Source organism: Balaenoptera acutorostrata, chromosome 5 (assembly GCF_949987535.1).
Source record: "Balaenoptera acutorostrata chromosome 5, mBalAcu1.1, whole genome shotgun sequence".
NCBI classification, from domain to species: domain Eukaryota; kingdom Metazoa; phylum Chordata; class Mammalia; order Artiodactyla; family Balaenopteridae; genus Balaenoptera; species Balaenoptera acutorostrata.
This window is the reverse complement of record NC_080068.1, coordinates 98,819,296-99,107,653: the sequence shown is the minus strand read 5'-3', so window position 1 is coordinate 99,107,653 and position 288,358 is coordinate 98,819,296. Positions and strand designations below refer to the sequence as shown.

The 288,358-nt window shown below is 44.0% G+C and overlaps 5 protein-coding genes across 6 annotated transcripts; 3 read left to right on the top strand and 2 right to left on the bottom strand.

Moving 5' to 3' along the window:
* Positions 1-31,279: 31,279 nt before the first annotated feature.
* Positions 31,280-48,092, bottom strand: QDPR (quinoid dihydropteridine reductase). The gene is made up of 7 exons (XM_007187605.3): positions 47,931-48,092; positions 45,589-45,681; positions 42,024-42,120; positions 39,678-39,818; positions 35,564-35,672; positions 34,456-34,539; positions 31,280-31,958 (listed from the first exon to the last, which is right to left on the bottom strand). The coding sequence occupies exons 1-7, from the start codon at positions 48,027-48,029 to the stop codon at positions 31,853-31,855; spliced, it is 729 nt and encodes a 242-aa protein (XP_007187667.1). The 5' UTR covers positions 48,030-48,092; the 3' UTR covers positions 31,280-31,852.
* Positions 48,093-50,111: 2,019 nt separating this feature from the next.
* Positions 50,112-61,111, top strand: CLRN2 (clarin 2). Its single transcript, XM_007187606.2, has 3 exons — positions 50,112-50,364; positions 58,370-58,549; positions 60,846-61,111. Exons 1-3 carry the CDS (start codon positions 50,112-50,114, stop codon positions 61,109-61,111), a joined length of 699 nt encoding a protein of 232 aa, XP_007187668.2.
* A 60,467-nt stretch (positions 61,112-121,578) lies between these two features.
* LAP3 (leucine aminopeptidase 3) lies at positions 121,579-146,570 on the top strand. Its single transcript, XM_007187607.3, has 13 exons — positions 121,579-121,761; positions 124,126-124,241; positions 125,563-125,617; positions 126,083-126,188; positions 127,627-127,786; positions 129,093-129,257; positions 131,932-132,090; positions 136,751-136,875; positions 138,085-138,173; positions 139,062-139,164; positions 143,521-143,600; positions 145,424-145,533; positions 145,993-146,570. Exons 1-13 carry the CDS (start codon positions 121,660-121,662, stop codon positions 146,180-146,182), a joined length of 1,560 nt encoding a protein of 519 aa, XP_007187669.2. The 5' UTR covers positions 121,579-121,659; the 3' UTR covers positions 146,183-146,570.
* Positions 146,571-149,977: 3,407 nt separating this feature from the next.
* MED28 (mediator complex subunit 28) lies at positions 149,978-158,786 on the top strand. 2 transcript variants are annotated; one of them, XR_009008351.1, is made up of 5 exons: positions 149,978-150,152; positions 151,960-152,026; positions 153,005-153,117; positions 154,400-156,022; positions 156,526-158,786. XR_009008351.1 is itself a non-coding variant. In XM_007187608.2 (4 exons), the coding sequence occupies exons 1-4, from the start codon at positions 149,994-149,996 to the stop codon at positions 154,595-154,597; spliced, it is 537 nt and encodes a 178-aa protein (XP_007187670.1). In that variant the 5' UTR covers positions 149,978-149,993; the 3' UTR covers positions 154,598-158,786. The 2 variants fall into 2 exon arrangements, 1 of the variants encoding a protein (XP_007187670.1); XM_007187608.2 differs by having other exon boundaries at positions 154,400-158,786.
* A 2,222-nt stretch (positions 158,787-161,008) lies between these two features.
* Positions 161,009-284,034, bottom strand: FAM184B (family with sequence similarity 184 member B). Its single transcript, XM_007187611.3, has 18 exons — positions 283,876-284,034; positions 229,157-229,909; positions 228,225-228,396; positions 226,981-227,120; positions 226,206-226,412; positions 218,110-218,220; positions 216,165-216,272; positions 198,214-198,320; positions 185,351-185,480; positions 184,325-184,537; positions 177,228-177,381; positions 173,312-173,475; positions 170,299-170,477; positions 168,505-168,651; positions 166,501-166,618; positions 164,658-164,762; positions 163,628-163,827; positions 161,009-161,467 (listed from the first exon to the last, which is right to left on the bottom strand). The coding sequence occupies exons 1-18, from the start codon at positions 284,020-284,022 to the stop codon at positions 161,374-161,376; spliced, it is 3,249 nt and encodes a 1,082-aa protein (XP_007187673.2). The 5' UTR covers positions 284,023-284,034; the 3' UTR covers positions 161,009-161,373.
* Between the last annotated feature and the right edge of the window lie 4,324 nt (positions 284,035-288,358).

The following is a 288,358-nucleotide window of genomic DNA, read 5'->3' as shown; positions in this document are numbered from 1 at the left end:
ACCTGATTCCTGATGATGTCAGTTGAGCAGCGGGTCCAGCTCTGCCCAAAAATAGATGAGACTTAGTCCTAGCTTTCATGAAGCTAATTATATTCTCAGGAAAACAAGTCAAACCAGGAGGCCATTCACAATTTAAGTTGATCATTTTGCACTAAAGGTCATTAGCTTTTTATGATAAAATAATAACCCAGGTGAGGTATTTAGCAGCATCAGAGATCACCATGGGCTACACTGGTGGGAAAAGGCTGCACGGAGAAGGTTAAAACCTGAACCAGACTTTGAAGAGTGAGAAGCAAGAAGAGAGGACAGCGAACAGCCTGAGCAAAGTTCAAGGCAGGAATGAAAATGGCATTTGTGAAGCCATCTTGCTATTCACACAGTACCTTTCATAATGCAGCTATAATTCAAGGCCCACTTTAAAGGCTTGAATAGTTGAAAGGGCCAAAGAGATGGTCAACAAGTATCAAATATCTACCTAGCGCCTATTAAGCCCAAGCAACTCTACTGGTGCCATGTAGAAAAGAAGAATGAAGCAACATCCTTAGTTTTCAAGGAACTTAAAGAATTATTGATATAATCTATAAATGTTAAAAAAATTAATTCAGAATCATGTAATACTTCGCACATCCAAACATGAATAGGTGCAATGCTGTAAAGAAGTGCAGCTTATCCATTCTGCCCATTCAGAATCTTGAATATAAATGATAGGCAGGTCACTCTAATTCCTATCCTTTCCTTTAAACATCCTGGCATGGCTCTTTTTCAATATTTACATTCTGAAGAACAATGAAGACAGTAATTGAGTAAAAGTAAACTCATCAATGAAATGATCATTACACACAGTTTACTACATAGTTTTCTTGAGCTTATTTATATACAACTAAATGAAATACTATATTATATTATATTATAAATGAGATTTGCCATTATATTATAATATATTATAATTATATTATAAATGAACTCAAAATAGAAATATTTAACTATGGTGCAATTCTGGCTTTAACTACAATTCTCCTTATTAGGGAACTATTTCCTTAGGGAAAAAAATGTCCCTGTCCTGATCCAATTGTTTGTGTTCCTTGTTCAACATTTTTCAAGGACCTTCCTTTAATTCCCATGTTTACTCATATGTCAGGCTACACTGGAAGGATGGCTACACGGCATGGCATTTCACCAGCTCATTGAAAGGAATTCTCTGTTTCTCTCTTGGCCATTGCTCACAGGCTTCAGCATCCATATTTCTAAGCTGCAGCTATTATTACCACTGATTTGATACCACATAGATCCATGTAATGGTGGAAATAAAGGAGGCTCATATTTGTCCAATTATACTCTGCAACATCTCCTGCTGCAGCGGCCACTTTCTCCCCGTTGTGACATCAAAGATCGGGTCAAAAATGGGTTTTCGTAAAAAAAAAATATATATATATATATATATATATATATATATATACACACACACATATAAATTCTAATATATATGTATATATATACACATATATATGTTCTAAACTGTTCTCAAAATCTCAAAAGGCTTCCACTATTTTGGAGGGAAAAGAAAAACAAACTATTGTTATTTACTGGGTTATTCTAGCAAATATTCCCCACCATCTACAAATATCAGAGTTTTACTTTCTACCAATTTACTGTTCAGTTATTAGGGCAATACTGGCACTCGTTAGGGTGATATTGGACTTCCAATAATAAGTACCACGTCAGTGGTGCAAACAAGAAATGCCATAGACGTCTACAAAAAGAGAAATCTTACTTCAGGGGTAACCATCCATTCATTTACTCATCTATCAATTCAGGGAATATTTATCGATAACCTGCCACATGCCAGGCACAGAGCTAGGCACGGTGACAAGCCAGAGACATGACTTCTGTCATCATGGAGCTTGTAGTTTAGGTAGAGATATGTACAGGAAACAGTCACACAAATAGAGAGATCATTCAAAGTGTTATAAGTGCTGTGCAAAGTGCTATGAGAAAGGGCAACCAGTATGGGGAAGGGTTTAATTTAGATTTGGAGAGAAGTTAGGACTTGATTGAGCTATAGGCAATAATCAAGATTTATCATGATCAAAGGAGTCTGAACTAAAAGCTAGGTTACCTGAATATTGGGGCCCTGTAAGAGGGTGTCAGACAACCAAAGACAATTATGACGACTTCTAGGTCCCAACAGGTGGTGACCCCTAGCAGGTCACAGGACTAGGGTGTCACAGATGAAGCCCTTCCAGAAGCTGGTGGCTCATCCCCTCTCTGACATAGGTTTGCTATTCAACTTCTGCTCAGATTCACTCCCACCTGTGAAGTCCCCCAAACTATGATGGTGGCAAATCTCATTAGTTGTTTTAATAACAGTCTTTGGGATACAAGTAGTCCCATCCAGGGTTCTTGTCGACTAGCCCAGCAGTGGGTAAGAATTAGGGAAGTCTTGGAGTGAGCCTCGGTTGGTCAGTCACTGAGTAATGACCCCAGTGTTCTTGCACCTGTTGCTGAGCCTGGGGGAGAGAACTAGTCAAGGTTGGCATTTTCTCAGCTCAGGAACAGCAAAGAGTAAAAGAGTAAAGGGGAAATGAGCATCCAGGGCATAATTCTAAACTATCCTCTCAGCACCCCTCCTCTCAATTAAACCAAAGGCAGAGTTTCTTTACTGCAGGATTTCTCCATGTCTTTCTTAAAATGCCTTTGTTTATTGTAAATCTCCAGGAAAGAAGTATATTATGCAATATTTTCTAATCTCTTATGACTAATGTGATAGATTGCAAAATTATTTGCCATGTTTCCAGTTCCCCCCCCTGAAGGAAGAATATACATCTCTACACTGATGAGCTCAAGTATGACCATATGGCTTGGTTTGGCCAGTGCAATGCGGATGGAAGTGACATGTCATCACTGCCTGTAGTCATGTCTGGGCAGAAGCCTTAAAAGCCAGCTCATAGCTCCTCTTGTGTCTTCTCTCTACCAGGACAGTCATCAGTATTCCAGAAACAGTCTGCTCCAATTCCTGGGTCTTGAAGTGAAGATGACACAGAGCAAACCTTTAACCATTCCATATGGACATGTAGTATGAGCAAGAAATAATGAGCCTGGGAATTCCCTGGTGGCACAGTGGTTAAGAATCCACCTGCCAATGCAGGGGACACAGGTTCAATCCCTGGTCCAGGAAGATCCCACATGCCGTGGAGCAACTAAGCCCATGTGCCACAACTACTGAGCCCACGTGCCTAGGGCCCGTGCTCCACAACAAGAGAAGCCACTGCAATGAGAAGCCCGCACACCGCTACGAAGAGTAGCCCCCGCTCGCCTCAACTAGAGAACGCCCGTGCGCAGCAACAAAGACCCAATGCAGCCAAAAATAAATAAATAAAATAAATAAATTTATTTTTTAAAAAAAAGAGTCTTTGCAGTGTAAGCCCCTGAGGTTCTGTAATCATTTGTAATCAAGGCATAACACACTCAAAGTGTGGGCTTCAACTCCTGTGGGTCCTCAGACGCTTTCAGTGTATCCAAGAAGTCAAAACTATTTTCATAATAATACTAAGGCATTGTTTGCCTTTTCCACCATGTTGACACTTACATTAATGATGGAAAAGTAATGGTGGGTAAAACGGCTGGTCCTTATCACAAATCAAAGCAGTAACACCAAACTGCACTAGTATTCATGGTATTCTTCACCCCTATGCACTCATAGTTTTAAAAAATATAAATTTCACTTTATCACTTAATGGAACAGAAAAAAGGACTTATTTTATTAAATCTCACCCTTGAGTACACATCTTCTTAATATTCTTTGTGATGAAATGGAAAGTGGGCATAAAGCTCTTTTGCTGCATACCAAAGTACTACGCTGTGTTGTGAGGAAGGGCACTTGTAATTGTTTGAGTTGTAATCTGAATTAGCCACTCTTTCATTTAAAAATTTCTTTTTATTTGAAAGGATGACTGACAAACTATGGTTATTCAGACTTAGTCAATTGTCAGAGATTTTTCTTGCTAATAATACACTTCAGTGAATATTAGAATTCAATTAATATTAGAACATTAATGTTAGAATTAATATTAGAATATTAGTATTCAAGTGAGTATTTGAATTTTGTTAAGCTTGTATCTGTCACTGTGATCTTGACATTTTTCTAATAAAGATTTTTTTCTGATGAGATCAGTGGTAATATTAATGAATGTGGTTTTCTGTATTGTATAATGAAATATGTCACCACTTGGAAGATCTGTATAACTCAGTGAGCCAGTATTTTCTAAATGACCAATTTTGAAATTGGAAATGCATGGGTAAAAGACACTCAAAGTACAAGAGAGATCAATGAATTTTAATTTCAGATTTCACATTGCAACTAACCTCTTGAAAACTACCACTTGTTGAATTTTTGTGTTGCATCAGAGAAGAATATCCGCAATTATCTTAAATACTCCCCCCTTTCCAACTATATATCTGTGAGAAGCCAGATTTTCTTCATAAATTTCAAACTAAACAACATATCACAGGAGACTGCAGAAGCAGATATGAGAATCCAGCTGTCTTCATTAAGCCAGCCATGAAAGATATTTGCAGAAATATAAATCAATTCTACTCTTCTCATTAACACTTTTGGTTTGAAAACTATAAATATTTTTCAACAGGATTTAACATGTAATGAATGAATGGGCTTATCGTTTTAAAGGAATTAATAAATACATGTGTTTAAGTTTTGTTTTACTTTTATATGGTAAGTACCAATAGATATAACGTACTCGAACAAAAGCTCTTTGGGATCTTCAATAATTTTAGGAGTATAAAGGGGTCCTGAGAATCAACGTTTAAGAACTATTGCTGTGCGGTCAAGGTCAAGAGCCATGAAGGAGACAGAAGCCACAGGGAAACTTGAACAGGGAAAGCTTAACATAAAGGTTACTAACCATAAAGAATTTTTCAACATAATAATGGAGTAACTATAAAAAGGAACTGAGAACTCTAAATAATGCCCTAGGACCAAGGAAGAGTAACGGAGGAAGGACAAAATCTTGCAAGACAGGGCCTGTCCCCACAGCTAGGATTCAGAGGAAAAAGTGTAGCTGAAGCACACTGGATGGCTAAGAAGGCCTTGGGCTAGAGCTAGCCCACAGTCTCAAGGTGAGCAGGAAACACTCCTCCAGAGAGCAGAGGGGCAGGCTGCAAGGTTGTCCGGGTAGCAGGTAGCACAAAGCCTGAGTGCAGAGGGTCCACATCAGGACGACTGTGTGAGGTGATCACCAGGCTGGTCAGGGGCTGTGAGCTTGCTGGGGAACCGCATGCTCTGGGCTTGCAGCTGGGGAACGAGTGCTGCTGACAAGGGTGCATCAGAAGCAAGAAGAAACAAACGCAGTCTGGAACCAAGAAAAGCATCTCCTTCCTCCTGCAGTGACTCTCCCGCGCTCTCTACTGACAAAGCTGAGTATCACAGCCGCTACAAAGGAGAATTACTGCAAGCTCCATGACAGAGCTAGTAGTACTCAGGGTGAATTCGGAACTGAAAGCGCTGACTTAAAACACACCACATAAACCCTTTTTATTACATCTATTCATAGGTCCAAAAATAATGTTCTGGGGACCACAGTTTAAGAAAAACTGATCTTTGTATATTGTAGACTTGTTCTGAGCCTCATATCCCCCTTGTACGTATTCGTGATTGTGGAATTCCAAAATTCGCTTGTCAACAACCACATCTGGAAAGCACACTCTGCTTAGGAAGGCTGCCAAGGGCCAAAAACTGGGTGCGTATACGTGCGGGTTAAATTCTATAGCAAGATATTTTTTAGTGCAGAAAGCAAAAAAGATCTGATGAATCATTAATAAGGGCAATTTAGCAAAATATATCAACAAGTTCTTGCATTCAGTGACAATGTTATGACTATTTTCCCATTAGCCCAGATCTCTGGTTACATCGGCTTTGAAAATGCCCAACTTGCACATCTCCTGCACTAGTGTTTCCACAGCATAGAAATAAAAATCCAAAAAGCTAGAGATACAACACTGGCTGTTCTTCATTTCTCACAGAAAGCTGTCAAGGTCTTTCTGGTCCTTCAAGCACTAGCTCAAATATATAGTCTTCCCACCATGCCCGCCGCCCCCCTCACCCCATCAATGAATCTCTCTCTCCTCTAGACCTTGGCTTTCCGTTGTTTATGCCTCCAGTGAAGCACTTCCCCAGGCTAACTTGTTTTGCAACTAGTTATGTCTGCATCTTTCTCTCCCACTGCACTGTGAGTTCCTCCAGGGGAGGGTACATGCCTCATTCATCTTTGCATTCCAGAGCCAGACATCTGACTGGATGTGGTAAGCCCACAACCCGTACATGTTGAGCCAAATTTGTTCACTTCAAGTGAAGGAAGAACGGGAGTTTGAAGTCTCCCGATTATCATTCCCAGTTTGAAAAGGAGCCTGGCCACAGACAGGCACTCAGCTGCTTTCTGCTGTGAGCAATCTTCAAGGCATTTTGAAAACAGTGGTCTTCAGGGGGATTCTTCTGAGTTGGGCAAAGAGTACAGAATTTATTTGAGAATTCTGGAATGCAGAAAGTTTATATCGTAATTCAAAACCCAGAAGAAATAATCAGGCACCATTTAATGCTGTAATTCTCTTGCAGCTTATCTTGATTCATTGCTTCCCTTCTTCTTACCTCCCACCTCAAGCCTTGATCCCCCGTAACATAAGACAGGACTATTTGTCTGGAAGAATCTTAAGATATTTTGTTGATAGCATGGAATGCTCCCCACCCTATTTGAAACCCTCCTAAAGAGTCTCTGCTGGTCAAGATCAACTGGATTATGAGGCAGTAACAAATATCAATAAATTTCTGGGCCTTAACACCTTAATAGTTTATTTCTCACTTTTGCGAAGTCCACCATGGGTCCGGGCAACTCTCCAGGGCAGCTGTGACTAATGCATTTACTCAATGATGCAGGTGACTCACCTGGTGCCTCTGAGCCAAGGTGAAGACGAGAGAGCATGGAGATTTCATGTCTGCACGTCTTTTGCTTTGACTCAGAAGTGACACATGCTGTTTCAGCCACAGCCCCTCGGCCAAAACTAGACAGGTAACCCCACTAATAGGCATGGAGGCTGGGAAGCGCTGTCCTCTGTGGACCCAGGAAGGAGAAGAAACCAGATATTAGTGAGCTCTGGTGCTATCTACTTCCAAGGCTTCACAAGGACTTTATATGTTAAAAATGTGCAAGTGCCCTTCCTATCAAGCCTGTTCCCCTTGTGAACCTCTACACATAACTGGCAGAGGGAAGAGGCAGCTTGCTTCTCTCACCTTTGCCTTCTGTCCTAAAACACACCTAAGAAGCCAGGAAAGTTGTCCTCAGCATCTCCTGAATCAGACACCTCAACTGCACAGAGCAGAAGGAAGAAGTGTATCCCCCTCCTTTGCTCTTCTATGATCTTATTTACCTGGAGTCATGTTCATGTAACAGAGAGGTTCTAACCAGCTGGGTAGTTAGAAACAAAGCAAGTAGTCAAATAATTGCCCATTCCAGGACATCTGGCCTTGAAGAGTTCCATGACCAGGAAAGGAAGAAAGAATTAAGTTTGAAAGGTTTCAGCTTTCTTTCCAACTTCAATAACTAATTTTATTTTAATGTTATACCCCATTTTGATTATTAATAATGCAAAACCTCCAATAAATATTCATTAAATACTTACAATATACCTGACTGCATAAAAAGGAGACCCATGCATTTTTTTGAACAACTATGATGTTCCAAGTTTCACAGTACATGCCCTTTACAAATAATAACTTATTTTATCCTTTTCACCACACTTTGAGGTTGTCATGTTTGCTCCCATTGTAGAGCCAAATAAACTGAGGTTCAAAGAATTATGTCGTTTGTCCCAGATGATGGCTGGTAATAGTGGGAAAGGGGGATCTCAACCCACATCTATCTGGCTCATAATAAGGGAATCCCACATATTCACATCAAATTAATTAGAACTTAGAAGTTGTTGGCTTACAGCCTGATTTTTACTTTATATACTTGAAAAGTATAATCAAGAGATTATTCATTCACTGGAATAACTAGAGTCCTATTTGAAATTTGAAAGAATGTTAATCATCTTGTTTGTGTACTATTCATTATGCCATGATGATATTTTCAACTACACCAAATTTCCTTTCTCTCAAATAACTCACTGAACAGAATGCAGTTCTATTATATGGTCCAGAAATGCCATGTAACTCCTACCCCAGGATTAAATGAAATCATGCTCACTTAACAAAGTGTCCATAACAAAGTAAGCAGTTTATAAAAAAGATCAACTAATATGTTATTTGGCAAGGTTGTAGAACATTGGCTCCTTATCTCATATAATGAGTAAAAATCTGAAAATAATAAAATCCTAATACTCTGGTAGAAGTGTAAATATCAAAAACCTGATAGAACTGAGATGTAGATGGAGATCATTATACATGTGTCTAAAGCAGCAAGTCTTTAGCTTCAAGCTCATGAGCTTAACATAAGCAATGGTGGGTTCAATTATGGAAGAGCAAAAACAAAAACAAATTTAGAAACATCCTGAAATGTTGGAAATGTATTGGCAAAATTCCGACTAAAGGACAAGATGTAAATAAAGGTGTTATAATATTGTTCGACCTTTCGAGAACAAACCCTCCCTTATACTAGATAAGCCTGATGTTTAGACTTTCTTACATTTGATTTTATACCCATTTTCAGTAGCCACTATACACACTCTTTGGATAATGCCAGTGTGTAGTTTTGTACTGTGTCCCAGCATCCAAAGCAGTACCTGGCACACAGTAGGCGCTCAGCAGATATTTGATGAATAAATAAATGACCAGATCTGCATAGGAGAATAGATGTGGCAGTGAGAGAAAAGTATTTCAAAAGGTGGAGCTGAACTCTTCTTGGGGAGAGAACTGCCTGTTTTTTGGATGATACAGTGATGGGACTTTTATTTCTGGCAGGATGGCAGACGAGGTACTTTGAACTGCATTTCCAATGAAGAATCACTAAAATGTGAAATGAAATCTTTAAAAGGTATCTTTTAAATGCATCACTAGGTCGGGCTTCCCTCGTGGCGCAGTGGTCAAGAATCCACCTGCCAATGCAGGGGACACGGGTTCGAGCCCTGGTCCGGGAAGATCCCACATGCCGCGGAGCAACTAAGCCCGTGCGCCACAACTGCTGAGCCTGCGGTCTAGAGCCCGTGAGCCACAACTACTGGGCCTGTGTGCCACAACTACTGAAGCCCACACGCCTAGAGCCCGTGCTCCACAAGAGAAGCCACCGCAATGAGAAGCCTGCACACTGCAACGAAGAGTAGACCCCGCTCGCCACAACTAGAGAAAGCCCGCGCACGGCAATGAAGACCCAATGATGCCAAAAATAAATAAATAAATAAAATAAATTTATTAAAAAATAAATAAATAAATAAATAAAATGCATCACTAGGTAAGCTGCGACAGATGTAAGGAGTGTACAGAAGCAAAAACAAATGAGACAAAAGCAGGAGGTAACTGAGCTCTAAAACTTTCACTGAAGTTTTCTGCTGCACCCCACAGACCCTGAACTTTCCTGGGTGATGGGCTGGAAAGAAGGGGTGGGAGGCAAAACCAAGTCTGCTCAAGGTGGCCAATTCTTATTATTTTTACCCCTTTCTAAGGTCGGCTGCATATAAAACTACATATAAAGCTGGTACTACAAAGGGCTATAGTTCACTTGCAGAGAAGAACTAGAAATTAATTTGTTGTTCAGAAGGGGAGTATCTGAAAGGGGGGAAGGTGAGTGGAAGGTCTTAGAGTGAAACCCAGACTCTGTGACCCCGCTTCCCATTGGGTGATGAAGCCTACTTGCTTTCAGATGTTTTATCCAGAATACCTCCAAGCTCCAAGTTCATGTGAGGTTTCTTCCCAATTTAGTGTTTTAGATGAAGGATTAAAAAGTACAGCAGTGCACTCATTTTAAGGAAACAGCTTATCTTTCCTTACTGTATCAACATTTGTTTTCCTTCACTTAACCATGAATATGGAAAATGGTCACCTGCTCAAGATTCTCTCTACTTCATAGAAATCTGCTGCCCTTGATTTTGGTGTGATTTGGTGAGAACAGCACATTGCTTGGAGAAGCCACTGGTGACTGGCTATGATGGTCATTAGGACATCACACAGGGGTTTGCTGTCACGTTCAGGGTGTGTTGAAAACTCAGCCCTGGGTTTGACAGACACTTTCATAGTATTGGAGAAATTACATCTCTTCATAATCAAACTTCAGTATTCTATTGATGCCTCCCAGGGACAAGGGGTGCGATTAAAGTTTCTGCCAAAATAATCAACTTGCTATAAACAATAGAAGAGGACATTGATATGCCAGTGAGTGTCTGAGAGGGAAAACAAAGGAGAGGAAATAGATTTTCAAAAGGCACCAGGAAAAAACAGAGCATTCAATTCAGTTAGACTCTACAGAAATCTACTGAACATCTACGTGTAGGGCACAGGACAGGACGAGGCCTGCGCATAAAAAAAAAAAAAAAAGACCAGATAACACCTGGATGCACACACTCCATTCCAGTGCCATAATAATCAGTGCTTCTAACAACCCATCCCACATGTTTGTAAATGTCCTTATTGAAATATAGCTGACTTACAGAAAAGCCCACGAGTGTACAGCTCTATCAATCTACACAAGGTTAACACTTCTAAGTAACCCCTACCTGGATCAAGAAATAGGATATTACCAAAATGTATTTGCTGCCTTGGTTATCCTCTGATGCCTTCAAACAGCTGTTTTTTGTAATTTTTCCAACTTGGCTATTTTTGCTATTGCCAGGGCTAGTCTCTTACCAGCTAGCTGTGCCCTCATCCTTCAGCAGAATTTCATTATGTGCTACTGAATTCTCGCAAAACCCTGTGAGGTGGCACCATTATCCTAATTCTCAATTTTAGGATACTGAGTTTCAGAGACACATACTTTACTCGAGAACACCAGCTGGTAAGTAGCGGAGCCAAGGTTTAAACTCCAGGATTGACTCAGAGCACATGCACTTAACCACAATAGTACAGTGCTTTTCAAATAAGACACGGCCTGTGCATTAGAAGCTCACAGGCTTGAAGATATATTATCATATTACATGTAAATCTGGGTACCAACTTCTTTCTCTATCATATGCACATATATATTGTATACAGATGAATTACACAACATATATTGTCTCATTGAACCATTACAGTGTATTGTCTCATTTAAGCACCGTAACAACCCTATGAGGTAGAAATTATTCTTCATGTATTACGGTTGTTAAGCGACTTTCCTAAGCATGTCACCAATAAGTAGCCTGACTCCAGAGCACTGGCCCCTCCCAGCTCTCTGTCAATCACCCGTCCCTCACCCACACCACCCATGTAGTCTATGGATGTCTGTGGAATAAAAGAATGAAAGATGTCAACACTCACTGGTGACTTAAGTTGACAATAAAACAGGACAATACCGTTGTTCTGAGATCATTCACAAAAATGGAATGAGATGTGCTTAAATGTCAGCCCCGGTGAGAAGAGACAAAAGCCCTTGATCAAGTTGCCTTCTCATTCTTTATCAGCAACTAGGAACTGGCGTGACCTATTTGTCTTGATGCAACCCTCTTCCTACTGGTCCAATCGAAGTCATTCTTTAATCTAAGAAGGGAGGCATTCAGAGAAAGGAAACTAGCAGGTTCCTGAAGGCCAGCTATGTGTGTGCAGGAAACTATCAATACAGTTCATCATTTCATCCCCACAAAGAACCTGTGAGGTAGGTGTCAGTGCTCCCATTTTACAGATGAGGAGCCTGAGAATCACAGGGGTGCAGTAATGTGTCCAAGTTCACATAGATAGAAGCGGAAAGACTTGGGAATTGGATTCTGCCATCCACTTCAGAGTCACATTCCATTGTAGGTCTTCCCCACTGTTCTGGAATCTTAAGGTCTTCAAAGGCAGTAACTGTCTTGAATCACCAGGATACCACGCAGGGCTGGCACACAGGAGGACTGACCAGTTACCACTAATAGATCTCTGATGCCCAGTGCTGGCATCATGCCACCTCCCTGCCAGCTTTGTAGACGTGAAACTCTGCCTCGTATTCACTTCCCATCCTAAAACGACTCTTGATTAGTTTGTCCTCTTGATAAGTACCTGTTCTCTTAAAACTCAAATTCTCTTTCATATTTTATCCTTCTGCCCCTGGGGAAAGGCTTCTCACTTCCCTGCTCAGACAGCCGGTTTAGGGAAGTTGTACACAGGAAGGAGATCTGCTTGTCCACTGCACTGCCAACCAGGAACACGAGCTACATTTGGAATTCACAGCACAGGAAAACATCCAGCCTGCTAACAAAGCATCTGCAGAGGCTCAAAGAAAACCAGATACAACATAATCCTTTTCTTGTGCTAATGACACTCTCATTTACATCCTCACCATATTAATTTTCTTTGTTTCAACCTTAACTAAAGTCAAGGAAGGCTTCTTGGGCAACATTATTCACATTTATTTGACAACCCTAAAATGACAAAATGCTCTAATTCCATCCACTGATAAAAGTCAATTTGACACCAACACTAACCTGTTATTTTTCAAATAACAATGGTAACATTTAATTAGAATTTAACTTGGCTGCTTGCTTTCACTTAACAATGTTCGTACACTGGTGGTTCCCTGATGAAAGAAAATATTGACATTCAGTGTAAATGCTGTATTTTTAAAAGAGCTGCACACTAGTCCTGTCTAATTATGCATAACATTCTGCTATTAAGTGCTAGTATTTCAAGTGGCTTGAAGGGTCACCTGGTCTTTAGTTCTTCCTATTATGATCGCAGGTTATGTTAAGTCTTTGTGGGGCTATCACAATCGCCTTGTAAAGCTTACTTCTATCGGCAGACCCTACAGAAGCCCTCCCAAATGACTGATTATATCTCATGATCCCATTTTAACTAAAAAGATTATAAGAAAGCATCTAGCATCATGCCTGGCACACAGTAGGTGCTTAGTAAATGGTAGCTACTGGCATAGTAAATGTTTCATAAATACTTTGGAATTCAATCATTACCATAGTCTTGAGCTACATATTGATCAGAGAAGTTCTCTTTCCCCTCCTGGAACTCCTTACATCATCTGTAACATTCACCCATTGGTTTATTCATGCCGCACACATTCACAGAGTACCTGCTCTGTGTCAGGCACTCATTCTCTCTAGATATTGATCCCCAAGGAAATGCTGCATCCTATCTCCCTCTTGGAGATTCCCATTGCACATATTAGAGGTTCTAAGAAGTTCTATAAGGAATACATAGACAGATAAATGAGAGATAGGCAAAAAAATGGATGGATGGATGGATAGATAAATTGATTTTCAGTATTTTCCTTACTTGTGGAAACTTTAAAAATATCTTTACCATCTCTTTTTTACTGAAGTATAGTTGATGTACAATATTATATAAGTTACAGGTGTACAATATATTGATTCACAATTTTTAAAGGTTATATTTCATTTATAGGTATTGTAAAATATTGGCTATATTCCCTGTGTTATACAATATATTCTTGTGGCTTATTTTATATATAATAGCTTATACCTCCTAATCCCCTACCCTTTTTTTGCCCCTCCCTCCCTTCCCTCTCCTAGCCGGTAACCACTAGTTTGTTATCTATAATCTGTGAATCTGTTTCTTTTTTTGTTACATTCAGGAGTTTGTTGTATTTTTTAGATTCTACCCATAAGTGATCATACAGTATTTGTCTTTCTCTGACTGACATTTCACTTAGCATAATGCCCTCCAGGTCCATCCATGTTGCTGCAAATGGCAAAATTTCATTCTTTTTTGTGGCTGAGTAGGAACGCTTTTTGTCATGAAGACCTATTACCACCCTGAGACAATGGCATTCTTAGGAACATGCTTTGGGAAAGAGTGCAGGTGCATATCCATTACAATGTCCCATACCCCACCTACAAGCATAGTTATCCATACATTATAAATTTTCAGAGCATACTCATTAAATTTGATACTGGACAATATAATTGATGCAACAATGAGTTTCAGGTGAGGCCTGAGCTCTAGCATCAAGACCACCCTATCTCTAAAATGCTATAACCAGGCACGTTTGTCCATGACAACCAATTTGAGAACTGGCCTTCAAGCCAACACAGACATGACTAAAGACCCAGCTGGTCCATTAAGTCCATTGCATAACATCTCTGGGTCTCAGAGTGTCTAGTGGGGATTAACTGAGATAACGCACAAGGAAGACCAAAACTTCCCCTGAGATATTTGCAAAGGCTTTATTCTCTCAGGTCCCTCTACTTGGTCCAACCTATAACACTGTCCTGACACCTGTTCTGTTCACAGTCTGTCCCTCAAGACCTGGATGTGTAAGTCAGTCTTTCCCTTAATTGGGAAGAGGAGGGGCCGGGGATAAAATGTTGGCCAGTGGGAGCCAATAACTTTTTTCAAGCACAGGTTCACACACGTATAAAGCATTTTTATCCCACCCCAAGAATGAGACCAGATGAAGGAGTGACAAGGCAAGAATGAAAACAACTCTAGATTAAATATCAACATCCGGTTCTTTAAATGTACCTCAGCCTCACACCACCTGTACAAGGCTGTGCATCACCCTTCCCAGTAATTCTTCTCATGCTTTTACGTAGAACAAGTCAGCTTTTTCCAGCGCCTACTTCCAAATTAAACTCCACGTCTACCTGCTCTCAGAAGGGCTTTCCCATGGCACGACCTGCCCTCATTAACAGGCAATTATACATAAACAACAAGGTCCTACTGTACAGCACAGGGAATATATTCAATATCCTGTGATAAGCCATAATGGAAAAGAATATGAAAAAGAATGTATATATATATATATGTATAACTGAATCACTTTGCTGTACAGAAGAAATTAACACAACATTGTAAATCAACTATACTTCAGTAAAATAATTTAAAAAAAAAAACAAACAGGCAATTATGCCCTCAGATAGCAAAGTTTTCCTCTACCTGACCCTTCAAATACACAAATCCCTAAGGAAGCTGGTGTCACGACTGTAAATGTTCTCCAAGGAAGCAGCTGGGATGTGAGACAGTATTTCCCAAACTTCAGTCATTCAAAGAAGACCTTCGTGATTTCACCACATATTTATACCATCTCTATGACAGAATAATGGTCCCCAAAAGGTATTTATGTCCTAATCTCAGAACCTATGAATGTGTTCCCTTACATGGCAAAAGGGATTTTGCAGATGTAATTAAATTAAGGATCCTGAAATGAAGAAATTATCCTATATTATCTGGGTGGGCCCGATGTAATTACAAGGCGCCTTATAAGAGGGAGACGAGAAGGTCAAAGTCAGAAAAAGGAGACGTGACAACAGAAGCAGAGGTTGGAGTGATGCAAGGAAGGGACCTCAAGCCAAGAAAGGCACCATTAGAATCTAGAAAAGGCAAGGAAACAAATTACACCCTTCACAAAAATTAGCTCAAAATGGATCACAGACCTCAATGCAAAATGCAACTTTAAAACTCCTAGCATAGAGAAAACCTAGATGACAGGTATGGTGATGCCTTTTTAGATAAAACATCAAAGATACGGTTCATGAAAGGAATAACTGATAATCTGAATTTCTAGGGGATGCTGTGCCCAAGAGCCTCTGGAAAGAATGCAGCCCTGCTGATCCCTTAATTTTAGGACTTCTGACCTCCAGAGCTATAAAATAATAAATCTGGGTTGTTTTCAATCACTAAGTTTGTGGTAATTTGGTACAGCAGCAACAGGAAACCTATTTTAGGTAATGTATTTTTTCAAGACTATCTTTTCAAGAGCGGGGTTAGGTTTACCTAAAAATTGAAACGACGGTACAGAGATTTGTCATAAACTCCCAGCCCACACACATGCATAGCCTCCCCATTAGCAACATCACTCCCCAGAGCAGTACCTTTTTTACAGAGGATGAACTTACATTGACACATCATAATCACTCAAAATCCATAGTTTATCTAAGGGTGCTATGGGTTTGGACAAATGTGTAATGACATGTACCCACCAGTATGATATCATACAGAGTATTTTCACTCCCCTCAAAATCCTCTATGCTCTGCCCATTCATCTCTTCTCCTACCCACCCCCGCCACCAACACTGATCTTTTTATTACCTCCATAGTTTTGCCTTATCCCAAATGTGATATAGTTGGAATCATACAGTCTGTAGCCCTTTCAGATTGACTTCTTTCATTTAATAATATGCATTTAAGTTTCCTTCATGTCTTGTCATGGCTTGACAGTGCACTTCTTTTTAGCACTGAGTACTATTCCATTGTCTGGATGGACCACAGTTCATTTATTCATTCACCTACTGAAGGACATCTTGGTTGCTTCCACGGTTTGGCGATTATGATTAAAATTGCTCTAAACATTCACGTGCAGGGTTTTGTGCAGACGTAAGTTTTCAACTCCTTTGGGTAAAGACCAAGGAGGGTGATCCCTGGCTCGTACCATGAGAGTATGTTTAGTCGTGTGAGAGACTGCCAAACTGTCTTCCAATGTGGCTGTACCACACGGCATTCTCACCAGCAATGAATGCGAGTTCCGGCTGCTCCACATCCACACCAGCATATGGTGTCGTTGTTTCAGATTCTGGCCATTCTAATAGGTGTGTGTGATATCTCATTGTTTTAACTTGCATTTCCCTAATGACATATGATATGGAACATCTTTTCATATGCTTATTTGCCAGCTGTATATCCTCTTTGATGAGGCATCTGTTGAAGTCTTTGGTCCATTTTTTAATTGGGTTGTTTGTTATCTTATTGTTGTTTTTTTAAGGGTTCTTGGTATATTGGCTAACAGTCCTTTATCAGATGTGTTTTTTGTAAATATTTTCTCCCAGTCTGTGGCTTTTCTTCTCATTCACTTGATATTTTTGTGATCCAACACAAGTCCATGTGCCTGAAGCACAGTGAGGCCAAACAATACCAAAACGTCAGAGCTGGGAACAGAGAAAGGCCTATTGTAGGCCCATGAAAGGAGACGGGTGGCTCATGCCTTAAAAACCCTGCGCTCCTCAAAAGCTTCCAGCAAAGCCCTTTAATAGGAAAGGTGAGGGAGGGGCATGGTTAGTTGTTGCAAACCTCTCCGTGTCAGATCCTCTTTTTGAGGTCAGGTCACGGTCAGGTCACAGAGTTCCCATAAACCTCCTCCCAAACAAATGTTATTCTCTGTTCTGACAAGAAGGGGCAAGGTCCCAAGGCTCAACTTTCCTCCGCTGAGGTCCAGGCCCTGGCTGAGAGGAGAGGGTCGCTGCACGGGCCGGTTACCTGGCCCAGGAGCATTCGTCCAGCACCCAGGCTGGATCCTCCTGCCGGGGCCCAGGCCTGACTAAAGGGGCAGATCTCAGCTGTCGGCGCCCTCAGGGCCAGGTCCCCAGACCCTGCCCAGCCGTCACCACTGAGGGAGCCAGGCACCCAGGATCTACCGGTCCTTAGGCTTTTCATTTAAGCTGGAGAGAATCATTTGTATAGGATCAATAGGAGCAAATACCCATCAGGTGAATTCCCAGCTCCCAATTGCCCTTCTCTGAGAATAGCCCTAACCACAGAGGTGGACCTGAAGTAATGCTGCGCAATGTCCTTACACCTTAACCCTGACCTCTGGCCACCTCCTAGGAGTAGACAACTGATCTCAGCTGTACCAAGTTTTGAAAATTGAACGGAGAGATGGAAGCTGGTTGAAACTGTTACCTTAATGGCAGTGTCCATGTACTCCAGCTGCTGAGGCCTCCGTGGATTGTGACCCATGGTGACTGCCAACACCATTAGGTCGACGAGGTGGGGATGTGGGGAGAAGGGTCACTGCTGCTTCAAGGCCTGGGCCCGGCCAGGGGGCGGCCGCGGTGAGGGCTCTGGAGCTCTGTAGGACACAGCCCTCAGGTTTTCCCCGGGCCCCCCAGCTCACCCGCCGGCCCCAAGGCCAGAGGGCCCGGAGGGCCCCGGGGAGAAGGCTGCAATCCGCCTCTTCCCGCACTCTCCGCCGCGCGGCCCGCGCTGACTGTCTGCACAGCCGTAACTCCGCCCACGAGGCCCAGGGTCTCTCGATAACAGCTGCGTGCCTGCTCCGCCTCTGTTACATTTCCTTTCACGGAGCAGAACTTTTTAATTTTAATGAAGTGCAGCTTATCAATTATTTCTTTCATGGATCATGTGTTTGGTGGTGTATCTAAAAGAGCATCACCATAACCAAGGTCATTTAGGTTTTCTCCTATGGTATCTTCTAGGAGTTTATAGTTTTGCATTTTACATTTAAGGCTATGAAATGGGGAAATGATCCTATATTTTGAGTGAATTTCCTGAAGGATGTAAGGACTGTGTCTATTAATTTTTTTGGAAGTTCTGTTGTTCCAGCACCAGTGTTGAAGAGACTATCTTTGCCCTGTTGTGTTTCCCGTGCTCCTTTATCAAAGATCAATTGACTGTATTTATCGGGGTCTATTTCTGGGCTCCTTATCCATTGATCTGTCTGTCTATTCTTTCATCAGTACATCACTGTCTTGATTACTGTAGCTTTACAGTAAGTCTTGAAGTCAAGTAGCATCAGTCTTCCAACTTTGTTCTTTTCCTTCAATATTGTATTGGCTATTCTGGTGTATTCTTTATGTAACATTTAAATCGATCCACTTTTTACTTGCTATCTAATTTAGTCGCATCCTGGCCATAATATCCATGGAATTGAAAGCTTGCTATATATTTTTATAGAAAATAGATGATTATTAAATAGAAAGCATTCTCCTGTGTCCCACCCCACATCTCCCTGTACACGTACCCCAATGAAATGGCTCATACTTTGGAAAACTGGTGTAAGGAAACACTCAAATCCCCCAGAGTTCCATACCTTGCTCTACCATTCATTGACCTTAAACTAGTCATAGCCAGACCCCTGGTCCTTTGTCTTCCCATCTGTACAAGGGGTTCGGTGGAACAAATATTTATTGGACCCCAGCCCTATGCTGGCCACCAGGACTATCCAGGACAGTCCCTGGCTGAGCAAAGGGTCACAGACCACCAAGTTGTCCAAAGTTTTCACTCTCTGCTCCCTTAAGTCTGCTCCCCTGACTGAGCCCTCCAGCCTCTGACTGACTTGGAGTCAAAAAGAACAATGACAGCCCCTGTTCCCTCATGCCTCTTCTTTCCCTCTGGAGCATCTATGCACTGAGCTTAGTTGACATCAGAAGAAAAAGCTGCCTCTCTCTTCCCCACACTGGTCACCCTGAATCATATTCACATTGGGAGATGGGGCTAAATCAAGCAATCCCATGGGGTTTAATGGCAGGAACACTAGAGTAAGAAGTCCAAACTCTGGCTTAAATTATGTTTCTGTGACCTGCCAGCGGCATGATCCCTCTGAGACTCAATTGCCTTATGTGTAAATAGGGAAAGGCCTACTGAGCTCAAAGTACTGGTGTGAAGATTCGGTGAAATAACATAGTCTCGATCTCCCAGCACCTAACCTGACACACAGTAGGCATTCAGTAAACGTCAGTGAGACCTGAATTGGAATCAATAACCATCTCCTAGCGTGTACAGGTGATGGGAACTTTACAGGGACTCCTGACATACTGACAGGAAACAGGTCCTTTTCCCAGCGGCTTGTGTACACTCTAGCAGTCTGAACTGTTGCTGTTTCTCGTGTGTGTGTCGTCATCTGTTTGCATGGAGATTGGGCTTTTAAGACGTTGCAAGCTTGGTCATGTTTAGGAAGTTATCTACTACTTTTTTAAACCTGACTTTCCACTTCAGTGAAGAAAGTACACAAGAGGATGCAGGGCAGAAAGGGTGAGAGGAAAGGAGGAAGGCAGGGAGAGAGAAAAAAGTCAGGATGCACAGCAGCTAGTCTCCAATATTGAGGTTACGTATCGATCTTAGACCTACTCAGAGAGGTGAGCAGAGAGGCCCCACAAGGAAAAGAAAATTGAACCAGTTTCACACGCTGGCTTTCTGCACCAATATTCCCATCTATTGCCAACGCCTGCCCCCTTGTGGACGTTCTTCACACTGCTTGGATCTTCTAAAATGCAAGGAAGCGGAAAGCCTCACAGTGGAAAAAAATGTTTTAAGCTTTCAGAGGTTCCCCATTGCCTGCAAGACAAAATTCACTAAACAAAGATCCTTCATGACCCAGCCCCTGCCAACCAAGACAGCCAGAATGGACTAAGACAGGGATGGATACTAAGCTTGGACACATCATGTTCAAGTTACCTCTGGGACACCCAAGTGGAAAGGGTGAAGCAGCTCCTAGGAAGCTTTAGCGCTGGACTATGGAGAGGATGTTGAAAGGGACCTGGTGTGTCAGTTTTTCTGTTGATGCCCACAGGTGAGAACGTGATAGGTACTAGGTCCCCACATGCCCAGACACAGCATTAGATCATTTATGCAGGGCCCATCGAGAGCCTGGGAAGTCATTACCAGAGTCCTGGACACCCACCCCCAGTCTGTGACAGAGGAGAGATGGCAGAGGGACAGACAATGTCTTGGGAGAGAACTACTGGAGAGCCATGGCACTTCCCTTCCCTTCTCTGTAAGTGAGAGGAGGCAAAGGCTTATGTGTTCCCACAGGCCAGGTGTGGCCATGTAAGAAGGAGCCAACCTCGAGGCATCTTGTAAAGGACACCGCCCAGGAGAATGGCCTGGAAAGACAAAGTGGCCCAGCACAGAAGGGAACCATGGCAGGTTAGCAGCCGAGGGTTACACCTGCTCAAGGAACAAACTAGATTCAGGGTTGCTGGTCAGAGGACTCCAGCAGGGATGCACCCAACAAAAAAACCAGCATTTAAAACTCTGCCATTCCCAGACAGCACGTGTGGCTGAATAGATCTGAACTAGTCTAGCACATCGTTCCTGTCCTGTACCGTTCCTGGAACCAACTTCCCAGCACCTTCAGAAGCGGATACTCCAGCCCCAATCAAGCCTCCAGATGAATGTAGCCCCAGATGACATCTGACAGCAACTTCATGGGAGACCCTGAGCCAGAATCCCCAAATTAGCCCCTTCCAAATCCCAGACCCACAGAAACTGTGGGAGATAATAAGTACTGTTCTTTTAAGCCACTATTTGTTATGCAGTAGCAGACAACTAATACATGACTCTACCCTACAACTATGATTCAGTTCTGGGGAGGGTTCCAGGAATCCATTTTTAATAAGCTCCCTAGATGGTCCTTTTGACAACTAACTAAAGTTAGAGGAAGAAGAGGACTAAGGCAGTATCTCCGGGAGCCCTGACATTCAGTGCCCCCATGAAGCTTACAGTCCTGTGGGTGCAACAGGCAATAATCACACCAAATACTGTTTTAGGGTCTTGGATTTTGTTTTTATTGAAATATAACTGACATATAACATTGTGTAAGTTAAAGGTATACACCATGTTGATTGATACACTTATATACTGCAATATGATAACCACCATAGCTTTCAATAATATCTCTTATCACATCACAGAATTATCATTTCTCTTCCGTGGTGAGAACATTTAAGATCGACTCTTTTAGAACTCTAAGTATATAATATAGCAATATCGACTATAATCCTTATGCTGTGCATCAGATCCCCAGAACTTACTCATCTTCTTGTTACAAGTGTTTAGTTATAATTGTAGAATCTGGGTTTGAAGGAGCTAGGAGTTGTCTGGGGCATCAATTTCCAAGAGTCATTGAAACACCACTGAAAATTACTTGCAGGTAAGCAAGCCAATCACACTTCCACCTAAGCTGACAGCTCCACCAAGTGGACATTTCAAAAACTCCTCTCACCTGAGTGTTTCCCTTTTCTACACTCGAAGTCACAGGCAGCTAAAAGCCCAGCATTACCACGGACTGAAATGCTGATTCAGAACTTGTTTGCCTCTCTGCTGCTAACCAGCTATTGGCCTCCTAAACTGCAAGCTTCTCCATCTGCCTCCCGAGGAGTCTGCTTTAGAAGATCAGACAGGAAAACTGTGAATTCAGAGCAAACACTACAAAAAAGTGATGTTGCAAAAGTATTTTCAAAATGTTGGGTCTGCTTCTGCCCATGGAAATAAATATGTTTAGAAAAAAAAAGCATTCTGCAAGAAGTTTTTATTAACCAAAAATCTATTTCTCCACAACAGATAATTTTCACATTCCTTGAGGATTGTCTCATATCAGTAAGAATTGTTTGAAAATGTGGTCTTTGATAATGGTATTATATTTGTTATTGGCATAACTAAATTGTGCTAATCATATGGCTTATTTGCAGGCTGCTGTAGTGTAGTGGCTGAGAACACAAACGTTGTAGTCGAAATGCCTGTTCAAATCCTGGCTCTCACTACCTCCTAACTGTGTAAACTTGGGTGAGTAACTTCTCTCTGTGCCTCATTCTTCTCAACTGTAAAATGGACTTAAAAATAGGAGTCTCTTCAGTAGAATTGTGAGGATTTGTTAATCCTTGTAAAGCCATACCTACAGCATAGAAAGTGCTCAATAAATGTTAGCTACACTGATTACTTAACAATACTTTATTGTTGGTCTTTTGAGTTGTTTCAAAGATTGCAGTAATTAATGATGCAGGAATTCATATATCTGTTATATTTCTTGTCCTTGTTTCTTTTTTTATTTTATTGAAGTATAGCTGATTTACAATGTTGTGTTCATTTCTGCTGTACAGCAAAGCGATTCATATATATATCAATGTATACATTCTTTTTCATATTCTTTTCCATAATGGTTTATTACAGGATATTGAATATAGTTCCCTGTGCTATACAGTAGCACCTTGCTGTTTATCCATTCTGTCTTGTTTCTGATTATTTCAGAGAATCTAAGATATGGGATTACTAGATCAAATGGTGAAAAGTTTTTTTTTTTAACATCTTTATTGGCGTATAATTGCTTTACAATGGTGTGTTAGTTTCTGCTTTATAACAAAGTGAATCAGTTATACATATACATATGTTCCCATATCGCTTCCCTCTTGCATCTCCCTCCCCCCAACTCTCCCTATCCCACCCCTCTAGGTGGTCACAAAGCACAGAGCTGATCTCCCTGTGCTATGCGGTTGCTTCCCACTAGCTATCTATTTAAGAGTATTGATAGAGTATCAAGTTACTCTCCTAAACAGTTCTATTTGGCCCTCCCACCAACAGGGTTCAAAAACACATGTCAGCACGTGCTTTAAAAATAGTTGCTAGTGGGGCTTCCCTGGTGGCGCAGTGGTTGAGACTCTGCCTGCCAATGCAGGGGACACGGGTTCGAGCCCTGGTCTGGGAAGATTCCACATGCCACGGAGCAACTGGGCCCGTGAGCCACAATTACTGAGCCTGCGCGTCTGGAGCCTGTGCTCCGCAACAAGAGAGGCCACGATGGTGAGAGGCCCGCGCACCGCGATGAAGAGTGGTCCCCACTTGCCACAACTAGAGAAAGCCCTCGCACAGAAACGAAGACCCAACACAGTCATAAATAAATAAATAAATAAATAAATAAAAGAACGTGAATTTCTTTAAAAAAAAAAAAAAAGTTGCTAGTTTGTGGTGGCGGTGGGGGGAAGAAATTTTCCTCTACCCTTCTAGGTTCTTCTGGCTGGTCTAAGAATTAAGTTGACATGAGACACATTAAAAGGAGAAAATCAAAGTTTAATAACATGTATGCATGGGAGAGACCCAGGAAAATAGTAGTAACTCACCAAAATGGCCGAAGCCCTCACCTTAAATACCATCTTCAGCTAAAGACAAAAGAGGAAATTGAGGGTAGTGGTTGGGGACTTCAAAGGGGAGAAAGACAATTCACATGAAGATGAAAAAGAAAATGTTTGATAAACAAATGTTTGCTAGGCCCTGAAGAGACAAGGGACACAGAGTGAACTCCAATCTCTCTCCCACCACACCCCGCCCATATTCTTTGCAGATACCTCTGGTGGTAGCTCTATTCTGGGAACAGTCCCTTTATCTAAATTCTTTAGGCAGCTAAGGGAGAGGTCAAAAGAAGGAATTCCTGAATCTTCTTCTTCTTAAAGATAATCAGCCTAAAACAATCCTCATGCCAAAGATATACATGTTTCCGTGGCAAATTTGCTCCCCTGCATTTACCTAGTACGACTGCCATCTCATTGTTTCAGTTTGCATTTCTTAAATAACCAGTGAAGTGGGACATTTAATTTTTCTCTCACTCAGACTTCTAGTCCAAATTACTTTATCCAGAGATAACATAATTTGCAAAAATTTTAGTAAGAAATTCTCCCTGAAAATGGAGCAAATGTAGCTCTAGGAAACTGAGGCAGAGGCCAGAAAGGGACTTGCTTAACTTGGGAGTATTCCTCAGGACAGTCTCTCAATGCTAAGAACATTCTAGAAACACAGCAGGTTTCTACCCATAATCCCCTACACACAGGCTGGTCTGGACCCCAAGACAACAGAAGCCTCTGGCTGAGTAGGATTCTCTAGCTAATGTGCTTCCCTTAGCCTCCGTGGAGCTTTTTCCCCTTAGAATGTCCCAAATGGTATTTATTTTAATCTAAGTGATAGAGTGTCACAATAGAATTGATCTATGGGGAAAAAATTGGACTCAACCCCGATTTTTTTCCACCAACAGAGATCCAGAAGCAGAACCTTCCCAGCCCTCTTTCCAAGCCCCCAGAGAGGCTCTCGGCTGCACTTTGGATGAAGTGTCTGCCTTCGCATTTTCCTTAGACACAGTACTTCAGCCTTTCCATTTTCTAGGGTTGTAAACAGCTGTGACTTGAACAGGCCCAGAGTAGCAGCACCGCTCTCCCCAGGTCCCCGGCTGAGCTGACCTGCCACAGAACGAACATGGTCACACTGGGAGGGTCTCTCTCCAGTCCCAGGTTATTCAGCTGCACTGATTCAGCCCCTCAGGAGTGTCCGGAAGGGTGAGTGGTGATACTGCCACCACCTCCCTTGGGTGAGAAGTGAACTTGAGGACCAATGACTTTGAGGCAAATTAAAAATGCAGAAGTCAAAAAAAAAAAAAAATGCAGAAGTCAAAACATACTCTTTCCTAAAATAGGCCCACTATTTCCCCCTGAAGTATGATAATAAGAATAAATAATCATGTACTATTTCACTGAATCCCCACAGCTACTCCATAAGGCAGATATGATCATTCCCATTTCACAGATGAGGACCAGCCAGCAAACTGAAACTACTCAAACAGGGGGGGGACTTAATAATGGAAATAAGCCATATGGGAGGTGGAAAAATCCAGAATCCAAACATGGGATGGTGAGGTGACCCAAAGATTAGCAACAGTGGAAAGCCACTGCTTCCCCAAGGGCTGAGAGTCAAAAAGAAGAGCCCAGTGGGCGGGTCTGCAGGGAGCCACAGGGGAGGGGCTGGCCAGTGGGAGCTGGGGCTGTGGAAATGATACTGCCATGGCCAAAGATGCCACTGCCCCCAGAGATGCCACCAGAGGCAGGAGGGGACATGGAGATACTGTGGTTTCTCCCCTCTCCCCCACTTCAGTCTTCCACAAGGGACCCCGCTGCCAAAACCTATAGGAAGACAGTTGGCAAGGGAGCCTGGGAAAGGCAGGTCCCTGCAATACAGAGCAGGACAGAGAAGGGCAAGGAACGGAGCTGAGAAAAGAGACCAGTTCTGGCCCATTGCTCATGGTCCTTCCACTACCATGTGGCAGAGCCAGGTAGGCAAACAAGGTGCACTTGAGTCCATCAGCCTGGGAGAGGCAACAAGGGAGATGAGAGGTGGACAAAACAGCAGATGGAAGAAATAAGATGGTTTAAAAACTGGCTGTGGGAAGGGAAATGACAGTCTTATGTCTCTAGCCAGGGTATCATACAAGCAACAAGGGGTGGGGATCTGTGGACACCTGGCTCCATCACTCAACTTGCATCACGTACTAGGAGCACACCGATTAGGTAACTTCTCCAAGCCTGCCTTTCGTCCACTCATTCAACATTTACTGAACACTGAGGACGGGGAGATGCAAAATGGAAAATAATGCTTTAGGAGTTCAGGGGAATCTAACCTTCATCCCTCCTCTCCCTCATCCTCCTCATCAGATAAATCCCTCATCCTCCTCATCCTCCTCCTGTGGCAAGGACCTCAAGAGAGGAAAACATGTGTCCCCACAAAAACTGCCCCTGGATGTGGACCCCTTAAGAATCCACGAGGAAGAGGAGCCAGGAATGCACAGGCTGACCTCCGAGCTGGTGAGAGCCCAACTGCGGAGGGAGCAGAGGCCGACCTCTGGAGTGTGGCAGGAAATGAGCACCTGGGACAAGGGTGCTTCAGGTGAGCTCAGGTGAGCTCAGGTGAAGGGAATCAGAAAATGCCATAAACCAGGCTGCAAATTGCATGCCTCAGATCAGCTCCCCAAGAAAGGGCTTCAGCAATAAAGTAAATCTCTGAGAACAACGCACACCCGAAAGCCTAGTAGACTTTTTTAGATTCTGTTCAAGGATAAAGTTTAGAAGACTCTAACAAAGTTAACTCCTTTAACTGAGTTAAAGGCGTCTGTACACCCATTCCTCTTCTCCCCTGCTCTCTTAAGTTCACTCTGATCTTTGACCCCCACTGCTCTACTGAAAGTGCTTGTCAGCACCATCCATGAGCTCCCCACGGCTAAGTCCAATGGTCAGTTTCTAGCCTTTATCTTCCTTCACTTCTCAGCAGCATTTGGCATTGCTGTTCATTCCTTCTTTCTCGATACACTTTCTTCACTTTACTCCCAGGACTGCACATTTTGCCTTATTGGTTGCTCCTTCCGGTGTCCTTCATTGATTTTTCCTCTTCTTCCCAATCTTAGAGAGCTCAGTCCATGGTCATCTTCTCTGCACACATTTAATGTTTTGCTACTGTCTTAGTTCAGGCTGCTATAACAAACTACCATGGATAGGGTAGCTTATAAAAAAACAGAAATGTATGTCCCACAGTTCTGGAAGCTGGAAGGCTGAGATCAGGGGGTCAGCATGTCTGGATCAGGGGTCCTGGTTAGGACCCACTTCTCAGATGCAGCATGCTGACTTCTCATTGTGTCCTCCCATGGCAGAGAGCAGAGTAGAGGGAAGCAAGCTGTCCTGTGACTCTCATAAGGGCACTAATCCCATTCATGAGGGTTTCACCCAATGATCTCGTCTCATCCTAATTATCTCCCAAAGGCCCCACCTCCTAACATCATCACATTGGGAGGGTAGACTTTCAACATATGAGTTTTGGAAGGACACAAACATTCAGTCCATAACAGCCAGTGTTTTGCCGCACTGCTGCAAGGTCACCTTCATGGGCTGCTCTGCAGTAATGGTGGTAGACCCTGTGAGCCTTCCTGCACAGTTGACATTACGCAAAGTTTTGCCAACAGAGAGTGTTGGAAACCCTGCAAGAAGAAGGGGCTTCTCCTCCTGGTTCTGGCGTGTTTCCTTTCTGCTCCTGCCACATGGATACCACGTGCATGTGGGAGACATGAAGCAGCACTCCCAGGGACAGCTTTGCCTTGAGTTTCAGCAGCACCCCATGGGCAGGATCCCCAGTGGGTCTCAAAGGCACCCCAGTGGGAGTGCTTCTAGCCTCGGTCTACCTGCATCTTGACAGGGTGTTTCCTGCTTCCCCAGTGACGGTAGAGCAGCACTGGCCCAGGAAACCCAGCGAAGCTCTCTGCCATCCACGGAGCCTCAACCATCCTGGCTCCAATGAGGTCCAGATCCCAGCCTTGGGGAGGGGTCTGTCTTCCAAATGTGTCTTTCCTTGAGTACTCTCCCCCAGCCAAAAGGTATTCTTCGGGGTTCTCTTTAGTCCTTTATAGTTAATTTCTTGTTATTCAATAATTCTTCATGTTAAACTTGCCCTGCTTACATCACTGTGTGGTTTCCACCTCCTAGATGCCATTGACACACTCCCTTAGTGATCTCAGCTAGTCTCCTAGCTTTAAATGCCAACTGTATGCTCATGACCCCAAGTTTTCACCTCCATCCCAGATCTCTCTCTTGAACTCCAGACTCAAAATACAGTTCAACATCACCACCGGGATAGGAAAGAGCAAACCTATAAGTAAAAAACTACCTACATTCCTGATATTCCCAGCAAAACTTGCTCTATCCACAGCCTTCTCCCATCACATTTGGCAAAAAACTCAATCCTTCCTTCTGCTCATGTCAAAAACCTTGGGAGTCATCTCTGACTCTTCTCTCTCACCCTCACATTCAGTCCACCAGGAAATCCTGTTGACTCTACCTTCAGAATACACTTTCCTCTCACCACCTCCACCGCTACCACCCTAGCCACCATCATTTCTTGCCTGGATCATCACAACAGTCTCAGGATTATCTTCAACATAACAGCTGGAGCAATCTTTTAAAATATATCAATGTCACGCCTTTGCTCAAAATCCCCACAACGGCTGCCAAAAGCCAAAGCCAAAGTCCCTAAAATGCACACACCACCTTACATTTTCCATTTTCAAATTGTGCACCAGGCACCCCAGGGAATTCACAGGGTCACCACAGGGTAGTTTCCATCTCCTAGGTTAACACAGCGATATCTGTCCCACTGGGACCATTAGACTGTTAGGCTCTAACTATTTATAAAGCCACTGTTAAGTATTTCCTTTGATGTAGGGGCACCATGAAAAATTGCTAAGACACAAATGGCATCACGGACCTAGGAAGTTTGGGAACCTCTGCGCCACACGATCATGTCTCTGGTCTCATCTACAACGGCTTCTTTACTGACCCCACTCGCTCCACTCCAGTCCCCAAGTTCTCCTTAAGCTCCTCAGCCATACCTGGCACACTCATGCCGTGGGGCTTTTGTCTAAAACACTCATACTTCAGATATCCAAGGGGCTAACTTCTGCACCTCCTTTAAGATTTGCTCAAACGTCATCTCTTCAAATGAGGTCCTCCCTCACCGTCTTAGTCAGCTCTGGCTGCCATAACAAAATACCACAGACTGGGCGGCCCAAAGGACTGAACTTAATTTTCTAGAGGTCAGAAGTCCAAGACCAAGGTGCCAGGTGATTTGTTCTTGTAAGGACTCTCCTGGCTTGCAGACGGCCACCTTCTCACTGTATCTTCACATGGCCTTTCCTTGGTGTGTGCACTGACAGACAGACAGATAGAGACAAAGCGCTCTCTGGTGTCTCTTCTTATAAGGACACTAACTGTATGAGATCTGGGCCCCACCCTTGTCACCTCAATCAACCTTACTTACTTCTTTAGAGGCTCCATCTTCAGCCACATTGGGGCTTAGGGTTTCAACATAGGGATCTGCAGGGGGGACACAAACATTCAGTCCATAACTCTACACTGTCTGAAATTGCAACCCCACCTCCTCAACATTCCTTAACCCCCTTACCTTGCTCTTTTTTCCTCACAGTTCACACCCTTTTCACCTACTCTAACTTATATTCAGGCTATATTTCATTGTTTATTGTGTCTGCCCTCAGTGAAAGGCAGACAGAGGGCTTTGCCTACTCCATTCACTGCGTGTCATACATTAGCACCTATTACATAGCTGGCACTCAAAACTTACTTGCTGAATGACTGGCTAAAGCATAAGAGGAAAAACATCCCACCTTCCTCACACCTGATCCCATTACATTCTCTTGGCATGTCACCAGGTTGTAAGGCCTAAGGAAAGGAAAAGAAACACATCTAAATAATCAATGATAAGGTCTGGTTTCTAAATGGAATGAAAACGTCTCCGGAAATTAATTGTATCCTCAGCAAGTCACTTAACTTATGGGACTGTTTCTTCATCTGAAAACGGCAACCATCTATCTCAGGTATTTTGGGGAGGATGAGATGGAAGAGTGGGCATGTAAGGTGCTGTGACTTCCCGCTGTACTGCTCTCTGGCTGGGGGTCTTGGGCCACTCGGGATGCTATAATTAAATACCAAAGACTGAATGGCTGATAAAAACAGAAGTTGATTTCTCACAGTTCTGGAGGCTGTAAGTCTGAGATCAAGGGGCCAGCAGGGTTGGGTGAGAGCCCTCTTCCAAGTCACAGACTTCTTATTGTGTCCTCACTTGGCTAAAGGGCTAGGGATCTTGCTGGACCTGCTTTTAAAAGGGCACTAATCCTATACATAAGGGCTCACCTCCCAATGGCCCCACCTCCTAACACCATTACATTGGGCATTAGGATTTCAAGATATGAATGTACGAATTTTGGAGGGGACACAAAACATTCAGACCACAGCATTGGGTGACTTTGAAGAAATGAGTCCTATTTTCTGAGCTCACATCTTCTTTCCTATAAAAGTTGGATAATATCTCCTTGAAATGCAGTGTCAAGAATCAAAAAAGACTCTTCAAATAGTTACACACAGAATTACCAGATGACTAAGCAACCCCACACCTGGGTATATATCCAAAAGAACTGAAAAGAGGTACTCAAATACCTGTACAGGAATATGCATAGCAGTACTATTCACAGCAGCCAAAAGGCGGAAACAACCCAAATGTCTATCAACAGATGAACGGATGAATGGAGTGTAGCATATACAAACAATGTAGTATTATTCAGCCACAAAAAGGAATGAAGTGCTAATAGCTGCTCCAAAGGAGATGAACCTTGAAAACATGCTAAGTGAAAGAAGCCAGACACAAAAGGCCACAGAGTGCATGATTGTATTTACATGAAATATCCAGAACAGGTAAATTCACAGACAGAGAACAGATTGGTGGCTGCCAGGGGCTGGAGACAGGGGGAATGAGGAGTGACTGCTTAGTGGGTATGGGGTTGGATTTTGGGGTGATGAACATGTTTACAGAACACTGTGAATAGACTAAACGCCACCAAGTTTTTTCACTTTAAAAGGGTTAATTTTATGTTATGTGAATTTTACCTCAATAAAAAATTTTTTTTTTAAGAATTGAAAAAGAAAACACATGGTAAAAGCCTTTATGAATAGCAGCCATCTGGTGACTGGGTTCTGGGCTTAGTTCTGCCATTTACTGGCCATAAGGATGGAAAGTCATTGCTCTGGGTCTCAGTTTCCTCATCTGTAAAATGATGGGGTGCATGAGACCACTAATTCTCAATCAGAATGGCCGGTATCAGTCACGTGGAGCACTGCTTCTAAATGCACAGGGCCATCCCCCCAGCCTCAGATTCTGGAACGTCCAAGAAGGAGATGTGCCTCTGTCACTGTGCTGAGAACACTTACTTCAGGATTTGAATTCACCCCCCTTTTTGAGAACATCAGGCTAAAGACCACTAGCAGCCTGTGATTCTAGTACCTTCATCTATGACTGTTTATAAGATGCGTTTTGATTAAAGACAACACAGTGAATGAAGTCCATTTATTAAGAAGATAAACTCCAAACAATCACAAGTAGTTCTCTTGCACACATGGCAAATGCACAGGAAAAAGGTACCTTAACAGAGTCCACAGGATTTTGCTTACACTACAGAAAAGAGTTTTATGGCAGTTTAATTCGAGGCTACAAAAACTATGGCTGTGACATAAACATAACATTCAAAAATAACTCAGGGTCCAAATGTTCCTGACCCAACAAATCTCTGAACTAGTCAGGTCGACACAGCCACTGGCAGGGACACAGAAAGAGAGCCTCAAAAGCAATTCAACATGACGCTGAAGCGGAGGGGGCCGTCCTGAGACCTCCTAAATTCCGTGGTTAACACAGACTGACAGTGCTATCTATCTGTGGGCTCCACATGTTTTTATTTCACATAAACCTGTTACACTGTCCTAGGAGAACAAATGCACATTAGATGAGAGAAAGATAGGACTCACTGTCTTGTACCATGAACAGGATTACAGAAAATGCAAGGCCGGATGTGGTCACGCTAATAGATTAATGACTTTTCTGACAGGCACCTCACAGGCAATGAAACGTAGCTTAAAAATACGCTGGGGTAAGCTCCGTCCTTCCCTTTGTGGTTACCACCTGGATTAGGCTTCCTGAGCTTGGTCGGTTTTTCTCTGTGATCCAGTCATGGAAGGTTCTAGAACAAAGAAGAGAAGCTTTACATTTTAAAAGGAAAAATCTGGACACATGCTTAGAGTCACATTACTGGTTGGGCGGGTGGGGGGTGAGGGCACAGCAGCAGCTGTAAAAAAGCCTCTAAGGCCTCATGGACACAAACCTAGGTCCCTGATGATTTCAGAACTTTACTCCTTCTAATTCCTGAGTGGCTAGATTTCGCAACGTTTTCATTTTGCTATTTTTCTGCATTGTTGGAATTCTTTATAACACAGTGGTACGATTTTATGTGATTAAAAAAGATTTTAATTAGTTCATTCTAAGAGATAGACATGGGCACAATACTTTACGCTTCGTTAGATCACTTCCCAGAATTTAAGAAGAAAGAGAAAAAATTTATTATTGTTTTTGTTAACAAATATTTATGGAGCGCCCACAGCTGTTCCAAGCAATGGAAAAAGATGAAAAAACAGACTATTACAATAAAACGCGTTCGGTGTTGGAATGGGGCATTTAACAACCAACTCTGTGGGGAGGGGCAACCAACCGTGCCTGCTTGGGGATGACGGGAGACCTCGTCTAAGAAGAGAGGAATGAAAAAGGGCACAAGGAATTCACAAGGTTTAACAAGTAGCTGATCATTTTTAAAATATTTACTCTTGGTGCTGAGTATACCATCGCCTCCCACAAACCCCAGGTGGGACCCTGGCCCCTCCTTCGCCGGAGAACTCTCAGGAGCTCCTGGGACCTTTAATGCCGATAAGTAACCTGTTGGACCACAGCTGACGTTTAGCTGCCCAGTCATTCGAGCTCCCACTCTGGGGGTTGAACAAGTGAAGGGAAGTCACGCGGGCTCAAAAACCCAAGTGCTTCTCCAACTCCCTAAGGTACTGTCATGTGTCCTGAGCCGTCTCTGGGGGCAGGGCTCAGGGGACAGCTCTGAAGGAGACCAGTCACAGCTGGATGTGCAGAGGCGTATGTGTTACTTAGACAGGTTAATAAATGGTCTTACTTCTCCCTCCTCCTTGTCAGCCGTCTGGAGTGGGTGGGAGTGAACGCCATTCTAACCATGGACAGCCAAGAGGGTAACATGCTCACAGACACTGCAAAGCCAACTTTATGTCAACTTGTCACGTGAGTTTTCAAATACCACAAATGGGTGAGCATGATCTCTGGGGCAAGGCATGGCTGTCCCAGCCCACCCTCTGTCAGTCGTGGCCCAGCACTGATTTACACACGTGGCCCCAGATGCTCCATCTAGGGTCCTGGGTCAATGTCTCTGTCAAGAATTGCTGGCAGTAGTGGCCTTTAAAAAGAAACTCAAATGCAAACACCATTCAAGCGTTGTTCCTTCCACAACTTCAATTTTTTTTTTCTTTTGCAAATCCAGCATTAAGCATGATACCCGGCAAAGACAGGAGTAACTGTCGGGACAGTGGTTAAGACCGAGGGCTCTGCAGCTGCACTGCCCGGGTCAGATCCTGGCTCTGCTGTGCGACCTTGAGCAAGTTCCTTAGGCCCACACTCCCCATGCCTCCGAGCCCCCAAACCTTAAATAAAGACGACGGCACCTCCCTCACAGACCTGCTATGAGCATTTAATAAGATCATGGTTATGAAGTGCTTAAACGGTGCCTGGCATGTAAGTGCTTGTTCCAAACATAGAAGTCCCAAATATCTCCCAATTTCATTTAAATAAGACGTAACCTCAGGCCAGAAGCAAGCTTCTTCTCAGCCCAAGCTTTAGAAACATCCTGTGCAAACAGCCGTCAAAGCCGCTCAGACACTGGCTCTGCTGGGCGAGTCCGTCCCCACTGCATGAAGGCAGGGCCTGCATCTTATTCCTCATCGTCCCCGGGCCCAGCAGAGCCCCTGGCCCGAGTGGGTACTCAGTGAACACATGCTTAACACCCCCTTAAATAGAGGAGTGCGGGAAACTGAGATCTAGGCAAACACAAAAGAGCGCACTCTCTCTGTGACCTTCCAGTGCCACCCATACTCACAAAGGGCTGAATATGATTTCGGGGACAAAGGATGCTTCCTGTGGGTTTGTGGCTTGGCACTAATGCAGGCATGTGGGCCCAGATGTTCCACCTAGATCAGCGGCTGACTCCATGCAGCCGCTCCTCTTTAACAGACAGAACACGGTTTACAGGCTCCCGGCCTACCCAGTCCTGCTATGGGTCACACACAGTGCTGAGACCTTGGCACACACTTCCACATCTTACCCTCCTAACAATTATCACCGACCCCCATTATACAGATGGGGAAGTTGAGGCCTAGAGCAGTTAAACAACATGCTCCGATTGGCCAGCTGGTGGGTGGAGGTGCCAGGTTTCAGGTCGGCACCATCAACCCCTCCACCCCGTGACATTGACAATGAGGTGCAAGGTGCCCTCAGAGGTCAGGCCCTCACAAACCACCCAGGCTGATAAGCCAAGAGAACATGGGCCTGTCCTTTCTCCCACAAGAGGCAGAGAATGGAAGCTGCTGAGTCACTGAAATGATTGTGATACTCACTCGACTAGGAATTCCAAGGGCGTCCAGGAGCTGAAATCGGCCTCAGGCATTGATTTCCTGTTCATCGGTGTGTCCAGGGTAACCCTGCGGAGCACAGAGATAAGCGTGTCACATGTGCCTCCCCCTCAGAACAACAGCTGCCCGGTCCTCCTTGGCCAGGAAAGTACGTGGAGAGATCACGCGAAGATAATCAGAGAGAGGCCAGGAAGCTGTCCACGGTTACAGAGATCACATCCCAGCCTGACTCAGCCAAGCGCTTCAGAACTCACCCTTCAGGCAGACAGGAACAAAATGAAAGGGCCATGTTTTGCCTTTTTTCTGAAACAGTGTCTTTACTAAAGTAAACTGTTCTGCTGTTTATGTCTCTGTTCACTCCCTAAAATGTGGCAGACGCATTTCTCAGGTTTTTGTAAGTGTAATCATAATATTCCTTTAAATATGGGGAAAAGACTGCCTCGTCCTTCATTTTGTGGCTGTTTTCCATGAAATCTTCTAATTTTCAGCAAGGGAATACAGAATTCAGATATGTATGACTTTCCCAAGAACCTTCAGGCCTCGGAAATCATTCAAAATAGCTGTGAGACCAAGTCACAGAATCACAGAAGCCCACAAATGAATACGTGGACAGCCCAGTCCCCTAGCAGACAGACATCCTCTTTATAGGACCACAGCTAAGAGACAAGCCATTTGGTCCTGGAATCCCTCCAGAAACGTCTCCCCATAGTTTCCCTGATTCTTCCCCAAGCTCCCCCTCCCCCATCCCACAAACCTAATACAGTCTCTCTTCCACACCGACCTTATAAAGACTTGAAAGACAGAACTACAAATAATAAAATTAAATGTGTAAACTATTTTTTAACAAGGAGGGAGGGAGGTACGGCTAGAGGGAAGGAAAGAAAACAAGAAAGACAGAGGCAAGAGAGACCCATCCCATCAGCCAAGCAACCATTCTGGAAAGCCCAGGATAATCCAAAACCTAAACAGGCATCTTCAGAGCCTCTGGTGAATTTCAGAAGCCAAGGTGACGGCACACATGCGCCCCTGGTGTAGACTGACTCTAGGACACATGTGAACTCTCAGCCGTGGGGCAGAGATGGGGGAGACTTACGGGAGCACGGCGATGGCAGCAGACCCGGACGGCATGCCGCTGTCCTTCCCGGCCAGGCTCTGGCAAAGCTGGTGAACCGCACCCTTGGCCATGCCGTAGCCAATCATCCCTGGGAAATAAGGAGAAAACATTTCAGTGACCACTGGCCGCCACTGGTATGTCCAAAGAACACCACACCAAGGTCCAGAGGAGGCCAGGAAAAGAGAACCAGGGACATCCATGGAGAGAAAGTGGAAGGGACATAACCTTCTATTTGCCTGGCACTTAACATTTATCACAGAAGCCATGAGGTTAATCTTATTTTTATTGCTAAGGAAACGGAGGCTCGGACAGGGTGAGTAATATGCCCAGCCTCACACACAGACTCGCACCGAGGCCAATGGAGATGTTAAAAGCCACGCAAGAGTTCTGAACCCTTGTATCGACAACTGCTTGTGAGCAGCCTGCACACACCCACCCTGGGTGCCCAATGGGTCAGCAAAACAGAGCAGTCATTTGAAGCGCAGGCTTTAGAGTCAGGCTGCGCAGGTTCAAAGCCCAGCTCTTCCACTTACCACTAAAGAAATCCAGGCGGGTTCTCAAAACCTTTCTAATCCTCAGTTATCCCATCTGTAAAATGGGGATAAAGTACTTAATTCTAGGCTCAGGACAGGGTAGGACTTCCATAAGTGTTTCCCATCAAATTAATAGAAGTGCTATGCCCTGGAGTCCAACTCCTTGTTTAAAGCATACCATCTGGGGAAATTCCTTAGCGGTCCAGGGTTAGGACTCCACGCTACCACTGCGTGGGGCACAAGTTCGATCCCTGGTCCAGGAACTAAGATCCCACAAGCCACGCAGCACAGCCAAAAAATAAAGTATACCATTTGAGCAACTGTGACATATGGGCATACTAGCTACCTATTAGCCTTCCTTTCCTCCCACCAGTCAGCAAATGCTTGCTGACAGAAGTAAGGCATGCTTTTTTTTATTGAAGTAGTTGATTTACAATGTTGTGTTAATTTCTGCTGTGCCGCAAAGTAATTCAGTTATACATCTATATACATTCTTTTTTTAATATTCTCTTCCATTATGGTTTATTACAGGATGTTGAATATAGTTCTCTGTGCTTCACAGTAGGACCTTGCTGTTTATCCAGTCTATATATTGAATACAATAGCTTATTAGGACAGGGTTCCGTCTGACTCCCCCAGACACATGGCAAGCGGGATCTCTCTCCTCTCCAAAGTTCCCCACAGCACCCAGCTGTAGGTGCACTAAATGCAGCTATCACAGTAACAAAGAATGGTTAATTGCTGTCAACACCCCTCCACCTTCGGAAAACCACTACTTCCAAAGGTCAGCAGCGCCCTTAAAAACCCCAGCAGGCATGCTGTTTAAAGAATAACAACTGAGGAGGCATCAGAGGTCCAGGGGGAGGTGGGGCTCACAGCCCAGCCAAGAAACCAATCACTGAACAGCTTCCACAGTAACCTCAAATTGCAAAAGAGGGTCAAGGTTTCAAAAAGTTATTTAGAAGTACAAGAAGAATATTTCACCAAACCTGGCTTCTCTGTTTAATTAGGGGCAGGAGGCCAACAATGGCAGGAAGATCTAACAGTAATTAAAATAAACCGGTGCATGAATCTCATTCGTTCAGCCCCTGTCCCCAGCAAACTCCTGGGACTCTCTCTTCGTTCCACTCAAACAGCATGAAAGCAGGGAATGAGATGTAGAAAGAAACAAGCAGCCAGCAGCCCTAATGGTTTAATTCCACAGAATTCTACACAATGCGGGTAAGGGCATCATTGGCAAGATATGGAAAAAAATGCATTTCATTAAGAAGATAAAAACTGTCTTTCCAATTACAAAATGATCAGTGTAGTCCCTAAGGACTGACTGCCAAACATAAAACAGATCCTTAAATGGTAAACAAAAGTGATCACCATCACTTCGATACAGTTTATGCTCCAGTGGACAGTCTACAAATACAACCTTGGAAATAGGAGGGTGAGGGTTTTCTCAGTATCTTCCCAAGTGAAAAACTTTCTATTTTTGAACAAGTCTTCTTGGGTTTGAAGGACTCTTAAGCCTGTTCATCACCTGCTTTCACAGATTTCCCCAGATTTTTCTGGGGTCCGAATCAGTTAAAAGATTTCATGACTCAAATTTAACAACATCTAACTAACGAGCTGAAAGATGAACAAATTTATTAACATCTGAAGCAAGAGTAACTGAGCAAAAGTAAGCCTGGAGTAAATAATAATAATAGTTCACATTTATTACTGATTCTAATACCTTTTCTAAACCATTTACATCCATTAAGATGTTTAGAAGTCACAACTACCATATAAAGGAGGTATTACTATTTACCTTCATTTTACAGATGACAAAACTGAGGTTCAGAGAGGTTAAGTAACTTGCCAAATATCGCACAGCAACTAAATGGCAAAACCACAATACAAAACCAACCCGTGTAGTTCCAGATCCCATAGTCTTAATCAGTATCTGAAACTATAAGCAAAGAATGATATTTACAAGCCAAAGGCAAGTAGAAGACTGTTTTGTCCTTCAGAAAAATTAGTCTTTCAGTCCTAGGGTTTTTTTCAATGTCAAGCTATTACTCATTTCTCTATTTACTTTCTAGTACCTCTGCTCTATGTCACCTTTAATAAAAATCAGATCTTAACCAAACTAGCATCTAACATATGCACAGCTTTAATCATTGCAACAGCCATGGACTTGTAAGATCACATGCTCTGAGAAACATAATAAGAAAATGAGTGGCAAGAAATTATTAATTTGTAAGAGCCTCACAGTTAAGTTAGTTACATTAAAATCGAAAAAGGTGCTCAAGGTTTCTACCACTTACTAAAGAGATCCCAAAAAAGCTCCCCCCGCTTTTTTTAAGAAGAGTTCAATGTAGGTAGTCAAGATAAGACAGTTTCTGCCTCCCTGTGCTAACTCCCTGACCCCCTGCTTAAATTCTTTTAGCCCGATCCCAAAGGGAGAGTGATGGGTTGAATTGTGCCTCCCAGCCAAATTCAGATATTGAAGTTCTAACCCCCATACCTCAGAATGTGACTGTATTTGGAGACGGAAGTTAATTAAGTTAAAATGAGGTCATTAGGGTGGGCCCGAATCCAATATGACTGGTATACTTCTAAGAAGAGGCAATTTGGACACAGACAAACACAGAGGGAGGACAAAGACACAGGGAGAAGACAGCCATCCACAAGCCAAGGAGAGAGGCCTCAGAAGAAAGCAACCCTCCTGACACCTTGATCTTGAACTTGTAGCCTCCAGAACTGTGAGAAAATACTTATGCCACCCAGTCTGTGGTACTTTGTTATGGCAACCCTAGCAAGCTAACACAGGGCGTACAAAATGCAAAGGGAACTTGGATCTGCATGATGTAACAAAAAAGCACAGAATTTAAAAATGATCAGGGTTTCAATTCAATGTACGTTTGCAACTTATTTTTTGCATAACCCAGACAAATTACTTACCCTCTCTAAGGTTTAGTTTCCTTATCTGTAAAATGAAAAAGATAATAATGACCTCTACCCCAGGATTAAATGAGAATATATAATAAGACTTACCATGTGCTGGGCACTTTGTACATATTAATACCTCTAACACCTTATAACTACTCTTCAAGGTAGATATTACTGTCACTATATTACAATTAAGGAAACTACAGCAGAAATGTCGTCAAAGAGAACAAATGATTTGTTCTAGGCCACACAGCTAGGGTGAAGAATCTACCTCAGCGTCTCTCGCTCTACAGCTCACACTATCCTTGGGACACATGAACACAATGTGACTATTACCTAGCTGATAGCTACTGCAATGCCATTCATTCCCTGGGTGCATCACAGATAAATAAACAAGATGAGGGGCTGCCAGATTACAGCGGTCCTTCACCACCGCGAACATGAGGACAATGCAAATGAAAAGGTCAGGAGTTTTTCCCCTAAAAAATCTAGGCCTAAAAGGAAGCAAAATCCATCAAACTGTAAAGCACCTGAGACGGTAAAGGGCTTTAAGAGTCCTCATCTCACGGAAGTGTCCAGCAACCCCAGCGAGCAAGTGTCAGCATTCCCATTTCACAGACAGGGAAATGGAGGCTCACCCGGAGTCCCATCCAGGGCGGCCTTGGCCCCTGCCAAGGTCAGGAGGCCTCCTTCCTTGAGGTGCTTGGTGGCCAGGTGGCTGGAGATGGTCGACGTCCACATGCTCTGCTTCCACATCAGGTCACAGTTTTTAAAGAGAGCTGAGCAAAGAAACACATGAGGTGAGCATTCACAGGGAAGAAAATGACAGGTGAGCTCGACTCACGGCGCCCGACACTCCAGGAAGCCCTCACGGCCACTCTGTGTCTACAAGGAGATCTAATACAAACAGCCCAGGGCTTGCGGTCAGAGACGGGTTCGAATCCAGGCCACATGATCACCTGAGTCTCCACTTCCTCACCTGTAAACTGGTAAACGTCAGCCAATAAATGAGGACTGTTGACAAATATGCAGGACTGGCTTTAATTCAAACACTGCCCTACTTTATAAAGGGCATTAGATCTATAATTAGAACCTATATATCTAAGTCAGGTTTTATCTGTGATAAAAAGCTCAGGGACTATTACCATCTGGACATAAAGAGGGCTTTTATGCAGCTACATTGAAACAATGTAGAAACAATGCTGATTTCATTTTTTATGGCTGAAAGTTTAATGCCAGCTTTAAAGACTCTTTTAAAAAAAGCTGAAATAACAACCATTCTGCAGTTGTTTTAACCCTCTGGCCTTCCAGAGACGTGAAGAGGAATAAGTGGTAAGGAGTGTCACATCACCAGCTGAACAGCTGTCCCCTTCCTCCCTCACAGGACACACAGAACCCAGTGAAGCTGCACCCATGACCCAGAAAGAGAGCCCTCCGGATACAGGAGGAGGGGTCTTCAGTAGCTGACAACCAAGATACTGCATTTCCCTGCTAAAAAGAACTACAAAAAAATAAATGGATGGACCCACATTTATCACTTCTTGTTACCAAAATACACAAAAGGCCATCAGGGTGTTTTGCCAACCTGATCACCACACAAAATACCAATTTCACATTTAAGTGTGGTTCACAGAAAATCAACTCCTTTTTAAATGGCTTTGGCTGATAAATGTAGAAGGAATGACAGAATTAGAAAACTACCATTTTCCAATCCCCAATGGGATGACTGACTCAGGTAGAGATTACCAATGGATGCTTATAACCATTAGGTTTTGGGAATTTGGGGTTCTCAAGGTGTTTGGGAACAGGATATTCATACACGATGACAAAGTACCATCCCATAGGTCACTTTTTTGCAAACAGAAAAATGAACCTTTATGATGGAAATCTATCAGCTTACCACCTTAACCAAGCATGAAATTTGGCATCACTCTGGATGGAGAAGGCCACGTGCCATGGTAAGCTCCCTATGTGATGCAGTGTGAAGTCCACATCACTCAGGAAGCATTCTCACCTCAAAATATTTAACCTGAATCTAAGCCAGCCTCTAGACCTACCTTCCAGTTCACAGGAAATACCAGGGACAGAGGAACAAGGTAAATGATACCTTAAAGAAACAGTTTGACAAATTCAGCGTGGGGGACAGTCTATATGAAAACTGCCCTGGACCTGCCAAGTCTGTCACAGGAAAAAAAAAACGTTCTAGATTAAGAGACTAGAAACAACAATAAAATGCAGTACATAAATCCTGACCGGAACAAATTTAGAGAAAACAACTATGAAAGATATGGAATAAACTGAGGTAATCCGAACATGAGCTGATAGTATTAATCTTATAGAATCACTGTTAATTTTCTTAGGTATGAGAATGTTATTACGATAACGTGGGAGAACGGCTTCATCTTTGGAGGCACATGTTGAAATACAGTGAAGTGTCAAATTACTTTCAAATGATCAACAACAACAAAAAAATACACAGAGGACACACATGTAAGAAAGCAAGAGAATGCAAGTATAGCAAATGTTAACAAGTATTGAATCTAGACGGAGGACATAAGGGTGTGCGTTGAACTGTTCTTTCAACTTTTCTGTATATCTGAAAATGTTCATAATAAAAATGGAAAATATACTCAGCTTTAACAAAAGCTCAGTTTTGAGTCCTTTTGATCTTCAGAATGATCTCTCCATTCCATTCACATCCCCCAACTCCCAGTAACAAGCCCTGAAAGACTGGGGTAGAAACAATGCTGATTTCATTTTGTCTCTTTTTTAAACGTCAATCTCAAGGTCCCTCTGCCCTAACCCCCTTCTATGGGAAGTTTTTTCTTTATCTGTAAAACGGGGTGTTGATCTCTACCTCACAGCTACGGTAAAGCTTCTGGGAGACATACAGGAAAACATCTGACCTGACAGATAGTACAGACCCATCCACACGCACCTGGACAAAGAGAAGAGGAAAATGACTAACTCAGAAAAGGACTCACACTTGGACTTGGCATTGCCCCCAGCCCATCCTCCAGCCACACAAAGGATCGCGTCCACCTTCTCTGCACCCAAGAGCTTTCCAACCTCAGCGGTCACCTGAAATAAATGGTCGGGAAGATGCACAGTCAGGTAAACCTCAACAGGCTGGCATCTTCACAGTCACCTCCATTTATTTTTCACTTCTTTTTAAGTCAGTTCACAGTACCTGGCAATTAATACTTTGAAAATAAGATGCAGGACCAATTTATAATGGACATTTGGATAGTGAAGCTCGACTACAGTTCAGTGTGATTTTTATAAAGCAACCTAGTCTTCCTCTGAACATCTAAAGGGTGGAGACATATGCATCCCTGGAATAAAACAATAAATAAAGTAGGAAAAGTTTAAAAAAAAAATCACCTAGGGCTTCACTGCCTACAGCTAGCCTTCTGGTATACTTCTTTGCCGACTTTCTTTGCAAATCACAGAATCATAATCTGAAATAATCAATTCTACTCTCCTTGGAATACAAGCATCCCATTAACTGCAACTCCAAGAAAAAAAAAGCCAAAGAGAAATTATTTTTTTTAAAAAGCAATAAAAAATAGTCAATGGCAAAATGTTGGTAAATAATGAGTACATGGGGGTTCATTTTAATTCTCTATTTCTGTCTGATTAAAATGTTTAAAGTGTTGAAAACATACACATGTCCTTTTGTTACAATTTATTAAAACAAAAGTCTGACAAGACAGACAATCCTGGTCATTACCCATGACCCATTTCCATATTTTTCTGGAAGGCAGCTATGCTCACCACTATACCATATTTATCTGGAATGGCTGAAAGGACCACAGCCTCTCAATAGCTTTGTTAAGATCAATCTTATTAAGACTTAACACAATGGTGTTAAGTGTAAATGGTGTAATTCTCCCAGCAGTAACATTTCAGTCTCTGACTGCTTTCCCTAACAATTTCCAAGCCTCAAATTACTTTTTCAAGGGACTTCCCTGGCGGTCCAGTGGTTAGGACTCCACACTTTCACTACACAGGGCACGGGTTCAATCCCTGGAACTAAGATCCTGCAAACCATGAGACCCAACCAAAAGAAAAAAACAATTACTCTTCCAAAGAGACTGCTTTGGCAATGGAAACCAATCTTTCCTCTCCGTACATTCTATACCTAAAGCTTTCATTTTAAGAAGATTCCTGAATATCCCTTGGCAAGTATCTCACCTAATCCTGACTTAGCTTTTGTTGACCTTTCTCCTGTTACCCCGGTTCCTTGGCTGTCCCCCCCTTGATTTCTAAGCCATACCCTGTTGCCAAGAGCCCAGGTCCCAGCTGCGGGAAATTGGATCATTTCCCCTGACCTCTGTACAGGCACACAACCTGTGCTCTCTACTTTTTAGGGAAGCATGGAGCCCGCAGCAACAATCCACCTGCTTGATTTGTTTTTTTACAACCTGTCTTTTATTTTTATAATAAAATTAAAACGAGGCATTTTAAAACTCCTTCCCCTTAAATTCTGCTTTCTGCCCAATAGTTTTCTAAAGATTTAGTACTTCTCTCACTTCATCTTATCACTGTCATCGTGAATTTCCAATCCAGGGGGCCAATTTTACATGTATTAGGATTGAACTTCCTCTTCTGGAGCTTTAGAAACAAAAACTGGATGTCATGTTTTTGTCCAGAAATTCTTAATTGAGTGACTGGGGGATGAGAGAGTCTCCTACAGGAGGGGTTAAAGATGTTAAAAGCTAAGCTTATAATAATGAAGGCATTTCCCAATCTTCATCGTAAAGATGCACTGTATAGTCAAGACTCAGATGCGGACAACTTCACATTCAGAAAGGGATACAGACATCAGAAACCTGCAACTAAAGGAGCAGGAGAGACACTGATTACAGAGAACCACGTCTGGAGGAGTTGCTGCTATCCAAGCCCAGGTGCCTCCCTAGCATTTGGTTTTAGTTTTCATTACTTTATTCACATGAAGCTATTTTGCTGAGAATCAACTTAAGGTACAGTTACGAGCACAGACATCAAAACCCCCACTGCCCAGGTTCAAATCCTAGCTCTGCCACCTACTAGCTTTGACCTTGAGCAAACACCAGGGACTTCTATGCCTTAGACTCCTCATTTCTAAAAGGAAGATAAAATAAGAAACTGTTTTACAGAGATTGAGTTAATGCAAATGCAAATACGGCACTTAGTATGGTGTCTAACACACAACGAAGCCATGTCAAGTTTTACTATTAGGTCCATTAAAGACAATAATATCATTAAGTATGGGAAACATTGGGAGCATATTATAAAAAGTAAGGACAACAAAAATCTACATTTTGGAATAAGTCAGCTGGGTTCTTATATTCTAAACCATGATGCTTTAGGAAGAGCAAATGAGCAGTTACAGTATAGTCATAATTTATTTGGGTTTTTTGGGGGATTTTTGCCACACTGTACAGCATGCGGGATCTTAGTTCCCCAACCACGGATCGAACCCATGCCCCCTGCAGTGGAAGCGCAGAGTCTTAACCACTGGACTGCCAGGGAAGTCCCAGGATTTTTTTTAAATTTTTAGATTTATACATGTATACGTTTGGAGAAATGGAGTGGAAGAAAATATAACAAAATATTAACTGCATCGTGAGAACAGAAATGATTTCCTTCTCCTTTTTGCTTTACTGTATTTTCTACATCATACATGCACTACTTTTAAAATTTTTTAAATTTGTTATAAGAAATAGCTGAGGGTTGGCATGAGAACCATATAAAGCACATCCTCATGCAGCTGGTGGGAACAGCTCTTTCAGAAAGGCAGAACCGCTTAAGAGCATCTCAGATATTTATACCAAGATATCCATCAAATTGTTAACAGTGCTTCCTTCTGGGCGGGGGGAGTGACACTATCACAGAGAGAAAGAGGGGTATTTCACAATTTACCTATATATTTGTATAGTTTTGTTTGACTTATTTTACAGTAAGCCTATAATTTTATAATTAGAAACAACCTGCTTTGTTAGTATTCTTGCTTTGAACGGGGGGAGCCCACTTTTTAGAATGTATGCTAAATAAATAATCAGAGATGGAGACGAAGAAGTTCACCACAGTATTCTTGATAATGGTAAAAAAAGAAAACCTTGCAAAAAACTTAAATGTATAATGAAGTGCAAACTAAACAAACTGTGACCAATCCACACAAAGAAAAATTACATGTCAACACAGGTTTTATTAAGTGATCTGAATAAGTATCTAAGTTAAAGGTTAAGTTTTAAAAAAAAAGCTGACCGTAACATATAAAATACGAATTCACCTCAACTTGTAAAACTAATAACATACAGTACGCATAGGAAAGACAAGAAAATGGGCCAAAATGTGAACTAACTAGTGAGCTAACTAGACATGAATTATGGGCTATTTATCTTTGTGTTTTTTTTCATTTTTTCCAAATTTCCCTCCATGAGCACAAATGGCTTTCATAATTAGAGAAATAATACCTGAAAAAAAGGAAGAACACACAGCCGGTGGAACCCTCTCCCCAGCTTTCCCCTACCACATGCGCGGTAGGGCCTTCTCTAGACTTACCTGGTCAGCCTGCTCCGTAAACGAGTCTGTCATTTTAACCAGGACGCTGGCACTGGCCTCTTCATTCTCCACCACGTCGATGCTGGCGACCCACTGGATCAAGGAGAAAACAGCTTCGGTCAAGAGACAGTCAGTTGTTAAAGATCCATGCCCAGGACTCGGGGAGTGGAGGCACATAGAGGCTTACATGAAAACCCCCTAGAGAAAGGATCTAGCAACCGACCTCTCGCACTCTTTGCAGGGCATCTGGCTTCAGCCAGTGTACCCCTTACTGAGCCCCAGGCTAGCCCATTCTGCCCCCAAACACCTCTTCCTCTTCCACTCTCACCTCTGAAAGCCAAACCCTAATCGTGCAGAGACCCCCTAGACCAGGGGTCTGCAAATCTTTTCTGTAAAGAGCCAGAGAGTAAATATTTTAGGCTTTGCTGGCCATACAACCTCTGCTGCAACTACTCAACTCTGCTATTATAGCTGGAGAGCAGCCATAGACAACAGTAAATGAATCAATGAATGAGCGTGGCTTCTGTGCCAATTAAACTTCAGACACTGAATTAGGAATTTCATATAATGTTCACATGTCACAAAATATTACTCTTCTTTTGATTTCTTTTCAACCATTTAAAAATGGGGAACTATTTCTAGCTCTTGGGCTCTATGAAAAAAGGTGCCAGGCAGGATTCAACCCACGGAGAACTGGAGTTTTCCGACCACTGTCCCAGAGCATAAAGGGATGACTGTGGGTTCGGAAATCAGATCAGGCTTTGAATCCTGGTTCTGCCCTATAGCGGCTTTCTCGTTCACCCGCTCTGCAGAGGTTCCTCACCTGTAAAATGGGGGTCGTCAACAATGAACAGTGTTAGTGTGAGAATTAAATGACATGTAAGATTCTACAGCTGCTGGCACAGGTGACACATGGTTCTTACTCAGAAAACTCTAAGGTCCGGGAGTCTGAAGGTCCCAGAGATAAGCATCTCCACCACAAGCTTTGAAGAACACAGCATCCTTTCAAAACACTCACTACTTCTGTGTCACAGCCATGGGGGATACTGAGACAAAGAAAAGGTTCTATCCCCGCCCTCCCGGAGCCCCCAGGAAGGCAGGCAGAGAAAGACAAGAGAGTCACAGGTAAATCAGCTCTGCAGATTCACCAAGTCAAAGGGCCAAAGTGCCCCCACCAGGAGGAAGCACAGCCCTTGTATCTATAATGTAAGTGGATACAGGAGCCCTGTATTAAAGTTACAGGAAAGAGTAAAGGAAACTAAGTATGTAGGAGCACAGTGCTTGGCCTTTGGCTGGCAGTCCTTAAATGTTCCCATTGTCACCACCATCCACGGCTGAAGACCTGGGAAGATACCCCAAGACAGGTAAATGGTGGGAAGGTGATGCATTTAGAATCCTTCGAAGCATATTCCTATACCAGACTGTGAGTAAGAAGAAAACCCTGGCACCCTTTCTCTCTGGTCCCAGCGCACCCTTGCTCAGGCTGCTGCTAAGTAAACACCCATGAAAGCTCCCCAGAGTGAGGTCCCTGAGTAAGAAACAGCTGAAGCAAGAAGAAACTGTGGGCGTGCGCGGAGCCCTGTGGCTGCTGGGGTCAGGATTCCTGACCCCGCCACAGGCTCGGCGACAACCTCGGCTCTTCCTTGCTGCTTTCTGAGGAGCGGCTACTGATTATGCAAAGTAGTAGAAGTAATCTTTGCAAAACGAAAGGCATTTGCGGGGCTTCAAAGTATCACATACAACGAAAGCAAATGGAACAAAGGTATATATCAATCATATATATGTATATATATCAATAATAGCTAACATTTAAATAGTTTTTACCACGAGTCAAGCAATTTACAATTTATGCGCAACGACGCCATTCATCTCATTTAATCTTCGTAACTCCCCTAAGGGATAAACACTATTATTATTCCCATTTTACGAATGGGGAAACTCAAGTTCGCTGACGTTAAGCAATCCGTTCATGGTCATAGGGCTAGTAACCCCAGGCGAGCAGTGTGATTCCAGATCCTTCCCTCTCATTACCTCTTCCTCCGTCTCTGTTCTCTCTCGAGTCATGCCAGACTTTCCGGGCCTGGAAGAGGCCGACGGAGCAGCTGCCGCATGCCCCCGAACCTTTCTCCTTGGAGAGCAAAGGCCCTGCACCTCGGGCCCCGGGGTATGCACGCACTCGGAGACAGAACAGACGTGCAGACGTGTGCATACATGTGCAAGCACCCATGTCTGGGGGTGCTCGGGGGACCCCAGCTTCCTTCCAGACCGCGGTCCGGCGCTGCACCGGCAGGTCCCTCTGGGCCCCAGTCACCACGGTGCCCGCCCGCAGCCCGCCGAATTACCCAGTTGCGGGCGCGGAACGCCTGCACGCATCGGGAGCCCAGCGCGCCCCTGCCGCCGTACACCAGCACCCGGCGCGTCTCGCCTGCTACCGCCGCCATCCCGCTCCTCCGGCTCGGCTTCCGCTGCTCCGAAATCCCTGAGCACGAACGTGGCGCTCCGCCCCGGCCGCCTACGCCGCCAAGAGGGACCGCGCGTCGGCCGCGCCCGGAGCCGAGCCCGCTGCCGCCGCCTAGCGCGCGGCCACCCTCGGCGAGCACGGCCGCGCCCCCTCACCCCGCCGCCCGCTGCCCCGTCCCAGCCCCAAATAAACACCCACGCACGGCGAGAAGTGATCTCCAAGTGCCATTTCATTTTAGTTTACTCAACAAGCCTATGACAAGTTAGGAAACTGAAACAGGAGAGTCTCAGCCACTTGCCCAGAAGAGTAGGAATCTGAACCCAAGTCTTTAACAGGGTTCTGCCTAACCACACCTCCATTCAGCCTGGAGGAGCATGGGCTTGTTGAAGATCCGTCGATTCCCGCAGAATTTTTCGAAAGATAACTGCTTAACCCCTAAAACACCAAAAGTTGACATAGGTCCATCATTTGGGGCAGAGATAGGATGCAAAGGTATTACATGGCCTGCCTTCTCAAAGCGTGCTTCATGTTACAATAAGGATAACGAATGTTATTGGTCACTTACTAATGTGCCAAGCGCTCTCCTAAGCCTTTTATAGGTATTTTGTTGTTCACTACCAGAAAAACATTTGCTATGTCAAGGTTATTGTGATGAAGACAGCTGTTGCATTTCAAAGACCTGATCTCCAGCCCCAACCCTGACATCCAGTTTTCTCAGGAGAGAAATGTCTGGAATAGCACATCCCCTGCCTACCACAAAGGGTTGCCGCACCATCAGGGGTGAGCAAGCATATGGTAAGAGCCTTTGTACACCGCACAAGCTGTGGAGACACTCTTTATTTTCATTGCGGAGAGACCACAGAAGTGAACCCCCATTAGAGGGAAGAAAACTATTTCCATCACGATGTCTCTCTGCCCCTCTGTGCTCTCCAAGTGAGAGTCCCAGAACTCCTGTTGGTTAACAGGGCAACCTCCTGAACTCCCTCCAGAGCTCTGTGACCAAATAAGGAATTTCACTGCCACTTCTGCCCCACTTTGCCCCCAAAGCTACTGACAGTGACTGTTACCAGCCTCACGTGATGTGAAGTTGACATTCAGCAATAGACTAAAAGTTAAAATTTTAAAGCCACAGTATAAGACAGAAATTGTGGAATATTCCATTCTTTGTGCCAGTAAATTAAAAGAAAAAGACAGATCTTCACTCTTAGGAGAGACAAAGATCCCAGCAGGGTGATGGGAGATTATTATTTGCTAACACATTAGAAAAACACTTTCCCGTTTCGGATGACACAACAGGCGGTGGCGGGGGAAGGGTGGAGATAAAGGGGGGCTGTAAGTGTTGGGGTCCAGGTTTCCCCAACAGTCACAAATTGACTCTGACTCAGGCTGCAATTTTACCCGCAGCAGATTCACCCAGTGATAAATTTAAGAATCATAAAGCCTTGTTTACACATTTCAATTAAAAGGCTTGAGAACAGAGGTCATTTTGTGGTATTAATAACACTTCTAGGGATTCTGACAGCAGTGACATTTTAGAGAAAGAAATGCCAGGGCATGCATCAAAGAGATCAACATTTGATACGGTGCATTGTTGGCAATGTTCAAGTGTTAATCATTCCATTTTCGTTTTCCTTCTACCGTATGCATTTTTTGAGACTGGTTAACATCTCTTTATAGTCAGATCTACCTGGTTATGCCTGCTAATAACTTCCTTGTCATTAAGAGGTCCACACCAGGGTTATTCAAATACTTGAACCGAGGAACAATTAAGCCCTCTGCTGAAACCTTAGTCTAGTGGGGGATATAAGGTTACTTCCTTCGGTAATGCACTCCTCCACACTCCAGTCAGGTGAAGACGCCTCTGTAGAGACTTCCAATGCAGTTGTAGTAAACATGGGCTGTGGAGGCAGGCGCTGAGGGAGGACCTGGAGATGGACCTGAAATCTTGAAACAGTGTGTTTGGAAGAGCTGACCCTAGAGCAGGGGATTGCCGAGTGTCTGGAAGATGTCAAGGACCCCCGCTGTTGCTCAGACACCTGGGGCATGACCTGCACCCACCAGGATGCCTGGATGGTTCAAAAAGGCGTGGTATGGGCTGGCATCTTTACTCAGCTTCTCCTCCTTCATCCTGATCATCGTTGCCCTGGCGGTGCCCCACTGGCTGAGTGGGAAAATCCTTTGTCAGACTGGAGTTGATCTTGTCAATGCCACAGATCCAGAGCTGGTCAAATTCATTGGGGACATTTACTACGGGCTCTTCCGCGGTTGTAAGGTGCGGCAATGCGGGCTCGGGAGCCGCCAGTCCCAATTCACGAGTGAGTATATTGGGGGCACGAAACCTGCTTTAGAACACTTATTTTTAAATATTCGTAAGGGTGCTTGTGTCTAAATGAGAAATTCAAGTGTCATTTCAATCTAAAGCATAATGACTTAATCCATAGTAAACCAAGGACTTAGTCTTGTTCAGCACCCGGAAGAGACCTTTTTTTCCTGTGGAGGCTGATAGAAACATTAGAAATAGGGATTTGTATATCTTTGTAGTTTACCTCTATGAATAATCACTAAAAATATTGAGTGCTTACGTGTGTCAGACATTCTACTAAATGCTTTACATGGTTTGTCTCTTTTAAGCCTTATAACAAATTTATAAAGAAGGAATTATTAACATTCCCATTTTGCAGAGGACTACACCGAGGCTTGGAGAGGTTACAAAACTTGCCTGAGGTCACCCAGCGGAAAATTTTAGACCCAGGTCACGCGACTTGGGTATGCTCAGCCAGTGTGGCCTGCGGGTGTAGACGACCTGCTGAAATGAACCTTCCACTTCTATTTATATAAAAGCTTCAGAGTCTGCGAAAAAGCAAAAGGGCTCTGCGTTTGGGCTCTGGAATCAGACTATCTGGGTTCAGAGCCCAACCCGGATGTTTCCTGGCAAGGAGACCTCGGGCAAGGCTGCTGTCCATGAACGTGAGCAGGGACTGACGTGGGCGGGCGGCCATCCAGCGTCACAGCAGAGCTGCTCTGCATGTAGATAGAGCAGGAATCCAAGACCAGCTTATGAAGGATCTTCTGGGAAGGAAAAACCAAAACAAAAAAGGCAATATTCTGCACATCTTTAGACTCATACAATTAGATTGCTGGTGAGAACAGTATCCTACAAAATCATAATTAATCAACATAATGCAAATGCAAGGGGATAAGGGATTTATTCATTATATGATTTCTATATTTCATAACTGTAGTTTTCAGAATCCTGGCCAGGGTGTCTTATTAAACGTATAAAGACAGAAAGCTGGAACCACTGACAAATATAACAATACAAATTGTCATCATTTATATACATGAAGGATATATATATTTGTTATGTATAGCAAGAAAAAATATCTCTGCGAATATTTATATTTACCCAGAAATTAAATTGGACCAGGGATATTGAAAAGCTCTGTTAAAAACATAACATAATAAAAAAAGAACAAAAATAAACATAACATAAAAAGCTGAAAACATACTTAACATAAAGAAATAAACAAAGAAATAAAACAAAGAAATAGGACATGCTAAAAGGGGATGATGACAGCCGTATGCAGTACTTGGTTCTGAGCTGGGTCAGTTTACTCTAAAGGATGTCACTGGGACAATTGGTGGAACTTGAACGGGGTGTCAGGATCAAACAGCAGTCATATGCCAGTGTTAACCTACTGATTTTGATAGTTGTATCGTGGTTGTGAAAGACAACATCCTTTTTGAGGAAACTGACCCTGAAGTGCTCAGGGTTGAAGGGGCAATTTACCCTCAAATGGTTCAGAAGGAAAAAAAAAATTTCTTTGTACCATTCTTGCAATTTTTCTGAAGTTTGAGGTTGTTTCAAAACCACAAATACACACACAAAAAGGGGGAAATGGCACAATTTTTTAAATAGTTGTAGATAATAGGTTTTTCTTTAATTTTTATTTTATATTGGAGTATAGCTGATTTCCAATGTTGTGTTAATTTCAGGTATACAGCACAGTGATTCAGTTATACATATACAAATATCCATTCTTTTTCAGATTCTTTTCCCATATAGGTTATTACAAAGTATTGAGTAAAGTTCCCTGTGCTGTACAGTAGGTCCTTGTTGATTACTTTATATATAGTAGTGTGTAAGTTGTAGGGAATTGAAATTAACGAACCTCACGAAGGAAGTTCCAAAGCTTGAACACGGGAGCAATAGATGCAATAGCAGCAATACTCCAGAGGCTTTAATAAGCAAGCCAGTGCTCAGGGAACATAATAAAAATAACCCATATAATTATGTAATTATATAGCATGATATACCACGTTACCATCATAACCACCTTCTTACACACTAGATCATTTATTTATCTGTTATGTTTATTATTTATTATGTCTCCCCCCCTTTGGTATATAGCGCCATTAGGGCAAGGATCTTGTCCATTGATGATCCCAAGTCCCTAGAACAGTGCCTGGCGCACATTCAAAAACATTGGTTGAATGAATATCAGTAAAGTACTTTTAAACTCATTTGTACTGAATGTTCATGTACAAGATGCCAGACATGTGACCTATGCTATACTAATCTTCCACAAACCTGCCAGATAGAAGAATGAGGCTCAGAGAGGTTAAGCAACTTCATCAAGGTCACAGAGCCATGAGTACCAGATCCAGGCCCCAACCCTGGTCGGCCTTACCTTAAAGTTCCCACCCTCCACTGTGTGCTGTTCCCTCGGGAATCTGTGACTGACAACTTTCCCAAGGCGGAGTGTCACCTAGTAGTCTTTACTGTTCTTCCGGAATTCAGCAAGTTCTGGATGTTGGGGAGGTGGTGGATGGATGTGAATTCTCCAGGATGGGAGGATGCAGGTGGATGACTCCTGTCAGAAATGACTGAGGGGTCATTTGGGAGGGTGTGTTAGTTCCCTAGGGCTGCCATAACAAAGTACCACAAACGGGGTGGCTTAAATAACAGAAATTTATTCTCTCACAGTTCTAGAGGTTAGAAATCCAAAATCAGGTTCTTGACAGGGCGGTTCTCCTTCTGAAACCTCTAGGAGAAGGAGTCTTCCTTGCCTCTTCCAGTTTCTGGTAGCCCCAGACATTCCTTGGCTTGTGGCAACATTACTCCACTCTATACATGGCATTCTCCCTAAGTCTCTTCACATGGTCTTCCCTCCGTGCATGACTGTCTCTGTGTCCAAATTTCCCCTTTTTTATAAGGACACTAGTCTTACTGGAATAGGGCTCACCCTAGTGACCTCATTTCCACTTGATTACCTCTGTAAAGACCCTATTTCCCAATAAGCTCATATCCTGAGATGATGGCGGTTAGGACTTCAACACATTTTTTGAGGCTGGGTACAGAATGCAACCCATAACAGAGGGTGTGGAGTGGCAGATGGTGGGCTTAGGATAATTAAGGAAGTCACCAAGCACAAGCACTGTTTCTGGAGAAGCAGCTGAAGCAGAGACAGGCTTTGCAGAAGGAGGAGGCCAAAGGAGGGCAAGACAAGACCGGGCCCTTGCACTGTGATGCTAATTAAACCCCTGCCATCCCAGCTCACAGAAATGCAAACTACCTCTAGCCCTGGAAGCCATAAGCTAAGCAAATGAGCACTTCCTGTTTGCCCACTGGAGGCACTCAGTACAAGTTCCTTTCCCTCCTCCCTCTTCCTTCTCAGAGGGGTGACTATGGGAAAAAGCCCCCTGGGTTCATCTAACGTGGTCTGCTCTCTGAAACATCAGAACTGTGTAAGAATCATAAAGGACTTTTTAATATTAGTTCTGAGCAGGATAATACTCAGGAAAGTTTTATTTCTAGGTGCCCTGGGTGGTGTCCCAGAGGAGGGTGTATAACCAAGATGCGATTTTTTTTGAAAACTTTCACTGGGAGCTAGGGCCAGGTTCCTCCTGGCTTTGGCTGGTTTTACACCAATGCCGCCCAGGGACACCGCGTCTGTTATCACATTCTCTAGCCTCAGAGGTGAGTCTCTCTACCTTTAGATGTACAGCTCCTAGAGCCAGTACCACCTACTTGTGTGAGGCAGCTATGGGGTGTATCAGAGCCCCCAAACCCCAAGTTGGAATCAGGATTTTCCTGCTACTGTCACTGTTGTTCTGAAGAAAGAAAAAAAAAAAAAATCCCTGCTCCCAGGGCCTGTGTGCAGATCAGCGGAGAAGGGGTGTGTGAAAGTGCTTTGTAAACTGGAGTAGGAAAGTTTGATTGGGTCTCGTGGACAAACAGCCTCAATTCTCAATTTCATAGGGGTCTCCCCTAGAATCACCCAAGAGATTCAATTTCCAAGCCAATCATGGAGAAAAGCAGAGAACTATACAGCATAATCATAATTAAGATCCTTTTTTATACCCAGACTTTCTGAAATAAAAACAAATCAATCTAGCAGTTTGAGCGGCTGGGGAAAGAAAGGGACAAACGCTAATGTAGCAGTGTTCACATATTCAGCTGTACTGTAGAGTATTTATGGGCCTGGCGCTCTTAGGAAAACAGGGATAAACTAAACAGAGGAGTGTCTGCCCTCCAGAAGCTTTCCATCTGGGAAAGAGAAAGGCAGTAAATGAGCACTGGGCAGTGACACATTAATGTCTCAAGCTGTCACCTCTTTGTTCATTTCCTTCAACCCACTCTGTGCTAGAGGAGAGATTTTATTTATGCCCATTTTACTGATGAGGAAATTGGGGGTCAGAGAAATCAATAAATGAAATAATTTCTGTAAAAGCACCTGATGTGGTGCTTGATACACAGTATGTGCTTGATAATTTTTAATTCACTGGTTCCCCCCTCATCTCCCACCCCCAAGCATTCCATCAACAGCTGGACCTGGATCTGACTTCAGATCTCAGGCTTTTCTTACCATTGCTCATTTTAGATAACAGTCCTTTCTCAGATGTGTCTTTTACAACTCTTTTCTCCCATTGCAGTGGCTGTGTTGTCATTTTTTTGACATTGTCTTTCGCAGGGCAGAATTTTTTCATTTTAGTGAAATCCAATTTATCAATTATTTCTTTTTTAAAATTAATTTTTGCCTTGCTGGGGCAAAAGGGACTGCTGGACTTCTCTGGAGTGGGGAGCAAACAAATTACTTAATAATTAGATAGTTATCTAATTTGAGTTGCTGACAGGATGATTAATCACTTCTGGGATTCAAGTGAGTTAGCTTTAATATGTACACCATAAGAATATTTATTCAAATTCAAAATAAGACCTCTAGACCTCCAGCTGTACTAGGATTAAACTTTTAAATCTTTGCTTATCCAAGTGATCTGATTTTCCGGCCATAGGTCCTGCGGCAAAATCCTGAAGCCAGCACTTCCTGGCTGGGTGACCTGGCTAAGCTATTTAACTTCTTATTTCTAAGACTCTAACTTACGCATCTGTAGGAGTGAGAGAAGGTTGCCGTGGGCAGTGAAAGAGAGAAAGTGTATATGTGCTGACACACAGCCTGCGCTCAATATGTGTAGCTAGTGTCACTTGTCACCATGGATCATATGCTTTTATGGTCATGGATTTCAAGCTGGAAACTTAAATGTAATCCTTAGGTCAGACGTGTCTCAAACTTTTGGAAACTGGGTACAAATAGGAAAGGCAAGCAAGCAACAGGTCTCCTGGGATGGCACTTGTGTGACAAGAGCAAAAGTAGAGTCACCCCTTAAAGAAATTATTAATAGAAGGAACTGATGCATGAAAACTCGTGAGGAAAGATTTGAATTTCTAAATAATGACATATATAAAAAAATAATAAGATCTCAATTAACTGGGAGATCTAGAGCCTTGGAGTATATAGCCCACGATTGTGGAGGCTGAATGAGATTCAGCCCTTTGCCAGTAAAGATTTGTTTTTTTAATATAGTCAATACATTTCCTACTGCGGAAGCTAAGGATTGGGTATTCTTTCACCATCCCTCTCCATATCACTCCATATGCCCCAAATCCCCTCGCCCCATCATCATAATATGGTTACTTCTCAATTTTTTTATTGAATCACACCTGGAGATGGGTTCATATCATTCTATGGATATGATTAATTCTTTTTAGAAGTTACTTTGTGTGATTGTGCTTTAATTTATTAAATCTATCTCCTATTGACTCATATTTTGGTTTTTTCTCCAATCTTTTGCTACTGTAATGAATATCCGATATACACAGTTTTGAGCACACGTGGGAGTGCTTTTCCTAGAAATGAAATTGCTGTGATAGATGTTGCCAAATTGCTCTCTAAGGACATTGTATGAATTAATATCCCTACAAGTTTTGACAACTGCTTCCTTCCCTACTCCTTCATTAACATAGTGTATTAGCAAACCTTTTGATCTTTGCCAATCACACAGGTGATGATTTTCTACTTTAAGTGTTTGGTGAGGATTATTATGCTGGTCATGTGTCCTAAGGATTGCATGGCAAGAAAGAGGATTATGAAACAATTAGGTAATCAGGCATAAGCTACCATGTTTGGAATGAAAAAGTGCTGAGACTCTGCAATGAAAAAAAAAATCTAAAGGACACTGAAATATAAGGAAAGGAAATGGAAGAGAGAAGTCCTACAGAAAAAAATCCCACGGGAAGGAGTTCATTTTCTGGGGTAAAGTTTCTGATGCTGATGAGATAACCACATGGAGATAAATATACATGGAGATAAATATACATGGAAATACAGAACTGGAAAGAAATCTAGATCAGAACTAAAGACGTAACTGTGAAGTGTCTGGAAACTTCTGAGTGGAAAGGACACTTCAAAGGAAGAAGGACAAAAATTCTTGTTCTCAGGCTTGGGAGACACTAGCTTTCTGTGAATAAAAATGGACAGGTGAGCCAGCAAAGGAGCTAGAGTGGGACAGGGTCAGGGAGTGAGTGGAACCTGGAAAGCTTTGAGTCCTGGCTCCCAACTGGGGCCAAAGATGGGTTGGTCAGTTGTATCAAGTAATTAAGCAGGGAGGTTGGAATTCACAAGATGGACCCAGATTTGACCAGGAGGTATTCAGTAGAAACTTTGGAGTAGTTGCAGAGGAAGGGGTTTGCTCAGGAGTTTTTTAGCTTTCATCATTTTAAATGATTCATTTATAATAACTGAAATCAGTGACTCTAAACTCTATATACCATGTGATATATAGGACTTTGGTCCTAGATAGAGTTCAGGATCACCTTGCCCAAAGACAAGGAACTTAGTGTCTCCAAGCCTGTGGGTAAGGGCGTTTAATAAAATCTACTTCATATCCTTGTCACAAGGATTGGATGAGATAACAGATGTAAAGGGCTTGGCCCCTGACTGTGCTCAGTAAATGTTGATTACGCTCAACTCATATGCAACTATTACTATCCACATGATACTAATGAGGAAACTGAGGCTTGAGAAGTCACATGACTTTTCCCAAGTCAGAGGGTAAAATAACAGCAACAACCACAGTTGCCATTTTTGAGAACTGACTCTTTCCTAGACAATATTTAAACACTCTACTATGATATATCATTTAATCTTCACATAGAGAGAAATACAGAGAAAACAAATCCAAATTAATATCTCACTAAATTACCCTGCCACATTAATATGGCAAATTAATATTCTAATAAAGTGCAACATAAGAATTACATGCCCATCATACACAGGGAATTAATGTCTATCTTACTGAATCATTATGAGGAATCCAAAATCATGCTCCTAGCTTTGCATTAGTACCCACAAAGTGGGCGCTATGATTATTCCTATGCCCTTCACTTGACCCGCTCAATATTGTAAGATGGGTAGAAGTAGGGTTTAGATGATCCTAAATATTTTATAATTGTGGCAAATCAGCAAAGGTGGGATTTGAACCTGGAACTTTGGATGCCAGATCTAGGCTTCACTTTGCTACACCCTTCTATACTCTTCATGATATACCTGAGACCGCTTCTACCTTTCTGATTTAATGAAGGCTACTCTCTGACCCAGATGAAAGCTTTGTGATCGATCAGCCTTCTTTGACTGATTCTCTTGCCAGCCTCCTTTGCTAAAGCAACACCATCTGGAGCTTGTACGGATTAGCTCACACCAGATCCTAGAGCTGTAAGGCCGATGCAACTTAAATGCCCAGCTGGGGCACATTCTGATTTTGCATCCACCCCAAGGAAGAGAAGATTGTTGGCCAACTGATAGGTGGTAAATCTGGGGGCCATGAATTCATCTCAGGAAATCTCCTGCTATTTGAAAACCCAGCACTTGCTGCCTTGCCCTCACTCCCCTCTGCTAAAGCCTTCATGGTAAGCAAGCCTGGGACGTACGAACTTGAGCCAAGCTCTGAGGCTGACATCTTGGCTGTGTCTTCTCTCCCCAGTCTTCCCACACCTGGTGAAGGAGCTCAATGCAGGCCTCCACGTGACAATTCTGTTGCTCCTCTTCCTGGCCTTGGTGCTGGCTCTGGTCAGCATGGGCTTTGCCATTCTCAACATGATCCAGGTTCCGTACCAGGCAGTCAAAGGCCCCGGGGGCATCTGTCTATGGAATGTTCTCGCAGGTAAGGAAGGCCCTTGGGGAGAGAGATTCCTGTCCATGCCATCAGGGGGCTGAGTTCCAAGTAGGTGGGCAGAAGGCATGAAGGAATTAAAATGCCCCACCTCAGGCTTCACTTCCCTGGGTCTGTTACTTCCTTGATGGGCATGAATATCCTTTTTACTAAAAGTTGAAGAATCTCTGTCATCATAAAGAACTGAAGTATTAGCGTGCATGAGTGGCTGAGGACTTAGAGCAGCAAAGAGAGGTCGGGATGAGAGAAGAGAGAAGACAGAGAGCTGGGGGTGAAGAAGAGGGGACCATGGGGTGAGTGATGATGTGGGACTGCTGCTGTGATTATGAAGGAACCTCACAAAGGACAGAAGAGAAGGGACCTGGGGGGCTTATATGTCTCATTTCGTGTAAACCTCACAACCTCTCTATGAGGCGGTATTATTAGACCCATATTTACAGGTGAAGAACCTGAAGCTCAGAGAAGTTAAAAGATGCACCCAAAGTCACACAACAATGAGTAACAGAGGCAGGATTCCAACCCAGGTATAACTGAGTCTAAGCCTTTTGTCCTTTCTTTAATCCATGGTGTCATCTATGACCACCGTGACTTATTTTCCAAGACAAAAGATGTGTGTGAGTGTATGTGTGTGTGTGTGTGTGTGTGTGTGCACGTGTGTGTGTGTTGATTTGGGAGAGTATCTGATATACAGAAATTAATTCACATTTAGTTCGGCACTGAAAAAATCACCTGTAATGAAAGTAACAAAGTCCCAAGAATGATTTCAGAAAACCCAGGTCAAATGGTCAAGGTATCCTGATGGCAATAACCCCTCACTACCTTTTACTTTATACAGGATGACCATAACGTATAGAAACAAGTAATGTTGTTTTATCATGCATTAGAATGTAATGTCAGTAAATCAATTATTATGTATTTGCCTATGTTTGCAGACTGTGGCCATCCTGTAGAATTTCTTATAAACGTGGCTCACTCCCATCTAGACTTGTTTATCTCTGCCTGAATTCTCACAGTGGTTGGCATGTAGAAAGTGCTCAATCCTGCTTTTGAAATAAATGCTTATCTCTGTCAATTCCCTTCCTCAGAGAGACAGTACTCTCAAGCTCTATTGACAAGAGTATTTTAAAAAACGCAATTTGACAAAACTTTACTCACAAAAGGCATAAAAATATGAGTATCCTTTGATTAAACAATTCCAAACATTAATTTATGCTAAGGAAATAACAGGAAAAGAGCACCAAAAATGTACATTAAAAGGAGTTTCCTGCAGCACTTTATAATATCAAAAAATTAGAAGCAATCTAGATATCCAGAAATTAGGTCACACTTAATTAAACTTAAAATAATTAGGTGTGTCTCTAGTATAAAACATCATACACAGTTTAAAGTGGTGCTTTAACAGAATATCTAACAACATGGAAAAATATTCAAGTAAGGGAAAAAAATCAAGTGTAAAGCAGTAAGAGTACCATAATACTAATTTTGTTAAAGAGATAGAAATGTAAAGAAATATACTAAAATGTTCAAAGTGTTTACATTTGGCTTTTAGGAAAAAAGCAAATTTGTCTTTTCATCTTTGTGATTTTCTCTGGCATCCAAATTTTCTTCAATAAGAAGTAATAAACTAAACAAAGGGCATAATAAATGTGTTTTTTAAATATTAATTAAAATCAGGGCAGGAGAAAAGTAGAGAGAAAGAGAGAGAGAAAGATGGAGAGAGAAAGAGAAACAGAGGGAACCCGGAAGGTCAAAGTCTGAAGCAATAGGTAGGGAAGGATGTGAAGTTTGGAATTCTTCCAGTTTTCTCCTCTCTCCTTTCCTTTCCTCCTTCTCTTATCTCCTCTTATCATTAAGCTTGGAAAGAGGACAACTGAGGAAGAGAGAACAGTCAAGCCCTCCGTTCTGGTCCCCCAATCTGCCCAGTAGGATGCTCTTGTCTCTTCCCTCATAAGCCTCAAGGTCTACATACACAGGCTGAAATACTTAGAGAATGCGCTTATCCAAATGTGCACACACACACACACACACCCCCGCCCCGCCCTGGGTCAGGGAAAAAGCAGTGGGGTCGAGATTCAAAGTAGATCTGATAGGAAGCTTATTCCCACACCTCTCACCCCTCACACAGTGGATTATCTGCTGCTTTTAAAAGCATTTTAAAATTTGTGTTGCCCTAAGCATGTTTTACACCGCAAGTTTGTTGCCTGTGCCACAGAAAAGCCACCTCACATCTAGTGGTTGAATTGCAAGGAAAAGAGCTGTGCATGAGTGTGTCCTTTTTGGGTTTCAGGCGGAGTCGTGGCCTTGGCCATCGCCAGCTTCACGGCCGCGGTAAAATTTCACGACCTGACAGAACGAATCGCCAACTTCCAGGAGAAACTCTTCCGCTTTGTGGTGGTGGAGGAAGAGTATGAAGAGTCGTTCTGGATCTGCGTGGCCAGCGCCTCAGCCCACGCCACTAACCTGGTTGTGGTGGCCATCAGTCAGATTCCCCTCCCGGAGATTAAGACCAAGATAGAAGAGGCCACGGTCACGGCCGAGGATATCTTGTATTAATAACCTGCTCCTAAAATCAGTTCTTAGGAGAATGGAAACCTCCTTTTTCTTTTCTCCAGCTTGCACAGTCCTGAATGTCTATGTTTTGGCAGTAAGAAGAAGGAAGTGGAAGGCGGAAGGGTAGTACCTGGGCCAGAAAAGAAAACTTTCCGAATTTCTGGCATCCCTGCACTTCTTTCTCACTGACCTTGGAGTTAGAGACTCTGCCACTTGCCAGCCGTGTGTGACACTGGACAATTCATTTAATATCTACTTCTCAGTTTCTTCATCTGTAAAATGGGGATATTAACGACCTTGCAAGGTTGTAATGAGGTTTAAATGGGCGATAATGTTGCCAGCCTTTGTATATTGTAGAGCACCCGACACGTACTGTACACTCCAAGAAATGTCTATAGACCCTTGGTATATCCTGCACAATATTAGGAGGAATGCAAAGAGGAATATGATAATGTCCCTGGCCTCCAGAAACACCGAGTCTTTCCACACGACACAGGAATCAGAGAGCAACAATAAGAGTAAGAATGAAAATAACTACCATTCTTTGGAGTGGTTACTACATGCAGTTCTAAAAGTTTTACATAGAGTAAGTCATTAGGTCCTCACTATAACTTTGTTGGTATAGTACTACTTTAGTCCCATTTCATAGATGAAGAAACTAAGGCATAAAGCAGTTGGATAACGTGCTGAGGACAGGAATTAAATGGAGGGAAGTCTGGAGCCAGAGTCTACATTTTTAACCCCTTTGCTGATCTGATGTTTGGTGTACAAGCAATTGCAAGGCAATGTGATCAGTGTTATAACAGCACATGGAGAAAGGACCTGAGAAGGAATGAATGCTTCAGGATGGGATGCAGTATTAAAGAAAGTGTCTCAGAGTTGACAGTTGATCTGAACTTTGAAAGATGAGGAGACTTTTTCCAGTGGTAAAGGAAACAAGGTTGGAGAAGGGCATTCCAGGATAAGTCAGTAATAAGGAGGAAGCACAAGGTATGAATTTACAAAGGGGGCTTGGAAGTATGTGAATACCCAGTGGGGTTAGAATATTGCTCTAATGCAGCTGTTGGATAAACTCAGATGTTTTGTGTTAGGTTTTCCTGAGTGGTACTGTGACAGTTAATTTTATGTGTCAACTTGGTTAGGCCACGGTACCTAGATATTGGTCAAACACTATTCTAGATGTTTTTGTGAAGGTATTTTTTTGGACGGGGTTTATCAGTAGATTTTCAGTAAAGCAGATTGCCGTCCATAATACGGGAGGGTCTCATCCAATCAGTTGAAGGCCTTAAGAAAAAGACTGACCTCCCCCAAGGGAGAGGGAATTCTGCCAGCAAACTTCCACTGGGCTCAAACTGCAACTCTTCCCTGGATCTCCAGACTGCCAGCCTACCCTGCAGATTTTGGATTTGTCAGTCTCCACAATCATGTGAGCCAGTTCCTTATAATAAATCTCTCTCTCTCATACACACAGACACACACACACATCCTATTGGTTCTATTTCTTTGGAGAACCCTCACTCATGCAGGTCCACAACTCTCTTAATTCATTTTCCCACCATGTCAGCTGGGGTGAATCCTTTCGCAGCTCTCCTGTCTTCATGCCAAGTAAAAGTTATCTAATCCCCCCAGATTAGCTTCATCTAAAATGACACTTCATTTGGACTCACTCTACTTTGCTTAACACTGAGCTTCAGAAAGCTTCCATGGAATGTCTTCTGTTCTAAATGCTTCTGCTTCCCTGCTGTGTTCTTCTGCCCCTTCCAGCCCTCTAGCCCCACCCCAGACACAGCTGCAGTCTTACTTAGCAGACTGATGTCACTCATCAAATATGCAGATGGCACATGGCTGGAAGGGAGAGTTAACATGATAGGAGATGGGTCCAAAAGGTAAGGACACGCTGCCGTGCTGTCTTGAAAACAAGTGGAAAGCTCAATGTTCTATCAAGTTTAACATAAAGTCCTGCTGACAGTTTTTCTTTAAAATCAATAACATAAACACAAGACTCTGGCAACCGTTTATATGATAAACATCTGAGGGTCTTAGTACATTTATTCATTCATTCAACAAGTATTGAAACTTCTGGATGTAGAGCAGTGAACGAACAGACAAAAATTCCTGCCCTGCAGAGATTTCATTCTCCGAGCAGCTGGGGGGAAGGGGGGATTCATACTGAGACAGCATGTGAGCTACTAAAAATGTTATCCCAGCCCAGCCGTAGCCTTCACCCTGATCACTGCCTCAGATCTGCGCAGGCCATCAGGTGGCGTGGCGGCAGAGTGAACTGGTTTTGCTTGTAATAGTGGAATTACCTTATCAAGGCGGTAACCTTGATCAAGCTGCATATGTTCCATGGTGTCAAAGTGCAAGGTTCTGTATGAGTGTGTATTTTTCCAGTGACAGAGTCTATAGCTTTACAAAATGTTTCAGAAGCGTCTGTAACACCTTAAGAATTTCAAACCCTGACCCATCAGGTAGCAAACTTCACGTTGCTGAAGATAATCAGGTTCGGTCTGAAAGTCATCTCTCAGGGATACTGTAGAAGAGATTCCTATATGGAATTTAGCGAGTTTTGTTAGGCGTGAAGGGAGGAAGGAAGGAGGGAGAATACGTATCTGGGTCACAATACACTCGCATGATACTCAAAGATATGGAGAAATTGTAGCTCATTTATTTTGACTATAGTTAATCTGGTAATTTTATGAATAGAGAAAAACTAATAATAAATGCCTGATTCAGTTTAAATTTAACCCGATCTGATTGTTTATACTTAGGGATAATGCTGAGGCTCTCTGGGATAAAATGGCTGGCTCCTCAGATAAGCTCTCTGCTCCTGCCTCTCTCCTGAAGGTCCTGGGGTTATGGGAGAGGAAGGTAGGCACACATATACTCCTGATCTCTGGGAAGCATCCCCTGGTATCCTGATGGCTCTTGGGGGGAGGGTGCCCTGGCTGGGCTCATTGCGCTTCTGTCCCCCTGGCTGCTGCTTGCCCTGCCAGCCTTCCCAGGGCAGCCTGAGGGTGGAATAATTTGTGAAATGTTCTTTCAACTGGTCAGAGCCCGATCACTGGCTGGAAGACTTGTCCTCGTCTTGGATCCTACCAGCTGCAGACCCCCGAGTGGCCACCAAGTCCTCCCTCCGGCTCACCTGTCCTCTGGTCCACACCCAGCCTTCACTGTAGAGCTGCCCACCTGCCTTGGCAGCCTAGGAGCCTCACCTGGTGTCAACATAGCATCCTGCCCCGGGGGTCCTGGAGACACCTCTCCATTCACTCCCACGAAGTAACTAACGTGATTTATAGGCTCTTATTTCCCCCAAAATTGCAGACTTGAGAGGTTCCCTGCTGCTAATATGGCCTAGTCTAAATATGAAATAAACTTTATTCAAAAAATTAAGTCTCTGCAAAATATTAACAATTGTTAAGCTCAGATGATGGATATTCATTATATTATTCTATTTTTCTTCATGTTTGAACATTTTAATAAATAAGAAGTAAAATAAAGAAGTAAAAAAGAATAAACTGTAATTCAGAGAAGTAATTAGTTATCCATGAGATGAAGTCCTACTCTACGTTCACTCTCTGAAATCTGAGTAATATGTGATGTCTCAGCCCATTCAGGCTGCTCTAACAAATCACCATAGACTGAGTGGCTTAAACAACAGGAATTTATTTCTCACAGTTCTGGATGCTAGAAATCTGTAATCAACGTGCCAGCAGATCCCATGTCTGGTGAGGACCCTCTTCCTGGCTTGTAGACAGCTGCCTTCTCATGGTATCCTCACAAGGCAGAGAGCAGAAAGCTAGAGCAAGCTCTCATGTCTCTTTTGTAAGGGCACTAATCCCATTCATGAGGATGCCACCCTCATGACCTAACCTCTTATAGGCCTCACCCCTTAATACCATCACATTAGGGGTTAAGTTTTGGGGGGATACAAACAGTCCACATCACATTGGGGTATAGTTGTTTTACAATGTTGTGTTAGTTTCTACTGTACAGAGAAGTGGAGTTCCCTGTGCTATACAGCAGGTTCTTATCAGTTATCTATTTTATACATATTAGTGCATATATGTCAATCCCAATCTCCCAATTCACATCACATTTTCATTAATAAAAATATACCAATAAAATATACAATTAATATTGGGATATTAATTCTTGGGATAGCAAGAACCCTTCCATATCAAATCAGAGTAGACATATTACAATATGCTTCTTTCTCTTTTGAGAAAAATATGAAACACTATGAAAATTTAATTAAACAATTTTTCGTACTTCCAAAAGCATGCAATAAAAAATACTAGCTCTTCCATTCTAAATAAAATTCATTTTCTAAATCATAAGGGCACTTTGCAGTAGTTGATAAATAAACAGGGCTAATGGTTGCTTTAACTAAAGTCTACAACATAATCCTAATGACAATTGGATACGTTTCCTCTTCTGACTGTAGCAAATTACACAAACTTGATAGATAAAAACAACAAGAATTTATTATCTTAAGAGTTTTGGAGGTCAGAAGTCCAAAATGTGCCACTGGGGTAAATAAATCTGTGGGCAAGTCTTTGTTCCTTCTGGAGGCTCTAAGAGAGAATTTGTTTCCTTGCTTTTCCAGCTTCTAGAGGCTGGAAACAGGCTTGGCCCCTGGCCCTTTCCCAGCAATCTCATCTCTCCACCCTCTGCTTCAGTCATAGGGTGATGATTCTGATAACTGCGACCCTCCTGTCTCCCTCTCATAAGGATCCTTGTGATTCCATTGGACCCACGCAGATAATCCAGGACATCTTTTGGGGGGCATTTTTCCACCTACCACAACAGTGTTTCTCGAATTCAGTGTTTCTTGTTCTAACAATATTCCTGAAAATATAATGTTTAATACAAAATAAAAGAACAAAATATTGTATTATTAATCATTACTAATAGGCACCACAACTTAGAAAATTCTTGCTGGGAGTGGAGTGTTTACCTACATCATCTACATGAATTTCAAAAAGTTATATATTATGCCAGGTATATATTTGGAAATCATAAATGGGTAGAAGAAAGCTAGGCAAGACACAGGGAATCACAAAAGTGAAAAGTAATTTCAGGATACAGTGCTGGAGAGGGACACAGCCACTCAGAGAGGTCCCTGTGCCTGTTTTAGACAAATTTCCAACTCTGTCTATAAACACAGTATGATTCCAAATCAATCGAAATTGTGATACTGACCTGTTTCTCTAGCAGACCAACTCTCTCAATTATCACCAATACCTAAAATAATAAATATGCACAGATTTGAAACCCCAAAATATCAATATCTCAGTTTTGCTTCTTTTGAATATTAATTCAAAAGAATTAATTCTAAATTAATTCTGTGCTTAATTCTAAATCTTGTCAGACCAAAAGATGTTTACTCACCAAGTAAATAATTTACCACCTGTCACAATTTTAGGAATTGCCTTCCTGTAAATTTTGGGAATTGACTTCTCAGAAGACTTGAGGTCACATTATGACCTTAAGTCTCACCTCCAAGACTGTGTGCGTGTACCCACAGTTTGTGGACACTAGTATGTAAGCTGTCGTGTATATGATTGAGTACCCAAAGTTCCCTTGTGTACACATATTCTATACACAGTTGCAAACATAGGTGCTGTCCTGCTGGGGGTGGTGGGTGCTTGGACTCATTCAATCAGCCCCTTGGAGAACATGACTCCTATTATTAAATCAGTCCCCATAAATCAGGTGACTCCCATTGATTCAATCAGCACCCTTTTATCACGTGACTCCCATGTATTAAACCAGCCCCCTAAATCAGCTGACTCCAATTGATTAAATCAGCCCCATTAAATATCTCGACCCCCGTTAAATCAGTCCTTCTTCTTAAATCTCCTGACAACCATTTTACTAATTAGACCTCTTAAGTTTCCTAACCCACCCCAACAATCAATCTGCCTTCTTAACTCTCCAGACCTGCACTAAGTCATTCTGCCTTCTTAATTCTCCTGAACACCATTAAATTAATCGCCCTTCTTAATCTCCTGACCACCCTTAAAACAAAGGGCCCCCTAACTCACGTGTTTGCCTTTGATTCAATCAGTCCCCTCAAATCATGGGCTGTAAATGATTCAATCAGCCCCTTAAATCACATGACTCCCATTGATTATATCAGCTCCCTTAAATATTGTTAACCCATTTAAATCAATTGGCCTTCTTAAATCTCCTGACTTTCATTAAAACAACCAAACACCTTAGGTTTCCTGACCCCAATTAAATCAATCAACCCCCTTAGGTTTCCTGACCCCATTAATACAATCTGGCTTCTTAAGTCTCCTGACACCCATTAAAAAGGATGATTGATTAGATTAGGGTCACCATATTTAAGAAGGCAGATTGAATCAATGGGTGTGATGTCCCCCATGGGGAGTGGCCATACACATGTACGGCCGTATACATGTATTCCATATACATGTCTGGAATCATTATCATGTACACTTATAACTAAGATGATGTTATATGTTAATTATATCTCAATAAAAAAGAGAGAGCTACAGTATAAAAATGGTTCCCCCAAAGAGTCACAGTATTCAAAATAATCTTTGTTTAAATTTTGCCATTTAGAAGAATACATAAAATAGAATTATAGCGAGAATATATGTAAGAGGCAGGGCTCATGGGAGGCAAAGTCTTAATTTTGACTGAGATGAAATCATACAATGGATAAAGTTTTTCATATGCATTGCACGTGTACCTCAAATCTTGGACCCAATCTAATGCCCAGCCATCTCTGATTGGATATATTACAATCTGCAACTCTTGGTTCACAGATGTTTTGCAGAGGAGATCTCTATCTGACTCTCATGAGTACAACAAGATAAGAGCAAAGAAAGTTCTCTTTAGGTTTCGACAGGTGAGCCCAGGCAAAATTAGTCCTATGAGTGGCCAGAGTGATGAGACCTTCAGAATTTATCAGCTCACAGGCTGGCTAAAGAGATAAATTCATAAGGTCTATATTTATCACCTTTCTTCTGAATTTTGTTATGAGCTAATCACAAAATCTGATGAGGATGGACAGCATGATAAACAACTTACCTTCCCTATCACAGGTGGACAGCCCCCTGAGACAGAGCTGAAGCAGCCCCAGAGAAACTGCCCGATTCCCAGTCAAGGGCTTTGGTCAGAGGGTGAAGGTCATGACTGGATCTCAGGGAGGCCTGCAGGGGTGCTCAGAGCCATCTCCACAAAGGAGCACTGGAATAATATATTGATCAGGCAAGCCTAGATTTATAAATCCTACAGGACCGCACTTTGACAGTCTTCATAATGTATCAGAAGTAGGAGCTCACACAGTGGTATTTATAAAATTTTGTAATCTGGACCCAAGTTATTTTAGGGAGATGTTTCTATTTCCCTTTTGCCAATATCACATTCTATTTTGAACTGTTGAGAAAATAAATATTTCATTGTTTTTCTTTACTGCCTACAGATATTTTCAGTTATGCCTAAACCACAGATAGTTATATAAATTTATATATTTTGACTTAATGTGTCATACCAATTGGCCTATTGACCTAATGTATAGAATTTTATTGGTTAAAAAATGTTTTATTAATATACGCATCTATATAAAAATGTAATAACAAAAACAGCAAAAAAACTAAAACAGCATGAAAAAAAAATGGCAGTCAAGAGCAAAGAAAGTAGTCTGTGAAGCTTATCTGATGGGGTCTGAACACAAATTCCACTTTCTTAGCTGCCCTACTAAGTAGCTGTGTGGCCTCAGGAAGATTCCTTAACCTCTCTGGTTCTCAGTTCCCTCATGTGCAAATGGGATACCATAGTGCCTGCCCTAGGCCAAGTGGGGCACATTAAATGGGTGAGACAAATATATCCCATAGAACAGTGCCTGGTGCACAATAGGTGCCCCATAAAGTTTAGCTATGACAACAACGACTGCTTGGTGTTGGGCAGCGTCCCCTGGGAATGCCTTTCCCACTTGACGTCAAATTGAGCCTGTGAAGCAGGCCCTGTCATCATCCCATTTTACAGATGAGGAAACTGAGGCTCAGAGGGTCCTAAGTCTCAGAGCAGATGAGTAGGGAGCCAGGATTCAGGCTGAGGTTTCTGTTCCCAGCATTGCAAAGGGAAAAGGAGGAGAGAGCTTGGTAGAACCTGGCGGCCCACTTGGGTGAGGAACTGCATTTCAGGTGGGAGAGTCTGGGGGTGATCCGGGGTGGGGGAAGGAGCTGGTAGAGTGGGTGAGGACTTGGGGGGTGCAGGGAAGGACTGAGCCACGTCTGGGATGGCTGCCTGGCCCACTGCCTGGATGGAGACTGGCCTGGTTAGAGGTGGACACAAGTCCAGGGTGGTCCTAGGTACAGGGGCTGGACACATCTCAGCAGCCCCTGGGCAGAGTTGAGGAGCCAGGGCCTGGGACCCCCTACTTACCCAGGGCCAGAGGACGTACAGTGCCTGGAATCAGGTGGCCCATCACTTCACATTGTAAACCAGGATATCAGCATAGCGTTCGATGTTACCCTGTGTGATGGATACATCCATTTTGGGGTACATCCCAACCCTGGGTGGATCTGTGAAGACAGGTTCTCCATCCTAGCAAAACCTTTCACTGAGAGAGAAAGGAGTGTTAGGGGGGCACCCTGCCGGGAGAGCAGGCAAGGCCCTGCAAGGCCACAGTGTATCTGAGACTGCAGACCCTGCTCGGGAACTCCGCCTCCCATCAGTTGGACGGACAGGTCAGTGGTGGGCAGATGAGAGCTTTGTGGACAGAAGGCGCCACGTTTCAGCCCTCTGGGACCTCGGGCACATCACCCTGCCAGGCGCCCAGAACCTGGCAGTAAGTCCTCACCTGGCCTCTTCTCCCAGGTGCCCCTTCGTCCTGCCTGTCAACCTGCCTTGTTCAAAGAGGGGCTCACCCCACTGCCTGCGGCCTCACAGGTACAAAGGGGCAGAAGGGGATGGAACCACGAGTCGTCCAACCAGACAGCCCGCAGGAGGGCTGTTCCCGAGACTCGAAGGCTTTGGAGCTGCCGCCTGAGCCCAGCGTTGCTGCCCCAAGTACCACGGGAACTTGATTGGGTGTCTAGGCCTCAGCTGCTCTTTCTGTAAGATGGGTGCTCAGTGAGTCAACCTCAGGGGTGGCCATGAGCGCTGTGGCTGAGGTAATACAAAGAGAGTGCTTGGAACAGGGTCTGGCCCAAGGCAAGTGCTCACGAGCAATAGCTGTACTGGTCCAGGACGTGTGTGAAGATTTCCTGCTGTGCCAGCTGGGACCTGGACCATTGCCACACCAACTGCAGCGCCTGCAAACCTGGAGGGAACAGAGTGAGGGCCCAGGGGCAACACAGCTGCCCTGGCTCCCCTCCCTAGTCCCCACCTGAGTGTCGTGGCTGCCCGCACTCTGCTCTCTCTCACTGGTTCGCAGACAAGATCTCTCCCTGCGGGCTCCTCCTCAAGATTCCTCCTGACCTCCCAAAGCCACAGGGGGTTGAGGGATTTGCCTTCCAGGAGGGGCCTGCCTGCACTCTCACCCCACTCCTCCTCAAGGCAGGACTCGGTCTGCCAGGGCCTGCCAGCCATTCTCTCTCAAACTCTGCTTGAATGCCCCCAGACACGGGGAGCTCATCACCTCGCACTAAGGGTACAGTTCATTTTTCAAGTTCTGATGGTTAAAAAGTGCTCAGGGTTACAAAGCAGGGATAAAACCCTGTTTCTATGGGCACTAGCTCCTGCTCCATACATAGTTCATCTACTCCTCTGTGATTTGGTCTCTGCACATGAATTTCCAGAAGCCACACCCAGCTCACAGAATTATCTGCAGGAGAAACAAGCTACCATAGGAAGGGTGAGCAATGTTCAGTGTGGTATTCAGAAGGGGCTCATTAAAAAGCTACTTTTCTTGTCTACCTAGAGCCCAGATCCTCTGTGATAACTCCGGCTGGCCATCCTACCACTGTTGTCCAGAAGTTTATTACCTGAGTGAGTGATCCTGCACAGAATCCCTAGGTTTGTGGCCTTATTTTCCCCATGTGTAAAATGAGATATTTATAGCACTACTTATCTGTTATGGGTTGAATGCTGTTCCCCAAAATATATATTCAATTCCTATTCTTAGTACCTCATATGACATTATATGGAAATAAGGTCTTAACAGATGTAACACCCTCAGAAGGTGCATAGCCCTGTCCAGGATTGATCTTGGACTTCTGGCCTCCAGACCTGTGAACAGCACATTTCTATTGTTGGAAGCTCCCAGGCTCTGGTACCTTCTTAAGTCTGCCCCAGGAAACGAATTCACCATGTCTTAGGGTTGTTGTGAGGATTAGAGGAAACCAGGAGGGCAGTGGCTCCCACCAGGCCTGGCACCTCATAGGTGGGACAGGCAGCGTCTGCTGTGGTTTTTCAGTGTTACATTCATTCCTTACTAGCTGCCCACACATGGGAAGAGTTATTATGTCCCAGGTACCTGAACCCCTGGCCACCTCCTCTCTGCACTGAGCATGGTTTCCTAAGTGCGGGTCTGCTCTAGTCCCTTTTGGAGACTCAAAGAAGGAAGCGGCTCCAGCCCAGCCCAGCTGAAGCAGAGAAGGGGACGCAGAGCAGCAGGCATCCGAGCTGGGCCTGCAGCTCAACCAGGAGCTAGACATGCAGGAAGAGAGGACCACTCGTGCTGAGGGCACAGCAGAGCGGAGGATGGGCCTGGGACATCCAATTGGCCTAGGTAGCCGCCAAGCATCCTGAATGCTCTGGAGAATGGCAGGGGCTCTAAGACGCAGTGGACAAAGGGGGAGAAGCATAGGCGAGTCGGAAGTAGTGGACGTGGCTCACCTGGTGCTTCTCCATGGCTTCCTTCAGATCACAGTGTTTCCAGGAGATGATGTGGGCACTGAAGCCCGCCAGGGCAAATAGGGCAGAAGCGCCGAATGGGTCGACCTGCCAGGAGAACTGCGGCCAGATCCCAAAGGTTTCATAGAGAAACCCATGTCCTTCTGCAAAGAGATAAGCCTTGCTGTTGACAGGAGGGTATCCCCTCACCCCCTCACTCCCTCAGGGACCTCTGCCCTTCTCCTGGGCTGGAGTGCTATCTACAAGGCAAAGAGGGTCTTGTTGCTATAGATACTGATACCAAGGACTCCATCCCAGCATCATCTAAATATTCATTCTTTATTCATGATTTATAAGCCACCACAATGAGCCAGAGGTCAGAGTGACTGCAGAAGGTCTCAGACTTGATAAACCATTGATTAAAGTTCCCCAAGGGCTTCCCCCAAATATAATCTCTGAACACCCTGAGAGCTGGGTGCTGAAGTCTACATTGTAAGGAGAGAAAACTAAGACTCAGAGAGGTCGAGTGACTGGTGCTAAGTCAAACTGCCCTTCACTGATGAGCTCCCCAGGCTGGGACACTGGCTGTGGCCTGGAAGATTCCAGGGTTCTGGGACAGAGCCATGATCAGATCCATAAACAAGGCCCATCCAGGAGGGAGGTGACTGCTGGGAGGCTAGGGTGGGCCTGAGGAAGATTCAGGGTCTGGTGCACAGACAATGGGGGTCAGCCAGGCAATTGTACTTGGGTGGGGCTCCGAGCCCTCAGGAACCAGTGGGAGCTGCAGAGGAAGTGCAGGAAGCAGAGGAGACCAAGAAGGAGCAGCTGGAGAGGAGGGAGAAGACCTGGGGGATGGTGGGTCCGGGATGAGGAAGGGGATCGTCAATAGCGTCACACTGGGGGGGCAGTAAGCTGTGGAGGGCACACCGTCTCCCCAGATGGGCAGCCTGAGGAGGGCAGGCCTGATGGGTGCCAACTCAGTGGCCCAGAATTCCTCACTCACAGAATCCTCACTTTGTTCAGGGGACACTGACCCAGACCCAAGGGATGACATCACTGGTCTAACTAGTCATGATGAGATCATTCACCTCTGTCAGATATTTGTGTTCACAGCCCATGTGAAAGCTAGAGGTGAGTATGGACTATAGTTACAGTTAAAAAGATGTGTGGGTTAAGCATACTTGGGTTTCAGGGCAGGATTTCCTACCTTTTTAATTTAAAAAAAGAGTCAGGAAGAAAATTTCCCTTGCACCCCATTCCTTCCTTGAATGTGGAAGTATGGCCACATGATGACTGGAGCAGTAGCAGCCATTCTGTGATCACGTGGGAGAGGATATGAGAGTATGAGAAAAATCAATGGGCTGCAGAATCAATTCCTAAATCATCCCTCTTCTTTGAAAGCAAATAGTAAATATCCTAAAGACTCAAGTCACTGTTACTCAGGTTTTCTGGATTCCAAGAGAAAACATTCCTGAGATGCAAATGAACAGGTGAGTGGCACATAAAATAGCTAATCTTCCCCCAACATACATTCTCCCCTCTGCCTTTCAGTAACAGAACCACACAGTACCTCTTAGGTCAGGACAATAGACTCCTACCTGGAGACTGCATTCCCCAGCCTCCCTTGGAAGACAGACCATATGACTAGGTGCTGACTAATGGATGTGACTAGAAGTGATGAGGGTAAGTTCTGGGTCACCTTCACAAGGCTTCAGTCTGCCCTCTTCCCACCATTCCCTTTCCCCCTTCCCTGCTGGGATGGCTTTTCAGTGGGGTGAGCCACCTTCAGCCATGCAAGGAGAGCAGAGACACCCTAGGGGATGGCAGAGAGAAAGGACACAAGCAACTTGGACGCCTGGATCACTCTGTGGAGCAGAGCCACCCAATGGCCCAGAACAGCCTGCAGTTGTAGACTTTTCCCCATGAGAGAAATAACCTTCCCTCTTGCTTGAACCACTGTCACTCAGTCACCTTCAGTGCAGCTGAACCAGTGTCCTAATGAGCACAATGACCAGGTCAAGACCTACCTGGCCAGTGAATGGAGGGCAGGGCCAGAGTGCAGGGGCCGAGGTGACGGAGAGGGCAAGAGGACATAGGAAATGTGGCTGCCACCTCAGCTGGAGAGACCTGCTTCCCTCCTTTTCAGGAGAACGTTCAGCACGTTTTAATACTGCTGGGGAAGAGACAGAGAGAAGGAGGGAGGTGGAACAGAGGGGAAAACCCAGGAGACAGGGGATTACTGGTACCCGGAGGGGGAGAGCGTTAGGGCACAGGCCCAGAGCTTGGGCTGGAATAACCCAGGACAGCAGGGCCCTCGCAGGACAGTCCCAGGTGTGTTCTTCCCTCTCCAGGACATTTCGTTTCTGTCACCGCAGCTAGTGGAGCCCCAGGGCCTCTGAGGCCAGAGCTGGGCTCTCTCCCACAGGATGGGGTAGGTGGCGAGACCTCGCTCTGTGTCCTGCCACTCTTCCAGGCCTCTGCTGAGAATCCCAGCTGGGGAGCTGTCATCTCCAGGAGAGGATGAGCTCGCATCCCCAGGGGCTGCTGCCCACACTCAGCTTTTCCTATTCACTGAGCCATGGGGAAAAACTGCGTAGAAATGTCCTGTCCACAGTTAAGGTGGGTGTTGGCCTGATGCAAAGAGCAGGAGGTGGGGCAGGGAGAGGTGAGAAAGTGAGCTCCAGGGCAAGCTGGACGGCTCCCTGGCCCTGGCGGGCAGTCACAGGGGTTTTGGTTGAAGAGATGCCTCAGAAGCCCAGCTACAGCAGCAGAAGTTCAGAGACCTCGACGTGCCTGCCCACTAAGACCCTGCCCATCCTGAGCTCCACCTGCGAAACCATCTTGACCTGACCTCTGAGGCCATGGTGACCTCTTGATTCTTCCTTCCTGGGTCACTGCAGGGGCTCAACAAAGGTGAGGAGGAGGAAAAGGATCCAGGAGCAGTGAGGGCTGGTCCAGCACGTCCCACCCAACACATCTGAGAAACGGTGCCCACTGTGGACACAATCACAGGCAGTTGTCCAGGACATCAGAGGTGAGTGGTTTGAAAAGGGCCCCCTGAGAGTCTGATGCACACCCCTCCTCCCCCTTACACACACCCTCCTGCACCTGGGGGCTCAAGTTAGAGACAGAGCAGGGCCAGGACAGACCTGGGTTGGAGCCCAGCTCTGCTACTGGCTGCATGAAAATACTTGCATCTGTCTATGCCTCAGTTTCCTCATCTGGAAAATGGGGCTGTGAACAATACCACCTGCCACCAGGCTGTTCTGAGGCAACCAGGAGAGAATAGATGGGAAAGCACTTGGTTCAGCCACCAGGGAGGGGGGCAGAGCTAACAAGCACCTCACTACTGGGCCAGGCTCGGGTCAGATCTGTGACCTTCACCTGAGGGCAGCATCACTCAGGTAAGTTTCAGCAGAATTTGAGACTCAAATCCGACCTCTGTGAGTGGGGTGTTCTAAGAATACCCATCTCTAGGACATCCCTGAGGGCTGAAGCCAGTAAGTGCACCTCTTGTTCTTAGAACAGGAGGTGATTGTGAGAGGAAATCAGTGTCCATCCTCTGAGGGTACTGCAGGGCTCACTGAATCCACTGGGAAGAAGCCACACTGCAGGGGTCCACAGCCCTTCCTGCCCCAATGATGGGAACCCGAGTTTGCTGGGGTCTAGTTGTCATGCACGTCAGGTTGAGGGTCAGCTCTGGGCTGTTCAGGGTGGTGGGCATGGTGGGCGGAGACCAGAGGTGAGGGATATCCCCACTGTGGGCACCCCCGAGGAGGGCAGGTCAGCACCCATCCCCTCCCTCCATGCCCACCAGCACTTGTCTGGCCAGACCCTGGGCTGAGCCCTGGGGACCCAGAGAAGAATCAGACACCAGTCTCTGCCAGAGGCAACCTGTGGTTTTGGGGTGAAGAGGGGAGGTGATAAGGTACTGTGGCCCCTGTGGAGGATTCCCGGACCATGAGACTCCTCAGCTGAGGCTGAGATGAGCTATTCAGGGGGAGACAACAGGAAACCTTGTGCCTGAAAGCACAGGAGGCGCTGTCATTGGAGCAGGTCAAGGGCAGCAGGAGGCAGAAGGACGGACAGGAGGCCAGGAGGTGAGGCCTGAGGCTGCATTAAGTAGACTGCCTTTGGGACAGAGGGAACAGCCAGTGCAAATGCTCTGAGGACCCCACCTGCCTACAGAAGTGGACATCAGGGTGCAGAGAGGGTCCCCGGATCAGGCCTGTGACCACGTCCTTACTCAGGCCCATGCACACTTCTCCTGATCTCTGCTGCCTTTAATTTTCCCTGGCACAGGTGGGGAAACTAAACATCAGAGACAGAAAGTGACCACCCCAAGGTCTGCAACACAGCCGGTCCATAGCAGAGGCAGAACCAGAACCCAGGCTGACTATCCCCAATGGTGCAAGACCCAGGACACACACTCACACTGGAATCCAGCAAGAAAAAGGAAGCTGTAGCTCCAAGAGGTGTGCAGGGATCACTCAGCGCACCTACCTCCACCCTGTGGAGCCAGCCCACGTCCATGTGGCCGTGGGGCACCACGAAGACCCTGATTGGGGGTGTGGGCAGAGCCCCCTGGGGCCACAACAGCGCCAGCTGGGTGAACAGAGGCAGCCAGCTGAGCGTCTCCATCCCCCCAGCAGGCAGGGGCTGGAGGACTTCAGTCCCCCTACAGGGCCTGGCCTCTAGGGAGCCCACTGGGCCACCACCACTCGGGGGAGGGAGTGGGAAGGAAAACAGGAGGAGCGACACCCACATAGATGCTGTCACCTGAGCAGTGCAGGCTGGTGGCGCTTGCTCACTGCCTTTCCGAACTGTGCTCCCATCTGCAGTGTCCTGGCTATCCCTGTCCACCTTTAGCCAAATCCCAAATACCGTCTCCCCATGGAAGCCTGCCAGATTCCCTCTGGCCGTGAATGGCTCTCCTCACCTCAATGCTCACACCCCTCCCTTAGGCCTCTCCCAGCTTTTCCTACTGGGTATCGTGCCCATCGCCACCCCACCCCTCTGGACTGGCTCCTCAACTCAGAGGCTGCCCTGCAAAACTCAACACTTAGTGTGGGGCGTGCCACCACCAGGAAGCCTGCCCTGATAAACTCTCCCCCACAAGAAACCCCCAGTCTGGGCCATGCAACAGGGATTGTTGTCTCCCTTTCATGGAGGAACGCTGGCTTTCACAAATAGTACCTGATTTACCCAAGGTCACAAAGCTATTGGAGGAGCAAGACGGCCTGAAACTTACAGAATTAGATCTGGGCCACCGATAGTGACCTTGTCAAGAGGCCTAACCTCTCTGGGTCTCAGCAGCCCATCAGTAAAATGGGAGGGCCATAGGGGAGCCGGGGATCAGTGAGAGAATGCACATGAGATGACAACCTTAGTGTCTCCTTCCTGGAGGGTGGCTGGTCACAGTGGTGCAGCCTGGGGCCAGAGTGTTGCCTGACGTTATCTCTGTGCCGCCTGACCCAGGAACAGGGGATCTGTGGTGTAGGCTCTCTGCCTGAGATCCAAATACCTGACTGGCACTTTCTATCGTGCCCAGAGCTGTGACTCACTCCCCTTCCGGCCACCTTGTCCACTCATTCAGCAAATACACCTGGAGAATATGATCTCCAAGCAAGTCTCCACCTCCTCTGTCCCATGCCTGTCCCTGGGACCCACCTTGACGTGACTTGACCTTGATGTTCCTCGCATTGAGAACAGGGTCTATGTCTTCTCCCTTTGTAGCTGGTGGGCTTGTGACTCACTAGTAACCAACAGAATGTAGAAAAGATGCCCTATGTGATTGGAGGCTGTCAGAAATGGCAAGGCAGACTTTGGCTTGGTCACTGGAGCGCTCACATGTGGAGCTCAGAGCCTCCAGGCTGTGAGGAAGCCCAAACCAGGCCACATGGGAAGGAGACATGGAGAAGCCCTGAGAGCTCTTCAAGGGAGAGAGGCAGGCCAGCCCCAGCTGCTCCAGCTCCTGCCGTCCCAGCTCCAGCCCCACCTGACTGCACCCACGTGGAGACCTCACGCCACGTCACGTAGGTGTCCATTCTTGTCCTTTCCTCCAGGCCTTTGCATTAGCTGTTCTTGCTGTATCTCTCCTCGGGGCTGTATCTGATACTCACAACCCCCGCCCTCCCACCTAACACCCATTCCATGCCTTTCAACTCCGACGAGCATCTGTGCTGGACATGATGGCTGACCTGGTGGGGTACCCAGAGCCTCATTCCTGAGGGCCCTGACCCCTGACCAGCATGCCTTCCTGAGTCACAGTACTCACCTGTCCATTCAGATCAGGATAAGAAGTCCAGAGATGCCCACATGAGCTCCAAACCGAGTCTTCTCTGCCTCCCTGTGTTCAGTCCACTGGACCTACTTCCTCCCATGGTCTGGGTCAGTGATCTTTTCTAGACCGCTGACTCTTCCAGTTGTCTGCTGATCTCATGGCACGAGTAGCCCAAAGTGACCAGGACAAGCAATAGCTCGTTACCTGGTGGAAGTATCCCCCCTTTGGATGCCCAAACCTCTGAACCTGCAGAGTCCAGACTTGTGTATATGAGACTCCAAATCCCAAGTAGGTCACTGGGAGTGATGATAAATAAGGTCCCTCCTTTTCCCATCTCACATATTTTACCCACTGGGTACATCATGCATTGGCCATTGATTTGCGGTGTATAAGCCTCCTAGAGGACGGTCCCCCAATGTCACAGGTGTCATGTCCAAGCCCCTGCTCAAATGAGCCTTCCACTGGCTGTTCCATTCCTCTCTCAGGCCAGCAGCTTCTGGTCGTTGGGTTCACAATAGGAGGAGCAGACCCCATGGTCATGTGCCCACTGTCACACCTCCTTACTAAAGTGAATGCCTTGGCCTGGTGTCATTACGCCGTCTCCTGGAGTACTCGCTCTGGAGGAACCAGCAGTCACGTCAGGGGACATTCAGGCACCCCGTGGAGAGGCCACGTAGAGAGCAGCTGAGGCGTCCTCCCCACAGCCTGCACTAACTCTCCAGACACATGCAGGCACCTGGCCTCTCCTTTCTGCGTCACATGACTTCCAGTGCCACCAGGGAGCCCCCTTCTGTAGTGGCATCGCTCCCATCAACCCCGTCCTACAGGGACAGTCCCACATCTGAGCTTGTTGTTGATGCCGGTGCTTGGTAAATGGAGTGTCCTCCGGGCCTCCTGACCTCACCTACCACCTTCACTCCAGCCCGTTCCTACTCCTCTGCATCTTTAATCCCTTCCCCCTCCACCTGCCATGGTAGAGCTGGCATCTCTTCTTCACTCAGTGTGGACCAACACTGTCCAACTTTAGAGCCTCTCTGCAGCCCGTTAGTCTATCTCCTGATGCGAAATCCTTTGTAAGTGGCGTTTACTCTACTTCAGCTGTCCTAACAGGGCACCACAGATGGGGCTTAAAGAGCAGACATGTATTTTCTCATAGTTCTGGAGGCCGAAGTCCCCTGGGGAGGGCAGGAGAGAGAGCAGCTTCAGTGACAACCTCCGAGGCTCGCTGTCTGTCACTAGGAGGTGGCGTTTCCCTGTGGGGACAGGCTAGAGCACAGGAGCAGATTTTTCTAGGACAGGCTCACCATGCCCAGCCTGAACACGCTACTTGAAGTTCTAGGTTCCGTGACCTCCGTTACTGGCAAAAAATTGTTGTCAATCAAAAGGGCCAGTGCCGCATGTTTTGGCTGCTCCAATGAGATGCACCACAAACGCCACACTGAATCCGAGCACTGTGAGAAGAGCACAGGGTACTGGCACCTCTCCCTCAGCAATGCCAACTTGTCACCAGTGTCACATGTGGGCACGTGGCATGTGACCTTTTCTTGCTCTGGGCCATAGCTGCACGTGAGAGTGTGAAGCATGACTTGTTCTGGGTATCCTAGAGAAAGAACAGCCTGACCCTGCTTTGTGGTGTGTGGGAGTTTGTAAGATGGACACACTGGCACTATTTCTATTTACTCTTTGTGACATCAGTGTTCTCTGTCCTCTAGGGCAAGTGACCGGCCTGGGGGCTCAGGCTTGCCTTGATGGGCAGACTGCCTGGGGCTGCCCCCAGTACCAAGAACGTCCCCACAGCAGCATGGACCCCGGCATCCTCTTGCTTCCAACCTTCCGTAGCTCCCACTGTCTGCCCTCCAGGAGGCTGACCCTCAGCCCGCAGCTAAGAGCCTTCAGGACTTGTCCCACCTGCCTTTCTGGCCTCACTTCCTACACCCTCTTCTGCTCCATTCCATCCAGAAGATGCTGGCCAGCCCCCTGCCCAAAGTCCTCATGACCCGTGCCCTCTGCTGTGTCCTGGCTGCTGTTTCTCCTCCGCCTGGAAGGAACCACTTCCTCCTGGCACCCCCCCTACAGGTCAAGCCCTTCGTGACCTCAGGCCCTTTGCACGTGCTGTTCCCTCTGATGGGAAGCACCTTCCTCCACTTTCTGTTAGGCAGGTTGCTATTCCTCCATTACGTCTTCCCCCCTCTGAGAGGCCTTCCATGGACCTCCCACCCCCTCCCCCACAGCATTTACTGATGAACATAATTGTATATTAATCTGTGTGGTTGGCTAACACCCTCCTCACCCGCCAGACAGGCTTCATGAGGCTCTACTTTGTTCTCTGCTATATCAGCACCTGGGACAGAGCAGGAGCTCTTTATCTCCTGTGCGGAAAGAACACAAGCGTGTAACTGTTATGGACATGACTGTCTCCTTCTACCCTGGGCGACATGGGTGATATCCACGGTGCAGCCTATAAAGCTCAGCTCAGCAACTCATCCCAACTCCACCTCTACCTGCTGTGTGAGCAAGTCCGTTAACCCTGGAGCAGGGCAATGCACAACTCCTGGCAGCCTGACTCAGAGCCCCGGGCTTCGGATCTGTACAAAGGGGAGACGTAGGTCCGTCCACAGGGTGGTTTGGAAATTAAGCTGCTGGGGATGTAAGGTGGCCGTCCAATGCCTGACCACAGACAGCACTCTGCTCATACACAGCAGGCCCGCCCCACCCCACGCTGCAAGTCTGCCCTGGGTCCTGTTCTCCAGTTTTTACCAGTAAACAACCACTGAACCCTGACTCTGTGCCAGGCTCTGTGCTGGGAGGTGAGAGAACAGGAGATAACCTGCCCCCAGGAAGGCCTTGCTAGGCAGACAGGCCTCGGCCATGGTGGGCTTTGCCCACAGGAAAAGCTGCTCTGGTGGTCTGGGGGCTCCTGGAGGACCCGGGAGGCCTTCCTGGAGGAGGGGTGAGGGGACAGGGTGTTGGCTGGCAGCCAGTAGTCCTGGGCCATGGTGGGGAAGGAGAGCCAGGGCGAGGCCATGAGCTTGCAGGCTCTTTCTGTTGCTCCAACCTCTCGTTTCACAGCTCAAGCTGGCTCCTCTCCTTGGCCATCTCCCCTCCCCTCTGTTCCTGGGGCTGGGGGGAGGGGCAGCCTGGTTATTTAAGTCCATCCATCCCTACACTTCAGGAACATCAGCTTCCTGAGGGGGGATCTTGTGTCCATATTAAGCCAGGCGGCTGGGACCAGGAGAGGTTCAGTTCTTCCTCAGTCTGTCAGGATAACACCTGGGGGCACCTCTCTTCTCCCTCCTTGGTAATGGCTTCCAGGGCCCTGCCCCGCCCTATAGGGCATCCATGGGGGCTGGGGGAGGGCAGTCATCCCTGCCACTATCAGGGGGCAGGTTGGGGAAAGAGGAGACAGAAAAGTGTCTCAGGGCAGCGTCAAACGGTCCAGAGTTTGAGATCCTTCCTCTCTCACAGCCTTGGTATCTCCTGTTTAAAAGGGCCTCGTACAAAGGCAGGTGACCCCAGTGCACTAACTGGATGCAGAGGACACAGCAGCATGGTGTCCACACCCTGCAGCCCGAGAGCTTTCTCCCTGCTCTGAGCCCTGCACTCCACACCCCTCAAGCAAACACTTCACCCAGCTCCAGCACCCTTGCCCGTACCTCCTACTCTGTGCTTGCACCCTGCACCCAGCATCTCATGACCACGCACTGGGCAGTGCCACCCCCGTCTGGGCGGGGAGCCAGAACCTGGGAGAGCGAGGAGGAGGGGGGGAGGGGCAGGGGGAGGAAAATGACGAGGCAGGAGGGAAGAGCAGCCCTGGTCCAGGTTGGGGCACAGGGCGGGGTCGCCTCTGCTGGGTTAAGAAATACGCAGGTCCCTCCAGAGCCCCTGCTCTCCAGGTCATGACGCAACCCCACAGAACAGGCGTGGATCCTGCTGGCCGTGGAACCTGAGCACGCCTTCCACCTCTCTGAGCCACAGTCTCTGAGAGCAGGCGGGGAAGCCCACCTCTCTGCGTGGCATAATGTGCAGCCTAACGAGTTTAGTGAGCGCAGGTGGGTCCCCCATCCAGCCTGTCTCCGGGGCTCCTGCAGAAGCCAACACTGGGGGGGAGAAGAGTCCACCCCACTCCTGATCCTGTTTGGAGAAGCTTTGCTGGCAAGTGACAGCCCCACGGCAGTGCCAGGCCCAGAGGGGGCAACTGAGTGTCCCAGGGACGAAGGGGTGACTGGACGTGCCCCAGAGGCCAATAGGGCCATAATCACAGGTGTGGCCTCTTTGCTCAGGTTCCCCTGGGCCAAGGGCCTCTGTGCAGCCAGAGCCGCCGACAGGTGTCTTTCTAGCTGGAAAAGGAGCGGCAAATGGCCATACCTACCTCCTGGACTGAGTCCTGGCTTCACCCCGACTGGCCCCCTGGCCATAGGCAAGTCACTCTTGGCCCCAGATTTCCTCTGTACGATGGGGTGGCCTTGCCTGGCTGGCAGGTCATGCAGAGGTGGATGGAAATGCCTGCCAGGCACATGTTAGGCGCCCAGGCCTTCGTTTCTGCTTCCCCTTCCTTCCTCTCCTCCAGGGCCCTAGTGAGATGGGTGACCCAGATCACAGAAGGTGCTTGGGCAGGGCACACGGGGGGCGGGGAGGCGGCCTCGTCACTGTGACAAGCACACCTGGCCCCGTGTGTTCCAAGTACCAGCAACACCCACCCATTCGGTCCTAACCGCAGCCTGCCAGGAAGCACCACTGCCTCCCCATTTCCAGATAAGGGTACCGAGGCATAGAGAAGTTAAGTAGCTGTCAGAGGCCACACAGCTGTCAGTGGCAGAGCTCCTGAGTCTCCGTCCTTCTCAGGCAGCCTTCCATCTGCCTCAGTTTGCTCTGGGCCAGGCAAACTGTTCTGCGAGGCCAGCACATGGAGGTGAGAGGTCGGTGCAGGGAAGGGCTCCCTGTGGACCTCAGACAAGCCCCTTAGGCTGGTTCTCGGAGCCCAGAACTAACCAGCCACCTCTGCATGCCCATGGTCCCTTCCAGCCTCAGTGTCCCCACCGGGCCCCACCCTGTCCTGTCTGCTGCTCACACTACAATCCCTGCTGTTCCCTGAACACATCCGTCTGTTCCCAAATTTCCCATTTTACAGGGACATGATTCATATTAGGTTAGGACTCTCCTTAATGACCTCATTTCAACTGGATTATCTTGGTAAAGACCCTCTCTCCAAACAAGGTCCTGTTCTTAGGATGAGGGTGTATGACATCGATAAAGGGATTTGGGTGAACACAGTTCAACCCATAATCCTCACCCTCATAATTACTCCTGGTAGGTTTTTGCTTCCTGTCTTCTGAGGGCAGTGCACTTGCCTGCTTTGGTGCCACAGTTCTGGGCTGGAAGCTGAAGAAGCACCAGAGCTGGTGGTTTAACTCACTCCAAGGCCAAAGGCCTGGGAATTGCCAGGTAATTGTGTAAGTTCCGATCTGAGTCCAAAAGCCTGAGAAGCAGGAACAGGGATGTCGGAGGGCAGGAGAGGATAGAGAGCTCCAGGAGACAGAGAATTCGCCCTCCCCCACTTTTTGTTCTATTGGACCCTCAACAGATTGCATGATGCCCACCCACACTGGGAGGACATCTACTGCCCTGACTTTTCTGATTCAAATTCTAATCTCATCAGAAACTCCAGGCAGGAGTGGGTGGATATACATAAACTTACAGGATATCAGCGTAGAAAATTAGACTTTGGGGCTTCCCTGGTGGCACAGTGGTTAAGAATCTGCCTGCCAATGCAGGGGACACGGGTTTGAGCCCTGGTCTGGGAAGATCCCACATGCCGCAGAGCAACTAGGCCCGTGAGCCACAACTACTGAGCCTGCGCGTCTGGAGCCTGTGCTCCACAACAAGAGAGGCCGCGATAGTGAGAGACCCGCGCACCGCAATGAATAGTGGCCCCCGCTTGCCGCAACTGGAGAAAGCCCTCGCACAGAAAGGAAGACCCAACACAGCCAAAAATAAATATAAATAAATAAATAAATTTATTTAAAAAAAAAGAAAGAAAATTAGACCTTGGACTCTACCAGCTGATTCTAAGGAACTGTTTTTATTTTGTCAGATATGATAATGGCGTTGTGTGTGTAAGAAAGACACATGCTAAAGTGAAGGGGAGATTTCAATTAAAACCCTCCAGTCTAGGGAAAACAACAAGAGGAAGAAGGGAAGGATGAAGCTGGTGTGGCAAAATCTTGATAATTTTTGAATCTGAGTGATGCCATGGCTGAGTATGAGCAAGAATTTTCATAATCCGAGGTCTGGGTCCCCTACCCAGGTTCTCAGACGAAGTGAGTCCTTGCGAACATTTGGAGTGACGGCCTACCTGTGGTGGAGACCATTGTTATGCCCTCCTCCCATCTCTCCTTCTCCCCGTTCCTACGCCAACCTACCCTTTTCCAGGAGGGTGCTGATGAGCTTGAGAACCCCTGTCATGTCCTGCTCTTTCTCATCACGGCCACCGGAGGGCCCGGGGGTCTGAAGCGGCTGCTGTTCTTGGTCCTGAAATTATGACCCCAGGTGGAGCTCCTTAAGGTTCCATGAGTCTTGGGGGCTGCAGCCATGTTAGCTGTTCCTTTGAAAGACTTACATATTTAAGTCCTATAAACATATGACTTTAGCTTCCCACACTTTGACCCTTGACCTTTGCATCTTTGAGGTTACAGATGAAAGGGACTTTGTAAATCCACAGCGATTACCATGGCTGCCTCCACCTCTGTGGACCCTCAATGACCCCACCTCCTTCTTGGCTATTCCTGGTTCCTTACCTCACTGGATTCTCAGTCAACATCTGAGGCAGGTACGTGGGACAGGCAGAGCCCAAGTCGCATGCCTGCGCCAAAGCAGTACCGGGAAAAAGAATGTCTAGCATTTTCTACTCCATTTGTACAGTGGGAAGAGAGCTTGGCTTCATAAGATGGAGGATTTCCCAAAAAAAGAGTGTTAGATGTTGGTCATTCACAAGAGTGACAACCATCTCCTCTACCCATAGAAGGTAGAGGAGAATAGATGCCTCAAGAGGCTTAGATAGTGCCGGGGGCGGGGCTGCCACGGGGACTTTGTTAACTGCTGACTCTGAGTTGTGATGGTCATTCTCTGGCCTCATGGAATCCTCACAGCAATCCTGGGAGGCAGGAATCGTCCCCTTTTCACACATTAGGAAACTGAGGCGATGCATCTGCAGGGCATGAGCTGGAGGCAGCGGCACAGGCCAGGGTGCGTGGCAAATATTTTCTGACGCACATCAGCATCAGTCAGAGTTCTCGCCAGGAAACCTCAACAACCTCATGGCTTTTTGTCTTTGAAGCCCCTGGCTCTTTGTCTTCCCCAAACACTGTTTCAGGGTCACTGCGATCCACATCTCCCTAATTGCAATTCTTAAGACCACAAATAACTTTCTTATTTGCAGCCGCCTGCATTAATTTTCTTAGTTGATATGAGAAGGGGAGAGGAAAGGGTGGAAGGAAGATGGGGATGGCAGGAGACGGGAGAGAGGCAGGAAGGACACCAGAGGACTGGCCCAGCATGAGCTGTTGAGCAGTGTGAGGCCCTCTCAGTGGGCGCTGCTAAAATGGCCCTTGGACCCCATCCCCCTCTGATGGCAGCCTTCTGGGGTCTTCCCAGCTCACACTGAGTTGGAGCCAAAGTCCTTCCAATGACTGACAGGACTCTTCATGTTCCATAGAGCATAACTGGGTCCCTCTGCCTCAGGACCTTGGCACTGGCAAGGCCTCTCCCTAGATTCCCACTGTCCCCATATGTCTCCACAGGGCTCACTCCTGATGTCCCTCAGGAGCCTTCCCTGACCCTCTAATTCATAGCCCAGGGTGCCACTATCTAGAGCTCCCATTCCCTTTCCAGATCTGTATTCTCTGCCACCCCATCACCATCCAATCTGTAATCTGTTTCATGGATTTATTCTGTTTATTGTATAGGTCCCCAACTCAGACAGAATCTCCAGGAGGCAGGGGTCCTGGTCGTCTTGCTCACTGCCGCAATCGTCATTTTGGGCACAGTGATGGCCACGGGGAGATCTCTAAACTGTGTATCAAATGAGTAAATGAGGGCTCTCAGTTTGCAACTCAGCTGCCACATCAAGTGAGACCATGCCCCAAAGGCAGCAGAGAGGGGGGACATGGCAGGGCCCAGGATGGGGTCAGGCCAGCCAACCAGACTGCTGGTCTTTCTGAGGCTGGGCGGGAGGAGGAGACTTCCAGGTGGGACCCACAGGAAGAGGGCAGGACGTGGGCCTGAGAAGGAAGGTGAGGCAGGGAGGAGAGTTTGTTCACACACTCAGGGGGCTGTCAGATTGAAGCAGGTCTGCTGTGTCCAGAAACTGAGACTACCGGCCCTGGTCCCTGAGCATGGAGTCTGCTGTTTAGTGGGTACAGAGTTTCTTTCCAGAAATGGGTACAGAAGATTGCACAACATTGTAAATGTATTTAATGCCACTGGATTGTTCACTTAAAAAGTTAAAATAAGTTTCGTGTCATATATATTTTACCACAATTAAAAGAAGACATTTCCACATTCATCATCCACTTGAATACTCCCAAGGGCCCAGGGAGTGGGCAGCCATGAGCACACTTTACAGAGAGGACACTGAAGCAGACAGAGGCGAAACAGCTCGAACCAAGTCTCACCATGGGGACATCAGATTTGGGAATTCATCCCAAGCTTCCCTGCTACTGAAAGGAGGGTGATCATCAGTTAGGTGCATTACACCTGTCATCTACCCTCACCGTCAAGCTCACTTTAGTTTTTGCTACAAAAGACTTGCATAGCCTCCAAATGTTAGACTATATAGTAAGATGTTTGCCTAAGTAGTTTTTCAGGAACTTGAAGTCAGCTGGGTCCTGTGAATGCTCCAGCCAATTAAGACTGGTTATGACCATCAACCCCTTACCTGGGCATGTGAGAGTGTCCAGTCAATGACTTTTGACATCAGGGGGGCTAAAATTCCACCTTTACAGCATGCTAACCCTGCCAGTTTCTGAACATGAAGAACCTGTAGCTTAGCTGCACCTGCCCAGAATGACAATGACCTCATCTGTTTCTTATTTCTGATCACCATTCCCCATGCTCCCCACTGGTCAGACCACCCTGCTTCTTTATCCCATAAATACGCTGAGCCCCTGCCTTCAGGGAGGTGGATTAGAGATTTGTTTTCCATCTCCTTCCTTAGTTGCATCATGAATAAACCCTTTCTCTGCTCCAAACCTCGATGCCTCAGCATTTGTCTTGTTCTGCGCTGGGTGATCCAACCTGTTTCTGTAACACTCCCAACTCTTCTCCCATCATGTCTGCTCTCTGGGGTAAAGATACCTGCATTGAGAGGACCTGTTACTGAACCAAACTTGGGTCTGCTCGCCTGATGAACAGAAAAGCCAATCTACTAGGTACATGTAAAAGTATGAAATTAGAACACTCCCTAACACCATACACAAAAATAAACTCAAAATGGATTAAAGACCTAAATGTAAGGCCAGACACTATCAAACTCTTAGAGGAAAACATAGGCAGAACACTCTAGGACATAAATCACAGCAAGATCCTTTTTGACCCACCTCCTAGAGAAATGGAAATAAAAACAAAAATAAACAAATGGGACCTAATGAAACTTAAAAGCTTTTGCACAGCAAAGGAAACCATAAACAAGACCAAAAGACAACCCACAGAATGGGAGAAAATATTTGCAAATGAAACAACTGACAAAGGATTAATCTCCAAAATTTAAAAGCAGCTCATGCAGCTCAATAACAAAAAAACAAACAACCCAATCCAAAAATGGGCAGAAGACCTAAATAGACATTTCTCCAAAGAAGACATACAGATTGCCAACAAACACATGAAAGAATGCTCAACATCATTAATCATTAGAGAAATGCAAATCAAAACTACAAAGAGATATCATCTCGCACCGGTCAGAATGGCCATCATCAAAAAATCTAGAAACAATTAATGCTGGAGAGGGTGTGGAGAAAAGGGAACACTCTTGCACTGTTGGTGGGAATGTAAATTGATACAGCCACTATGGAGAACAGTATGGAGGTTCCTTAAAAAACTAAAAATAGAACTACCATATGACCCAGCAATCCCACTATTGGGCATATACCCTGAGAAAACCATAATTCAAAAAGAGTCATGTACCAAAATGTTCATTGCAGCTCTATTTACAATAGCCAGGACATGGAAGCAACCTAAGTGTCCATCATCGGATGAATGGATAAAGAAGATGTGGCACATACATACAATGGAATATTACTCAGCCATAAAAAGAAACAAAATTGAGTTATTTGTAGTGAGGTGGATGGAGTTAGAGTCTGTCATACAGAGTGAAGTAAGTCAGAAAGAGAAAAACAAATACAGTATGCTAACACATATATATGGAATCTAAGGGGGGAAAAAAGGTCATGAAGAACCTAGTGGCAAGACGGGAATAAAGACACAGACCTACTAGAGAATGGACTTGAGGATAAGGGGAGGGGGAAGGGTAAGCTGTGACAAAGTGAGAGAGTGGCATGGACATATATACACTACCAAACGTAAATTAGATAGCTAGTGGGAAGCAACCACATAACACAGGGAGATCAGCTCTGTGCTTTGTGACCACCTAGAGGGGTGGGATAGGGAGGGTGGGAGGGAGGGAGATGCAAGAGGGAAGAGATATGGGGACATATGTATATGTATAACTGATTCACTTTGTTATAAAGCAGAAACTAACACACCATTGTAAAGCAATTATACTCCAATAAAGATGTTAAAAAAAAAAGAAAATAAATATAAAATATTGGCTGTATATTTATATCTAAAAAAAAAAAAACACTAATCAACCACAGCAGACTCTGCCTGTCCTGCCTACAAAGTGCCAGGCCTGGTGGGAGCCACTGCCCTCTTTATTTCCTTTAATCCTCACAACAACCCTATGACATGGTAAATGGGCTGTCCCCCATGGGGGGTGGCCGGGTCCCCCAGAGGGGAACAGCCGGGGAGGGGTGCTGTCCCCCGTGGGGACATGTGTGTGCATTGTGTGTGTTCATAATTTTTGCTGAACCATTTGAGAGTAAGTTGCAGACAACTTAGCATTTTACCTCTTTAATGTGTATTTCCTTTAAAATAAAATGTTAAGGCATTCTCTTACATAACTACAATGCAATGATCAAATCAAGAAATTGACACTGTTCTGTTATCTAATCTACAGATCTTATTCCAATTTTGTCAATCATTCCCCTTATGTCCTTTATAGTTCTTTTTTGTTTTAAACTTGATATAGGGTCCAGGTTGCATTTAGTCATCATGTTTCTCTAGTGTCCTTTAAACTGGAACAGTCCTTTTTGGCTTTCATGACCTTGATTTTTTTGAAGAACAGAGGACATTTACTTTACAGAATGTCTCTCCATTTAAGTTTGCCTGATGTTTCCTCAAGATGGCAGGAATACCTCCAAAGTGCTGTTGGGACCATCCTAGAGAATCGTGTAGGAGGCACTTGATATCTTTTTGTCCTATTACTGGTGGTATTAACTTTGACCACTTGGAGAGTGGTATTGACAGGTTTCTCCACTGTAGTTTCTACTTTGCATGTTCTAATTAGTCTGTCTCTGGATGAGAGATACCTTGAGACTATGTAAATATCTTATCTCCCATCAAATTCTCACCCACTAGTTTTAACATCCATTGATGGTTCTTGCCTGAAACAATTGTTGCCATGGTGGTTACAAAATGTTTTTTTTTTCTAATTCTATTATTCCCTCTACGTTTATTAGTTGGCATTCCAATGTTAAGGAAGCATTTATTTGTGTGTTTATTCATATATTTATATCAGTATAGAGTCATGGATTCCTATTTTACTCCAGGGTTTATTAATCATTACTATTTCATTATTTATTTTGATGCTCAATTGTCCCAAACGTGGCCAGTGAGAGGGCCTCCTGACTAGCTCCTCTTCCTTTGACATGTCCACACTGTTCTCTGAGCCCTTCTTTACCGCACAGCAAGACCTCATCTTGTAGTACTTTCCCCACCCCACCCCTGGAATCAGCACGGCTCTGTTTTGAGGGAGCTACTACCATTGTACCTATTTTATAGGTGAAACACAGAAGCTCAAGAAGCTGGATAGGTGGTTACAGGTATCAGGAGAACGAAGGCAATTCAGCAACGTTTTGCCACCAGACAAAACCTCAAGGGAACAGCTATTACAATAATGACTGGCTGCCGTGGTGATTTGGGGAAACCGACTTAACCCCTATCTGGGATGAGGGACTGATCACCACCCCGGAGGACCACCTAGCATGAGAACTCCACTTGCCAACCTCTTCCTTGACAAAGCAACAGAGGAAAGAGAAGGTGGCTTCAGCAGACCGTACAGCATCTGCTAGAAAACCAAACATGAGAGCTGCGAGAGATGGGTCTGCACCCGGCTGCTCCGAGCTTTTCTGCCATTTGAAGCTTGTGCTGGGAGCCAGCTGTAACCAGAGGAATAGCTCCAGCCATCCAGGTAAGTTGGATGGCAGCTGTGTCCACATCACTTGCTCCTGCATGGATTAGCACAGAGTCTCCAGGCTGAACAATTCCTGTGACAGAAAGTACAGGAACCACTTTCTTTACATTGCAACTGCTACACTTTCTCCACATAGGCTTATTCTACCATGATCACCTGACCCTGGGACCACCAAATGTCAAATCTCTGGTTGTTTTAAGAGAGCATATTGACTTTTTGTCTTATTGCCTCTGGTGAAAGTGGGAAACAACTTTTGGAAACAGAGTTATTAGCAGCCACATTCATAATCTCTGTTTTACCTATGAAATAATACCAAAACATATCTCTGACCTACACCTGAGCGAGTAAGAATAACCACCATTCCTGCTGTCACCACCTGAAGCCAGCCCCTCTTCAGTGTGAAACTGGCCTCCAGCTGGTCTCACAAATCCAGGCACTACACCCAGCCACCGGGCTCCTCCTGAAATGGAGATTTCATTATGTCACTTTCTCCTCAACATGTCAACTGGTTCTTGATTGGCTTTTGTCTCAAGTCCAGATAGCCTGCCATTCAAGGCCACCACAACCTAGTCCCAGTCTCATCTTTCACAAATTATAATTGTTATCCTTCACTTCCGAGTGAAGCAGCCGATCTCAGCTTGACCCTCTTAGGCCACATTGGTATGCCATCTGTCCATCACAGCTCTACCACCCTTCAAGTCCTTCTATTCCAGAAAGCCTTCTCTGACCACCTTTGCCCACACCAACTTTTCCCATCTTGAGCTTCTGCTGTAGTTAGAGACAGGGTCACCCTTCCAAATACTATGGTTGTCTCGCCAGTTAGGCTGAGTTCCCCAAAGCCAGGGACTCTCATGTAAGCTCTTGGCTGGCCTCAGTGGGATTGGGGAGGAATTAAAGAGTTGACTGAATGGCTCCTTCTGCTGTGCTAGGGCTCCCAGAGAGAAGCTTAGCATGACTGAGAAGCTGGGACTACTGCTGGGCTTACAGAGTGACGCCGCTCACAGGTCTTCTATCCAGCGCTTTCCAGGTTTTCTATCTGCTAACCATGATTTTCAGCCTCAGTATTGCTACATAGTATGAGGACCTGATACTACTGGTGGTACAGTAGGCTGAGGTGCTGGAGTTGGGTGTGGCTCAGTGGCCAGATCAAAGCTGCCTTGCAGGACTGCTGGGTTTTGAGGTGGCTGAGTGATGAAGAAATTGAACATGCTGTATGGGGTGAGCATAGGGTGGGGTGGGGTGGCCCTCACCCAAGGGATATGACAGCTGGAAGGTGGTGAGCCAGGCCTCTGGGATGGCTGCAGCCTGGGGCATGGTCAGTCCTGCCAGGATGGGCATGAGGAGCCCTCCAGGGACAGGGACATACTGAGCTTGGCCCCCGCTAGGCAGCAGAACCATGGCTGGGTCCCCAATCTTCAGTGTCCCTGGCAGCCAGGCCCCAGCTCTGCCACGTGTCCGGATGCCTCGAGTCCCAAAACTTTGCTGGCTCCTGGGGGAGGGGCACACTGGCCTTGTCTCTGCAGAGAAAGGGTGCACTAAGTAGTAAACATGATCAGAAGTCTGTGTGTCACCATCCCTGGCCCTCTTCCCAGAGCCCCTTTCTTTTTCAAGACAAAGTTCAGGGTAAATTTAGATTTTTTAATTCAAGAAAAAAGAGAGGAGAGGTAATTTGTTTCATGCAAGTAAGAGACTGTAGGTCCCATAATCAGTGGATGTCTAACTGGTAGAGTCCTTAGCTATTTCTCTCATCTAAACCCCTTGTTTTACAAATGAAGAAACTGAGACTTGGGCAGGGAAATGCCTTGTCCAAGGTGGCAAAGCAAATTAATAGCAAGACTGGGAATAAAACCGTGGACTCCTTTTGTGTTTTTTTGTTGTTTTTTTGAATTTTGTTTTGTTTATGTTTTTTTATACAGCAGGTCCTTGTTGGTTGTCTATTTTATACATATTGATGTGTGTGTGTTGGTCCCGGTCTCCCATTTCATCACACCACCACCCACCCACCACCCCTCCCTCGCTTCCCCCCTTGGTGTCCATGCGTTTGTTCTCTACATCTGTGTCTCTATTTCTGCCCTGCAAACCAAACCGTGGACTCCTTAATGATAGTTCTCATATATCAAGTGCCAGGCTCTGTACTCACTCATCACAGTCCTCAGAAGCCTCCAAACAGAGGCTTGAGACCCGGGGGACTGAACCAGGCGTGTGCATCTGAACCATTGAGGGGCTTTTTCAAACTACACATGCCTGGGTCCTGGTCCTATTTATTTTGAATAAGCGCCCCCTGTGATTCTGGTGTACATTTCTTAATTACTTCAAAAAATGCAGCTGGCCCAGTTTAGTGCTTCAAAAAGAAGTCAGAAGAAAATTCTTAGAGTACTGTCCCCTGCCAGCTATGGAACCCTCAAAGTGTAAAGAATACAGACTTTGGAGCCTTAAGACAAAGACCTCAGTTTGAATCACAGCTCGCCTGGTTACTAGAGCATGGCATTGGGGGGCTTCCCTGGTGGCGCATTGGTTAAGAATCCTCCTGCCAATGCAGGGGCCACAGGTTCAAGCCGTGGTCCAGGAAGATCCCACATGCCGCGGAGCAACTAAGCCCGTGCGCCACAACTACTGAGCCCGCGAGCCACAACTACTGAAGCCCACGCGCCTAGAGCCCGTGCTCCGCAACAAGAGAAGCCACCGCAATGAGAAGTCCGCGCACGGCAATGAAGAGTAGCCCCCGTTCACCGCAACTAGAGGAAGCCCGCACGCAGCAACAAAGACCCAACACAGCCATTAATTAATTAATTAAAAATAAAATCTTTCTTTAAAAAAGATAAAGTGTATGACTCAATGGTTTTTAGTGAATTTACAGAATTGTACAAACATCACCACAATTTTAGAACATTTTCATAATCCCCAAAGGAAACCTCGTACCCGTTAGCAGTCAGTCGCCCATTGTCTTCCCAGCCTAACCCTAGGCAACCGTTAATCTACTTTCTGTCTTATGGATTTACCTATTCTGGGCATTTTATATAAATGGAACTATACTATATGTGGGTTTTGTGACTGGTTTCTTTCACTTATCCTAATGTTTTCAAGGTTCATCCATGTTGTAACATAATGTCCCAACCTTGTAATTTTTGTATGTCATCATGTACTTATTTTCATCCCCCTTTCTTCACATAGAAATGCCAAATCTCTTCTTTTATTTCTATGCCACTTTCTTCTTTGTGACTTCTAATGAATATATCAATGTCAAGTCTCACAGCATCCCCCTGCAATGAGAGATTCCAGTCCTGACATTTCAGACAATCCCACCAGTTCCTGTAATCTTCCACTCACGCCTTCATTAAAAATGAAGCTGCTGGGCTTCCCTGGTGGCGCAGTGGTTGAGAATCTGCCTGCCAATGCAGGGGACACGGGTTCAAGCCCTGGTCTGGGAAGATCCCACATGGCGCAGAGCAACTAGGCCCGTGAGCCACAACTACTGAGCCTGCGCGTCTGGAGCCTGTGCTCCGCAACAAGAGAGGCCGCGATAGTGAGAGGCCCGCGCACCGCGATGAAGAGGCCCGCGCACAGCGATGAAGAGTGGCCCCCGCTTGCCGCAACTAGAGAAAGCCCTCACACAGAAACAAAGACCCAACACAGCCAAAAATAAATAAATTAATTAATTAAAAAAAAAAAATGAAGCTGCTTACAAAATCTGAGCCAATAACAGCGATCACTTTATTACCCAACTGTTCCCTTCTACAGCTAAATGTGGGTTTTATTCTCAGGAATCAGCAACACCACCTCAAGGGCTGACTAGCCACACAAGTGACATCCTGATCTGGCTTCTCTCCAGAAGAGATGGAAGTCACTGCCTTGTTCCTCAACTAAGGACCATTATGACAAATCTAGAAAAGAAAAAGAAAAAAGCTTTCTTTCTCATGCTTATTTATAAACAAACAGGTCTTTCTTGGGTGTTTTTTTTTTTCTGGTTTTCTTTTTTAGGGAAAATTTCAAATATATTCAAAAGCAGAGAGACTACTATAATGCAGTCCCATTACCCAGCATCAATGACGATCAATTCCTAGCTAATCTTGTTCGATTTGTACCCTCACCTCCACTCCCCACCTCCTTTACCAAAAGCTTCTCACTAAAACTCCTTGGAAATATTCACTTGGACACCCCTGTTCTCCCATAGTTCTGGTTATGTTAACTTTATTTGCAGTAGATATTTGGGGAACATTACTCTGTGTCCAGCGCTGGGTCCTGAGGACACAAAGATGAATAGGACATTGTCTGGGCAGTTTACACACCAGGAACACGAAACACAAATATTCCATTTAATTACAGCACGAGGCTGGGGGATGGACAAAGTTGGTTCCTGACACAGCTTCACGCGGGTGGTAGCGGGGTTTGTAAATAAAATCATTAATAGTAATCACATGCCGGAGAGGGGGTAACGTTTCCGATAAAGTTGCTGGTGTGGAAGTGCTTACATGATATTATTTTAAAGGTTATATGGGGTTAAAGGAGCTACTACAGTGAGGTAGGAGTTAGATAAAATGTGAAGGCAGAGCCATTTCTCTGACGGAATGCTTGGGCATGATTCACAGCCTGGAAAACCCCCGGCCTGGAAAGCCACCCTGATAACCCTCCTGTGTTCCATGTGTCACAATCCTCCCCTGAAGCCAGGAGATCTGGGGCCTGCGATCGGCTGGAAAGGGCAAAGAGAAAGGGTTGGGGAAAAGGAAATATAAATTAATATCTCCACAAATGAGTACCAACCTCACAGGTATGAATCTAAGTTAAAATGTATATAAAATAGAAATATATATGTAGCCAGCCATAAATGGGAAGAAACTGTGGTGTCTATGTGAAACCATGAAGAAGCCTCGCTTGCCCAGGGGCTCGTACAAGCCACCTGATCCAGGGCAGCTGTCACCACCAGAAGTGAGGGGGACAGCTCTTTGGGGCAGTGAGTTCCCAGTGTCAGACCTGGATCATCATTTCCTTAAAAAACTGTTCCAACAATCAGTGTTATTGATTGTCCCCTATTCAGTCACTCATAATGCACCAAGGTGCACTCATGCCCACAGGTTGCTCCGGGGGCCAGAGCTTTAATCGGCCTGAAGGAACCAGAAGAGGCTTCCATTTTCGGTCCATTTTGAAGAATGAGGAAGAGGCAGGCTGGTGAAGAAAAAGGTCTTAGGGTAAGGGCATAAATATAAGCCAAGGCATTGAGGCATGAAGCAGCATGGCCTGGTCACGAAGCATTTTAGCATCATTGGAGGTCAAGTGTGAGATAAGAGGTGTGGAGAGAAAAGAGGCAGGTGAGAAAGGCAGAGCCAGTTCCAAGAGGTCTTCTCTTGTCCTGTGAAAGAATGGGGCTCGCTTGAAGGATTACAAGCAGGGGAACTTGCACGATCAGACCTGTATATTGGATTGATCCCTGTGGACAGTGAATTGGGGCAGAGGATCCAGGTGGGAATATGTTGCATAGTGCAGGGATGAAGGGAGGCATCCCTCAGCCATTCTGGAGCTGTAACAGGGTTGTTAGGGGCTGAGCTGCACCCCTCTCCCAATTTCTTATGGTGAAGTCCTGACCCTCAGGATGTGACCATACGTGGAGATGGGTCTTTAAGGAGGTAATTAAGTTAAAATGAGTTCATTAGGGTGGCCCCTAATCCAATATGCCTGATATCCTTTTAAGAAGAGGAGATTAATGCCGGGGACCAGGGTTCGATCCCTGGTCAGGGAACTAGATCTCACATGCATGCCGCAACTAAGGAGCCAGCGAGCCACAACTAAGGAGCATGCCTGCCGCAACCAAGACCCAGCACAACCAAATAAATAAAATTAAAAAAAAAAAAAGAGGAGATTAGGACACAAACACCTATGGAGGGAAGACCACGTGGAGAAACAGTGAGAAGATGGCCGTCCACAAGCCAAGGAGAAAAAACCAACCCTGCTGACACCTCAATCTCAGACTTCCAGCCTCTAGAACTGTGAGAAATAGATTTCTGGTGTCTAAGCCACCCAGTCTGTGGAACTTTGCTATGGCAGCTCTAGGACAGTAACATGAAGGTGAAACAGGATGTGGAGGAGGGTCACGAAACTCAGCAAGACTTGTTGATTACAAGTGGAGATGGAAGAGGAAGAAGGCCAGGAGGCCTGCCAGACTTCTCCTTTGATGAGATTAGTGGAGGCAAGGCCACTCAGTGTGACAGAGATCCTGGAGAAGGAGCTGCTCAGGCTGAGTTACATTTGAGAGCATGTGAATGGACATCCAAATAAAAATGCACAGCCGAACACTGAATGTTGAGTCTGAAGCATCTCACAAAGAGTGGGACAACCATGGTTCTTATTCTTGTCCCATTTCTGAGACTGTTTTGTTGTGTGGTCTCTGAGCCTCAGTTTCCTCAACCATTAAAAAAAATAAGGTAGGATAATAATACCTTCCCTTCTACGTTGGAGAGTTGTAGAGAGTTCAGATGAAAAGGACATCACCATATGCTAACACATATATATGGAATCTAAAAAAAAAAAAAGGTTCTGAAGAACCTAGGGGCAGGACAGGAATAAAGATGCAGATGTAGAGAATGGACTTGAGGACACGGGGAGGGGGAAGGGTAAGCTGGGACAAAGTGAGAGAGTGGCATGGACATATATACACTACCAAGTGTAAAACAGATAGCTAGTGGGAAGCAGCCGCATAGCACAGGGAGATCAGCTCGGTGCTTTGTGACCACCTAGAGGGTTGGGATAGGGAGGGTGGGAGGGAGACGCAAGAGGGAGGGGATATGGGGATATATGTATATGTATAGCTGATTCACTTTGTTATAAAGCAGAAACTAACACACACCACTGTAAAGCAATTATACTCCAATAAAGATGTTAAAAAAAAAGAAGAAAAAAAGAAAAGGATATCAAAGGATGATTTAGAAACCTAACTGAGTTCATTGAGTTTCTTAAGAGCAATTTGTCTCAAAATGACAAAGTGTTTTCTAGGCATGAATTGTCTATCAAATCCTGGATCTGGTAGTAAACTGTCCCAATCCTTCTTTTGTTTTGTTCTGTTTGTCACCAAAGGCTATAACCACATGATGGCAATTTGTGTTTCTAGCAACTTAATCATACTGACTTATAATGCTGTCTATTGATAATGGCTGACTTAGAACAATTACATGCATTTATGTAAGATTTCTTAATAGTAGGAGTATTATAAGTCAGAGATAAGTTGTTTCATTTGAAACAATTAGTGAGTCAGAAAGAAATTAGAGAACAGGCTACGACTTCTTAGATGTTGTTGCTTTGGTTGTTAAAATCATGAGCTAATGGTTTTAGCATAGATATTATGTGATATTATCACAAAAGCATAGATTGCAATCATTGTAATCAAAGAAATCCATGGTGTAAAATAATTTATAAACTATGTGAGACTAAAACTTTAACACTAAATTTGAAGTGGTATGACCACCTTTCACCACTAGAGAGAAGCAATCCACTGAAATAAATAAATTGTTCCCTTGGGGTGTTACTACTGGTTGGGCAGGGAGCCTTAAATCATTCTTCCAGCACAGATTCTAATATGCTAGATTACAATTTCAAATTCCAATGTTTTATATAACATTACTGGCTGAGGATAATATGCATCATTCCTTCAGGGGTGTTGCAGAACCCTAAAGAACAGAAAATGTTAGAACTTCAGAGGTCTTCTGCCTTACCAGGAATCTGTAAAGGAACAGGTGTGAAAGATTTCCTTTCTAGTCCTCTGGGGAACAGACAGCCCTAAAAATTAAAATACTTGGTTAACTGACAACTCACTAAGTATAAAATAGTACACAAGCAGGGCAACCCTGATAAGTAACTGGATCAATTTTTTAATCCATAAAAAATTCAGTCTTTTTAAAAGTTATTATCGCTATAATAATACATGGCAAGAAAATTTGGAAAACATAAAACTATGAGAAAGTAGATAAAGATTAAACTATTATTGATCTTTTTATCTATTTTCTTAAATGGTTACTTTCCTACATGACTATATTAATTAAGACAGTACCTTAAATCTTTTTTAGAATAAGGAAAGGAGGATAATGGATGGATAGATAGAGAGATAGATACACAAGAAACCATCTCAATAGTTTCCAAAGCTAGCTGATAGTCAAAATTACCTAGTGAGCTTTTAAAAACCAAATCAGAATTTATTGAGGGAAAGGGAAAAGAATAGGACAGTGGATCCCTGAGTGTGTATGTGTGTGTGTGTGTGTGCATGTTTGTTCTGAGTTCCCCAGTTGATACTTTAGAGTCGACATGTGGGTGATGCCATGGAAAATATAGAGTATCTGAATGGTTAAGAACTTAAATTTAATCAACCCAACTTGTGGAAACCAAATTGGAATTAAACTACTTTTCAAAAAAATCATTTTGCAATAAGGAAAATTGTGAAAGGCATACAGTTGACGCATTGACAACTCTAATAATACATTTAAATCTATGATATTTTAAAGAAAAAAGTTTATTTGAAACTACTCAACTATTCAGAACAGTTTGTCTCTGGAAGTATATAAAGATGAACAAACTATTGAACAAAGAAATGAGAGTTCTTATTCACTAAAGACCCTCACAGTAAAAACAAACAAACAGAAAAAAGCACCTTACAGCATCTCACAGGACTGTCACTTATATTACAAAGGAAGACTATTCTCCAAGAAATAAAGTTCTGGGGTTACTGAAGGAAGATCTCAGACCTGATAGATATGAGAATGAGAGAAAAGGATTAATCGTCTTTACTCTTAGCTCATGGAGGCAGAAGAATGCAAGGAAGTTATTTTTTTTAATTAATTTATTTATTTTATTCATTTTATTTATTTTATTTATTTATTTTTGGCTGTGTTGGGTCTTCGTTGCTGCACGCGGGCTCTCTCTAGTTTCAGTGAGCGGGAGCTACTCTTCATTCCGGTGCGTGGGCTTCTCATTGTGGTGGCTTCTCTTGTTGCAGAGCATGGGCTCTAGGTGCGCGGGTCTCAGTAGTTGTGGCTCGCAGGCTCTAGAGCACAGGCTCAGTAGTTGTGGTGCACGGGCTAAGTTGCTCCGCGACATGTGGGATCTTCCTGGACCAGGGCTCGAACCCACGTCCCTTGCATTGACAGGCGGATTCTTAACCACTGCGCCACCAGGGAAGTCCCAAGGAAGTTCTTTAAAAGACATGTGGACACACGTTCAAGTATAGAGAACTTGGGATTTGGTTCTTATAAACAAACCATAGGACTGGATTCCCTGCTAAGGCTGAATGACAGGGGCCATGGAAGGGAGGCCAGTTGCCCAGGTGAGAGTCCTGGCAAAATAGATAATTTAAACCAGAGTTGTCTGAGGCATAGAAAGCTCATTAGGACTGAAAGCTGAGGCAAGAATTGGAAAATAAACAACCAGAAAACAACTAACGAAATGTCAATAAGTACATACTTATTGATAATTACTTTAAATGTAACTGGACTAAATGCTCCAATCAAAAGACATACAGTGGCTAAATGGATTTTTAAAAAAAGAGGAAGAAGAAGAAGAAGAAGAAGACCCATATATGTGTTGCCTACAAGAGACTCACTTCAAATCTAAAGACACACAGACTGAAAGCGAGGGATGGAGAAAGCTATTTCATGTAAATAGAAATGAAAAGAAAGCAGGGTTAGCAATACTTACATCAGACAAAATAGACTTTAAAACAAAGACTGTAACAAGAGACAAAGAGGACATTATATAATGATAAAAATCCAACAGGAAAATGTAACAATTGTAAATATAAATGCACCCAACATAGGAGCACCTAAATACATAAAGCAAATATTAACAGATATAAAGGAAAAACTTGACAGTAACGCAACAAAGTAAGGGCTTTAACACCCCACTTACATCAATGGACAGATAATATGAACAGAAAATCAATAAGGAAACACTGGCTTTAAATGACACATTAGACTAGATAGACTTAGTAGATATACAGTAAGTGTCCTACATACGAACCTTCAAGTTGCAAACTTTCAAAGATGCAAACGTGTGTTCTCATGTCCAATCACATAAGGAGTGAGTGAAATTGCAGCTTGCCCTCCATCTCCTACTGCTGATGATCCTTCAGCTCTACCATCTCCCACCTCCTCTCCCTCCTCCAGCAAGTAACTCTTCTTGCCTGTTCACTCGATGCCAGCCCCTGTATGCCAGCTGTTATACTGTACTACTGTACTTTTCAAGGTACTGTACTGTAAGAGTAAAAATGTTTATTTTTTGTATTTGTTTGTTTTTTATGTATTTTTTGTGTGAAAAGTATTATAAACCTATTACAGTACAGTACTATATAGCGGATTGTGTTAGTTGGGTACCTAGGCTAACTTTGCTGGACTTACAAACAAATTGGACTTATGAACATGCTCTCAAAATGGAACTCGTTCATATGTAGGGAACTTAATATATATAGAATATTCCATCCAAAAGCAGAGAAATACACATTATTTTCAAGTGCACATGGAACATTCTCCAGGATAGACCACATGCTAGGCCACAAAATGAGTCTCAGTAAATTTAAGAAGATTGAAATCATATTAAGCAGCTTTTCCAATCACAGTGCTATGAGACTAGAAATCAACTACAAGAAAAAACTACAAAAAACACAAACACATGGAGGCTAAACAACAAGCTACTAAATAACCAATGGTTCACCAAAGAAATCAAAAAGAAAATTTTAAAATAACTGGAGACAAATGAAAATGGAAACAGAATGATCCAAAATCTATGGGACACAGCAAAAGCAGATCTAAGAGGGAAGTTTGTAGTGATACAAGCCTACCTGAGGAAACAAGAAAAATCTCAGATAAACAATCTAAACTTACACCTAAAGGAACTAGAAAAAAAGAACAGATAAAACCCAAACTTAGTAGAAGAAAAGAAATAATCAAGATTAGAACAGAAATGGAATTGAACTTTAAAAACAATAAAAAGAGCAAGGAATCTAAGAATTGGTTCTTTGAAAAGATAAACAAAATTGATAAACTTTTAGCCAGACTCATTGAGGAAAGAGAGAATGCTCAAATAAATAAAATTAGAAATGAAAGAGGAGAGTTACAACCAACACTACAGAAATACAAAGGACCATAAGAGATTACTACAAGCAAGTATACATTAATGAAATGGACAACTTAGAAGAAATAGATAAATTCCTAGAAAGGTACAATCTCCCAAGACTGAGGAAAGAAAAAATATGAGCAGACAAATTACCAGTAATGAAATTGAATCAGTAACAAAAAAACTTCCTACAAACAAAAGTCCAGGATCAGATGCCTTCAGAGGTGAATGCTGCCAAACATTAAAAGAAGAGTTAACATCTATTCTTCTCAAACTATTCCAAATAATGAAGAGGAAACAATGCTCTGAACACATTCCATGAGGCCAGCATCACTCTGATACCAAAACCAAAGACACCATAAAAAAAGGAAATTACCAGCCAATATCTCTGATAAATATAGATGCAAAAATCCTCAACAAAATATTAGCAAACCAAATTCAACAATACATTAAAAGGATCATATATCATGATCAAGTGGGATTTATCCCAGAGATGCAAGGATGGCTCAATATCTGCAAATCAATGTGATACTCCCCGTTAACAAACTGAAGAATAAAATTCATATGATCATCTCATAATGTAGAAAAGGCTTTTGACAAAATTCAACATTCATTTATGATAAAAACTCTCAACAAAGTGAGATTAGAGGAAACATAACTCAATATAATAAAATTATATGTGACAAACCTACAACTAACCTCATACTCAAGGGTGAAAAGCTGAAAGTGTCTCTTCTAAGATCAGAAACAAGACAAGGATACCCACTTTTGCCACTTTTATTCATATTTGAAGTCCTAGCCACAGCAATCAGACAAGAAAAAGAAATGTCATCCAAATTGGTAGGAAGAAGTAAAACTGTCACTGTTTGCAGATGACGTGATACTACATATATATAGAAAGTCTTAAAGATATCACCAAAAAACTATTAAAACTGATAAATAAATACAGTAAAGTCACAAGATACAAAATTAATATACAGAAATTTGTTGCATTTTTATACACTAACAACATATTATGAGGAAGAGAAATTTTTTTAAAAATGTCATTTACAATTGCATCAAGAATAAAATGCCTAGAAATAAATCTAACCAAAGGGGTAAAAGACCTGTACTTGCAAAACTATAAGAGACTGATAAAAGAAATTGAAGATGATACAAACAAATGGAAAGATATACCATGCTCATGGATTGGAAGAACTAATATTGTTAAAATGACTGTACTCCCCAAGACAAGCTACAGATTCAATGCAATCCCTATCAAAATACCAATGGCATTTTTCACAAAGCAAGAACAAATAATGCTAAAATTTGTATGGACACACAAAAGACCCCAAATAGCCAAAGCAATCTTGGGAAAGAAGAACAAAGCTGAAGGTATCGTGCGCCCTGATTTCAAGCTATACTACGAAGCTACAGTCATCAAAACAGTATGCTACTGGCACAAAAAAAGGCACATAGATCATTGGAACAGAAGAGAGAGCCTGGAAACAAACCCATAGTCATACGGTCAATTAATCTGCAAAAAAAGATTCAAGATATCCAATGGGGAAAAGACAGCCTCTTCAATAAATTATGCTGAGAAAACTGGACAGCCACATGCAAAAGAATAAAACTGTACTACTTTCTCACACCATATACAAAAATAAACTCAAAATGGATTAAAGACTTAAATATAAGGCTTAAAACCATAAAACTCCCAGAAGGAAACATAGGCAGTTTTCTCTTTTAAATAAGTCTTAACAATGTTTTTTTGGATATGTCTCTTCAGGCAAGGGAAACAAAAGCAAAAATAAAGAAATGGGATTCTATCAAACTAAAAAGTTTTTGCACAGCAAAGGAAACTATCAACAAAATGAAAAGGCTGCCTACTGAATGGGAGAAGATATTTCCAATAAGGGATTAATATCTAAAATATACAAAGAACTCATACAACTCAACATCAAAAGAAAAAATAACCCAATTAAAAAATGGGCAGAGGACCTGAATAGACATTTTCCAAAGAAGACATACTGATGGTCAGCAGACACATGAAAAAATGCTCAATATCACAAATCATCAGGCAAATACAAATCAAAGCAACAAGATACCACCTCACACCTCTCAGAATGGCTATTATCAAAAGACAACAAATAACAAGTGTTGGTGAAGATGTGGAGAAAAGGGAACCCTCGTGTACTGTTGGTGGGATTGTAAATTGGCACAGCCCTTATGGAGGTTCCTCAAACAATTAAAAATAAAACTACCATAAGATCCAGAAATTCTACTTCAGAGTATTTTTCTGAAAAAACAAAGACACCAATTCAAAAAGATATATGCACCCCTACATTCATTGCAGCATTATTCACATTAGCCAAGATATGGAATTGACCCATATCTTGCCCACTGATAAATGAATGAATAAAGAAGATGTATATATAAAGATATAGGTAGATACATACATACATACATACATATATACATACAATGCAATAGTACTCAGTCATAACAAAGAATGAAATCTTGCCATTTGAGATACCATGGATGGAACCAGAGGGTCTTATGCTAAGTGAAATAAGTCAGACATAGAAAGACAAATACTGTATGATTTCACTTATATGTGGAATCTAACAAACAAAATGCATGAATAAACATAAAACACAAACAGACTCATAGATACAGAGAACAAACTGGTGGTTGCCAGAGACAAGAGGTGGGGGGATGAGTGAAATAGGTGAGGGAGATTAAGAGCTACAAACTTCCAGTTATAAAATAAATGAATCATGGGAATGTAGTATACAGCATATGAAATATAGTCAATAATTAGGTAATATCTTTGTATGGTGACAGATGGTAACTAGACTTATCATGTTGATCATTTTGTGATGTATAAAGGTATCGAATCACTATGATGTATACTGAAACTAACATAATATTTTAAGTCAATTATACTTTAATCTTTTTTAAAAAATGGAAAATAAAGAGAAACAACTACGGTGGGATTCAGACACCACTGAGCCATTGAAGGCTTAAGAGATGTTTAAGGGCAGTCATGGTCATTATCAACAGTTCGGGAGATGTGTGGAGGCAGACAGGCCAGAATCCCAAATTTATGCTCCCAGAGAAAGAACTAGCTGGTTTAAAAGATTCATAGTTGAGACCTGGATCAGGTATGAAAGGGAGAGGATCTTCATCATTCATCAGCAGCCAACACAGCATTTATGTCAGGAGCTGCTGAGAGCAAAGTCCAGTGCTGCATTGCCCGTATGGAATCTTCACCTCCTCCACCAGCAGTCCAGCTCAGAGATATCCAGGGACCAGAGAGTCTCAAAAAAGTCTTTCTGAAGGCCAGAAAGAAGACAGTGCTTCTTAAACAAGCAATGCTGCTATCAGTGTTGTCCATGGACCAGCATCATCACCATCACCTAAGAACTTGTTAGAAATGCAGAATTTCAGGTCTCACCCAAGACCCATTGAATCCTATACTGCATGTTACAAGACACCCCCAGGCAGTGAATGTATTTGTAGTTAGGTCTTCTAGACCACCTAACCGGTAGTTAGATGAGTGAACGGTGAGTGAATGGCGAGTGAATGGCGAGTGAATGGCAACAAGAATGACCAAGACAGACTTGTTAGTTCATAAGCTTAGAAGGACCTTCAGCCTGGGGGTTCAGATGCAAGAGCAGAATACCTGAATCTATACATTTATCACATACTCCCAAGAGATTAGAAGAGTACCAGATCTTAAACAGAGTGCTTGAGATACAGAAACAGTCATATTTTTATTCATTTTTGGAATTGATAAAGATGAAATAAATCTATTTTTGAGTAATTCATTTCTCAGAGGCAAATTAAAATACTCCCTCAGCTCTAAGAAAATCATGACTACAGCATGTGCAGTGCTCACGGTGTTCTGGGCTCTCTTCCACCCTCTTCACACATCCCTTCTTCCTCGAAGTTAATCCTTACATAGATTCAACCAGTGTCCATTTTCACAGCTTGTATTTTGCTGTATCCTACTGGAGTTGTTGGGCATTCATATTCTAATTCTAGAACCAGAGTCTGTGGAACTCAGTAATATACATTTTGTTAATTCTCAAATTTTAGACTCACTTAGAAAGCTTTTTTTTTTTAATGTAAACTTTCAATTGACAGTCCCAGAGACTCTGATTCCGAAGGTCTGGGATGAGACCTGGAAATCTGCATTTTTAGCAAGTATCCCAGGTGAATCTTATGAACTTGAACCACAAGCACACTTTGAGAATCATGGGTCTGGTTGTTAGTGATCACTTCATACTCATACACAGACCACCTCCCAAGGAGTTATGATGGGTTAATTAGAACAGCACCAGAGATGTGCTGGCTTTACAAGTGCTTCTGGTACCAGTGAAATCCAGTTGAGCTAGGGCACAACTTAGAGAAAACTGCCTAGTGAACCACAGCCAAGGAAGATGCTTCCCTGGCAGGAGGTGCCTTGAACTTAACTCTCTGCCACCCAGAGGGGAGAACAGTGACTCACAGGACCAATTTGGAAATGATAAAATTGAGGAAAGCATTTTATTTAAGACAGAGAAACATCTGTACAAATGTAAACTCATAACAAGGTAACGTTAGGCCTGAAATGTAAGAGATTTTATATTCTCCAGTAATTATGTATGTATCTGTAAGAAAACTGTCCAAATATAATACTGGTAGAAGCAGTCACAATTATTGGGTGAAGGAGAACACAGCCAAGCTCATTACAGGTGCATGGTGGTTAAACCAGAATGCCTCTCAGTTACTATGCAAGGGGTGGGTGACATTTAATGGCATTACACCTCACTCGTGTGCACATGCATGCACACAAGGCTGCTGTGTAACAAGAAATGTGATGGCGCAACATGTCAGGGACATCAGTGATACTCACTCTGATAATGAAAGCACACTAAATACTAAATTCGCTGCATCAGGCTTCACCTTTCTTTGAAAACACAGAAGACACATGATAATTGCTAACTTCAATTGGGCCCTTTTAATGTGCAAAACTGTACTCAAAGTGTTTTATCTGTATTGATTAATTTAATTATCACAACAACTGTAGGAGGTGGGTATACTCTTATTCCCATTTACAGTGATGAAATGGAGGCAAAAAAGCATTGAATAATGTGTCCAAAGTCGCACCAGGTAGTAGCTATAGACAGTCTTGTTAAGGGAAGAACCAAATCTCGTTACATGTTGGATCTATTTCTTTTACTTTAGCCTTTGCTTCCCGTTGCTTTTGTTCACTAAAAGGATACTGTCTATACATAATGGCCTGCCTGGGGAACACTGCCCCCCAGCCTGAATGGTAAACCAAAGTGCCTTTGTTCAGGGAAGCATCCTGACCCTGTCCACCTGTGAATGGCTGGAGAAAAGAAGAAATTAACACATCCCCTCCCTGAGGCTGGCCATTCCAGGAGGTATTTGCAAGACTTAGGACCTTTTTACTTTATTTCTCCACCTCCTCCCTCTCCCTGTTCTATAAAAGAAACTGGCCTCCAAACCCCAATAAGATGGTTCTTTTGAGACACTAGTCTGCCATCTTCTTGGTCCTCTTGCTTTCCGAATAAAGTCTCTGTTCCTTGCCTCAACACCTCCTCTCCCGATTTATTGGCCTGTCGTGCGGCAAGCAGAGTAAACTTGGACTCAGTAACAGTCTAGCTCTATAGTCCAGTTTTCATTTTGCACTGTCTGTCTATAACTGGTTTATAGTATTTATTTATTCTAGATACAAATCCTTTGCTGATTACATGGATAGCAAATGTCTTTTCCTGTAATACGGTTTGTCTTTTCACTCCCTTAATGTCTTTCTGCTGAACAAGAGTTCTTAATTTTAATGTAATTGAATTCATCAAACATTTCTTTTATTGTTAGTGTTCTTTGTACTCTATTTAAGAAATCTTGGGGCTTCCCTGGTGGCGCAGTGGTTGAGAATCTGCCTGCTAATGCAGGGGACACGGGTTCCAGCCCTGGTCTGGGAAGATCCCACATGCCGTGGAGCAACTAGGCCCGTGAGCCACAACTACTGAGCCTGCGTGTCTGGAGCCTGTGCTCCGCAACAAGAGAGGCCACGATAATGAGAGGCCCACACACCACGATGAAGAGTGGCCCCCACTTGCCGCAACTAGAGAAAGCCCTCGTACAGAAACGAAGACCCAACACAGCCAAAAATTAATTAATTAATTAATTAATTAATTTTTAAAAAAAGAAATCTTTGCCTACCTTCAAATTCATCAAAATAGTCTCCGATGTTATCTCCTACAAGTTCTATTGTTTTACTTCTCACATTTACTTGGAAATGATTTTTGTGTTTGAAATGAGGTAAGAGTCAAAACTCACTTTTTCCCATATGGATATCCAGCTTCATTTATTGAAATCAAAGGACTTTGTTTATTTAAAAGACTGCTCTTTCTCCATTTCTCCACTGTTCTACTTTTATAATAAATCAAGCGTTCATCTAAGAACCTTAATTCATTTTTAAATATCAGCTTGGCATAATTAGTGCAACAACTAAATTATACTGGAATAATTTTTACATATTAGAAGATTTTACTAAAAATCTGATCATTATATTCTGATCCCACACATATTTAAATTTGGACGTATGCCTCTCATGAAGAGGGTGAAATTCCATGTATTGCATGGAATACATGCAATGTTCCATTGTGGCTATATTCTATTCCAGAGCTTTCCAAATTTGTGTCAAGAGAAAATTGTTCTTCGGGGGTTGGGGTGGGGGAAGTGAGAGGAGGGTTTAGAAATACATGTGGAGAGCAAAAAAAATTAATTCTTCACCACATAAATTCATTTGTTCAAGCCACAGAGTATGACTGGTCTCTTTTCTACCCTAGGATTTTTCTAAACTTTTAATGTGCTAATAAGTAGGCTGTGACATTAAGAAGCATTTCCCAACCTAGTGTGACCACAAAGCCCTTTGATGTCAAAACACTTCAATCTCAGCATGGCCTTCATTCACTGTTTAATCAGGAGAAGAGAAGCCATTAAGTTCCTGCCATCAAACCCATAAAGCCACCCGCATCGGACCTCACTCCTTCTTCAGCAGGTAACTAGTGCACACCCTCCAGAGGAAGGAGCATCTCTTTACCTTGCTCCATGTTCACTTGCTTCCTCTGGACTCGGCTCTCTCCTCTGCATCCTTCCCCTTCCTGGGGGCTGGCTCCTCCCCAGAACACCCAAACAGGCTTTACATCACCCCACCCTTTAAAAAAAAGACCATGAGGAATTTAAAATAGTACAGCTAGACTTCCCTGGTGGCGCAGTGGTTAAGAATCTGCCTGCCAATGCGGGGGACATGGGTTCGATCCCTGGTCCAGGAAGATCCCACACGTCGTGGAGCAACTAAGCCCTTGTGCCACAACTACTGAGTCTGTGCTCTACAGACTGTGAGCCACAACTACTGAGCCCATGCGCCACAACTACTGAAGCCCACATGCCTAGAGCCCGTGCGCCGTAACAAGAGAAGCCACCACAATGAGAAGCCCGCACCCTGCAACGAAGTATAGCCAAAGGGAACTTGATCTAAGGAGGGGCATCAAGAAAGAATGCCTTTTGGGACTTCCCTGGTGGTCCAGTGGTTAAGACTCTGCCTTTCCACTGCAGGGGGCGTGGGTTGGATCCCCAGTCAGGAAACTAAGATCCCAAATGCCACGCTGCCAAAAAACAAAAACCCAAAACGAATGTCTTTGGGAAATGAACTTTGCGCTGGGACCTGAGGGGTAGCAATTACTACGTGGGCAGACATTGCTTGTTGCCCACAACATCCAGGCTCCATTTCTTTGTTAGTTTTAGAACTCAGATCTTATCCTGGGTATCAGCCCTCCTTACAGATAGGGATGGACAATGGAATTAAGCAAAACGTTGAGTGGAGCTTCCAAAGCATTCTTCAAAGGGGATGACTCAGCTGGAAGGGAGGGTGGTTTGACCTTTGTCTTAACCCATCTTCTTATCTGGAAGGTAGAGGTGATGGCTGACATTTCAGTAGCCAGATGACCTCAAGGATGAAAACTCTGCACTAAACATTGGGAAAGGCAATCCTGTACATGCATTGTTTCAACCCAAGCTTGACCACGTAAGAATGGGCCTTGGGCTTGGAACACTTCCTAACCTAGAGATAAAGAACCCACATGGGCCTGTGGTGGACTTATCACCTTATGTGGAAATATTTTTCTGTCTCAGGCTCAGTATGTATTCCTTTGTTTTACTGGAGCATGTGTGTCAACGGTCCTCAGGCATGTCACCAGCTTTCAGAATATCAGACTCTACTGAAATTCTGAGTCTGAAATTCTGACTCCACTCCCACATCTGTTCATCAAAAAGATGAAAGGGAGAAAGCAAGCCACAAACTGGAGGGGGGATATTTACAACAAATGTAACTGGCAAAGAATAGTGCCCAATATATATAAAGAACTATAAACCAATTTTAAGAGACAAACTACCAAATGATAAATGGGTAAAAGGCACTAGCATTTCACAGAAGAGTAAATGGAAATTGTGAATAAATCTATGTAAAGATGCTCACCTCATTTGAAATTAAAATCAAAATGAGATACTACTTCACATGCATCCAATTAGATTGGCAAAAAAATCTAGCAAAATCAAGGGATGAGAAGAATGTGGTAAAATTAGGACTCATACACTGCTGGCAAAAGGAAAACAATTTGATATTGTCTCACAAATTTAAGCATTTATACCCTACCTCCCAGCAATTCTACTCCTACTTTTCTTTCTAAAGGAATTTTTGAATTCATCATTCAGGAGATATGTTTAAATTTTTTTCACAGCACCATTGTTTGTAATAGATGCTAGAAGCAAGCCAAATGTTGACTGATGGGAGGATGGATAAATACATTCTGGTAGTCACATGCTAATTACATATTAAGGAAATTGATCCAACTATACATACATAGAGCAATATGGATGAATCTTAGAAATACAATATTAAGGGAATAACATCACAGAAAGCTATATCTAGTATAAATACCCTTTAATAAAGCTCAGAAACAAGATGAGGAAGAAGTTCAGCAATAACTTCAATGGAGTTGGAAATTTCTAGTCTGAGGTGAAGTATTGGGTTCACAGGTGTCTGATTTATTGCTGTGCTTTATAGGTAGCATATACATTATAATTATTCTTCTGATGTATGAAATGATGCATTTAAAATAATTTCTAACCGTAAAAAAAAAACCCAACTATTTGTGCCTCTGGCCTCTTTCAGCTACTTTCCTGTTTGTCTCCTTTGTGTGGCTGTTAAATGTCTCATCTAGAAGTACTGGTGGTGGACATCTCTCATTTTTGCTGGTTTCCCAGAACCTCTTACCCACTCCTCTTCTGTTTAGGGAATGGCCCACCTTGGGAACCCCTCTCCCTCAGGAGCAGCCCGATGCCTGGCTCTCCCAGCACGGGGGCCAGCACACACCCAGCTCTGCCAGTCAGTCAGCGGCACCCTCAGCAGATTCCAATTCAGAGGCGAGAAACCTGAGGAGGGAGGCTCCCGTGGCATCAGAGTTGCTGGTGGTTTGGAAGCAGAGGCACCTGATGTTCGGAGGTAGCAGTGGCTGCAAGATGGGATTCATGGTGCAGGGGTGCCAGGAGTATCAACCGTGGTGGTGGGGCCTGAGTGGGGAAGATGGGGCAGTTGTCTCGTCACAACAGGCCTGTGGCAGGTCTAGGGCACTGTTTCTGGAAGCTCTGCCCCTCGGGTCTTTTCTCCAGCCCTCAAGCTTCCCTTTCAATAAACTCCTCTGCTGAATCAGCCAGGGTTGCTTCTGTTGTCTGCATGGAGTCACCATCGGTGCTATTTTTCTCCTGTAACTCCTTTCTGATAGATCTCACTCCCAATATTTTATGTTCCATAAACCAACATGTTCTTGGCACTAGGAATACAAAAAATAAAATTATATAGATAGATAGATGACAAATAAATAGTGCATTGATAAATAGATAAACATATAGATAGATAGGTAGATAGATAGATAGATAGATGATAGAATTCACACCGTCAAGGAGCTCAAAGTCTTGTCAAGAAGGGGGTATTAAACACCAGTGGTTGGTTATCACAACATCCATTCCCATCCCCCACCCCTCTTCTCTGCTTCTGCTATAGAAAGTGGGAAAGATCCAGCAATTCCACTTCTGGGTATATATCAGGAGGGAATGAAATCATTGTGTTGAAGAGATACCTCCATATTCATTGCAGCATTATTTATGATAGCCAAGACATGGAAACAACCTAAGTGTCCATCAACAGATAAATGGATAAAGAAGATGTGAATTTTATGTATATATAAATATGTATATATAAATGTGTATATATATAGAGAGAGAGTCATAAAAAAGAAGGAATCCTGACATTTGCAACAACATGGATGGACTTTGAAGGCTTATGCTAAGTGAAATAAGTCAGAGAACAACAAATAATGTATGATCTCATATGTCTTAAAAAAAAAACAACAACCCACTAAACTCATAGAAAAAGAGATCAGATTTGTGGTTACCAGAGTAGGGGATGAAGGGTGGGGGAATTGGATGAAGATCATCAAAAGGTACAATACAGGGCTTCCCTGGTGGCGCAGTGGTTGAGAATCTGCCTGCCAATGCAGGGGACACGGGTTCGAGCCCTGGTCTGGGAAGATCCCATGCCGCGGAGCAACTAGGCCCGTGAGCCACAACTACTGAGCCTGTGCGTCTGGAGCCTGTGCTCCGCAACAAGAGAGGCCGCGACAGTGAGAGGCCCACGCACCGCGATGAAGAGTGGCCCCCGCTCGCCGCAACTGGAGAAAGCCCTGGCACAGAAACGAAGACCCAGCACAGCCAAAAATAAATAAATAAATAAATAAATTTTATAAATAAAATAAAAGGCAACTGTTTAAAAAAAAAAGGTACAATGCAAACTTCCATTTATAAGACTTGGGGATGTAATGCACGAAGTGACTATAGTTAACACTGCTGTATGGTATATTTGAAAGTCGCTAAGAGAATAAATCCTAAAAGTTTGTATCAGAAGGATAAAACTTTTTTTTTCTTTTTCTTTTTTTGTATCTATACAAGATGATGGATGTTAACTAAACTTATTGTGGTAATTATTTCACAATACATGTAAGTCAATTCATTAAATTCATTTAAACTTATATGGTGCTGTATGTCATTTATATCTCAATAAAACTGAAAGAAAAAATAAAGAAGCTGGGAAAAATAAATACTTCCCATCTCTTGCATCTTGGAGTAGCCATGTGACACAGTACCGGCCAATGACAAGTAAGTGGAAGTCCACTTTGGGGGCTTCTGGGAAGGTTTTTGCTCTTCAGACAAAAGACAGATGTGGCTGGTGCCCCTCTTCCGGCTTCCTGTTGCCCTGAGTGTGGATACAATGCCTGAACCCACATGCAACCATGCACATAAGCCAAGCAAAGAGCAAGAACAGTAGAGGCATCAGTAAGCAGCTAAACTAACACCTGGAAAAATCTCTCTCTGGTCTTGTTGTTAGATGAGAAAAACAAACCGCTATTTGTTTATGCTACTGTTAGTCAAATATTCTGCTGCTTGCAGCTGAAAGCATTCCTAATTTAAACAGAGCAAAATTGCAAACAAGGAGTGGTAAGTGTGGTCATAGAGATGTTAATGAAAGTCTCTTTCTTTACAAATACAATGGAATATCCTCTATTTATTGTACTTCTTAATCTCAGGAGCATTTGAAACTCTTGAGCATACAATCAGTAGTCAAGCTCCTTCCTCCTTTGGCTTTGGTGACATTCACCATTAATGTTACAAAGTGAGCACCGTGACCAATGCCATGCAAGAGTTGTCCAGCCAGGAAGCTCTCAGCATACCGATTTATACTATAGGGGGCAGGCCAGCCTCAAGTGTGTGTGATCTGTGTGGCCACACAAGTCCCACCCTTAGCAGGACCCCATGCTTGGTTTAATGCTTTGCTGTCACCATCTTGTAATTCTTAATAAGTCTGAACAAGGGACCTCACATTTGCATTCTACACTGGGCCCTGAAAATTATGTAGCCTGACCTGGTAAGAGCCTCTAAAATACTAATGGATGAAGTCAGAAATACGGTGTCAATTAACTCAAATTCCCCCACCTTGATTCTCATATATCCAGTGAAATATAAATAGACTTCTTCCTACTTAAGTACATAATACTTTCAAATGAATATTAAACCCTCTTCATGATGCTCCTCTTCTCTGTGGATTCCTTTTTTTGGGGGGTAACACAAATGTGGAAGTTTTAAGGAACAGAGGCAGACCGTGCCCCCTACCTTGAGACCAGTCTGTTTGACAGTTTCTTAGTCTATGGTCACCATCAAAAGAAATCAAATAGGGGTGGGAGGGGAGGGTGGGAGGGAGGGAGATGCAAGAGGGAAGAGATATGGGAACATATGTATATGTATAACTGATTTACTTTGTTATAAAGCAGAAGCTAACACACCATTTTAAAGCAATTATACTTCAATAAACATGTTTAAAAAAAAAAAGAAATCAAATAATGCTGTGGCATAGTGATTTGCTTTACTATCTAAATTTTAATACTTCCAATATACCCCACAAGAATTTGTTCAATTTGGAAAATAAAGAAGAAAACCAAAGGGAGAATGAGAACCAATAAGAAGTGCAAAACATTTCACTAGCTTGAAACCAGGGTTGGGGAATTAAATACATGTCTTGAGCAAAACTTTGTGATGTTATCTGTGTGTATTAGTTAGAATTAAAGGTAAGCTGCTCTAACAAAGGTCAAAATAATAATGGCCTAAAGAAAGTCACAGTGGGCTTCCCTGGTGGCGCAGTGGTTGAGAATCTGCCTGCTAATGCAGGGGACACGGGTTCGAGCCCTGGTCTGGGAAGATCCCACATGCCGCGGAGCAACTAGGCCCGTGAGCCACAACTACTGAGCCTGTGCGTCTGGAGCCTGTGCTCCGCAACAAGGGAGGCCGCGATAGTGAGAGGCCCGCGCACCGCGATGAAGAGTGGACCCTGTTTGCCACAACTAGAGAAAGCCCTCGCACAGAAACGAAGACCCAACACAGCCAAAAATAAATAAATTAATTAATTAATTAAAAAACCATCTTAATATGGAAAAAAAGAAAGAAAGAAAGTCACAGTCAGGATGTTAATAATCCAGAAATGATTCACTGGCCTCATGCTGTTGGTGACCCAGCTTCCTCATGTTTTATGGGGTAAAATAATGCTGCTCTGGCTCCTACCACTGTGGCTGCATTCCATTGAGAGAGAAGGGAAGAAGGGGGAGAAGTAGGTTCACCATTCCATTTTATAGAAATCTTAAGGCTTTTTTTCTCAAAGAACTACTCTTTCGGTTTTCCTCCTGCCCCACTGGTTGATACATTTCATTCTCTGTGCTGGTTCTTTTTCTTTGTTCCAACATCTTTGTGTTGGAGGAAGCTGCAGCTTAGTCTTTGGCCCTTTACTTTTTTTTTCTTTTTCTTAGCTGCATTCTTTCTTTTCATGGACCCATGGCTTTAGGTACCATCTTCATACCAATGACTCCCAAATTTATACCTCCAGCCCAGAACTTTCTCCTGAACTCCAGACTCATAGATCACGCTTCTTCCTCCACCTCTCCACTTGGAGGTCTAATGGATGTCTCACACCCCCGACCACTCTCTGCAAAGCTGCTCCACCCACAGTCTTCCTAGCTGATGGCATCCTAGCTCCCATCCTTGTTGATGGTAACTTCCTTACAGCTGCTCAGGCCAAAACTTAGGGTCATCTTTGACTCTTCTTTCTCTCACATTCAACCACCCAAACTCCAGTCCATGAAAAAGTTCTAATGGCCCTCCTTTAAAAATACACCCAGGGCTTCCTTGGTGGCGCAGTGGTTGAAAATCTGCCTGTCAATGCAGGGGACGCGGGTTCGAGCCCTGGTCTGGGAAGATCCCACATGCCGCGGAGCAACTAGGCCCGTGAGCCACAACTACTGAGCCTGCGCATCTGGAGCCTGTGCTCCGCAACAAGAGAGGCCGCGATAGTGAGAGGCCCACGCACCGCGATGAAGAGTGGCCCCCGCTTGCCGCAACTAGAGAAAGCCCTCGCACAGAAACGAAGACCCAACACAGCCAAATAAATAAATAAATAAATAAAATTAAAAAAAAAAATACACCCAGAGTCTGACAACGTCTCAACACCTCCACTTAGCACCCTAGTCTGAGCCACTGTCAACTCTTCCCTACATTATTGCAATAGCCTAACTGGTCTCACTGTTTCCACCTTGCTCCCTACAGACTGTTCTTAACCCAGAGACCAGAGTAATACTTTTCGAGTTAGGCCATTGCCCCACTCTGCTCAGATCCTCCCAGGGCTACCACTGCCCTCAGAATAAAAGCCCTTAATGTGGTCCATGGGTGCTACATGGTCAGCCCTCGCTGTCCCCATCCATCCATGAGCTCATCTTCTGCTCTCCCTCTCACTCACTCCACTCCTGCCACACTGGCTTCCTCACATGCTCCAGCCTCAGGGCCTTTGCAATGGCTGTACTCTAGGCCAGGAAATCTTTTTACCCTGATATCCACAGAGCTCACCCCCTCACTCAGTTCCTTCAAGGCTGCGCTCAGGTAATTTTCTCAATGAGACCTACTTGACCACCCTATGGAACAGTACTACACATCCGCTCCCTCACTGTTCTCAAGCCCCTTACCCTGCCCCACCTTTGCTTTTTTCTATACCACTTATCTTCTAACATACTATATAATTTAGCTATTCATTACATTTATTGTTTGACGCCTCCCACTAGAATATAAGCTCCACAGAAGGAAGGATTGTTATCTCTTTTATACACTGATGGATTCCCAAGTGCCTAGAATATTGGCTGGTACTTAGCAGACGCTCTACAATTATTTTTAAATGAATGTAGGCATGAAGAAGGGCCATGCTTTGGAAATTACACATTCACATTTCACTTCCACTCCCTCCCATTAGCTGGAAGCTAGTCACACAACCACCCTACCAGCAAAAGAGACTGGAAAATATAGTTTTATTTTGATGGTGACGTGCCTGACTAAAGCTGTCAATACTAGAGAAAAAGGGGGAGAACAATACTGGGGGACAACTCACAGACTCCACCATGGTGTGCAGGTTACCTCTATCTTCAGTGACTGCGAGTGATGAACATTCTTCAGTTATGATTTGGGGAAAAAAAGGATAAAATGATTGCAAGCAAGTTAAGATGTTATTTTATGGTTAATATGTGTAGCAACTCCCTTAATTTGAACATAGCAAGAGATAAACAATCTTTATCACTAGAAACTGTTCCTTCCTTCCCTCTCAAATGTTGATATTTTAAACAAATCAGCTAGAAGCAGTGTTGAATTATTAGCCTGCCCAGGGTGACCCTGGAAGTGCTGAATAACAGTTACTCATGAATGTTGATAAGATTAATCTTTTCTTGCCTCTCCCCAACCACTCCCTACTTTTCCTCTTTCTAGGGTTCTTGCATCTCCTGACAGAGGGCGTCTTCCAGAGGCTCTGTCCTTTCCCTTTGCTTGTTTTGTTCTGTGATGGCTCCTTTAGGGAAATTGCCAGACTCCTGCTGTTCAGCTCACCCCGGGAGCATCTGCATCATCATCTTAAGCTCCCACTGGACTTTTTTCCATCTGTTTTCCCCTCCAGTGTCCCACTGTTACTTAAGAGTCAGCATTTATAATTAAACTCCCCATCACCTTCACAGCCTCTTTCTTCCTAAGCAAGTGGGAAGTGTTAGCGCCCTAAACAGGCTAGGGGTGTATGTTTTTCCAGTTTCATAAGCTATATCTAGCTGATTCTGTGGTCCAGTTCCCAAATGGAGTCATCTGGCAAGTTCCATCAAAAACCCATGTCTCCATCTCTTCAATAAGTGCTGCTGAGAAAACTGGACAGCTACATATAAAAGAATGAAATTAGAACACTCTCTAACACCATACACAAAAATAAACTCAAAATGGATTAAAGACCTAAATGTAAGACCAGACACTATAAAACTCTTAGAGGAAAACATAGGAAGAACACTCTTTGACATAAATCACAGCAAGATCTTTTTTGACCCACCTCCTAGAGTAATGGAAATAAAAACAAAAATAAATAAATGGGACCTAATGAAACTTAAAAGCTTTTGCATAGCAAAGGAAACTATAAACAAGATGAAAAGACAACCCTCAGAATGGGAGAAAATATTTGCAAACAAATCAAAGGACAAAGGATTCATCTCCAAAATATATAAACAGCTCATGCAGCTCAGTATTAAAAAAACAACCCAATCCAAAAATGGGCAGAAGACCTAAATAGACATTTCTCCAAAGACATACAGGTGGCCAAGAGGCACATGAAAAGCTGCTCAACATCACTAATTATTAGAGAACTCCAAATCAAAACTACAATGAGGTATCTCCTCACACTGGTTAGAATGGGCATCATCAGAAAAATCTACAAACAACAAATGCTGGAGAGGGTGTGGAGAAAAGGGAACCCTCTTGCACTGTTGGTGGGAACGTAATTGATACAGCCACTATGGAAAACAGTGTGGAGGTTCCTTAAAAAACTAAAAATAGAATTACCATATGACCCAGCAATCCCACTACTGGGCATATACCCAGAGAAAACCATAATTCAAAAAAGACACATGCACCCCAATGCTCATTGCAGCACTATTTACAATAGCCAGGACATGGAAGCAACCTAAATGCCCATTGACAGACGAATGGATAAAGAAGATGTGGTATATATATACAGTGGAATATTACTCAGCCATAGAAAGGAATGAAATTGGGTCATTTGTAGAGACATGGATGGACCTAGAGACTGTCATACAGAGTGAAGTAAGTCAGAAAGAGAAAAACAAATATCATATATTAACGCATATATGTGGAATCTAGAAATATGGTACAGATGAACCAGTTTGCTAGGCAGAAATACAGACACAGATGCAGAGAACAAACGTATGGACACCAAAGGGGGAAAGCAGAGCGGGGGTTGGGGGGGCGGTGATGGTGGTGGGATGAATTGGGAGATTGGGATTGACATGTATACACTAATATGTATAAAATAGATAACTAATAAGAACCTGCTGTATAAAAAATAAATAAATAAGGAAAAAACAAACAAACAAGCAAAAACTCATGTCTCCAGCCAGCTTACCTGCTATTAAAAGATAATTTTCCAAAAAAGTTAAAATCAAGACTCATACAGATATAAAAATGAACACAAAGATTTTCTTTAGCTCATGGAGGAAACAATTTTTATAACTGGTTCAAAAGAGAATTCTGAGAACTGATACATTTACAGATCAGGAATATTGAAATGAATGTGCAAATGGAGACAAGACTGGTCCCCCCTCCCCGCCACACACGCACACACACACACACACACACACACACACACACACTTCTACTAGACAGGATATAATCTACATATCTACAGACAAGACTTGTGTTGCAATGCACAACAATTTACAGAGTTGTGAAATAATTTCGGAGAATCTGAATCAGTTTACCCACAGGAGTCATCTCAAATCTCTCTGGACAGTACATGGTTTTCCACCAAACCACAACTCTCCCTATACTGCTTGGTCTTTCTTCATCCTTGACTCCAACCTCTATCAACTGTACTAAAACATAGATTTTACCTCTCCCAGCTTCTACAAAAAACATTGTTGAGTCCATGTTGACTCCCATATCAATAATAAACTCTTCTAGCCTTTCAAAATCCTCTTTAATCCAGCATCACTCTCTTTTATAACCTTTTAATCCAGGCAAGCCTGATCCCTACATCGTAAGCCAAGCCAATGCCCTCCCACACACTCCTCCATATCCTGATGTCCTCCTCAACCATCTATATCCTTTTCATTCTACTGGCTCCTTTCAAGCTTTTTCTGTTTTTGTATTTATTATTTGAAGGCCACAGTCGGGAACTATTCTGTTCTTTAATTAACCCTGCCGCATCCAGTAGACCCTGATCATGCATTCATTCAAATATTTTATGAACACCTCATATGTGTGGCAGTCACAGTCTAAACTCTAGATCTACGCACTGGGAGCTCAGAGACGAAAGCCGTGGCTCCCAAGATGCCTAGGGGAAACAGGGAGAATACAGCGGATCAGCACTTTGAGACAGGCTGCTTTGGGAGCAAAGGGAGGGCACATAACCCAGATGTGGAATGTCAGTGAAGGTTTCCTGGAGGACACGACACCAGACAAAGTCTCGGTCAAGCAAAGAAGGGGACCGAAGGAACTGAAGCATATGCACTTATAACTGTATGAAAGAGTGTCTTTTTATCTCTTTACAGTCATGATATATCTTACCTCTACTAGATAATAAAGTCTTTGAGGCCAGGGACCCTTTTAAATTCTGTTGCACCCCATGGTTTCTAACAGAAAAACATACTAAACACTTTGTAAACTCAGGGTTTGATGGATGGCTAAATCTTGCATCCCAAAGTAGTCAAAAATATGGTTCAGTGAGGACAAAAGTTATTTGGGGGCTTTGACATTTATTTCTCCCTTATTCTGTTAGGCATGTGAAAATGTAAATGGTGTGGTCCTTGAAGCAAAGAGAAAAGTAAATGAGGCTATGTCAGGAAGCAAATTCTCCCTGGCAGGAGCAGCAAATAAATAAAATGAAGGGAACAGAATTTGCTAAAAGGAGATAGTCACAAATGTAACCTATAGCTCTGCAGCACTGTCACCTCTGAAGCTCACACAGCCCTCCTCCTCTCCACTCACACAGAAGGTTGGGGGACACGTTTTAGCGAATTTCTGGTTATGGAAACTGCAGCATGAGTTCGTTGGAACGAGAAAACAGCTATAACGTGAATACAAAATTTCTCTTAAATGAACATAGGTGAATTTTGTTGAGTTTATGATGCAATTCCTCTTCAACTATCTAAAGGAAGTCAAAGAGGACCTACCACCCCCAACTTGCCCAACCTTCAGGAATGGACAGTCAAATCTCTACTGCGTCCAGCCCTTGCTCAGTGAAATAGACATTCTCTCCTTCCCGCGACTGAGACCAGGACTTGACTCACTTCAGTTGGGGACCCCGCCTACCCCGCGCCCCTAGCTAAAATCAAAGATCCAGCTAAAATTGGGTTCAGACACTGGTGTAACATTAAGGACGGCTTTCGTATCCCTCTTTGTAGTTCATCGTGTTCTCCAAGTTCCATTCAACCGTGTATCTTTTTACAATAAAAAATGTAAGACCCCTTTAAAATATATATATTAAAACATTGAGCGCTATTCGCAAAACTTCTCTTTTCAAAAAACAGTATTTGGGCTAACTGCCTTACCATGTTGAACCTTTGGACCAGATGGAAGTTCAAAAAAAGTTCAAGAAAAGGAAAGTAATAAAAATTACTCAGTAGGAAGGTCTTCACTACCTAGTTAGAGCTCTGCTACAAAGCTGCTTCCACCCTCTTTCTCCCCGGTGCCCCGCCTCCGTCCCCGCCCCTCATGGTACAGCATAACAGCGACTCCGCCCCTCTCTATAGAGTTCCTCCAAGAGCCCCGCCTCTTCGTCTCAGTCCGCACGTGCACGCCCTGAGCGCCCGCCAGTCTCGCGTCTATCCCAGTACCACCCAGTCGGCCCGCCCCGCCCCTTGGGCGCACGCATGCTCGTCCGCGCCCTCGCCGGCCCTCACCCGACAGCCCCGCCCCCCGACGCCCTCCCGCCACGCCCCTGGCGCCCGCCCGCCACGCCCCCTGGCACCTTCCCCGCCCCCTAGGCGCGCGCCCTCCGCCCACCTTCCCCCCCTTTTCCCCGCCCCGGAAAGCTGGGCTCTCAGGCGCGCACTCGCCCTCCTTGCGCCACGTGCTCGGTGGAGGGCGGTGCGGGGGGGCCGAGCCGAAAAGATGTTCTTGCTGCCTCTTCCGGCTGCCGCGAGACTCGCCGTCCGACATCTGAGCGTGAAGCATTTCTGGGGACCCGGTCCAGCCGCCGCAGACATGACGAAGGTGAGAGGCCGCGGCTCGCTCCGGGGCCGCCGCGAGAGTCCTGCCCGCGGGCCACGGGGACTTTGGGGCAGGTCAAGGCCGCGTTGTTCCGGGCTTCTGAGCCGAGTTACAGACATTGGCTAGAAAGAAACGTTTCGTGTCTTTGCGGAGCTCGGCGTTGGCAGCGGGCTGCGCGGGGCTGCAGACCCCCCAGTATTCTCCAGCCGGCTAGTGCCGAGGATGCGCTCTTTCTTCTCTTGCTTGAAAGTGCTAGGACCCGAACTCTGCGCGCGAGGGAATGATAGCCGTAGCTCCCGTTTCCTGAGCTCCCACTCTGTGCCGTGCCCTTATTTCATTATTTTGGGCGCCAGGATTGTTCCCACCTTAGCTAGGAGGATGCCCAAGTTTGGTGAGGTGAAATGCCCTCTAGGATCCCAGAGTCGGCCAATCACTGGCCCCGGGTTCCACACCAAGACCTCCCTCCCCCGCTGAAATTAAAGGCCAGAAAAACACAGGCTCTCAGGGAGTAAACTGACTAGAAGCGTTTCTGGAGAAAAATGTCTCTCTAGGGAAAAGGGCTTTGCAGGGAGACCCATCTGTTCGTGAGATTAGAAGTGTCCTGCAGAAGAAGCGCCTCCTTCATCTAACTGAGCTCCAAAACATTGTGAAGAGGGTCACTATTCGGTCGTGGGGGATCTGGAAAAGGGGAACGGCTTGGCGGGAGGAGCACATGTGTGGGAGTCACGCTTGAGGACCAGAAGGACTGTGCCTGGCTAGGGGTATTCTAGGTGGGGCTTGAGCTCAGGCCTCTCCCTGAATCACAGATGGCCGAGGGACCAGAAGCTTGTCCCCTAGTCTGTTCAACACTATGGAAATAGATCCTACTCAGGTAACATCCGTTTTCTGTCTGATCAGTTCCCTACTTGGTTCCCTGGAATCCCAGACAGTGGGCAATCTAGGTAAGTTTGAACCTGGGAAGGTTACCAACCCCGAGGAAGCCTATTTTCTTTGATGGAAAGGACAGGACATGATTTGGTCTAAGTACCAGTGTGATTCTGTAGAAAGGACAGAGGACCTGAGAGAAGGCATCCGGATTCTTGACCAGTTCTGTTGCACACGGGCTAGTATGTGAAACCAGGTTTCAGTTTCCTTATCCATCAGATGCGAAGAAGACTACTTGTTCTTTCCACCTCACAGAGGTGCCCTAAGTCAGAACACAGTTTTAAAGTCATAAATTGCTGTGCAAAGGCAAATAGTGATTCCTAGGTTTACTTCCTTATTTCAGTTGTTTGGGGCCTGGAGCTTAAGGAGATGAAAGGATAAGCCACTAAGTGCTGGACAGAATGCTCTGGCCCGACCCTCCCGGTGAAGGTGCATCCTTTTCCTTTCTTCCAGCCTATGAGTTGGCCAGAGTACTTGTTAGTATTGGCAAGTGCAGCCATTGACTTTATTGGGATGACATCCCAGAGTATTGCAGATTTGCATTTGAAACTTGTAGGGGAGGAAAAACTTACTTCTACTCTCCAAGGTTCTAGGGCTGCACCTAAGAATGAAATGGACATAAAAAAGATTAACAGGAGAAAGGCATACAACTTTTATTTCATATTTTTATGTGTACATGGGAATCTTCAAAAGGGAAGTGAAGACCCGAAGAAGCCTATAGACCCGAAAGCTTATATACCTTTTTAAACAGAGACGGGGAAATTGTGGGGATGTGATAAGGCAAAGGAGCCTGGGGGCAGTAAGTTGAGAGACAGGGACTGGGAAATATATGGGGGAAACAAAGGGAGGATAAGGGTTATTTTAGTAGGTTTGTTTGGTGTTGACTCCCAGTCTATGATGATAAGAATATTCTCTTCCTGGTACAGGGAGAGAAGCTTTCTCATCAGAAATTTTATGACCAGCTTTTAGATAGGAAGGGCGGGGTGGTGGGCCGTCAGAGAGCCCTTCCTGCATCTGCTTTTCCTCAGCTGCCTGCACCTCAAAGTAATCAATATGCCAGAGTGGCATATTTTGGGGTGGCATGTTCTGAACCCCTTCCAGATCTGACTTTCTTACAAATGGAATTGTTTTCTTAAAGCACCTTTCTGCTCTTCTTTATTTGAAAGTGAAGGAAGCCCTCTATGTTGTGAAAGCTCTTGGGAGGGACCATCAGGACCAGGACAGGTAGTAATTGTGCTCTTGCATCGGCAGGAGTTTGAAACATTTAGGCAGGATGTGAGTATAGCTGACTGCCCAGCACCTGCTGCTGTTTTGGCCTTGTTCTTCTGTCCTTGAGGGGGACACGGTTTTGTTGAAATGATTAGCTCTTTCTGGAATTTGGGAACCCTTGAGTCCCTCTCAGGGATCTACTCTAATTATATTCACCTTTTCTCTTGTTTTCAGGGCCTTGTTTTAGGAATCTATAGCAAAGAAAAAGAAGATGATGTGCCCCAGTTTACAAGCGCAGGAGAGAATTTTAATAAATTGGTGTCTGGAAAGCTGAGAGAAATCTTGAACATGTAAGTATTCATCTGTGGGTTCCAGTTTTTAAAATGCCCTGAAAGTGAAAGAGAATATCTTTTCTGTGCTTTATTATTAGTGGATGAAAATGCACAGAAGTGCACTGGCTGGGATCTTCTCAGTGGAAGTGAAAGTATGTGTCTGTGGCATGCACATTGGTACTTCAGGTTCAGTATTGGGTGGGTCCACAGTTCCGGGAAGTCAGGCTGCTTCAGCCAAATCACAAACTTATGTGAGAGGCTGACCCAGAAGGATCTGTAAAGTACCCTATTTCCTCAGCCCACCCTCCTGGCTCCAGTTTGTTTCTCCCCACCCCCTTCCCACCTTCCATCTCTCTACCTCTTTAACTCCCCTTCACTTGGGGGGAACAGCCTGGGCTGGTTCAGAATAGCCTGAGGAGGCTGCAAGCCTTGAGTTTCAAGGGCTTCTCAGATCTTAAATGACATGCGAATCGCCTAGGGGTGTAGTTAGAATGCACATTCCAGTCCAGTAAATCTGGGTGGGGCCTGAGATTCTAACCACTCTTGGATTAGCCAGGGTCTGGGGAAGGTAGGAAAACATTGGGGTTTCCAAGTCCTTCTGAGCTGCAGGCCACGCTTAACAGAAACAGAGGTGACAGCATAGGCCACTGCAACTGTATGTTATTTGGATTACAGATAGCCTATTAGCATCTGATAGGTGTAGTCTAATAGTTAGAGTAATTGTCTAATTATTGAATGACAGAATTTGCATCACCTGTCAATTTACCAGTCCTTCATCAGTAGGCAGCTCTCTCAACTGCCTTGATTAATTCATTAACCCCAAAGCTAACCTGTACGAGTTCAGAGAGTACAGAACAGCCTGGCCTTCCTGACTGCGAGGTACCAGGGCATCCAGTCCTCAGGCTGTAATTGTGCGTTGCCACCTGCTTTGTTTTTAAATTGCCCGGTATCCCATCTGTAGATAAATCACAAAAAACCTCCAGGTTGAACACACTGCAGTCAAGTCAGCCACTTAGGTTGGTGTCTTGTGTCTTTTATGAGGTTTAAGATCGAGGTCAGCCTCCATCCAGTGCTCAGCTCTCCCCTACATTACCCATCCACGGCATTGCTTTCTGTAGTTGGCATTAAATCTAATCTGGAAGTTTTTGAGATAGAATTAGAAGTGCTGCATCTGAGAAATCTGGCCTGAGAGAATTCTGTATTTGATAAAAACATAAGTGTAGCAAATTTGCAGAAGCATCAGAGCATACGGTAATAATGCTAAAGGTTTGTTTATGTCACTTCTCAATGGAGCAGAGCAAACTATAATTTTTAAAACAACTGTTTCTTCTTGTTGCAGATCTGGACCACCCCTGAAGGCAGGCAAAACCCGAACCTTTTATGGTCTGCATGAGGTATGAGGTGAAAATAAGGTTTATGTGGCAAACCCTGAGTTAGCACCTATATGCGCCAAGTACTGTGGCTGACCAGTCGGGCAGAAAATTTTGTATCGGATTATGTGTTCGTTTTATCCCAGGATTAAGCCGCAAGTATTAGTTAACGTTGTAAAGAGGCGAGTTGTTGTCAAAAAGTACTGCATCTCTTGTATTCCTCAGTCTGCAGGCTTTCTTGGTTCAGTGGCCCTGTCTTTACATAGCAGAGTTATTTTCAGGATTATCCTCGCCCTCCCTTTGCAACACACAGTTATAAAATTTAACCAAGATAACAGGGCTTACAAAAATAAAGCAAGCAAACTTCGTGGAGGGTTTTGTCCCATGCAGCGCTTTAGGGGGTTGTGTGCAAGCTCCTGTGCTATTTCGTGCTGGAAGTGGATGCTTTAAAGACGTGAAGCAGCTGATTTCGTGTATCTTTTGGAACAGGACTTCTCCAGCGTGGTGGTGGTTGGCCTCGGCAAAAGGACGGCCGGAGTCGACGAACAGGAAAACTGGCACGGAGGCAAGGAGAACATCAGGGCCGCTGCAGCAGGTTCTTTAACTTTTGAACTTTAATGTTGGTAAAGCTTCCTAAGGATCACTCGGTCAGATTATGTCTCCCCTCTTTCCATCACCATCCCCTCACGTTCACACAAATAACTCTCAACAGATATTCAGTTTCCCTTACCTAACATGCTTGGCTTTACTTTAGATACAGAAGGTTAGCTTGTGGAATTTTATTTTTATATTTCTTTAGCTTGTGTCTGGGGGTTTCAGGACCACTTGTTCCCTCTTGCAGTATCGGCCTTAGAGCTCTGTTTTGCCAGAAAGTCCTGGTAGGTGATTTTTTTCCTTTTTTGTAATGCAGCCCTTGTGTTGCCCAAATTTTATTTTATTTTATTATTTTTATTTATTTTTAATTTATTTTTGGCTGTGTTGGGTCTTCGTTGCTGCACACAGGCTTTCTCTAGTTGCAGCGAGCAGGGGCTACTCTTCATTGCAGTGCGCGGCCTCCTCACTGCGGTGGCTTCAGTAGTTGTGGCGCTCGGGCTCAGTAGTTGTGGCTCGCAGGCTCTAGAGCGCAGGCTCAGTAGTTGTGGCGCACGGGCTTAGTTGCTCTGCAGCATGTGGGATCTTCCTGGACCAGGGCTCGAACCCGTGTCCCCTGCATTGGCAGGCAGATTCTTCACCACTGTGCGTACAGGGAAGTCCGTTGCCCAAATTTTAAATCATGTGGAGTCATCATATTTACAAATCAGAAAATGGATGCCAGGGGCAGGATGCTTGTTTATCACTAGTTACCAAAGGTGCATGCCTATCCCAGTTTGTCACGTGGACAGTTCAAAAGTTGAGGTAGGTGCCATTGGGTCTCTTCAGAGCTGAGCGGCAGGACAAGGCCTTCACCGCGGAGACTGTGGTTAAAGATGCTTTGAAAAACATTGCTGAGGTGGTGATAATTAGCTTGATTGATCTTTGACCCCGTGTATATCATATGTGCTTGTTAAATGTACTTTCAAAGTTCATGTTCGGAGATTATTTCATAACTTTTATTTGGGAGATTTTGCTGACCTGATCTTAATAAACGCTGTGTTAATAATGGACTTTGCTCAGTTCCTTGGGTGTAATTTCAGTGTTATCACTTCTATGTCATTTTTAATCTGGCAAGCTCCTGGTGATTGGGACTCTTCATCAGGAAACCCTAGTGTTTCAGAAGTGATACTAGTAATAGCAGCCACTTCTTGGGGGCCCGCTTTGTGAGGTGCTAGACTAGTCATTTTGTCCATCAGTCTGTCCTCCCACCCTCTGTGAGGTGTGTGGTCGTCCTTACTGTACAGAAGGGGAAGTGGAGGCTCAGAAAAGTCAAGTGTCAGGGCCAGGATTTGAACCCCAATCCTGATGTTGTCTCAGGACCCCACCCCAGGCCTCTGCCTTCTGCCCTCAGAGGTGTCCCTCACTGACTCTGGTTTTCTGGTTCCTCTGTCCCTGTGAAGCGGGGTGCAGACAGGTTCAGGACCTGGAGATCCCGTCTGTGGAGGTGGACCCCTGCGGAGACGCCCAGGCGGCTGCGGAAGGAGCGGTGCTTGGGCTTTATGAGTATGATGACCTGAAGCAGAAAAAGAAGGTGGCCGTGTCAGTGAAGCTCCATGGAAGGTAATGGAACAAAACCAGGACCAGGCCCATTCCCTGCGTGCTGATGGCAGGGCCTTTTGGACATGAGCTGCCTGCCTTTCAGCATTGGGCACTGCCGTGCAGCTTGCCTGTGGCTCTCCCATGGCCTTAGCCATTTTAGGAGTTGGGTGACTGCCTCCATTCTGCTCCTGGCTTTCGTCCTGTGCGTGTTTCCCCCCTGACTCTCTATACCCCTCCGTGCTTGCTGGTTCCTAGGAAACCATACCTGGTTGGCTCCCTGAGGAGGGAGGGAACAAGATGACAGATGGGTCCCAGCAGGTTTTGATGCAGATCATTTCCATCTACCCAGCGCCTGCGGGCCCTGTACTAAACGCCAGAGATACGCAGATGCAGGGATCCGGCCCTTGCCCTCGCCCTCCTGGTCTAGTGGGGAGACTCATCTTTGAGCAGATTTATTGAGCACCAGCTACACTCCAGCCCTATTCTGTGTTCAGGAGCAGACAGTGTGAGACCCTCAGGAGACGGTGCTGGGAGGACAGCGGGGGTCCTCCCGGTGGTTGGCAGCTGTGGTGTAGTGGGTAAGAATGAGGGCCCTGCGACCAGTCAGCCTGGCTTTGAATCTGGCTCCCACTTCCTGGCTGGGTGACCTCAGTGAAGTGACTGAAGTCTCTCTGTGCCTCATTTTCCTCATTGGTTGAGTAGAGTTGTGGCTCGGATTTCATGGGGCTTCTATGGTCGCAAGACAAAACCCATCAGGGGTGTGGCACACGGTGAACCCCATAAGTGATGAGTGTTGTTCTGCCTCTCCATGCGCCGTGTTAATTCCTGTCGTGCACAAGAAGAGCCAGGGTCGTGGAGAGCTCACCCACGTCCTTTGTCTTCTGAAGCCGGCCCTGCCCTCCGGTCGGTTGGAGTTCAGGGTCCCGACCCAGGCAGGGGGAAGGCAGGAGGCCTTCAGTTCCCCGGCAGGACTGAGCAAGGGGAGCTTGCTCTGTAGTCACACTCTGGAGGAGTGTAAGACAGGCTTTTCTCTGGAAGCCTCTGCCGTCAGATTTGGGGGGTAGATTGAGGGCTCCAGAGGTCCCTCAGGCCAACAGGTGAGGTGAGGATTCTAGGTTTCCTCTAGCTCAGCTCAGTGGGGGTCGTGTTTTCCAGCACTTTATAAACCATAACAGCTGCCCCCCTGGATCAGGTCACAAAGAATAAATCCGGGTCCCTGTGTCCATCACGTTTCACTTGTCATCTTCGGCAGGAGCCCTCCTAGCTGGGCTGTGGTCAGTGTTCTGGAGAGGCTGTCTGACGATGACCTTGTGCTTGCTTTTGCCAGTGGGGATCAGGAGGCCTGGCAAAGGGGAGTCCTCTTTGCTTCTGGGCAGAACCTGGCACGCCACTTGATGGAGACGCCTGCCAATGAGATGACGCCAACCAGATTTGCGGAAATTATCGAGAAGAATCTCAGAAGTGCTAGTAGTAAAACAGACGTCCACATCAGGTAATTCAGGATTATGTCATAGACTCCTATGCTAGAGCCCGACGGAGCCTCAGAGATCCTAAAATCCAGCTCTCTCACTATTCGGAGACTTAACTTGAGACTAGAGAGGTGAGGTCACCCACCAGCAGCCACATACAAGTGGGGGTAAGGGCTCAGTTTGAGGTTTCTCCCATCATATCTTGCCTTGCCTTTGAGAGTGTTGTGACTGCACACTGCACATGTGTGTGTGTTTTGTAGCAGCTTTATTGAAATATAATTCATGTAATGTACAATTCACTCATGTAAAGTATGCAATTCAGAAATTTCTAGTATATTCACAGAGTTGTACTACCACCACCACAGCTAATTTTAGAACATTTTCATTACCCCGTAAAAGGAACCTTGTACCCATTAACAGTCACTCCTCATTTTCCTCTCCCCCTGGCCATCAGTTCATGGACATATGGGTTGTTTATACCTTTTGGACTCTGAATAATGCTGTTGTGAGCATTTGTGTATAAGGTTTTATGTGGACGTATGTTTTCCGATCTCTTGGGCATGTGCCTAGGAGTTGAATTACTGGATTGAATGATAACTCTTCCCCTTTTTGAGGAGTGTGCACATTGTATTTTGTTTTGGTGAATCCTTTCTGTCTTTTCTCTTTTTGACATAAGTGAAGAACAGAGCACGCCCTCCTTGGCATGGAATGAGAATCTCTACCTGGTAGATTCCGTTAGCTAGATCAAATACTAGAGCTGGTGTTCCCAGGCCGTCCTGAGGTCCATGGTCAGCAGCCAGGCTGTTAGATGTAAAAGGCTGCCCCTCTAGGCTCCCCGTCACCCTTTAAGCAAACCAAGTCTGAGTATTTGGGGATTTATGATTAAAGTAAATCCACAGATATTTGCTTTACCTAAAGAATCCTTTACTATCAAAGTTGCTTCTCAAGGGCACTTCCATTTAAAAGGATTCTTCACTATTTAATTGTGAGTAGAGTTCGCATTTTTCAGGTAAACCCCTGTGTTCTAGATAGAGTGAAGAAAATGTATAATCTATAGAAAATGTAGTGTTGGAGCTTGATAAAATTTCTGGAATGGTTGCTATATATTCTGTAGCAATGTTAAGTCTCTACAAAGTTGTCTTGGTAAAGACTATTCCCTGTTTTGTTTAAGGAGACACCAGAGCTATGTTGTGTCAGCAGATTGTGGCTGTGTGGCCTCACATTATCAGTAAGGGCACCTCCTGTGTGCCTGGGAACTTAGCATACAAAGGTGGGTGGCGATGGTTCTTGTGCTTAGACAGCTGAGGACCTTGCAGGAAGGAATAGGCAGGGAAATGGCTGTGCAGGGGACGCTACAGGAGCAGAGAGCCAGGGAGGATTGTGGAAGAGTCGAAACGGCTTGCCAGCAAAAGGCGGTGCCTAAGCAGAGTCAGGGAGGTGGCTTAGACGTGAACAGACAGGAGAGCGGGGCAGGAGCACCTATGCAGTGGCCTTGGGAAGCTGCATGGCTTGTGGTGGAGCAAAGGGAAGTCGGCCAGAGATGAGACAGGTCAGGCGGGCGGAACGTAACCCTTAAACTGAGGCAGCTGCGTCACACGTGCTCTAGCGTAGGTGGGTGTAAATCAAAGAAATACAGACTGTACTTCCAGAAGGGCAGGACTTTAATAAAACATCAAGTACTGGGTTTGTGAATAAAAATGCCCACATTATACGGCCTCGCTTCTTTTGAAGTGTTTTTTTTTTTTAATTGTCATACCTTCCATTTTTATAGTCTTTTCCCTCTGAAGTTGGGTGGCCCTCTCTCTACAATGACATCCTAGATTAATAGTTTCAACAAGTGGCTAGGCAGGTGCGGGAGGAGCGTTCCTTGAATAAGGTCGTTTCTGGTCTGTCTGTAGGAGGGTAGGATTTCTCCCCTGGCCTAGTTACTGTGGCCAGAAAGCAGTACAAAGCCCTTCTGGGCCTCCAGCCTAGGAGGAATAGCGATGTGGGATCTGTCTTCTGGTTGGCACTAAGGACTATTCCCATTAAATTACCCCCGTTGATCCCGTGTTTATTAAGTAATAACTAGTTTTCCCACTTCAGTCAGACATCTCAAACTGTGAGAAATAGTGTGACAACATTAAAAAGATTGAATTCCAGCAATTCTGTAAAAGCAAAGAAATAGGTAGTTTAGTCTAATCAATGGAGTGTAGTTTTGTCGGTTCTTTGTTTGTTGATTGGTTGTTTGGTTGTTGCTTTGTCTTTTTCAGAAGTGCCAAAAATAAATCAGTGGACTCCTCAGCTATCTTTAACTACCCTTTATGGTCTCAGAGCCTTGCTAATTTCATCTTTAAATTAAAACTTTAGAAATATGTGAGTGGGTTGGGAAAAAAAATCAAGTAATAATTGTTTATTGACTATGCACTATTATCTGACATTGTATTGCCTACCATACATGAATTCTCTCAGTAATTCTATAGCTAATTTTTTGATGGAGGTGTCATTGATCTCATTTTATAGATGAGGAAACAGACTCAGAATCAAGTGACTCACCCAAGAATATACAGAAAGCAGATAGGAGGTGATAATTGAAGCATTAACGTGTCTATATTAAGAGCTTGTATGTTATACTTTTTTACACACGGATGAGTTATTCTAAGTTATTGAAATGGAGATAGCAACATGTATTTACTTTTTCCCTTTTCTGCCCTATAGACCCAAGCCTTGGATTGAGGAACAGGAAATGGGATCATTCCTCAGTGTGGCCAAAGGGTCCGAAGAGCCTCCAGTCTTCCTGGAAATTCACTACAAAGGCAGCCCCAATGCAAGTGAACCTCCCTTGGTGTTTGTTGGGAAGGGGATTACCTTTGACAGGTACTTCTTTACTGCATCCATGGTTTGTATTTTGGTGAATGCTTTGTATGCCGTTGTATTATTTGGTGTGTAATTTGGTTCAGAAGCATGGTGTTTGGTCAGATCTTATGTGTAACTTTAAATATATTAGGCTGCCACTTATACAACGCCTACTGTGTGTCAGAGGCTCTACTAGGCATTTTACATATATTAGCCCTGATCTTACGCCTAGGAGCTAGGCGTTGCAGACATTCTTCAGGTAAGGAAACCATGACTCAGGTTAAATAATTTGTTCAAAGCCCCATAACTAATAGAATCGGAAGTCAAACTCAGCTGTGTGTTTAAAATGTCTTAAAATATTTCCATCATACACTTTGATTCTCCTGTATGGATATTAAGGATTTCCAAGTAGATAATGGTGAGGCAGCTTTCCAAGTAGATCATGCTGTCTTCCCTTTGCTTACTTGAGATTACTTTTTTTGCTGACCAGTCTAGCTTTCATTAATCTCCTTAAACCATAAGTGTTTCTTAGAATTGGAAGCTCTCTCTGGTTATTTCAACCAGGGAGAAGCTGAGTTGGAAAAGATGATCTGAGTCAGTATTTCCCATGGAAAGCATTTGCTACTGAATACTAGTTTCTGGGTTGCTAATTAAATGTGAGACTTGAAAAGGATTACTTGATCAAAAAACTAGGTTAGATAAAACAAATTGTTTTTTATTTTGTTTGAACTACAGGACTTCTTGGGGGTACAAAATACAGCATTTTCTAAATTTCTCTTTTTTTTAATTGAAATATAAATATAGTTGACATCTTAATTTCCTTTTGAAGGGAACGTTTATCTTAGGAAATCATGGTCCATAGAAACCGCTTTGGAAAATGCTGCTAGAGATTCCATAAAATCTTGATGTCCCCTAGTATGTTTTTACACCCATTCAGGAACTCCATCTGAAACGTGAATGAATCCCACCCTTACAGGAGTGTTTCTAGGCACTGTGATGCCTCTGTCCTGGGCAGATCTGGCCTCCAGGCTGGTCTTCCTTGTACTAGCAGATTGTAATGCCTCCTGTGTTTTCCATCCACTGGTTCACGTGCTCTCCTTTAAAGCATTGGTCTCCAAACGATCTTCGTTATGTAGCTCATCAGTAAAAGATTCGAGCTCATACCACTCAAAATACGCATATTTATTTATGTCACATTCATATACTGTTGTATTAAAGTGTGTATTATAAAACACTATAGCAGGGAATTCCCTGGCGGTCCAGTGGTTAGGACTCAGCACTTTCACTGCTGGGGCCTGGGTTCGACGCCCGGTTGGGGAACCAAGATTCCATAAGCCGCGTGATGCAACCAAAAAAATAAAAAAATAAAATAAAAATAAATAGAACACTACAGCAGATAAAAATTAGAGAATGAAAGTTGTTTTTAAACGTCTTGCTGATTGTGATGGTTTTATACTATCATGGGCTAATGTCTTAATTGAAACATTTATGCTAAGGGTGAAGTTTATTGTTCATTTAAACCTGTACTTGACTTTTTTGCTATGGGAATATTAAGCAAGGAGGCCTGACCTAGTCTTCTCGGTTTAGAGGAGGCTTTTTAGAAGGAGTGACAGTTTTCGCTTAAGATGTGAAGGATAAGGGAGTTAGTTCTGCGGGGGGTAGGGCAGGGAAAGAGCCGGGTGAAGGCTGTGGGTAGGAAGGAAGAGGGGAAATTCCTGGTACTGAAAGAATGCCAGAGTGGCCATGACAGAACGTGACTGGGGGAAGGGACGAGGCACAGCCGGAGAGATAGGCAGAAGCTGGGTTGTTCTGGGCCTGGTTAGATGTTGGACTTTGAACAGTTGGAAGTAACTGAAGGGTGTCTAGCAGAGGGAAAGAATGACGTGAGAGTTACACATACAGTGAAGTCCACCCATTACATGTTCAGTTCAGTGAGCTTACCAACCGTGTGCGTCCATGCAGCAAAACACCTCTGCCATGAAAACAGAACATTTCCCTGACACCCTGAAAGCTCCCTTGGGGAATTTTGGGGGATGCTCTTTTGCAGTCATCCTCTCCCCTACCCCACCTCAGACAGCCAGTCATCTTTCTGTTATTGTAGATTAGTTTTTCCTCTTCCAGAAATTCACTTACGTGGAATTTCTTATGCCTGGCCTCTTTCCCAGCATATTATCTTTGAGATTTAACCATGTTGTGGTCATATCAGTAATCTGTTCCTTTATATCACTGAGTCATATTCCGTTGTATGGACATACCAAAATTCGTTTATCCAGTCATTGCTGAGGGAAATTTGGGTTGTTCCAGTTTTGAGTTATTAGTAATAAAGCCGGTATCATCTAGAAGCCTTTGTGTGCATATATGTTTATCTTTCTCTTAGTTAAATACCTAGGAAAGGAGAGTTGAGTTGTGTAATAACTGCATGTTTAACTTCATAAGAAACTACCAAAGTTTTCCAAGGTTCTTATACCATTTTGCATTCCCACCACCAGTGTACAAGGTTCTAGTTGTTCTCCATCCTCCCCAGCATTTTATGGTGTCCGTCTTTCTAGTTCTAGCCACTCAGGGAGTGTGTAGTGGTATTTCTTTGAGGTTTACTTTGCATTTCTCTGACTAATGATGTTTAGCATTTTTTATGTGCTTATTAGCCATTGGTACATCTTCTTTCGTGACGTGTCTGTTCAGATCTTTTGCCCTTTATTATAGGAGCGTTTGTCTTACTGAGTTATAAGTTTTTTAAAAATATATTCTAGATACAAGTCCTTTTTTTCAGACAAATGTGTTGAAAAAAATTTTTTTTCCACTGTGAGGCTTGCCTTTTCATTTTTTGAAGTGGTGCCTTTCGAAGAGCAGTTTTTAATTTTAATGAGGTATAATTATCAGTTTTTAATTTTATAGTTCGTACTTTTTTTGCCCTGTTTAAGAAATTATTGCCTATGCCAAGTCTGTGTTTTCTTTGATAAGTCTATGGTTTTAGCTTTTAAGGCTATGATCCATTTTGAATTTTTGTATATGCTTATAAAAAGCATTGAGGTTCTTTTGTTTGTCTTGTTTTGTTTTTTTCATCTATTTGTAAAAGTTTGGTAGCTGTGTGGGTAATGAAGTGAAGGGGTAAAACTGCTATAGGGACACCTGAATATATATAGGAGCCAGGCAAACATCTGAATGACTGATGGTGGTAGCCTCAACTTGGATGGACACAGGAGAAAAGAAATGGATGGATTGGAGGGGAATCTAAAAGGTGAGCAGAGATAACTGCTGACCTTTGACTGGTGGTTATTTAGAACGATAGTCCTATACACAGAGTGGAACCCCCTGAGCAGAAGTGGCCTAGAAGTAGATAGAAGGACAACCTCACGCACCAGCTTGCTCTCCTTGCCCCCATGGGGTTATGTCTGGACTTCTTGGACCAGGAGTGTACTTCTTTTCTTATTCTGAGCCAGTGGATAATCTTTAATTCTAGGTGTGAATGACAACCATCTAAATATCAAGTGCAGTGCTTCCCTGGTGGCGCAGTGGTTAAGAATCCACCTGCCAATGCAGGGGATATGGGTGCAATCCCTGGTCCGGGAAGATCCCACATGCCGCGGAGCAACTGAGCCCGTGCGTCACAGCTACTGAGCCTGCGCTCTAGAGCCCGCGAGCCACAGCTACTGAGCCCACGTGCCACAACTACTGAAACCCACACTCCTAGAGCCCGTGCTCCGCAACTAGAGAAGCCACCGCAATGAGAAGCCCGCGCACCACAACGAAGAGTAGCCCCCGCTCAACGCAACTAGAGAAAGCCTGTGCACAGCAACAAAGACCCAGTGCAGCCAAAAATAAATAAATAAATAAATGAAAAAAAAATAGATTTAAATATCAAGTGCTTTGGAGGTGAATGAGAATTAGGATCTGATTTCTAAGGTGAGCAGATGTCAGAGCAAGGAGTTGACTCTCTCACCAAGGCAAGTCAGTAGCAGAATCCAGTTAGAACTCAGAGTAGAAACCCCTGGCTCATTGCCCAGCCTGCAGAGCCAGTGGCTCTGGATTCTTATAAACCAGAAGCAGAAAAGTCACTAGTTAGTTCAAGAAGTCTGGGGCAGTGGCTTGGGTTTCTTGGTAATTGAAACCTTTCTCAGCTCTTGTGTTTGGGCACTTTCTTGAGGCTTCGGGCTAGCATCTTCCTCGTGCCTGGGTTGTATTTTGCCGTCTGCAGGATCTAGCACACCTTGGGGGTGTCAGAACGAGTTCTCTCCTGTCTTCCTAGGAGTTGAAAGGGGTCCTCCTGGTCTTCTGTGAGCTTGTCAGCTTTCCCCAACAGCTTGTGACCTTCAGTTTCAATAAGTTGATCAATTCATAAAATTGCTGAAAAGACAAATCTACATGGGTGTCAGGAGTTCACATGGGGTTTGAGCAGTGTTGACTGCATGATGTAATAATGTTTCCAGTGGCACTGCTTAAATTTCATTCATACAGAAATAAAATGAGCTAACATACCCGCCTGTATTTCTGGAATTATTTTGTATCTTTTATAAAAACCACAATATTATCTTTTTAAATGCTGAAATCATTGATTCCCGATTTGGAAATTTCTTGGTGTTTGTATGTGGTAGTTTACCCTCAGCTTACACGTTCTTTTTAGGGAAACGGTTCTGGCCCCCTTCTTTGCTATTAACATGGTACATTGTCCTTTTCCCCCCAGTGGTGGCATCTCCATCAAGGCGGCTGCAAACATGGACCTCATGAGGGCTGACATGGGAGGAGCCGCCACTATCTGTTCAGCCATCGTGTCTGCTGCCAAGCTCGACCTGCCCATCAACATCATAGGTGCGCGGGAGAGGGAGGGTGTCTTGGAGAGCTTCTGGAATCCTGTCAAATGGTAGAACGGAGACAACAAGCATGGTTTTCTCTAATCTGGAAAGATCAAGAAATGGTTTTTAAATAGGTTTTCATCAAGTGGAAGATGTTTGTTTAGCTGAGATAGGTGTTATCTTGTCTGAACTGGTAGAGTTAAATGTTTTCTGCGTTGTGGGCTGTAACTAGAATTGATTTGTTTTACTTCTGCAAAAAAGTGGTTAGCAGTCAGGGACACATAATGTCAAGTTTGCGGTTTACTCCAATGGAAAATGCTCAGTCAGTAGTCAGGGTGGCGATTACCTCATAGGGTTGTGGCTGATTAAGTGCCCCGACATGCAGAAAATGCCTGGGACAGAAAAAGCGCTCAGTACACAGGCGATTTTTGTAGTGCAGGATGCCAGACACAATGCTGGGGGTTTGCCATGTGTCAGACGGGGAGCTGGGAGCGGGGACTGAGGTCAAATGACTTGCCCAGTGTCACCTCCCCTGCGTGGGAAAGTAGGACTGCAGTCCAGGTCTGTCTGACATGCCCCCTCCTTCTCCTCCTCCATTTTTGCTGAACTATTTGAAAGTGAGTCTCAGACATCACGACACGTCACCCCTGAATACTTCTGCTTGTGTCTCCTAAGAACAAGGACATTCTGTGTAATGACAATACCATTATCACTTCCAGGGATTGATATAGTAACCAAATTCAAACTGCCCAGTTGTCAAAAAAATGTTTGTTTTATATGTGTGTCTATACACACACGCATTTATTTATTTCTATTTGTTTTTGAAATCTTGGAGCCACTCAAGGATCACCCCTTGGTGTGGTCACCATGGCTCTTTAGTGTTCTTTAATCTAGAACCTATTCCTGCCCCCCTTTGTTTTCTTTCATGACACTGGCAGTTTTTAAAGGTTCAAGGTCATCTTGCGATGTTCTACAGTTCGGATTTATTTGGTTATTTCTTCACAACAGAATCAGGTTAGACTTCTTTGGAGAGAATGACGTGTATTTCCTGTTGCTGGTGTACGTAATGTCACCTGGGTCACTGGTGATGCTAAACTCCATCACTTGGTCGAAGTGGTGTCTGTGACTGGCATCTGTTGAGGGCCCGCTGATGACCTAGGTTCCATGGGTGGTGTATTTGGACCTAGCACACTCCATGTTCCTTCATATATTCTTTTTTTGACAGGTTTGGCCCCTCTTTGTGAAAATATGCCCAGCGGGAAGGCCAACAAGCCTGGGGATGTTGTTAGAGCCAAGAACGGGAAGACCATACAGGTTTGTAGGTGGAAGACACAGCCTCCGAGTTCTGCTCTTTCTGAAGGACTCCCAGCATAGCCACATAAACACACCTTGAATGGGTGCAGAGCACTGGCTCTATGTAGGGAAGGGCAGTGCCTTTATTATGAGTAGCTTTTCATGCCGTCAAAAGTATTTCTTCATGGGAACTTTAAGATTATTTTTCCTATCTTACTATTCCTCCTACTTCCTGAATGCTGTACACACAAATTACCATGAATTTGCAGCCAACCCTGCAGAACAGGGCAAAGCAGTAAAAGTGCAGGCTGTTTTCTGGATACACCTTTGACGTGATAACTTTTTCCATTTAGCAACTCATTCGAGTGGAAAACGCATTCTGCATCATTGCTGCATCTGGGGATGTGGCAGCAGGTCGTCCGCTGGGCACGTGTATGCATGTACACACACCCTGCCCATAACGACTGAGCCTCTATTTAAAAAAAAAAGGATATAATATATATGAAGTTGCTAAAGTTGCAAGAGTTCTCCGGTCTGGAGATCCAGGCTGCTGCTTCGGTGTATCTTTCTTAAACTCTTTAGCCTTTTTGTTTTCAGAAATCTTGATATTTTTTCCCTTCCTGTTATAAACTTAATGGTAAAGTGAACCAGACACTTCTCTTTTATTTCAGCCTCCAAAGTCATCAGCATTTGGTTATCAGCTCTGGTACGGGGATTATTAAATTACATTTGCTCTTCAGAGTAAATATACCATTCCTGTTCTAATGGTAGTATGTTTTTGATACTCGATGACAAACATCACACCAGTGTTTTCTTTTAAATTGAACATAGCTGTGAGTGTCTATATTTTATATTCATTATTTGTATCATCTTACCGTTTTTTTTTTCTTTTGACCTTCCTCTTTGCAGGTGGATAACACTGATGCTGAGGGGAGACTCATCCTGGCCGATGCGCTCTGCTACGCGCACACTTTTAACCCAAAGGTCATCATCAATGCCGCCACCCTGACAGGTCAGACAACGTGCTTTTCCTGCTTTTGTTTGAAGAAAGTCTCATTTGTTGGCATCGAGTGCACACATTGTACTCAGGGCACTATTTTGCTGAAATCTGGCTCCCTCCATCTGCATTCAAAGATCTTTCACCAAAGGAATTGTTCTGCAGTTGTAAACTGCTTCGAATATTAGCCTTGTTGTTTTGAAACATCCCAGGCTGTATACCTTTAAATAAAGAAACAACAAGTGGGTCAGGTCAGCCCATCCACAGCGACAACGTCTATAAATGATACTAAGCGATGTTTTCTGTTACAATTGCTGTTTGATACAGGTCTGAAAAGATTAGTGATAAATCCCAAAATCAGTAGTTATTTTTGTTAATCATAATGCATCTAATGCCCCCGTGAGTGTTTTCTGAACTTTTGTACTTGAGGTTGTACAGAAATAAAAACACTGGGGATGGAGGTGGCAAGATCCTCATATAGCGGAGGCGGGGCCGTGTACTGTGTTGCGTGAAGCTTGTTGGCTTTAAGGCCAGCCCAGGGGTGGCTCCCAGCTGTGCTACTTACTAGTCCGCCAGCCTGGGGCTGATTCCCTGACACCCCCAAGCGTCAGTACCTGGGGACAAGTCTGTTTGTCTCGCAGAGTTGAGAAGACTGGAGGGAGTTTCTGGAAAGCCTCTTTAATGCAGCGCCCACACACGGCAGGCAGCACCACCAGCTCTGTGGAGTAGGAGTAAATGCCTAAAGGGACGACAGTGGGCATTGCCTTATTGCAGAAACCCAGTGTTCATAATCTTCTATCCAACAGTTCTCTTTTTAGGGATTCATTCTGTCTCCACCTTTTTTAAGATTAAAATTCAGATCATTTTTTATCCTTTGGTTTTAATTCTTCCCCTGGTCACGTGAGCCTTTACTTTAAGAGAAATCAGTTCATGTTTCTTTTTTATGTGTTTCTAACAATAGTCCACAGATTTATATGCTAAGAATCCTTTTTTCAAGCTGGCATTATAGTATTTTTATGGTCTTTTGTCTCCCTTTTCAGTTCAGCAAACATTTTAAGCTGAACAACAGAGGTTCTGGGGCTGGTGTTTGAGGGGCAGTGCTGAGGTGGGTGATAGTACACCCTTTCTGTAAATGAGGAATCACAGCCCTCCACCCCCTATTTTTTTCCCAAGCCTGAGGGTGTGAGAAGGTGGGAAAGATGGTTCCAAGTAACTAAGGGCAACCTGATGGGTGAGCCTTCAAATCACCCCAGCCGTTGTCCTTGCTGAAGGCTGTTGATGGCTCATTTTAGTTCCCCAAATAACTTACTGAGCCCCTTCTTGAGTTCCAGGAGCTGGGATTCAAAGGGGGAGGTTGAGAAACAGTTTCCAACCCCAAGTTCATAGCAGGAGGAGGAACATAGTCTTTAGAAGGAGAAAATAATTTGTCCTGCCTCTTTTTTTTTTTTTTTTTTTAATTATTTATTTTTGGCTGTGTTGGGTCTTCGTTGCTGCACACAGGCTTTCTCTAGTTGCGGCGAGCGGGGGCTACTCTTCATTGCAGCGCACAGGCTTCTCATTGTGGTGGCTTCTCTTGTTGCGGAGCACGGGCTCTAGGCGCGCGGGCTTCAGAAGTCGTGGCATGTGGGCTCAGTAGTTGTGGCTCACGGGCTCTAGGGCGCAGGCTCAGTAGCTGTGGCGCACGGGCTTAGTTGCTCCACGGCATGTGGGATCTTCCCGGACCAGGGCTCAAACCCGTGTCCTCTGCATTGGCAGGCGGATTCTTAACCACTGCGACACCAGGGAAGTCCCCTGTCCTGCCTCTTAATAGCATGTGACTTTGACAGTGTCTCAGTTGTCTCGTCTGTAAAAGGGGTATAATAGCACGTCATTGGCAGGAGGGGTGCCTGTGAAGATTAAATAAGGTGATACAGGTTGTTGTGCCTGGTAGACACCGGACTGATGCTACTGACCTTTAAAGGGCAGGCCTGTAGCAGACTGCAGGAGCAGCGGCTGCTCAGGGGGGGCCATTCAGCCATGGTACCTCTCACTTTCTTAATGCCTGTGATTTAGGATGGAACGAGAGTGGTGACATCAGCACCTTCCTTGGAGCTCTGATGTTCCTTCCATACTCTGAGAAATTCTGGTAACACTGATGGGTTAGCACCTCAATATACAGCTTCAAAAGTGTCTTGTAAAAGAAAATGGAAGGTATGCCCCCGATAATGGTAATTCTGAAATTGGTGGTGGTACTGGTTCTGTAATTATGTAGAAAATAGATGATTTTCTGAAGTATGTAATGAAATCATCTCTAGAGCCATGATCCCTGTTGGATCACATTAAATATTCATGTCTCCCATTTTCTCTTCCTTTAAGAGAGGATATCACATCACATTCTTGTTTGCAGTCAGTGCTCATCTTCTCTTTGAGAAATTCAAACACTGATGCAAGACTCTTACAGGGCTGATAGGAGTGTTTTGAGGACAAGTGAATAAGTATGGAAAAAGCCACTAACTTGAAAAGTAAAGCATTAATGAGTGTGTATCCCCGCAGTCATATAGACAGACCATAGGCAGTGAGTAACCAGCAACCATCGTAGTATCTGGGATATAGGGGATGCCACGAATGATTGTTGACACAGTCGGCCTGTGTTTAATTCCTGCAGATGGCTGGGGATACAGAGGTGGGTCAGGACAGAGGTGAGGCCTGCGTCCCATGGGGCGTGGCGGTCAGCAGATCCTCACACTGACCAGCAGAGCGGAGCCGGGTTAAAAGGAGTCCGTGAGAGCCTGTGCATCTGGGGATTTGACAGGTCTGAGATGTCAGGCATCTTGTCTGAGAAGTGCTGCTTGAGCTGGGATCTGAAGGAGGAGGCATTAGCGGGGGGAGGAGGGGAGAGCGAAGGCCCCTCTCGAAGTGGGTGTGTGTGGGCAGCGGTGAATGGGACCGAGAGGAGCAGAGCGTGGCTGGGTGAGGACTTTGGGGACCCGTGTGCTGATAGGCACCAGTCCCCCACTGGCCTTGGCATGTTGCGGGATTTAGTCTGGAGCCAAGTGCAGCAGGAAGCTAAGAGCGGAGACTGTGAGATCACATTTGCCCTGTGAAAGGGTCCCTGGCCGGCAGCGTGCTGAGTGCAAGGGAGAAGGGCCAAGGAGACGCCGCAGTCCAGGTGGGCTGGTGAACGGCGTTCGGTGGTTGACTCCGGCGGATGTGTAAGTGTGTGTGTTAAGGATGAGTGTCTGCGTTTAGCTTCAGAATAATGTGTCAGGTCTGAGAGTATAGGTGAAACAAGTTTGCCTGTGACTTGATAATTGTTTGTGGTGGTTAATGGATGCTTACTTGTATGTCCATTACATTATTCTCTTTGCTTTGTGTATATTTGAAGTTTTTGACAATAAGGTTTTTTTGTTTGTTTTTTTAAAGTATTACCATAGTCCAGTGGGGTAGATGATGGTGGTAGCGGTCATGGTGAAGGGAAGTGAATCGGTTTGAGATGTAATTGGGAGGTAGAGTAACAAAACCCCACGGGACAAGGACCCAAACAGAATTGCCCAAATGTCATGTGGAATCACAGGTTTTTACATATGGGTCACCGTTATGTTTACACTACACTGTAGTCTGTTATGTGTGCAGTAGCATTATGTCTAAAAACACAATGTACATACCTTAATTTAAAAATACTTTATTGCTGAAAAATGCTAATTAACCATCATTTAAGCTTTCTGTGAGTCACAGTAGAAACATCAAAGAACACTGATCACAGATCACCATAACAAATAATGAAAAAGTATCAAACATTGCAAGAATTACCAAAATGTGACACAGAGACACGAAGTGACCAAATGCTGTTGGAAAAATGGCTCTGATAGGCTTACTTGACACAGGGTTGCCACAAACCTTCAATCTGTGAAAAATGCAATATCTGCAAAATTCAGTAAAGCAAAGTGTAATAAAACGAGGTATGCCCGTACCTCTACCCAGTGGACTTTTAAAGTCATTAAGAATACTTTTAACGAATTTGTTTATAAAAGAATAAACGTTTAAAGCATAAGAGGAAGAACACGTATTGGACATGTACAGTATGGTCTTAATTGTGTTTTTTTTTTACGTTTAGAAGAAATCTGGAAAGAAATATTAAAAATATGTAGTGGTTATCCCTGGGATGAGATTATTGGTGATATTTGATGTTTGCTTTTTTTTTTCATTTTCCTTAATAACTGAAGGTGAATTCTAGCTATATATACAGCAAGGATTTCCCAACATCATCTATTTTCTAAAATGAGGGAGACATTAAAATAGGGTTAAAGGTTAAAGTTGTGGTCTGCACAGCGGCAGAGAAACCTGTCTCGCCGGAAGAGAGCGAACGCTGACCTGAAGGGCTGTGTCTTGCAGGTGCCATGGACATAGCTTTGGGGTCTGGTGCCACCGGGGTCTTTACCAATTCTTCCTGGCTGTGGAACAAACTATTTGAGGTAAGAGTAACACATACAGACCTAGAATATGGAGATGATTTAATTACTCTAGCCTTAGAATGCTATATTTCTTAATTAAAGTGATTTTTATGTTGTAGATTTGCCTTTGAAATGAAAATTCAATAAACTCGATTCAGTGTGGTTTTCTATAAATGTTCCCAAATGTTCCAAAATTATGGGTATGATACCGTATTCGTCCTGTCCTCCAGTAGCTTCAGAATGAAGTGAAAATAACTTGAAAATATCCCTGATGTAGAAAAGGTTACAAGGACGGCTTTGTAGAAGAAGGAATGGCCTTTTAAGGAATACGCGTCATGAGTCAAGTCGGGGAGCATGTAGATAGGGCTCACCCGCGTCCCTTGTCCCTTCGCGGGGGGTGAGAAGGACGACTTCTGCAGCTGTGCTCTGTGCCTCCTCCCAGCCCTTTCACAGCAGCCTCCTCCAAACAGCAGTTTACCGTCACCACCACCCGCCCCCCGCTCTCACCGCCATCAGCTCTCCCCAGCGACACTGCTCTGTTAGCCTCCTTTAGCTTGTCCAGAGGCAGTGTGTACCTCTGGCGTCTTGGTGACACCCTGCTCTTGGCTTCCGCGATAATCTTTTCTTCTGGTTTCCTTCCTCGCTGACTTCTGTTTCAGCCTCCTTGGCCAGCTTTTTCCTTTGTCTGCCCCTTTGGTTGCCTTCAGTCCCGGGCCACATGTTCTTACTCTGCATGGTCCTCACCGGAAGGCCCGTCTGTTCCCCTGGCTGCAGCCGGCACCTCTCTGCTGAGCTCCCGTCTCTCCTGAAGCCCAGACCCTGCGCATCCCGCTTAGCTATGAAACAGCTCCATCTGGCACCTCATTCTTTCAACGAGTAATTAATGGGAGCTTACTATGTGCCAGCAGAAACAAATACAAAATGTCCCTGAATACATTCTTGATGTGGTTTAAGGTCCTAAACTGCCCTTCCACCCTAAACTGCTTCCCTTTCACCTCTTGTCATCTCACCATTTGTGAAGAAGCCCCCTTCTACCATCCCCAGCCTCGGGGAGAAGCTCAGCCCCCTTGTCTCCTTTCAGGTAGGCTGTGGGGCCTCTCTTCTGTGCCAGGCACCCAGTGTCCAGTGTCCCTCGCTATCGTCCACAATGTCGTTGTTGGTTTTGATTTTTTTTAAACTTAATTTTCTTTAAAAAATTAAAGTTATATGTATGTAAACATTGAAATAACAGTCAGCAGTCTATACAGCCTACAGCCTCTTTTCCTGGAGGCAGTTACTTTCAACCCTTGGTGGGTTCATCTGATAACTACTCAAGTCTCAAAACAACAGCTTACATTGCTGCTCCCTGACTTTTCACTTTTGGCTCTTACCTTTGACCACAGTGTATTAAGACAACCTTTATCCATTTCTCCTACTAGCCTGTGGGCCCTTTGATGGCTCAGTTATAAAGTATCTTTATATCCCCAACACCTCTTGGTGCTCAGCAGTTCAGTAGATGATGGATGGATGGATGAATGAATGTGTAAATGATTACATGAATTAATGAGGTCACCTTATCTTAGGAGATCTGGCCTAATCAAACCAGCAAAGCCTGTCTGTGCTACAGGTTACCAGCTTATTCATTTAAACTGAGACCCATAATATTAGTTTGATGATTTTAGCAAATGCCCTACAAATTTGTGGGACTGTTTTACAACATTCCTGGCTCCTTTTATAATTCTTAAGTAAACCTTTTAACTAACTGAAATAATTCTGGAATCTGTTGTATTGCATCATGTTTTAGAGTAACAGGTCAGAACCTGCTTCATCTACTCTGCCAACTAGCATACCTATTTGTTCTCTAGGCCAGCATTGAAACGGGAGACCGTGTCTGGAGGATGCCTCTCTTTGAACATTACACAAGACAGGTTGTAGATTGCCAACTTGCTGATGTTAATAACATTGGAAAATATAGGTATGTAAAGTAAGCTATAAAAGTACATTTTTACAGTCATCATTGGTTGCCAGAATGACCATTTTCAGTTTAATCCCCTTTCACAAAAGGTTTACCTGTCCAATTTTCTTTTGATGTAGTGCTTGTAAGCACTCATTTCTGTCTTTTATTTTCAAGGTATTTCCCAACTGGTTCTCAAAATTTTGCATGTTTTCAAATCTAAAGGTCATTTTAAGCAAATGGTAAGGGAATGAGATGCACAAAATTATCATTACCGTAGGGAAAAGAATTTATCCTTTATGCTTAAAGCTATGTCTGAAAATCTTGAAAGTGATTTCTGGGTTAACATCTTAAGAGGTCTCATTAGCTTGACTTTTCTCTCTGGTCATAGAAGCCACTTAGCAAGAATGGGGGATCTTAATAGAACGGTCAGTGCACATTTACATGGGGTTAAATGTTGATTGTTGTCTTCCTCTTCAGATCTGCAGGAGCATGTACGGCTGCAGCGTTTCTGAAAGAATTCGTGACTCATCCTAAGTGGGCGCATTTAGACATAGCAGGTGTGATGACCAACAAAGATGAGGTTCCTTATCTGCGCAAAGGCATGGCTGGGAGGCCCACAAGGACCCTGATTGAGTTCCTGCTTCGGTTCAGTCAAGACAGTGCTTAGTTCAGATGCTCTAAAATGCCTTCATTCTGTCTTAAACAGGCAGTAGAGCTTCAGAATACTTTTGAATGAATAGCTTAAAATCTTTTAAGGGAAACAAAGGATGGTATTTAAAAACATAGAACAAAATGAAATTTGTATGCCTTGATTTGTTTTTCATTTTATGCAGAGATTTATAAAGGTAAAGCTAATATCTTGCTTGGCAAAGATTTTTAAGATACTCTCTCTTAAATGAATAATGATGATTTTTTAAAAGCTACCTAATCACTTTTCAGAGTATATGTTTGTAATTGAGGAGCAAAATTGTATTTCAGATTTGTGATGCTGGGAATATGAACAAACTAAAAGTTGCTATGCAGTTGTCAGAAACAATAAATCCAACTTCTTGTGCTCCCTGGTGTGGCTCTGATTTACTTATATATTATTCTAAACCCAGTGATGCTATAATATAACTTGTCTCTTCTGGCTGTGTTATATGAACTAAGTAATTAAGTTGGATTTCAATGTTCATAATCACTTTGGGGCACTCAGTGATGAGCTTATGAGTTTGTGAGGCGGTACTATTAACCCCACGTTACAGGTGAGGAAAATGAGGCACCAAGAGAGGGTTAGTAACATGCCAACGATGTCACCAAGCTAATAAGTGGGAGAGCAGAAAGCAGTAGAGCTTTCTTTTTTTTTTTTTTTAATAAATTTATTTATTTTATTTTTGGCTGTGTTGGGTCTTTGTTGCTGCACGTGGGCTTTCTTTAGTTGCGGTGAGCAGGGGCTTCTCAGTGCGGAGGCTTCTCTTGTTGCAGAGCACTGGCTCTAGGCGTGCGAGCTTCAGTAGTTATGACACGTGGGCTCAGTAGCTGTGGCACGCGGGCCCTAGAGCGCAGGTTCAGTAGTTGTGGCACACGGGCTTAGTTGCTCCACAGCATGTGGGGTCTTCCCGGACCAGGGCTCAAACCCGTGTCCCCTGCATTGGCAGGCAGATTCTTAACCACTGCGCCACCAGGGAAGCCCTGGGGTTAAATTTCTGCTACATTTGTATTGGGTGAATCAAATTACCCACAAATAGGATCTATTTTTTTTTTAAGACTTTGACAACGTTTGACAGTTTTTTTAAATTGGAGTTATTTTTAACATTTAATATTTTAAAAACTTGACATGTAAAGATATTATGTGTCTAAACTGGCTTTTAGAGAGGGAATGACAATGGACATGCATATCCATGTTAATAAATAACATGAATTTAAATTAAATCAGAATTAAAATCAGGCAGGAATAGTGTGTAAACACAGGTTCCTCTGGGTATCTATATCCAGAAGCTACTTCAGCAGGAAACATGGAAACGGAGAGGTGGAATTACCGGCTTGTGAAAGGAAACTAAAAACATTTAAAATTCTTCTGTGTGATTCTCAGAAGACCAAACAGGGATTTGACCTTTCTATCAAAGGCTTTTTATAAGTAAAAGAACAATAGAACTCTTGTGTTTACTAGAGTGTGAGATACAAAAGGCATGGTGTAGTCCTAGATTCTTGTGCTTACCTAATCTGGTTGAAATGAAATTTAGTTGCCACTGCTGGTGCATCTGGCTACCAGGTATTCACAAAACCTTGGTGAATCCTTAGAATGATGTTCCAGAGACTGGTGGTACAATCTGCATCTAAATCACTAAGGACAAGGCAGGGCTTGAGAGAGCCATGGCTTCAGAGAGCAGCAAATCCAAAACAGCAGTGGTTTAGAATACAGTAGTGTTAAAAGATAGCTGAAGTAAGAAATCCAGAATTCAGGCAGCCCTATGGCCATTGGAAACCCAGGAGTAAAATGTAAAATGGTTCTACTCCTCTATTTTTCATTGTATACAATAGTTACATTTTTAATTAAAATATTATTTATGTTAACATAATCAGCTTATTTTTACATGAATATATATTTTTAAATTGTTTTAATATTTATTATTTTTAATTAATAGGTAAATATTGCCCAACATACCCCACATAAACAAAAACATTTGGAGTCCTCAATAATTTTTTAGGAGTGTAAAGGAGTCCAAAAAAGTTTGAGAACTGCTGGAGTACACTAGTTCCCTCACAGCATTCTATTTTTGTTCAATTAAATATTTATTATGTCTATTTTATGCCAGGCACAGTTCTGGGTGTTGGGAATACAGGTGAACAAGACACGCAGGCCCTGATCACATAGATCTTGTTTTCCAGTTCGCATGTTGTGTGCGTGTGTGCACGTGTGCAAGGCACTTAGTCAACGAAAAAGAAAAAGGAACAAGATAATTTCAGGTTAAGTGTTCAAGTGCTGTAAAGAAAATTAAACAGGGTGAAATGGCTGGGGAGTGGGGGTCCAATTAGACTGATGCTGGGAAGGTGACTTTTGATCTGAGGCCTGATTGGCAATGGGAAGCCTCTGTTTTTTCTCTACTTCTGCCTGCCTCACTCACTCTGACCCTGCTGGCCTCTCTGTAGCTCCTTAAATATGCCAGGCAGTTTCCTTCTTCAAGGGCCCCCCGTCTAGAAAACTTTCCTAATTAAACTTTAGTCACTCCAGTGCAGATCTCCTCAGAGAGGCCTTCTCCAACCACCCATCTAAAATCCATCACTTGGGACTTCCCTGGTGGCGCAGTGGTTAAGAATCCGCCTGCCAATGCAGGGGATACGGGTTTGATCCCTGGTCCGGAAAGATCCCACATGCCACGGAGCAACTAAGCCCGTCCGTGTGCCACAACTACTGAGCTTGCGCACCCTAGAGCCCCGTGCTCCGCAACAAGAGAAGCCACTGCAATGAGAAGCCCCTGCACCACAACGAAGAGCGGCCTCCACTGAGCACCACAACGAAGAGCGGCCTCCACTGACCACAACTACAGAACGCCCGCATGCAGCAATGAAGACCCAATGCAGCCAAAAAAAAAACTAAATAAAATCCATCATTAGTCATCCCCTTACTGGGCTTTATTGTCCTTCTTGGCACTTATCTCTACATGATTTCACCCTATATATGTACATGTTTATCGGTCTCTCTCTCCCACAAAACAATGGTAAACTCTCCAAGGGCAGAAACTTGGGGTGATTGCTGTAACCCTCAGATCAGTAAATAGAGCCTGGGACATGGAAGGCTCAACAGATATGCTGGATAACTGTAAAGTTAATTATAGTGAAAAAATATTTAGCTTCTGAAAAGTTGAATAAGCAAATGTTTAAAAAAATGATTAGCATAGTGACTTTCTTTGATGTAACCATAAATATCTAAAGCAAATAGCTCCCAGCACATAAGACAGGGAGCCTCAACAATGTTAAGTCGTTTTTGTTACCTGTATCTCCCAAGGGAAAATTTAGGGGACATTTTCCCTCTTTATTCCTGCTACAGTGACTGGATTAGTAATTGGCACACAGTGCGCTCTCAATAAATGTTTGTGGGATGAATGAGCACCCCACTTCTACCAACGGGTAAACTGAGCCCAGAGAAAGCGCCTGGGCCAAAGTCATTGCAAGAGTTGAGAGCAAAGGCCGGGCTAGTACAGGAATATCCTGACTCCGCCAGAGGGCTCGCTCCACCGTAGTTACTGATTCCCCTCTCCACACAACTGTGTTAAACCCTATCAAAGCCTTCAATTCTCAAGTTAAAAAAGCAAAAGTAAAAGACAGGTTGCCTGCGTGACCGGAAAGAAGAGGGCACTAAGCACCAAACAAGAGGTTTCCCGGGCGTCCAACAGACGCCAACGGGCACTCAACACCGTCACGTGACCAGGCATAGCACGTGACCCGCGGGCCCCAGCTCCTGCGCAGGCGCAGTGAGTCTCTTAGCCGCCATTTTAGAAATGGCGGCTCCGCTGGGAGGCATGTTTTCCGGGCAGCCACCCGGACCCCCGCCACCCCCGCCGGGGCTCTTGGCCCAGGCTTCGCTTCTTCAGGCCACACCAGGCGTTCCGAGAACTTCTAACAGTACCTTGGTGGACGAGTTGGAGTCATCGTTCGAGGTAAGATAAGACGTGGGCGTCTGTGTTCCCAGCCTCCCTTCTTTTCTGAAGCGTATGCTGCGCGTGCGCAGCTTCTCTTTTTCGGCGATACCTGCACCGAAGTCGCTTGCATTAGTCTCCACATTGAATGGTGGCCGGAATTCTCCTCTGGTCGGCTGGCGGATGTGTAAACTTGACATTTCTGGAGCCACGTGGACTTGAAGTTTGTCTACCCCCAACCCTGGGACCCTTCTAGCTTTTCAGTGGTTCGTTCCCTTCCCACCCGGTCCTTGGTTCCATCCCTGAGTATCCTTCCCGCGTCCCTGCGTGTTTAGTACGTGCTCATCCTCTCCGAACCGCAGCGTCCACCCCTATGTCCTGTATCCTTTCCGTTGGTCTCCACCCTTAAACGGTCCTAAAGTAGTGGGACTTTTGGAGCTGAATGGAGTTATTTAAGAGTTACTGTGGGGAGGTTGGTACTAAGGACCGAGGAAGGAGGAGGAAGGCTGGGGGGTGAGGAGAGAGGCAGAGGTGACCCAAACTCTGAGTTCTGCTCAAACATTAACCCTGTACCAAAGAAGACGGGGAGTGGTAGCAGACAAAGGAGAGGTAAAAAATAGGTGCTTAGAAATAAGATGGCTTCCTGTGGTCTCTAAAGTGGAAGATGAGCCATTAACGTGTGGAAATAAAGTAACTTGTAACTGGAATTACCTTTTCTACATTTTAAATCCTAGTCGTGTGACTTTTATACTGTATATAATAGCAGAGTAGTTGATAAACATAGTTTGTAAGTGAACGTGTTATTGGGGCTGCGTGGACAAAATGCTTTTGCTGATGGGGTGTACATTCAAAAGTTTGGAGACAACAGATTTAAAGAACAGAGAAATCTCTTCCATCTGGGAGGAGGATGAGACGCCTTTGGGGTGGGGCTAAACCGTAAAGGAAAGGGACAGGTTAAGTTTTAGAGCAGCATCTAGCATTGAGAGGTGAGGTGGCTCTCATCGTGAGCTCTTGCTGAAACACTGGCCCTGTAGAAAGAAGTCCGCAGCTGACCACCAGCACCCTAATGCTTAAAACCCTTTAGTGGCTACCTGTGGCTGTTGGGATAGCCCAAGAGGTGCTGTGGTCTTCCTAACTCTGCATGTTCAAGTCTCTGCTCCAGACCCATCTCTTCTTACTCTGGCCACAGGAGACCTTCTGCTTGTGTTCTTCGTTTTCTCTTTGGGCTTCCAGGTCCCTCCCCCAGCTCACACATCACTTCCGCATCAACCCTGCCCTGCTGCTCTTTGTAGCACACTACATCAGGCTCTGTGAAGTCAGAGAACACCTGTTTTGCCCTCCCTCCTCTCATTGTATCTGTGGTGCTAATCCAGTGGTAGCAGAGAGCAAGTGCTTGATGAATGTTTGTCAAACAGTGAAGGAGCCTGTCATGTGTCAGGACCTGTCCTGGGTGCTAAGAATACACAGAAAACAGTTCCTGCCTTCAAGGAGCTCATGACTGTGCAGTGGAAAAAACAGATAAATGGCAGGCACCTGCTGTGCTGTGGAATCAGTGCTCTGATAGGAGAAACCTGGGATACTCTGAGAACACATCTGGGCATGGCTGTCAAGGAGGGCTTCCCAGAAAACATGAAACCCAGGCGGGCATTGGGAATTAGCCAAGTGAAAAGGGTGGGGAGAGGTGCTACCTGGATCACCCGCCTAGTCTTCTCGCGAGACTTGGCTCAGCCTTCGTTTTCCATCAAGAGAAGTTATTTCTTACTCTAAAGTAAGATTCTTGATGTGTGAATGACATTTTTTTCTTTTGTGATATGTTTTGATCACACAGGCTTGTTTTGCTTCTCTGGTGAGTCAGGATTATGTCAATGGTACAGATCAGGAAGAAATTCGAACTGGTAAGAATTCCCTCATTGCTGATTTTACACTTGATGTGTTTCAGTCCCGCTTGTATCCTAAGAGAACTTTTCCAGGGAATAAGATTTGTGCAATCTCTATATACTGCTGGTTCTTTGTTCAGTTTATTGACATCTTATGTCACTCATAATGAGCCACTTGTAATGAATGAGCTTTTCGTATTGGTACCAAGACAGAGAAGACCAATAGTGTGTACTGCTTTTTAAAGAGCTAAGTTGGCCTTCCCTGGTGGTGCAGTGGTTAAGAATCTGCCTGCCAATGCAGGGGACACGGGTTCGAGCCCTGGTCCAGGAAGATCCCACATGCCACGGAGCAGCTAAGCCCGTGCGCCACAACTACTGAGCCTGCACTCTAGAGCCCGCGTGCCACAACTACTGAGCCCGTGCACCTAGAGCCTATGCTCCACAACAAGAGAAGCCACCGCAATGAGAAGCCTGTGCACCGCAACGAACAGTAGCCCCTGCTCGCTGCAACTAGAGAAAGCCTGCGCGCAGCAACAAAGACCCAACACAGCCAAAGATAAATAAAATAAATAAATTTTAAAAAATTCCTCTATGTCTTTTAAAAAAAATAAAGAACTAAGTTTTTTGCTTCCCCTTCCTCGCCCAAGTTCTGTCCCCAGAGAGGTACTTCTGATTTCTTTGTACTGTGTTTTAATGTTTCATTTTAACTGGAAATCATGATGTTAATTGCTGGATCTCTGGATTGTCTTTCTTCAGAAGAACTTCTGTGTTGTAGTTAGGTTTCTTATTCACCTGGTAAAAGCACAGATTATCTGCTAGTTAATGTTGCTTAACACATAGGGGGTTGGGGTCAATAATATTGCTGTGGGCAGGATTAAGATCCCCGATTACATCTACAAGAAGGTGCTGTTTTGATATTCCAACTGTTGATTTATGAGAGAGATATATGTGTCTAGTGTTTTTCTTAATTTAATATTTTGGTCTTTTTTTTTTAAGGTGTTGATCAGTGTATCCAGAAATTTCTAGATATTGCGAGACAGACAGAATGTTTTTTCCTACAAAAAAGATTGCAGTTGTCTGTCCAGAAACCAGAGCAAGTTATCAAAGAGGTACAAGCTCATTTCTCTCCCTAAGTTTAAGGAAGAGCAAATGTTGTCAAAATTCCATTTATGCTTTAAATGAGGTGCTCCATTTGCCCATTAGTTATAGTGGGGCTTCATAGCTTGAGTGTAAAATGTTGGTTGTCATTGTTCATGACAACCTGGACCTGGGGGTCAGGGGTGGAAAGCGGTGCTTCAAACACAGCAGCTCTCAGCTTTTACTCGTTTCATACACTGGCTTTCATGGAAGATTTTTCTTTTAAAAGAAAAAGGTTCTGCTTGAAAGGTTGAAAAACCATTAATGTAGATGATAAGCTCATTTTGAACAGGAACTGATCAGTGTGTCCCTGGTGCCTTACACACAGGAAGGGCTCTAGGCAATTTTGTTCAAGGAACCGAAAAGTAAATGTTCTGTCCCAGGCTCCTTGAAACTCAGGATTTCATTTATCTCAGTTGTTTGAAACCAGGGTATTTGGAAGTGTGTTGAGGTTGTCATTAATGGCATTTAGTGGATAGGGCCAGGGCCTGCCCCCTGCAGTGTGGAAGAGGGAAGAATCTTCCTGCCCAAAACACAGTTGATGCCCCCAGTGGGAAATACTAAATTGGGATGATTATTTTTTTAGCAGTTTTTGAAATAACTCCTCCCACAAGCTGAGCAATTAGTCAAAATGTTCGTTTTATTCTTTGATACCAGTTGTTGAGAACGTGAATGGTAAGAAGGTGATATTCTTAAAATTCACCATATCAGATCATTTCCTGATTTGAATACCTGAGTGAAAGTCTAGGTATGTTCAAGGCCAGGTCTTAATACAGGATTTTAATACTGTTACTCGTTAAAAAGCTCTTGAAAATGAGATTTTAACACTTCATAATCTGAAATGATAGAACAGTGGCTGTGGATTCTTTTAAAACAGTTAACATGTGTTTCAGATTCTCAGTGTTTTAGATTCTTCTCACAGTAGCCTTTGGACAGAGAGATATAATGAGTGCCTGGAGACCAGGATGGGAAAGAGACTGACTTCTTTTTGCCTGTCCTTTGGTACTTTGGAATTTTCTAATGTGTGTATTACTTACTAAAAGAACATGAATTAAAAATAAAAACTGTTAAGCAGGTATCTTTCATGAGAAGTGTTGCTTTGGGTTATTCAAAGTATGCGGCCAAGCAGAGTAATCAGCCTAGTATGGTTCAGTCGGTTCTCTGTTTTGAATTTACTTCTTAGTGCTCTTAACTAATCAGGAACTATGTTTGTGTTTTGTGAGTTTACTCTGGCTTCATTGCTTTTGTTTGTAGGATGTCTCGGAACTGAGGAACGAATTACAGCGAAAGGATGCTCTGGTCCAGAAGCACTTAACAAAACTGAGACATTGGCAGCAGGTGCTGGAGGACATCAACATGCAGCACAAAAAGCCAGCCGACATCCCTCAGGGTTCCCTGGCCTACCTCGAGCAGGCGTCTGCAAATATCCCTGCGCCGATGAAGCAGAGCTGAGGAAAAGCCACCTGAACGTGAGCTGGTGGCTGAGTCAGCCCAGACACAGTTCTGTCAAACATCACTTCTTGTAGACATGACATTTGGGGAGAACTCTTTGCCAGAGAGTGAGATGATTTTAGTTTTGTGCTCTCATCTAAAAAATTCCCCCTATTTTTATAAGCGTTATTTCTGGAGTACTTTATAAAATGCTTATTGCTTTGGTAAACCAAGTATATTGTCTTTAGCAAAATTTAAGACTGTTAATATGGTGCCGTTTACAGATTCCTTTTTATGTTTTTGTTTTTTGCTGCTTGTTTTTATTATTTTTATTTTTGTATGAGTGTTTATCTCTGTTTCCAGTTTTAGATTATTTTGTATGATCTGAGGGGAAAAGCTTGTATGATCTGATCTGCATATCAAAGGATGAGGATTTTGGTTGTAGGCCTTTTATGATAATTTACCCATCGGTGGCAGTATATAAAAATATTAAATTTGCTGTTTTTCGAGACTGAACTACCTAAGGAAGAGGAGTCTAATGCAACGATGTAACACTTCCAGAACCTCAGAATGAGGATATTTTGTAAATAGGTTGGAAGAGGATTATAATATCGTAGGTTAGTGTAGTAACTGTTACTGCAGTAACATAGTGCTATAGGAATCCAGCAGTATCCTTAAGTTAATGTTGACTTTTATTTGGGGTAAGTTTATATTTTGTGTAGTGTTCATTTACTTTTGGGGGAGGGTAGGAGCAGTGATATGCTAGTGATTTTCATTTCTGCAATAATCAGTTTAAGTAACAGAACGGACCCTGCTCTCAATAGGGGCATAGGTGAAGTGTGAGGGTTAAAGATTGCTGTGATTATCTCTGAGTTTTGAGTTTTGTTTGTTTGTTCTGCTATTTGGAGCAGATTTTTCCATTAATGAATTTCTTGCTAATGGGTGGTGTTGATTCCAAGGGACTGGGGCCTTGAGGTGGGAGGTTGGCTGCAGGGTGCATGGGAGACTCAGTGTTTGGGAAGATACTTTACCCTCTGTCGGTCACACAGGCCACCTCAGCTTCTCTGTTGAACCGCTGTTGAGAAGTACAAACCGGCATCGTGCCTGGTCTGCTGTTGAGTAATACAGACCGGCATTGTGCCTGGTCTCCTTGGAGGAGGCTTTCCTCTCTCTGTTGTTCACATTCCCCCATTAGATTACAGCCCTTCTCCCTCACCCAGTGCTGCACTGTCTCTTGAGCAGGCAGCAATTCTGTGACTCGGTGTCTTGGCTCGCTTTCCCTCCAGTCTTGAAGGCCCCGCCCCACCTACCTTGACATCCACTCAAGTTCCCGTCTGGCCTGGATGGCACCTGGTCTCTGCAGCCTCCAAAGGCCCTCTCCGTCGTATCCACAGGACACAGGACTTCTTGTCTCTTCTGCCAGCCTTGCTTGGTTCTCCCTCTGCGGTTAGTGATCTGTCTCTTTGTTCCTCATGAGAAGTAGGCATTATTCTCCTCTGAATATACAGGGACCACTTATTATCTTTTATACATAATAACTTAGTACTTATTTTTGTTTGTGTGCGTTTGTGTATGGTACACAGCCGGAGGCCAATGAATTTCCTCATTCGGAGTATATAGTTAAACAAAGCTTTTAAAAGTTGTTTTCAATCACATTATCTGATTTCAAGGTTGTTAACCTGGTCATCTCGTGCCAATTAGAAGCTCTGACTGGCAGCTGTAGATTTCTTAATTAAAAACCTAACTAAATTGATTACATTTTAGGCATTCTTTCAGTAATGAAGAGGTGCTTAGTGAAAAGTTCAGGAACTATTCTATTTGGTGTTTAGTAAAAATATTTTGAATTAATGTGTGTACCAGTTACTGTCGTTTCTTTACTAAATTCAAAAGTTTTCTGGCACATGAACATTTCACTTTTTTCTGTTTGTAAATATCTTTTTCCTTTTTAGTGACATCTTGCTGGTTGACAAACAGAAAATCCTCTGGGATGCACTCTCCCTCAAGGAGAAAGTAATGAGCCATCAGCTGGACTTTCCCTCACCTTCTCTCTGGGGATGACAGACCAACCCACATCTTCAGGGCATCTTTATTCCCTTCGTGGTCCATCTGCTGAAGCGCTTACCCTGTATAAGATGAACCTTTCCACAAATGATCTGGGTCCAGGCCAGTTGCCTTCTCTAGGGTTTAACCCCTTGGGGACTCTCTGCCCCCTGCAGCTCACAGAATTCTTGGTCTTCCCTGCTGCGATGCGATGCCTGAGCGCTGCCCCATTTCCCGGCCCCTCGTTCAGTCTCCGGCTCCCCCACGCTCCCCGCCCCCAGGCTGTGACGTGTGGCTCCCAGCTCCAGCTGTGCCTGTGACGGCCCCCAGCTGCTTCACTGTGCCGCTCGTCATCTGCTTTATTTGAACTCAGTCTCTTACTCTCTTGAACACATCTCCCCTTCTTTTCTCTTTCCTCTTCTCCCCAGCCTCTAAATGTTGACGTTCCTGAGGGTTTGGTCCTGGGCCACTGGAGGCCACGAAGGAGCCCTGCTCAGTTATCTCAAAGGCCATGCTCTTTCCTGGGTGTGACCAAGCACAGTGGGGACACTGGATCTGTGTCATTTCTGCCCAACACAGACCCCTCTAATGAGCAGTCCCTGCTCTGGAGCTCTTCAGCCTGGCCGAGGCTTTTTCTCCAAACTCTGCTGTTGTCTAAGCCTCTTCCCCAAATCTTCCTTGGCTGTCTATACGGGTGTCAACTCTCCGTCAAAATCTGAAGGCTCTTCCCGCCTCCTGCTTCTTCCCCTTTATTCAACACAGGTGTTTCCCCTGAGAAGGGCGGAAACCTGCCCCTGACAAGGGATGCCGACCCAGCACTGCTTGGCCATGTTATTCTCCTATGGGACAGAAGCAGTCTCAGGATACCAGCCTCCTAGACAAAGCTGCTCTGAGACCATGATAAAGCAAGACAAACCAAAACCACTTCACAGCTTTGTCTAAGCACAGGGAAAAAAAACAAGGTCACACTGTGCCACCCCCCCAAATACCAAATATTCTCCTGGCTAAAAAATAAGTGACTGCTTTTTCTTTTTTTTTTTTTTTAAACCATTTACAGCTTTATCTCTGGTCTGCCCTTCTTATAGATAAGATTTATTAAGACACCCAGTCATAGAGTTGCCCCTGCCTTCTGACAGCATCCAATCTAGAATGAATCCCTGCTTCTTTAGACCCTCCTGGAAATCACCCAACCAATGCCAAAATCTTATGATAGGTTCTTTCTAATACCCTCTTTCTGAGAAGCCCCACCATTCTCCATGATGGACATTCTCCCTGTGTCCAACAAGTAGTAAAGCCAACTCATTCAACTATAGGTGGGTTTCTCATGGTCTGTTCCTCCACCTGTGTCGGGGTATGCCTCCTGGAGGGCCCGACTGACACGCTGCCACGGACGCGGCCTGAGAGCAGGCAGGAGGGTGGGGTTGGGGACTGGCTCGCTTACTGTCCAACTGGCAAGGAAGACGCATCCTGAGGGTATGTGAGGTACAGTCACTGGCTCAAGAGGGTGGCCCAGTTATTGAAGATACCACCAGTGGTGCCCTGGGCAAGTGTCCCAGTGGAAGGGAACTTTGTCAGTGCACGGATTCGAACATTTGGAAGCTAAGGGGGACTACTGCATATAAGAATGGTGGAGTTGGCAGGTTATCACTACACTGTTTCGACTCTCAGCAAAGGGACAATGACAAAATAACTGTTTAATGCTCAGTGGCAACTGTGAGTGCCCAGGGCATCTTTGGTTACCTCCTGCAGGGGGAGGACAGACAGATGAGGAGCTAGTAGGAGGTAGCAGATCAAAACCAATATTGCATCTTGGGGGTAATGGTGGAAATTAGTGCTATCCTGAGAAATCTAAAGGATGCTAGGAAGCTGGTCCCTATCATAACTCCATTTACTTTCCCAGCTTTGCCCTTGCAGAATCCAGATAGAGGCTGGAGAATGAGTATATACCGAGTAGCCTCAGTTGGAACTGCTATGTTGGATGTTGCTCTGATGCAGAGCAGTAGTGAGGACTCAGGTATGTGGTGTGCAGCCGCTGATTGGGTGAATTCATTCTTTTCTCCCCAAATTAAGAAACAGTTCGCCACAATGTTCCTTTCCAGTTTTGCTCCAGGAATATGTTAATTCCTCTTCTCTGTCATAATAAATATGCCTAAAGAGATTTATCGTCAAATCCTGTTGTTTCTCCCTCCTAAATCAATTCTGAATCAGTTCGTTTCTCTTCACGTCTGCTGTTACCTCCAAGCCATTCCCATCATCTCTAGACCGATCTGCTCTTGAGAGATGGATGGAACCAGATTATGCAAGAGAAAACAATAATGTTTTATCTCTCAAATTTCCTTGTCAATATTATCTAGGGTACAGAGAGGTAGAATTTCATTCACTGCTGGTGAAGGTGTAAATTGCTAGAAACTTTCTGGTAATTTGGTAGTATCACACAAAAAGCCTAGGCGTATCCTTTGATGCTTTACTTCAATACTCAAGGAATATGTCCTAAAGAAAAAAATGATAGAAGCATGCCAAGATTTACTTAACAGACACAATCGTTTGCATATAACCTAGAAATTTAACATGATCTTTCACTTGCCTGCAACAAGAAAGGAGTCAAGACAGATGTGGGGTCTCAGTAAAATTCTATCCCTGCAGCATGTGTTATGCTGAGTTAAAGGACAGTAGTATAAAGTGCAGCCTCCTTTGTTAGTCATCAGGAGTTGCACAGTAGTGGGAAAATAATTTCAACAAACAAAAGTAGAACTACCTGTATGTAGTCTTTAAAACACAAACATTATCCTACAATGCTCACCCTAAGCAGGTAACAAAACTAAAAAATACTTGATACTGAAAAATAATACGGCATGTTACACGGATAGTAACAAGTATTTGCATTTAAAAATTTATGTTATTGGGCCATGTATTTTGATTAGGTAGTAAATTTACTTTTAAATTGTGAGTCTGAGTTGTAATTGCATTTCTGTCAAAATGACATAAGTGCGTGAGCAGCTACGTTTTATTTTTTTATTTTAATTAATTTATTTTTAACATCTGTATTGGAGTATAATTGCTTTACAATGGTGTGTTAGTTTCTGCTTTATAACAAAGTGAATCAGCTATACATATACATATATCCCTATATCTCTTCCCTCTTGCATCTCCCTCCCTCCCACCCTCCCTATCCCACTCCTCTAGGTGGTCACCAAGCACCGCAGCTACGTTTTATTGAAGATGATCTGACTGAGGTTAATGTGAACTTCCTATTTCCAAGTTCAGCCTTCATCTAATTTCACCTTTCTTTGGAAAATCAATACAAATCACAACCATTTTTATTGCCCAGTTGTTTAAAGTTTTATTCAAAGAGCAAAGATTTGATGGTGCATAGAATAGACAACTGTTTATGGGCCACTTGCTGGGCCAGCACCAAAGGATTGAGAACATATTTTGACCACTAAAAGTTGTACTGAGTCTTGTCAAATTGCACTGCTCCATCAGAGGGTCCAGCAGCTTAGCGTGGACTGACAGCGAGGTCAGCATCGTGAATGGCCATTCCCAGTTCCCTTTAATCTGCTGAGCATCCATGCAATGGGGAAGCAATGCACCATGAGGCAAGACTAGAGGTTCAGTAGATCTTTCACTTCAAAGAATAATCTAGAAACCATCACAAATGACCAAGTTGATGCTACAGTCATTGAAGTTGAGATGTATGACGGGGTGAGGCTCAGTTACAGAAAAATCCTGGCAAGGCCTAATTCCAATTCATGATTAGTATCATTACCCATATTTTGCTTAAACTTCAAAAAGCCCCCTTTGAGGTAGGTGTTCTGCCCTCTATAATCTTCTTCATGTCCTGGACCTAGGAAGTCAAAATATTTGATCCAAGTATGCCAAGGTCTGCTATAGTCCGTTCCTAGTAGTTTTGTTTTCTTTGGTTTTTTAAAATTGGCTTTCCTGGTTATTTTGAGCTTTGTTTTATTCCTCTACCTATTGAGGTTACATGTGTATTTTGGAATTATATCATTTACATAGAAACACTTTTCAAGTGAAGATGACCAGCGTCCTAGGAAAATGAAACCAATTTAAAAGTAGACCATGGGGGGCTTCCCTGGTGGCGCAGTGGTTGAGAATCTGCCTGCTAATGCAGGGGACACGGGTTCGGGCCCTGGTCTGGGAAGATCCCACATGCCGCGGAGCGGCTGGGCCCGTGAGCCACAACTACTGAGCCTGCGCGTCTGGAGCCTGTGCCCCGCAACGGGAGGGGCCGCGATAGTGAGAGGCCCGCGCACTGTGATGAAGAGCGGTCCCTGCACCGTGATGAAGAGTGGCCCCCACTTCCCGTAACTAGAGAAAGCCCTCACACGAACCGAAGACCCAACACAGCCAAAAATAAATAAATAAATAAAGTAGCTATAAAAAGAACATTCTCTAAGTATATTAAAAAAAAAAAGTAGACCATGGAAATCACAAAGTCTGATATTCCACAAGGCGGGTTGCAATCTTATGGACACTAGAAATACCATGGGTAGGTCATCAGTAACATTAATAATATTTCCCTATGGGCGCTTTCTGATAACACTGGCTTGTTTTATCTTAATGTCACAATGAAACAGTATGAAATGTTAATGCAAGAATTTGTTTTAGCTATGTATGTAAATCATATTACAAGCAAGTTATTTTGGTTGGTTGGCTTTTTAGTTCATTCCTTCAATCAGATGCTTCAAAAGAAATGTGTTTCAAATATCCACTTTATGATCAGTTTAAGGATCAGTTTAGAAAGAAAAATATTTGGTAAACCATTCCTGGTGGGCTGAGCCCTGCTTCTGCTGGACTTCTTTGGGTTGGGCTGTTTCATCATCTTGTGTCCTAAAAACAAACAAAAAGTTTTCTTAGATGTTTTTGAAAATTATTCAATAAACAACTTAATACTCTACCATCTTTTCAGGGAAAGATAACTGCTGCTTTACTCTTAAAAAGATACTAGAACATGATGGGCCAATATTAGGGGCTAGAAACAAGTTGTGAAGGAGGGGGATGGAGAGGGAGCATCTAATTCCGGTTTTGAAAACAGAAGGTTCTCCATTGTTTCACTTAACACTAATGAGGCATATTTTGCAACATGTACTATTTACTTCAGGCACAAATTAAACAATAAACCCCCTCCAAAAACAGGTAAAAGAAGAAATGGTTAATACAGTATTACACTTTATGGCTTCTTCAAAAGTTATCTGATGTGCTCTGGCATTTCAATGAGGTTGTGAAATTAGCCTAATAAATTGAAAAGGGGAGGCGGTAGGTAAGAAAGTACAGTGTATACCTGTCTGAACGGTCTCTAACTGCATTTGTGAAGCTTCTTATAAAACAGTGGGAGGACTTCCCCCGTGGTCCAGTGATAAAGAACCTGCCTTACAATGCGGGGGACGCGGGTTCGATCCCTGTTCAGGGAACTAAGATTCCACATGCCACGGGGCAACTAATCTTGCGCGCCACAACTACTGAGCTCGGTGCCTCAACGAGAGCCCACGCGCCCTGGAGCCTGCGCACCAAAACAAGAGAGAGAAAACCCGCATGCCACAACTAGAGAGAAGCCTGTGCGCTGCAACAAAAGATCCCGCACGCCTCAACAGGGATCCCGCGTGCCACAACTAAGACCTGATGCAGCCAAAAATAAATAAAATAAATCTTAAAAACAAACAAAAAAACAGTGGGAACACAGCTTTAAACAGAGGTGTGTGATAATGAGATGAACTGTGGCCAGTCAGCCTGGCTCTGGCAGTTAATAGACCGTGTGCTTGGGGCTCCAGGCCTCAGTGTCCTCAGCTGTGACACAAAGGGCTGGACTCGTTCAGTGACTGACAGGAAGTCCTTCCAGGTCCACACTCATATTTGTCCAAATAGCCTTGGGCAAGCAGGGCCTTTGGAAAAGGAACATTTCAGAAGGGGCCCTTTCAGAAATGCAAACTTCAAAGCCCAGAATTAAAGATTTTGCTCTGAACAGAAGGCTGGACAGGAAGGAATAAACAAAGGGGAGGGGCTTCCCTGGTGGCGCAGTGGTTGAGAGTCTGCCTGCCAATGCAGGGGATACGGGTTCGAGCCCTGGTCCGGGAAGATCCCACATGCCGTGGAGCAAATGGGCCCGTGAGCCACAATTACTGAGCCTGTGCATCTGGAGCCTGTGCTCCGCAACAAGAGAGGCCGCGATGGTGAGAGGCCCATGCACCGCGATGAAGAGTGGCCCCCGCTTGCCGCAACTGGAGAAAGCCCTTGCACAGAAACTAAGACCCAACACAGCCATAAATAAATAAATAAAAATTTTTTAAAAAGAAGGGGGGAAATCACACATTTCTGGAAGAGAAGCACGCTGCAAGGGCTTCTGGAAAAATAAGGCAGTATCAGAGATCATCATGTGTGATCAACCAAACCCACAGATTAAGAGGCCTTAAAATTACAAGATTATACAATGAATCTTGAGAAGTAACCTTAATAATAATAGTGGAAAATTACTGAATGCTTCTGTGGCAGGTCTTGTGCTAAGCATGTCCTGTGGATTAATTCCTTCAGTCTCACATGAGTCTAATGAGGTAGGTGCTGTATTATCTTCATTTTAGAGGTGAGGAAACAGACTCAGAGAAGTCAAGTGAGCTGCCCAAAGCCAAGCAAGCTTAAGAACAAGGACGACCAGAATTTGAATCCAGACTCAAGGCCAGATGATGAGTCCATCTTCTGTGTGACCGACTCTGAAGTGGTCAGCAAAGTGATTCAATGTCCCCTGTCTAATCATCCATGGGAAAAAAAAAAAAGGTTTTCTGGAATTTGGTATCAGGAGTAGTGCCTCTTCTAAAGAGTGACCTATTTCCCTTCTCTTACATATCTTCCTTTTTGGCTGGGTTGTAATTTGTCCAAGGCAGGGCTTGTTTCGTTACCCTTTGTATTGGCCCAAAGGCTGGGTATTTAACAGGTACCAGAAAGGAACACTAATTTCCCTCCTGACTATGGGAAAATGGAATCATAGCTTTGGCCCCCTACCTTGTGGCAGTTTTTACATCTAGAGATGGGGTGGGTTTGTAAGGCTGGCCACAGCTGGGGCCTGGGTCCAAGCTGGGTGACTTAGTTATCAGAGGAGTGTTGATCCTGGAGCTCAGGTCGCCACTCAGAAAGTTCTTAGCATAGGAAGCGAGGTTTGGCACACTGACCACTCGGCTGGGCACTTCCTCCATCTTCTTTTTCTGTTGGTATTAAAGAAAAGGCCTGTTAGTACCACCCAAAGAGGCATTATTGTAAAAGTAGATAAGGCCTGCCCAACCGAAATTATGTGAGCAAGGAGGCAATAACTTAACATGTTATTTTTTAAAGCATTTTTTCTTCCAATCCACTTTGTGCTTTAAAAAAAACACAGGCTCATAATCTCTTATCCAAAACTTCTGGTGACAAATGTGTTTTTTAATTTAAAATCTTGTTTTAGATTTTAAAAGGCTATATAACACCCCCAGCAGAAGCTGGGCCCACCTTGTCCTCAAACACATTAATATTTCTGGAGTGAAACTAACATTGTGTCACACCAAAAGGGATATATAAAAGTTACAAATGAGCTTACATGAATTCAGTTTGGGTTAGGTTTACTGTCCTATGAGTTACCAAAAAAATACAAATTTTTAAGCACTTTAGGATTTTGTGATAGCAGATGAGATTTGGATGTGAATATTCTCACTGTAGTAAATTCCAAAAATTTTTATAAAAGGATAAAACGTTACAGTGAATGATTCTTCTCTCTCTCCTTCCTATCACCCAGATATAGCCATTATTAATAGCGACACATTTATATATAAAAAGTTTGGAGAATTCAAAAAACTCATAAAAATAAAAAACACACATAATCTGCCTAGCCAGATATAAATACTGTTTGTTAATAATTTGGACTATTTCCTGGGGGTCTTATTTTCAATGAATATTCCTCTAAATGAATGCCGGACAATTGATAAATAAGCTGCCATTACCTTTGGGAAAAACAAAGCCAGCAGAATTATGTAATGCATTGAAACCAGTAGGACCAATTTACCTTCATGGAAGGGGTCAAATACCCTGGGCGAGGATTGAAAGAGAAGGACCGATTCCGATGGGACACTGCGCTGGGGAATGCTGTGTAGTGAAATCTTCTCTCCTCCTGGAAAAACGATACAACTGAGTCTAAATGAGCCTAACTACACAGCACACTGAGTTTAATTTGAAGGAAGATGGCTGTGTGAGAGCAGACTACAGAGAGGAGGAAAGACCAGGGAAGGGAGGAGAAGTCAGTGGGAATCAAGCTGCCATCCACTGAAGCTTTGAGGAAGCACCTTTATTTCTGGGGCCTTTGTGTCCCCAGCGCCCCTTGTGAAGGAAAGGGCGAGCTTTTTTGGAATGCCTTAGGGAAGTCAGAGATCCAGGTACTCTTAGGATCTGAGCAGAATCTACTGCAGAAGGTTATTAAGACAAAGAAAAAGAAACACCCAGGTACAATCACTATATGGCCAATCTTCTTTACCTGTGTCATTCTCCACTTTTTTCTTTCCTGCTGTATTGTTTTTAAAGCAAGTTCCAGTTGTATAATTTCATCTGTAAAAACATTGAGGGCTTCCCTGGTGGCGCAGTCGTTAAGAATCCACCTGCCAATGCAGGGGACACGGGTGCGAGCCCTGGTCTGGGAAGATCCCACATGCCGCGGAGCAACTAAGCCCGTGTGCCACAACTACTGAGCCTGCGCTCTAGAGCCTGTGAGCCACAACTACTGAGCCCATGTGCGACAACTACTGAAGCCTGCACGCCTAGAGCCCGTGCTCCACAACAACAGAAGCCACCTCAATGAGAAGCCCAAGCACCGCAACGAAGAGTAGCCCCCACTTGCTGCAACTAGAGAAAGCCCACGTGCAGCAACGAAGACCCAACACAGCCAAAAAAAACCCAAAAAACAAAAAAACATTGATAAGTGTTTCTAAGGGATAAGGACTCTTTTTTTTAAAAAACACATAACCACAATACCTTTGTCACACTTAGCAAGCAAGCAATTCCTTATTAGTATCATCTAATTTTCAGTTGGTGGTTAAGTTTTCCTCTTCATCTTGACATGAAGCAATGTGACTGGGGAGCAGGAGGGTGCAAGGATGGGCGTGAGATACAAGTGTGCATGTGTCTTGTGGGAGGATGTGTGGCTGTGTAAGCCACCATAAGACCATGGATTTTACTCTGAGAAGGACAGGGAGCCACAGGACGTGCTGAACAGAGCCGTGTTGTGGTCCGACTTACATTTTTATAAGATTACTCTGGTCGCTGTGAGGTCAACAGAGTGGGGTGAGGCTGGAATGAGTGGGGAGACCAGTGGACTCTCCATCATGCATGAGAGGCAGCAGGGCCTGGACCAAGGTGGTGAAGGTAGAGATGGCGGGAAGAGGCTGGACTTCTGATGTGGCTAATTAGCTGACCCGCGTGGGCCACGCTGACGGGAGCGAGTGCGTCACCCAAAGTCCCCAGAGCTGAATGTAAGCCACTGGGAGCTGGCTTACAGAGAACTTTCAACCAAAGCTTGGAGCACAGGAAGGCTGGGCAAAAGCCTAAAGCAGTGGTTAAAGTGTGAGGAGACATGAGTGTGAGGTGCAAACCATTCTAGATTTTCCCAAATGCTGTAGGTTAAAAAAACCAAACCAATACCAACATCAGGCAGATGGTGTGGGACTTGAGAGTGATTTTTTTTTTTTTTTGCCTTCTACTTTCCTGTGTTAATTTTTTTTAGTGAGCATGTATTTTTTTATATAATAGGGGAAAAATAACCAAGAACCTTTTGTAAGGTGGTTTTAGGGTTATCAGGATTACAGTTTTAGGCACCCATGGAAGTGCAAGGCTAAAGCGAATACCCCGGACAGCCTCACCGTGAGCTGCTTGATGATCTCCTCCCTCTCCTTCAAGCGGGTCTGCAGACGGCCTATGAGCTGAACGTCCTCCGGCCTCGACTCCCCCTTCCCTGGCTTCTCTCCGGAATCTTTCAGTCTGTTTCGAGCAGGCGTGCAGTTAGCCACCGTGCTGCAATGACTCAACCGCAAGGAGGGAGAAGAGGTGGGCGTGATGGGGGCGCTGCTATGTTGCTTGGCCTGGCCGGCCACTCTCTGTTCACCAAAGGGGGAACTGAGGCCCAGAGAGCCTGCCCAGGGCCACCCAGTGAGTTGGCCGCAGAGCTCCAGGTGGAGCCCAGGACTGCAACTCCCAGTCTGACATTTGTCAGTTCCCCCAGGTTCTGTAGGGCCCAGGAACCAAAGGCCTGTGTGTGCACACGGATGCCACATTCAGTGGGGCTTCAAGAACCAGCGAAGTTTGGGAGGAGAGGCCTCAGCCGGAAAACGTCCCCACCCACGCCAAGGCCAGCAGGTTATGCTAATACAGATGTGGCTTCCGCCCCACCTGCTGGCAGCCAGAGAGCATGGCATGAACTAGTTCTGCAAAGCAGCGGGGCAGCTGGTACCACCGCCCTTTCAGGGTGAAGCTGGAGAGAAATAACCTCCGGATGGTGGGGGAGAGAGGGTGAGGGCTGCCGGTGATCTACTGACTGTAGTTGATAAGAGGCCAGGGCTTTGGGGTGAGATGACTCGGGCTTTTATCCCAGCTCTGCTTTTTTCTAGCTATGTAATCTTGGGCATTTTGCCCGTGAGCCTCAGTTCCTTCTTTAATATGGGCGTGAAACTGGGTGGTTGTGAGGATTCAGTGAGATAATGCATGCCCGGCACGTGCTAAGTACCCATTAGATGGTAGCTGGTAAAACCTTCCACTCCAGATTTTGGATGATTTGCTTTGTATTGGAGCCAGTGGAGGACAGTTTTTAAGAGCACAAGTTAAGGGTCAGACAGGTGACGTTTAAATTTACTTAGTGCTGCTTGACCTCATCTCCCTGTCACTAACCCCGATCTCCCAGTCTCTTCTCCTCTCAGCAGTCAGAAGTGACCCTGTTAAAAGGTATCTCAGACCATGTCAGTCACGCTCAAAGCCTTACAAGGGCTTCCCAGTGCACTCCATCCGAACACACCCAAACCCCTTCCTGCTCAGGGCAGCATCTCCTCCACCCCTCCCAGCTACCTTGCCAACCTCAGTTCCTATCATCACTCTCTCACTCATTCCACTTAAGCCTTCTGGCTGTTTGGTCTTGGGAAGCAGGCCCCAGGGCCCTTGCACTTGCTGTTCTGGCTGCTTGGAATGCTCTTCGTCCAGATGGCTCTCTCATTCCTCGCCTCTTTATGCTTAAATGTCACCTCCGTGCCCACCCTTGGCACTCTAGACACTGATCCTGTTTTCCTTCTAGTACCTTCAGGTACTTTCATTACCTGATATGAAGTTAAATATTTGTTTGCTTATTTCTTTGTCAGACTCCCCATCTAGAATTTGTGAGTGCTATGAGAGCACAGTCTTTGTTTTATTCCCACTGTAACTCCAGAGCCTAAAACAGTGCAAGGCACACAGTAGGCCCTTAACAAATATTTGCTGAATGACTAAATGAATGCTTGCACGAGGGGCCCTTGCTTTCTTAATCAATCCATGGGAATAATGGTTTCTACCTTGAAGAACTGCTGTGAAGATTAAATGAGATGATGAACATTAGAAGGGGGAAATGCCCATAAAAAAGTAGCCCTGATCTTCTTCTGTGTGTGAGGGTCAAACCATGCTCAGTCCTCACAGATTCCCAGTACCCTGCACAAGACGGGAATGCAATCTCATAAAAGGACGGGTGGCCAACCATCCCAGTTCGCCTGGAACTGAGGCGCTTCTGGAACTCGGGACTTCTAGTTTTAAAACTAGGAGAGTCCTGGGGACACTAGGATGAGTTGGTCCCCCTAATAAAATGGTACATCTACTAGTCCCTCCCAACCTGGGGCCAAGGCCTCACTTACTCGGTTTCCAGGGCTGCCAGCCGGGCCTGGAGCTGCGCTTGAGCGCTGCTGAAATCGGCCACCATGGCCTGCATCTCCTTCCGGTGTTCCTGGCGTAGCATCTCCACCTCCCGGGCCAGCTGGGCTTGCTGATCCTCCTCCAGCAGCCTGTGGGGTGGGGTGGAAGCACAGCTGGGCTTGTCCAGGCTCTAGGGACTGAACCTCTAGGGCACTGGAGTTTCTCCCCACTCTGCTGGGTGGCCTGCAGAATCTAAGGTCAGGACACAGCGGGAAGGAGATCCGAGGTCTCTGAGTTGTGGGGTCCAGCTTGTGGAACCCCTTCTCAGCACCTTCCACCCCAGCATTCCATGAAGGAGAAACCTGAGCACAAAGGGCAGCCTTCTGGGGGAAGGGGTGGAGGACAGCTCGGGAGAGGAGTCCCAGAAAGCACTCCTTCCACTTGGGGGAGGTGGGTAGGCCTGGAGGCTGAGATTCTGTATCAGAATTACCGAATGTTGTGGACTCTGAGAGCTGGGAGACCAGCGGTCCAGGGTGGGAAGGCAGGATGGGAGAGGGATTAGGAGACCACCGTTTAGAGCCAGGCTGCCTGCGTCCCTCCGCGGCCTCCCCCATCACTTCCTAGCTGCGTGACTTTGGGTGATCTAGGCTCTGCTCAGTTTCTCCATCTGACAACAGTGGCTACCTTACAGGGTTACTGAAAGGATGAACCACATTAATCCATGTCCAGAACAGCCCGTGGCACAAAGCATATGTTCGACCATCAGCTATCACTTTTCTTAACCTTGGGGTGGGGCACTAAGGGATCCTCAGACCAGCCTCAGGGGGCCTGACACCTTCTGAAAGTACATGCATATTTTTGTGTGATGATACCCTTCTCCAGGAGAGGGACATCGTTTTCCTCACTGGAGGGGGCTGTAATCGGAAAAGGTTAGGAGCCCCTACTCTGGTCCAGTCTCCTTATTCCAGTGTCACATGGTGAGTCCCTAACTGAATTTAAGGTGCTCCACCTTGGCCAGGTGGATTCATGGCTGTTTCTCAGATGAGCCTCAGGCCTACTTTCACTTGAACTTTATGCCGGGGACTGGAACATTCCAACTCTGGGATGAAATGGACAAATGCCTTCAAAGATACAAACTACCGAAGCTCGCTCAAGAAGAAACAAGGTAACTTGAAAAGTCCTATATCTATTAATGAAACTAAAGTTGTAGTTATAAACTTTCCAGCCAGGGAAAAAAGGCCATGAATTCAGGACCTGATAAAGGGCTATCCAGCCTGGACAAGGAAATCAGAGTTGCCACCACAATTTACCGAGTGCCAGGGTCAGTGCTAAGCATCTTCCTATATGTTTCACTGCATTCTACAACAGCCCTGAGAGGGGGTGGTGTTTTCTACCTTTTACAGGTAAGGGCAGGGTCTTGGAGAGATTAGCAGACTTGCCCAAGGTCACACAGCTAGTTAAGAGCACACAGAACTGTCTTAACTATTCCACTGCACTGACTCCCTAAGGCTAGCTTTGAGGATACTTTTGGCATCGTTAAGTTTGATTCCATAAATTCCCTGATCTGTAGGGAAACAGGGTACCCCTCCCCCCATTTCAGGGCTAATCCTGGGCAGTTTTGAGATCTAGAATTCCTCGACCACTGATACTTTCCATGGGTCAAAGGACTAACATCAGTGAAGGACTGGCGTACTAGGGAGTCCTTCCTTTGGGAAGATGCCGAGGGTGCAACCCAATCTGAGATCCCAGAGGCTCACCAAGGGGCAGAGGAGAGAAGCTCCGACCCGCAGACCTACCTGCGCTGGTCGCGGAGCTGCAGCGCCTCCTGCCGGTGCTGTTCCACCTCGGCCTGCAGCCGCCGCACGGCTTCCTTGAGCCGCGAGTTCTCCTCCCAGAGGCCGCATCCCTCGCTCGGCTCCTGCTCGGCGGCGCCCTTGCCCGTCGGGGAGCCCGCCTGGCCCGGACCGCCCCCCTCCTAGGGAGAAAGCAGCCAGAAGAGCCGTTTGCAGGAGGCGCGATGGCCGACAAGGGCCAGAGATGTGCCGCGGCAAAGACCCAGCCTGGAGCCCAAATCGGGCTCCTGATTCCGGAGCTCACGTCTAGTCTCTTAAAGTTTTCTGCTTTGAGAGTTGGCCAAATGTGGCCCTCAAAAAGTCTAACAATGCTAATGAGCCAAGAATGTGCCTTAAATTAAAACAAGCCCAACACTGCACCTGTGTGGAGTGGGGGGGGGGAGGGGGTGGGATGTCTCTGAGTCTCTTCTTGTTAGGACACTAATTCACTAATTACCCCCCAAAGGTCTCTCATTCCCAAACTCCATCATATTGGTGGTTAGGGCTTCAACATGTGAATGTGGGGCGAAACCACACAGGGCAGAGGAAGGGGAGAGTGAATATTTGCTGAACAATAACCATCTGTCACATCACCTCACAGGATTCTGATACAGTGGGTCTGGGTACATCCCAGCCCTGAGTCTTTTGAGAAAGCTTCCCAGGTGACTCTAAGGCCACCACAGTTGTAATCCACTGCCCCGCACTTGCCCTTGCCCGTCTCTTTACCTAGGGTGCCTTCCACACCCAACCATTCCTGCCTTGGTGATGCCTTCTCGACCCCTCAGGGGAGAGGCGACAAGCTTTCTCTTCTCTGAGAGCTAGATCCTCTCCGTGTAGAGGTTATAATGAAGTGCACTGATTTGTTGAAATGCTGGTTTCCTCCACCAGACCAGCAGCTGTTCTGGGAAGGAGCCATCTCCTCTTCATCTTCCCAATCTTATAGCACCTAGCACAGTGGCTGGGATTCAGCAGGTGCCAAATGAATGCTTGCTGCGAAATGATGCTTGAATGTCAATGGTTCAGACAGAAGTACAAAGATTGATATCCACCATTAAATGGGGTCAGGGTTAATCCCCGATTAGTGAATGTAGCAGTTTTCAAGTCCATGCAAATGTGCCTGAAGGTTTGTGCATCTGTTCCTTCCAAAGACTGAACAGCATTGCACAGGGAGCATGTGTGGCCCAGGCCCTGTACCTCTTGCTTCCAGCCCTGGGGTTTGCATAGTGTGGGATGCCCGTGGGTACCACCCGGCACTCACACCTGCATGACCTGAAGAGCCTGGTTAAAGTCCTGTGGGGCCACCCTTGACTAGTCGGAGACAGAAGCTGCCGGATAAGTGCATCCCCCTCTGTACTTGGCTGCGACAGATTTGAGAATTATTTCATGGGGCTCCTCAGAAGATCCCAGTGGATGCAACACCACTTACCTGCAGTGGTGGCCACCCTGGGAATGCATCCTGACATTGCACCCCCCTTTCACTCCTGCTACCTGGGGCTGTTCCTTCTTGTGGATATACTTCTTCTCTGTGTGGGATATCACCCAGGGCCTTGCTGTTCCTCCTGGAGGGTTCAGGGCTTCCCTCCAGGGAGGTGGAGGTGAGGATTGGATGTGGATGACCAGGTACCATCTCATCCACCCAGGCCGGGTCTCTATCCATAGCCCTCAGGCAAGCCTGTCATTCATTGCAGAGGGCCCAATATTGGGCCCTCCAGCCACCAGCTGTCACCATCCCACGCTTCCCCTATCTCCTTCCACAGGTCCAGGTGGCCCCCACCAACCTAGAACATTTAACAGATCATATTCTGTTTTCCCTCTGCTAGACTTTACCAACTGAGCTGAACTCATTGTGATACATCATTTGTTAATAATTCTCATTAAACACAGAAATTGTCTTCAGGCTCTCAGTACCAGCAAAATCTGGAATGAACCATCCCCATGTTCCTGCGATCTTCAGCAGGGCTGGGACACCAACTAATCGTGGCCGTCTGCACACCCTGGTGGAGACTCTACTGTGTGCAGAGCTGTGTGCCGAGCACTGGGGGTGGGGCTGGGGGATGAGATGAAGCAGACGTGGCTTGTTCTCAAAGGATGCCTAGTCCAGGTGAGGAAACAAGGGCGTCCATGAAGTGATGGGTCTCCAACAGGACAGGCAGTAGAGGCGGGTGCCAGCCGAGCTACAGCAACAGGAAGCGCTCCAGGAGCTCAGAGGGTAGAGAGGTCACGAGTGTGGAGGGGAGGCCCCCAGCATGGAGGGATCAGCTGGGCACTGAAGGATCAGCTGGGCACTGAAGAGGGAGGAAGGGGTCCCAGGCAGGGGGCAGGGCATATGCAAAGGCAGAGAGGCAGGATGCAGAGCCTGCATGTAGAGCAGAGGGGGATACACAGCCAGTGGGTAAAGGCTTTTCAATGTCAGACTGACCATCGGGAGCTTATTCTCATAGCAGTAGGGAGCCACTGAAGGCTTTACACAGATGCACTTTAGATGAATACCTGAAGCCGTATGTGGTGGGCTGGGGAGAGATGCCTGGGTTGTTAGGAGGTCCCTGTGCTACCCAGCAAGGTAGGAATTATGGAGGGCAAGGAGGGGGATGATGGGCCGAGTCTGACCAGAAAGTTCAAGGAGAGTCAGCACTGACCTTTGGTGACAAGCTCACCTGTCCTCACAGGAACAGGGAGGTCTAGACAGGGAGTCTGTCTGGGGAGGTGCTCTGAGAAACTCTCTGCAGGTCTACAGGACGGACCCTGTCTGGCACCAACACCCTGAGATCCCACTGCATCTGAATTTAAAATAACACGCTGCACTTAAAACTTGTCTTTGCTTTCCAAAGATGGGAGACTGCAGGCTCATCAAGTGTCCCCCAGGCCTGTGGAAAGAGAGGCTCTTCCCCCCTTCAGACAGGGGGTGACCGAGCACCCAGAGCCTCTCCCTGACACTGCTCCAAGAAGGGTGTGGCATGGGCAGGGCAGGGGTGCTGACCTCTGCAGTGCCGGCACGGTCCTCGCTGTCCCCTGGACACGGGGTGATGGCCTGTCGCCTGGCCACACTGCCCGGGGCCCTCAGCTCCGCGCGCAGCGCCTCCAAGTCCTTCCGGTGCTCAGAGCAGGCAGCCCGCTGCCCCGCCAGCTCCTGCCTCAGGGACTCTGCAAAAGGAAGAGCAGCGGAAGGTCAGGGACACGGTGAGGCCGAAGCCTCTTCTGCAGGGACCACAGGCTCTGGGGTGGGCTGGAGTGGGGAGCTGCTGCAGGCGCTGGTTCGAGTTCCCCAAACTTCCTTACGTGCTTCAAGAGAACAGTAACAACAATACCATGTACAGAGCACTAAATGTGCTAAACCCTTGAAAACTGTTCTCAGTTAAGCCCTATTACCATCCTATCCAGCGTTATCCCTCCCATTTTATGACGAGGGAACAGAGCCTCAGAGAAGCTGTGTAAGTAGCCCAGAGCCACACTGCTAATAAGTGGTAGAGTCAGGATTCAACACTTCCCGTGGTTCTTCTTCCCTTGGGACCACCTGCTTCGCCATTGCTGGTTAGTTAGGACGGGTGGTGGGTTAGGGTGGGACAGCCTGGGTCCAGAGCTGAACCCCGAGGCAACACTTGGCCTCAGCACCAAGTCAGAAAACTAAGAAGAACAGGGAATTAGCAAATGACCCAGTGGCCTCTTCTGGGGGTGCGGGTCTCAAATCGGAAATGTTGACATTTGTGCCAATACTTAAGGAGACAGAACATTCACAGGTTCTACTTCTCATGGATGTAAGGTCCCAGCTGGATTGTGAAGGCGGGAGATGGCATGTCATCCCAACAGGATCATGATTAAAACCAGAATCATTCAGGAGAAATGTACACGCCCTCCTTAACTCAGGGACCAGTACAGCCAGAAACTCGAATTTCTCCTCTGAGGATGGTAGGTGATTTCTGATAGTGTAACACTTGCCAGCATGATCAAAAGGCAAAGAAAACAATCATTTCAAAAAGAATATTTTCTGATGGAGTAGACACTACTCAGTGAGCTATTAATAAATTTATTTATTTATTTTTTGGCTGCGTTGGGTCTTTGTTGCTGCCCGTGGGCTTTCTCTAGTTGCGGCGAGCGGGGGCTACTCTTTGTTGCAGTGCACGGGCTTCTCATTGCGGTGGCTTTGTTGTGGAGCACAGGCTCTAAGCACGTGGGCTGCAGTAGTTGTGGCTCACGGGCCCTAGAGCGCAGGCTCAGTAGCTGTGGCACACGGGCTTAGTTGCTCCGCGGCATGTGGGATCTTCCCAGACCAGGGCTCAAACCCGTGTCCCCTGCATTGGCAGGCGGTTTGTTAACCACTATGCCACCATGGAAGTCCGAGCTATTAATTTTTAAAGAGAAGATGATTTTCAAGTGCTAGCAAATTTGATACTTTATTTTCTATTATGGACTTCTGAGACCATATTTTAGTTATTGCAAATTACTTTTGAAACATTGTTCCAATAATCCTAGAGGCCATAAGATACCCAGTACAGGCCATGGTACAAAGCAAGTGCTCAACATATATTTGTAAAATAAATAAATGATGTTTAGAGTGAAAATTAATGATATTGTGAAAGCGTTATCAGTTGTAAAAGATTTCCCATAAGTTTACTAAGGTTCTCTGAAAAGGACAGTATTTAAACACATATAAAAGTTTAATGTATTCTGATGCTATTATGTTGAAAAATTTACTTGATCATCTTCCTTCTCCTCTGGGATTTTATTAGAGTGATTTCTATAGTTTAAACACAACCCAATTTCTGAAATCCCTTATCACAAAAATATGTGCAATAAAACCCTTTAGCAAAGCAGGAAATACAGACAGTTCATTCATTACCTGCCCCTCTTCTCTCATACTATCCCATCATCCATCCACCCACTCATCCATCCATCTGTCCACCCACCCACCCAACCACCTGCCCATCCACCTATTCATCCAGCATGTCTGGGTCCCCACCCCAGTATGTCAGGTAATCTGGTGGACACTCAAACTCTTTGCCCCTCACACACTGACCTATACTGCAGGTCAGGTGTGTCTCTCCAGATGCTGGAATAGGAGTAACCAGGAATCTCTTTTTTTTTTTTAAAGCTTTTTTTTTTTTTTAATTTTTATTTATTTATATTTATTTTTGGCTGTGTTGTGTCTTCGTTTCTGTGCGAGGGCTTTCTCTAGTTGCGGCAAGCGGGGGCCACTCTTCATCACGGTGCGCGGGCCTCTCACTGTCGCGGCCTCTCTTGTTGCGGAGCACAGGCTCCAGACGCGCAGGCTCAGTAGCTGTGGCTCACGGGCCTAGTTGCTCCGCGGCATGTGGGATCTTCCCAGACCAGGGCTCGAACCCGTGTCCCCTGCATTGGCAGGCAGATTCTCAACCGCTGCGCCACCAGGGAAGCCCAGGAATTTCTAATATCACCTGTGGTGGTCCGTGCTCCCACCCACCCAATGCCACCCACAAGGCCTACAGCTTGCTATCATCACTGCAGAGTCCACAAGGCCCCTTCTTCCTGGGACTCGTGCTGAGCATCCCCGTCTGTCCCCAGGGTCCCTCCTGAATCTTTCATCCAGGGAAGGACCGGGCTGCTGTGGGGTCAGAGGGGCCAGGGAAGGGGCAGCAGGGAGGGCTGCTGTGGGGTGTTGAAATCACCAGGGGTGTCCAGCCTGATCTCAATCTGGGGAGTCTTGTTCCTGAGACAGGTGGTACAAACCAGGTTTTATCTTGTATAATGCGTCTCCTTTAGATGCTGCTAACTTTAGCATTTCCCACGCAGCCGCCTCATTCCAGGGTAGCTGCTACCTAGGAAATCTGTGGGACTCTCTCTCTCTCTCTCCTTCATCCGGAAACGTGCAGAGCTGACGTGCTGGCATGCAGTGAACAGGACATACTGTATAATGAAAACTCAACCAAGCAGCAGGTAGAACTTATTCACTTACAGAGGTAAAGAAAATGCTCTTCCCAGAATTCTCTTAAGGAGAGCCCTGTCTGGGTTTGAAGAAATATTTTAAAAGGTCAATATGGTCTTTAATGCTAGGCATGAAAATAAGGAGGGCCTTGGTCTTGCTCTTAAGAGTGAAAAAGAAGATGAGAGTAAAAGAGAAAATGAGGGAGAGAGATGATCTACAAAAATGGAGAGAGGCCCTTACAGTTAGCCATGCAAAGTTGGAATATTCAACAATAATGACAGTGAACATGTACATAGCATTTACCGTGTACCAGGCTCTCTTCTTCCCATGTATATACTCACATAATTCTAATAACAGCCCAATGAGGTGGTTACTATTATTATTCCCATTTTACAGATGAGCAACGGCGTCACAGAGCAGTTAAGCAACTCGCCTGAGGTCACACAGCTAGTGAGCAATGGAGTCAGACTTCAAGCCCAGGCGATTTAGCTTTGGAGATCTTTACTGCCTCTGGAAACTTCCAGAATGCTTTGTGTGACAGGTTTTTGCTGTGGAAACTGAAGAGGAGGTGAGTTTCCTGCTGGGGATAATGCGGGGACAGGGAACAGCCAGGAGCCTGGGGGCCTAAGTCCCCAAATTTGCAGAAATCTTCAGAAATGAGCATTTGAGGTTATCTCATGAAACTCTCACGAAGGCTCAGAGATCTGGCGTATGTTCAGTAATGACGATGATATTATCTGCACTCACTGGGCTCATGCTATATGCTAAGCATTTTATATTTAATATCTCATCAAATCCATACAATGCTTCTATGATGGAAGGACAAGTGTAACTCCACTTGATAGAAAAGGAAAATGAGGCTGAGGGCAACCTGTCCCACATCTCACATCTTGTTGGCATCAGAGCCAGAAGAGTCACCCTAGCCCTTACCCCTGGGCCCCCTGCTGCCCCTGGTTTCCGCATGTGAACGCTGCTGGGTGCACAGCGGGCTGCATACCTAGCAACAGCTCCTGCTGAGCCTGCATCCTCTCCAGCTCTCCCTGGAGCTCTTGCTGGGCCTTCTCCTCCAAGGCCTGTAGCTCTAGCCGGTGCGCCTGGTGCTGGATCTGGAGGCTGTGGCTGGATTCCTTCTTCAAGCGCTCCTCTATGGCCTGTGGGCAAAAGTGGGAGGAAGGAGGCATGCAAGTGGGCACAGAGGGGAGACCTGTCCCTTTTGTCTAGCTCTTCCTCTGTGCTGGGCACCCCCACCCCCAAGCACTTGCCACTCCCTGATGGAGGGCTTATCAGGCTACAGCGAATGCTCCCCTGCCCATCTGGAATGACAGTGATGGCCTGGCCATAGCAGCCATTTTGTGCTGTGTGAACCTAACCCCTGTTCACAGCTGACTGGACCAGAGTGGACACCTGTTCCAAGCTGGGCCAATCGTTGGGAATTTGGTGTTAGGAGGAAGAGAGCAGGAAAGAGACAGACAGACACTGGCTATAGGAAAAGCAAGAAAACACGTTCTCCCCTATACGGCCCTTAGAAGGCACACAGCCCTGCCAACACCTTGATTTTAGGATTTCTGACTTCCGACTTCCAGAACTGTCAGGTAATAAACTTGTGCTGTGTTCAGCCACCAAGTTTGTGGTAATTTTGCTACAGCAGCAGTAAGAAACTAATAGTTTCTATTTTTTTTTTGCAACAGAGAGTTCCAGTATCACATACCACTTTTCAGGTGAGGAAACTGAGGCTGGGAGGGATGAATTAGCTTTCCCAAGGTCACACAGAAAAGATGCAGGATTAGGAGGAAACAAGCTCAGAAAGGTGAAGTGCCATGACTGAAGACAGGTAATGGTGGGGGCAGGATTGTGACCCATGGGCGGCGGTGCCCAGGGCCCAAGCCCTACCCGCTCCCTCATGCAGCCCCTGGGAACAATGAGAAATAGGACTGCAGCAAATGCATGAGGTTCCCCTTAGCGGTGAGCAGACAAGGCAGCTACCTGAAGGCAGCAGCGTCTTTGCTTTGCTGCTCCCCAGCAAATGGGGAAAAACGGTCTTATTCCTCTCATGGGAAACTCAGTCATCCCCTGGTGAGTTTATTTAATAAGACAGAAAAGTCTCGCACTTTTCAAACTCTCCGATACTTTCCTCCTCTTGCACTTGCTGCAAGGCTCAGAGAACTCCAACTGGTGACCTTTTTATCCCTTGGGGAATGTGAATGGAGAGATTGAAGCAAAGGTTTGTAAAAGATGGAGCCAAACTCTCTCACTCTGACCCGGCGTCTTCAGGTCAGCCCTGCCTGCCTTCTGGCTCAGAAGCCCTTGGCAGTGAAGACCATTCAGGGTTTAGCCACCAGATTTTATATCAAGTCAGACACTCATCCCTGGCAAACTGCTCTAGCCTCTTGTTTGCCTTGCTCTTGTTGTGGCTGGTTTGGGGCCTCCTAAGCGGCCTGACTTCACCCCCAACTCTCCATGTTCCATCCTATATAAAGTCTCCTTCCCCTGTGCTCCCAAAATACCATGGGCAGCCATCTCATGGCTCCAATTTACTCATGGCTCCAATTAAAGCAACCTGTTTGAGTGGCTGCCTTTCCCCTTAGAGGTGAGCTCCATAAAGGCAGACTGTGTTAATCATCTTTGTATTTCCTGAGCTCAGCACGATGGTAGCTCAAGGTAAATGCTCAATAAATACCTGCACAATCAATGAGTAAGAAGAGTGGATCTTCTTAAAATTGAGCTCTTCTATGGACTGAATGTTTGTGTTCCCCCACCCCCAAAATTCATATGTTGAAACCTATTCCCCAATGTGATGGAATTAGGAGGTGAGGCCTCTGGGAGGTGCTTAGGTTGTGATGGTGGAGCCCTCATGAATGGGATTAGTGCCCTTACACAAGAGACCTCAGAGAGAGCTCCCTTCCTCTTCTGCCATGTAAGGTTATAGTGAGAAGATGGCCATCTGTGAGCCAGGAAGCAGGCTCTCAACGGATCCCAAATCTGTCCGAGTCTGAGACTTGGACTTCCAGCCTCCAGAACTGTGGGAAATAAATTTCTGTTGTTTATTAAGCCACTCAGCCTATGTTATTCTGTTAGAGCAGCCTGAACAGACTAAGACAAGCTCTTATCCAGTCATGTACTGTTCTAAGCACTTTACGTGGATTATCTCTTTTGATGCTCTCAGTGGTCCTGTATGGTACTATTAGCCATCATTTTATGAATGAGGAACCTGAGGCACAAGGAAGCCTAAGCTCCCTTTCCTCTTAAGTGGCAGACCCAGGATTTGAACCCAGGCATCCCACTCTTAATCACTATCCTGTGTTAGGAATGACCAGATATCTGCCATCTCCAATGAGAACTACAACCTGTCTCTTTTGTCTCATTCTGGAACCATCCCATGCAGACTGGAGCCAGCAATAAAGACCCCGTGAATCTGGTTCCATGGTGACCAGGGACTGGGGCTTAGAACCGCAGGGTCCCCCCAGTGGGCAGAGCACCCTCCCCCTCTCTCACCACCAGATCCTCCTCCCTCCAATCAATCGGAGTCCCTGGGACACCCCCCTTGCAGGTGGGCCAGCCCTCTGTGCTTCCTCTGCCTCCTGCAGGGAATTCAGGCCTTAAGCCTGGAGGGGTAAAGCTCAGGCCAACCCAAAGGCCGGCATGACCTAGCAGCGAATAACCTGGGAATCTCGGCAGCCTGAGCCCTTATAGATTGCAAGCCAACCTGGAAAAAGATTTAAGAGAATAAAGGAAGAAAAGGAACTCACAAATTTTATAAATTTATTTATTTATTTATTTTTGGCTGCATTGGGTCTCCATTGCTGCGCGCGGGCTTTCTCCAGTTGCGGCGAGCGAGGGCTACTCTTCATTGCCGTGCGTGGACTTCTCATTGCGGTGGCTTCTCTTGTTGCGGAGCACAGGCTCTAGGCACGTGGGCTTCAGTAGTTGTGGCTCACGGGCTCAGTAGTTGTGGCTCGCAGGCTCTAGAGCACAGGCTCAGTAGTTGTGGCGCATGGGCTTAGTTGCTCCGCAGCATGTGGGAACTTCCTGGACCAGGGCTTGAACCCGTGTCCCCTGCATTGGCAGACGGATTCTTAGCCCCTGCGCCACCAGGGAAGTCCCAGAACTCACAAATTTTGAACACCTACTAAGTGCCAAGTAGTCCACACTGCATGATCTCATTTCTTTTTTCTTTTCTTTTTTTAAAAAGCCTATTTTATATTTTTATTGGGGGAATACATGCACGTAGTATAAAGAGCCAAATAATATTTTCAAAAAAGGAAAACCAGCACCTCCTAGCCCTCCTTCTTCTTCCTTCTGCATCCTGCCCACTGGAGGCAGCCACTGGCAGCTCTTTTAGGTCTTTCTTCTGATATTTACCACCATTAACAAGATAGTACCTTCCTTCTGCTCTATCCTGCTTATTTTAGAAATTATGAACTGTCTTCCCATTATGGTGGATGAGGATTTTGGTCTCATACATCTTCCCCTTCCATTCCTTATATACAGTTATATTGCTTTTTTAAATACAGTAATATATATTCAGTATTTATCCTTCTTGTGAGTAAATACCATTTACTGCTGAGCTAAATGAACTATAATTATTAAAATCTCCCTTATACAAAGTTTTGTTTTTCCTTGCATTAATAACTACTGCATTTTTAATTTGCTTAGTTTTCTTTGGATAGTTGGCTAAGTCTTCCTACAACCTCTAAAAGCTTTGTAAAATACTTTCACTACAATCGTTCACATGGCCGAATCGGTCAGAGAAACCATCAGGTCTATTTTTCCTCGGAGGCATCTCTTCTAGAGCCCTCAATCATCATGCTCCAGTCTAGACTGAGTTGTTCCCTCAGCCAGTGGCATAGCTGGGCTCCTAAAACCTTCCTTCTCCTGTGTTGGATTCTCTGTAGCCTAGATCCCTTTTATGTCCTCTTTCTTGATTTGCTCCCTTGTTTTGGTGGGATATTCTTCAAGGAACTTCCTAAGGAAAAGTGTATGGAAGATGTATGGGTCCAGCAGGAGACAGAAGCCACACAGTAATTTAAACAAGGGAAACTGAATCTAAAGAACTCTTAAGCTCTGATAGGAGAGTAACTATAAAGATGCAAAGAGAACTCTGAAGGGCATCCTGAGGCTGAGGGAGAGCATTCAAGAAAGGGAAAGCTTGGAAGGGGGAGCCCTTCCCCAGCCTGGGATCCAGACCTTGCTGGAGAAGGTGTGGTGGCAGCTCACGGATGGAGATCACCAGGTTGCCCAGGCCAGAGCCAAGCAGGAGCAACCCTCCACAGTGCTGGTGAGCCACAGATGGGCAGGTGCCCAGAGGGAACGGGGGCACCAATGCAGGCATGAGGGCCAGAGTGAACAGTGTTTGCCTTGGGAGGGTTGCAAGAAACAAACTTCTGGGGTGCAGGCAACAGCAGCCAACAGGCAGGAGCCCAGAAAGAGTTAGGGTGCGCAGGCGTAAGGATGGAGTCTGTGGTGTCCACATCGGGAGACCACAGGATGGTAGTCACTGGGCCTGGACCAGGGCTACGAGATCACCGTGAAGTCACTGGGGCAGAGTATCACCCAAGGTCCTCACACACTCAGGACGCTGTTCAACTGTGCAACAGAAGCCAGAAACAGAGCAAAAATGCAACTGCCAGAACCAGGAAGAGAAGCCTCCTTCTTCCTGCAAGGTGCCCCCAGCGCCTTCTACTGACAAAGCTTAACACTGTGCTCTCTGTAAAGGAGGAGAAATGCTTAAAGAATCCGGATCATTATCGCAAGCAGGCATCAAGAGCTGGGAGGCATAAATTGAGAGCTGAGAAGCATAAACTGATAACAGAAGGGAAATTTCCTAATATTTCATTTGTCTGATATATTTTTATTCAATTTTCACCCTGCTAATGGTTTTAATTGAATTTCTCAGAATTGCTTCATGATCTTCTTGCTTTCCTGTTGCTGTTGAGATGTCTGATGACATCTGGATTCAAGTACTTTGAGTCTGGTATCAATTTTCCTCATTGGGAGCTTTTAGAATTTCTTCTGTTTCCTTGGTGTTCTGAAGTTTCAAGACAAGCCTGGGTCAGGTCTTTTTCATTTCCTTATAGGAATTTCATTCTGTTATTTCTTTGAAAACCTCCTCCCCTCCATGATCTCTTTCTGGAACCCCTATTTGCTAGATATCAGCCTCCTGGATTGTGTTTCTACACTTCTGGTTCCTTCTCTCCCATCATCCATTTCTTTGTCTTTCTACTTTGCTGTCTGGAAGGTTTCTTCATTTTCTATATTTCAACTCATTTACTGATTTTTAAGTGTTCTGCTATCCTGTTTTTTATTTAACAAGAACTCTTTCTTGCTCTAATTGTCCCCTCCTTTGCAAATAACATGTTGTCCTTGTTTCATGGATGCAAATCTAATCTCTTAATTCTGAGGATATCAATCCTCATTGAATTTTTTTTTTCTGTTCCCCGCATTAGCCATTTCCTCTGAGTTCATTCTTTTCCTCTTGATAATCTTGGATTCCCACTCTCCCATTAGAGACTTCCTGGAAAGTTTAGTAATCTTCTGCTGTCTCTTCATATTTAAGAGTGGGCAACAATCAGAAGCTCCATCTGTGCCTGGGGTGGTGTGGCAGGTGGGCATCTGTTGGATGGTGAGTTCCTCTGGGGATCTAGGTTCTAGCTGCTTGTTTTCTGGAGCTGAGCAGAGAAAGCATTGCTGGGGGTGTGACAGAGGTGACTGTAGTCCACCTAATGGTTCAGTACACAGATTTTCACCTAAACTTAGTCTCAGATGCAAGCTTCATCCCAGCCTCTGTGACTGGTACTTCCTAATTCAGAGTCTCTCTGGCTTAGTTTACCCAGGGATCGCTGTCCCCCACCCCAATCTCTTGTCCTTAAATAAGACAGAGGTAATTGGCTGACTGTGCTGGGTAAGCTGGGAATCTGGGCTTCTAGGTGAGTCATACTCTCCACTTCACTCTTGCCTTCTGTTTCAACTGGTGCCTCCAATTCCTGGCTTCTCTGAGTTCCACTGTCAGCTTGATTCTCGTCCTTCTCTGTCTTCAGGCACTGTGGTTTGAGCCTCTCTGCTCTGCAAGGTCATATACCATGTCTCCATTTGTTTCCTGTCCTCATGTATTGTGGTTCAAGGGTACAGACGTCTCCCAGCTTCATCTAAACAGAATATGCTTCTGCTGTGTGTCTTCATTGCTTTTTTAGAGCATTTCCAATAGGAAAGAATTCAAAAGTCTTTATTTTGCCACCTTAAAACCAGTACTCCCATGTTTTTTCATTCAATCATCTTGACATCTCAAAGAAGTGGGTCTTAATATCCCCAATTTATAGAAGGGGAAATTAAACTTGAGGCTTTAATTCAGTGAGACCCTTGAGTACTATGAGCTAGGAGAGGATTCAGTAATGGACAGGTAGAGATGGTTCCTGGCTTCAGGGGGCTTCCAGTTTGGTGAATTTGATCATATAAAGAGGGAATTAGCGTGTGAAGCCAGCCCGCTGTGTGAAGCCCGTGGTGACAGTGTGCTATCTGTAGCAGTAAGAGTAGGAGCCCATCTCCTGAGAGAGCAGGGAGGGAAGCCTTCTGAGAAAGCAGAAGGTAGAGGTGACAGGTGAAAGGTGCCTGAACCTCCCTGCTGATTACACATCGCCGAGGGCCTGACCACCTCATCATTGCTTTCCAAGCCCTTCGGAAGGTCTTTTTCTGCTGAGCTGGTCTTTCTCAACTCTGGGCTGCCCTCCTCTTTTTAGCTGCCAGGCTGAGCCTGACTCCTTAGCACACATCATGCAAAAACATTGCCCAAGTCAAGAAAGAAAGTTGTTCTTACGATATCAAGATCATGGGCAGATGGGGAAAAGCAGTACCAGAAGCTCAAGGGACCTGAGTCTGAATCCTTGTCTTGCCACTTACTAGCTGTGTGACCCTGAGCAAGTTACTGAACCTCTCTGAGCCTCTTTCCTCGTCCAGAAAAAGAGAATATGATAATAATGACCTCGTAAGATGATTGTGGGGACTGGAGATAATGTACGTAAGGCACCTCATAAATCGCCGAGCAGATGCTTGCACAGCAAGTGCTCGGTAGTAGTTAGTGGACGTCATCGTTAGCACCCTTACCTTGACTTCCTGGTGTTTGGCCTTCTCGAGCATGCGGAGTGCTCGCTGGTGGGCGGCCTCGAGCTGAGCTTTCGCCACCTGATTCTGCTGGACGGTCTCCTGGAGCTCGCGCCGCAGCTGCTCCCGCTCGCGGTCGGAGAGCTGCCTGAGCTCCCGCAGGTCCTCCCTGTAGTTGCTGGTGCACTGCTCCAGAGCCTGCTGCATCTGCAAGACCTGCCCGCCAGAGCATCCGACCTCAGGCTGTGCCCCTCACCCCGCCTGGGATTTTCTTTAAACATAAAAGCTTTCTGAACGTCTCCGCAGCCCAGCTGAGCCTCCTCTACCCATGGGAACTCTGAGGGGGGTAGAAGCTGCAAGCGTAAAGAATCCGGGGACAGCCAGCCCTCCTGGGGGCTCCTCAGCTAGAGCCATGGATGCCAGGGAACAGGGAAGAAGGGCTGGAATGTATGCCACCCAAGAGAAATCAAGAGGAGACCAGAAAACCCTCCAAAGGTCTACACAGCAGCCTCTCTTGCGTGCCCCCCCACCCCGTGCCCAAATCTCGCTCTCTTACAGAAGCTTTCCCTGACAACCCTATTTGGCATTATACGCACCCTCTCATCACCAGACAGCCTCCCAACCTCCTTCATCCTGCTCTGTTTTTTCTTTTTCCTGAAGCCCTTAACATTTTCTAATATACTATGTGCTTTGCTTATTTCTTATGTCTAGTATTTTTTGTCTGTATCCACCTCCTCTGCTAAAATACAAGCCCTGTAATGCAGGACTTTTGTCTGGTTTGTTCACTGATGATATCCAAGCACCCAGAAGAGTTCCAGACTCCTAGCAGGCGCTCAGGAGCCATAGCAGGTGTTGAATGAATAAACAAACAGAACCAAGAATCCCACCTTGCCCTGGACCTGGAATACCCTCCCCAGCTTGAACAAGAATCAGGCACTGCATGCATTTGCAAGGTTGTCTGCAAGAATAAGGAAGAGGTAGGGTCTCACTCAGCATGAGGGTGCATCCCCACCATGGCTGTCCTTCTACCTGGGCTTGCAATCTGGCCTTCTGGCTCTGCCACTCCTCCTGCAGACTCTGGATTTCCAGTGCCTTCTCCTTCAGCAAACAGCCCAGCGGAGGCTGCAGGTCACCTCCTTCCTTGAGGGGCACTTCGATCCTTTGAAGATATGGAGGTCAAAATCACAACAGATCCCAGGCTGGAAATGACATGGTCACCCTGATAACATCTCAGCCACTCGGGCTGGGAGGAGGGAGCTCCGATGGCGGCTAGTGGAATGAGAGACATCTCACTTGGACTTTAAAAAGCCACTTGACTACAAATTCTCAGTGCTATTGCACTTGGGATACTGTCAAGATTCAGCTGGAATCACCCGGTATCTGTTCTAGTGGGTGCTTAATAAATGATGATTAATTGTCAGAATGACTGAGAGCTTAGAGTTACTTATATGGGGTCCCTAGGGGCTTCAAAAGAAGGGGTCTCTGTGGTCTAATTTCACAACTTTTCCTGCATATGGAAAAAAATGACAAAACAATGATGCTTTACTTGAATACAGTACTTTACACTTTTCAAAGCACACTCAAAACTTTTACTGGCTGTTCCCAGCTATAGATAGGAGGATTATAAATAGGCCTTTTTGTGTGTGTAGCAAGAACAAGACAATGCTGGTTTAAAGCTCCAGTAGTTTCTGCATTCTAGAAGAGATGCTGAGAAATATTTTTGGAGGAGATGTTCCTGTACTCAGTTCTGTGCTTTTAAACCAGCTGAGAAATTCAAATGTGATTGGTTGAGATTGTAAAGTTAAGTATTTATCCTGTTTAACAATGCAAAAGGATGCCACACGGTGGGCATCTCTGCCAAGATTGCTGGGACTCAATGACGTTTTGCTTCCTCTGGCAAAGACATCAGGCCAGAGGACCAGAGGTTAGGGAGTTAGGGCCCTGGACTGTGAAGAAAGGCCATGATAAGAAGGACTCTGGCTTGGCAGAGGTGAAAAGGCCCAGCAACATGGACAGAGGAGACCCTTGAAAAGAAGGGCAGGATGCTAAGGGCAGCACAGCAAAGTGGTTAAGAGCACGGACACTACAGCCAGATCGCCCAGGTTCAAATTCCAGCTCTACTACACTGGTTATGTGAACTTGGCTGAGCTCTTCAAATTGTCTGGGTTTCCTCTTCCATAACATGGGGTTAATAATAGTACCATTCACACAGATTGTTATAAAGCTTAATAGAGTAAATATCTTAAAAAATGCTTAACACTATGTCTGGTACATAGTAATAATCACATAAAAAATTAATCAAACATTTAATAAAGTGAGAAGTTTTCTTTCTCTGCATCTTAATTCTCTTGGGTTATCCTCAAACTTTTGGAAGCTATGCTAAACATAACCATATATAAGGAACAATAAAGGGGAGATACCTTGGTCTGAGCTCTGGTTAGGAGAAGCCAGAGGTGATAAACAGTGAAGCAGTCTAGAGCAAGAATGATAAGTGACACTACCAGGCTGGATGTGTGGAACAGGTAAACTTTCCCTGAGGAGGGGACCAGACTTTCTCCCAGGGCTCAGTTATTATTTTAAAAAATGTTTTATTGAGGTAAAGTTTACAGTATTGAAATTATGTGTACAATTCAATGAGTTTTGACAAATACACACAATCATAAAAGCAACACCCCAATCAAAATATAGAACATTTCCATTACCCAAAAACTTCCCTGCACCCTCTTCCAGTCAATCCGCCATCCACAGGCAGCCAACGCTTTGATTTCCATCACCATAGATTAGTTTTGCCTGATCTTAAGCGTCATACAAATAGAATCCCGTGGTACTACATAATGTCTCTGGAGTTCAACCACATTGTTGCAAATGTCAGTAGTTCATACTTTTGGCTGCTGAGTAGTATTTCATTACCTGAATACACCATGATTTGTGTATCCATTTTCCTACTGATAAACAGCATTTCAGCTGCTTTCACTTCTGGATTATTATGAATAAAGCTGTTAGAAATATTCTTGCACAAATATTTTTGTGGATATATGTTTCCATTTCTTTTGCTTAAATACCTAGAATTGGAATTGCTGGTAGGTATATGCTTAATTTTTTAGGAAACTATCAAATGGTTTTCCAAAGTGGTTGTACCATTTTACACTCCCAGGAGCAATGCATGAGAGTTCCAATCACTCTATATCATTGCCAACATTTTGTGCTGTCAGTCTTTTAATTTTAGCCATTCTGGTAGGTGGGAAATGGTATTTCCTTTTGGTTTTAAGTTGCACTTCACTGATGACTAATGATGTTGAGTACATATTCATGTGCTTATGGGCCATTCCTGTATCTTTTTTATGGAAGTGTCTGTTCAAGCATTTTGTCCATTTAAAAAATATGCTTGTCTTTTTATTGTTGATTTATAGGTCTGTGTCTTGTCTATTCATTTTCTCACTGGCATTTTTTTAATGAGCATAAATTTTAATTTAGATGAAGACCAATTTATCAATTGTTTTTGATGATTAGTATTTTCATGTCCTAAGAAATCATTTCCTACCCCAAATTTTCAAAGATATTCTCCTATGTATTATAGTTTTAACTTTATGTTTAGATCTATGGAACATCTCAAATTAATTTTTATGCATGGGGTGAGGTAGAGGTTGAAGTTTATTTCTTCTCATATGTTTATCCAGTTCCAACGCCATTCGTTGAAAAACTTTTCCTCTCCCTATTAAATTGCCTCAGCACCTTTAAGAAAAATTAATCTAACATCTTTGTGCAGGTCTATTTCCAGAACCTTCATTGTTTTTCATGGATATATTTGTCTATCTATATACTGATACCATATAGTCTTTATTACTCTAGCTTCATAATGTCTTAAAATCAGGAAAGCCTGAGTCCTCCAGCTATGTTCTTCAAGATTCTTCTTTTATCTAGGTCCTTTGCTTTTCCATATCAATATTCAGAACAGCTTATTTATTCCTACAAATAGAGCTATTGGGATTTTATATGGGATTGAACTGAGTCTATAGCTCAATTCACAGTAAATTAAGATCTTAACAACATTGAATATTTCAATCATGATCATTCTGTCTGTAAATAAAGATTTATTCCTTATTTAAAGGAAGATTTATTCTTCCTTTCTAATTTGTAGCTCTTTTTCTTGCTTTATAGGACTGGTTAGGACCTTCACGACAATGTTAAGTAGTGAAAGCAGAATTTTTGCCTTGTTCCAAATTTTAGGAGGAACGTGTTCAACATTTCACCATTATGCATGTTTACAAAGTTTATCATAGATGATCTTTTTCAGGTTGAAGAAATTCTCTTCTATTCATGGACTGAAGAGTTTTTATCACGAAAGGATGTTAAATTTTGTCGAATGCTTTTGTGCATCTATTGATATGATTCTTTTTTTAAAATAATTTCTTTAAATTTATTTATTTTTATTTTTGGCTTCCTTGGGTCTTTGTTGCTGCGCGCAGGCTTTTCTCTAGTTGCGGCGAGCAGGGGTTACTCTTCGCTGCGGTTCGTGGACTTCTCATTGGGTGGCTTCTCTTGTTGCAGAGCACGGGCTCTAGATGTGTGGGCTTCAGTAGCTGTGGCACTTGGGCTCAGCAGTTGTGGCTCGTGGACTCTAGAGCGCAAGCTCAGTAGTTGTGGCGCACGGACTTAGTTGCTCCGTGGCATGTGGGATCTGCCCGGACCAGGGCTCAAACCCGTGTCCCCTGCATTGGCAGGCGGATTCTTAACCACTGCGCCCCCAGGGAAGTTCCGATATGATTCTTTTTTCCCTTTATTTTTTAATGTGATGAATTACATGATTGCCATTCAAATGTTAAATCAACCACGCATTCCTGGGATAAATTCTACTTGGTCATGATGTATCATTCTTTTTATATATTGCTTGATTTTATTTTCAAACATTTTGTTGAGGATTTTGCATTCATGAAGAATATTAGTTTGTCTATATTGGTGAATGTTTTAGGTGCCTTGAAAAAACTTTATTCTGCAGTCGTTCAGCATACTGTCTATAGGTATCAATTAGATTAAGTTAGTTAAAAGTGTAGTTCAAATCTTCTATGTCCTTACTGATATTAGTCTAATCATTCAATCAAATACTCAGAAAAGGGTGTCAAAATCTCCAAATGTGATTGAGAATTTCTCCCTTTAGTTCTCTCAGTATTTGCTTCATTATTTTTAAAGCTTTGTTATTAGGTAATACAGATTTAGGGTTGTTATGTCCTCCAGATGAATTGACCCCTTTACCATTATGAAATATCCCATTTTAATCCCTGGTAATACGCCTTGTTCTGAAGTCTACTGTGATATGAATATAGCCACATTAGCTTCCTTATGTTTCATATTTGCATGGTATGTCTATCCCTACCCTTTTACCTTCAAACCTATCTGTGCCTGTATTAGGGCTGCCATGCAAAATACCACAGACTGGGTTGCTTAAAAAGCAGAAACTCATTTTCTCATACTTCTGAAGGCTCGAAGTCCACGATCAAGGTGTCAGCAGGTTTGGTTTCACTAAGCCTTCTTCTAAGGCTTCTATTCTTCTGAAGCTTGCAGATAGCTAACTTCCTTCACCTTGTGTCCCCATGTGATTGTCCCTCTGTTGGCATTACCAGTGTGCTAATCTCCTCTTCTTATAAGGACATATTGGGTGAGGGCCAATCTAATGACCCCATTTAACTCAATCATCTATTTAAAGCCCTATCTCTAAATACATTCACATTCTAACATATTGGGGGTTAGGGCCTCAACATATGAATTTGGGGGGCGGGGCACAATTCAGCCAATAACAGTGTCTTTTTTTTTTTTTTTAAAGGTTAGACTTTATTTTATTGCCTAGATTCTATTTTTTTTTTAAATTTATTTATTTATTATTTATTTATTTTTGGCTGTGTTGGGTCTTCGTTTCTATGCGAGGGCTTTCTCCAGTTGCGGCAAGCGGGGGCCACTCTTCATCGCGGTGCGCGGGCCTCTCACTATTACAGTGTCTCTTGTTGCAGAGCACAGGCTCCAGACGCGCAGGCTCAGTAGTTGTGGCTCACGGGCCTAGTTGCTCCGTGGCATGTGGGATCTTCCCAGACCAGGGCTCGAACCCATGTCCCCTGCATTGGCAGGCAGATTCTCAACCACTGCGCCACCAGGGAAGCCCAATAACAGTGTCTTTATGCTTAAATAGCTCTCTTGCAGACAGCATATAGTAATGTTTTATCTTTTTATCCTCTCTGGCAATCTCTTTCTTTTTACTGATGTCTTTGTTTCATTTACATAGTAATTATTGAAATGACTGGGTTTTTTTTTTTTTTAATTAATTTATTTATTTTTGGCTGTGTTGGGTCTTCGTTTCTGTGTGAGGGCTTTCTCCAGTTGCGGCGAGCGGGGGCCACTCTTCATCGCGGTGCGCGGGCCTCTCACTGTCGTGGCCTCTCTTGTTGCAGAGCACAGGCTCCAGACGCGCAGGCTCAGTAGTCGTGGCTCACGGGCCTAGTTGCTCCGCGGCATGTGGGATCTTCCCAGACCAGGGCTCGAACCCGTGTCCCCTACATTGGCAGGCAGATTCTCAACCACTGCGCCACCAGGGAAGCCCATGACTGGGTTTAAATCTACATCTTCCTATTTGTTTTCTACTTGCCCAATCCTTTTTCTTATTGTTCCTCTGTTCTTCTTTTTCTATCTTTTTACCTGACAAATATTTTTTAGGATTCCATTTTAGTTCTTTTATTGGATTTTTTTAAGCTCTTCTTTGTATTCATGTTTAATGTTGCTCTATGGATTACAATTTCTATCCTTAACTTATCACAGCCTACTTAGAGTTAATATTTCACCTCTTCATATAAAATATAAGTCCCTTATAACACAATAATTCCATTAATCCCCGTTCTTTGCGCTAGTATGGTCATATATTATTCAACTACATGCATTATGAACTCCATAATACAATGTTTTTATTATTATTATTATCAAGCTGTTAGATGTCTTTTAAAGAAATTGAGAAGGAAAAACAGTAGTTTTTTATATTTACCTATACATTTACCATTTCTGATGCTCTTCATTTTCTCCTGTAGATCCAAGTTTAAATTTGGTGTAATTTCCTTTCAGCTTCAATAAATTCCATTGCCGTTTATCATACTGCAGCTTAGCTGGTGAAAAATTCTCTTAGCTTTTATATACCTGAAAATGTTCTATTTCAGTCTCATTTTTGAAGGATATTTTCACTGGATTTAAAATTTGGACTTGACAAATTGTTGTTTTTTTTTCCTTCTAGGACTTTAATGATATTGTTCTATAGTTTTCTGGCTTTCAGAAGAAAATAAGGCTGGAAGGCTGATGAGAAGTCAATTGCCATCAGTATTTATGAAAAGTCAACTGTCCCCTGTATGTAATTTGTCTTTTTAAAAAGCTGATTGCTTTAAGATTTTGGGGGGATATATTTTTTTTCAGCAGATTTTCTGTGGTGTAGCCAGGCATTGTTATCTTTGGATTTATTCTGTGGGGAGCTCACTGGGCTTCTTGAGTATGTAAATTGATGTCCCACACCAATTTGGAGGAATTTTCAGTCATTATTTTTCCAAATATTTTTTCCTCCTCCATTTTCTTTCCCTTTTTTCTCTTGGGCTCCAAATACATGCATATTAGACCATTTGATATTGTCCCACAAGTCACGAAGAATCTCTTCATTTTTAAAAAATCTTTTTTCCCCTAATTCTCTGAACAAGACAGTTTCTACTGATCTGTCTTCAAGCCACTAACTTTTCTTTCATGGTTTTAATTTGCTATTAAGCCCATCCAATGAGGTTTTCATTATGGATATTGTACTTTACAGTTACAGAATTTCCGTTTGTTTCAAGGTTTTCATTTCTCTGCTGAAATTCCCTATTTGTTCACTCATTATAACAATCTTTTCCTTTATGTCCCTGAACATAGCTCATACAACTGCTTTCAAGTCCTTGTCTGCTAATTCCAATATCTAGGTCATTTTAGGCTTTATTGGCTGATTTTTTTCTTGATTACAGGTCACACTGTTCTGCTTCCTTCCATGTCTCATAATGTTTTCATCAAATGCTCAATATTGTGGATAATACAATGTAGGGAGTCTGTATTATGAATTCCTTTCAAAAGTGTTGTTTTGTTACGACAGCCAGTTAAATTACTGAAGGCTCTTTCTGATCCTTTTACACTTGGATTTGTCTTTTGTTAGAGCAGGTATATTTCAACATTGCCCTTTGTTCTAAGGTGTGGCCCTTACCCTATAGGGTATGTTTCTTACTCCTAAAGTGTTACTTCTCTGAGGTCTCAACTAAATGCTCAGAGAGCTCAGAAAGGCTTTTTTATTCTGGCTGAGCTGAGACTCCAATGTCTGCTAGCATTGCATCTCTGGTATCTTCATTTTCCTCAGCACCATGGCAGCAGCACACTCCTAGGCCTCGTGGAGTCTCATCTTGTACATGCTCACTCAAGCCCCTGGCAAGGACCTATGGAAAACTCTCATAGATTTCTGCCCTCTATCCCCCCGACATAGGATCCTCTCTTCTGGTACCCTACCTTACAAAGTCCAGCTGCTTTAGCAGCCCTGAGCCCTGACATCTGCCTGCTCAGCTCAGCTTGCCTCCAATCCTCTGCACTGTGGTTGGCACTGTCCCCAGGGAGAGAGGCAGGAGCAAATGTGGGGTGATTATGGGATTCAACTCATGTTGCCCTTCTGAAGGACATGGTCCTTCTCTGCATATTGTCCTATTACTCAAAAGAGCTGTCTCATATATTTTGCTCAGTTTATAGTTGTTTACAGAACGAGGGCAAGTCTAGTACCAGTTATCCTGTCATGCCTGGAAGTGGAAGTTTCAGTCCTTATTACTGAGTATTAAAGGAGAGAGTGGCCTTGGAAAAGTAGAAAAACTGTGGAACTTCATGTGGCATATAAGAACAGCTGCCCTAAGTTGAGATGTAGTTAAAAGCATGAGTTCTGGAGCCAGAGAAACTATCATCTGGATCCTACCATCTACTGGCAGTGTGAGCAGATGGGCAAGTTACTGAACCTCTCTGTTCTTCAGTTTCCCTCATCTTTAAAATGAAGTACTTCAGGGACTTCCCGGGTGGTGCAGTGATTAAGAATCCACCTGCCAATGCAGGGGACACGGGTTTGAGCCCTGGTCTGGGAAGATCCCACATGCCATGGAGCAACTAAGCCCGCGTGCCACAACTACTGAGCCTGCACTCTAGAGCCTGTAAGCCATAACTACTGAGCCCACGTGCCACAAATACTGAAGCCCGCGAGCCTAGAGCCCATGCTCCACAACAAGAGAAGCCACTGCAATGAGAAGTCCGCGCATCGCAATGAAGAGTAGCCCCAGCTTGCCACAGCTAGAGAAAGCCCACGCGCAGCAGCAAAGACCCAACGCAGCCAAAAATAAATAAATAAATTTTTTTAAAAATAAAATAAAATGAAGTACTTCAATAATGGTGTCTACCTAATGAATATGAAATGGGTTAATCCAACATTCAGTAAATATTCAATTTTCATCATCATCATTATTCCCTGGAACACCACTAATGGGAATTCCCCTCTCTTACTCCATTTTATTGCCCCAAATTCCCTCATATCCTAAAAACCTGATCTTATCCTACCATCTCTCACAAAGCAAGCCATAGCTAACTCTCCTGACTCCCCCAGCTCCCTCTGAAGTTGATTCTGACCTGCTACTCCCCACCTTAAATCAACAGCCAATGGAAAAGCCACCTCCCTCTTAGAGCCACCATGCCAAAAGTTCCCTGACGATCACCCTTCAAGGGGTTAACTACTGAATACGCAGCCTCACCCCTTAAAGGAGCCAATGTGTTTGTTCTGTCCTACAGCCTCTAACCTTGGATCTTTCTATTCCTTTCCCATCACTGCTTAGTCCTTACACTCCCACTAAAACCACTGTGGAAGAAGCTTAGAGACCCCACACCTCCTCATTTGGTTCTAGAGTTGAGGAACCCCTTTATCAATATAGGTATGTGGGAGAAAAAGACAAGTCTGTTGTGACCACCACTGTTGTTGCTCTGCCCAGCATCTTCTCCTTGGGGAAGCCTTTCCTCTTTCCATGGTGGTCCTGTTTAGTCCACAGGGTTTGGGTGCAGCTAACTCTGCCCTCATCATTAGCTGGCCCCAGGGAAGGGCATGTGACACATACCTGGCCAATCAGAGCCAGACATCTCCTTGGCCAGAAAGACTGGCTCAGGGATGCACATGTGCCCCAAGCTGGGCCCCTTAGAAACCTCTTTGAAATTCCCGCCAGTATTTTCACAGTAAAGATGATTTCTTTCCCTTTGGAATTGTGAGTTTTAAACAGGACAAGATCTGTGGCTACCAGTGGTAAGTGACAGTACCAGGATTTAGTCTGGAGGCCTGACTCCAGAGTCTGTGCTCTTTAACTTCTATGGTTCTACACCTCATAGATCCTGAGACAGAATCTGGAGGGACCTGTGGAAGTATTATTAGCTGGAGAGTTCATTGGACTATAGGGTACCTGACACTGCCATTGATATGATTTAGGAGTGAGGCTCTGCTTCCTCAATGCTATGTTATAAATGTTTCTGTCCCCTCAAAATTCATATTTTGAAGCCTATTGCCCAATATAATGGTATTAAGAAATGAGGCCTTTGGATTCTTTACAGACCTAGAACAAAAAAATCTTAAAATTTGTATGGAGACACAAAAGACCCTGAATAGCCAAAGCAGTCTTGAGGGAAAAGAACGGAGCTGGAGGGATCAGATTCCCTGACTTCAGACTATACTACAAAGCTACAGTAATCAAGACAATATGGTACTGGCACAAAGACAGAAATATAGATCAATGGAACAGGATAGAAAGCCCAGAGATAAACCCACGCACCTATGGTCAACTAATCTATGACAAAGGAGGCAAGGATATACAATGGAGAAAAGACAGTCTCTTCAATAAGTGGTGCTGGGAAAACTGGACAGATACATGTAAAAGAATGAAATTAGAACACTCCCTAACACCATACACAAAAAAAACCTCAAAATGGATTAGAGACCTAAATGTAAGTCCAGACACTATAAAACTCTTAGAGGAAAACATAGGAAGAACACTCTTTGACATAAATCACAGCAAGATCTTTTTTGATCCACCTCCTAGAGTAATGGAAATAAAAACAAAAATAAAGAAATGGGACCTAATGAAACTTAAAAGCTTTTGCAAAGCAAAGGAAACTACAAACAAGACGAATAGACAATCCTCAGAATGGGAGGAAATATTTGCAAATGAATCAACGGACAAAGGATTAATCTCCAAAATATATAAACAGCTCATGCAGCTCAATATTAAAAAAACAAACAACTCAATCCAAAACTGGGCAGAAGACCTAAATAGACATTTCTCCAAAGAAGACATACAGATGGCCAAGAAGCACATGAAAAGCTGCTCAACATCACTAATTATTAGAGAAATGCAAATCAAAACTACCATGAGGTATCACCTCACACCAGTCAGAATGGGCATCATCAGAAAATCTACAAACAATAAATGCTGGAGAGGGTGTGGAGAAAAGGGAACCCTCTTCCACTGTTGGTGGGAATGTAAATTGATACAGCCACTATGGAGAACAGTATGGAGGTTCCTTAAAAAATAAACATAGAATTACCATATGACCCAGCAATCTCAGTACTGGGCATACACCCAGAAAAAAACATAATTCAAAAAGACACATGCACCCCAATGTTCATTGCAGCACTATTTACAATAGCCAGGACATGGAAACAACCTAAGTGTCCATCGACAGATGAGTGGATAAAGAAGATGTGGTACATATATACAATGGAATATTACTCAGCCATAAAAAGGAACGAAATTGAGTCATTTGTAGAGACGTGGATGGATCTAGAGACTGTCATACATTGTGAAGTAAGTCAGAAAGAGAAAAACAAATATCGTATATTAATGCATATATGTGGAACCTAGAAAAATGGTACAATTTTTGCAGGGCAGAAATTGAGATACAGATGTGCAGAACAAACATATGGACACCAAGGGGGGAAAGTGGCAGTGGGGGGGGTGGTGGGATGAATTGGGAGATTGGGATTGACATGTATACACTAATATGTATAAAGTGGATAACTAATAAGAACCTGCTGTATAAAAAAATAAATAAAATAAAATTCAATAAATAAATAAATGTGAATACCCATTTAATAAAAAGAAAAAAAGAAAAAAAAAAAGAAATGAGGGCTTTGGAAAGTGATTAGGTCATGAGGGTGAAACCCTCATGCATGGGATTAGTGCCTTTATAAAAGAGACCCTAGACAACTCCCTTGCCCTTCCACCTTGTGAAGACACAGTGAAAAGATGCCTTCTATAAGCCAGAAAGTGAGCCCTCACCAGACACAGAATCTGCCATCACCCTGACCTTCGACTTTCCAGCCTCCAGAACCGTAGAAATAAATTTCTGTTGCTCATAAGCTACTGCCAAGCCGTCCGAATGGACTATGACAACCAACTACTTGAAGAGCTGCCAGATGGTAGCATGGCTTCCATGTCATCTGTCAGGACCCCACACAGCCGTTGATTAGTGTGGGGCAGTGGATTATAACTGTGGTGGCCTCAGAATCACCTGGGAAGCTTTCTCCAAAGACATAGGGCTGGAATGTACCCAGACCCACTGTATCAGAATCTTGTGAGGTGGTGTGACAGATCATTATTGTTCAGCAAATATTCACTCTCCCCTTCCTCTGCCTTGTGTGATGCTATGGATTGAACGGTGTCTCCCCAAATTTACATGTTGAAGCTCCAATCACCAACGGTGGTATTTGGAAATAAGGCCATGGGAGGTAATTAGGTCAGGCCAGTGGAGCCCTCATGGTGAGATTAGTGCCCTTATAAGAACAGACACAAGAGAGGCCTCCTCCCACACTGTCTGCCGCCTTTCTCTTCACCATCTGAGAACACAAGAAGAAGATGGCCATGTGCAAACCAGGAAGAGAGTTCTCACCAGGAACTGAATGGACCAGCACCTTGATCTTGGACTCCCCAGCCTCCAGAACTGTGAGAAATAAACTTCTATTGTATGGTATTTTATTATAGCAGCCCAAGCTAACTAAGACATTTGGCAAGCATATTCTCCTCTGCCTAGGGATATTAGTTTTGGTCATGTGACTTGCTTTGGATGATGGAATGTGGGTAAAAATGAGAGAATGCAGTTCTGAGTGTAGGCTTTAAGAGGCATTGCATGTTTCCATCAGCTTTTTTGAGTTTCTTCCCTTTACCATGACAACAACATGCCCTGGAGAGGCTAATCCATCAGTCTCGGTCCCAGCATGGGAAGGCATCTGAGCAGACTTAAACTCTACCCATGGTTTGGGGCAGAGCAATAACAGCTGACTCTCAGTAAGGAGCCAAGCTCATATAAAAATAGCAGAGCTTGGCAGAGCCAAGAATAAAGATAGCTGACCTATGAGCTAAAACCCCCGATATTTTGGGAATGTTGGTTACAACAGCAAAAGCTGACTAATATAGATGATAAAGGTAGGAGATTTCCACTCAGTGACTAAGCTCCCTCATCTCCCTTACCTAGTTAAGAACATTTGGAAGAATAGGGAGAGAGGTTTGGGGCCAGTCCAAGTCTGTCTGAATTTGGGGCAGTTTATTAACCCTTTTGAGTTTCAGGTTCTTAATATACAAAATGGTCCCTCTGGGTTGTTGTGACAATTAAATAAGATAATTCAGGTAAAGTCCATAGCTGTGCTGGAGGCATGCAAAACATGTCTGTTCCCTCCCTAAGCATCATGCAGGGGGCGGTGATAAACATGCGAGGACAGAATGAATGAATGAATGAATCCTTCCAAGTCTGAGTCCTCATTCACTGGAGCCCTCAGAAGCCTGCCTGTCCTCCTGTACCTTTCCTCTTCGTCGCTGTTGGTTCCTTCTTCAGCTGCTAACTTATCTTGAAACTCTTCTCCTCTGGGCAGAGTCTGAGAAGGTTCATTCAGCCTCAAGCATGGATCCTAAGGCAAAAACAGTTGCAAGATGAGACGAAGTACAGTTCTCCGAGTCAACCTGTGGTTTATCAAACCAGAGAGTGGAGGAGAAAGAGCCCCCTGCAATCCAGTGGCAGTGCCCAGCTCGCAGGCCTGTGATGATTCAGTGCTGAGCCCCCTGCCTTGCTTAGGAGCAGTGTCAGCCCTTATCCCTGTGTCCTGTTTCCAGTCTACCAAGCATGTCACACAGCTGACGAAATTAAACCGCGGAGAGAGGAAGTAGCTTGTCCAGGGTTCCCACCAGTGAGGAGTGGAAATGAAATGCCATCGGGGAATCTGACCCTGCTGTGGGGATCTGAGAACAGTGCCAGCAACAGCCACTGGTCTATAAGTGGGAGAAACTGGTATTATTATTATACCCATTTTACAGGTGGCAGTCTGCTACATCCTATCACACAGGATCAGAAAACATGGAACTTGACCAGAAACTTTGAGAAATGGGGTATGGTGGGAGGACAATATAGAAACCATGAGGTAATAATGAGGCTTCGGAATTTTCTATGAGGTTGAATTTGTCTGTTGTCATTTCCCCTTTCTGCAGAGATAGAAACGTGAAGACTTTCTTATTTTGATTCTTCTACTTGTTACAGTAACCATGTCCATGGAAAACAGGGTAAGACAGGCTAGGACAGATTTCTTTGTTGAGAAATCTCATTAAATAATAATATATTGCAACCTGGGCTTCCTGCTAACTATGTGCCTGGCCTTGAGCCAGTCTTGTCTTTTTTTTCTGGACCTGAGCTTCATCAGCTGTAAAACAAAGGGGTTGGTTACATCTGTGGTTTTCAAACTGTGCTCCAGGGACCCTGGGAGATGCCCTCGGGGGTGAGAGGGGCAAAGCTGAGGCTGGAAGATGGGGCCTTGGACTCCCCTCCCCACTTGACACAGAATGAAACTGCTTTGGTTGCCTTCCATGTACTCTAATGTCTATGAAAGGCCACCAGTGTCAAGGCCAACGATGACCTCCACGTTGCCAAATCCAATGGTCACTCCTCGGGCCTCAGCTAACGGGACCTCTCTGCAGAACTGGAAATATCTGATCACTCCCTCCTCCATGCAGCACCCTCTCCTGGGTTTCCGCCTCTCTTGCAGCTGCTCCTTTTCGGTCTCCTCTGCTAAAACCTCCTCCTCCCCTGCCCTAGACCTCAGTCCTTAGACTTCTCTCTCTCACTCCCTAGTGTCTCATCTAATTCCATGGATACTGATGACAAACAAATTTATCTCTATTTCCAAGTTTCCCCCTAAAGTCTGGACTTGTATATCCAACTGCCCTCCAGATATCTCTTGGATGCTTAATAAGCTTCTCAAAACTGTCACACGTCCAGAACTGAACTTTTCGTCTCACTTCCTCCCAATGACAAGCGTATACCTGCCTCAGGGCCTTTGCACTGGTTGTTCCCACTGCCTGCAATGCTCTACCCTGTGATATTTATGTGCTTCCTCACTTCAGTCACCACCACCAAGAATCCTTCCCTTGTTTAAAGCTTGGGCTCTGGCAGCAGACCGCCTATGTTTAAATCCCAGTTCTTCTTATTGATGACGTAACTTTGGGAAAATTACTTAGGTTGTCATGAGGATTAAATGCATGTAAATGTAAACGACTGTAACATCCTTGGAAGATTATTAGCTACACAGTAAGTACTCAAAATAACATTCCCCAGGATTATTCTCTGACTACCCTTCTCTAAAATAACACCCTCTCTCACTTTTTTTCCCACCTTGCTGTATGACCTCACTGTTTGTTTTCCGGTGACGTTAATTGTCTACTTTTTTATTCTGGTTCCCTCACTGGAAGGTAAGCCCCATGAGGGCAGGGACTCTGCTCTGTTCACCATTGTTTTCCTGGTTCTGCGAACAGCGTGTGGCACGTGGTTATGCTTGGTAAACATGACATAAATTAACCCAAATAACTCACGGGCCACTCTAGGACAGCAGGAGGACCATTTTCTCCCACACTCACCCCGCGCTCCCATCACGTCCCCTGGGGGCAACAGCTGGGACTAACTGCACTTCTCGTGAGAAATCTGCAGGGCACGTGGCTGGAGGATGTGGGTGTAGGGATGGTTGTGGCCCAAACTTTGGGTGTTTTCCAGCTCTGCTCAGGAGCCCTTAGTGCCTTCATAATTCTTAAGTTCCGAGAACTTTGTGGTGTCTCTAAGTGGGACAAAATCTTGATCCCATGTGATGTTGGACCTCTCCAAAGAATCAGGGTGGAGGGGCATTTGGGAAGTGACTGTCCACCCCTGCCCGGAGGACCTGTCCAGAGTGCCCAGCAGCACAGCTTGTTAGAGGCTAAGGGGCCATTCTGCCTCCACAGCCATTCTACCTAAGCCCTTGTCTTCCCTTTGGGGGTGATGTGTTCTGAGCCAACGTAGTTAAGTCAGAGCTACATTTCCCAGGATTCCCTTCTCTGCATATTCTGGGCCAGCTGATTCCGTGCAAGGTCTGGAAGATGAGCACAAAGCAGCAGCCTTTATCTTTCTAAGCCTCTGGATGCCTGATGCAGGGCGCCAGGTGTGGCTGTAGCTCACGCGCACTGTCACCAATCTGCTGGTTCAGCTTGGTGGACTGGGCAGTTTGGGAGCTCTCAGCTCTTCCACCTCCTGCTGGACCACCCCTAGGCTTCTCCATGTCCTGGGCCAAGGGCATGTTTGGCTCTGTGATGAAGGATGCCAGACTCTCCCACAGGTCACACGTATCACACCAAAGCTGGAGCTTCATCAGCCTCAGAAACCGACACTGTTCCAGCTCAGTTTCAGGGTTGCATTCGCCCTTGGTCTTCCCCATTCTACATCTGTCCTTCTTTCCTTCTGGCTGCCTGCCCTGCTTTAGGCCAACTTTAAGCCCCACACCAGATTCGGGAGCAACAGTTGAACATAAAGTATTTAGCTGGCTCCCACAATTATGTCAGGTTATTTCCCAAAAGGAATTCCATATTCTATATCATTTCTAGTAATTTGTTCCTCTGATCAAACCCTAAGTGATGCACACTCTTTAATCTCCAGACCTAACTATCCTTCAAAGCTCTACTCAACTGTCACTTCCTCCATGAAGCCTTCACAATCTCTTTTGCTGCAATTACACTCTTTCTTCTCAAAGTTCCCATAACAATTATTTTGGTACCATAATTTGTTCACAATATTTACTGGTCATTTACTACGTTCCAGGCACTGTTCCAGGACACAGCAATAAATGAAACAGACAAAAGTTTTTCTGCTTTGTATTAGTTATAGAAGTGTTCTCTCTCTCCCATCCTGGAATATAAATGAGGGTAAAAGTAATCCCAGATATAGTTTTCAAATTGTTATAAGTCCTACAGCCAGTAACTAAGAACGTTCAGCATGGCCATTTTCCATTGCCTGAATCCTCTCTCTTTAGTGTTTGTAACTGGACACTGAAGTCTAACTGGTTGACATGTTCTAGGTGCAGGACTCCGTGAGTTTGGTTCATTGCTGTGCACTTTCAAAAATGTCACTGATCAGCTTACAACCTCCACGTGGACCTGAGGCTAAAAGGACCACCTTTGCCTTGTACTTTCAGGTATTTTGGGCATTGAAGTATCTTGGAGCTCTCCAATTCTTATAAAGCCCAGAAGCAAAGATCATAATCTAAGCAAAAGAGCTTTGTGAGACAACGGTTATAAACACATGTTCTGTATAATGTGGGGAAAATTGCACAGTAAATATGAAAAAACAAAAAAAATTCAGAATAGCATAATACTACACTATAAATACATACATGATGATCAAAGTTAATTAGGTCCAGGTTCCAAAAGGAAAATGGAAGGTTACAAGGAAATTTTAGTAAATAGAAAGCACAAAATATGTGGCCAAAACAATCTAAATGGTACCAGTAATCACAATAAATAAGAATTGGCTCAATTCAACATGAACATCTCTACCCTGATAAAAGGAATCATTCACTAAAAAGCTCTAATAATGAAACTGTAGGCACCTAACAACAGAGACTGAAAACATAAGGCAAAATGTACAGAAATGTAGGGAGAAACAAGCAAATTTATAGTGGGAGATTTTAATGCATACCTCTCAGAGACTCATATATCAGGTACACAAAATGAGCTAGGATATGAAAGATTTGAACAAGATTAATAAGCTAAGCCTAATAGCTAAAAAGGAATAGTAATCACTGCTAATGTTTATATGATGCTTAGTGTGCACCAGGCCCTCAATTCTCTGAGATGTGAATCATTCCATTTTAAAGGTGATGAAACTGAAGCAGGAGAGGATATGTACCTTGCCCTAGGTCACACAGTGAATATATCACAGAACTAGAATTCAAATATATAAACTTTTTTTTTTTTTAATAGCTACTTTATTTATTTATTTATTATTTATTTTTGGCTGTGTTGGGTCTTCGGTTCGTGCGAGGGCTTTCTCTAGTTGCGGCAAGTGGGGGCCACTCTTCATCGCGGCGCGGGGGCCACTCTTCATCGCGGCGCGGGGACCGCTCTTCATCGCGGTGCGTGGGCCTTTCACTACCGCGGCCCCTCCCGTTGCGGGGCACAGGCTCCAGACGCACAGGCTCAGTAGTTGTGGCTCACGGGCCCAGCTGCTCCGTGGCATGTGGGATCTTCCCAGACCAGGGCTCGAACCCATGTCCCCTGCATTAGCAGGCAGATTCTCAACCACTGCGCCATCAGGGAAGCCCCAAATATATAAACTTTAACAACCAAACTGAGACTACTTCTTTGCTATCACATAGGAAACATTAAAAAAAAACTGACCCCACAGCAGGCTACAAAGCAAATCTCAACATAGTTCAGAGTGTTGACATTCTACAGACCATATTATCTAATGACAATGCAATAAAATTAGAAAACAATAAGAAAGTAGGCTTAAAAATGAGACAAACTTCAAAACTCTGGGATACAGCTAAAGATATATACTTAGAGGGAAATTCATAGCCTTAAATGTATTTATTAGAGAACATTTAAGAAGTTAGAAAAAGGATAACATAATAAACCTAAAGTAAGTAGAAGGAAAGAGGTATGAAAGACAAAATTAATGACATACAAAAAGATAAATCTGACCAACATATCTGAAAGCTGGCTTTTTGAAAAGACACATTAAACTTGTAGTAAGACTGATCAAGGAAAAAGGGAGAAGGAACTTAAAGCAACATGAATAATGGACAAAGATCTCACAACAGTTATTATGGAGATGAAAAAGAAGTTCAAATGTACTCTGAGCCACTGTGAAGACCATGAAAGAGAATGTGCAGGATATAATTTCTGGGCTACCTTATCAACCACTGATATATTTAAAGGCATCCTGGGCAGGAGTCCAGAAACAGGAGAGGATGGAAAATGCTTAAAAAGGCTGATGATGCACTCGGATAACTACACCAGCTCCCCACTACATAGCATTCATCCATTTCCATACATTAACTCATGGATGCCTGCAACTCAGTGAGGTGGGCAGGAAAGACACCCCCGTCCTTGTGTTACAGAGGGGGATCTAAAATCAGAGAAGTCTAGCGACTTGTCTCAGGTCACATAGCCACTGGAGAACAGCACAGGACTGGACTCCTTGGTCGTCCCACTACCATTCGTGTCATTCCATGTGACTGCACTGGCACTCGGCTATGCTGTTAGCATGATACTTTTAGAAGTATCTAAAAAGAGACACTCAAAATCAACCTGAGAGATGAAGGCTGTTTCCCAAATCAACAGGGAGGTAAACTCGGTAATCTTTTCTGTTTCTGTTCAGTTGTTTCCAGCCCCCATGACACCAGAGACAAGAGCATCCTTCCCCCAAAAAGGGAGATGAATCCTCCCCCTCCCTGCAAGTAACTGAAGGACCCCGGTGTTCTTCTAAATCATCCTCTGGCCAAGGTTAATTTTTTTTTTTTTTAAAGGATTTTCTTATTTATTTATTTATTTATTTATTTATTTATTTATTTATTTTTGGCTGTGTTGGGTCTTCGGTTCGTGCGAGGGCTTTCTCCAGTTGTGGCAAGCGGGGGCCACTCTTCATCGCGGTGCGGGGACCGCTCTTCATCGCGGTGCGCGGGCCTTTCTCTATCGCGGCCCCTCCCGTCGCGGGGCACAGGCTCCAGACGCGCAGGCTCAGCAATTGTGGCTCACGGGCCCAGCTGCTCCGTGGCATGTGGGATCTTCCCAGACCAGGGCTCGAACCCGTGTCCCCTGCATTAGCAGGCAGATTCTCAACCACTGCACCACCAGGGAAGCCCAAGGTTAATTTTTGAAGGTGTTCCTAATCTAACTCAGAATGGCACCCTCAGTTCCATTCGTTCAGTTGTCATGTCATGGATCAGTTAATGTACAAGGAGGTGTAAACATCTGCCATATTCAGGTATGTTAAGTGCTGGAAGGATAAAGATTAATGAGATACAGTTCTTGATTTCAACAAACTAATGGTTCAGCAGAGGGGACCAACAGACCATATAAATGGCAAAAACATTCCCTTCCTTCACCCCCCCCCCCACCTTCTGTACTTGGTGTTTTGGGTCAAAGTGCATCATTCAAAAGGAGCTGGGATGCCATCTGAATATTTCTCAAATGGACTTGACCATGGAAATGAACAGTTGGCTGAAAGAGCACTTTCAAGCCCGCCAATACTCATTTCTCTGAATTCCAAATGGAGCGGACTCTCCAACGTCCCTTTTCTATTTGTCTGCTTGCGATCCCAGTGAGTTCCTCCCAGGATCAACCCTGAGCCACTCTCGGTGTATCCTGAGTTAATCGCCCCTAATTCACACTCTTGGCTTCCCCATCAGGCATTTCTCAGGTTCTGGCCAGGGCTCTCTCCATTGTTAAAGTGTGTACAGAAAAATAAATAACCCTGCTTCTCCTCCAACCATCCACTGCAGAAGCCTCCTCCCAACTTCTCCCAAGCAAATGGCTGGTTATTTTAAACCCACGTTCACATTAGGTCTTCATCTTTCATCTTCTAGGCAATGAACCTCACCTAGATTGTTTCTATTTTAAAGGAATACCCATGCCCAGGAAATCTCCTGGAAGGAAATATTGAAAATCATTCTCAAGTTCATTTGACAATCTTTCAAAGGTAGCATTATGTACATCTTAAAATAGAACACCTAATGCAATGGGGTTTTGCTGAAATGATTAATAGGAACTGTAATAGATACTACAAAGTCACCTTACATTTATAGACTCTATAACAGTTTTGAAAAGTGCCTTCATGTGCTTTCTTCTGTTCATTACAAGTCTCTGGAGGGGGGGAGGGCAGGGATTATCACTGCCACTTTACTAATGAGAAGCGGTACAGAATCGTGGTTTGGGCCCTGGTGCTGCTCTTTGGGCCTCAGTCTCCCTATCTGTAAAGCAAGGATAATAATAACACTTGCCTTGGGACTTCCCTGGTGGACCAGTGGCTAAGACCCTGCACTCCCAATGCAGGGGGCCCGGGTTTGATCCCTGATCAGGGAACTAGATCCCACATGCTGCAACTAAGAGTTCGCATGCCACAATGAAGATCCCGCATGCAAAGATCCCACATGCTGCAACTAAGACCCGGCATGGCCAAATTAAAAAATAAATCAATAAATATTTTTTAAAAATAACACTTGCTTCATAGGGTTGTTGTGGGACTGTGTACTGCACTACATTATTGGTACTTGATCTGTGTTTGCTACTAGGAGTAGTGAGGAAACTGATCTCAGAGAGATAATTACATAATATTTACTTCCTGCATTTGAAATGGAGCTCTCCAAGGACCAGGACTGGACCTCACTCACCCCGGCATCCAGCCCTGTGCCTTGCATAGTGATAGCACTTATAAATACTTGTTGAGGTGAAATGACTTGACTAATGATGACCACAAATGACTCTCCTTTTTCTTCTGGAGACGGTGCAGGCAGGGATCTATGAAAACTTTGTCCCTTCTCTGCCCCTGGTTCACTGTGACCCAGGCACCAGAAACTTCCAGAAAAAAAGTTTCCTTTAGAATTACCAAGACTGACATGGTTTTCTGGAAACCAATGAAGAACATTGTGAACCTAAGAGAATCAAGGAGACTAGACATGAGAGACCAGGACAAAAGGCTCAGTGGAGTCTCAGCTGTCTATGATGGGGACAGAGCCACACCCAGGGTTGGCAACCCTCCCTCTGCATATTCTGGGAGTGGAGTGAAAAGTCTGCTCTCAGTTGGTCTTATTATTTATATCTCTCTTGACTCACTGAAATGCTTTGGCAGAACAGCTAAGAACAACCTTTGTCGTGTCCCACGTGGGTGCAGGGTTCACCACACGGCAGTGTGCTGCTCACACACCATCCACATGAGCCTGGACTTTGCACCTCCAAGGCCTCAGCAAAGGTTTGACTCGCTTGGCTGGTATAGAGTTGGCTTGCCAAAAATATCTAAATTAAATTATAAATTTTCTCTGATTGACCAAGTTCAGAAAGTTGTGTGACCTGCTGTGTTGGCAAGGTTGTGGGGAAGCAGGCAGTTGCATGTGCTGCCATGGCAGTACACTGACAACCTTGATGGAAGGCAATGCAGCAAACCTATCAAAGTTAAAGCCACTCATACCGTTGGACCCAGCAAATTCTACGATGGTAAGAGTTAGCACCCACTGAGCATTTACACGTGCTGGGTGCTGTTTTCATCACTGCTTATATATTAATTCCTTTGGTCCTCATAAAAACCCTGGGAGGTAGGTGTTATCATCAGACCCATTTTACAGGTGAAGAAGCTCAAGCAAACAGACTTTAAATCAATTGTCCAAGATTCTTTAGCCAGTAAGAAACCAGGCGTCAGGTTCAGGGAACAGCTCGCTTAACCACTATGCTACACTGTATCCCTCTACAGTGTTATCCATTTAAGTATTATCTATAGTGAAAAATTAGAAACAACCTAAAAATTCATCATAAGGGAAGAGGTACATGTATTACAGTTTTTCTGTTCAAGGGAAAAATGAAGTTGATATGGAAGTGTACTGCTGTGTTGCAATCTCCAAGCTACAAAAATTTAAGTTTAGGAAAAAGCAGAGAGAAGGAGAGAATTCTATCATTTGCAGAAGAAAATAATATATTCATAATGATGCCTGCATATGCACCATATGAAAGGAGATACAAGAAGAGGTAAAACAAAATGAAACAGACAGGGAACTGGGGGAGGGGGACGCTTTTCACTGTATACCTTTATGCACCTTACGAATTCTGTGCTTTGTAGGTAGGTTATCTTTTTGAAAAGAAAACTCAGTTTAAAAGAACAGACGAGGAGATTGGTTCAAGATGGCGGAACAGAAGCACGTATGCTCACTCCCTCTTGCAAGAGCATCAGAATCACAACTAAGATACCCCACATCCAAAGACAAAGGAGAAGCTGCAATGAGACAGTAGGAAGGGCGCCATCACAATAAAATCAAATCCCATAACTGCTGGGTAGGTGACTCACAAACTGGAGAACACTTATACCACAGAAGTCTACCCACTGGAGTGAAGGTTCTGAGCCCCACATCAGGCTCCCCGACCTGGGGGTCTGGCAACGGGAGGAGGAATTCCCAGAGAATCAGACTTTGAAGGCTAATAGGATTTGATTGCAGGACTTCTACAGGACTGGGGGAAACAGAGACTCCACTCTTGGAAGGCACACACAAAGTAGTGTGTGCATTAGGACCCAGGGGGAAGGAGCAGTGACCCCAAAGGAGACTGAACCAGACCTACCTGCTCGTGTTGGAGGGTCTCCTGCAGAGGCAGGGGTTGGCTGTGGCTCACCGCAGGGACAAGAACACTGACAGCAGAAGTTCTGGGAAGTACTGATTGGCGTGAGCCCTCCCAGAGTCTGCCATTAGCCCCACCAAAGAGCCTGGACAGGCTCCAGTGCTGGGCCCCCTCAGGCCAAACAACCAACAGGGAGGGAACTCAGCTCCACTCATCAGCAGACAAGTGGATTAAAGTTTTACTGAGCTCTACCCACCAGAGCAACACCCAGCTCTACCCACCACCAGTCCCTCCCATCAGGAAGCTTGCACAAGCCTCCTAGATAACCTCATCCACCAGGGGGCAGACAGCAGAAGCAAGAAGAACTACAATCCAGCAGCCTGTGGAACGAAAACCACATTCACAGAAAGATAGACAAAATGAAAAGGCAGAGGACTATGTACCAGATGAAGGAACAAGATAAAACCCCAGAAAAACAATTAAATGAAGTGGAGATAGGAAACCTTCCAGAAAAAGAATTGAGAATAATGATAGTGAAGATGATCCAGGACCTCGGAAAAAGAGTGGAGGCAAAGATCGAGAAGATACAAGAAATGTTTAACAAAGACCTAGAAGAATTAAAGAACAAACACCTAGAAGAATTAAACAAACAGAGATGAACAATACAGTAAATGAAATGAAAAATACACTAGAAGGAATCAATAGCAGAATAACTGAGGCAGAAGAACGGATAAGTGATCTGGAAGACAGAATGGTGGAATTCACTGCCACAGAACAGAATAAAGAAAAAAGAATGAAAAGAAATGAAGACAGCCTAAGAGACCTCTGGGACAACATTAAACGTACCAACATTCACATTATAGGGGTCCCAGAAGGAGAAGAGAGAGAGAAGGGACCTGAGAAAATATTTGAAGAGATTATAGTCGAAAACTTCCCTAACATGGGAAAGGAAATAGCCACCTAAGTCCAGGAAGCGCAGAGAGTCCCAGGCAGGATAAACCCAAGGAGAGACACACCGAGACACATAGTAATCTAACTGACAAGAATTAAAGAAAAAGAAAAATTATTAAAAGCAACAAGGGAAAAATGACAAATAACATACAAGGGAACTCCCATAAGGTTAACAGCTGATTTCTTAGCAAATACTCTACAAGTCAGAAGGGAGTGGCACAATATATTTAAAGTGATGAAAGGGAAGAAACTACAACCTAGATTACTCTACCTGGCAAGGATCTAATTCAGATTTGACGGAGAAATCAAAAGCTTTAGAGACAATCAAAAGCTAAGAGAATTCAGCACCACCAAACCAGCTCTACAACAAATGCTAAAGGAACTTCTCTAGGCGGGAAACACAAGAGAAGCAAAGGACCTACAAAAACAAACTGAAAACAATTAAGAAAATGGTAATAGGAACATACATATTGATAATTACCTTAAATGTGAATGGATTAAATGCTCCAACCAAAAGACACAGGCTTGCTGAATGGATACAAAAACAAGACCCATATATATGCTGTCTACAAGAGACCCACTTCAGACCTAGGGACACATACAGACTGAAAGTGAGGGGATGGAAAAAGATATTCCATGCAAATGGAAATCTAAAGAAAGCTGGAGTAGCAATACTCATATCAGACAAGATAGACTTTAAAATAAAGAATGTTACAAGAGACAAGCAAGGACACCACATAATGACCAAGGGATCAATCCAAGAAGAAGATATAACAATTCTAAATATATATGCATCCAACATAGGAGCACCTCACTACATAAGGCAAATGCCAACAGCTATAAAAGAGGAAATTGACAGTAACACAATAATAGTGGGGGACATTAACACCTCACTTACACCAATGGACAGATCATCCAGACAGAAAATAAATAAGGAAACAGAAGCTTTAAATGACACAATAGACCAGATAGATTTAATTGATATATATGGGACATTCCATCCGAAAACAGCAGATTACACTTTCTTCTCAAGTGCACACAGAACATTCTCCATGATAGATCATATCTTGGGTCAACAAATCAAGCCTCAATAAATTTAAGAAAATTGAAATCATATCAAGCATCTTTTCCAACCATAATGCTATGAGATTAGAAATCAATTACAGGGGAAAAAAACCCATAAAAACACAAACACATGGAGGCTAAACAATACGTTACTAAATAACCAAGAGATCACTGAAGAAATCAAAGAGGAAATCAGAAAATACCTAGAGACAAATGACAAAAAAACCCACGATGATCCAAAACCTATGGGATGCAGCAAAAGCACTTTAAGAGGGAAGTTTATAGCAATACAATCCTACCTCAAGAAACAAGAAAAATCTCAAATAAACAATCTAACCTTACACCGAAAGGAACTAGAGAAAGAAGAACAAACAGAACCCAAAGTTAACAGAAGGAAAGAAATCACAAAGATCAGAGCAGAAATAAATGAAACAAAGAAAATAATAGCAAAGATCAATAAAACTAAAAGCTGGTTCTTTGAGAAGATAAACAAAATTGAAAAACCTTTAGCCAGACTCATCAAGAAAAAGAGGGAGAGGACTCAAATCAATAAAATTAGAAATGAAAAAGGAGAAGTTACAATGGACACCACAGAAATACAAAGCATCATAAGAGACTACTACAAGCAACTCTTTGCCAATAAAATGGACAACCTGGAAGAAACGGACAAATTCTTGGAAAGGTATAACCTTCCAAGACTGAACCAGGAAGAAACAGAAAATATGAACAGACCAATCACAAGTAATGAAATTGAAACTGTGATCAAAAATCTTCCAACAAACACAAGTTCAGGACCAGATAGCTTCACAGGTGAATTCTCTCAGACATTTAGAGAAGAGCTGACAGCCATCCTTCTCAAACTCTTCCAAAAAATTGCAAAGGAAGGAACACTCCCAAACTCATTCTACGAGGCCACCATCACCCTGATACCAAAACCAGACAAAGATACTACAAAAAAAGAAAATTACAGACCAATATTACTGATGAATATAGATGCAAAAATCCTCAACAAAATACTAGCAAACAGAATCCAACAACACATTAAAAGGATCATACACCATGATCAAGTGGGATTCATCCCAGGGATGCAAGGATTCTTCAATATGCACATATCAATCAATGTGATACACCATATTAACAAACTGAAGAATAAAAACCATATTATCAGCTCAATAGATGCATAAAAAGCTTTTGACAAAATTCAACACCCATTTATGATAAAAACTCTCCAGAAAGTGGACATAGAGGGAACCTACCTTAACATAATAAAGGCCATATATGGCAAACCCACAGCAAACATTATTCTCAATGGTGAAAAACTGAAACCATTTCCTCTAAGATCAGGAACAAAACAAGGATGTCCACCCTCACCACTATTATTCAACACAGTTTTGGAAGTCCTAGCCACAGCAATCAGAGAAGAAAAAGAAATAAAAGGAATCCAAATTGGAAAAGAAGTAAAACTGTCACTGTTTGCAGATGACATGATATTATACAAAGATAATCCTAAAGATGCCACCAGAAAACTACGAGAGCTCATCAATGAATTTGGTAAAGTTTCAGGATACAAAATTAATGCACAGAAATCTCTTGCATTCCTATACACTAACAATGAAAGATCAGAAAGAGAAATTAAGGAAACAATCCCATTTACCATTGCAACAAAAAGAATAAAATACTTAGGAATAAATCTACCTAAGGAGGTAAAAGACCTGTACTCAGAAAACTATAAGACACTGACGAAAGAAATCAAAGATGACACAAACAGATGGAGAGATATATGATGTTCTTGGATTGGAAGAATCAATATTGTGAAAATGAGTATACTACCCAAAGCAATCTAAAGATTCAATGCAATCCCTATCAAATTACCAATGGCATTTTTTACAGAACTGGAACAAAAAAATCTTAACATCTGTATGGAGACACAAAAGACCCTGAATAGCCAAAGCAATCTTGAGGGGAAAAAAACGGAGCTGGAGGAATCAGACTCCTTGACTTCAGAGTATACTACAAAGCTACAGTAAACAAGACAATATGGTACTGGCACGAAAACAGAAATATAGATCAATGGAACAGGATAGAAAGCCCAGAGATAAACCCACGCACCTATGGTCAACTAATCTATGACAAAGGAGGCAAGGATATTCAATGGAGAAAAGATAGCCTCTTCAATAAGTGGTGCTGGGAAAACTGGACAGCTACATGTAAAAGAATGAAATTAGAACACTCCCTAACACCATACACAAAAATAAACTCAAAATAGATCAAAGACCTAAATGTAAGACCAGACACTATAAAACTCTTAGAGGAAAACATAGGAAGAACACTCTTTGACATAAATCACAGCAAGATCTTTTCTGACCCATCTCTTAGAGTAATGGAAATAAAAACAAAAATAAATAAATGGGACCTAATGAAACTTAAAAGCTTTTGCAAAGCAAAGGAAACCATAAACAAGATGAAAAGATAACCTTCAAAATGGGAGAAAGTATTTGCAAATGAATCAATGGACAAAGGATTAATCTCCAAAATACATAAACAGCTCATGCAGCTCAATATGAAAAAAACAAAAAACCCAATCAAAAAATGGCAGAAGACCTAAATAGACATTTCTCCAAAGAAGACATACAGATGGCCAAGAGGCACATGAAAAGCTGCTCATCATCACTAATTATTAGAGAAATGTAAATCAAAACTACCATGAGGTATCACCTCACACCAGTTAGAATGGGCATCATCAGAAAATCTACAAACAACAAATGCTGGAGAGGGTGTGGAGAAAACGGAACCCTCTTGCACTGTTGGTGGGAATGTAAATTGATACAGCCACTATGGAGAACAATATGGCGGTTCCTTAAAAAACTAAAAATAGAATTACCATATGACCCAGCAATCCCACTACTGGGCATATACCCAGAGAAAACTGTAATTCAAAAAGACACATGCACCCGAATGTTCATTGCAGCACTATTTACAATAGCCAGGTCATGGAAGCAACCTAAATGCCCATCAACAGACGAATGGATAAAGAAGATGTGGTACATATATACAATGGAATATTACTCAGCCATAAAAAGGAACGAAATTGAGTCATTTGTTGAGACGTGGATGCATCTAGAGACTGTCATACAGAGTGAAGTAAGTCAGAAAGAGAAAAACAAATATCGTATATTAATGCATGTATGTGGAACCTAGAAAAATGGTACAGATAAGCCAGTTTGCAGGGCAGAAGTTGAGACACAGATGTAGAGAATGGACATATGGACACCAAGGGGGGAAAACTGCGGTGGGGTGGGGATGGTGGTGTGCTGAATTGGGCGATTGGGATTGACATGTATACACTGATGTGTATAAAATTGATGCCTAATAAGAACCTGCAGTATAAAAAAACAAACAAAACAACTAATACTAAACTTTCATTGGGTTATTTATATGGAAATATGTTAATATAAATGTTTCAGACATTACATGAAATTTCTAAAAATCTTATATTTGTATTTGTATGGAAATATGTATGGAAATATGTTAATATAAATGTTTCAGACATTACATGGAATTTTCTAAAAATCTTATATGTCCTGGTATAATGTTATAAGTAATAATCCTAGTTATTACTTTAAAATGTATATCTCAGAAATAACTAATTTTCTTGTCAACTGCATTATTATGAACTTTCATCAAATCCTTAACCATGGTCATTTTTAAGTCTTTTGTCATTTACAGACAGTTCTGGGTGTACTCTGATGATTTTGCAAATATGTTCCTATAAAAGGGTTACATCTTCAAGAAATTCATGGAAAAGACTCTCACAAGTACAGGTTTCTGGTAACTGACTGTAATGCTGAACTGAATGAATAAGCATTTTCAGAACTCTAATGAAAAACTGATGAACTCATAAAAGTGCTAACAAAAGATCAAGATGAAAAAAAAAATTAATTACATGGGACTGAGTGAACTGATGAGGATGAGTATAATTTTTGTGACTTTCTGTCTGAATTAAAAAAAAAAAAATCCCACAAGGACTCAGAGGCAAAGAATATACAAATCAATTTTCACTGCAAAGTAAAGGAGCTGTTGCAGTGGAGGATTACTGGACTGAATGTCAATATTATGACATAGTATGAGTGTGTTTCATGTTTGGTAACTGCAATCATTGTTGCTTTTGTTGTGGTCATCCATGTACAATGCTTGGTGTCAGTCTATTTATCTCTTGTAAAAATAAAATACAGTGTATGTGTGTGAAAAATAACAAAAAAAACAAAACAAACAAACAAACAAAAAAAAAAACAAATTAGCTCAGATACCGTTCCATAAACCCAATATGTAATAGACAAGACCTACTCCTTGCTCAGTGAACTGGACTCAACACCCCCTATTCACTGCCCAAGAATATATCTGACTAGTAAGAATCTTAAAACCTATGTATTGATATCTCTCTGTAAGTGAGTCAAGTGGGTGTAAAGCGGCATAAACACAGCAGTGAAAAGCAGCTAAACCCCATTATAAAAATCAATTGCTTTTAAAAACCCATGAAACAAAGACAGTGAAAGAGAGAGAAATTCTTACAAAATTCGTTCAGGGGCTGTGATGCCACCTGGATTGACCATATCTAGACCCACAGCTGATTGAGACATAAGGGTGGACACTCTTGGGGCTGAGAGATTTGGTGAGGTTGGGTGAGCAAACGCAGACCCTTTAAAGTAATAAAAAAATAAATAAATAAAAAGAAAATCTGCAAACAACAAATGCTGGAGGGGGTGTGGAGAAAAGGGAACCCTCTTGCGCTGTTGGTGGGAATGTAAATTGATACAGCCTCTATGGAGAACAGTATGGAGGTTCCTTAAAAAACTAAAAATAGAATTACCCTATGACCCAGCAATCCCACTACTGGGCATGTACCCAGAGAAAACCATAATTCAAAAAGACACATGCACCCCAATGTTCATTGCAGCTCTATTTACAATAGCCAGGTCATGGAAGCAACCTAAATGCCCATCAACAGAGGAATGAATAAAGAAGTTGTAGTACATATACACAATGGAATATTAGCCATAAAAAGGAACGAAACTGGGTCATTTGTAGAGATGTGGATGGACCTAGAGACTGTCATACAGAATGAAGTAAGTCAGAAAGAGAAAAACAAATATTGTATATTAACGCATATATGTGGAACCTAGAAAAATGGTACAGGTGAACCAGTTTGCAAGGCAGAAATAGAGACACAGATGTAGAGAACAAACGTATGGACACCAAGGGGGGAAAGCGGCAGGGGGTGGTGGTGGTGGTGGGATGAATTGGGAGATTGGGATTGACATGTATACACTGATGTGTATAAAATGGATGACTAATAAGAACCTGCTGTTTAAAATAAATAAATAAATAAAGTTAAAAAAGGAAAAGAACAAACTATACCTGTAAAGTGCATAACAGTTGCCTAATAGAAAACACAGCACCAGATGTTTAATTCTATTACCTAATGTCCACATTGTGTTAAACCTATTTGTTTATATATATTTCTCCCGTCTAGCATGTAGCTCAGAGGCTGGCACTTGTTATGTATTTCACAGATGACTGCAGAATGATCGAAGAACGTGCATGTTGAGTTGAATCAAGTGGAACTGATACTCATCAAGGTTCCTCCTGCAACTCTGTGTAGGAGGGGTCTGTACTTCTCTCTAGAACTAAGCTCATGGAGGGATCACGGTCTAGACCCAGGAGGGTCAGATGAGAGCCGAGTTTCATGGTGAACCAACCCAAGCTTCTCAACATGCACTTGAGGGGGAGTTATGATTACTGTTATGCTTCATGCTGGGCAGAACCAAAGACCCCCCTCTAGTCCAGTGCCCCTTGATCTGCCAGCCAGGCTGCTCTCAGAGAGGGAGAGAAGAGTCATCTGACAAGCCCTGTTCTTTTTCAAACCATGTGGATAATTACTCAGAACTCTTATTTTCGTTGTGGTTTTTGCAAATTGATTTTATAATGATTTTTTTTTTCAGGCATTTTGGCAGCTCTAAGGGGGGAAATAAAAGAGCCCATTAATGCCAGCGCGTGTCACTGGGGACACCAAAGTGCTGAAAAGAAGAAGAAAAATATCCTTAATTAAAGCAGAAAAAGCTAGAGGTTACCTGGGTCTCTAAAATGTTGCAGTGCTGGCAGTCCAATTCTTGGGGCCATTCATTGCCTCTCGGGGGATGTACATTATTCTGTTGGATAAATTCTTCCAGCCTTAAAACCTAAAACAGAAGAATAGAAACATTCAGCAATGAAGCAAAGTCCTATCCCCCGGCTGTGGTCATTAATCTGGGACTCGTTCCCTTGGGTCAATCAGTTCTGGGGACTGTGCCCCACTAGACAAATCCCAGACATGCTTCTAGAGAGGCCATTTCTAATTAGCTAGTTGCTTCATCTCTCCAGAAGAAGATGAGCCTGGCAGGTTTACAATATTCCACACTTCTCTTTAAATTATTCACATCACTAACTATACCAGAGCTGTAGCATGGTTTCCATTAGTTTTCATACCGTTCCTGGAAGGCCACCCTATTTTTTTTTACAAAGTTAGTTGGTAAAGAAAAGGAACAATATTTAAGAATTACACAGATAATATGAGAGAAGAATGGCTAGAAGCTGCTATTAAATTGTAAAGCCTTAATTATGATTATTGTTAACCAACTAATTGTAGAGTGTCAATTAAACAGACTGGTTTCCCTGCTCTAGACTTTGAGAAGAACAAGGTCAATAACCATAAAGGAACCTCAGATGTTGCTAAAACTAATGCTCCTCAGGCAGCATGCTAGGTGTAAAGTGGGGAGGAGAAGGGACAGAGTGAGAGCAAGATAGTAAGATCATAAAATATCGTCCCTGCCTTCAAGGAGCTGTCATCTTATGGAGCAAACAGATGCATGTTTACAATCACAACAACATTCAGTAGACACATGTACAATATATAAGAGCATCATTAATGGTGTGTTTGCTCTGTGCCAGGCACAGACCTAAGCATTTTACAGTATTAACTCTTTTAATTCTCCTAACAATTACTATGAGGTAGGTACTACTGCAGAGAACTTACAGCAATAAACTCTGCCCAGGGAATTCCAGCACAGTGGTAAGGGCACTGAAGGATGAATAGGAGTCTGTCAGTGGCAAGTTCTTCTCCCTAGTAACACTGTCCACAATGCCTTTAAACTTTGAACTTGGTCCCTGGGTGGTTTGGACAAGTGGGCCCAAGAAGAAAACTCCATTGTTCAGCTGGTTTACATCCATTCCTTACCCTGCTCTCCTTGCCTGCCTCCACCAGGGAGGCCTGACAGCTAAATCCTTGCTTTCCCAGGCTGGCCACGTGGCACAGATATTACCAATGGGAATAGGAGTCAGCTGGGGGCTTCTGCGCATGCTTTTGTTTTTCTGATGAAGCGGGCAGGCCTGGTCATCCCTGCCCCTCCTTCTTTCCTGCTTTAACTTTGGACATGACAACTGGAACAGTGACAGTCATTCTCACAGCCAAGGGGAATCTGAGCCAACTTCTCCTCCGTGCAGTGCTAGGAACCTACGATGCATTTAGGGGCCATGAAAATATTTTCATTTCTTTCAAAATCAGAAGAAAAAACTGCAGCCTGGCCATATTCACCTTTATGACAGTGCAGTTACAAATTATAATTTTTAATTCTTTTTGATAAAGAAAAGAGCCCAGGAAGGTGGAAGAATCTAATGCCCAGGACACTGATAACACAGCTGGGGGAGGGGAGAGGGCAGGACCAAGATGTTTGCAGATTTTCCAGGCCTAATATCATTTAGCCACAGAATCAACACCAGCAGCCTCCTGCCTCCCTCTTTTATGTGTGACATTAAGCGCCTCTTTGTTAAGCCTCTATAAATCAGGCTCTCTGTTATTTGCCGCTGAATTTATGCCCCTGAGACAGCCTTCCTGTCAGGATGAAGTCTTTTTCTTCCTTCCAAGGATGCTAAATGTAAGGAGGTCAGGGCAGCTTCCCAAGATTCCTAGCATCTCAGTTCATCAAAAACTCCTGGAGCCCAGAACCATCATTCCAAGAACCGCTTTTATCCGGGACTTACCTCAAGCAGTGAATTCTGGAGCTTCACACTTAGGGCCTCTTTCTCTTCTTCCAGATGCTTTATGTCATTTTCTGATTTCTTCTTCACTTCCTCCAACTGTGTTTCTACTTCCTAAATGATGAATGGAAGAGTTAACCACACAAGCCACGAAAACATGGACGGGACACACCCTGCCTTATTCCCAAAGGGGTTCAAAGAAACTCACAAGAGTCATAAACTACTACAAGAAAACATAAATTAGAAATACATGAGGAAGTCCAAAGAAAACAGGTGCTAAATTCACACCACAAAGTCGAATATATACTGGGGGGGGGGGGCAGAGTAAACCCCTGGCTTTAAATTTTGTGGTGTCAAATAAGAAAAGAGAATGCTCATTACTGACACAATTCTCACGGTTCCATAAATCAAAAAGCCAACTACATCCTCAGTTGCAGGGAAATATCAAAAGCAGAGTGAAATTTCTTCTTTGGCCTTCTCAACAGCATCCTTACTCTAGTCAAAATGATGGGATTCATAGGGCTGCTTCCTCCATGGTCCCTCCCCACAGCCTCATAGTCTCAGCACAAAGCAGATCCAGATAAAAGAACATTCTGGAGCCCGTGTGAGTGGTGCAGCTGCATTTTAGCTGAGTGATCTTGGGCACATTTCCTAACCTCTCTGTGATTCAATGCATTACTTACATGCTTAGCACAGTTCTAGGTACATAGTAAGGGATCAATAAATGATAAGTAGTAGTATTCTTACAGATGCTTACACTTTCTGATCTAGCTTAATACCTGGGGAAATTTTTCAAGTGTCTAGAGCAGTGAATGAAATATTCTGTTCCTCATAGCTGAATTTTAGGTAGATATTAAGTCATTTATTTGTTCAACAAATATTTATTGAGACCTACCATGTGCTTGGCACTGTTCTTGAAGCTGGGGATAAAAACAGACAATGTGCTTACTCACCAGGAGCTCACATTTGCGTGAAAGAGATAGGCAGCAAAGTCAACAGCTATAACGCAGTAGATACCATGTTGGATGGTGATAATTGATTACAGACCTTTATGCTCTAACTAGAAGTAGATGGACATATTAGCAGTTGACATTTACTGAGTGTGTACCATTTTCTGGGCGCTTTTCACAGATCATCTCATTGATCCTTATGAAAACCCTATGAGCTAGGTAGTATTGTTAAAGCTCATTATACAGATGAAGAAATGAAGCTTGAAGAGGTTAAACAACTTGCCCAAGGTCATGCAGCCCATATGCGGAAGAGTCGAGATCCAAACTCAGGAAAGGATGACCGCTTGGCTGTGCCTCTTCCCTGCCTGCATGGGTCCAGTTATACGTGGACATTTTTCAACAGTAAATACTACAGTACTACACAGTCTTTGGTTGGTTGAACCTGTGGATGTGGAGGAACTGCAGATACGAAGGTCCTACTATAAGTTATACTTGGATTAACTCCCACGTTGTTCAAGGGTCAACTGCAGAATGAATGGACTTTATGGCTGATTGAATGTGAGGGATGACAGAGAAATTATGGATTTCTGGATTTCTGACTCCTGGATTTCTAACCTGAGCATCTAAAAAAGATGCTGCTATTGATCATCTGGATGACACCTTTACACTTTCTATGGGGCCAGCCCCAGGCCAGGCCAGTGGCCCTGGGGTGGCGCTTAGCATTGTCCCTGGGGTCAGCCATTTAAAAGAGAAGAAAAGAGGGCTGTGATTAGATTGTAAGCGTCGCATGATGTGGACACTTAGCCCATGTATAGTGTCTTCAGTAAATCCACCATCTCCTTTTGCAGGGCTTGTTGCTTTGGAGAGTTCATTTTCTGAAGATGGTAGATAAACTTTTTGTTTAAAACAAGTTGAGATAACTTAAGCAACCATCAGAAATAAGGCCGTCCCCTCAGCAAAGATTCTGATTTTTTTTTTACTTCATTATTTAGTCCCTTATTCACAGAATCTTTTATTGAACAGAAGTTTTGTTTAATGTGCTTATTGGTGCAGACACTCGCTAACTCTGCCAAGGCATGTTCACTGTAACAAGCACAGTGGAAACCCCCTGTGAGAAAGACGCTTAGCATAAAGCAGTGGCTACTTCTAATCTTGCACAGCCTAATGTCCTAGGGTATATGTAATCAATCACAGCTTCAGCTGTTGCCTTGACAAATGGACCTAAAGGGAAAAAATTTCCCCACAAATTTCCTCAAGTGACCTTGAGGATTTCAACAGGAAGCATTAACATTCTCTTCCTAATTTCACATGAAGCAAATCCAATGGCTGGTAAGAGGCAAAAGCAGGACTCCCACCCTTTTTCTGCTTTCTTGTCTAGATTGTCCACAATTACTGGCAGTTTAAGAAAAGACACACAAGGGAGCCACTGTGACGGGAACAACAAATAAGCAGCCACAGGAAATCACCAAGCAGAGATTTCAGTTGGCATTTTAAAGGAAAACATGTTAACTTTTTTCAAGAAGAAAAATTACTCTTTGGTATGTATTTATAGTAAAGTTCCTGGTGTAGCTGAAAGAGTAAACCAGTACAAAGCCTGAAATGTCACTCAGAAGGGGAAGGCAGAAGAGATAATGATCTTAAAATTTCCACACTGTACAAAAACTATAACCCACAGCAAAACATTGCAAGTAAACTACACTTCAGTTAAAAAATATGAATACAGAAAAAAACTATAACCTACAGACCCAAGACGTCCAATGAACCCCAAACAGAAAAACACAAAGAATATCACACCATGACATATCATAATCAAACTGTGATATGATAAAGAAAAAAGTCTTAAAAGCAATCAGGAAACAAAAAGATACACTATGCACAGGGGAGAACAGATAAGAGTGGCTACCAACTTTTCATCTGAAGAAAATACAAACCAAAAATTTTTTAAAGTTGAACAGCATCTTTAAAGTGCTGAAAGAAAAAACAACTGTTAACCTAGAATTTATATCCAGCAAGATAACCTTCAAAAATGAAGGCAAAATAAAGACATTTTCAGACATATAAACACTGAGAGAATTTGCTGTGAGCAGACTGACACTACAAGAAACATTAAAGGAAGTTCTTCAGGCCAAAAGAAAATGATACCAGATGGGGCGCTTGAATATGCCAAAGGAATGAAGAGGGTAGCAATGGTAAATTAGAAAATATAAAAGACTTTAGTTTTCTCATTTAAAAATTCTCTCTAAGAGATAATTGACTATTCAAGGAAATAGAAAAGCGATGTAGAGTTTATAACATATGTAAAGTAAAACATATGACAACAACTTCACAAAGGTTAGGAAAGGCTAAATAAAAATAGTGTGCTGCTGTAAGGTTTGTACAGTGAAGTATATATGTATTGCTTCTCCGTACAAACCTTACAGCAACACAATATGTATGAAGTAACAGCATATTATTCGATGGCAGACAATGATACAGTCGCATGTTATAAATCCTACAGCAACCCATGTCACACCATCCCCTCCCCAAAAGAAGGTATCTAACAAGTCACTAGTGGAGACAAAAAAGGGAATACCAAAAGCTATATATTCAAGCAATCAAAAATAAAGAGAAAAACAGGCAAAAAGAAAAAAGATGTGACAAATAGAAAAAAAAACACAACTCAGCAATATGGTAGACTTAATGATAATTACACTGAATGTAAATGGTCTAAATGACCCTCAAAAGTCAGACTGCCAAGATGAATAAAACAGAAAATCCAGCTAGCCTATTTGGGTTGGCCAAAAAGTTCGTTCAGGTTTTCGTAACATCTTACAGATCCCGAACGAACTTTTTGGCCAATCCAATACAAACGCACTTTGACTAGAAAGACACAGGTAGGTTAAAAGTAAAGGAATGGATTAAAATAGACTGTAACACTAACCACAAAAATGATAGAATGTCCGTATTTTTATCAAAGTAGACTTCAGGACAAGGAATATTCCATAATGAGTAAGGGGCCAATTCATTGAGAAGACATAATAAGCCTAAATGTGTATGTACCTCATAAATAAGTTTGAATTTATCTAAAGCAAAAACTGACAGAACCAAAAGGGAAAATATAAAAACTGACAATTTAAATTTGAGATTTCAATACTCCTCTCTCAATAGTCAACAGAACAAATAGAGAAAAAATTAGTAAGGAAATAAGATACTTGAACAACACTATCAACCAACTTAACCTAATTATCATTTATGAAACACTCCACTCAAGAGCAGCAGATCCATATTCTTTTCAAGGGCACCTGGACCCTTCATCAAGATAGACCATCCCCGGGCCATACAATAATATGAGCTAATTGAAAAGGAAAGAACAGAATCTGTTCTTTGATCACAAGAGAACTAAATTAGAAATCAGTAACAAAGAGATATCTGGAATGGTTCCAAATATTTGGAAATTAAGCAACCTATTTCTAAATAATGAAGAGTATTTTCGGAGTTGATAGAAATAAAAAGTTGAAAAGAATTAGACAAAATCATTCACATTCACATTAATACTGAAATTAGAAAGTAGAGGCCTAGAATGGTTTGGGGTGACTTATTTAAGGTTTGACAATGTGGCTGCTTCCCCAGCACAGCACTTCTTATACACAGACTTGACAGATGGTTTGAGTGCATGTCTTGTTCCTCCTTCCAGACTGTGAGCTCCCTGTAGGCATGGCTGATTCCTGTATCCCTGCATTGCTCAAAACACCAAGTATGCATTCAATGAATGATAAATAAACCATAAATGGATATTGGCAGGGTGAAGACCTGAAGGCTGCTCTCCAAGGCCCAGGGCAATGTTTATTCTGTTCTGCTACACAGACAGAGGGCAAAAGTTAGTGGCTTTGGAGTCAAGGCAGCCCTGACTCACACCCAATTCATGTGATACTCAAGTGACTTCATTTCCCAGGTTCCTCATCTGTGAAATGGGAAAACAACCCCTGCCTACAGGGCTGAGGTAAGAATTAAATCATGGAGTGGAGAGCTGTTGTTCCTTTTGGCTGCCCAGCCTCTGATCCTTCTCTGAATGTTTGGGAAGTTCTCCATCTGATACATCAGAGCCATCCTTCCACCACAGAACCAGAAAATGTCAGACTTACCTTCCCAGACTCCCTTGTGACGAGGGCATGGGCACGTGATTGAGGCATGTGATCAAGGCATGGGACCAATCAGACACACCCACCCCGGATTTTGAATTGGAAGCCGTCGATACGTACAAGCTGGAGTCATAAAGGATCTGGCAACTGAACTTCCCAGGGGCAGCAGGGGCAGCCATTCTACAGCAGCTCTGACTGACGGAACTTTCCGTGATGATAGAAATGTTCTAAGACATAATGTAGCTAATGTGTAGAAATCCCTCAACACTGTGCTATCCAATCTGGGAGCCACTAGCCACATATGGCAACTGAGCACTTGAAATGTGGCTAGTTCCACTGAGGAACTGAATTTAAAATATTATTTAATTGTAACTGATTTAAATGTAAATAACCACATGTGTCAAGAGGCTACCATATTGGACAGTGCAGTTCTGCAGGCAACATCCAGGGCCCAGTGTTGGTGGTGTCAGCTGTGTAAACAGAAGGTCTGGGCTCAGATGTGGCAGCAAGGGTGTCTTCATCACTGAGTAGCTTGCCAAGTCCAGTTCCCTGGTTTTCCAGAAAGCTTTTCATTACCCTTTACTAAATTCCTTTCTTACCTAAAACGCCCAGGGTGGGTTTGTGATGCTTGCCACCCAGAATCCTAAGTGATACAAATGGGGTGTAGAACGCAGCAGTGTCTAGAACAGCTCAGTGAGGACTCAATAAATCTTTCCACACTCTCCTCGGAATCAACGAGGGCAAGTGCTAATTATAGGACGCGTACTCTGCTCTGTCTGTGAAGATTAAGCCCATCTCCTGTGGCGTCTTTTTCAGGTTAAGGTAGCATTCAGGATACACAACATACTTATACTCAAGGGCCCAAAGGAACAGTGTGCGCTTAACTCTAGAGGGGAAACCGGTATCTACTTTTAGTCCACGAACACCAGATCTGGGACCTCTTCAAGCTTTTACCTTCCTGTAGTCTGCATGGTCTAATTTATATAACTTATATCCTCAGTTTGTAGAAATGACCATAATTTTTTAAAAGAAAATAAAAAACCAGGAGGAAATGCAATTTATTGCTACATGATTCATTTCCCAAATGGATCCATGCCCCTGATTAAAGCTGAAGTGCGATTTCTACACTCAGAGTCAGGCTTGGCTGACAAGTTACCAGGGCAACCTGTAGCTCTGGGAGAGCTACTGTCCCTCCCACTGATTGTGGCTCACGATGGAAAGCAGGTTCAGCTACGTGAGGATTGGATTTGTGCAACCAGTCACTGCTCATGGGGAGGAAAGTGCTTTCAATACAGCTGCTTCCCCCTCTGTGCAGGGATGGGAAACCACGGGCTCTGGAGTCAGGCTGTCAGGTTTTAATGAAGCTGCACCACTCACTGTCTGTGTGAGTGGATACATAACATATTTGAGCCTCAGTTTTCTCATCTCTGAAATGGGGATATGAACACTCATTTTGTAATCCTGTTGGGAGGATTAAATGTGTTCATAAGAATAAAGTGTTTCATAAAGTATAGTGGACACTAAATAATATTATCACACATGATGTCATCTAATGACATGGTAACTAATCACAGCCACCGTTTATCAAACTTTTGCTACATGTTGTGCACTGAGATAAGAGTTTACATATAAAACCATATTTAGGGGCTTCCCTGGTGGCACAGTGGTTAAGAATCCGCCAGCCAATGCAGGGGACACGGGTTCGAGCCCTGGTCCGGGAAGATCCCACATGCCACGGAGCAACTAAGCCCGTGAGCCACAATTACTGAGCCTGCACTCTAGAGCCTGCGGGCCACGACTACTGAAGCCCGTGCGCCTAGAGCCCGTGCTCCGCAACAAGAGAAGCCACCACAATGAGAGGCCCGTGCACCACAATGAAGAGTAGCCCCTGCTCACTGCAACTAGAGAAAGCCAGCGTGCAGCAATGAAGACCCAATGAAGCCAAAAGTAAATAAATAAATAAATAAATTTAAAACCCACCATATTTAATTCACATAACAAGTCCCCAAAGTATTTATCCTTATTTTCAAAATCAGGTTTCAGAAAGATTAAGTGACCTATCCATGGTAGTAAAGCCAGTGAAAGAGTCAGGACTTGGACCCAGAACTAGACTTTCGTAAGTTCATTTATTTATCCAACACATATTTATTGAGTATCTACTACTCTTCACCACCACACATTGCATTCCTCAGTGATATATGATTATCTTTCAGTGAAAACTCATAGTGATAATGTAAGTTCTTAGATTAGAAAGAAGCCTTCTTATAATAATTAAAGCACCACCTATGCTCACAATAATACTGATTTACTTCACTCTTTTCCTAAAGCATTCATATACATATGTTATTTGCTTTCCTCAGCAAACACGAGGGATGATGCTTTGCATTCCTTCTCAGCAGGAAACGCCCCCGTTGCTGGGAAGTTGGAACAGTATTCAGAGGCTGAGAAACTTCTCTCCCACTGATTAATTAATTACCTTCATCTACCTAGTGCCTCTTACGCCCCAGGCACTATGATCTGCTTTGTTTTTTCACGTGGATTACCTCATGCAATCCTCGCAGCTCCTCTGTGAGGTGCTATTATCACCATCTGTTTTATAAATGAGTAACTTGGGGCCCCGCAGAGTTTCCCTGCGAGGAGCCCAGGTTAAATAACTTTCTGTGGTCACAGAGCTAGAGGGTGGCAGAGCTGGGATTTGAATCCAGGCAGTCTGCCAGGCCTGCGTGTTCACTTCATGTTATTTCTCTCTGTTTTTGCAGATTAGAGGATTTGAATTTCCCTAAGTTAAACACTCATATGACACAATTCCACCCCATGTCAACAACTCTAGGCCCTATTGTCTCACAGCCCTGGGGTGCCCTGTCTCCTCCTGAAGACTCTGAACTCCCTCTGATCAGAGAACTAGCTGAGATCTATATACAACAGGAGCTCAGTAAATGTTTGAGGAAGGAAAGAAGAAACAAAAGAGGAAAGGAGGGAGGCAGAGGCAAGGCAAAACAAATGGAACGGTTATCTCTGAAAGGGGTTTCACCTTCTGTAGCCTCTGCCTCTCAGCTTCCACTGATGAGCGAACTAATTGGATTTCCACCGTGTGCTTCTTCACCAGGTCTTCTAGGCGCTTCACCAGCTGGTCTTTGAGATGTTTCTTCTCCTCTTCTGTCTGATCTTTGATTTTACGAAGGTCTTCTTCATATTTTTGCTTCATATATTCTGTCTCAATACATGCCTCTTTCTTGGTCTATAAAAAGAAAAAGGGCTTGTAAAACTGCCAGGGTGGGGAGAGGAGCAGGAGATCACCATTTCTCTTTTATGTAACTTCTACAATGTTGATTACTGATTTCAAAGCATGTATCACAAGGTACAATAAAGTTTATAAAATCACGTGTTTGATATCTGTAAGAGACTTCACTTTATCCACCATCAGAAAAGGGCTTTTTGGAGTAGTGTATCTATTGTCATAGGATCAGATATTCCAGCCCATACTATGGTGGTTTCTAAAAAATGCTTTGTTTGTTTTGACTGGGAACATAGAGCAGGAATCTTAAGCAAGCTTCCAGTTTCCCAAGAGCTAATGATAAGGAGTTGGGAGAAGTCTGCTACATTCTCAGTCTCCTAGCTTGACATGTAATGACATGCAGTTGGCAGGACGTTGGCTGGAACTTCACACCCACGCATCCACCCCTGAAACTATGGGACCTGTTGCTTCCAAGTGGACCTGTCATGGTTTGGGGCTGGCCTCCATCTGAAGCTCATTCCAGCAGAGCCCCCTGTGACTGCTCCATCCCCAGGGCCAGGTCAGACGGTACCTGTATATCTGTGCCTCCTTTCGTGCACGGACACTCCTGGGGAAAGTTCTGATCCTGCTGAGGATGGAGACTGCAGGCTTCCAAATCATCCTCTTTCCCTAGGACTTCATTCTCTGAAACTCTCTCTGTCTTCATGTCATCTGCAAGTACAGTGTCAACATCATTGGGAATGCCCTTGGCCTTGGACACATGCCTGAGGCCTCTGCAGTTGGGTCGCCATTCTGCTATTCAACTATTTTGCCCTTGACTCCCCTATGTAACCCCTGCTCCATGGCCTTCTGGCCTCAAGCATGGTCCAAGTGGTGATTGTCACCTTTGCCCAAATAGCATCTTGAGTTCAAACAGTTGTCCTGCTCTCCCTTCTTAAACTAGTCATCTTCAAATTTTTTTGATTGTGCTTTCCATAGGTTAAAAAAAATTAAGGACGTTCCTAGATAATATGTACATTCAAAGGATTTAAATAAAGAGATTTCAAGTATAAGACAAAAAATAAATATAGTTAGAATTGCTCAGTTTCTTCCCCTATGCCCTACTTCTGAGACCACTGCTGTAAACCCTCCATACCCTCTGGTTCCAACTCGTACTTTCCAGCCCCAGGTGATTTCTTCTTTCCCAGACACCTCACTGCTGCCTGGGCCGCACCCATGAGAGCAAGGCATGCTGTGGGCTGTAAAGTAGCAGTCCCATAAGCTCCCTAGAGGCAGAGCCTATGTTTTGTGCCTTTATTGTATCTCCCAGTGTCAAGCTGATGACACTGTACATATTCAAGAACTTTCTGATGAGGGAGCTCAGTGGAAAGCACTTTGGAGTAAGATAATCTGAGACTCAAACACCACCTCTATCACCAGTCAATTGGCTGGCCTTGAGCTAGCCACGTTACTTTCTCAGCCTCATGTCTTCATCTGTGACATGGGATACTGACAATACCTAACTCACAAAATTATTGGGAACACCCAATAACATCACCGTGTGAATGATGTTAGAGTATAAAGCATTTTCTAAGTCTGGGGAAAAGCCAGAGCTGAGAAGTTCAGGCACTATGGTGGACGGTGGAGAACTTTCTGGGGGCCAGACATCCTTTTGCATCATGCCTTTTAAACACCTGACCTGTGTCAGCTCTGGATGTCGGCTCACTTGTGTCCTGCATGGATTGGACTCGCCCACCAGGCAGGTCAGATCAAATAGCCCTGCCCTCCACTCTGCTCCCTCAACAGTCTCAAGGCTGCAAGCAGCGTCAGGCCAACCTTTGCTGTGTAAGGAAATCGTTCCGGGCATCTCACGGCTTTTCTGTGTCACATGACACTCTTGCAACATCAGCCTGTCTTTGGCAACAGCCAGCTTCTCCCCAAGTTTGTCTGCAGTGCTTTTCAACTCTGAATTCTCCTGTCGAGCCTCCTTGAGCTGCACATCCAGGTCCTAAACAGACAGAAATGGTCTCATTTCTCTTGTTACAGTTCTGTGTCGAGACATCCTATGTACATCAGATCTGAAAAGTGAGTAAGTGCACAGCATATGCCTTTAATCTCTGGAATTCAGTGGCTCAGGGTTCATCAAATCGCTACTCATCCTCTGATTGGCTGTGTGACTTTTGGCAAGTTATTTAACCTTTCTGTAGTGAGGATCAAATGAGATAAAGTGTCTGGGACAGAAAAAAAATGCTCAGGGAGTATGAAGGATACTAGCTGCTGTTACTTTTAGAGATGGGGCTCTGTGAGTCTGTGGGCCTCATGTGACTGACTTGTCAATGGTCTGGCTTTCCACAAATATGAAGCCCCAAGGATGTGAGGACAGCAAGTTGTTATGGAGTGAGTGGGGGCTTTAGAATTAGGCTGAACTGAGTTCAAACACTTGGTAGCTGAGTGCCCAGCTAGGCCCATCCTTAAGCTTCTCAATTTCAGTTTTATCTTCTCATCTCTAAATTGTAAGTCTCTCAGCTCTCAGAGGACAGGGATCAAGGCCGGCTCACCGTGTGTCTCCTGCCCACAGCCCCGGCCTGGCACATAGTAGGTGTCCCATACGTACTTGCTGAATGAATGTAGTTGAACTCCATGGAGTAATAATGCTCGCTCTGGCCGAAGTCAAGGGCTTTGCGCAGCGCATGACACACGGTAGGTGTTCGATACTAGGGGCCATGCTTAGTCTCCCATCTGGAAGGTAGGAAGAGTCCCTGCTTTACCTGAACGCGCTCCTTCAGCTTCTGGGTGTACTTCTTCAGGTCACTGATCTTGCGGCCTCTGTGCTCCAGATCCCCTTCTAGCTTCCGGACCTGGGCCTGCAGGGCCGCCTCCTGGGCCTGGAAGTTCTTCCGGAGGTCGGTCTCCTGCCCCTGCCACTGCCACAGGGCCTCGCTCACCGACTGCTGCATGGCCTGCCGGACCGCCTCGTTCTCCCGCTCGTACGCGGCCTGCAGCTCCTCAGCCTTCCGAGCATAGCCCTCGCTCAGCTGCTGGTTCTCCGCTCGCAGCCGCTCTGCTTCCAGCAGGACCTCCCGCATTTCGGGGCCGCAGCCCGGCTCGGCCTGGGGCTCGGGACCCTCCGGGGCGAGCCGGCCCCACCGGGGCGCCTCGTGGCCGCTCAGGTGCCGGAGCCTCTGCTCGTAGTCGGCCTTGAGCTCCAGCATCTCCCTGGAGAGGGTGAGCAGCCGCTCGGCGTGCTCGGCCTCCACACTCAGCTCCCTCTCCTGGGTCTCCAGCCCGCAAGCGGCCGACCGGGCCAGCGCCTCATGCGTCAGCCGCTTCTGCAGCTCCAGGGCGCTCTCCAGGGCCTGGATGCGCTGCCTCAGGGCCTCCTCGCCCGCGCGGCCCTGCGCCTGCAGGAGCCTGGCCTCCGTCTCGGCCACCGCCTTGCGCAGCTCCTCCTGGTGGGCCTCACGCAGCGCCTCCATGCCCGCCTCGGCCTCGTCCTGGCGGGTGTTCAGGGCATAGATCACCTGCGGGAGGATTCGCGGAGCCGGGTTAGCGGGAGGGGCGTGGGTGTGATTGAGGGGCCACGTGACCAGAGAGGGCCGTGACCCTGGCGGTGACGTAGGCTGATCCCCACGAGCTGCACCTGAGAAGAGGATTTGAGTGGAAGCGATTTATTAGAAACTGTGCCCAGGAGAAACCGCTAAGGAGTTCCACTGGGACCTCTGGGAAGCACCATGGGAATCCAGTGAAGGGTCTGAAACAATCTGGGACACAAAAAGAGCCCCTCAAAACCAAACCAAAACAAGATACAACAAAACACTAGAAAATAGAATCCAGCAATGTAAGAAAAGGATTACACACCATGACCAAGTGGGATTTATCCCAAGAGTGCAAAGTTGATTTAACATCTTAGAATGGGATTGACATATATACACTACCATGTGTAAAATAGATAGCTAGCGGGAACCTGCCGTATAGCACAGGGAGCTCAGCTCTGTGCTCTGTGACGACCTACATGGGTGGGATGGGGGCGGGGGGGCGGGCAGAGAAGGAGGGAGTCCAAGAGGGAGGCGATATAGGTATACATATAGCTGATTCACTTCACTGTACAGCAGAAACTAACACAACATTGTAAAGCAACTATGCCTCAATTAAAAAAAAAAAAAGACAGAATAAACAGAAAACCGAAAATAGTAAAGAAAAAAAAATCAATGTGACACACCACGTGAATAACATAAAGGACAAAACCCATAAGATTGTTTCAACAGACACAGGAAAGCATTTGACAAAATCCAATACCTCTTCATAACAAAAACACTGACCAAACTAGAAAGAGAAGGGAACTCCCTCAACCCAATAAAAGGCATCTATGAAAAACCCACAGCTAACATCGTACGTACTCCATGGTGAAAAACGGTTCTCCATAACTTCAGGGCTAGGTGCTGAATACACATTCAGAATCTCAGAAAATCCTCAAGGCAGCCCTGCAAAGTTGGTATTTTTCTCCCCATTCTAAGAATGAAACATTGAGGTTCAGAGAAATTAAGCAACTTTTTCAAGGTCACAAGGGATAAGAAGATTCGAATAACCTGTGCTCACAGCATGGTACTGCACTGTATCTCACCGTCCCCCTGGAACATTCATTCATTTACGCATTTACTGACTATCTCAGATGCGCCATGTTCTGTGCTGAGCGCTAGGAATATGTGCTGATCAATAAGGCAGCTGACGTTGCGGCCTCAAAAATATTGTAATTCGTCAGGAGAGTCTGACAAGAATATGGTCAGTTTCGATGCACTAAGCGCTATGAGAGGGATCAGCCCCACTTACTAGGGAAACACAGAGGGAGGGTCTAGTAGAAAAGACGACTTCCCAGAAAAAGGGAGCCTTGTCTCCTCATCCTTGGGGGTGACCAGTTCCCTTTTACATGTCAGCCTTCATGTGGGTAAGAACAATATGACTTCTGTGTGTTGTATCATAGCACTTGGTATGAAGTTGAGCACACGACAGGTTCATAGTAAGTATCTATTACGGTACTGTTGCTGGTCATCAGAGATTCATGCTTTCTTTCCACAGAGTTGCTGCAGAGGAACAGCCACCAAGCGGAGACCACATTTCCTAGTCCCCTTGCATCTAGATGGGACCATATGACTAGTGATTGCCAATGGAATGTGGCCAGAGGTGGATGTGCGTCATCTCAGGGCCAACGCTGGGGTTAGGGTTAAGGGGAGGGTTAAGAAGGAGGCATGTCCTTTCCGGTCTCTTTTTCCAACTGCAAACTTATTGTGGAGTGCAAGATGGAAGGTGCCTGGGTCCTCAGGGACTGAGTAGAAGGCCACCTGCCCACCAGGAGCCCTGGCCTTGATCTCTACACGAACAAGAAATAAACTATTGTGTTGAGCCTCTGAAGTCTTGATATTTATTTGTTACAACAGCTATGATCACCCTGGGAGAACTCACAGGACTCAGAAAATAGTCATACTCACGGCTATGATTAATTATAGAGAAAGGATACAAGGCAAAATCAGCAAGCGGAAAATGAGCTTGGCAGTGGTGGAGGTCAGCGGGGAGTCTGGAGGAAATGAGGTGAAAGCTTGCAAGAATCCTCCGCAAGTGGAGTCACACAGGACTTGCTTAATTTCCCCAGCAAGGGGGTGTGACAACACATGTGAAATACTGCCTACCAAAGGAGCTCGTTGAAGACTTAGCAAGGTTTTTATTCGGGGCTAGTCGGGTAGACAACTTCTTCTCGGCATTACCAAAATTCCAGACTCCCAGAAGGAAAGTAAGTGCTCACATAAATCACATTGTTTGCACAAACAGTTAAGGCCTGCTGAGATGTTCTTATTAGTGTGGGTGATGGGAACCCTCTGGAAATCCACGTTACCAGATGCCAGCCAAGGGTCAACTTTGCAAGCAGACCATTCTAAGGATAAGCAGTCTCAGGTGTGCTGTGTTAACTTTTCTGCAACCTGATACCCCAACTGATTAAAAAAAGATTGACTTTTATCTTCAGTGGAGTCAAGCTGTGCCAGATCAAATCTTAACATAAATGGGGTTTTCTCACGGTGAAGAACAAAACATCCTTGTAAAGTTTATTCCGTGAAATTTGACATTGGTTATTCCATTGAGGATAAAATAAATGAGTGATGGTGGTGGTGATCTTGGGAACTGGGGTTCCTACATTCACTATACCTGTACGACAGAAAACTTCGTTGGAGATCCAGTATATTCTGATGCCACTAAAGCACTTAATGAAGAAAGAACCCAAACATTGTACCCATTTGAGTGAGAACCATGTCGCCTGTATCAGGGTCTAAAGGACTTCACCTTTTCCCAGCATTCACTCATGTGAGTCTGCCCTGTCTGTGAAAATGCTCCCCATGGGCACACCCTTGAATTAACACAAGATCAGATTTCAGGCTGGAGGTAGCAGAGAGGGTCTCACAATGGGCTCAAGCCTTAAGGCACTTTGGCATGCACACTTTTATTCGTGGTGTCTTGCAATTAAAGTCCCCAAACAATCCCCACCAAAGACCTGCCCAAACTGTTCTCTTAGGCTGAGATCTGGTTACAGAACTTTTGGCTTTCTAGAGGTGCCAGACCCACCGTCTCCTGACCTTCCTTAGAAGGTTACTCCAAGGGTATGTATGCATAACCTGGAAAGTATGATACGTTATTATTCATATCATATTTTAGTCACCATCCTTTTTTATACACATATACATTCATATGCACCATGATTTTTTTTTATTTCATAGATATCTTGGAGATTATGCCATTTCTGTATATAAAGAGATTCCTCATTTTTATTTTTGGCTGCTTCCTATGCCACATCATATGGATGTACTATAAATTATTTCTCCATTACCTGCTGATAGACATTAAGTTGTTCCTCTGTGGAAGATCATCAATATGCTTACTTCGGTGTTATTAAATAAAATTTTCCTTACTCTTTTTTTCCATCCCTGTTGGTAATCTTGAGGTCCGATTTTTGCTTATGAATGCAACAAATGAAATTCCAGAGCTTGGTCTTAAAAAACTCATCTTCACAGTTAATATAGAATCTTAGGAAAGAGATGAAAGAAGTGTCTCCTCTCCCAGTCATAGGTGGGGAGAGATGCCATTTTGCATCATAAAACTGATATGAAGAATTTGTACTAGAATTCTTCAGTTCAAAAGCAGCAAACTCATTTCCCTGAACAACATGGAGACGTGTGTGAATGTTCACAACTGTGCCCATGGCAAGGGCACTCCTGGCACTACTCTGTTGGGTCATCTTGCCTATTCTCAAGTCAGTCTCATCTTTTTCCACTCTCTCCACTTCCTCATTCTCACAACCTTGATCTCTGAGCTTGCCCTCCTTCTTCCCCTAGCCCAATAGCCTCTTTTACCTTAATTTCTCTCCTTTAAAGCCACAACCAATCATTTCAACTACCTTCTTATTGACATCTTCAAATCACCTGCCCACCTCATCTTTAGCCTCACATCCTTCATATTATGAACACCAGATCAACCCACCCACCTCAGCTCTTGTCAAATAATACTAACTGGTACTTAAGATTTCCAACCTCATCTGTGCTCTCCATGCGGATACCATTTAATTGAGTTGTCGTAGTAATTCCCTATTCTTTTCTTCCATAAGGGCTATTTCAATTTTCTACCATGTTTCTTAGGGCTACAACCCTAAATCCTGGCCCACTCCTACTCTCCTAGCATGTAGTTATCTCCTGTTTTTTTTGAAGGAGTAATGATTAAGGGCTTCGACTCCAGAACCAGCCAAACTCAGCTGAAGTCCTAGCTTCACTCTATCCTAGCTGGTGACCTGGCTTAGGTGATTCAACCTGTCTGGAGCTCAGTTTCCTTACATACAGTAAAATCGGATTAACAATAGCACCAACCTCCTACGGCTACATTGAGGGCTACATGAAATATTGCATAGAGACACGAGATACCCAATAACTACGTAATGAATATTACCTTCTGTCCAGAGAAAAGGACTTGGACTTTTAACTGCAGGCTGGGAAAAAGCCAGAGCATTTGGTCATTCTTGGTACAGTGTTGGGGGCAGAAGCAGACTGGTGTGGTTAAACAGAGAATGGAGGGTGGGGAAGGGGAGATTAAGAACGTGTACCATTCTTCCCCAAAACCACTGGTGAAGGGAATAGGGATAGAATAGGCAGATGACTAGATGGGCAAACAAGATCAAAGTAAGGTGGAGGGCACTAGAGAAAGGCAGATAAGAAGATTTAGTAGAAAGGAAAAGAAACAGAAGAAATGGTATAACTCAAGATAAATGAGTTTTACTTGAACAATTGCAGGAAAGTATAAGGAATTTCACCTCCTATGTAAAGTGTCCTTTAGCTCCCTCCAGATAATAGAAACTTATCCCATTAATCTGTCCTCCAGTGCACTGTGAACCCCTTGGTTGTTATGGCCCTTTCATATCATAGTATGGACATTTAGATGCTGGATGTCAAAGTAAAATGTGAGCTTCATAAGAATAGGGACCTCAGCTGATATATTCTTTAGTTCCCCAAGCACTTAGCACAATGGCTGGCCTGATCCAGACTCTCAGTGTGTTTCCTGTTAGACTGAACGAGAACTTTGTAAGGGGTGGCAAGAGATTGCACGAATAGGATTCCAGAAGACAGACCTGCAGGAGTAGAGGCCCTGAAGTGGGAACACACATGAAACAGACAAGCATAACACGTAAAAGACGAGGCTTTGGAGTCTACACTGCCTGAGTGCAGATCCTCTTTGCCGTTGTATGGATGCCATACAACATATGGATCCAGATGCTATCTGCTCTCTGTTTGACCGTGGGCATGCCATATAATCTCACTGGGCCTCAGTCTCCTCATTTGTACAATGGGGAGAGTAAAGTTCCTGCTTTATGAGGTTACTGAAGGATTAAATGAGACAGTGCTATACAACACATCACATAATGCCTGGCTCACCGTAAGCACCTATGGGAACTGGCTGTTGTCCACAGGGCACTTTAAGCCTGATGGAGATTTCTGTGGCAATGGCACTCCTCTTAGGGAAGGCAGTATAGTAGAACTGGTGGAGTAGGGGTCCTCTGGAGTGAGAGAGACCTAGATTTAACTTCCTGGTAACAGAGATTGCTGGTGCACCCAATATCTGTTTCTCTCCTTTGTCCTTAGAAATAGAACCTTAACTTTTCTGTGGGCACATTGCCACATTCCTCAGCCTCCCTTCTAACTTGGAGCAGCTAAGTGACCAAGTTTTGCCTAGTTGGATATAAGCAGATGTGTCATTATTTCTTCCGGGATGAATCTTTTATTTTCGAGTGTTCATCTTCAACCATGAAGGGGATGCCACAGGCTAAAGTTGGCAGAACAATAAGATAAGAGGAGCCAGGGTCTCTGGCACAGTGGAAGACCATGCCAGCCCTGCAGTGATTCCAACAGGATTGCACTGGGTTTTCTGTCATTCACAGGCAAGCTAGTTCTGTTTGATACATATACTTCTCAACTCTGATCTTTTAAAAATTGCTTAAGTTATTTCACTTCTTGAAGCCTCAGTTTCTTGCCTGTAAAAGAGAGATAACCCAGACCTGGTTTTTTTGAGGATCAAATAGGATTACATCTTTTAGTTGTTGGCACATAGTAGGTATTTATTAAATGTTTTTTTCTTCTCTTTTCTTACACTATGCCCTCAAAAAGGAACGTCCCTTGTTTTTTGGAGACACAATCTGCTTCACCTTCCCACCCTACCCCACCCTCAGAGTCTGAAATTGAGCAGATTTTGAGCATACCCACCCTTCTCCTGGGCCTGATGCCGCGCAGGTCACTTGGCAACCTTTCCCCTGCCACCTGCTTGATTTCTTTCAGTCACCACCTACTCAACTGAAACTTCAAAGTGACTGGCCCAAGCCTTATTTGTGAATCTTTCCCTCAGGGGAGGCCAACTTCAGAATCCATCATGGGACATGGATAATTCAGGAGCCAAGAGAAATACTGAGCAAGTTGCAATGTCTTCCCAAGGGTTTTAGAAATTCACTGCTAATGGTGTGAGTTCAGAGAAAATTTCTGCAGCCGGCCTGTTAAGGTCTTAGAGGTTGAGTATTGTAAGTTTAACAGAGCTATAATTAATGGTTTCTGAGCATCAGATCGTAAGGAAAGTTTCCATCGAGTCTGGCGGCAGGAGTCAGAAGTGAAATGGAAAAGGAAAACAGGAAATAATATTTATTGAGTGCCCAGAGTATAACCTTCTCTGGGCCAGGTGATATACATATTATTTATAAATAAATCTAACAATAAATAAATCTAACAATTTTACAAAGTGAACATTCTCATGCTTCTTCCTGTTTTACATTGGGTGGGGTTAATTTAACATCTAGGAGTGATAGAGCATGGTGTTTAAAAGGAGGCTTTGGATCCTGCTGGACCTGGGTTCACATTGTAGATCCACCTCTCTGTAGCTTGAGGGAGTTATTTAACCTCTCTGATTCTCTGTCACCTCATCTATAACATGGGGAGAGCAATGCCTACCTCATAGATTTGTTTGGAGATTAAAATGACATACAGAACCTAAAACCCATAGCAGCATTCCTAGCACAGAGTAAACACTCAAGAAATTCTGACTGCTATTATTTTTACTATTATTGCCAAAAGACAATGTTAAAAATAAATAATAAAATAAATAAAATAATGTTAAAAAGTGCAGATGCTGGGATTGAAACCCAAATCCTTTTGGATCCAAAAATTAAAAGAAATAGGACAAGTAGCTTGTTTAGAAAAAACCTGGTGATATTCTTTCATTCAATATTTTTATAGCATCTTCTACACACTCGGCATGGTGCTAGGCACTAGAAAAACAGAACAAATAAGATCATTCTGTTGAGGGGCTTATAGGTTAGCAGAACGTGTTAGATTGTCCTGTTTTTCCTTTTTTTTTTTTTTTCCTTCCTTGCTATGGCCCTTCCAGTCTGTGGACAGCATTTACATTTCTTTCCTTTTGGGCTTGCCTGTAACTTGCTTTGGCCAATGGAATGAGAGTGAACTTGTTGCAAACAGAGGCTTTAAGTGTGTTTATGTGTTTTGGCTTGCTCTGCTTCTAGAAGAGTACATTTAGGGTAGCCATAAGTTCCAAAATGAGAGACACGTAGAACAGGCTGGACCCCAACCCAAAGGCTGGAGTTAGCTTGGCTCAGCCAAGCCCAGCAGAGAGCAGCTGTACAGCAGCCAACCTAAGCAGGAGACAAAGCACTGCTCTTGTAGGCTGCTGAGATTTTTAGGGTTGTTTGTTACACAGCATTATCGCAAGAAAACCTGACTAACACATGAAAAGAGAGAGAGACAAGTAAGCCAATTAATACATTTAGTGGTGTTTGAGGTGCTTCGCTAGAAATCTGCTAGAGAAAGGCACAAGGGTCACAGGGAAGGATCACATTGCTCCAGTAATTCTCCCCCTTCCTTCCTGCATCATCATTAATGGATCACTCCCATCGACATATAAGTGTATTATAATTTTTATCATTAACAAAAATCTTTCTTTTGATCCCACATCCCCCACTTTTCTGCATGTCTTTATAGCAAACTCCTCAAATACTTTGTTTATACCCATTGTCACTAATTCCTCACCTCCACTTCTCTCCTGAACCCTCTCCAATCAGGCTTTCAACCTCACTAATTCACCAAAACAACAGTCAATGTTTCACTAATGACCTCCAAGTTGCTAAAGCAACAGAAAATTCTCAATCTTTTTGTTTAACTTTTCAGCAGCATTTGACATAAGAATCACTTCCTTCTCCTCGAAACTTTGTCTTCACTTGGCTTCCCTCCTACTGACCACTGACCACTCCTTCTCATCTGATTGGCTAGTTCTTCCTCATCTCTCATCCTTCAAATAGGAGGGCCTCAGAACTTGGGCCTCAGACTTTCTCATCTCTACAAACACTTTCTTGGGATCTCATTCAATTTCACGATTTTATGTATGCTTTTTTTTGCTAATGACTGTCAAATTTATGTGTCCAGGCTGGACCTGTCACCTGAATGTCAGATTCATGTCCTGTTGCTTACCAATATCTCCTCTATGTAACATGCACCTCAAATTTAATTCTGCGGATTTTTCCTTCAAAACCTGCTCTTCCCACATTATTCCCCATCTCGTTCCATAGCAATCCCCTTCTTCCAGCTGCTTACGTCAAATTTTGGAGTCTATCAATAAATACGTGAAAAGATGCTGAACATCACTAATTATTTGGGAAATGCAAATCAAAACTGCAATGAGAATCACTTTGTTGTACACCTGAAACTAACACAACATTGTTGTTCAACTATACTCCAATATAAAATATAAATTTTTAAAAAATTAAAAAAAAAACTGCAGTGAGATACCACTTCATGCCCATTAGGATGATGATCATCAAAAAACAAAAAATAAGTGTTGATGAGGATGTGGAGAAATTGCAACCCTTGTGCTAGTGGGAATGTAAAATGGTTCAGCTGCTATGGAAAATGGTATGGTGGCTCCTCAGAAAATTAAACATAGAATTACCATGTGATCCAGCAATTCCATTTCTGGAATTTCAATTCCAAAATAATTGAAAGCAGGAACTTGAATAGATATTTGTACACCCATGTTCACAGCATTATTTACACTAGCCAAAAGGTAGAAACAACCCAAGTGTCCATTGATAGATAAATGGATAAACAAAATGTGGTATATAGCTACAATGATATATTACTCAGCCTTAAAAAGAAAAAAATTCTGACACATGCAACAACATGGATGAACCTTGAAGATCTTAAGCTAAGTGAAATAAGCCAGTCACAAATGGACAAATGTGGTGTATGATTCCACTTATATGAGGTACCTAGAGTAGCAAAATTCACAGAGATAGAAAGTAGAATGGTGGTTGCCAGGGGCTGGGGGGAGGGGGTTCTGGGGAGTTAGTGTTTCATGAGTAGAGAGTTTTAGTTTGGGAAGATGAAAAAGTTCTAGAGACAGATGGTGGTGACAGTTGCACAGCAATGTGAATGTACTTAATGTCATTGAACTGTACACTTAAAAATGGTAAATTTTATGTCATTTATATTTTACCACATTAAAAAAAAAACAGTTAAAAAAAGTTTAGAGCTGTCTCTGCCTCAAATCTGTCTCTGACATCCTAAATCCACTCCATCAGCCAATCCTGAATCTCGCCCCTTCTCACCATCCCATCCTGCCCTTAATCTGAGTCATGAGCACCTCTCACTTGGACCATTACAATGGCCTCAACCCTTGTTTCTACCTTGCCATCTAAAGTCTGTTAAAAGTCAGTCAAATCATGTCTCCCCACTGCTCAAAACCTTCTGATGACTAACCACGCAGAAAATGTCAGAGCCTACAGCAACCAAAAGGGGGTTACATGTTCTGGCTCCCCAGGACCTTTCTGAGCTCATCTCATCCTCTCCTCTTTCTCACTCCCTCCACTCCAACCACACGGACATCCTTGCCGTGCCTCAATCATGCCAAGCACACTCACTCTCTCACTGCATCTCCGTGTATATTGTTGCCTCTTCTGGGACAACCGTTCTCCTTTGGGTTTCTACTCATTTGCCACCTTATCAGTGAGACCTGCGCTGATTACCCCCCAAGTCATTGCTCTCCCCATACCTTTTCCTGCTTTATTCTTCTCCATGTCACCTTTATCTGACATATCATATATTTTACATGTTGTTTTTTTTTTCAATTTGCTTCTTGGTCTTCCTCTCTAGAGTATGAGTTATAAGCAGGTAGGTTCTTTTGCCTGTTGCGCCACTACTAGATCCCAGAACAGTGCCTGACGTGTTCAAAGGACTCTGTAAATATTTGTTGAATGAATGAAAAATCTCTTTATCCAAGCAGAGAGGCATCAGAGTGCAGAGGATACTTGAGCTGGGTTTGAAAAGATGAGCAAATGTCATCCAGGTGAAGAGAAAAGGGAAGAAAATACAGGTAGGGGGAGTGTCAGGAGCAAGAAGTAGCACAAAGGCATGAAATAGGGGGGACTGGGGAGGGGGACATGCAAGGGGAGTCCTCCAGGCCAGAGCCTGGTGAGGGGCATTGGCAAGACGGGGAGGACAGCATGACCCAGTGCTGGACAGGTGGGCAGGGGTCAGACACTCAAGGGTCCAGCATCCATGTTAAGGAGTTTAGACTTTATCCTGTTTACATAGCACATGGTGATCATGCAGACTCCCATACCTTGCCCTGAGATCCTGATGTAGGTCCTGGCCTCTCCCTGGGGCAGGGAGAGGCCAGGACCTACATTTTTAACACTTGGCTGCCCAGGGCTTCAGACTCTAAAAGCAAATGGGTGCATACTTTGAGGAACTGTGGCTTCTGTGCCATGCAGGAAGCTTTTCTTACAAGATTCTACCTCTCTGAAATTACAGGGAATAAAACTCTCCATAATGTTTAATTTTACATGTCAACTTGACTGGGCCACAAGGGGCCCAGATATCTGGTTAATATTATTCTGGGTGTGTCTGTGTTTCTGGATGACATTAACATTTGAATCTGTCAACTGAGTAAGGCAGATTACTCTCCCCAGTGTGGGTGGGCCTCATCCAATATCCAGTGGAGGTCTGGATAGAACAAAAGCCTGGTTCAGGGAGAATTCACTCTCTGACAGCTTGAGATGGGATGTCAGTCTTCTCTTGCCCTCAGGTTAGGATTTACACCATTGGTTCTCCTGGTTCTCAGGCCTTTAGACTGAGACTGGAATTTGCACCACCAGCTTCCATGGGTCTCCAACTTGCAGATGGTATACTGTGGGACCTTTCTGCTCCATAGTCACATGAGACACTTCCTCATAAGGCATCTCTTTCTACATATATATCCTATTGGCCCTGTCCCTCTGGAGAATCTTGACTAAGACATTGTCCATTTCATAAGTTTGGGGACCACTGCCCTGACTTCAGTGTGGAGTCCAGATGCAATGGGGCAGGGAGAAAACTGTGGGAGGCAGGGGAATGAGATCGGGGTGAGCTGGAATCAGAGCAGGGGAAATGGGAAGGGGTGTGGGTTCAAGAGCGGCCAATTAGCAAGAGGGGCAGGGCCAGTGACCCACTAGGTATGGGGGGGGGAGAGGGAAGAGTCCAGCGGATTCTCCAGCTGGCATGACTGGAGCGGGGCGGGGGGTGTCCGTGCCACCCCACCTCAGAAGCATAGCATCCTGGGATGCCAGAACATGGATAGGCCAAGGTCACTGCTTGACTCATGTCCCTGCACATGAGGCAGCTCCAACTCTCCTGGCACCAAGTCAGAACGGAGGACTAGCTAAACCTTAAGAAGGAAGTCCTGAATTTGGGTGCTGAAACTCCTGGGAAGAGCAGAGGTCATGTGATCGCTGTTCCTTTCTTTATGGAAATGGATTAAAACAGGTCCCAAACAAGGCTGGGCTCCTGCAAGCAAATGGGCTTGGAATGGAGGCCAAGACACTCATTTTTTTAAAAAAAATCTCATTATTACCCATCAGACAGCCATTGCTAGGCACCTAGCTGCACATGGCACTGAGCTGTGAGGCATAAGCTTCTGCGTAATTGAAGCTCAACTGTCTCCCAAACTTGTTTAGACTGAGACTTAGCTGAAAGGTAAGGGCAGTCTCTTCAGAAGGCTCTTACTGAGAGTCCCTCGTCTCACTGGCGGAGGCCAACACTCACAGACACAGGCCCGCCTGCCTTCCAGGGAGTTTCACCCCCTGCATAAGATGAGTGGATATATGTATATGTATAACTGATTCACTTTGCTGTACACCTGAAACTAACACAACATTGTAAATCAACTATACTCCAATAAAAATTTTTTTTAAAAAGCTTTAAAAAAACCCAAAACCAAAACACAAAAACAAAAACAAACAAAAAAAGATGAGGGACCATCTTTTGAAGCTCCAATGACTTGTTTACAGCTTCTTGGAACACAAAGACTAGGGCTAGCTCCCTTGGTTAGCCAACCTGGTCAATATTTATGCATATGTGTTGCAATACTTCCTTTGTGAACAAAATCAATACAAAAAATTCTTTAAAAAATCAATACAAAGAAATCTTAATACCTCTCACAGGAAATACTTTAACAGAGAAGTACTCCAAGTAGGAGCATCAAAATCTATAACTACAGATACAAACAAAATTATGTGAACTTAATAGCAGAAAAAGAAGATCTTCAAGCTTACCTGCTTAGATTATGTATTATAAATTTAAATTCCAACAGCGGGCTTTCTGTGCATATCTATATGGACACACATATCCATTTGTTCCATATAAATGATACCACACTGAATGCTAACGTTATTTTTACACAGCACTTTACAGTTTACAAAGCAACTTTACGAGGTAAACCCCACAGCATGAAAGATAGATATACTGAATGCCCATTCTAAAGGAATTCTTATTTTCTCCACTGTTCTCTGTGTTTCGTGGGGGGGGGGGGGGAATCTCTTTAAACATTTTCCAGTCCATTTATTGTACCTTCTACATAATCCTCAGATAAACATGTTTATGTGTTTATGTTTCAAGTGACATATTCTTGTCCAAACACCTTAACAAAACCCAAAGATCTGTTTATTATACGTGGGTAACCTTTGCATATTGTCCTCCCAGCCATGGCTGAGTTTCTGTGCTCTGGCATCACGTGGCTTTGAGTACAGCAATAAGAAGTTTTACTCGCAATTTATGGGTGATGGGTACATGTTGCTCACTTAAACTGCACACCAGAAACAGAAGGGCCACACCGGGTCAAGTTCACAGACCAGACCATCTTTTGTCTCTGACTTGAGCTACCGGGAGTATTTGTGGGAGAACAGAGCCCTTGCCAGCCCACCATGTCAGGGACCTCACAACGTCAGGAGTAGATTACTTTAAGTTAAAATAAAAAGGATGTAAGAGTGAAGATGCATGTTCAATTGCATGTCCCAATTTTGTTCAATTACAGGTTCCAATTTTGTTTTAAAATCATACACACACATCAACAAAGAAAAAGGTCAAGAATGTATCAAAAACATGACCAAGGTTATGTCTGGATAGTAATAATGAAAGGTATCAATTTTTCTCCTTTTTTTAAACTTCTGTGCATTCCCAATTTTTCTATATGAGTGTGCACTTCAATTATAATCAGAAAAAAATCTTTGTTTTTTGTTTTTTTTAAGGATAGGGATATACCATCAAACTCTTCCGCATCAGTTAATCCATAAATGTCTAAACCTGAGACACAAGCCCTGGAAAGAGAAACGTCTGACAAGGAAGAGGCAAGTGCTGAGGCCTCCCTCCTGGGGATCTGGCTTTGGTGGCACTGCCTCCTCCCGGCTGGCTGGTCTATTCTGCTCTAAGCAGCTCAGTTGTGATAAATGTGTTGTCTTTTCCATTAAGGACCTTTGTTCTGTGGGGGCAGAGTTTAAGGTAATCTTGTTGCTGCTGTGGGTGTAATGAGGTGTGAAAGGTGCTGCCTGAAGCTTCGATATGGGAGACAGGGAGCTGCAGGCCACAGGCCACGTTGGGTGCAGCCACTCTCTGCTTTCAGAAATAAGCTCTTGAACTCAACCTCGAATAAACTTCTCCTGGGAATGAACGTGCGACAACAATAGTAAGAGCATTTGGTTTTCATAGAGTTGAGGGCACGCCTGCTCTCTGTACTTCCTGAAAATTTCTGGAATCATTTCTTCCAAACCACCTTCCTTGTGATTACTCTACTTTAGGGGCCCTTCATCCCTTGCTTCACTAGAGTGTTCCATTTACCGGGCCCAAGGTCATTGCTATGGTTGTTATTATTACCATCATAGAAGAGGTCCAGGGTGAGCAGCTTGTGCTTAGGTTGGGGATGAACTGGAAGATGTATATATCACTTCTCTCAGCACCCATAGGCCTACCCTTAATCTCAGAGCCAAAAGGGAGTCAGGGAGATGCAGTCTCTGGCTGGGCTGCCATGTGCCTAGCTAGAATATAGATGGTTCTATTACTAACAGGAAAAAAGAGAGACGGGCTGTTTCCCCTGTGCCAGTACCTTAGAAAGTTACAATCTTGCCTTTTACCAAATCTATACCAGCTATGTTATATACAAATGAGGATGTCGAGGCTCAGAGATTTTAAGCAATTTTGCCAATATCCTTCATCCCATTAGGGTAGAATGGAAACTAGAGCTTGCCCCGTGATTTTCAGTCCAATGTTCTTTTTCTCTAAATTGAGTCTTCGGTTTAAACTGAAAAGGTTACCATAGAATTTCTAAGCTGTGCCAGATAAATACAATGACCTTTAAAAATGATACCAGATTGTGACATTGCTCAAATGTTGAACAGAGATTCAAAAGGAGCCAGTAAAATGTCAAAAAGAAAGATGACTATATTCGTAGAATTTTAAGATTATAAGCAAGATACCACAAAGACCATCTTTTTCATTTCATAAATAAGGCAACTTTGGCCCCAGGAGTCTACTGATTTCTACACCGTCACACAGCTTTTGTGGAAGAGCCACAGTGGGGCCTTTATCTCTTGATTTTCAGTGTTCCTTTCACTGAATCTCAAAGTCCCTCATGAGAGAGATAATGGGTCTCAGAAGAGCCTAAAGTTGGAACCCATGAGACTCCCAGGAAGCCCCACTTCTATCTCCTCAGGTGTTATCTACAGAATTTGTTACTCTCTTATCTGACTCATATTCAGCTTCAATTCAACAACCTCCATTTATAGAAGCCCTTCCCTTCATCAATCACCGCGCTGGGGTGGAGGGATGTGAAGATACAGAAGCCATGGTCCCTGCCCCAGGAAACTCACAATTTAGTAACAAATATGTAAAACAACCATGAAGTGATGCAAGATGACATGATGGCAGGATACAGAGTGGTGACTACTTTATTTTCCCAGAAAATGTAATATCCCACCTACCATCTGTGAAAGACTCTCACCCCTGGCCAAAGGGACGAGCAGGTATCCTTGGCTGGCTATTGATAGAACCCCATCCTTCTGACCAAGTAACTGGCACAAGCAGGGTGTGGGATCCAAGCCAGGCCAAGCAGGGTCCTTCCTAGGATTTTATTCAATTGAGGTAGGAGAGAATCTCTCTTGCCTGTCAGGTCTGAGGGTTGGAAGGATGTTAATTCAGAGTGACCTATGGCCTTGTTCTCCATCACATGGAAAAAGCCAGTTATTGGAAAAGAATGACTCTGCCACACAGACAAATGAAGAGATAGTAGGAGAAAGAGCTAAAGGTACCTGTCTAACAGCAACAAATATCTAGGTCCTTGTATCATCATCATCATCATCATTAACATCATTAGAATTAACACTTTTAGTGCTTACTTTATGCTGGGAACGGTGCCTGTATAAAATGTGGGCACTTGATATCATCTCATTGAATAATGATAATAGTAATATGAATAAAGTTATAAAGTTATTATTATCCTCCTTTTACAGAAGAGTAAAAGAGGACAAGTAATTTGTCCCACAGCTAGTGGGAGAACTGGGCCATGAACCCAGATTTGTTTGACTCTAAAATATTAGTTCTGGGACTTCCTTGGAGGTCCAGCGGTTAAGACTCCGCGCTTCCAATGCAGGGGGCACGGGTTCGATCCCTGGTAGGGATCCCTGTAAGATCCTACATGCCGCGTGGCGCAGCCAAAAAATAAAAAATAAAAATCTTAGTTCTTTCTACAGCAACATATAGCCCTGAGCCCGAAAGGCACTGTGCTCTGAATGAAGGCTGGTGGCCTGAATTTCCCGCTCAGAACTAGGATTCAAGTATTCACACCATTTGACCCCAGGCTGGATTGACTCTGGGGATAGCGTCTTCTCTGTGTGGATTCCTGGTGGGCCTCTCCCCAATCTGACATCCCTTCCTTGACCACCTTGGGTGGAGGTCCTCCCTGTAGGCAGAGAAATCTCAAGTCCTCTCCCTGAGCTGCCCCAGGGTGAACATCAGACTCTACTTCTACAGTCCCCACCTCTGTTCAGAGTAGAAGACCACCATTTCTGACACCTACACATTTCCACAGTGTTCATTATCCAACAGGTTGTCCTTATTGAGATCTTATTATGTGCCAGGCACCCTTCAAGTTTCTTGAGATGTATCAGGGGACATGATATACAGCGATTGCTGCCTTCATGCAGTTGAATTCTAGTGGCAGGGCAGGGTGAGAGAGGGGGTGGCAGAGAGATCGACATTAACAATAGATATAATAAATGAGTTCATTATGGTGAGTTAGAAGTTTGTAAGTACAATGGAAAATGAAAAGGCTGACCAGGAAAAGGGAGATCAGCAGTATGGGGAGAGAGGGTATCATTATTTGAAACAGGACAGTTCAGGTTAGCCTCGTTAAGACAGTGACATTTGGGCAAAGATGAGAAGGAGCTGGGAGGTTAGCCAGGCAGACTTCCGGGTGAAGGGTTCTAGGCCAAAGCAAGGGTCCTGAGGCCAGTGGGGGCTGCAGTGGAGTGAGCAAAGGGGTAGTAATAGGAGTTAGGCTGGGGAGGTCATGGCAAGCCTGGGTTGTAGAGTCCAGGACTTTGGCTTTTACAAGTTGGGAAACCAGGAGTCCCCTTTGGCCCTTTTCTCTTCCTCCCAGGACATGAAGACCGCACAGCCTGACCACCAGGAAGTCCCCACGTCCGTCCCTCCTCTCGCTGAGCCTCCTCCCACTCTCGTCCCACAGGCCCTCATCATCCGAGCCTTGTCTCTGTGCTGCCCAGCTCCCTGCCCTGCAGGAGTCACTGCACTGAATATAGCTGCTCCCAACACTACCCAGTGGGGCTCCCCACGGCCCCCTGGGTAAAATGATGCTCCTTGGCATGACATTCAAGGCTCTGAACAATCCAGTGTCCAATCCTGCCACTGCCCCCGCACAACGCAAGCTCCAGTGACACTGGGTTACACACTGCTTCCTGCACAAGCCACACACTTTCAAACCTTTCTGCTTTTGCTCGCTCTTCTCCGTCTGTCTGGAATGCCTTTCCTGCCATTCTCTCCCTGGTGAAATCCTCCTCGACACAAAGTTCGAGATCCAATGTCACCCTGCCTTCCAAGAGCTCCTCCAGGGCCACCACAGGAAACTCATTCATTCAAGAAATATGTACTGAGTCCCGAGGCAATAAGCTGACACTGTGAATCATTCTCACCTAATAGTTCTCTTCTGGTATGAAGACACGGAAAGAGATGTAGATTTTAAATTTTGCATTCCTTTCTTTTCTTAAAGAGGTTAGGGTAAATTTATTACTTCCTTCTCTGTTCCCCCATAGGATCTGTCCACACTCCTTTGGAGCCTCTATGTACTCCTTAGCAGAGACCACTATTTGTGCTGGGAAAGGCAGTCTCACGCATGTAGTCTTTCAGGCCCTGCTGAGCCACATAAGAATGGGCCCCTCGGCCTGGAACCCTTCCTAACCTAGAGTTAAAGAATGCACACAGCCTGTGCCGGGCTTATCAGCTTGTATGAGAATATCTTTCCCTGTTTCAGGCTCAGTGTGTATTCCTTTGTTCTGCTGAAGCGTGTAGGTCGATGGCCCTGCGGCACATGCCCAACTTTCAGTATTTCAGACCCCAGGAGGGAGGAAGAGGGGTCCTTCCGCTAGTGCACAGTGGCCCTATGTCAGCCGCCCAGGCATCTGCCAGCAGACGGACCAGTGCACACCACTGGAGCTGATCTTTCTCTCTCTTCTCTATGTGAGTAAAGCATTGATTCATTTAATGCTTGACGACGACATGCTTTCTTTGGCGACTCGAATACCAAGATGCAGTGGGCAGAAGTGTTTGGACTTCTACTCCTGGTGGTCGGCACAGTGATGATCTTTGCTCTCCCTCCATGTAGCTGGGGTTCTCCCCTGGCATTGATAACAAGCACATGATGTTCTGCTTGACAATTTGTTGGTCCCAAGAATCTCAATTTTTAGCTGATATCCTGCTAATTTACTCTATTTTCCAGACCCTCTTGCAGTTTTTTGTGGCCACACGGCTAAGTGCTACTTAATGAAATGTTAGAAGGAGTATTATGTGGGCTTCCAGAAAGCCTCCTTCAATGGGAGGGGATGCACCTATCTTCACCCCTCTCTTTCCAGCAGTGTGGAAAGGAGTTGTCATGGCTGGAGCTCTAGCAGTCATCTTGGACCATGAGGAGACATCAAGAATGAAGCTTTGCAGCTGGCAAGGCAGAGCAGAAAGATACAAAAGCCTGGCTCCCTACAGCATGAATCTTCCATCCCAACCTGTGATTGTGTACTTCTGGTCCTCTTTTATGTAAGGGAGTAATAAACTTCTCATTTGTTTGGGTTTTTCTGTTATACGTAGCTGAACCTAATCCCAAGTAATTAAAAGCCCATTTATATTGCTCACTTTTATATCTCCTGTACCTTGCCTTGTATCTGGCACAAAATCTGTGCTCATGAGAAATGTCTGATGAATCATAAACAAATGGGTTTGTATTAAATGGCCCACACCACAAACACAATAAAAATGAATATTATGCAGACATACATAAAATATATGTACGTATTTATAGTTCAGGGAATATTTTGGGGGTTGCTAGGGATTTTTCACTGTAACTTTTAAGACCCAGTTGAGCTGTTGTTTACATCCCTCACTTCTTGAAATAACACACATAATCTTGCTTTTGGAAGAGTCCTGATGTCAGGCTGGCAATATTTCTTTTTTATCACAGCAGTCTTTACTGTCAGCTCCGTATGCAAAGCAAGCTGCAAAACCATATGGCCCGCTGTCCTGGACTTTTGTAGCTAAAGGGAATAAATGGCCAACTCACTATTTTTCTTAAAAATATACCCACCACCAATTTCTTTCCTTTTTTTAATTGAAGTATAGTTGATTTACAATACTGTGTTAGCTTCAGGTGTAGAGCAAAGTGACTTGGTTATACATATGTATATATCTATATTCTTTTAAAATTCTATTCCATTATAGCTTATTGTGAGATATTGAATATAGTTCCCTGCTATACTGTACATCCTTGTTGGTTATTTATTTTATATACAGTAGTATGTATCTGTTAATCCCATACTCCCAAGTTATCCCTCCCAAACCTTCCCCTTCGGTAACTGTAAGTTTGTTTCCTACGTCTGTGAGTCGGTTTTCGTTTTGTAAATAAGTTCATTTGTGTTATATTTTAGATTCCACATATAAGTGATATCATATGGTTTTTGTCTTTTTCTGTCTGACTTACTTCACGTATTATGACAATCTCTAGGTCCATTCAAGTTGCTGCAAATGGCATTATTTCATTCTTTTTTTATAACTGAGTAATATTCCATGGTTTATATACACCGTATCTTCTTTATCCATTCATCTGTTGATGGACACTTAGGTTGCTTCCATGTCTTGGCTATTGTAAATAGTGCTGCTATGAATACTGGGGTGCCTGTATCTTTTCGAATTAAAGTTTTCGTCTTTTCTGGATATATGCCCAGGAGTGGGATTGCTGGATCACATTACCCACCACCAATTTCTTTTAAGGGGAAAGAAATCACCCTTATGAAGTAAAATATATCTCTCCTTATGCACACATCCGCCTTTCGGTCAATCATTTAGCAAATGCACCAGGCACAGTTCTCAGTACAGGGGGTCCAGCAAGCTCAAAACAGACTCAAATCCTTGTGTGCATGAAGCTGACATTTTAGTGAGAGAGTCAGACAACAAACATGTGAAATAAACAATCTTTTAGGACGTGATAAACGCTAAAAAAAAGAAAAGAATAAAGCAAGGAAGGAATATTTGGGGGGGGGGATGGAGATAAAATTTTACACAAGGCAGTGAAGGAAGGCTTCATTGAGAAAGTAACATTTGAGTGAAGAACAGACGGACACGAAAGAGTGAAGAATGAAGGGTGTCAGGGAAGAGGACTCCCGGCAGAGGTTTAAGAGCAGAGTCCTAGAGGCACAAGAAGGTGCGTTGGGCTGTGGAGCAGCAAGGAGGCCAGCGTGGCTGGGGCAGAGTGAGCGGTGTGGGCAAAGAGCAGGCAGGAGAGGTGACAGGACCAGGTCGTGGAGGACCCGTGGCTCCTCGAAGAACTTTGGTTTTTACCCTGTGTGAGAGGGGAAGCCCTGGAGAGCTCAGAGTGTGATCTGATCCACATTTCTTTTTTTTTTTTTTTTTTTTTTAAATAAATTTATTTATTTAGTTTTGGCTGTGTTGGGTCTTCGTTTCTGTGCGAGGGCTTTCTCTAGTTGCGGCGAGCGGGGGCCACTCTTCATCGCGGTGCGCGGGCCTCTCACTATCGTGGCCTCTCCTGTTGCGGAGCACAGGCTCCAGACGCGCAGGCTCAGTAGTTGTGGCTCACGGACCCAGCTGCTCCGCGACATGTGGGATCTTCCCAGACCAGGGCTCGAACCCGTGTCCCCTGCATTGGCAGGCAGATTCTCAACCACTGCGCCACCAGGGAAGCCCCTGATCCACATTTCATAAAGATCACTCTGGCTGCTGTTGAGAATGGTGGAGGCAGGGAGATTCATCAGGAGATGTGTCTCTTCTGGGTCCCACCAGCCTTTTCCCCCCTCTTCATTCCTTCGGTGATCTTCCTCCCCAGCCTACTTCAGACCCAAGAGCCATTTCGTGCTCCCTCTGTCCCCATCAAAATGTATTTTTGGATTCTTCCGTCACACTAGTCAACAACAGCTGCCATTGTGAGCAGATTTATACCCAAGGAAAGCAGAGCGAAGGACAACAGTTTGTAGAGTCTCCACTGGGTGAAGGGGGTCGATGTTCTCCCCACTGTTCAGTAGGGACTTCTTCAGGTGTAAGCAAAGCAAATCCAAGTATGCTTATATTCTACTGTTGATAAAGAAATTACCACAAACAGACAAGTATGGCGTGGCGAGGTTCTTGCTCAAGGGCTGAATGAAATTGAGGTGTTGCCTGCTGAGTTCTCATCTGGAGGATCTGGGGAGAAATGTGTCTCCCATCTAATTCAGGCTGTTGGCATAATTCAGTTCCTTGTGATTGTTAAGACTGTCATCTGGAATTGCTCTCAGCTCCTAGAGGTCACCTGCATTCCTTAGTACATGGTTCGTCCATCTCCCTCACTGAGTTTTTCTCACACTTCAAGTCTCTCTGATTTCTCCATCTGCAGTCTCTGATTGGACTTTCGGGGCTCATGTGATCAGGTTACTTGGAACCTTAATTACAACTGCAAAATCCCTTCCAGAGAAATCTAGATTGGTGTTTGATTGAATAACTAAAAGAAGGTGTATATATACCAGGGGCTGGGAATTTGGGGCTATGTTAGAATCTGCCTAGTGTACCAGGTAAAAGGGAGCACACTGACCCATGCGTCTGGGAAGGACCTCCGAGAATGGAGGCAAGAGGAGCCAGGCAAGGCCTCAGAGCGCGCATGACTCACACTCTCTCTACTCACCTCTCATCTCTGCTGACTTCTTCTTGTCTCAGTTCGGCAGAGCTCCCCTCCCCACAGAACAAGAAAGACCACCACCATCAGTTGCCCTAGTTCCTGCAATCACAGTTTTGCTATTCCAGCAAAAAGAGAATTTCTCTCACCTAATGACTGAATATCAATCCAAAGGATTCCCCCAGCCTAGGTCAAGTACTCCTGGCTGGGATGGGAAGTAGAGCACCAAGATTGAGAGCCCTTTGAGAACCATGTGGAAAGGGGGAAGAGTTCTCCAAAGGAGGGAAATGGAAAGCTTGCTGGATAGACAAGTAGACCAACTATGACCATACTCAGCTGTCTCACTCTTACCCGCAAAGACCTTAAATCCCCTCTGCATCGCTCCATTTCCTTTTCTTACTTGACAGTTAGTCTTGCCTTCTCTACCCCTCATGAGGTCTAGTTCTAGAATCCACAAGATTAAGTTCAAACCTACAACAGCTGGGGGTGTGGGATGCATCAAGAAGTTAAAGGAATAATGCTCTGTAGAATAATCCAGAAAGAATTCTGGATGAAAGTTCAGTCCTTGTTCTGTACTAACTGTGATATGGGGCATGGGGTGGGGTCGGCTGTTCAGGTCTCTTTTCCCGAGAACCTGAGGTGAGGAGCATAGCCAGTTGGTACCTTGAGATTCACTATCACAGTCCTGCCAAGGCAATGATCCCCCCAAGCTGCCTCTAACCAACAACCAAGCCCAGGGGGAGGAACAAGGCTGGGCTATTTCTATCCAACACAAGACTCCTCTAATGTTCCCTCTCTGCTCAGGAGCTCTTCATCGGCCTGCCCAAGACTCTTTCTTAGCGGGACTGCAGTCTGTAGGTTTTTCTACCCAGTTCTTCCCTCTTGCCTCTCACAGGTGTCAGACCTGCAGCATGGTCAGTAGGTGCCCCCTGTCTACTCCTGTTCCTTCTCCCATTACTCTTCAGACTCTTCTCCCAATAAATCTCTTGCACATCTAAATTTATCTTGGTGTTTATTTTTTGGAAGATCCAAACTGACACACATGTCAAAACTCTGTTTCTCATCTGTAACTTGGACTGGATTTCTGGGGTCCCTTCTAGCTCTAAAATTCCACCTATTTGGGAGATTCTACAAGGTTACACCTGTTTGATGAAAGAGGAGAAAGAGGGCTGACCATCTAGATCTCTAATCTACAACTATTTTGGGCCTATGATCATTGCTCTTTTTGATTTTTATCCCACCCTTTTGGTAATATCTTAACAAACAAGGAAAATAACTCTGGGCAAAGTTTCAAATGGCTATAAACATTTCAGGGACTGGCTGAAAACTACACATGGCTTGAAGCATCGCTTTGCCTTAGCCAATTGTTCTTATACTTCAGTGTGCAGAAAAGTCCCCTGGGGGTACCTTATAAAAGGCAGATTCCTGGACCCAACCCAAAAACAGCTTCACTCAAGAGGAGGGTGGTAGCCCCCGGGAATCTGCCTTTTCATCAAACTCCCTAGTGACTGATGCTGGTAGTTCATAGAGTAACTCTGAGAAATGAGAACCTACAATAAAGTAAATTTGCATTTTCCTTAAGTTTTACAATAATTATTTACTGAGAACCTGTAGTGTGCTGTGTGAAGCTATACAGTCATTAACTCTGCATGGTGGGGGGCAGGGTGGTCCAAGATGATTTCTCATAGGTGGTGATTTCTTGCAGCAGGTCATAAAAAATAAGAAGGAATTTGTCCCCCAGCCAATAACATGGTGAAGGCACTCCCAGTATGTTTAGGTCACATTAGGCAGGGGAGCTGAGGAGTCCTGGATTTGGTCAACAATGGAAGAGAAGACTACGGGAGGGAATATGGACCTTCTGCTTTAACTCAGTTACCACCTTGGACTTTATTTTCAACATCTGTGATATTGACAGAGAACATCACTTCAGAAGTTTAGAGAACAGCCCTCTTATCTAGGTAAAACACAAGGTCAACAGAAAGTTAAGAAAGAGTCAGAAGTAGTAAATGCTATTTGTTTTTTCTTCCATGGCATAACACGTGCCAGAATTTAGAATGGCACTTGATCAGAGGCTCTCTGTGAAGCCGCGGGATCTCTACTCTGGCTCCCTGAGGTGTGTGCTGTATTCTGGGGCATCTCACAGCCCCAGGAGTGAGCATATAATTTGGAAACCCCCCACTGTCTCTCAAGGTTAACCTGATGTAAAGGACTCAACTATCAGTGTGGGCATCTGAGCCCCTTGGTGCCTGTTCAGAAATGAGGATCAAGATCATTTGGTCCACTGATAGGCCCTAGAGCTGATCCATAGTTGTCCTTGGATTTGACATATGGTTTTGTCCCTTACACTTCAATCCCCTGTATAATTTTTAAAAAATCATTTTATTTTTTATTATCAAAATAGTACATGATCAAGGTAAAAATAAATCAAAAGAACAATTATTTAAAAATTACTCCCAATTAAAAGACCCTTTTTTAGGGGCTCCCCTGGTGGTGCAGTGGTTGAGAATCCGCCTGCCAATGCAGGGGACGCGGGTTCGAGCCCTGGTCTGGGAAGATCCCACATGCCGCGGAGCAACTAGGCCCGTGAGCCACAACTACTGAGCCTGCGCGTCTGGAGCCTGTGCTCCGCAACAAGAGAGGCCGCGATAGTGAGAGGCCCGCGCACCGTGATGAAGAGTGGCCCCCGCTTGCCACAACTAGAGAAAGCCCTCGCACAGAAACGAAGACCCAATACAGCCATAAATTAATTAACTAATTAATTAAAATACACTTAAAAAAAAAAAGACCCTTTTTTAAAAAAAGAAAAAAGGAGTACATATATCCTACAATTTCAGAGGTTTAAGGGTGCTCTGAAGTGCATCTTTAAGTCTCTTACTGTCAAGGTACCCCAGTTCAGGAGTCCTTGAGAGGAAAGGAAAAAGGAAGACAGAAGGGATCAGAAAAAAAAGAACCCGCAACAGAAACAGATCTAAATATTGAATTGTTAGTACAATCTATAGATTCAGCATTTGTTGCCTTGAACATAATAAGCTAAAATAAACATGGTTGCATTACCTTAAGAAAGTCAAAAGAAGAATAAAAATCACCTGTATCCCCACTGGTACAAAGAAATAATCTCACTAACATTCTGATGTGTTTCCTGCCAGGTTGCTTTTATATGTATATGTTTTAAGTTATTTATTTTCATAACTATGATCATGGTATGTAATCAATTTCATTTCTTCACTTTTGCATTTACCATTATGAGTGATTTTTTTCTTCATAAACATCATGCTTAATGTGGACATAAAATTCCATCACGTACCTCTATCATTTTATTCCTATATACACCTATTGTTGGAAATTTAAGTCATCTTCAATGTTTCTTATAAATAATGGTGCTTAGAATAAAGATTTGCATTAAAGCTTTTTTTCATACTTTGGATTTTCCCCTTAGGATGAATTCTCAGAAGTGGAATTTGAGGAGGAAAGAATAAGAACATTTTTAAGAGTTATCAGCACATTGTCAAGCTGCTTTTGAGAACAGTGGGACCATTTCATACTGCCACCAGGCTAAACAAATGTCTGCATCACCATACCCTCACTATTGCTGTGTGTTTCCTCTTCTTTAACATTTACAAGTTTGTTGGCAAAAATTGTTGACTTACTTCCCATGGTCCTGTTTTAGTTTCTTGAACCTCAATTCCCAGAGATGCCACTAAGACATTACAAATAAGTATCACAGATGTGTAAAAAGTGGGCTAAATCATTTTAATTAACGTTCATAAATGCAGCTTTAGGGACTTCCCTGGTGGCGCAGTGGTTAAGAATCTGCCTGCCAATGCAGGGGACACAGGTGCGAGCCCTGGTCCGGGAAGATCTCACATGCTGTGGAGCAACTAAGCCCCTGTGGCACAACTACTGAGCCTGCATGCCACAACTACTGAAGCCCGTGCACCTAGAGCCCGTGCTCCGCAACAAGAGAAGCCACCGCAATGAGAAGTCCGCACACCGCAATGAAGAGTAGCCCCTGCTCGCCCCAACTAGAGAAAGCCCATGCGCAGCAACGAGACCCATCGCAGCCAAAAATAAATTAATTAAACAAAAACAAACGAACTAACAAAAATAAATGCAGCTTTATTCTTTCAATTCATCATGCTTCATCTTCTCATATGTTTAATGGAAGGTTTCTCAACCTCGGCACTTTTGACATTGCAGCACCCCTGGCCTTGACCAACTAGATGCCAGCAGCTCCCCTCTACTCCATTGTGACAACCAAAAATGGCTTCAGATGTTGCCTAATGTCCTCCAGGGGGTGAGGAATAGCCCCTAACTGAGAACCCAATGTCCCCTGGGAAGAAAATAGCCCCTGACTAGCGAGAAACACAGAGCTCTGTTAGTCCAAGTTTCCATTCCAGTGTTAAACTTTTAATCTTCATTATCTCAGACCCTATAGTGCCTACCCAACACCCTTTCCTGCCTTCTTCCTTGGCAAGAAAACCCCAATTTTGTTCAGCTGTCCCCTCCCATGGGCTCAGGGGGTGAATTATGCCTGGTCTAAACCAGGCCTTACAGTATTGTCTCCTTTATCAATGACTCATTTTGATTTGGGTGTGGAACTCAGTCCTGGCCAAGGGGACCCAAGGAGACATCTGAAGGACTTCTGGGAAAGATTTCCTTATAAATAAAAAGAAGCACAAAGGAGAAAATGCCCTTCCTCTTCAGGAGATGTTGTCATGTCTCTGTGTGTTGCCTGGAACTGCGACAGCCACTGAGAAACTCTGAGGGAGGAAAGCGTTGATATGCAGAGGACGAAGAAGATGGCAGGCATGTGGCCTGTGATGACATCCTTTAGACACTGAATTACCAGCCATGGAGAGGCTCTACCTCCTGACTCCTTGTTATGTGAGATAACATACCTCTAAACTTTTAAGACTGTTAAACAGTCAAACACAGTACCTAAGAGATGTGGTGAAATCAGGGAGTCTGGAGAGCTGATTCTGACCCTACAGAACCAGGCAAGCAGGTCCAGAAAGGTAGAGGAATAGTGGGATGGAAGCTGTTCCTCGGAGGCCAGGAGTTCAGGGAAGTAGATGACTTCCAAGGCCACCATGGAAAGTAACAGAAGTTCTTGATACACAATGACTGGCTCCGTGTTCCCTAGCTCAGAGTGGGCTAAACTGAGCCTGGAGGTGTCCAGTACCAGTAACTGGGGAGAGCTAGAAGAGCAAGGGGCTGATGGAACTAGTGCCACCGTACCTTGCTGGGAGGAGAGCATCGTAGTACAAGAGAAAGAACAAGGGTTTGGGAAGTCGAGTTTCAAGAGAGATTTTGAACCCATGTCTGACATGGGTGGATGGGTGAGTAAACGGATAGGAAGCTGGGGAGAAGGGCAGACAGATGGAGGAGGGGCTGGGCAGAAGCTGCATGGGTGAGAAAGTGATGAAGAGTATGGATGGGAGGGTGGGTGAGTGAGTGAATGGGACAGGGGAATGGAGGGGCAGTGGGTAACTAGATAGATGAACAAATGAATAACAACAACTCTTTCTGGGTTTTGTTTTGCTCACAGAGAGCCACATTCTTAAAGTGGGAAGGAATCTCTGGCGATCTCAGCAGGCCACATTCACATTTTAAGTGTGGCTGCATTTCACAGACATCCCCAAGATTAGACCTCAAGAGGATGCCCAGGGTATCCCAACTGTCTACGACATAAAACTTGTAACTGTTATAAAAATAAAAAGAAATAAAGACACTTTCTACAAGTCAGGCATGTAAATGAGAATTGCAAATGATATAGGACTGCGCTCATAAATCTAGTATCACTGCAAAAAAGCTTTGGCCTATACCGAATCCGAGATAGCTGCACTTGTTAAAATTAAAAGAGGGGGCTTCCTTGGTGGCACAGTGGTTGGGAATCCGCCTGCCAATGCAGGGGACATGGGTTCGAGTCCTGGTCCGGGAGGATCCCACATGCGGCGGAGCAACTAAGCCCGTGCGCCACAACTACTGAGCCTACGCTCTAGAGCCCGCGAGCCACAGCCACTGAAGCCCGCGCGCCTGGAGCCCGTGCTCCACAGCAAGAGAAGCCACCACAATGAGAAGCCCGTGCACGGCAACGAGGAGCAGCCCCCGCTCGCCGCAACTAGAGAGAGCCCGCGCCCAGCAACGAAGACCCAACGCAGCCAAAAATAAATAAATAAAATAAATAAATTTATATATAAAAAAAAATTAAAAGAACAGTGAAAATGAAAGCAATGCACGTTTTTTCCACTGGCAGGCAGTGTGACCGACTCCTGAGCTCCTCTCTTAACCTCTGCGATTTGCTCTTGAAGGGAGCAGCTACGACTAATTTGCTCACAGGGTTTTAATTTGCTTGCTCGTCCTTCAGTCAGCAAAATTGAAATGTCCTTTCAACTTTGGTAGCTGGGCTTTTGGTGCAGTTTCCTCTCACACCTGTTTGACCCCTACCCTGACGTTTCATCCTCCCCCACCCACTCCACTGGGGTCCCTCCTGTGGGTTCCTCTTCACCCCTCTGTTATGTCACACCCATCAGAATCTGTCTCCTAATCTAGCAGGGGTCCCATCAGGTTATTCCTAACCCAGTTCCTAGCACAAAATGGAGCTCAAAAATGTTCTAGGAATAAATAAGTCAGCTTGAATTTTTAGGACCAAGTTTTATTAAAACAGGATTTTAAAACTGCTCTGTATGTATATTTTACTCAAATAAAAAGTTCAAAAATGTATTTAAATGGAACACACCATTATTTTTAAAAATAAGGCAATTTTCCCACTTACTAAAGCCCACTCTCTTGCTGTCAATAATTTCTACAATCATGTAATTCAGAGGAGGTTATTAAATGCTGGGATTGGCTGCCTAGAGAGCTTTTTGGCTGTCACTCCCTGGAGGCCTTTAAAAACTGACAAGCAGCTCATGCAGCTCAATATGAAAAAAACAAACAACCCAATCCAAAAATGGGCAGAAGACCTAATAGACATTTCTTCAAAGAAGACATACAGATTGCCAACAAACACGTGAAAGGATGCTCAACATCACTAATCATTAGAGAAATGCAAATCAAAACTACAATGAGGTATCAACTCACACCAGTCAGAATGGCCATCATCAAAGAATCTACAAACAATAAATGCTGGAGAGGGTGTGGAGAAAAGGGAACCCTCTTGCACTGTTGGTGGGAATGTAAATTGATACAGCCACTATGGAGAACAGTATGGAGGTTCCTTAAAAAACTAAAAATAGGGGGCTTCCCTGGTGGCGCAGTGGTTGAGAATCTGCCTGCTAATGCAGGGGACGCGGGTTCGAGCCCTGGTCTGGGAGGATCCCACATGCCGCGGAGCGGCTGGGCCCGTGAGCCACAATTGCTGAGCCTGCGCGTCTGGAGCCTGTGCCCCGTGACGGGGGTGGGCCGCGACAGAGAAAGGCCCGCGCACCGCGATGAAGAGCGGTCCCCGCACCGCGATGAAGAGTGGCCCCCGCTTGCCGCAACTGGAGAAAGCCCTCGCGCGAACCGAAGACCCAACACAGCCAAAAAAATAAAAAATAAATAAATAAATAAATAAATAAGAAAATCCTTTAAAAAAAAAAAAAAAAAAAAAAAAAAAAAAAAAAAAAAAAAAAAAAACTAAAAATAGAACTACCATATGACCCAGCAATCCCACTACTGGGCATATACCCAGAGAAAGCCATAATTCAAAAAGAGTCATGTACCACAATGTTCATTGCAGCACTATTTACAATAGCCAGGACATGGAAGCAACCTAAATGTCCATCGACAGACGAATGGATAAAGAAGATGTAGCACATATATACAATGGAATATTACTCAGCCATAAAAAGAAACAAAATTGAGTTATTTGTAGTGAGGTGGATGGACCTAGAGTCTGTCATACAGAGTGACATAAGTCAGAAAGAGAAAAACAAATACCGTATGTTAACACATATACATATGGAATCTAAAAAAAAAAAAAGGTTCTGAAGGAGCTAGGGGCAGGACAGGAATAAAGACACAGACTTAGAGAATGGACTTGAGGACGCAGGGAGGGGGAAAAGCTGGGACGAAGTGAGAGAGTGGCATGGACATATATACACTACCAAATGTAAAACAGATAGCCAGTGGGAAGCAGCCGCATAGCACAGGGAGATCAGCTCGGTGCTTTGTGACCACCTAGAGGGGTGGGATAGGGAGGGTGGGAGGGAGATGCAAGAGGCAGGGGATATGGGGATATATGTATACCTACAGCTGATTCACTCTTTGTTATACAGCAGAAACTAACACAACATTGTAAAGCAATTATACTCCAATAAAGATGTTAAAAAAAAAACTGACTAGGATTAAAATACATGATTCAATTGTTTTCCCAATTATAAAATATAACCAGCTGAAAAAGGTTAAGGAAGGAAATATTCTATTTAGGATAGCAGCAAATATACACACACACAGAGGAACAAATTAAGAAATGTGTAGAATTTAGACCTAGAAAACTTTAAAGCCGTGACACATAAAAGAGTAAATGAGAAGACCTACTGTGTTTTTGAATAGGAACACTTAATACTGTAATATGTAAATTCTCTCTAAATTAATGCATAAATGCAAGCAATCTCTATACAAATATCAACAGGATTTTGGGTGGAGCTGGACACGCTGATTCTAATAACCACATCAAAAATTAAATAGGTGAAAATACAGGGACTATTTTGTAAAACAAGTGTAGTAAGAGTGGACTAGCCCTATCAGATATCAAAGCTTATTATAAAATTATAATAATTAAATAGCTTGGTCCTAAACATGAAATAGATGACTAGAACAGAGGAGAGGGTCCTGATTGCTAAGTCCATGGTAAAGATGGAATTTCAGGTCCATGGGGAATGGCATTTATTCAATAAATGTATAGGGCAATTGGCTAACCATTTGAGAAGGAATAAAGCTGGATCCCCACTTCACTCTTTATATCAAAATTAATCCCAGATAGAGTAACAATATAAAATAAAAAATAAAACCATAAAAATATTAGAAGAGACTATGGATTAATTTAGTTATATTTATTTTATATATTATATTAATTTATAATTTTGGAGAAGGGTAAAGGCCTTTCTAAGTTGTTATTTACCTACTGTATTAGTTTCCTATTGCTGCTGTAAGAAATTAGCACAAGTTTAGTGGCTTAAAACAACACAAATTTATTCTCTCTCATTCTGGGGCTCAGAAGACTTAAAATCAAGGTGTCAGCAGGACTGCATTCCTTCCTTCCGGAGGCTCCAGGGGAGAATCTTTTTCTTTGCCGTTTCCAGCTTCTAGAGGTCACTCTGAAGATGCCGTGGTTTGTGGCCCCTTCCTTGCGTCACTCCAATCTCTACTTCCATCACCACATCTTGTGCTCTGCCTCTGACCCTTCTGCCTCCCTCTTAGAAGGACTCCTGTGACATTCACGACACTTTCTCTGAAGTTTTCTTACCAAAAATTTGAACCTGAATCTACTCGGTCTTGTAAATGGAACCACAAATTTATAGGAAATATAAGTGACAGAAAAACATGTTAAAAAGCATCAAAGGGTGCAATCAGCAAAATCCAAACTGTTGGAAACTCTAGAACAAATAACCCAGTTTCTTTAACAAGTAAAGGGCGGGAGTGTGTGTATGTGTGTGTGTGTGCGTGTGTGTGTGTGTGTGACTATAGATTAAGAGAAACCTAAAAGACATATCAACCAGTTGAGTTGCAATATATAAATCCTTATTTGAATCCCGATTTGAAAAGAAAATTGTAAAAATTTTATCAGACAACACTATGAAACAATACAACTACTAGAAGAAAACATGGGTGAAATGTGAACACCGAACAGATATTTTGTGATACTAAGGACTTACTGTTAATTTTTTCAGTGTGATAATGGTATTAAGGATATGCTATAAAAAAAGAGTACTTATCTTCCAAAGATAGACACTTAAATATTTATGGATGAAATACTTCTGAGAGTGCTTTAAAATAATACAGAAGTAGGGAGTAGATATGGGTCCAAATGAGGCAAAGTTAGCATATGTTAGTCATTTTTGAAACTGGGCAACAGGGAAACAGTAAACTGAAATGTTGTATATATCAATACTTGAAATTTTCATGGCAAAATTTATATAAAATGACAATAAATGTCTTGTTGGGGAGCACATGATTGGTATCGCCAGAATCACATTAAGAAATCCAGCTGTAAGGAATTCTGAGAAATATAATTCTAAGCTTTCCAGCTCTGCAGCACACATCAGAATCAGGGTTGAAATATGTGTGAGTGAAATGTTCAACATTGTCCACCCTCAAATCTATAACTCAAACCCTGACCTCTCTCCTAAAGGACCATCAAAAATATCCAACTGTTTCCTTGACACCTGACTGGGATGTCTCACAGGACCTCCAAACTCAACACACCAAAACCAAAACTAATGATCTCCCTCCAACTAACCCTCCCCTGCTACTAACCAGCTGTGTGACCTCGGAGAAGCCCCTTAGCTTCCCTAGTCTCTAGTGTGTGAACTGGGAGAATGACTAAATCATCTCCAGGTCATCGCTAGCTCCAGTGGTTAAGAATCCGCCTCTCAATGCAGGGGACACGGGTTCGAGCCCTGGTCCGGGAAGATCCCACATGCTGCGGAGCAACTAAGCCCTTGCGCCACAACTACTGAGCCTAGAACCCGTGAGCCACAACTACTGAAGCCCGCGTGCCTAGAGCCTGCGCTCTGCAACAAGAGAAGCCACCGCAATGAGAAGCCCGCACACCACAACGAAGAGTAGCCCCTGTTGTCCACAACTAGAGAAAGCCCATGGGCAGCAACGAAGACCCAATGCAGCCAAAAATAAATAAATAAATAAATAAAGTAAAAATAAAAAAAAATAAAAGAGGAAGGCCATGATATAAAAAAAAAGGGACTTAGGCTATATATTTTTAGAAGCAGCACTATCTCATGATAATCTTAGCGTCAGTTTAGCCATTAGTGATCATTCATTCAGTATCGGCGACTGCAGTATATTTGACTGAAATTTCAAATAGCCTGTAATTGGTTTCAGTATGGGCGCATGCATCCTAGAACCAACCAGCCAGAAAGCTGCCTCTCTGTAGCCAAGGAGCTGTCTGTTGTTGTGAAGATAATTTCGAAGGCTGGGGGATTTTTTTTGTTTTTTTTTGTTTTTGTATCTGTTTCAGAAATGTGACAGGTGCAATTTTTTCCAAGGCAAGAGGAAGAGACGGCTTCGACCTCTAGTGCCTGTTGAAAGCATCTGCAGAAGGTGACTTGTCATTTTTATTGCATAAGTGAGGGTACTCCCACACTGAAGCGAAAGGGGTGATAAATAAGATTCTTGGGGGCCGTTAAATGGCATTTAGTGGGAGGAGGCGCCTGAGCGACAGCTGTGCACAGCTCAGGGATCACAACGACACGTTCCTCCTTTCTGTCGCTCCCTACGCTGCATGCTGGTGGCGCTGCTGGACTTCATTTTCTCTCCGCTCAGATGGTTTACCTGATTTAACGGAGTAAAAAAGTCAAGTAAGCCTAATACAAAGGGGAATAAAAGGTAGTTGGAAAAAGGTGGAGAAAAAGTGGCTCAGCCTCTTTTGGTCAATTCAGAACTTCCCCAGGTGTAACAACAATGCATTTAAACTCAGTTTATCTTTTTTAAAAATGAAACTCTCAATATTAAGTAATAATACAAGTTCCAGAAGAATATACCATTTATATAAAAATCTTAAAAAAGAGAAAACCCAAATATTGTTTACTAGTGTTTAGAGAAATGTAGCAAACCCTAAAGAGAAGCAAGAGAATTGACAAATACAAAATTTTGGTCAGTGGTTACCTCTGGGGAGGAGGAGAAGAAATACAGTTAGGGAGGGACACACAGTAATTGATAATGTCTTGTTGCTTTAGCTGAATAGTAAATACATGTGCTTATTTTATCATTATTCTTTGTACCTCCATATAGGTACTATACATTTTTATATGTGTGAAGTATTTCATAAAACTGCCAAGGTTCCACACCAAGCTCTACCTTCAAAAACGTTGCCATGAAATTGGTCAATGCTGTTCTGTGTTATAGAGAGGAGATAGTTTTAGACACATTGGAAATATGGGAAGGAATGAATGGATTCAACTGAGTTCCAACACCTTCTGGGGTAAATATACTTGAAATGTGCAGATGACACAGATCTTCTGCAGCACTATGAACTGTTAAGTACCACAACCACCAAGGAAGGTATTGGAGGTGATTTACAGAGCAAACTTCTGAAGCTGTGACTAAACTCAGTCTATCTTTCCTCAGAGGCAATATAAGCCTCACATCAGCTTGGGCATCCTATCCTATCCTTTTTTTATTGAAGTATAGTTGATTTACAATATTATATTAGTTTCAGGTGTACAAATAGTGTATTTTAATAGATTATACTCCATTTAAATTTATTATAAGATATTGGCTATACTCCCTGTGCTGTACAATATATCCTTGTAGTTTATTTATTTTATATATAGTAGTTTGTGTCTTTCAATCCCCTACTGCTATCTTGCCCTTCCTCTCTTCCCTCTCCCCACTGATAATACTAGTTTGTTCTCTATATCTGTGAGTCTGCTTCTGTTTTGCTATATTCATTTGTTTGTTTTATTTTTTAGATTCCACATATAAGTGATAACATAAAGTATTTGACTTTCTCTGTCTGACTTATTTCACTAAGCATAATACCCTCTAGGTCCATCCATACTGTTGCATATGGCAGAATTCCATCCTTTTTTATGGCCGAGTAATATTCCCTGTGTGTGTGTGTGTGTGTGTGTGTGTGTATACCACATATATATATCACATATATATATATACCACACATATATACCACATCTTCTTTATCCATTCATCTGTTGATGGACACAGGTTGCTTGCATCCTTTCCTGTCCTTGAGATTCAAAGGAAATGTGACTTGAACCTCCAGTAAACATACAGCACCATCAACCTTTTGGGTTTTCAGGGGACTGGCTTTGTTTCTCCCAGTCCCCTCTAGCTCCACATCCTTGCTTCCACTGGACTCATTCTCTTTAGGGATCAGCTCACTGCCCTGATGTGCTGTCCTGCCTCTGCAGACATTGCCAAGTGGTGGACACTGCCTGGACACCTTTACTTTCCCAAGGACCATCTCTACAGGGGTAGGACTAACCTGCATCGTTGGGAGGGGTGTCACACTGCACAGCACCATAGCTCAGCAAGCAGCTCAAAGTTGGATACCAGGCATCTAGGTTCTTAAAGTTAAGTCATGAAAATTTTCATCCATTCGCTGTTGTGTTTTTCATCCATTTACTATGTCATTTAGTTGCCATCTCTACACACCAAGGTGGGCACTCCTTCCAATATTCATCAGGTGAGGAATCTAAGGAATCTGTTAGATAACTTTCTAAGGCTCCAGACAGTCTGTGGCAGGCCCGTGATGTGAATCCAGGCCTGGCTGACTGCATAGCTAGGGCTCTTTCCCCACATCACATTGTGCCCTGTAAACATCTCAGAATTTCATGACATGCTCAGTTCATAAAGAATTCATATACAAATTCTGAGGAGCCTCTCTTCCCAAGGAGGACAGATGGAGAAGGCAACCAGCAGCAGCAGTGAAGAGGCATGAAAAGCCAACAAGGAAACAGATGCCCATCCAGGACCCACAGGGAAAGGGAGGATAGAATGTGGTAGGGGTGGTTATCCAGGGTCCCTTTTGCAACTAAGTAAACCTTGACTGTACCCCTGACTTGCCCCAGAGATACAAGGAATTTTTTTCACTTTCTCCTTGCAGCAACCTTGAGGCAGGTAGGTAAGGTGGCTGCTGTGCCTTTTAGATCAGGACAGGGAGTCCTGGGGAAAGTTCAAGGGGTGGCCTAGGCAGTGGTAAGGCTGGAACCAGAACCAAGTCTCCTGATGCTGTTATGTACTAAACTGTGTTCCCTCCCAAATTCCTGTGTTGAAGCCCTAACCCCCAATGTGACTGTATTTGGAGAGAGGGCCATTAAGGAGGTAATTAAGGTTAAATTAGGTCATAAGGGTGGTATCCTAATCTGATAGGACTGGTGTCTTATAAAAAGAGGAAGAGACACCATAGATCTCTTTCTTTCCACATGTGCGCAGAGGAAAGGCCATGTGGGGACAGAGTGAGAGGGTGCTGTCTACAAGCCAGGAAGAGACCCCTCACCAAAAGCTAACACTATCGGCACCTTGATCTTGAACTTCAAGCCTCCAGAACTGTGAGAAGATAAATTTCTGATGTTTAAGTCATGGGGTCTGTGGCATTTTGTTATGTCAGCCCAAGCTGACTAATACAGAAGCCAACACATGGCTCTCAGCACCAGGCTCTCCCAACCCTGGTCCATCACTCTAAAGACACCCAGGCCACCAATGACCACTCATAATGACATTTTTTTAGGCCTCAACCCATCTTCCCGCTTTGCACCAACCACCAGTCAATGCTCCCTCTTGAAGGCTTCTTCTCCGAGATGAAACACCACCCTCACCTGTGTCTCCTGGTACCTCTCAGAAGGCTCCTTCTCAGACTCTCTTTCATGGGCTAGCAATCCCCAAGGTTCTGTTTTTGACAGTATTTTCTTACTCGGCAAATTCTCCCTGGGAAAGATGCCAAGAGACCTATTTCCATGAGGATCTTGGACAATCTCCTCCATATCAATGAATAAGTACCCAGCCTAGAATCAGCTCGTACTAAATATTTGCTGAGTGAATGAGTAAATAAACAAATAAATGGACTATCCTCTATGAGTTGATAATTCCTAAAACTGCATCTCTAGTTTAGATATCTTTTCTGAGTTCTAGCCCTTCTGTCTTAGTCAGGGACTGCCCACAATAATGCTGCATAACAAACTACCCCCAAAACTCAATGACTTACAACAAGAAGCATTTATTTTCATGTAGGGTAACCGTGGTTGGGCTTGGCTGAGTGGATCTGCCCTGCGTTTCAGGTCTTGTATTGTCTGGGCTTGGCTTGAGGCTGTGAGCTGGATTCGGGTCTGCTCACTAGCACTAGGCTGTAGGGGCAGAGGCCAATCAGCACATGCTTTTCTCATGGTGATCACCAAACTACACGAGCATATTTAAGGCCTCTGCCTGTGTTCGCACTCTCTAACATTCCACAGACCAAAGCAAATCTCAAGAAGCCCATCATGGATGGGATGAGGACAGACTCTCTGCTCTTTGGGTAGGGGAGGGCAATAAGAGTGAGTGAATATTTACTGAACAATAATGCAAAATCCAATCTAGCACAACTAGACAACAAATGTCCTACAAGACATCTCCTCTTTGAATGTCTTACAAGTGCGTTAAATTTTCTATGTTGTTTGCCAAGAACCTGCCACTCTGCCAATTCCCTCCTTCTGTAGAGTTGAGTCTTCATGTCCATCACCTACTAGCAGGGTATCCTGCTGAATCTGGGCAGAACATCCACTTCTGACTCACAGCTCTTCTGAATTCTGAATCATCCACCTTCTGGAATCCCTCACTGTCCTGGCCCACACAGCTGACCAGCTCTCCCACTGCAGATATGTGCCTGATTCACTCCTGTGTTTTCTGTGCTTTTTGGACACTGTGTTCCTGGTTTCTCTTAACAGGATGCTTATTCTCCAGCTCCCACTTGTTCAGCTCTAGTTCTTCCTCCGCCTGTCGACCCCAGCTACCAAGGGCCTACCACACCCTGTGAATCAGCTTGCCTAAGTTAGCAGGAGGAGACTGGACACTGGACAGTCCTTTCAAGCACTTGCCTCCTATACTGGAAACAAGCTTCTTTTTATCAGCTCTTCTCTGGGGACAGCACCACATGGACTTGGCTATGAGCCACCTCTCATGGAACTGACATTAGGACCTAGCAAAGGGGAAAGAGGTCAGCGAACAAGTTACTGATTAACTTTTGTTTTCTTGGTTTAGATTATATTCAGGGTGCGTGTGCTCACATGCACACACACACACACACACACACACACACATACACCCCCTATACTCAGTTCTGATCTCCTTGCACATGTTTATTTAGGCTGTCACCATACAATTCGATAGTCTTCCTCAGGACAAATGGGCCCTGCTCCAGGGGCCTGAGGACAGGAATAGCAGGTCTGGACAGACGCACTTTGGCAGCGTGAAGAGGAAAAGCTGTTCAGGATGAATGTCACAGTATTTCTGGCTCTTGCTTACTGAATTAATTTCTCCCTTAAAAGAAAGCTGACCCATTTTTCCAGCCCACAGCCCTAATGGACTCTTATTCAGAGGCCATCCTCCCACATAAAGAGCTGTATTGTACTTAATGATAAGCCTTTTAATGGAATTGGCTATTTCTGGGTCTCTCTCTGGGAAACGGCCATTAATGAGCTTGCAAGTGCAAGGAAAAGCAGATGTTTAAGGGGTATGCTTCTCAAGGGCAGAGCACCCTGGGCAGAGCACCCTGGGAAGAAAACAGATGAAAACCAGTAACAGGTTCTTTTTCACTTCCTTGAAATTGGTTTGGCTTAACCAAAACTATAATCTAAATAAACTTTGCTTCAAAATATGAAGCTATCACTCTTCATGCAACCCACCCACCACATCCTATCTGCATGATCCTTACTCTACCCACAAATGCTTCTGTAATCCTAATCATAACAAAATCATCAGCAGACTGCAAAGCTAGACCAAGACACGTGGGTAAACTAGCAGGCTAACATCTATCATTCCTTCAAACCTGCAATTGGTCAATGCCTATTTAAGAGACTGAATGCAACATGAGGAAAAGGATGGAGCAGAACTGCTGAGGGGAGATTAATCTTTCTTTTACTGTCTGGAGCAATTCAGCTCTGGCCCCAAACCTGCACATTTACTCAGCAAAACTGAAGTCTTGAGGTTAACCAGTGGTGTCCTCCTTCACAAAGCATTTTACTGTACTCCTCATTATTTCACAACCTCTTCCAAGTCACGCCTAAACTGGAAACAGCCACTGAGGCATGCACAATACCTCTCTTAAGGGTTTTTTTTTTGCCATTTTGGCATCCTTCTGCATTTCCTGTGATGTGATGGCACCCAGAGATGCATTAGCATCCCTTATAGATGGGAGTTTTGCTGGTGCACCCACCCTTTAATATGTCTCCTACTGTCACCCCCTGTGTCCTGGCATTAATGGAGGTGCTAAAGATATATTTAAAAGGTATAAGGCAAGGTCCTTGTCATCAAGGGTTTCACAGTTCTAAGTAATTCAGCTCATATTATTAATATTATTGAGAGCAGGACACTATGCTAGAAGCTTCTGGAAGTTCAAATATGAGGAAGGCAAAAGAGAGAGCCCTGATGATCCTAAAGGCTTTCTCAAACTGTAGTCCACAACATCACCTGAGCTTGTTTGAAATGCAAATTCTCAGGCCTCACCCATGATCAACTGAACAAGAAATGCTGCAGGTGGGCCTAGCCATTTGTGTTTAATACTAACATTTGAACAGCACTGGCCTAAAGAGCTCCTAGAGAAGCAGAAGAAATAACACAAACACACAGTCTCTCTGCTACCAGACAAAGCAAGTCCAGGGCCAGGCAACAGACCTGGACATATTATATAGACCAAAGGCCAAGGACCCGTTGCAGTGATTTCAGAGTCAGGCTAAAGTCACAGTCACCAGTGGAGCTTTTAAAATGCATAACTGCCTGAGCCCCACTCAAAGGTTTTAATGCACTGGTCTCAATTTTTGTTAAAAATGCTCACTAGTTGATTCTGACAATTATCAGAGGCAAGAACCTCAGCAGGGTCTGAGAAGGAAGAAGCCTTTGGTAATGATGAAGAGGATATTGTGAAAGTTAGCCAATGGACCCAATTCCCATGGCTGCTGTAACAAGTCACTACAAACTTGTGGTTTAAACCAACAGAACTTTATCAATGGTGAAAAGCTTTCAGTTTTTCCTCTGCGATCAGGAACAAGACAAGGACGCCCACTTTTGCCACTTTTATTCAACATAGCCATTAGCAATTAGGCAAGAAAAAGGAATAAAAGGCATCCAAATAAGAAAGGGAGGAAAAAAACTGTCATTATTTGCAGATGACACGATATTACATATAGAAAACCCTAAAGACTCCATCAAAAAACTGTTAGAACTAATAAATGAATTCAATATAGTCACAGGATACAAAGTCAATATATAGAAATATATAGCCTTTCTGTACACTAATAATGAACTAACAGAAGCAGAAATTAAGAAAATGATCCCATTCACAATTGTATCAAAGAGAATAAAATACCTAGGGATAAATTTAACCACAGAGGTGAAAGACTTGTACACTGAAAACTATAAGACATTGACAAAAGAAATTGAAGATGACAAATAAATGGAAAGATATTCCATGTTCATGGATTGAAAGAATTAACATTGTTAAAATGTCCAGTCTATCCAAAGCAAACTACAGATTCAATGCAATCCCTGTCAAAATTCCAATGGCATATTGCACAGAACTACAACAAATAATTCTAAAATTTGTATGGAAGCACAAAAGATCCCAAATAGCAAAACAAACTTGAGAAAGAAGAACCAAGCTGGAGGTATCACACTCCCTGATTTCAAACTATACTACAAAGCTATAGTAATCAAAACATATGGTACTGTCACAAAAACAGACATACAGATCAATGGAACAGAATTGAGAGCCCATAAATAAATCCAGAGATATATAGACAATTAATTTACAACAAAGGAGCTAAGAACACATAGTTGAGAAGGACAGTCTCTTCAATAAATGGTGTTGGGGAAACTGGACAGCCACATGCAAAAGAATGAAACTAGATACTATCTTACACCATACACAAAAATTAAGTCAAAATAGATTAAAGCCTTGAATGTAAGACCTGAAACCATAAAATTCCTAGAAGAAAACATAGGCAATAACATCATTAACATGGACCTTAGCGATGTTTTTGTGGATGTGACTCTAAAGGCAAGGGAAACAAAAGCAAAAATAAGCAAATGGAACTACATCAAACTAAAGAGCTTCTGCACAGCAAAGGAAACCAACATCAAAATGAAAAGGCAACCTACTGAATGGGAGTAGATAATTGCAAATCATATATCTGATACGGGATTAATATCCAAAATACATAAAGAACTCATACAACTCAACAACAGAAAGACAAACAACCTGATTTTAAAAATGAGCAGAGGCTCTGAATAGACATTTTCCCAAAGACATACAGGTAGCCAACAGGCACATGGAAAGATGTTCAACATCACTAATTACTAGGGAAATGCAAATCAAAATCACAATGAGATATCATCTCACACCTGTTAGAATGGCTATTATTGAATAGACAAGAAAAAAATATTGGTGAGGATGTGGAGAAAAGGGAACCCACTGTTGGTGGGACTGTAAACTGGTGCAGCCACTGTGGTAAACAGTATGAGATTCCTCAAAAAATTAAGAACAGAACTACCATATGACCCAGCTATTCCACTTCTGGGTATTTACCTGAAGAACATGAAAACATTAATCTGAAAAGATATATGCACCCCGATGTTCACTGCAGCATTGTTTACAATAGGCAAGATACAGAAACAACCTAAGTGTCCATAAATGAATGAATGGATAAAGAAGATGGATACACACACACACACACACACACACACACACACACACACACACACACACACTGGAATACTATTCAGCCATAAAAAAGAATGAAATCCTGCCACTTGGGAAAACATGGATGGACCTTGAAGGTATTATGTTAAATGAAATAAGTCAGATGAAGAAAAACAAATACTGTATGGTTTCACTCACATGTGGAATCTAAAAAAACAAAAATAAAATAAAACAAAAGCAAACTCATAGGCACAGGGAACAGATTAGTGGCTACCAGGGGGAAGAGGGTTGGGGGCAGGTGAAAGGGTGAAGGGGGTCAACTGTATGGCAATGGATGGCAACTACACTTGTGCTGTGATCACTTGGTAGTGTACACAGATGTTGAATTATTATAATGCTGTACACCTGAAACCTATTTCTTTTTTTAAACAGAGCTTCATTCTATCAGTCCTGGAGGTCAGAAGTTCAAAATCAAGGTGAATGCAGGCCACACTCCCTCCTGCCACTTCCGGCTTTTGGTGGCTCCAGGTGTTCCTTGGCCTGTGGCTGCAAAACCCCAACCCCTACCTCCATTTTCACGTGGTTTTCACCTCTTCCGTGTCTTCTCCTCTTCTGTCTCAAACCTCCCTCTGCCTTTCTCTTCAAAGGACACTTGTCATTGGATTTAGGGCCCACCCAGATAATACAAGACGATCTTATCTCAACATGCTTAATCTTCAGAGACCCTTTTTCCAAATAAAGTAGCATTCGCAGGTTCCAGGGATGGTATCTATTGCAGGGCTATTTTTTGGTCTACCACGGCTACTATCAAGAGAAGACAGCAAGTGCCAAGTACACAATTAGCACAAAGCTGTAAAAGACTGAATAATCTCTTGGGTTTGCATTTTAACAAAACGAGAGCCTGAAGTTCAAGGGGTAACGCTATATGCTAGCTGGTCAGGATTCAGCAGGCAGGGGCATATCTTTCCAGGAAAATTTTTCTGCCTCAGCAGGCTGGGAACATTATTCCTGATGACAACATCAAAGATTCACAAGCAGTTCTTTCTGTTTCATATTCTGAAGGTTCCACGGCTAAGAGAAAGGCTTCCTCGTGAGATCGGGGAGAATTGCTGGTGTGTTTATTGGTTCTGCTGGGCCCCTGAGCCGTGAGAGAGCTGCTTGTTTCTCTAATGCCTTGAGCAACCTGGGAGCATTTTCCAGGTGTATCCTTTTACCCTGGAGGCTCAGAATATAGTAAGTAACTTCAAATAGGTCCATTAAACAGTCATAATGTGAGCTGACAGCCTGGGCCTGTTATTATGCCACTACAGTTTGAAAGTAATTACACCATTGTCTCTGTAAGTATGAGTGTTGCTGCCATGGAACTGTTCCAGTGTTCGGATTATAGGAGAAGAGAGTTGTAGTAAGTGCCTTTTAAAATGGCAAGCTTTGTAGTTAACAAGTAAGGGCCTCCGTACATCTTGTCCATTAGATTTCTCTTTTTGTCCGCACTGCACAGCTTGTGGGATCTCATTTCCCTGACCAGGGATTGAACCCAGGCCACGGCAGTGAAAGCGCCGAATCCTAACCACTAGACCACCAGGGAACTCCCTATTAGATTGTTTTTAACTAATAGATAAATATTTTCCAGGTCGCTTTCTTCCAATTTTCCTGATATTCTTTATGGGAATCTACCTGTAACAAAGGTGAGTTTTGCTCATAGAAATCTGTCTCAAGGAAATAATCTAGCAAGAATGCAAGGATAGAGTCTCAAGAATGTCCATCACAGTACTGATTATAACAATGAGAAACTGGAATCAACCAAAAGTCTACCAATAATAGTCCCTACGTATCTCAGGGAACCTTTCTTGATCCCTCAGGTTGTTCAATGTTTTCGTACTTCCTACTTGGTAGCATATCAAAATTGTATTTATTTTTGTATAAAAACAGTAGAAGCTCTTTTAACCAGTCTCCATTCAGCAAACATGTGGATAACTTAATACCCTTCATCCTTCCTCTGGAAAGCCACCGCACTTCTCACACTAATTGTCACTTGTCTGTGCCCGTTTATTTTCTATTATAATTATGTGATTTAACACCACACTAGGTCAGTTATATACGAATGTAAAGAGTACGTTGTTGTTCCAATGAAAACTGGACTGAATGCTTTGAAAAGACTCAATAAAGGTAAGTTGCTAGAGAAAAAAAGAAAAAACGTGGTATTCAATTAGCTGTGACAGAGAAGTGAAAAGTTTTAAAGGTTTAGAGGGATTCTGAACTCACATTGTTCCACGTGTAATTTAGATTCTCATTCTCCACTTTAAAGACGCCCAAATGGTAAAAAGTACATATGCATTATGGGCAGGGTGACCCTACATCCGGTCAGGCCAGGACAGTCCCTGTTTACACCTGTTGTTTCAGCGCACTTTCTGGTTTAATGCCCCCTTTCATTCTCAGAAGTGTCTCAGTTTGGATGATAAATTAAAAGGTCACTCTAACTATAGCTGTAGTTTATACAAGACAAATAAGGTAAATGTCAATCAGCAGGCCGTCCCAAAGAATTGAAACTGAGCCTCACATGAAATGATTAGTGAATGAGTGTTCACCCACATGTTTTAATTAGAGATCCTCACACTTTTTTTCTGTAAAGGGCCAGGCAGTAATTATTTTAGGCTTTACTCAGTCTCTGTCACAATGATTCAAATCTGCCATTTTAGCACAAAAGCTACCCGAGACGATGTCTAAGTGAATATGCATGGCTGCGTCCCAATAAAACTTTATTTTGGACACTAAATTTGAATTTCATGTACTTTTCATGTGTCACCAAATATTGTTCTTATTTTGTATTTTTTCTCAAACTGTAAAAATCATCCTTGACTCGCAAGCCATATAGAAATGGGCAGCGGACTGATTTGGCCTGGGACATGGTTTGCTGACCCTCTTTTTTTTTATTTTGGGTGAAGTAGAAAAGAATAGTTTTATTGCTTTGCCAGGCAAAAGGGGCCACAGCAGGCTAATGCCCTCAGAACTGTGTGTCCCGACCTGGAGGGTACAGTGAGAAGTTTTATAGTAATGGTTCAAAGAGGGCATGATCAGCTGGTGGACATTCTTCTGATTGGTTGGTGGTGAGGTAAGTGGGAGTCAATATCATCAACCTTCTGGTTCCAACAAGTCTTGGGTCTACTTGCTTGTGGGCAGCACACAGTTAACTTCTCCCACCTTGTGGAGGTTTCAGTTTCTACAAAACAGCTCAAAGATATTGTTGTGTGTATCCCTTGATGGGAACCAGGACCCTGCCCCAAGGCTGCACTATTGTTTCTCTTGACTGTTCCTCCTTTGTCTTGCATCCCCTCCCTTCCTTAATTAACAACTGTTTGCACCTGCCCATTGGAACTCAGTGCTGACACCTGTTTTACGTTAAAAAATTAAGTGTTAGGTTTTTTTCTTTTATAGTTTTCATTTTCAATTATTCAAAATGTTCACATGACATTGAATAGGAGGGCTTCTATTGTATTTGAGAGCTTCTTTCTACTTCTCTCTGTAAGGTCCATGAGATAAGGGATTTTACCTGGCACATAAAAGGCACTCAGTAAGTGTGTCATAAATGAAAGAAGTTAAATTATGCAACATTTATGCAAGGGACTATTGATACAACAATTACAAATTGTGTTGAAGGGTTCTAGATTTACCGCGAAGGGGAAAAAAACCCAGGTAACACAATAGTTATGTGTGATATAACTCTCTTTTTAAAAATTACATGTCTATATTTGTATGAGACATCAGATAGTAGGCTCTGCAAAAAATGGTATTAGTTATTATATCACTGTAGTTATTATGGCTTTGGGGATACTTTAAAATCTTTTTCTTTTTGCTTCTCTGTATTCTTGATTTTTCTAAAATGGTTGTGGTTTCTGTGTATGATTGGTCACCGTTGTTTTTATTTCACCTCATAATTCTAGTGTTCTGAAGGAACGTGGATCCGACCATATGGAGGCAGCAAGTTTGGTCCAACCCTGTGTCTGTGGTCAGGTGCTGGGAGTGACTAAGTCAGATGTTGGCCTGGGAGGGCATGGGGGATGTCCACTTATTTGTCAGATATGCCAGTTCTCCACTGTGCTCGGAAAACTAGAAATTAGATGCTAGCACCTCCTGAGTTCTGGCCTTGAGAAAGGAGCCTTCCCACTCTCCCATAAGACGACTGTACCTAGGCTGTGTTTGAAATGTGCTATTTTATCCTAGGAGCTGCGGGAGGTCCAGGAAGAGTTTTTTGTTCATTTAGTCCATCAACGAACACTTGCGGGGCACCGATCACTAACCAGGCACTGTTCTAGGCACCAGGGGGTATAGGAGAGAACAGAGCAGACAGAAATTTCTGCCCTCAAGGAACTTCCTTAGTGGGGAAAAGAAGGCCATAAGTAGATTAACAGAGGAAAACGATGGAAACAGCAGATGCAGCTGAGGAAATCTTACGGTCTAGGTGAGCAAGGAGGCCCTCCCTGAAGAGACATCTGAACCAAGCCAGGAGCAGGCTGAAGAAACCGCGAGGACAAAGGCTCCAGGTGGCACCGGCCTGGCGCATCTGAAAGCCTGAAAGAAGGCCAGTGCGGCCAAGGAGATGACGCTGAGAAGTAGACTGCAGCCACCCTGAGTGACCACATTAAAGAATTTACTTTAGGTGAACCGATTTTATTCCAAGTGAAACGAGGAGCCATTTGTGGGTTCTAAACGGAAGAATGGCATGCTCTGGTTTATACTGTATAAGATAATTCTTGCCGCTGTGAGCGGGGGCAAGGGCAGACCACGAGGAGGCCGCAGCAGGGGCTGGGGACTGGAGGGGAAGGCGGCTTGGACTAGGGCGGAGGCGGAAATGCAGAAGCGAGGTGGACTGACTCGTTGCGTTTATGGGGTAAAGTCATCAGGACTTGCTTCAGAACTGGATTTAAACAGGAGAAAATTCAGTTTGTTTTCGTTTATTTTAATGTTAACAGCTTAACTGAGATATAATTCTTGAGACCATACAATTCACCCATTTAAACTGTACAATTCAATTCACAGAGTTGTGTAACTATCACTAGAGTCAACTGAAGAATATTCTCATGACTCAAAAAGAAACCTTGCATCCCTCAGTCACTACCCCCATTGTACTTTGTACCATATTTTATTTATCCAGTCTTCGGTTGATGGACATTTCATTTATTTCTGTTTTTTTGGCTATTATGAATAATGTTGCTCTGAATACTGTGTACAAGTTAATTTCTCTTGGGTTTATACCTAGGCATGGAATTTCTGGCTCATATGATAACTCTCTGTTAATTACTTGAGGAATCGCCAGACTGTTTTCCAAAGCAGCTGCAACATTCTGCAGCAGTGTAGGAGGGCATGATTCAATTTTAGTATCACTCTGGCTGCTGTGTGGAGAAAGGATTGGAGCAAGGCCGGGGGGAAGTGCAGAGCTCAGAATGGTTACGCAAAAGTAGAGGCATCTTAGTAGGGTTCAAAGACACCCAATTTAAGGTGTACTTCATCCTGTTTTATGGCAAAAAGATTTCTGTGAGATAGCTGTCTGTACACCCTATGAGTCACTTTGCTTAATTAAAAGATTCCAATAGAGAGAGCCTGTTAAAACAGATCTGCAGTTTTCAAATCTAGAATCCTAAAGCAAACTGGTATGGAACCATTTAAACATCTGTCCCTACACAAGCTCCTGCAGGCAGGAGGGTATTTTCAGAGAAACTAAGGGAGTCAGTGGGTGCAATAAAACTTCCACAACTTCAAGCCATGAAAACACAGGGCTCAAGTGGCAGCCTCCTGCTGAGGACTCGTGTGGCAGTCAGCGTCACTCCTACTGCCTGGGACACTGCCCTGGCCTCTCAGTCCAGAGAAGGCCTGGCTTTGTTCCTAGTTGCCGGTTTTGACAACTGGGCAGTGGTCCTGTCCCTCTGCAATTCTTCTAGCTCAGCAAGGGAAGGGAAACCAACATCTATCAGGCTTACAATAGTCTCTCCGCCGGGTGAGATGCTCCACTTACATTCCTTAAGTTAGTGAACCCTCACAACAAATCACCAGGGAAGAAAGGACTATTTTTCTCAATTACACATAAAGCAGGTTGGCCCCTTTGGACTGGAAAGTCAGAAAAGTCTCTCTGAAGAGATAGTATTTTAGCTGATACCAGCCATGCAGGGATCAGGAGTAAGAGCGTTCCAAGAGTAACTCCCAAATTGTTAGCTCTCCAGGTGACCTCATTTTTATTCACATTTAATTTTCTTTTATATTTATTAGTGTAAATAAGAGTAAGAAGCACCCCTCTAGAGATAAATCAAGTTTAAATTCATTTAAAAGATATCCTGGAGTAGAAATTATCATTCTTTTCCTTAATATTTCTGATTTTATACTCAGGGTCTATTCTCCATAACAGCATTCCCCCTACCCCATCCCTAAACAATCCACTATCTCCCCTCAACATCCAATATGACTGTCCCCGCTAATGTGTCTCCAGAGACCTCAGTAAGGTTCTGGAACGTGGGGAGACACAGTTCGCTTGGTCTGGTCATGCTACTGTGCTGGGAGTGGTGACTCTGACCTCCGGAACCTCCCACAGAAGGAAGGAAGGAAGGATCTACAAATAAGTACGACACTGCAACTCAAAGGTCCCCTGCTCTCAGGCGAGGATGCTCTCCCAATGACAGAATTCGTTTATACTATAACACTTTACCAAATTCCTCAAAACGGAATTCATCCTAAGATCTGTGTGGTGGGTCTTTAGGAAAGGCCAATAAACAAAATCCTTCTTCTCCAACGAACTAATTGAAATACAAGACCAAGGAGTGAGGCTGTTTTGAGACCAAAATAACACATTACCGATATAATATTAAAGAATGTGACATACCCACGGGCAGGCTGCATTCCTGATATTTACCCACCTAGTCACAATACTGAGCCAGGGCATTTCTTCCTCCCAGAACTGCACCTACCCCTGTAAAATCGACGGCACGGCTGACAGAGCAGAATGTGTGCTTCTATGGGCAGATCACTCCATGAGAAACAAGGGAGAAAAAGGAAAGAGCTCTGCAGACCCACCTCCGGCCCTCAGCCTCGCTGATTAGATCTACATTTCCCCTCGCCTGGGAAAGAGCACTAAAGATGATTGAGAGAGGTTATGGAAACACAAGGATGACCAGGGAAGAAGCATCACCCTCACACACACACACCTAACACTGGGTTCTGGATGCCCTGGTTCTGTCACTACATCCTAATGTGACATCAGGCAAGAATACTGACCCTTTCTTGGGTCTCAGATATTAATTCTCTCAATTAGAGATGGTGCTCGTCTCCTTGCCATGCAGAACTGCTGTGCACACAGAGGATGAGTAAGTATGTCAAAGGCTTTGCAAAGAACACAAATAGGCACTTGATTCCACCGTAGCCCTTATAGGGGCTACACAGCCAAACACAGCCAAAAAAAAAAAAAAAAAACACATAATGAGTGTTTACCAGATGCAAAGGATTGTGAATAAATTAAGGAGCTTATTATCTTAAGGGACATACTATATACAAATCAACTATAATATCAGATGGATAAGCATGATGAAAGAAATATTAACCAAATCCGTAGGCGGAAACTTTAAATTTAACAAGATTACTGAGGGTCTACTATGTGCCAGGCATTGTACAAACTTCTGGAAAAACAGATTAATAAGAAAGAAATAACGAATATACAGTTAGTGATTAATGAATACATGATTAATTACAAAAGTGAGATTTTTTTCAAAGATTTTTCTTGTGGGAAGTGAGACTTAAAAGATAAGTAGGATTCAACTTATAGAGATGAAGTCATTTCAGGAGAGGAAATATCCGAGGGAAGTGAGTGCACAGAGGAGGAAAGGGAGAAGTGCACTTCACTGTATTTGAGAACTGGGTGCCTGGGGTGGTACTTGATCCTCCTGGAAAAGTAGGCTGGAAAATGTAAGATGGCACGGTCACTTCGGAAAGTCATTTGGCAGTTTCTTAGAAAGTCAAACATAAATTTACTGTACAACCCAACAATCCCATTCCTAGGTATTTACCCAAGAGTAACAAAAATGTGTGCGCAGGAATGTAATGTTTGTAGCAGCGTGATTCATAATAGCCCCAGAGTGGAAACAGTCCAAATGCCTATTAACTGGCGAATATGATCATCAGAAAATGGTGTATCCATACAATGGGATACTACTGAGTAATAAAAGGGAATGAATGAATGACATATGCTACAACCATTGATGAACCTCAAAAACTTGATGCTGAGATTTAGCAACTAAGTGAAAAAAGCCAGATGGAAATACATGTTGTATCATTTCACTGATATGAAATATCTGGAAAGGATAAATTTATGAAGACAGAAAGTAGATCAGTGGTTGCCTGGCACTGGGGTAGGAACAGGGACTGACTACAAATGGATACAAAGGATGGTGATAGAAATGTCCTAAAACTGGATTATGGTTATGATGCAACAACTCTGTAAATTTACTAAAAGATGGTGAATTGTATGTTTAGATGGATTTTATGGTATGTAAATTATACTTCAATAAAGCTATAAAAATTAAGAAGTTATCCAAATCAGACAGAAAGGAAGCAAGAACAGCAATCTTAGAAATGAAAAATGTAATTCTAAAACTTAATAGATGGGGCTTCCCTGGTGGCACAGTGGTTAAGAATCTGCCTGCCAATGCAGAGGACAAAGGTTCGATCCCTGGTCCGGGAAGACATGCCACAGAGCAACTAAGCCCATGCACCACAACTACTGAGCCTGCGCTCTAGAGCCCGCGAGCCACAACTACTGAGCCTGTGTGCCACAACTAATGAAGCCTGTTCGCCTAGAGCCCATGCTCTGCAACAAGAGAAGCCACCACAATGAGAAGCCTGCACACCGCAACAGAGAGTAGCCCCAGTTCTCCAGAACTAGAGAAAGCCCGCGTGCAGCAATGAAGACCCAACACAGACATAAATAAATAAATAAATAAATAAATTTTAAAAATAAATAAAACTTAATAGATGGGAAAAACTCTGGATTGGACATATTATTTAGAGGATTGGGAAATAGGAAGACAGGATTAAGGAATTCACCAGGGTACAATAGAGACAAAAAGATTTTTAATAACATTTTAGGATATGGATGGAGAGGCTTCCTTAACTCAGCTAATGGCAGTTGCAGAAAACTGAATGGAGGCAATGACAGAGAAACAATATCTGAACACAAAATCATTGATAATTTTCCAGAATTAAAGGGAGCACCTGAGCCTTCAATAGAAAGTACATTCACTACCAACTAAAGAGTTCTAATGAAACTGCTAAACATCAAAATACACATACACAGGGGCTTCCCTGGTGGCGCAGTGGTTGAGAGTCTGCCTGCCAATGCAGGGGACACGGGTTCGAGCCCTGGTCTGGGAGGATCCCGCATGCCGCGGAGCGGGTGGGCCCGTGAGCCACGGCTGCTGAGCCTGCGCGTCTGGAGCCTGTGCTCCGCAACAACAGAGGCCGCGATGGTGAGAGGCCCACGCGCCGCGGTGGGGAGGGGCCCCCGCTCGCCGCAACTGGAGAAGGCCCTCGCACAGAAACGAAGACCCAACACAGCAAAAATAAATAAATTAATTAATTAAAAAAAATACACATACACAAATGCTACCAATAGAAAAGGCAGATTATCTACAAAGGAATGAAAATTTGATTGGCAGTAGGATTTTTACCAGCAGTAATTAGTACCTGAAGACAATAGAACGCTATCAACACTGTGCTATGGGAAAATAGCTGTTCACTAGAATTTTTTTTAATTTATTTATTTTATTTATTCATTTTTGAGTGTGTTGGGTCTTCGTTGCTGTGCGTGGGCTTTCTCTAGTTGCAGCAAGCGGGGGCTACTCTTCATTGGGGTGCATGTGCTTCTCATTGCGGTGGCTTCTCTTGCAGAGCACGGGCTCTGGGTGTGTGGGCTTCAGTAGTTGTGGCATGCGCAGTCTCTAGAGTGCAGGCTCAGTAGTTGAGGCGCACGGGCTTAGTTGCTCCACAGCATGTGGGGGGATCTTCCCGGACCAGGGATTGAACCCATGTCCCCTGCACTGGCAGGCAGATTCTTAACCACTGCACCACCAGGGAAGTCCCATCACTAGAATTTTATACCCAAATAAATGACCAACCAACAGTGAGGGCAAAATACAGACATTTCCAAATGTACAAAGAATTTCTTACCCCACCAAGACCCCTACGGAAAGAACTATTAAATGATGAACTTCAGCTAGAAGAAAAGTGAACCAAAAGAGAAGGCTATGGATTGAAGAAAAAAATAGGGAGTAGAAGAATTGGTAAAATGTCAGTAAATTTAAAGAACTCAAGTATAAAAACGATTGTAAATTTTAAAAGGTAAAAAACTCTAGACAACAATGACAAGAAGGGAAAGGGGAGGGCTATTAAATGGGTAAAGTATGCAAAGCTCTTTTGTAGGAAGAAAGAATTATGTGATAACTTTGTTAGAAAAACTATAGTTAAATATGTATGTGGAAAAATAAAAGACAAGGCTGAGAAGAATAGGAATAATGCCAGAAGCCCTCAAACCAGCAGTGGAAAATGAGGGAATATAGATCATTTAACTAATCCAGGATGGTAAATGAAAAACACAAAATATGATGGAAGAATAAGTCCCAATATGTTAGTTATCACAGTAAACGCACATGGATTAAATTCACCTATCAGAGATACAACTAAAATAAAACTTACAGAAAGATTAAATATAAAGAGATGGAAAATATCACATACAAAAGGTAGCCAAAAGAAAGGTGGCATATCAATATCAATATTAAAAATGTCTAATTTAAACAATTAGCATGAAAAATGGTAAAGAGAGGCTCTACATAATAAGAATCAACTGTGATTTCTAATGCAGAATATACTTTGAGAAACACTGCCTACTATGCACTAGGGATCATGGCTGCTTTCTTCACTGCTGTATCCTTCAGTGCTTGGCACATAATAATTGTGCCAAAATATCAATATTAATGGGCGGAATGACTACCATTACCACATTATATTGAAATGATCTGTTTATGCATTTGTCTCATCACAAGGGCAGGGTTCCTATCTTACTCAGTTTTATGCCATCGATAAAGCACAGCGCTTGACACACAGTAGGCACTCCATAAATTCAAACTGAGTTCAGGGTTCATCTCTTCCATAAAGTCTCTCCTAAATGTTCCTACCCATAATGACTTATCCTTTGTTTCTACTTCTATAGCACTCACAACTTGAAACATCCAATTTAGCAACTGATTATAGAGCAGGGTCTTTTAGGTTTCTCTGCAACCTTGTTTCTCCAAAACTATTTTAGGTTCTTTGAAGATGAAGATGCCTTATACTGTGCCCAGCGCCTCAAATCAATACTTTTTTTGGGTCGATGTCACTATTTGGATGACTCCAGATTAGATCAGTGGTGCCAAGCAGCACATGCCAAGGCCTACAAGGAGTATCTCCATTCCCCCCTTTCCATCCTTGACTAAAGAGATCACTGTTTGGATACAGGCTCATTTGCAAAAAATGTGGAGAAGTTAATGGGAGGGATAGGAGAAGGCAGCTAGTGTCCAATTCCAGGTCTCTGTGCTCTCTTCCTTCTGGCAAAATAGTCAGGGAGGAAAATGCCTGTGATCCCACAAAAAAGTGGGTGTGGGAAGTAGGAGGAAGATAGTTGGGGAAGAGAGTATGTCCCACACACAGAACCTGGACCGGAAGTTCCACTAGCAGGCATGTTATCAGGAGTAATTATTATGAGATCGAAAGGAAACCCCAAGGCAACCCCAAGGCAACTAGCTAAATTCAGGCACTCGGGACCTTGTATAAAAGACAGAGAGGGATGTTGTTTTCCATCTACACACCAGGCACAGGAGGGGAACCTACCACAAGGAGCTCCTAATTGGGAAGCTGCAGGGGGCTAACAAAGGACAGGGTGTCATCTTCTTGCTGGTCTTCATAAGGAAGACACTACAGTCCCTGGAGGTTCAATCAGGGCCCTGGGATGAGGTAGGGAGATGGGGGGGCTGACCTCCCGAGGTCCTTTGTAATCCAGTAATTAAATGGTGAATCGTTCACTTCCCCATTTATGCTCTGTACCCAGTTAGATAGTAAGTCCCCTGGGCTGCCTTCCAGGTTTACTACGGTGACACGCAAGCTACTGGCACTCAACAAATGAATCAAATGTTTAAATAGCCCACATGACCTCCTCCCCGCCTGTAAAGTACGGCGATGAATGAAATCACAACATTCCAGGCACTATCACTTGAGCAGAGCCCACAGGGAAACACACACACACACACCACAGCACTTATTCAACTCGATTCACATTCCCACCCTGGGAGCACAGACCACCTGCTCAGCGCGGAGGCTGTAGGAGTTTCCTTGGCAAGGATCCTTTCTCTCAGCTGCTTTAGGATGGTGCCTCCAGAAGGTCACCAAGATTTAGGACCGCTTCCCTCCCGGGTTGGCCTCCGAGGCAAAGTTTCAGCTCGGATTCTGCCTGGGCCTCCCTCGGGCGCGTCCGCACTCCCTCCCCGGCCCGGGGCGCCCCGGACGCGCAGCTGGCCGGCCTGCAGCGCCTCACGTTACCTTGGTGAGCTGGGCGATCTTCTTGCACATTTTCACGTGCATCTCGGGATCACAGTCCATTCTCCAGCCGGCGCCACCTCCGGCATCGGCTTTGGAGCCCGGGCAAGTCCCGGGCGCGTGAATTTTGCTGTTGAGGGCAGAAGCCATCGCTGAAACGCGTCCGGCACTCAAAGCCTTACGATGGCTCGGCTTCTCGATGCCCACGGTGTGCAGGTGCTTGCGCGCGCGGGCGTGTGAGTGTGTGGGCTTTCTTGGGAGAGGTGGCACTGCAGTCCCGCCGCCCGCGCCACCGCGTGGCTCCTGCTTCCACCGGGTGTCCGCCACCCCGCCGCCCGCGCGCCCACCCTTCCTCCTCCCGCCCTCGCTCGCTTGCTGGCTCTGCGGGCATCCGCACCCTGCGGCGAAGCGCCGAGGACCCGCACGTGCCTCTCGTGACCCGCGCGCAGCTCCCGGGCCCGTGCGGGTTTCGCCTGCAATCAGCTTCAGCGACGAGGAGCCAGTGGCCTTGGAGAGGTTTGCGCTGGCCAGGCGCGGCGCTCTGGGACACGTGGGTGGCGCCGGGCTCCGGACTCAGCGGCGATGGACCCCGCCCGTGGTGGGCATCCCAGGCCAAGGAGGAAGAAGAGCCGGCCTCAGCCTCGGGCAGCTGGGGCGTTTGGTGTGGGGAAGGGACCCTGGCGACGTGCTGCTGGCGAATGGATGGCAAGACACCGGGTACCTTGACGGGTGCCCTCAGCCAGAGACTCAGGAGCCTCGGAGCTCGGCGCTCAGGGCTGAGGCGGGGGCGGGGGGGGGGGCGTGCCGATAGAGGGGCGGGGAGGGGAAAGCGAGTCGCGGGGACCCGGGCATACATTTTGGGCCCCTGCCTGGGCTGAGGGTGGGAGCCCCCCTTCCCCCACTTTAAGAAGGACCCCGGACGTTGCGGGAGAATTGCCGGAGATTACCAAAGGGAAGAAGCCAAAAGGGCTGCCGAGGAGCTGGTGACCGAAACCTGGGACGAGAAAGCGCAGAGTACGTAGTGAGGGAATGTGTAGTGTAAGAAAGCAGAGAAAAAAGTCAAAGACAGGGGTAGAAAGGATGGTGGCAGGTGTGGGAAAGGAGGAAGCAAAGAGGAATGGAGGAGTAGGTGAGTAACAAATGGAGCTGCAAGTCTGAGTAAACCGATCCCAGGGAAGGTGAAGCGACTCATCCACACACCTGGCCACCGGCCACCCGGAGCCAGAATCCTGTCAAGTCTTTGGATTACGAGCTTGTGTGTTTTTCGTTTGTTTGGCGAGTGGAGGGGTTAGTGGCCCAAATTTCTTTGTGACTTGCTTTCTCTGGTTTCAAACAGTGGGCTTTGGGGAAAGTGACACCATCCTGATCAGAATTTCCTAAAATGTGAAAAATAGCATCAAAATAATAAGCAATTTGCATGGTTAATATATTTCATTTTACAAACTGCTTTATATCAGAAGTTTTAATAATCTTGAAAAAAAAACAAGCAAACCTCAAGGGGTCTCAGAAACCACGATCCCATCCCTCCACACTGCAGGTAACAATACCCATTTTTATAGATGAGGAAATACAGAAAACTTGTACCAAGTAAGGCAATTACAAGTAGCAGAGTTGTGTCTGAAACCGAGATATTCCTATTCTAAATTCCTTACTTTCACCCCAATACATTATACTACATAGGCATAGCCAACCTGGGTTTTGGTTCCTAGTTTATCCTCTTAGGTTCCCTCTCCAGGACAACTACCCCCTCCCCCAATTCAATTAGAAAACAGAATGCCTGAATCAGAATCACTGCCAGGAGGTTGATGTAGACTCTTGGTCCTATCTTAGATTCCATGAGTCAAAATCTCTGGAGGTGAGGATTCAGAATCCACATTTTAAACGAGCGTCCTACTTAATTCCAAATTTAGAGTATTTTCTGCAGGCTCTTACTGTATACTACATTTTACAGGAATTCAACCACTTTGTAAAGTAGAAGAAAAATAGCCTTTTTGATTCAGAACTTTATCAAAAGTTGTTCACCTCTGTGGAAACTCACATCATCAATGGCTTTGTGGCTCATATTTGGTTGCTGATACAACACACTTGTATTGTAACTGCCACATTCATGGTGAGTCTGCCAATATGTGCAAGGGTCTGAGTATCACATTATGTCATAAAGTTAATCAAGCCAGAGCATTTCCATACTGAAATGATTTAATTATAATTGCTTTCCTTTTATTTCTCCTTTCTGTTACTGTCAAGAAATTATACTGATTTTTAAAATGTGTTTACTAATGTAAAAAATTATCTATGAATTTCAAGATAATAACATGAACATTATAGAAAAGGTGATATTGGGTGTGAACAGGATTGAGAACCACTGCTCTTGATGATCTTATACACACAAAAGTTTAGTAATACTGCTTTCTAACTCCAAGTTTTAGTTATTTAATTACGATCTTATTAAGTCCGGGGGCCAAAACATTTTCCAGTTGGATATATTATACTTTCAACTTTATAGTGGCAGACAGTGGGGAAAGCAGATTCCCTTAGCAGGCTTTGTTGGACTGCAGTTACTGTAATCAAGGTACCACAAGCTGGCCTGTCTTGGAAAGAGTCCTTTGCAGTTTGCTGGGGTTTTCTAGCACTGTGACTAGTAGGTCTTTTCACACTATCAGGAATGAAATAGAGGGCAGAAGAGGACTATGTGCTTTGTCTAATACAGGGCATTTATTAGCCCACTAATGTGATCTTGGAATTATGCCACGCTCTTTGCACATGTTCTCACCCCCACTAAGGCACTTATTATTCTCATTCTACAGACTAGAAAATTGAAGCTAAGGGAGGCTAAGTACCCAATTTTATACAGCTAGTAAATGGATCTGAGTCTATCCAACTTCAAAGGCTGTTCTTCCCAGAGCACAGTGCTGGCAATCCGAAACTTTTTAAAACTAAAATTGATTTGTTTTTTCTTTAGATTATAAACATACAAGCTTCTTTTAGTTACCCCTCTCCTCAATCTCACCTGTAATAATACCAAAAATGGGTATAAGAAGAAAGCAAAAATCACCCCAAATCCCACCCTCAAAGCAAATTGCTGTTAATATTTTGAAGATTCTTCTAGACATCTCTCTGAAAACACCTAGAAAATGTTAAGTACATATATGAATTTTAAAACAAATGAGATACTGTAATAATGTTTTTGAACCCTATTCACTCAATCTTATTTTTCTTTTGCCAATAACAATCTACATTCCCATTTTAAACAGCCAGTATTCCATTATATACAACATATTTACCCCACCCATTATTGAACAATTCTTTTTTTATATTTTAAGCAAAATGTTTCATATATGTTTATAATGTTTGCTGTATTATGAGAATATTCAATTCTGTTCTAAAGGACAGGAAAACCAAAAAGGATATATGAAACTTATGTTGGATAGAATTCTTAAAATGTGTTAAGTACAGAGTGTACTGTAAGACAGGATAAAGATAGAATGGAATATATGTAAAAAGGAGTGAACAAACAAGAGTGCTACTAACAGGTGGAAAAAGATGGAAAGACCAAAGATTTAAGGTAAAGATGATGCCACCTTCAGGCTGACAGCTGTATCATCCCTAAAATGCCATTTGTTGTTGACACTCATTCTGGCCCCGTGAATGTCCTGCCCCAGAAACACAGATAAAAAACATGGCTCTCAGCAGGCCATTAACCAGGCATACTTGCCTTTGCACATTTCTCACAGAGCAAGCACATATTGACTCTAGGCACCCTCCACCTGCAGAGCCCCTCTTTCAGTTTCAACTGTGGTTCTCAAAACTGCACGTTCAGAAGTCAAGGCTGTGCAGCAGACAGGACAACAACACTGCATACCCCAGGATTTAGGTAACGTGGTCCTCCCACCTCCCTGGCACCCTATCCTAAATGTCTTAACCTTCACTATGCTTTCCAATTGACTTCTGTTTAAAAGTGATTCAATAGACCATGGGATTTGAGCATCTTAATTTGGGCTGTAAGGATTTGCCGTCCATGACATCTGGGATAGTCTGCCTGGTAGTGTATTTGAAGACTACCCTTGCATCAGGAAAACTTCCTACATGACATTATACACGGATATTTGCAGAGATGTGCAAGTATTTCCATAGGAGTAAATCCTAGAATAAACTGGTTTCAAAGAGTATGCAAATTTTAAATCTTTATATAGTCTATACTGTTCTGGAATAGTTATTCCAAATTATACTCATTAATAGTGCTCAAAAATGCGTGTTTTCCCATGCTAGTGATCTTGAAATATCTTCCAATTGAAAAGGGGAAGAGTGTCTCCCCTACACCATTTGTTTGATTACTAGTAGCGCTGTTAAAACACCTTTCCACAAATTGATCAGTCATTGGAATTAAACTTTTTGTGCACTCTTTTTGTCTGGCTGTCTTCTATATGTTGAAGTAACTTTCTAGGCCCAAGATGGGGCTGCTACTGTGTGGGTGCCACGTCAGCAAACC

What these genes read in the sequence shown, in the direction of transcription:
- QDPR (XM_007187605.3), bottom strand. Translation starts at nt 48,029, where the DNA reads ATGGCGGCGGTAGCAGGCGAGACGCGCCGGGTGCTGGTGTACGGCGGC. An exon ending in CGCCCTGGATGGGACTCCGG is followed by an intron (nt 35,673 to 39,677) that starts GTGAGCCTCCAT and finishes CTTATTTCCCAG; the next exon opens with GGATGATTGGCTACGGCATG. An exon ending in CCCTTGGAATTCCTAGTCGA is followed by an intron (nt 31,959 to 34,455) that starts GTGAGTATCACA and finishes TCTTTGTTCTAG; the next exon opens with AACCTTCCATGACTGGATCA.
- CLRN2 (XM_007187606.2), top strand. Translation starts at nt 50,112, where the DNA reads ATGCCTGGATGGTTCAAAAAGGCGTGGTATGGGCTGGCATCTTTACTC. An exon ending in CCGCCAGTCCCAATTCACGA is followed by an intron (nt 50,365 to 58,369) that starts GTGAGTATATTG and finishes TTCTCTCCCCAG; the next exon opens with TCTTCCCACACCTGGTGAAG. An exon ending in TCTATGGAATGTTCTCGCAG is followed by an intron (nt 58,550 to 60,845) that starts GTAAGGAAGGCC and finishes TTTGGGTTTCAG; the next exon opens with GCGGAGTCGTGGCCTTGGCC.
- LAP3 (XM_007187607.3), top strand. Translation starts at nt 121,660, where the DNA reads ATGTTCTTGCTGCCTCTTCCGGCTGCCGCGAGACTCGCCGTCCGACAT. An exon ending in CCTTTTATGGTCTGCATGAG is followed by an intron (nt 125,618 to 126,082) that starts GTATGAGGTGAA and finishes CTTTTGGAACAG; the next exon opens with GACTTCTCCAGCGTGGTGGT. An exon ending in AAAACAGACGTCCACATCAG is followed by an intron (nt 129,258 to 131,931) that starts GTAATTCAGGAT and finishes TCTGCCCTATAG; the next exon opens with ACCCAAGCCTTGGATTGAGG.
- MED28 (XM_007187608.2), top strand. Translation starts at nt 149,994, where the DNA reads ATGGCGGCTCCGCTGGGAGGCATGTTTTCCGGGCAGCCACCCGGACCC. An exon ending in TCAGGAAGAAATTCGAACTG is followed by an intron (nt 152,027 to 153,004) that starts GTAAGAATTCCC and finishes TTTTTTTTTAAG; the next exon opens with GTGTTGATCAGTGTATCCAG. An exon ending in CAGAGCAAGTTATCAAAGAG is followed by an intron (nt 153,118 to 154,399) that starts GTACAAGCTCAT and finishes TTTTGTTTGTAG; the next exon opens with GATGTCTCGGAACTGAGGAA.
- FAM184B (XM_007187611.3), bottom strand. Translation starts at nt 284,022, where the DNA reads ATGGCTTCTGCCCTCAACAGCAAAATTCACGCGCCCGGGACTTGCCCG. An exon ending in TCCAGAATTCACTGCTTGAG is followed by an intron (nt 216,273 to 218,109) that starts GTAAGTCCCGGA and finishes CTTCTGTTTTAG; the next exon opens with GTTTTAAGGCTGGAAGAATT. An exon ending in CAGCTCCGCGACCAGCGCAG is followed by an intron (nt 168,652 to 170,298) that starts GTAGGTCTGCGG and finishes CCCACCCCACAG; the next exon opens with GCTGCTGGAGGAGGATCAGC.